The 288,358-nt window shown below is 37.8% G+C and overlaps 3 protein-coding genes across 3 annotated transcripts; 2 read left to right on the forward strand and 1 right to left on the reverse strand.

Annotated features, from left to right (window-relative positions):
* Positions 1-4,331: 4,331 nt before the first annotated feature.
* Positions 4,332-25,213, forward strand: STOML3 (stomatin like 3). The gene is made up of 7 exons (XM_079136666.1): positions 4,332-4,643; positions 15,275-15,378; positions 15,460-15,532; positions 18,156-18,238; positions 20,010-20,213; positions 22,756-22,890; positions 24,163-25,213. The coding sequence occupies exons 1-7, from the start codon at positions 4,592-4,594 to the stop codon at positions 24,388-24,390; spliced, it is 879 nt and encodes a 292-aa protein (XP_078992792.1). The 5' UTR covers positions 4,332-4,591; the 3' UTR covers positions 24,391-25,213.
* Positions 25,214-37,260: 12,047 nt separating this feature from the next.
* On the reverse strand, positions 37,261-206,157 carry FREM2 (FRAS1 related extracellular matrix 2). The gene is made up of 24 exons (XM_079136143.1): positions 200,609-206,157; positions 195,613-195,702; positions 126,036-126,182; positions 120,876-121,106; positions 108,590-108,715; positions 106,987-107,238; positions 74,402-74,551; positions 70,256-70,465; positions 68,673-68,870; positions 67,470-67,634; positions 66,583-66,765; positions 63,305-63,435; positions 61,295-61,453; positions 59,494-59,797; positions 57,115-57,246; positions 56,485-56,816; positions 48,398-48,590; positions 46,949-47,053; positions 45,424-45,551; positions 45,189-45,323; positions 44,295-44,421; positions 43,285-43,472; positions 42,926-43,072; positions 37,261-41,696 (listed from the first exon to the last, which is right to left on the reverse strand). Exons 1-24 carry the CDS (start codon positions 205,770-205,772, stop codon positions 41,184-41,186), a joined length of 9,510 nt encoding a protein of 3,169 aa, XP_078992269.1. The 5' UTR covers positions 205,773-206,157; the 3' UTR covers positions 37,261-41,183.
* LOC306658858 (FMR1-interacting protein NUFIP2-like) lies at positions 80,340-82,654 on the forward strand. The gene is given in 3 exon segments (XM_079136163.1): positions 80,340-80,619; positions 80,621-80,885; positions 80,889-82,654. Coding segments are annotated over 3 exon segments (2,019 nt in total). The 5' UTR covers positions 80,340-80,392; the 3' UTR covers positions 82,416-82,654.
* Positions 206,158-288,358: the final 82,201 nt, after the last annotated feature.

Genomic DNA, 288,358 nt, shown 5'->3' on the forward strand with positions numbered 1-288,358 from the left:
ACCATAGTAGTTTTTTAAAAAACCTGGCAAACTTGGAAAAGAAGGAAACTATCAGTTAAAGGAAATCTACATGACGTATTTATAGCATACATTATTCTTAATTATGAAACATTGGAAATATCAGCATAAAGTCAGAAATCAAGGAAAGTGCAATCCACCATTGAACAAGACATCCTTATTAATGTAGGTAGGTATAAAAATAAAATATAGAGGTGACGATAGGCAGGAGTGACAAAGAATAAAGTTTAGTGAGATTTACAGATACATTATATTCAAAGAGCAGTTTGCATTATCAAACATAAGCAACAGCAGCAAACCAATTTTTTTTAAAGACAATTGCGACATGATACCTACAAATAAGTCCAACACGAGATGAATAATAACTTAAAGGAGAATTAATTTTAACTGAGTGTCATTGAAGAAAACCTTCTTAAGTAGAGAATATATAGTGATCATGGTTACTGGTAATGACTAAGGATATCAAATCTCTCAACCTTGGATTTCATTGCAATTTCAATCCAAATCCCAACAGAGTTTTTATAAGCTTATTTTGAATTTTATGTCCCCGGCCAAAAGATGAAGAGCAAAACATGTCTGAAGACACTGAATGGAGGAGGGACCTGCTGTAGATATCTAGAACCCCCATCCCCGCCTTGGTACTGGAGACTGAACCCATGGATGCTCTACCACTGAGCTACATCCTCAACATTTCTGATTCTTTTTTGAGATAGTTCTTGCTAAGTTGTCCAGAATGGCCTCAAACTTGTGATCCTCCTGCCTCAGCCTTCTGAGTGTATGCCACAGTGCCTGGCTGATATTTAGATCTTAAGGTCATTAAAACTTTAGGAAGAAGAGGATTTTGAAGCAAAGTATATGGAACATTGAATATGTTGAAACTTCACATATTTGATATCAGGTATCATTAAAAAATGAGACGATAAGAACTTGGAAAGCATATTTGCCACTCATAACTGTCAAGTACCATTTATACATTAACTATAATGTATGAAGTGTGTGTGTATATATATATGCAAATATATATATAAAGTATATATAAAACCAAGAAAAATTACCCCCCTCAAAAAAAAAAAAAGAGAAGGAATAAGATACAGTGGATGATGTGTCGAGTTAATGAAATCAGAGAACTTCATTTAAAGAAAAGGGAGTTTTCTAAGGAAGCAGCAAATGTTCTGAAACATTTCTGTGCATTTTAGCAAGAGATCATGGTGAATCACACCTGACCAAAGAGTATTCCTGAAACCAGACGTTTAGGAAAGGAGAAAGATTCAGGGATAAAAGGGCTGTTGCAAGCAAGGGTTTTGCCTAAGATGATCATTTAAGAAAAAGCAGATATCTATACTTAGGGACAATGTCCTATGTGTGAAGGGAGAATAGAACCTGGGCATTTAAAACCAGCAGTCTGCAGACAGTGGTGTGTGCCTGTAATTCTAGCCACTGGGGAGACTGGGGCAGGAGGATAGCAAATTTGAGGCCAGCCTGAACAACTTAATGAGATCCCGTCTCAAAATAAGAAAGGGCTGGGGATGTCACTCTGTTGTGGCACATTTGTCTTAGCATGTGTGAGGTCCTGGGTTCAATCCTCAGCACCTGCTGTCCCTGTGATTGTTGTAAGGATTCAGTGAAAGATGGAACTTAAAGAGCTTGAAACAGTATATGGACCAGAAAAACAGCTCAGTAAATATGAGCAATTCTTAGTGTTATTAAAAGTTCAACAGATATGACCGCCAGGTCAATAGAAACTACACAGTGTTTACAAACATTGGAGGGGTGGGGGAAACTCCTCATCTCAGAACTTTCACTAGCATAGGAATGGACAAGTGTAGGAACAGAAAAATCTCCATCAGAAATACCTTCCAGCAATTCCATCATTCTCCCCCATGATGAAGGAGGAAAAATCCATAAAACTTCATCATCTGAAACTTAACAGTGCATATTTTATGGACAAGGAAGGAGGCAACTTGAAAAGGGGCTTGGGTGTTATTTCCCCAGACCCCTGTACTGACCCAGTTTGTTGATGCTCATTACTGGTTGAAACCTCTCCTGCTTTCTAGGCCAAGACATTTGGAACATTTTGCAGGAAGAAGAAAAACAGTTGCTTAGTCATCTTCCAAGGCGATGTTTGTAGCAAGGTCCCTTGAGGCTCTTCCCAGCTGTCCCTAGGGAACAATTATTGTTTTTGTTGTTTTGAACCTTATGCCTCCGTGACTGGCAGGGTCAGCTAAATGATATTTGGCCAATATTAAGGGGAAATGTATTTAGAAATGAGCTCAACTACAGCCTTTGTTGCACGGCTGTGGAGGGGCATGCGATTCAAAGGCAAAGGGGCCTCCCATTCCGGGGAAGATTGGCATGGCCTAGTCCTGATAAATGATGGAAACAGGAAGCTTTTCTGATGCTCTTGCCATGAGAGCTTTGTCCAAAGTGACGATGACGTGGTGGCAAAGCAGAGGCTAGAAAGAAACAAGATGGCCTCTGTGCACTGATAGTACAGACCCAGCCTGGGCCTCACGCTTTCAAATCTGTAGCAAACTGAGGTAGGACTAGACCACACAAGGAGGCAAAGAGGTACTGAATGTATTGGCATTCTGAATCAATTACAACTTTGTATTCACTTGAAACCAGTGGGGAAAGGGAGACATTGTGAAAATTAACCCAATATTCCCATTGTAGGAGATACTGAGCCAGGGCTCAGCTCCCACTCACGGTAAAGACAGTCACCATGTATGAATGCCACTCATTACTCTGAGAATTTTCGGTGTAACATTTTGTATGATTCTCACACAGACAACTCTGGTAGATCCTATTATCTCCACTGTACAGATGAGAAAGATGAAAGACAAAGGGGTGATATAACCTCCCCAAGGTCACCCAAGGGGTTCACAGTGGAGCAAGGATTTCTCGCCATGGGGCAGGGTGATGGGAGCTCAAACCCCCCTTCTTACCCCCAGTGCCTCTGGTGTCATTTCCACATTGAGCCGTAACCAAGGGTGTATGAGGACAATTCGGAAGAAAGTGTAGGAGGGCAGACACACACTGACCATGTGTGTGTGTCTGCTCTCATCTGTCTCTGGTCCCCAGTCTCCTTCCCTGAAGTTCCCAAGCTCTATGTTAGTTCTTGAAACCACAATGGCTGCCATGATTATTACTGCAATTTGAAATTGTGCAGAACACAATTTAGATCATTAAGTATTTGTCGAAAGTACCCCAGACTCTGGGAAATATTTTAAGATGATGTTGCTAGGAAGAAAATAGAAGACAAATGAGGAAAGATCAGGGTCTGTTTTGTGTTGTTTGCTTTCACACAAAGGAGGACACAATATTTGGGATATTGTTATGAAAAAGACAAATATTATGAAATTAGAACACTGATGTTTTTGGTATTGGAATAAGCTTGACATGATTCTTGATTTTAGGTGATGTGATGCAAGAAGGAACCGACCAGGAGGCCGAGGTTCTGGATTCAAGAAAGGGCTTTGCCCTTGTGAGATGCTGTCCTTGACTAATGACCTAATTCTTAAATCAACAAAAATCTGTTGAGCATCAGACATGGACCTGCATTGCTCTAAATGCTAAAGATGCAATCGTAAATAATACCAAACCTAATCACTGCCCTCAAGGAAAAGTGCAGTGTAGGGCAGGGAAAGCATGCTTCTCCTGCAAAGAGACAGATAATCAATATTTAAGGTTCTGCAGGCTAGATGGTCTCTGCCACAAATACTCAACTCTGCAAGAACAGTGCAAAGGTGACTGTAGACAATACAGAAATAAAGAGGTATGACTGTGTTCCAATAACAGTTACCTTTAAAAAAAGTAAAGAAAAGAGGCAGTAAACCAGACTTGGCTGGCAAATTGTAGTTTGCCAATCCCTGGTCTAGAGGGGAAAAAAAAGATTCAAGTCAGACATTTATGTATATGATACCATGTGCAAAGGCCCTGTGGCAATAAGATACATCAAGTCTTAGAGGGAGTGAGTGGGGTGTCATGTGAGTGAAACTGGAAAAGGAGGGAAGGACAGACTAGCAGCATCTCCAAGGACATTTAGAACTTTAGTCTTTATCGTCCTAAAAGTTGACAGTCTTGGATTATTTTAAGCAGGAAGATAACATTAGATAAAACTTTTAAAAGATGTCTCACTGCAGTGTGCTGAATAAATTGGATTGTTTCCTTTTATAAAACATAAGGATGGATATACTAGCCTTGTGTATCAGATATTTCATTATAGTGACCAATTGCACCAAGTGCACAGAAACATTTTATAAAACCAAAATGACACAGAAAATTACATAGTGAAATCTTATGGGAAACACTACCACCCTCAATTCATATTCTTTTGGATTTTCTTTCTGAACAAAGACACTGTGAAGTCATGAAGTAAATCTTTTGTTTATGTTATTGGGCTTCCTTCACCAGGGTAACTAGTCCTCAGGGTGTTCATTGAAGAGCAGGAACTTCCCTCACTCTCTCACTCTTTCTGTTCTGCCTTCTCCCAAGCTGCCCGTGCTGCCTGCTGCCCAGGCCTGGCCCTGAACCCATGAAAACTTGCCAAGTATAAGAGATCCCCAAGCATGAGATGGACGCTGGGATGTCTTCGCCTGAGAAGCAGGATAAAGACAATTTAGTGGGTATGATCTTCTCTCCTGTTCGAAGCATGTTGTGTACATAGGAAGCAAAGCAGGAATCGTAGCTTAGGGTTCATCTCTATCAGTAAGCATGGGGTGTACGTATTGAAGTTGACTTCAATTCCATTTACAGTCCAGGATTTGGGATTCATTGCTTATATTGGTTCTATTTACTTCTTGAACGTCCTTCTCTTCATTTTGAGATGGAATTGGTATTTATCTTTGCATTCCTTTTTTCACATTAAATAGCAAAGATAAAGATGTATTCAAATACATCCGATAATACTATGATTAAGAAAAAACTGGTTTAAGTTTCATCATGTTTGATAAATGGAGAGAAGTTGAGTAAAATGAAACCCAGCCCCTAAGAACCAACTGCAACCTTAAATATTATTAAACATAAAAAGAGTCATTTGCTTGCATTATTTTTCAAATCTTACAGTACTTCTGAAGTAGATCCTCTTATAATCTGATTTTACAACTGAGATGACCGAGTCTTGGAGAGGTTAAAAACTGGAGAGTTTAGAAACCCACAATGATAGTGTTGGTGGTAGCATGTGTGCCTGTGTATCCAACCCTCACCTTATACCTTATGTCACCAAAAAGTCGTAGTTGAAGTTGCAAATCAAGAACACATTTATCACTATTAATTTATTTTTTAAAAGTGTATGTTTAAAGCCATTTACGTTGCTGAAGTAGGCATAGCTACACTGATATGCTGCAGGCAGCAGATACCTCCTGGAAATGGTAGCGGAGGAGGACGTCTCTTCCAGGATACCCTTTGCCATCTTTTTAAACAAAACATTCCTTGAGACAGTCAAGTTTCCATTCTAAAAGGTTAAGATAGCAGTTGGAAGGTAGCATGATTGAAGTTGCATTGCCAATGAGATATGTGAAAGTGTTCAGAAGTTTTCTTGGTTTTGATCTTTTAATATAATGAAAAACTTACACTATGGCAGAAAAAAAGAGGATTGGGACTTCTATTTTACTGTGTCTGATTTTTTGTGCTTTGAGCCATTTGTGAGAAATGCAATATTGACCACCCTCTGAGATTTGTGGAATAAGTTTGCCCTCGCCCTCCTCCAACAAGGATGTACTAGACAGTTCTTGTTGTAGTACAGAAATTCCATGCCAGCTTTACAAACCATTTGTGCACATCTCTAACTTCAAATTCACGGTGTCACAAGGGGTGCATTAGAATCAACTGCTGCTTGGGGGCTAGGACTGGGGGTGGTATTTATATAATGGAAGTGCTCCCAGTAACCATTGTTAAACACTTCCTACCACACCACTACCCACTAGCTTATTTTTTGGCACTGCTGGGGAATTGAACCCAGGGCCTTGTGCTTGGGAGGCAAGCACTCTACCAACTGAGCTATATCCCCAACCCTCTCACTAGCTTTTGACATTCACTTCTGCTCCTTTTTCTCTAAAGTGAAATTGATTAGAATCTAGATTACCCAAGTCTTAGATATTCCTCTTAACAATAATAGGCAAAAGAAATTTGGTGGGGAACTTGTCCAAATGCAAGGTGGTTCCTCCCTCCTAAAAATTCTAATACTCTAGATCCAGCTGGGTTTGAGATCCTCCAACTAAACCAGCTCCCAAGAAGTTGCCAGATTGAGCCCACACATTGTGTATTACTGTATTTCTTTTAAGAAATTTTGAACTTTCCTGAAAAGTGTTCTTTTCTGAAATAGGTTTGGACCTATTTCAGAGAAAGAGACAAGAGGGAAAATGAATTTCAGATGATGAAAAGATGAAAACCTTAGAGTTTACCTCTAAGGTTTTACTTAGATTTTATGTTTGAAGTTCAGAATCCTTGATTCTCAGCAGAAAGAACCAGAAAGTTGCTGGATTCTATTTGGCCAATTGTAATCCTCACAGAATTGAAGGTGAATAGAGAGAATTGCTAATGCACCTTCTCAAACCCAGGGAAGGTGACCGTTTTCACTCTTATCACTTTTTATTTTTCTCCAGGGAATAATCTGATCTTGTCTTCTCTGCAAATGCAAAGAACTTGTTTTTCACTTGACATGATTTTTATTTTGAATTTACTTTTAAAAATTATATAAAAAATCCAGAAAATTCAGAATTAGAAACCGCTCAAAAATAAAGAAAACTCAGAATCTCTATGCTTCCAACTCTCAAAAATAACCACTTTTTACATTTTGGTTCATTTTCTTCTAAGATTATTTCTATGCATGCATTTCTGTAATTGGGGTCATACTGGTCCTAAAATTGACATTTTATGACATTTTTCTCTTAACATGTTACCATAATGATTTTCCCATGCTTTTTTAAACTTTAGAACAATAATGCATAACATGATACAGGGTGTGTGTGTCACAGGTCACTTAATTATCCTGCCGTTGTGCTTTCCAGGTGTTTTCGACTTTCTGCGGGTAGAAATAACACTATCATGAGAATATTTAAGCTTAAATCTTAAGGACAAAGTACTTGTACTTGTTAGCAGTACTGTAATTTTAGAGAGGACTGGAAGCGTGGGGAGCGTGGGGACAGAGAATGATGCAAGGAAAACATTTTCTCTTTATTTTCTTCTCATAATGATGAGGGGGTGAGGGGACAGAGAGGCAGAAAGCACGAAGGAGAAAATGCAAGGGCATACGGTTCTCCGCTTAATTGACTCTCTTGGGAGAAAACAGAATCTCGACTGATGGATCATTATTTCCAGACAAGAGTGTTCAAACTCTGTTATGTTGCTGAGCATTATTCTGAGACTTCAAAGTGGGTACACATGTACCGTTCACTTCATTTGTCTAGCAACCACTGTGGGTCAGGAGGTGAAGACATAAAAATAAAATACCTACCTTCAAAGCACTACAATTTTATAGGGAAGACACAGAAGTTAACTAAAAATGGCAAAGCAGTAGGAAAAGTGACGAGAGAGGGTATGATAGGAAATCAAAAGAGGAGCGCCCAAGGGTGAGGATGAGAATCACCTTCCTAGGAAAGAAGGTGATATCTGAGTTGAAACCTGAGGCTAGGTGACAGGGGAGAATGTGGGGGGATGGGGACCCAAAGTCTCATGCAAAAGGATAAAGATATGTGAAGACCTGAATGTCTGTCTCTAGTCGTGTTAGCGTGTTCTCTGGGTCACTGGACCTATAATGGAGACCACCATGATTCCCGCCACCTGAGAATCTGTTTATTGTGCTAAGAGTCTGTGTGTCAAGCCTGATCTCTAAGTGGCAGGCTTGGGGGTTGTTGCTGCATTGGGCTGAAAAGGATGGCAATCATCACAAGGGAGCTCTGGGGCATGACAGAGGGACGCCAGGAACTGGGCTATACGAGGGGGCTTGTCCTCTGTGGGCAGTGCTTGAATTCTTAAGCTGGGTGGTGGGTATAAGGTATTAAGTGCATTATTTTTACAAGTTTTTGAATGTTCTCTTTCAAAATATATCCTAAGTATTTCTTTATAAGGAGAGCGAATGGTGAAAAGAGATCACAGTAGATAATATGTGTTAAAGTTCATGGAACTGCTAAGCACAGATTCTAGAATTGAAATGTATAACTTTTAGAAGACCTGTAGGATTGCATAGTATTGTTCTCTTATAGGGCTAGCCTGGATGATAAGATCACCATTCAGCTCTGATGTAGTAGTTCTGAACCAAACACCTGGTACTTCTGCATTTTTTCTTTCTTTCTTTCTTTTTTTTTTGAGGGGGGTGGGCGGGGACTGGGGATTGAACCCAGGAATACCTCACCATTGAACCCTGAGCCACACCCCAGCCTTTAATTTTTTTTTTTTTTTTTTTTTTTTTTTTTGAGAAAGGGCCTTTGCTAAATTGTTGCATCTGGCTTGGAACTTGAACTTTTCCTACTTCAGCCTCCTGAGTCGCTGCCTCTCTGCATTATTTCTTCAGGTTGCAAAAGTTATCTGAAAGTGGTTGAAATGTCAGTGACTAGGTAACTTCAGTGGATAAAAATCCTCAGCAATCTAAATGTCTCATTGTATATTATTGAAAGTTTAGTTCTTGCACATATACAAGAACCATTATCTTACAGAGAAAGAAAGCAGGGCAGTGAATGCCAAGGGCTGAGGCAGGGGAAGAACGCTAATGATACGGGGCTATAATCTGGAATCAGATATTGGTGATGGGTGCACAACACTGGGAATCTATGGAAAACTGCAGAATTATACAACTTCAAAGGGTGAATTTTATTGTGATAAATTAGAGCTCAAAAAATAAAGTATCCTCTTTGGTAAAAAGAAATAAATAAACAAAATGTAAATTGCCAAAGAAAAAACTTCACTGAACAGTGAAACAAGCAAGGAAGAGCTTGTTCAAAGCTATTGCAACAGAGGAGAGAAGCCAGAAGTGTGTCTGAGCCCAGCTCACTGGAAGGGTAGTTGATATTTTAAAGGTTTAAAGTTTGGGGTGAGCAAGCAGAAAAGTTATGGAGGAGCTGGTGGCAGAGGGTTGTCTGGGTCATGTGAGTTTACTCACATGCTTCCCAGGTCTTTATGGCTGGAGGTAGCTACAAAGCTTACAAAAGACGTCGAGAAAGGTGCTCACTGAATCTAAGCTCTTACTCCCCACAGAAACTGGTAGATAGAGACACTATTTTCCTCGATACTCACATGCCAAGAGGTGAAAAACAAAAAGTCCTTGAGAAAGACAGTTGTAGATTGTAAAACTGGGAAGAGAATTTTTGAAATCCTGGCATCAAATCTCAAAAGTGCATAGGAAGAATTCACACTGACAAGTTTGGGGCGGGGCGGGGGGGGATGCTCCAAGAAAAGAGATGCCTGCCAAAGTTGAATGGAGCTGAGGGGCTCTCAGCCTGTCGTGGTTCAAAGCACAACCTCTGGGAAACCCTGGGCAGTGGCCAGGACGGCAACAGAGCCCATTTGTGGGACTAAGAATTCTTTTACAAGTATTGCTTTACTTAATTCTCACAACTAGCTATTATTGTCATTATGGTCATGCGACAGAGAAGAAACCAAGATGGAAGCAGGAGAGGGGAGGTATCTGGACCAGAATAAGAGGCTGGCTGACTCAGGGCCTGTTCTTCTCATCCCTGCCCTGCCGTCTCCTGTCTGCCCGCAGGCTGGCTTTGCTGAGGCTTTTCTTTTCTTTTCTAAGGATGCAGAGCAGGCAGTGAGTTTCCATCTTCAGAACTAGCCCAGTATTACATACTCTCTCTTTTATTTGAATTATTTATTGGAATATGACATACATATGGTCAAGGGCATGAGTCTGAAGTGTTTGACTTGGGAGACTGAATGTATAAAGGGACAATAGCCAGACCATATCTAAAAATGGAACTCTGACCCATAATCTGCAGCAACCTGCCCAGGAAGCCAGTCCCTATATTTCAGGTTTGTGGAAAGCCAGATTGCTATCTCTAGTGACAATTCAGGAAGCCAAACAACTTCTGTAAGAATCAGCCAAATGGCCAGGACTTGATTAAAACTGACAGTTTGCCTACAGTTTGCCCCCACTTCCAATTTAGGATGCATCAGAAATCCAAATTTGCTCCCATAAGCAATCCCAGAGAGGCCCACTTCCGGTTGGCCTGCCTACAACTTCCCCAAGCCAACAGCTTCCATCTGGCACACACCTGAGCCTTCCTGTTTCCCACTCTATAGCTTCCTTATGCCTCTGCTGCTTTTGGGTCTCTTCAGTTGATAATGGCTGAGTCCCTGCCATAGCAAACTCTAAAAAGTCTTTGCTTTTCTCATTTGGCTAATCTTCATTTATTTCTACACACTCAAAATGTGTAATCTATGTAATTGACACCCACATAAACCCATAATGCATCTGGTACCCCAAAAGTTTCCATCATGTTCCTTCCTAGTTAATTCCCCAACCACTGACAATCCCACTACCTAGAAATAGCTACTCCTCTGACTTCACTCATAGTAGTACTCTGTCATTCTTGAATAAATCATAGAATATAAGTCAGATCCTATACATGGAATAAAAAAACATGTACTCCTGTATCTGATTTGTATTGCCCAATATTATATCTAGGAGATTCATCCATGTTTTGCAGAAAGCAGTAGTTTTATCTTTTTACTTGCTGCGTAATTTTCCTTTTTATGAATGAACCACAACTTTCTTAATCTTTCTTAATCTATTTTACTGCTGCTGGATTGAGTGACTGTTTCTTGGCTTTTATGACTAAAATTGCAATGAACATTCTGGAACATTTTTCCTGTCCTCAGCACTTATTTCTCTCAGTTATTACTTCTCTGCTGAATATTGGATCATAAAGTAGGTGTATATTTAGCTTTCATGTTATTTCCAGATAGTTTTTTCAGATGATTGTGCCAATGTACATTCCCAATAGTGTATCTGAGAGTTGCAGTTGCTCCATAACCTTGCTAAAACATGGTATTGTCAGTCTTTAATAATTTCTCTTCTAGGAACCACATACTAATATTTCCTTGTGGTTTTAACTTTCATTTTCCTAATGTATAATGTACATCGTTCTATTTTGATGTTTAAAAATAATATAATAACTGTATAGCTTTGTCTGTTAAGAAAAGAAATGACTGTGATAACAGATTTGGGGTCAAATATCATATGTAGTATTGATCTAATATTTAAATACTATTGACCAAGCTAAAGTTGGGAAACAAGCAACCAAGCAAGTCACCTCACTTGCTTATTTACTATGATTCGTTCTCAGTTCTAATGCCATTTCAGTGGGGCTAGTGATTCGGAATATTCATCCCTACTTCCTGGTCTCAGGCCTGCACCCAATCTTGCCTTGAGGGTTTACCCTGGGGCCTGGACGGTATTTACTTCTTTGGCTGGCGGGCTGTCTCTAAGCACCAGCAGCAGAGCCCGGAGCTCACCTCCTCTAGTGCTATTGATTTTGCCTCACTGCCTAAGACAGTAAAAGTAGACTTGAATCCCTGTCAGTTTGTGGAATTCATGGGTGCCGTTTTGCCTAAAGAGAAATCAAGATAATGGTGACAATGCTGCCTGCCAGGAAATCCAAAATGAAGGGTTGGTCTTGCTGATCTCCGAAGTCCTTCCAGTGTACGCTCCAGGTCCCTCTTCCCAGAGTCAGTGGCTCTGGGCCTCGGCTCCTCAGCTCCTTATCATGGCTCTGCCTTTCCCCTTGCAGAACGAGGGGAAGGCATTGGCTAAAACTCGTCTGTTCTTTGCTGAAGTACTTGGACTCCAGATGGCAAATCTGGCATCTTGTTCTTCTTAGAGTCCTCAGCTCTAGCACATGCCTGGTATGTGACTGGTAAAATACTTGCTAAGTGAATGGATGAGACATGAGAAGCAATCTTTTGGGGGAAGCAAAATCCAGCTTTCTTCAGAAAGTAAGCATTTGGTAATACGGTTTTATGGTCATGTAACAATTGTCCAAAGAAAATACACATTACATTTGTGGATTTGAATAAAACAGACGATTGGATGTGTAAGCTGTGGTCTTTATTTCCATCATCCTCAGCCTCTAGGGAGGGCCTGGTAGGAGCCTTGGGTAGGATGACCTGAAGGCAGGGCGGGCAATTTCGGAAGGTCTTCCATAGCTAGCAAAAGCATTGCATTTCATTCAGAATTATAATCCCTAATCCAGGTCTCAGCATAACTTCACGGTGGGAGTGGATGTAGGGAGGGGAAAGGTAACCTGGAAGATTTGCTCCTTGGGAAACCACAAAAGCGGCAGCTTGGGGTCTCCCCCAGGGCTGTGGAAGCTCAGGAGGCTGAGCTGGGAGGCTGCAGGGAGGTGGGCAAAGGCTCAAGGCCCCCTTTAGCCAGCAGCAAACAACACGTGGAGGCTCCACCATTTCTATCAGCAGTAGCGGCTTTGATGATTCAAATGCTCAGGTGTAAATCTTAGAAAATTAATCACCTTGTCATCTCACTTCTCTCTCAGCATGCTTATTACCTAACAGAGTCTAGCCTCCTGTGCACGCGTAATGATTGGAGGGCTTGTGGGGACTCTGGGGGAGCTCCCGTAGTTTTCTCTGTGATAAATTCTTCCTTATGCAGCTTGGTTATTAAGGCTGAGGTTCCCTGGCAAATATCCAGAACTTGGCTCAGGGCATTAAGTGTATTCAGTATCCTTGTTGAATCCCAGCTGCACAGTGAGGCTGTGCTGGACTGGTAACAACTGACCCCAGAATCCCCCAAGGTGTCTGAATACCAAATACCGCAGGGTCAGCAGCGAGGAAAGGCATCAATAATGGCAGAACTATGTGCCACTCAGCACTTTTATCAAGACTCCATGGAAATGCGTATTGACCAGCAAGGCAGGTACCAGCACAGTTATGGTAGCCTTGTTTGTAAGGCCAAAATCACAAGTAAACTAAATGTCAATCCACAGGAGAATGGCTAACGAAGCCAAAACACAGATTTAACATGGGGGAGTATGATTAAGGCAGATGAGTAGGTAATGACATGGAAAGATACAGAAGGTGATTATGTTTTTTAAAAAGTAGAAGCTTTGGTACAGTGTGGTGCCATTTTTCCAAAATAAAATATGGAAGTCATAGCTAACATTTTCTAAATGTAAATATATGTGTGCAAATACATTAGGCTTTGGTCTTTAAAACATACACCAAATTGATGATAACCAGTGAACTTCTCTAGATAAAAGTGGAATTGAGAACGGGGCAGTGCAGAAGACTCTAGTTTTATTCTTCAGTTTTTTTCAATGAGAAGATACAGGCTATGTCATTAATGCTAAAATATGTGCTAATACATAAAATACAACAAAGATATTTTTTGAGAATGCTCAAAGTATCTTTTTATCCCATATAATGATAGTCTAAAAAACGAACCCCATAAAAGAATATTTATAAGGAAGTTTTTAATACTGAAATAAAGTATCTAGAACTTTGATACTTCTCACCTATCAGAATATAACAATTGAGAAACTCGAAGTTATTTCATGAGAATAGGGCATGTGCTGTTGGTGCGGATGCAGGCGAGTACAAACTTCTTGAAGGACATTTACCATGGGTCAGAATCATAAATACTAGTCCCTTTGGCCTAACACATCCACTGCTAGATATTTATCCTACACAAGGGCACAAAAAACAGATGTGTAAAACCATCCATCATAGCACTGCTTGAAGAACAAAAGCCTAGAACTCTCTTAAGGATTAACAGATACAACTCAGATCCCAGTGACTCAATGGCAGTAAAATGTCTAAGTAGGGATGGTGTTGAGGAGACATCAGTTAGACCCAGTGACTTTGGTGTTGCATAGGGAAGAGGAAATAATGCCACGTCTCTAATCTTGGCAATGAGGTGGGTGGCTAAAGCTTTAACGGAGATGGAGATGACATGGTGTTTGAGGAATTTCCTGGGTAGAGAGATCTAATCAATATAATTGTTCTAGTGTTCACATGGAGAATGGGTCTCAACTGGGAGAGCTGCAGGGGTGGTCATGGGGATGGATGGTTGTCAAGGAGAAGAGAATGGGGAAATGAGAATAAAAGGAATGTAGAATGGTGACTAGAGAGGATTCTAGAATGAAAGACTCAGCCAGGCATGCATGTTTTCCAAAGAAGCATCCTGAGTCCTGAACAATTGTGTAATTGATGTAAATAAAGCCACAGTTTTAGATGGTTGAGGTAGAATTTGAATTCAGTTCCATCTTATTGCAAGACAGTATTCATGAAGACAGAATACCCTTGCTATCATGATTTGTGATTAACCAAAAGACATCTAATGCAATAAGTCGATCCAACAAAGTTCCACGGAAAGTCAGAAATTGTAAATATCAAGATCTGACAAGTCCCTCGAATTCCCGTCCATCTGTAAAATAGGAATAATAGTGGTCATACATGAGTACTAATGTAGATGGCAGTGCATATGGGTCAGAAGTCATAAAAGTCATCTCATTTAGTCCTCACCAAATCTTCCAAAGTAGACAACTCTATCCCCATCTTACAGATGAAGAAATAGAGACCCAGAAAGACTGAGTGATTTATGTAAGGCCGTAGAGTTGGTGAGAGATTTGTACAGAAACTGATGCCTAAGGGCTCTTCAAAATGTATTTCCACAGCCAAGCCTGGTGCTACACATCTGAAATCCCAGTGACCCCTGAGGCTGAGGCAGGAGGATTGCAAGTTTGAGGCCAACCTCAGCAACTTAGCAAGGTCCTATTTCAAAATTAAAAATGAAAAGCACTGGGGGTGTAGCTCAGTGGTTAAGTGCCCCTGGGTTCAGTCACTAGTTAAAAGAAAAGAAAAAAAAGTTTTTCCAAGTGCTGCATCGTTGCCCTCTGGGGATAACAGTACCTGCCTACCTACCTCTAAGTTATTTTGAATTTCACCTGGAGAATTCACGGGGCCCAAGAATCTGAAGACTTTGGTGTGGGTGATCCATGGATCATATTCTGAGAAAAACAGTTTTATGTCTTTTGAAAATAATAAACGATGTCAACTCTAAAGAAATATAATGATAATTATTGCTGTTGATTGCTTGAGACTTTTCTTGGAAGGAACAGGTCCACTTCAGTTTCTGAAAACATTGTGTGTTTGTCTGCATTCGCGAGTGTGGATAACTTTGGGTCTTCACCTCAGTCGTATCGGCCTTGGCAGGCTGTGGGGATAGTTCCCTCACCTACTCAGCTGGGTGGCCTTCAAAGGATCACATCAATCACAGGCTTGCCTTTTTCTTATTTCTTAGGCATCAACAAAAAGCAGCTGGGTGTCTGTGGCTGGATTCTGTTTTCCCTTTCTCTCCTGTTGATGATCATTACCTTCCCCATCTCCATCTGGATGTGCTTGAAGGTAATGCCCTGGGAAATAAATGGGGCTGTCCACATTAGCCAGCAAACCATTAAGGCTAAATGCTCTCCCTTAATCTCTTAGATCATTAAGGAGTACGAGCGTGCTGTTGTATTCCGACTGGGACGCATCCAAGCTGACAAAGCCAAGGGACCAGGTATGACAGCGGGACTACTCCCTCACAGATCACGGCACCTCTTACTTTTGCTGCCACCGCCTAGTACTTTTTCCTGGTGGCACCGAGTGGGAGTCCAAGAAACATCATAGGAAGCTGGAACTCTTCTGCACAATAGAAGGATGTTGTCCCCGAGGGGGAGTGGCCACCGGTTTGAGGGTCTAGAAATCTGGATCTGTTTCCTAACTCTTACCCTGAGAGGTGCAGTGAACGTGAGCAAAGTCGCCGATTATGCTCGCTGGACGTGGACTACCAGGGCCAATAAGAGCCTGTCAGGACAACAGGGGAAAGGGTAAATGGCCAACATAGACAATTAATTTTCTCGGAGCAAACATTCAAGGGGTTGGGTTTTGATTCTCGCTCTTTAAAAAGGGCTAATGGAAGAGTAAAAGGTAATTTCCTCTCATGGCAAATAGATTAACAGACCATGGTACAACTCCCTCTGTCCAGTCCCTTGGTTTTGAAAATAAAGAAACTGAAGCCAACATAGGTCTGATGATTTACCTAAGATTGCTCTCCAAGTTGGAGGAAAAGACGAACCTTTGGACTTTCTAATATCGAATGTAGTATTTATTTTCATCTTTTCTCTAAAACTTTGGAAGAAAAAATGTTCCAAACGGTTCATGTTACAAAAATATTTCTTTTGTTCTGTTGACAAAGGGTGGAGGTGAGGGTGTCAGGTATTCAAATTTCATAGAAAAAAGGTATTGAATTCATTCTCACAACCTCTCAGTGTATATTTAGTTGAACCAAATGAAATTGCTAATATTTGTTTTGGTTTACAAAAAATGGCAATTTCTTGAGGTTAATTTTAATATTCTTGAAAGAAAAGACTTTCAAAAAGCATTAAGAGATGATGTTTTTTAACTATGTTTCTCTGGTAACATTTGTTTTTGGCTTCTTCTTAGGGTGCATTAAATAAAATTTCATCTTTCTGCAATGCAAGACCTCTGGAGGCAGAAAGGTTTTTATGCATAGTGATATTCTGTGTATTTTGGATTAGGCCATGAACCACGGTAGCAGGTGCTTGACTGTCACATGAAAACATACGATGTGCTTCAAAAGGTGAAGCTTGTGAATGAGACTTGGGCATTTTGAGAAGTACTTGTCTAATTTCATAAAAAGCCCAAGGAAAAGAGGGCAAGAGTCATATGTTATAGATGTTCTTATGAGTTTACCAAGATAGGAGTGTTAGCATCATCCAACAGAGGAAAAATAGACAAAGTTAGCCCCTTCCTGGGTGCTAAGATTATAATAATGGATGCAAGAGAAGCAGAACAGTCACAACTTGGAGGACTCTGGAGAAAAATGTATCTCTTGTAAATGAATTTTCCCTGAAGATTTCACTACTAAATGTCCCAGGATAACCACCCTCGTCATATATGTCTCTGGGGCTAATGAGTTACCTCAGAATGTCATAAGGACAAAAGGGAAACAAGCCAAATTGCTAGCAGAAAACTTCTCCACTTTTGCAAATCACAAATTATTCTTCAATAATAAAAGTATTAATAATAACAACTGCTAATTCTTGAGCACCTATTACATACCTGGTACTTTATTTAGCAATTTACTTCATTATCAGGTTGAATCACGCTTTGTCTTCACTACCACCTTTGTGTAGTAAGCAACCAAAGTTCAGGAAAGTTGAGTGAGTGTGTTCCCTGTCACAGAGGTATGAAGTGGCAGGGCTGGGACTTACCTCCACTAGCTCTCAGGACCATGTTCTTCACCACAGTGACCTGACACCAAAGAAGCAAGTCAATAGTCAGTCATTCTGACACAAGTCTCAGAAATGTTAGAGACCAAAAGAAAGAGAACATTCCAGTAGTGTACTCTGCTTGCCGCTGTCCCTTCTCATGGGGCTTAACCTGAAAACTAAAACATACTTGTACTTGAACCAGAATATGGCTAAGTTTTGCAATGTATTGGTTTCAGGGAATATGAGACCCCAGGATGATTTATTTCTTCTGGGTTTTTTGTTTGTTTGTTTGTTTGTTTTTTTGTGATGGGTATTGAATCCAGGGCCTCATGCATGCTAAGAGCACACTCTACCATTGAACTACACACTAGTGTTTAAAAAATTTTTGTTTCAAAACAGGGACTTGCTAGGTTGTCCAGGCTGGCTTTGGTCCTTCTGTCTCAGTCTCTCCAAGTAACTGGAATTATAGTTGTGCTCAACCATGCCCAGTCCCTGGAATTTTTAACTCAATATTCCCTCAATACATTTGAAGATGCTGAGAATGTTGGTACTCACTAATATTCAAGACCAAAAGTCTATCACTTGAATTTTTTATGTTGGTACCTTTATTGTAAGAAAACCAATTTCCTAAATGTCCTTTTAAATTCACATCATATTAAACACTTAGGTAGAAATAGATTGCTTCAAAAACAAAATCTAAACACCAACGATCATTAGCATTTTACCAAGAGAATTTAATTCTTAGGCAATTGCTCTTCTTTAACCCCCAAAGTTGAATTGTTCATATTGAAGATCATCTGAGAAACATATAGAGACCAGTGAAAATGATATACCAAATAGCTAGGAGACTAGTTGTTGTAATTACTTTCAACAGGTATAAATTCAAATTGATTTTCTTTTTTGTAGGTTTGATCCTGGTCCTGCCCTGCATAGATGTGTTTGTCAAAGTTGATCTCCGAACAGTTACCTGCAACATTCCTCCACAAGAGGTAAAAGATTAAAGATGTGTTACTAGAAGTAAAACCTGTATCTCCATTACATGGGCAATTGAAATCTTTTAGTATGTTTTTCAACAATAAGGGTAGGATTAACTGAATCCCCAGGGACCTGCTCTGATTGCCCTGGGTGACTAATGAAACTACTGCGCTTTGCTTTGCCAAATGAGTCAAGAACCAGGGCTCAAATACTAGAAGACCAGAAGGCTAGAAGACTTTACACACTAAATGACCTGGAACAATTTATATTACATGCCTGGAGGAATATGTCAAAATAAACCCCACTATTATGTATAAGTATATTGCACTAATAAAGACATTAGAAAATACTAGAAGACTTGGAATGACCAGATAAATGAAAGACTGAGAGGAGAGATTTGGCAGGGAAGCTGAGGTGGAGAATGATAGAACAGATGCATGAAAGAGACAGATAACTCACCTCACAAAGGAGCTGAATTGAATCAGGCAGAGGGCAGTGTTCAGTTATTTAGTATCTTCTTCATCGCCTTCTAAGATTTTTAAATTAATATCTGCATAACTCATCTTTGTTTTTATTTTTGATACTTGGAATTGAACTCAGAGGCACTTAACCACTAAGCCACATCCCCAGCCCTTTTTCGTATTTCATTTAGAGACAGAGTCTCACTGAGTAGCTTGGGGCCCCGATAAATTGCCGAGGCTGGCTTTGAACTCACAATCCTCCTGCCTCAGCTTCCTGAGCCGCTGGGATTATAGGTGTACACCACCACATCTGGCTCACCTTTGCTTTTGACCTTAAGTTGGTTTTATGTTTGGGTGCAACAGAGCAGACAGATGGGGAGACAGAGCAGAGGTTGTGCAGGGCTTATCTGTATTTGAATTTTAAATGATTCTTGAAACTATAAATGAATGACCAAAACCAATAACTGGACACTAGCAAAGACAAACAGAGTTACTAATAATTAATTTGCTCTCTCATTATCAAAGCTACCCGGGAGGGAGGAGGGGATAACTGTGAGTAGGATCTAGGATGGGAGAAGGGCTTAGTGGAGGGCAGAGGTAATAAGACAGGGAACTCAGTCAATGCTCAACAATGACATCTCCAGGTCCCTCTCAGGAACAACGGGACTGAGAATTCAGTTTCTTCACAGCACCTGGAATGCTTACTGACCTATGGTAGGGATTTCCTGGCTCTATAATGGACAGTTTTGGCTTCTGTTTCCCATGATTCACACAGAAATCACTCATTTGCTCCAAAATACCTTGTCACATTATTCAGATTGATGAATGCTAAGCCTCTTCACAAATCTAAATCAGTTGTGCTTTACTTGAATATAGAACATGGTCTCTGGTGCCATCTATGTTTTCTAAGAAGCATTGCTTCATCACATCTGAGGAAAACTGAAAACCAAGTAGATTACAGGTATCAGGAAAGAAGTGTTCTCCATCTATTTAGAAATAGAAAATGACAGATTTCCAAAAGGGTTCTATTGATCCTTTTTTAAAATGGAAGTCTCTATTATCACCTTGGCAAGTCAAGAGCTTCTGCCTATGGGATGTAAATGTTCTCTAAGATGAAGTTACAAGGGTAGGCAGGGATCAAATCTGTGTCGGCATTTTGTTACCAAGTAGGATGAAGTTATATTCAACCCAGGACAGGATTTGGTGGCTGCTGGCATGAACTGTCATTAACGCTTTCCTGTGGAGAAGGGCTTTGGGGGCTGGCTATCATTGTCAATTGCTGTAAATGTAATATGCATGCGATTTTGCTGTTTTTGCTCTATAGATCCTCACCAGAGACTCTGTGACTACTCAGGTGGATGGAGTTGTCTACTACAGAATCTACAGCGCTGTCTCAGCAGTGGCTAATGTCAATGATGTTCACCAAGCCACATTTCTGCTGGCTCAGACCACTCTGAGAAATGTCTTAGGGACACAGACCTTGTCCCAGATCTTAGCAGGGCGAGAAGAGATTGCCCACAGCATCCAGGTGAGAACTCCAAGAACTAATAGCTTGTGTCCTAATGAATTCTCTTGAATTATTAGAGACTATCAATGTACCCACTCCATGTGTGTTAACACACACACACACACACACACACACACACACCGGTGCGAATTCAATTACTTATCATTACAAGGCATAGACTTAAATATATGGGTGGGAAAAGGGAGCTTAATCTCCCTTATCCCATTTCTTTGGAATTCACAATTATGGATTAATAGCATACCTTTTCTGAGGAGACTAGAGACCAAACTTATTTTCAATTTAGATTACTCCAGAATTTTAGATTACAAGGCAGCCCCTATATTCCTACATTTCAGTGAGGTGTTAAAGCTAGATGAGGATTCATCTGAGACAGCAGAGATATGCCTTGTCTGGAAAGATTTACATCATAACACCAATATTAATAATAGTTGTTGCCACCCGCAGCAACAATCCTGCAGATATTTGTTACCGCCTGCAGCAATAATCTCGCGGGTATTTATCGGAGGTGGACTGGAAATAAACTACTTCTATTCCTGAGCTGATTCCTTGCTTACTTGCTTATTCTCTAGCTTATAGAGGAAGAGAAGCTTGCTTGATTTTAGAGGAAGAGAGGCTTTGAGAGGGAGTTTTAGAGAAAGAGGCTTGCTATGCTTCAGAGATCTATTTCTTCTTAGAGTTCTGCTGCTTCTTCTTAGAGGTGCGTCCTGCATCCTGCGAACTAAAGGTGCTGTCTATTAGAGGTGCTTCTTAGTGGTGCGTCCTGCATACTGCGTTCTATGATCTGCGACCTAGAGGTGTGTTCTTAGTCCTCCACTCTGCGATCTGCCATCTGCCTTCTGCCTACTGCCTAGTGCTTTTTGCCTTCTGCCTACTGCCCCCTTATATTCCCTCCAGGAAGCGGAGGGAGGGCCACGCCAGTTAAGCAAAGATCAGGCGAGGAGCCAGCTGCCCAATCACGGTAAAGGTCAAAACGAGCAGGCACGAGCAGGAGCACTCGGGAACACGTGTTGTGCGCGTGGACTCACCTGAATACGGCCAATGACAAAGCACCTGAGTGTGTTTATGTTAACCGACTTCCTCACCGCTGATGTGATCAAAACAACTTCTGGCTGGCTGCCGGGAGCCATCTTGGTGTAGTCCACATGGCATAGCCCCCAACAAATAGTGGTCACCATCATTATTGTAATAATGAGAATAGGGACTTGATTTTAAAAGAAGTAGTAGAGCCCTTCTGGAAGTCTGCCATCTTTAATTTCTAAATAGATACAGAACACTTGTTTCCCTGATACCTGTAATGCAGGTTGCAGGTTGCAGGATGCAGCAGGTGGGACCTCATCTCTAGTTTGTAAATCGTGTTTCTATAGTTTTTTTTTTTTTTTTTTTTTTTTGCGGTGCTGGGGATTGAACCCAGGGCCTTGTGCTTTTGAGGCAAGCACTCTACCAACTGAGCTATATCCCCAGCCCTTTATTTTCTTAAATTTGGTTGCATTTTGATTCTTATCTTCCTTTCTGTAAGTTAGAACTTGGGTCATTCTTGACCTCTTGTGCCAAGAAGGCACTGTTTTATGAGGTAATGTCAGTTCTGCATGAGAAGTCCTCATCTCATTTTAAGAACTTGCTGAGTTTGACAACTCAGATGTTTCCCTTCTAAAGCCAGGTCACTGGCTTCTTGTGATTCTCACCAACTCTTGATGTTCTGCCAAAACTATAGAAGGGAAAGGGGTCACTTGTCATTTGGTGGCAGAGATGTCTGATTCCCTGTTTGGGAGAGTTTCCCTTCTGACCTTACCATTTCTCCAGGCATTCTTGTCCCTCCTTCTCCAGGACAACCAGGTAGATGTCATTCATGGTTTTAAGCTTTCACAAAGGATCAGAATATCTTTAATGTAAGCTTCTTAAAAAAAGTGCCCTAAAATATGCTTTAAAAATATGTCCTACTTAAAAAAATTAAAGCAAACATATCTTGTTACTTGTTTAAAACTGACCATCAGGTAGAGATTAAAGAGAGTAGGACAAATAATATCTTGAAAAGTATTCAATAATAATATCCACTGAGACATTACTAGGTATTGATAATTTATATGTATTATCTCAAAACCTCATGCAAATCCTCATGACAGTTCAGACAGGAACTTTTCATAGGTGAGAAAATCAAGTGCCAGAGAGGTTAAAAAAAAGCCAGTTCTTTGATTCATAGCTGCAAATGGCAGAGCCTGAACAAAATCCAAGCCTGTCTGAAAAGCTTACCCGTTGCTATCTACTTGATATCAGTGACAGCAGATCTGGGACATTGTCTCCAATCCCCATCACATACTGATATCATATGCTGATATCCTGAGGGGTGGTTGTGGGTCGGACCCTTTTGGTAGACCACTCACTGAATTTATTAGGATTTGTTCATGAAATCTTCATGGGATTCACTTCAATTCCAAGAAGGGATCCATAAGTTTGGGAAGGATTACCTTCCCAAAACATACCAGAAACTTAACATCACATCACTTGTTTTCTGTTCAATGTCTTTTCTTTTTTGATTGGCAAACAGACCTTGCTTGATGATGCCACAGAGCTGTGGGGGATCCGGGTGGCCCGAGTGGAAATCAAAGATGTCCGGATTCCTGTGCAATTGCAGAGATCCATGGCTGCTGAGGCTGAGGCCACCCGGGAAGCTAGAGCCAGGGTAAGGGCCACTACCTGTCCCTGAGGAGGGATGCTGCTTGGTACTGGGGCAGACATGGATAGAGCTAAACAGAAGATCAGGGTGTTCTTTTTTATTTTTAAGGAAAAGTCTTGTTCACAGATTTACTGAGAATTCCCTTGGATTAAAAGGTAACAAATGTGGCAACAGGTCAAGAGGATGCTCAGCAACGTGCTGAACAATAATGAGCAATATGGAGTCTGGTGCTGGCTGCACACCAGAGTCTCCTAGAGAACCTAACAAAACCAAACCCTTCAGCTCCAGTGAGGCAGAGTCTGGGGTGGGTCCAGGAACTGACCTTTTTATAAAGCTGGTGTTTCAGATGTAGCCAGCCAGTACCGTGGTTTGGTGTGTTTCATGTTACTGGATTCAAAGGGAGTAATCAAACACAACCCAGGTTAGAATTACAAATGTAACTCCACCCTATCCCCGAATGTCCTTGAATCTGTTGGATCTGCAATCTTTGTGTTGATGGATTTCCTGAAGAATCAGAAACCAACTGAAATCAGAAACCTTCAAGCACCCTTTAGGGACTGTTACTTCTGAGCTGATGAAGGTTGTTTTCTCTGTCCTCATTCCTTACTCTGGTCTATCTGCTGAGTTCCAGTAGCTCTCCAGCAGGTACTGGGTGATGATGGACAAGATATCACTCTCCCATGGACAGCCAATACCCACCGTGGGGGTCAGCTGAGTCTGGCCAAGTTGTTCTTGGGCAGTCTGAGAACTAGGAAAGCAGAGTAATTAACAGACTCACGAACTGGCACTTGCTACCACTTGTAATCAAGAGCTGAGGGAACTAGGAACAATTCCTGCATTGTAAGAATGAGACTAAGTTGGTAATAGAATGAAATAAAAACATCTTGTATGCTCAAGGAAAAACAACACAAAAGCCAGTAGGAGCCCTTGAATTTCAGACTTCTCTAAAAACAAATGCTTGGGTAGTGAGGCATCTATGGGCTTCAAGAACATTCCCAGGGTGGATGGCCAAGTGTTTATTTGTATGAAAGACAGTGCTTCCATTTTGGTTTGAAAATGAAATCTAGGGAGTCATAATTTGTAAAACATCTCTTCTGACATCGTGCAACTTCCTCAATTTCTCTGTTTACCATGAGATGTGACACTCTAATTCTTGCCAAAGAAGGAAGCAGAGGAAACACATGGGGTAAATCAGGAGCCAGGGGGACAGGTATCAGCACAGACCCAGGAAAAGAAAATACTAGTCGCATTTGTAAATGTTTATTTCTGTCATTTTAGGTCCTGGCAGCAGAAGGAGAAATGAATGCTTCTAAATCGCTGAAGTCGGCCTCCATGGTGCTGACCGAGTCCCCCATAGCCCTCCAGCTGCGTTACCTGCAGACCTTAACCACAGTAGCCACTGAGAAGAATTCCACCATTGTGTTTCCTCTGCCCATGAACATACTGGAGGGCATTGGTGGTATCAGCTATGACAATAACCACAAGAAGGTTAATGACCGAGCCTGAGGTAGCCAGTCCATTGCTTAGAGAGTCCTTTGAATCCTGTGGAGAAGCCAGAAGTTAGAGGCGGTGAAAAATTACAGCTCTATTCAAACCACAGTAACTCCATAGCTGGAATAATTAGCAGGGAAAATGTGTAGAGGCTATTAAAAAAAAAGAAGAAAAGAAAAACGAGGGTTGTATACTAGTAATAAAACATAATCAACTTGGCAAAATTCTTATATAATTAATTAATAGTCATTCTGAGTTATGGCAGGAACTTTCTCACAGTAGTGAAGGAAATCATTGGTTCCTGGTGACTAAGATTTCAAAATTACTTTCTAATTGTTTTAAAAGAAGTACTCTAGATCACTTGTAAAGTCAAATAAATCTCATAGGCATACCACATCCAAAGTAATTACTTGCTATATCCCTGATAGTTGCAGGAAAACCCCTCAAGGCTAAAAATTACGATTGCTTTTGATGTTCAAGACAAAACGTCCACTGCAAACACAACCCCAGCCCCACAGGACAAATCGCACTCAGCTCAGGACACCAATCTCTTGCTGCCTTACAGGTCCTACTGGGAGGCCAATTCCCAGCCTCCCAGGATGGTTGTCAGAGGGCAGGAGAAGGCACAGCCAGGTGGATCACTCCAGTGCATTCATATGCTTTCAAATGAAAATGCTTATGAAAGGCTTCGTAGGTGGAACCCCTGGGGAGTCTTGTCCTGTGGATTTCAGGTTCCACTCTGCTGTTTGTCTCAAGAGTCACTCGCAGCCCAAAATTGTTAGCAAATTCTACGCCATTCCCTCTCCACCAAAGAACCCGCTACAAATAAAGAAGCCATAGTGTGTGAATGTACTTAAAAACAATGCTTTATTGGAGGGTCTTTTATTATCAAGGTATAATTTTCTTTGGGGCTCAGGTTTGAGAAATGGGCTGGAATTTTTTTTTTCTTTTTTACAGATTCCTTTGTTGTTTTCCTACGGCAGTGCATATTCATAATACAATTACATCTTGACAACTTGGATATAACAGGAAAAGTTTTAAAAATTGCTTTTTATTGACCACTTTGTCTTACACTGTGTTCTGCCTGTTGGGACTACCAAGAAATATCTTTATTTTATAGAGGAGAGAAAGTGATGTCAAGAGGTTAAAAATAACTTGTCCAAGGTCCCTTAGCCAGTGAGTGTTGGACAAGAATTTTTAAAAATCCAGATCTCAATTCAAAGCCTTGGTTCTTACATGTCATCGAGTTTTACGTGGGGATGACAAGAAAGGGATCCAATTCCTTTTCTTGCCTTCAATACCAAACTTCCAGGTTCTGGAAGTGCAGACACCACAGGAGTACCCAGGACTACACGTGCATGTGTACAAACATGTGTAAAAACACCTTTCTTGGTGCCTCCCTCTCTTTTTCACACTCTACGCCCCCCATGTAACCTCCCACCCTCACTTTCCTGCCCCCATTTCTGTTCACATTGCCTCCCCAGCCTCTCCTCATTCAGATCCCGTCAGGACACAGGCATTAACTACACATGAATGCAAATGGGGATCATACTCCACTTTTGGTTTTATAACCTATGCTTTTCTTCCACCAAACAATCTGATTTTTGGACAATCCTCAGTTTATGAATCTTGTAGTAGATCCTTCTGGCTATGAATCCAACACTCATCCTTAACTTACCGAGGTTCGTATTTGTTCTTATAGACTCATTACTTGCATTATAATGGAGTTGAGACCTAAGGTGGGTCGTCTACATCAGCCAGAATCTGAGTCCACTTGTCTTAGTTGGCTTTGTATTGCTGTGACCAAAATATCTGACATGAACAGCTTAGATTAGGGAAAGTTTATTTGGGGATCACTGCTTCAGAGGGCTCAGTCCATGAACATCTGACTCTATTGTACTGGGCCCAACATCAGGCAGCATGCCTCGCCTGCATAAAACTACCACCCAGTCAGTCCATTTAAAGTAGGATGGACTGATTAGGTCGCAGTTCTCATAATCGAATCATTTTACTTTTGAATATTCCTGCATGAACAGTAGCTTTTGGGGGACACCTCAGAGCTAAACCTTAACACTACCTAAACACTTAACTGGTGCCCCAACAACTGAAGTGCATACTTCACAGAGGCTAGGGCGCCTCTGACCCCGAGAACCAGCTGAGGAGGGGGCCGGATTTATACAACAAAATTTTGCTGACCCTTTTTAAAATCTCTTCTTAGTCTTGTTCCACAAATACATAGTTGCTCCTTTTTTTGACTTCAGTGATTTACATGAAAATGCAAATCTTTGCTGACAGCGTATAGAAAATTCTAAATTAGTGGTTCTTGCTGGAGGTAAACAACATTCTTTCACTCACTGGAACCTCTTTTTCAAAATGCACAACCAGTAAACATACACACACACACCCAAACAAATAGCACACAGTCTGTTTGCATCTCACATGCATTAAGATGGGGTTGGGAGTGTGACAGTTATATCAGAGTCTTTGAAGCAGTGACAGATGTAGTTCAAAAACTCCCTAGAAAATTCAAGTTACTCCATTCTTTCCAACATCAAACCTTCTTAGTTCTGTCGTGCATTTTAAAACAGATAATTTGTTACATTATTAAGAGAGGTTGACTAAAGAAGTGTCCCCTGAAAGTTAGTATATTTGAGGACAAAGGGCTTGTTGAAGAATCAGAGAAGTCAGAGCTCTTGGAATGTGAACACCAAGGATGATGTTCAAAACAGTCACCTCCCCATCTCCACCCACAGAATAAGGCTAAAATTGTTTTTTCTCCTGGAGGTGGGGGCAAGGCCAGGAGGGAAAATAGTAGGCAACCTCTCTTAGAGAGAAGTGGCTCTTCTCCTAGTAATGCAGCCCCAGACCCACATTCCATCACTATTTAAACTAGTGCAGATAGGCTTCATAAAGTGATTTCCTGTTTTGATAGCAGGGATGTCTGGGCCCTGGTCACAATGCTTAAGCAGGTTTGAGGCCCCAGTACACATAGGCATTGCCCCTTTGTTGCTGGGCCAGAGGGAAATAGTGGTGCTATCTTAGTCTCTTTGAGCTGTTATAACACAGTTCCATAAACAGGTGGCTTATAAACAACAGAAATTTGTTTCTCATAATTCTGGAGACTGGGAAGTCTAAGATGAAGTCACCTGCAGATTCTGGATTGATGAGGCCCTATTATCTGGTTCATAGACGATGCCTTCTTCTTGTGTCTTCACATGGTGGAAGGAGTGAAGGACTCCTCTGGGTGTCTTCTTTTTTTTTTTAATTTATTTTTATTATAAACAAATGGGATACATGTTGTTTCTGTTTGTACATGGAGTAACAACATACCATTTGTGTAATCATACATTTACATAGGGTAATGGTGTTTCATTCATTCTGTTATTTTTTCCTTCCCCCTCCCCTCCCACCCCTCGTTTCCCTCTATACAGTCCCTCCTTCCTCCATTCTTGGCCCCCTCACACCCCCCATTATGTGTCATCATCTGCTTATCAGTGAGATCATTCGTTCTTTGGTTTTTTTGAGATTGGTTTATCTCACTTAGCATGATATTCTCCAATTTCATCCATTTGCCTGCAAATGCCATAATTTTATCATTCTTTATGGCGGAGTAATATTCCTTTATATATATATATATATATGCCACAGTTTCTTTATCCATTCATCAATTGAAGGGCATCTAGGTTGGTTCCACAATCTGGCTATAGTGAATTAAGCAGCAATGAACATTGATGTGGCCGTATCTCTGTAGTATGCTGATTTTAAGTCCTTTGGGTATAGGCCAAGGAGTGGGATAGCTGGGTCAAATGGTGGTTCCATTCCAAGCTTTCTGAGGAATCTCCACACTGCTTTTATAGCTCAGTTGGTAGAATGCTTGCCTTGCAGGCACAAAGCCCTGGGTTCAACGCCCAACACCGAAAAAAAAAAATAAAATAAAAAAACTGTCTGAGTGTCTTTTATAAGGGCACTAATAATAATGAAGACCCTGTCCTCGTGATCTTACTATCACTTTGAGGGTTAGGATTTGAAGATGTGAATTCTAGGGTGGTGTGGACATTCAAAAACAAGCTTACCAGTTGAATGTCAGCTGTGATAAATACTCACTTCAAGGGGACCTGAGCTTCCACAAGACAATGGAAGGGCACTGAGGAACCGTGATGAGGCAGAGGCTGTGAAAAATGTGTCTGGACTAGAGGCAGCATTGCTCACATCTGGAAAAAGCCTCGGCTCTCATTCAACCCAGGAAGCTTTTAATCATTCTTGTTAAAGCCTTGAAGCAGACTTTATATGCAAATTTAAAACCAACATATGCAATGAATGAACATGGAGCCACTGTGGTTGTGATAGGGATGGAGGGCATGGGGATCTGTCTACCACCCCTTTCTTCTCCTCATTTCCAGGTCCCCTTCACAGTTTGAAAACCTCTAGTCACCAAGTCACAGCTTGTGACACAGTAGGAGACAAACAGCCAGAAACAACAACCAAGGTTAGAGAGACAAAGTGTGGCAATTATGAACCACGTCTCTCAAGTCCCCAAAACAGTGGAGTGGCAGGGAGGGACCAGTCTTTTTCGATGTTCCTTGAATCTTGGGTCAATCCAATTTCTGGTGTTAGCATCACACACACTGTCACCAAGTGCACCTGGTTGTGCCCTACAAGGATTCCCTGACAGGTGATCAATTTTAGAGTCCTAAATGGGAAGTAAGAGAGCAATGAGCGCCTCCCTTTGTTAATCTTACTTACTAAACCACCTCTCGTCATATCTATTCCTTTAAACTCCAGACATAATTGGATATTGTATTTTCTTTCAGCTCATTCTCTGAGTAGAGAGTGGCTACGAAGGAGAGGAGCCTCAGAAGCAACTGCCTCTGAAGACATCTGCATCTTGGACTCAGGGCCTCTAGAACTGTGCATAGGCAAGTAGCTGTTTAAGTCTCCCAGCCTGGGGTTCTTTGTTATAGCATTCCCAGCAAACCTAAACACCCCACTTTCAGTGAGGCTAGGCCTATGACCTGGCAGTATCTCCTCAATGCCGATGAGGAAATGTAATCATGTGATGTAAATCTCCAGCTGCCTGCCTGGAAGTTCTCGGCCCTGACTCCTTTTAAAATAATCTGTGGAGCTTTAAGAAATACTGATATCTGGATTCCATTTCCCGGGGTTTCTGATCTAATTAAGATGACATGTAGCCGGGCATGGTGGCCCATGCCTATAATTCCAGAGGTTCAGGAGGCTGAGGCAGGAGGATTGCAAGTTCAAAGCCAGCTTCAGCAACTTAGCGAGGCCCTGAACAACTTAGTGATACCTTGTCTCAAAATAATAATAATAAAGTGATAATAAATATATGCATATGGCTGGGAATGTGTCTGAGTGGTTAAGTCCTTCTCAGTTCAATCCCTGGTACCAAAAAAAGAATGAGGTGTGACCCTGGCACTTTCCATGTGATGCTAAAGTGGGGAGAACAATAACTTTAGGATGATTCTAATGCATTTGCTTGTCTACAACATTTTATGACTTGTGATGGAAAACTTGTTTTTCTCTTTCTGATACGTAAAATTTAGTAACATGGATCTTCTAAATTCTGTGTTGAAGCACCTGGTAGGTTCCCACCCTGTGGGATCCAATGGTGCTGCTAAATACCAGGAAGTGTAGGAAAGGTGATAAGGCCCCGAAGGCAAACAGCAGGAGGACCATCTCACATTTGTTCTTTCTTTTATGTGAGAAGTGCAGGCTGCAGTAATAGGAAGAAATGTCATTTACATCTGACCTGACAACATGCTATTTCATTTGGAGAATTTTCTTTTGTGAAAATATCTTTCTTTGAATCCAGCCTAAGCCAGGGCCCAGGCTACTCTAAAGATATCCCCCAGATCTTAGGAAGTCAATAAAATGTCCTGCATTTCTGCAAGTTAGAATTGTTTGGTTTTCTCTAAGCTGTCTGAGACACTGTAGAACGGATATCTGTTTTCTTTCTTAAACACAACTGAAATGTAATTTAGTCCTGCTTTCCAACATCTGTGAGATACCTAAGAAGTAAAAGTTTTCTTTCTAAAATCAACTCACAAAACAGTTACAACTCTTGGGCATTTTATTTATTTTTGTCCTTTTATTGTGTTGTTTAAGGAAATCATATCTCCAGATAGACCTTCTACTCAGTAAAAAGTCAAGACTGCTTCAATGGTACTGGGAAAACAAATCTGGGAGACTAAGAGATAAGATTCTAGGTGCTCAGTTTTCCTGTGTTATGGAAGCATATGAGCATGAACACCTCCTTACCCTTGCAGGGGTATCCTGCCTTAGCTTACATCTCTGAACCTAAAAATGAATTTCTAAACCTTCACCTGAAGGATGTAAAACTCATGGTTTAGGCTCTTCTGGCAAAGGACAAAGAACCCAAGTATAGATTGTTTCCAAAAATTTTTCTTTTATTTTTTCTGTTTTTATTTGACAGGATAAGAAATTTCTCTGCCAATATGATTTTTGTTTTTTGCTTGCTTCTTGCTTGCAACTTTGTATTATCTCTGTTAAAGGAAACAAAAAGAAACAAAACTTTCCTTAGTGCTCCAAATCAGAAAAGAAAAATGCTAAGGGGATGTGACAACCTGTTAATCATCTTGGGTATGAAAAGGAGGCAGGTATGTCAAGGGAGAGGAGCAGAGGACAACTTCTGTTCAGGGAGCTTGATTGTGTATCTATTTGTGGGTCCCTACATGTGGTAGTGGGTCAAGGTAGCAGGTAGAGGGTTCTGAAAATGAAAGAAATCAACTCACTAGCTGATTGTGCAAAAAATGTTGATTGCAAGAAACATGATTACTGCTTAATGTTATTTTAGATGGAAATTCAAATTTCTGAAAATCCCTTCTGAGGGTCTTTTGGATATTTGAAACTTTTATTCTTTGCCTCAAACAAAAAAAAAAAAAAAAAAAAAAAAAAAAAGAACCCATTAATCCATTAGAGTTTGTCTAGGAGAACTGAGTTTTCATTGTTCTTTGTCCAAACTTCATTTATTCCAGATTTCCCCTGACATGTCTGTCTTGTTCCTCACCATACACAGTTCTTACAGCACCTGTCATGGCTACAACAATGATCAGAGATTAAACAGCAGGAAAAAATAATTCATCATTGCTTCCCACATGCTTTTCTTTTCTTCCCTTTCCCCTTTTCTGAGGGACTAATATGGAGAAAGTATAGTCTATTGTTTTATTAATTTGACTTTGTGAAAATATTTATCTTTACTGCCCCATTTCTGGGTGTAAGTAAATATCTTGGTCTCTTAGTTCATTTTTGGTAGCTATGATAAAATACACAAGGTTAGGTAATTTATAAGGAAAAGAGGTTTATTTATCTCTGGAGGTTTTGGAGGTAGAAAGTCTGACATTAAGTGACTGCAATTGTTCTGCCTCTGGTGAGGTCCTCTGACTCTCTCACAATTTTGGATGTACAGCTTTACATAGAGGCCAGCAAATGCAAGAGTGGTGAGCAGAAGAGAGATTTGAAGAAGGTGTGGGCTCACTTATAACAACTCACTCTTGCAAATACTGATTTAGTTCCATGAGAGTTATAGCTCTTGAGAGTCAGCAATAATTCCTTCCAAAGATGGTGCCCCAAATGCCCTAAACATCTCCTACTAGGTGCCACCTCATATAGTCTATCCACTTAATTGCCCCACTGTGGGCAACGTCTACTTGGGGGAAAAACCACATCTGAATTATAGCTCTTGGAGTCAACCAGGCCCTGGCCCTTCTTCTAGAGACTACTTAACTCTGCCCCAAAATGGACTGGAAGGACCCACAACTGTAGAAGTACCTTGGGACCAGGTAGAGCTATAAACCTAGTGACAGACAGAAGCATTTTCTGATTCTTCCTGTACCATTCAGCCTTGGTCGGATCAGAGTGCTATTCACTCACATCTCATCCTTTACAGGACGATGACAATTTAACACAATAGGGTATTTGTATAACTCTTACTGAAGGTCTTTCCTCCATTCTGGGATCTCATAATGGTGCTGAGTACCTGACAACCACCAATGTCCTGTCCTACTTACCATGGTACCTGGCACATCTTTAAATAAATGAAAAAAGAGAAAGAATGAGTAAGATTAAACTTTACACATGGTTCTCTGACCACTGCTGTTCTTGTTATTCGTGCCTTCTGTAAACTGACATTGCTGTCTAGGAGGTTGTGACTGTTCACAGGTCCCTTACAAGACATGGACACGTGGTGGACATCTGCTCTGGGAGTTGCCTTAAGACAGTTAGGGCTCTGCACAGCTACGTTTTGTCAGCCTGCATTGTGTAAAGTCTACGGGTATAATTCGGATTTATAAAAATTGATCTCACCTCCAACCCCACAGTAAATTCTGGTGTGATCATATACCTTGCTATTGAAAACCGCAAAAACTCAGGTTTCACGTCACACACTGGCTTCCTCTGGTTAGTACGTGTTTATTCCTGGATGAACAGATGTGATTAGTGACTCATATTATCGCCTCACCCTGGGCTGCTCCTGCCACTAGTCTTTCTTCAGGAAGGAGAAACACTGTCTCTTGAGACCTTGTTTGTTAAGCCATGTTCTGCAGCGTCCCCTCCTGTCAGTCAGTGGGAGTAGCAAGTCCCCAGAGGTGCAGGAGAGCGTTAGGATGAGTAAACACTGGATTCTCACTTATTACAGGGCCAGTCACCATTACCAGAGCTTGAATTGATCATTATTTTTGCTCTTCTCTGCTGTGCCTGCACTTTTTAAAGAAAGAATTGTAGAGCCAGGAGACACAGTATGTGGGAGTTCTGAGTTGGCTGGGTCAAATGTCAGTATTTCTTCATATTCTAATTATTTTAACCAGAACAAAAATCATCTTTAGACTCATATGTATTCTAAGTCATTTGGATTTTATTCAGTTCTCTCTAAAGAGGAACGTACTTTGCCATGATGTTGTTTTCTTGTTGACTGTACTTACAATACACAATTGTCTAAATTCTGTAAAAGTATCATTTATACTTGAGTAATACTCATTACTCTTTTAAAGACTCATGTTAATGAGCTTTAAGCTCCAGGAACTGTTGCTATCAATTTTGATTTTTAAAAAAGGCCTTTCTTAGTGATAGCTTCTTCCTCATCTTCATTTCTAAGTGTAGGGGTCTAGCTGGGAAAACCTGATATAGTAAATTAGAGCATTTCATAGGTATCAATTACTTGGCCTTTATCTATGGTTGTTATAATCAGATTTGTGTGTCACTTGCTTTAGGCTTAAAAACTCCCACTTCATGAAAATTCCACAGCTTGGCCTATGATTCCGCATTTGTGGAGTGCACAGAGATTCAGGACTGAGAGTGTGGGTGAGGCTGAAATACCACCTTGGAGCAATGTGCTGGAGTGGGTTTGTATTGGCCAGTGGGAGTCAACCTTTAAATTTTTAGGAATTTTTCGAGCTGACTGATGTCATGTTGTAGCTTGAAATTGACCACAGTGGAAGCACTTACATCAAGCAATCAGCAAATATTGATCTAGGACTCTGTTTTCCTCTGAGAACTGGCTAGTAAAATATACAGCTCACCACTGACTTGACTTGTCCAACCACGCACTCCCTGCAAAAAGTCCCCTTCCATTTGATAATTTTGTGTTTCTGAGGTTTTCATCCTTCTGATCTTGCTGATTCTGGATGGACAATGCTTCCAAAGGTAGCCCATTTTCAGAGATAATAAATGATCAACCTATGGGTACGCCTTCCATAGGCAACCCAACCAATTCAGAGCCATACTTCAATGATTGGTTTTTCCACCATGGGCAACTATCCACTAATCACTCAAGGACCAGGTGCCAGACAACTAGGCCCTAGGCTCAGAGCCCCTGAAAGTATCCAAACTAACCCACCCAAAGCCTGTTTACCCTGCCTCACTCTTCAGACCCACAGAAACCACAGTAAAGGCTTTTGCCCAGTCCTGCCTCCTGACCAACCCTGGTCCTTCACTCTGTGGCATTCCATGGAATGGCACGGCTGATCTCTTGGAAACTGTGGGTGTAACGTGCCATATTTTTAACAGCAATCATTTCCTCTGCTGGCATTGCAATACCTCAACCGCCACAAAAGCTATGTTTAAAAACACCAAGTCATAAATCTGGAGTCTCATCTCATAGAGGGACTATTTTTCTCTAATTCATCAACACAGAGTGAGTATCTGTGTCCATAGAAATAATATACTGGTCTCCCAACAGAAAAACATAAACCTATAAACAAACTCCTTTGATTCAGGGAGACTCACAGTTTATGGCAGGGAGATTTTACCTGCAATTGCTCCTGAGGCTTTCTCTTATGACATTTGGGTAGTAACGGTGCCTCCTAAGGTAGTGATTTTGTTTTTTAAATTTAAGCAAAGTAGTAGTGGTGGTGTGGAGGAGATGGGTAACCTGTCTTCATTGGATGTGGTTGAACCATATCAAGTCATAGTTATTGTGGGTCCTAAATGTAGCTCAGGGTGACCAAAAAAGGTAACCAGTCCATTTTGGCAGTAAGATCAGACTGACTGATCCATCCTCATCAGGGAAGCTGGGCAGAGTTTCCTAAGTACAGCAGGATCTAGTCATCTAGGTGCATTAGTCAAAGGATTAGTCACTCCCAGTATGTTGTTTCTTTTAAATATACATCGCCCTTGGCAGACCTCAAGGCTTTACGTACACCCGTTACAATTGGTGGTTGGGCTTCAGGACCTGTGGGTATATCCTGCTGAGGAGTGGCAAATATTTACCACCCCTATGGCCCCGTCCAGAGGCCTGCATGAGCTCAAGTCTCCAGAACAAGAACACACATTGACAATGCACTGCATACTGCAGGAATCTGTCATTTTAGTGTAAACAAAAGTTACAGAATGTACCACAATAACTTTGCAATTCGAACATCCATATTTGTATGTGCTTTATTTATATTAGAGGGTGTGATATACTTTGAAGGAAAACAGGGGTGGTTATGAAACACAGGTGGTAGCAAGAGTTATTTTAGACATGACTGTAAGACTGGATGGCTACAAATTATTTGCAAAATTAGATTCCCAGGTACAAACTTTGATATCCAGCAAATACATAGTAACTTAGCAAACATATGAAACGAAACGAAACAAAACAAAACTAGACCCTGTTAGTTTTTGGAGAATTCCCATGGGAAAATAACCAAGGCTATTAAGTTCTGCAAATAATTCCATTACACACAGATATGTCACTCAGTGGCCAGATAAATACAAATTTACTAAGTGTTATGAAGGCCACTTGGGAAGGAAGAAAGAACTTAATATAATTATAAAACACACAGTTCCTTGTTCAGGATAAAGTTTTCTTTAATACACAAATGGGCTTTAAAAACATCTTGCCAAAAACTTGAATTCCTGAAGTCAAAGGGAAAGACTCTGCTTTGTACCATTTTTGGTAATATGTTTAATTTTGACCCACACAGAAATTCTCTTTTATTCTGACTAGTGACTACTTTGCCATATTTTAAATAATTTTTATAATCATGCTCTTAATTTTTAATTTTGAAAAACTTACACTATTTTTCCTTCTTTTCTTAAGCCACAGTACTGACAATTCTCATATTAGAGAATGATCCAAATGTTGAAAAAGATAACTATCCCTAGTAGAAGGTCACGTGGCCATGTGATCAGGGAAGGTGCCATCTGGCTAATACCAAAAAAACAAAAACAAAAACAAAAAACCCTTATGACTTTAATAATTATAATTCTAAACTGTTAATGCTGTTAACATTTTAACAATTTCTTTTGACTCTTGATTCCATTGCAAAGCATTCAATCATCCCAAAGAATTTCATCTGTGTGATCTCTGACCTTTTATTCTTATTCAATGAAATCTCCAAAGGGAATTTTTTACATCTTAAATGTCAAGACTGAATTTCCACTGAGAAAAAAAAAAAAAAGAGGGCACAGATTGTCATTATATTATTCAACATGATGCTTTTGATTCTGGCAGGAAATTGTTTTTCCTTTCACCCCAAAGCGTTAACATTTGGTACAGAAAGGAGTACCGCCACCACACCTGTAATCCTGGTGCCTAGGAAGGCTAAAGCAGGAGAATTGCAAGTCTGAGAAAATTTAGGGAGACCCTATCTCAAAATAAAAAATTAAATAAAAGGCTGGGGATGTAGCTCAGTGAAACAGCATCCCTTGATTCAATCCCTAGTGCCCCAAAAGGAAAAAGAAAAGAAAAAAAGAAAAACCGAGTTCATTAAGTTAAAAGGGAGGAAGGAAGGGACAGAGAGAGAAATAATTAAATGTGTTTGAAAAACAGGTTTGCAAATTTAAATATTCTGATTTTTCTCTCAATAAAATTAAATCAAGAAAGAGACTCGGTTTAGTATATTTTGTGTTATCAACTTTTGTTCAGCTTTCTTTCCTTGTTTAAAAGTTTTCTATGCAATCTTTCTGTTGGGAAGGAAGGAAAAGATCTTGTTCTATTTTAAAGTCTTAATTAAAATACCTACTCAAATCTCAAAGCCTTTTGTTCCTTAATTAATATGAAAGGATATGGAAAAGGGAAGAAATAGTAAGGGATACCTTGATCGTATGAAATAATATTTCCTGAAATTTTCTGTCATTACTATGCAATAATAGAATTAATTTTGGGGAAATATCTTGAGGAAACATATTAACCTTTGGACTAATGTCAATGAGATTCCCAAAATAGAAGTTTCCCACAAACGACCTTTCTGTTGATCTTGAAAATCATGAGTTATTTCAATTGTAACTATGTCTTTAGGATCATATCCATCTAGAAACGAGGTGCTTATTTTTATATGTATGCATATTTGAGAGAGAGAGAGAGAGAGAGAGAGAGAGAGAGAGAGAGAGAGAGAAAGCTCTCACAGAAAAACAAAACAAAACAAAAAAAAAACCCTACACCGGCACAGTGATGCACACCTGTAATCCCAGCTAGAGAGAGAGAAAGAGACAGAGACACAGAGAGACAAACAGAAGGAATACTAGTATTTATAGTTTCCTGCCAAACTATACATTTCTGAGTTTTGACAAGTCAAACTAGTTGAACATTTGAGTTCCATTCATGTGCCTCATGTTTGATGAAGAGACTTGTTTTTATCCTTTTATAATTGGTGTTATGGCTACAAAAATGAAAGCATTTTAAAGAATGGTAACATGTTTGTTTTCAAAATAATACAATTCCAAAAATTTCCAATTTGCAAAACATTTGCACCTTTAACAACATTTTTTTTCTTTTTCTTCTTAAAGCACTGAATCAGTGTCCAAGATGATGTTAAATAGATATTTAAAAAAAAAGTTTTCGACTTTTAAAATCAAAGAGTCCTTACATTTAGTTCTAATATTGGTACTTTCACATTGCTCTACCTAGAACTATTTTAACTTCTAGCTTTGAGACATATGAGAAAAGGCTCTCAATAATTTTTATACAGGTCTGTAAACCTTGGAGTTGGTACCCTGGAAAAACATTGGAGGTAAGATGACTTGATAAAGCTCTTTTGCTGCTTATAGAACTAAATCCCTTCCTACTGAGCCTCCAGTGGGTCTCTTTAATCACGATGCCACGTAGAGAGTTGACAGCAGGATTCTAGTTGATCTTTGATGTGGTTCCAACATGGCAGATACTGGTGAAGGTGGATTTCAAGAGATACTGATGATGCTAAAGGAGAAAGAGTTTGTTCTCTGCATCCCATTCTTGGAATAAAATGGGTCTATCATCTACTAAGAGGAAAAGAAAATGCAGGATCACTCACAGCACTACAATGTACTTCCTCTGGGTGAGTCAGTGAAGGTCAAATCCATCAAATTACTGATTTGAAATATTTTGCATGGGATTCTTTCAGATGGAAAAGAGTGGACTCTTATTTTGGTGATGTAGAGAGATTTTTTATAAATGTGGTTCACAGACATACCTGGTATGTCCTTGGTCCAGGAGAGAACCTAATGTGATTCCTTTCATCCAAAGAAAGAGCCCCAACCCATGGCGGACAGGGAGAGTAACTTGGTTTCTACATAGTCTCTCAGAAAGGCTAATCAATTCCAAGTGAGTGTTCAGTAAGTGTTAACTGAAGAAATGAAAGGGAATAAATTAAATGATACCATCACTAAAATTTACTTATGTATTTTAATGTTCCATGGTTCATATGCTTAGAAGAATCACTAATAGTAATATTTATTTTTTAATTTTTATTATGTAATATCAACAAGACCTTGAATAGGGTCCGAAAGTAATGAGTAACTAAGGAACTATTATTGCCTATAACCTGTTCTCTATGGAAGTTATTTTATGTATTTGTTTTGATAATAACAGAATACTGTAAAAACAAAATACTGAAAATAAGGGTCAATTTTATTGAATGAAAAAAATTACCTTATTTTTTTCTACTTAAAAGAATGTTGGAAATACTCAATGTTTATTACATCATATATTAAGTGAAAAGAATTTTTAAAAATGATGCATACATCTCTAGTAACTTATATGTAAGAAAGTTATATCTGCATATTTCCCACAGACTCCTTCCTTTTTCATAGGGATGAAGAGAAAGAAGAAGAGACAAGGGGAAAGAAAAAGAAGAGAAGGGCAGAGAGGAAGGCATTTCTTTTGATTAGGGAAGAATAGTCAATTTACATTTGCTCTCCAATTTGTAGACAGTAACCTCCTTAGAATAAAGCATTGCTGAGTATAATCTGGTAAAACCAGCCTGGCCAATGACTCAAAACAGACTTACAATGATGCTTTACTGTTTTCAGTTGTCAGTGAGACCCAAAGGTTGCAAATAGGCTCTGAAGTTCTTAACTGCTAAAGTATCAGAAAGTTGATTGAGAATACTTGTTGCATTCGACTGCATAAACTGAGCCCAATGCAAAGTAGTAAATTGTCTGTGTACTATTTGAAGCTGCTTAATTCATGTTAATTCCCATACAGAATATGAGGTAGCCAAAGATGTGGCTAAGCATCTACTAGGAGGTAAAGCAAGAGAAAGGGGGATAATTAAGAAGTATCACCATAGAAGGAGATTATGGTCTATTCTTTAAAACACTGTAAAGAGCAGAGGTGTCTAAAAGAAAGGAGGCAAATATCAGACACTTTTTAACCTCTCTCCCAGCTTCCTTTTTTTTTTTTTTTTTTTAAAACCAAGAGATGGTTGGTACATGGATATATCAAATGAAGACAGGCATATACGACCTGAGAAGAAGTTTGCCTTTAACAATCTCCATTCCACCAGAATGTCCACTTTGGCCAGGTTCTGGTGGAAGTGGAAGGGGACTCTGGAAGACACTTAAGGGTTCATCCTTAGGCATTGTTCTTTTTCTCCTGATTTTATCTTTGTTTGAAATGTATTTAGAAGCTTTCGGAAGACTGGTCATTAAACTACTAAAAATTTCCTTTCCAACCAAAATTTCAGCCATTTGGTTAAAACACAGAAAAGCAACTCTTGAGAGAACCAATAAATTTCTCTCACATTCCGTGGTTTTGTGGGGAGAATGATAGGCAGGGTTATAGATTATATTTTTAATTAGTGAGTGGCACCTCACTTTAGCAGCTCACTGAACTGGGGGTGCCAAGAGTGGTGCTTTCTTCTTGGATCAAAAAGCAATATGATCAATGATGCTAGTCACATCCAAGACCATTTCTGGAAAGACAACTGCAGAGATTCCCATCATTTGGATCAGGTATTGACTAGAAATGTAATAAAAATTCCTATGGTCAATTAAATTCTAGATGTTATTGTGTGGTTATGTTACTCTGAGGATGAACCTCATTTGCCATGTGTTAAAATGTTCTTTCGTTCTGTAAAGTATGTATCATAGGCACTCTGGTTATACATATTATACTAATAAATATCACCTTCGTCATCTCTAAAGATGTTTTTCATTATCATTTATGGGTTCAATACTGCAAACATCTAGGCTCAGTTCTTACAGAACATTGTCTGGTAAAAGAAATCTGATGCTAAGGCATTTCTTTGTCAATATCAACAATACTCTCGTTTTCCACAAATATTGAGCACCAATAAGGTATATTCCTATGCAAAAACAAAACAAAACAAAAACACACACAAATCCTACTATTCCTCACTAGATACCCAAACAGGGCAGTCTCTCTAAAAAATCTTTTCCAGAATGAACATATTCTTTGGTTTAATTTAAAATTAAATAAGCAAATAAAACAAGAAGGGTCTGAGGAGAATGAGAAGCAATTCAAATCCAAGTGAGTGAGTGAGTTCCTCTGATCTTTCCATCCACTCTTTCCCAAATAGTAGAAAAAGGTGATTTATATTGAGTTAGCACTGATCATAATTTTATGCTGTCTTCACTTATGAAAACTTGTCATAATGAACAGAGTGTTCATCATTCCTACTGGCTACCAATTAAAATGTTTCTAGTAAGGACGAGTTATAAATGAATGAACAATGTGATAATTTCACCTTCCAAGTTCACACTAACATAACAATGGACTTCTTTTAAACTCAGGAGAGAGTCTGTTAGCACCTTTGAATTTGTTCATCTCTATCACAGAGATAACATGCTGGAAAAAAAAAAAAGAAGTATATTCCTTGCGGTCCATCCATGGCTCTGTGAACATATGAATACATCATTGATACCTTCTGGCAAAAGAAAAGATGTGGTCTGAATTTGTCCTTTGATGCACAGGAGGGTAAATAGAATCCAAATTAAAGGACATTAGCACAGTTGGGTTCTCTGAGCAGCTTCATCACACGATCCCCAATTCTCTGCTGTCCATCAGAAGTATTGGGGGTTCTATTGTCTTTTCTCAGGCACTTGAGGAGAAGGTTGAATTATAGTTGCAACTGTCACACCTCCGAGCTGTCGCTATGGTGGCTCTGCGGGGGCATCATGGGCTCACTGCTGCCAGAGCCCTTTGGGGTGTCCTTCCCCCTGACGCTCTGCTTGCTTTTGCACATCATCGCTGCAAGGACTGTGAGGCAGATGGTGAGTAATCCCACCGCGATGCTGCCCACGATGGTGACCAGGCTGACCTCAGAGCTGGGACTGTTGAGCTCCCGGGGTAGGACACCTTCAGGGGGAACTCTCCCTGAGGGAATCTGCCTCTTGTTGGTGCGGTCCAGGGCAATGTGCTGGATGTTTGTCCCTCGGTTGTTTTCAGCACCAATGTCCCGTGCCAGTGGGGGTGTGCTCCTGATCTCCCTCTTCTTCCGGCTGTCGGCAGTGATCTGTGGCTTCCCTTGACGCACCAGAGAATGGTACTCGGACTCCACACTTCTTTTGCCAATACCTCGATTGGTGTTGTCTTTTGATCTTACTGTATAGATTGTGTGGATGTACCATTCTCGGCCCAGAGCAACCTGGAAAACACAGCCCCATTTGTTAGGAAATTCGATTCTATGCCAACCTAATTTATGACTCTTTATAGAGAGATTAATGGCAGACAAAATGAAAAGTGATAAGTTAGCCTGATTTAATTTATTCGATACTTTTTTTTTTTTTTTTTTTTTTTGTGGTGCTGGGAATCCAAACCCACGGCCTTGTGTTTGGAAGGCAAGCACTTCTCCCCAGTCCCTACTTAGTACTTTTTGAGAGTATAGAAGGTGCAAGACTTTGTTTATAGCACTCTGCTAACTTCTGGGCAATTCAAGGGAGTTTGCAGTTACAGAATGTGAGTGCTGTAAAGAAGTTTCTATAGTACATGCCTTTAAAAATGAGCAAAGAAGAATACACAGTAGTTCAGAGACTCGCTTAGTCTCTCCAACTAGTTAGTGGCAGAGACAGAACCGTAGCTCAAACCTGCCCCACCGGGACTCTTTCAGTATGTCTTGCTGCTTTTTTGCAGGTAAGACCACAGTGGGGAAATATCAGTTTTTAAGCTTTTCCAGGATCTGGGAGGAGGAGGGATTTTTCTGATGACTCTTTGAAGCCTTCAGGATTTAGAGATGTCAGATGTTTTGAGATATAATAATAAAAATGAAAGGAATCGTATTTCCATCTGCTGTTTGAAGAGTCAGAATAACAAATATGCTTTCTTAAGACTCTTTCCTTAGGTTGAATGAGAATGACGTATTTCCCCTGTCAGTGTAAAATCCTGCCTGTGTGTAATTTTCAGTAATCATCTGGAAGGATGTACTTGCTCCCCCAAGGATTCACAATGTCAACACATCTCTGAATTTGTTGTGATTGTCCTCTCAGAGTTCCCAGGACTGCCCGTATCCCTTTGCACTCTCTGTCTTAGGATTTTCTATCTTCATTGATGGAATCTTTGAGAAGGGAGATCTTGTACACTGTGACTGTGCACAATTGCTTTTATGAGCCCATCAGTTCATGAAAGATCACTCTCAAAAGTTGGCCATGCAAAGTCCCTAGGAAGGAAATTTTCAGTAAGGAAAGCAAACTACACAGCTGCCAGACTTAGCTCTATATATTTGGGCTGAATAACAGTCTTCATTACACATAGTCTTAAAATAGTAACACATTAATAAAAATAAAAATAGCTAGAATTTGTGGATGGCATAGAGACATCTGAGACAGAAATGTCAGGAGTCTTGTTCAACTTTTCTAAAGGAACTTTTTGGGGGCCTACCTGAAAGAGTGGTGTTGAGTCAACTTTAAATCCATCAGAGCCAGGCTGATTCACTAAGAGAATGGCTTCAGGGTCATCCACTGCCAGTTTGGCATTAAAGAGGACATTTCCAAAACTGGTGGCTTGTGTCTCTGGTTGAGCTTTGTCCTTTGAGCAATAAGAAAAGTGATCGTTGTTATAGACGATGCCAACTTTGACAAGGGCTGAAAGTTTTCCTATTAGTTTTGTGCAAGTACAAATTGACATAAAATGCCACTATTTGATTTAATTTAAAAATGATGATATTGTTTTAAAGAATAAGACCGAAAGGCTTACATTTAAAAATCTATCTAGTTCATTGTTTGGATCAAAGCACTTACCACAATTTTAAATCTATACAGGAGTGAAGGAGAGTCGGCTAAGCAGCCATATTCTTCATTTGTCGGACTGTACTTGGGGACGTAGCCATCAGCTCCAGTGCATAGGAAAACCTTCTCGATGCTGCAGTAAAAGGAGTCACCCAGATTCTGGACGGGATCTACCATGACACGACCATAGATTATATCACCTGAAACAGATGTGGAAATGTTATTTCTTTTCTGTGATAGAATGTCTCTGTATGATGCTGCACTTTATGACAATAATGACCCAGAGATTATTTTCTTTGCATCTGTCATCAAATATGAAAGGCCTTTTCATGTTTGGATTCAGTCAACTCCCAGGTCTCTAATAAGACCACTTTTTGGAATGACTGAGACCAACTGGAGAGCTATGGAGCCTCAGAGACTCAACCACCAGTGGAATAACCCAAAAGTCTGGTCTATGATTTGACATTCATAACATTCACATGTGGTTAAAGTCCAGTTTACACAAATTAATTAGTGGGTGAGATGTAGACTAATATAATATAAAAGAATACTGAAAAAGAAAACATCAATAAATAGCCTAATTAACTTTATTTGCTTTTGAAAGAGAGTTTAATGAAACCCCCTGGTATTTAATCACATATTTCACAATAATTACTATCCTCTTGGGTTTGCTAGGTATTTTTCTAGGTGCTGAGCATAAACCATTAAAAAAGATGGAAACAAAATTTGCTTATGAGGCATTTAAAATCTCATTTGCTGCAGTATTTCAATCTGTGAAAACTGAGAAAAAAATCCAAGAAAAGAAAAAAAAAAAAAAAACACAGACTAACTCTAAGGTATACAGAGGCTAAACAGAATAAAGACACCATTCAGTGACATCTGCCCAATTCAGTGACTCCTCACACCTACCGGAGTGAGGAAGACTTGCTTATATTACAACACAGAAGAGGATGTCATTTTCCTCCTCAAACACAATCCCAATAAAGCAAGGACAAACAGAGCAGCCCTCTCTGAAGTAATACCTTCTGCAAAAGCAACATCACTTTCTTGCCCAAATCCCATGGATCCGTCAGACAACCAGAGACTCTTCTTGGAGAGTAGGTACATCTGAGTATTCAGGCTAAACTCAGCTGCCACTGGATCACTGACCTAAAATCAAGGGTAAAAGCCCTTTTATGTATTCTCGATGGTTCTGAAGGTTCACAAGTACACACCGCACTGTTGACACACACACACACACACACACACACACACACACACACACTTATGCACACACATTCACTGTATGCTGGCACAGAGACTACTAAACACCATGCTGCAATCTCCATAGTCAATCAAGTCAATTTAGGGAATTAACTATGTTCATTTTGTCCTTCTTGAAAAAGCAAAACTGGTGGGGTTAAATTCTTTGTTTGAATGGGACTAAGTGGCATTGCTTGAACTCATTTCTACTGGTATATTGGGGCATATAACAACCCTGTAAATATCATGGTTGGTGGAAGGTCAACATTTAATATATCATAGCAAGTAGGTACTTTGAGGTGGTTTGAACTGTAGGTTTTTCATTCTCCTTGAAGATTAAGAATGAGATGAAGATGGGCAGAACTCTGGGAAAGTTCTCAAATCTCTGAGGTAGCAAAACTGCAGGAGCTGACAAGATGAGATCAGATAAGAAAAAAATCACTCCTGCATGAACTTAAACTATGAATTTTATATCCAGAACTAACAACAGATAAAATTCAGTTCAGTTTGCCTTCTTTCTTCCCTTGCCTTCTTCCTATGTGACTTCCTTTTTTCTCAGTATAGAAGAATTAAAGTCATTCACGTGTGAAAAAAAGAGTAGTGATCAAAGTAAACCAAGACTTGAACAAAGTGGGATTCTACAGGTCATGGGATAATAACTCTATGAGACACACCTGTTGGAAGCGGATGTCAAGGTCAAAGGTGACAGGCTCTCTCGGGTTGCAGGTGACTGGCAGTCGGTACTCCTGATTGGATGGGGAGGTGCATGGCACCAGCTTTACAGTATAGGTTCCCGAGTAGTCACGTACCTTTGAGAAGGAAAGAAGGCATTTATATAGTTTCCACTTAAAAATTCAAGATAAAATCAAAAGGCAGCAGAAAAGGAAAATTTAAGTAAGCTTTACTTACTGCAAAGTCAGAGACAAAGCTCCATTGCTGTATAGGCTGGTTATAGGTTGGTTCACTCCTTATAAGGCGGAGGGAAAAGGTCAGGCCTGGATGATCAGCTGACATGATCATCGAATTGGTAAAGGATGCTGGGAAAGTGCCAACAATAACAATGGTTTAGTAGTTAAATTGGAAGAATGAACAGCAGTTTAATGTTCAAAGTACCTTACCACGTATTATGTGCTTGTATTCTTATAAGTCTGCAAAGTAATCAAGATTGTATAATAATCTTCATGTTGCAGGTGAAGAAATTGGACTGAGAGCAATTATGTGACTGTACCAAGATCATCACACAGGGAAGGTGTGTGACTTCCATGCCTTTTCTGCTATGATAGTCTCAAAAGGTAATTGTATAGAGAATGCTCAAACTGCTCAGGACTACTTTCCAGGGAGTCAGTGCACAGCGATCACAGTGCATGTGAATGTATTTATTGTGCACCAATGCTAGGAGCTGAACTTCAAATAGTCTGTTAGCCTCTGCACAGCTGGGCAACCCCAATTTATGAATGGGATCTAAATTTAATTAGATTGCCTGCAATTGGGGCTAAACAAAGATTCAGTTTATTAGAAAGGTGGACCTGTGGAAGGAACTGTAAAACCCAGGAAATCCTCCTTTTTCAGAACTGTCAATTACAATAAAGCAAAATGATTCCTTTGGGTTCTGTATTTCTTGTAACTCAATCTCATAAAAATACAACGAACCCTCTTTATTTGCCTGAATATTCAGCTCTGGTCTCTCTTTCATTAGGACTTACATCCAGAAAAAGGAAGGATATGGGGAATGAAAGTCAACTATTTTCCCTTCCCAATCTAACAGAAGTTGGCACTCCAGTAAAACACTCAAAACCAGCTTAGTAATATGGAAACTCAAATAAGAAAACAAATTATTTGTAATGAAATGTCCTTTTTAAACCATCAAACATGGGGCTTTACTGACTGCTACCTTACTGATACTCAAAGACAGTCCATCACATTGAGTAGCCGATCCTTGTTAAAGATAAGCAGTTAAAACACCTGAAACTTCAGTATGAAAGTAAAGTACCACTTCTGGCTCTCTTATAAAGATTTCTTACAATACCTAAAGAAGGACTCTAAACAGAGATGTGCTTGCTAAATGAATCACCCTTGTTTTTTTTTTTTTTTTTTGGTATAACAGAAGCAAAGTGGAGAAGGGAATTGTTATTCCCGTGTTCTTTATCTAAGGAAAACTCTACTAAACATGAACTCTGAGGTTTCCCTTTACAAACACTCAAAGAGTTTCAAAGAGTTTGCATTATCTCTAAAAGTCTGCATTATGATAATTTTGTGGATGATGAAATAACAGCAAACAATTATCAAGCCTTCAAGGAGATAATCACACATATAAAATTCACTTGAAATTAAGGGCTTCAAAGCTAGTGGGCAAACATGCTGAAACACATGTGAATACAGAAACTTTATCTCTTTCTTGTGTGGGGAGTGACTGCTAATGGAGAGTGGGGCTTACCGGGATGTGACAGCACAAACAAGCCGTGGAACTGAGCCTGGGTCTTGAAGTTCACAGCCAGGCGCCCCTCTTCCCTGATGCGCATGCTCGTTGGATAGAGAGAACCTACAATGGGGACAGCACACAGAGTGGAAATACAGGTGGGCAGAGACTCCTGATGTACTGATTCTTTCCAAAAACTAATTCAGATTTGTCTGATCTTTAAGCGCTGCAGACAAAGGATATCATCAGAAGAAATCTGAATAATAAGAAAGGCAGAGATTTCTTTATTTTCTAAGAAGAAAAGACATCTAAAGGGGAGGCGAAACGAATTAGATAATGAGTCAGTTTGCTATGAAATACAGATGGATTACAATAGGCAGAGTTTGTGTTTTCAGGGTTAGTCTGCAAAAGTGAAGCTATAAATTGAGAGAAATGATGAGCTTGTCAAAATCATAGAAATGTGGACATCTAAGTGGAAATGGGTTTGTGTTCTCCAGAATTTTGACTGCAAATTTTACAGGCTTCAAGAAAACCCTGAAACTTTACCAAGACATTTAACAGTTTGGCAAAATTTAGCTCTACATGTAAGAAATTAAATATATATACACACTGAGGACCAAGGAAAGAATCTTCATTAAGATTCACTTAAATATCCATCTAGGGTGAGATGTGGAATTAAAATACATGACATATCCTGAAGTGATTATTTAGGGTGATCAGGTTACTTTTCACATAGCTTTATGGTGATTTTAATCTGCCTAAGACAGTAGATTTGTGTTTGAGATATGCTACCCACTCTGTTTTCTTTCTGGCTAATAATGGAGTTTCAGCATGATGCTATAGACATCCATAGGACCAGAACAAAAAGGTCTGTCTGAAAAGAAAAAGTCCTTATCTACAATGGAATAATTAAACTTTAAGCTGATAGACTTCAAATTATTATTCTCACAGAGTGTAAAATGAACTTTTGCAATTGCCAATGGGTCCTAAGCACTTCAGAGACCTGTGTTCTAAGACATTTGGCTAACGTATCATAAAATAATAGAATGTTAAATCGGAGAGAGATATTAGAAGTTTTGTGAGTCCTACAAAGTTTAAGCAATATGCCTCAGATCACACAGCTAGTTTCTGTATCCATTTTCTAGAACCTGGGGAAATACACATCAATTACTAATCAACTAAGATGGATTGTTAGAGTAAAACATCCACGGAATGCAGAAAGTTTATATTTAACAGTTACAGATAAAAAATTCTAGTCATTGGGATGATCTTGTTAAATAAGATTCTGTCCATCACAAAAGGGAAATAATCTTATTGCTGAATAGAAAAAAAAAAGAATATATTGAAAGTTGCTTCTATTTTTGTTAACTACAGTAAACAAAGCAAAACAAATGCCCCCCACCCCCCACTTCTCTTAAGTAATTCAGGTAGGTAAGAAACCCGGAGCGCTCTGTCCCATGCACGCACCTTGGAGTTCAGCTCCTGGTGGGCTGCCAATTCCATTGCTCCACAAGATGGCAGTGTCATACACGAAAGTCAGACGGAGCTCCGACTTCAAATCAAAATGCTGCCAGCCACCTACTCCAACGGGGGAGTGGAACACGTAGGAAACGTACAGAGGAACTCGAAGGGTCACGTAGGACTGCACTAGGTTTAGGACCTGAAACAATAAAATCATACCTATCAACACGCCCCTGTGTGGACTAGATGAGTCTAATTTTGTACAAGCCATTTTCCTTACACTTAATTGAGGATTTCACATTAGTTACCCAGGAAAGGAAATGACAGAATTTTGTAACATTGTTATCTCACTCTTAGCTTGGGAACAATTACGTTGTTATTACTATTGTTATTGCCCCTTTATTTGAGGCAGAGGGTATGCATCAGAAATGCTTAGGATGAACATTATTTTGAGCATAGTAGGCTTACACAGTCCTTTTTAAAGATATAGTTCACAAATCGTATTATTTAAAGTGGAAAATTCAGTAGTCGTTAGTATATTCAAGGAGTTGTGCAATTTTAGAACATTTTAATCACCTGCCAAAAGAACCCAGTACCCATCAGCAGTCACCCCCACCCCTTCTCCCCACAGTCCCTGGCAACCTCTAGTCTACTTGGTGTCCCCAAGTATTGCCTATTCTGGACATTTGGTATAAATGGGCTCATACAATTTGTGGCCTTTTGTGATGGACTTCATTCACTTAGAATGTTTTCAGGGTGCATCCATGTTTCAATACTTCATTTCCTTTTATAACTGAATAGCAGTCCATTTTGTGTCCACATTGTATTTTATTTACTCATTCATCAGTGGATGGACATTTGGGTTATTGCCAATTTGGGGTTATAATGAAAAATGCTACTGTAAGCTCCTTTTTTTATTACATAGAAGAAGATGAGGCAAAACTGTGAAGAACTGTAAACAAACATATTTAATGATGACATAGAACATTTAAAATGACCCAGGCATAATTAGAGCAAAAAAAAATTTTTCAATGCAGTGTCTTGCTTTGAACTTTATACTTTTCCTCTTCAGGTACTTAGCAGGTGGATTGGGGCTAGTGGAGGTTAAAGTAATATTTATTTATTGAGCACAGATCACATTTCAGACTAGATTCCTAACAAAAGCTACATAATATTTTCATTCTCCTCCATAATTACATTTATGTGTATTTGTGGGTGATTGGATGGGTAGATAGGCAATGAATACAGAAAGAGATAGGAAAATTGTCTTAAAGAAATAAGATACACTTCTCACAGGATACTTTAAAGGTCCTTAGTAGCTCCACCAAAATTAGAACTCAGCTTCTGGTCCATGTTTTTTTCTACTCTTACTACACTTTATCACATTCCAAACAAAGCTGATGACAGTCCTAACATCATCTAACAAAAATTATCATAGCTAATTCTCAAAATAGCTCTGAAGAACAGTAGGACAAACACAACTATTCTCTTCCATGCAAGAGAAAATGGACTTAGGTTAGGACACACTCCTTAGACGTTCAAGTCAGACAGTGTGATAATAGTCTCATTCTTCTATGCTGAGCTGACAAAAGGAATCAGTACCCAAGTTAGCAAATAATTTAAATCAAGAAAACTCTAACCTAGCATGCTATCATGGGGTTAATAGTGAACTACTCAAGTCACAAAAATGATTATGAGACTCACTAACAAAACATGTAAAATGAGAACCATCAACCAGTAAGTTGGTTCCCAGCTATGTAGAAACTAACACTTTCCATTTCCTGCTAATCTGGGTTAGCAAGAAAGGTGCCTTGCAATACAAGTCCTGTGCGACACAGTTTTCCAAGATTGGCTATTATAACTTACACTGAGCAAGGGACTCTAAAGTCTCTAAAGTGACTAAAGTGCTGTGTTAAAGCTCTGGCAGTGTGATGGAGGATAATTAAGTAATCCATGGACCAGTGGTCCTTATGATTTAGATTTCATCCTGAGATCTAAAAAGTCACCATTCTTTAAATATTAGGCTTCAGTCATGAATTTCAAATTAAACTTTATGATTTTTGTCAATCATATACACTAATCCATCAATCATTACTCAGTGTATTATTTTGGAGGGAATTGTTAACATTTATTTTCTATGAATAAGTTAATTGGAATAGAGCTCCATGACTAATTCTTATTTGATTTTGTTTGATTCTTATGGTAAACTAGAATTTGATCATCTCTGGACATGGAATTAGCATCTGATTGCATTTTCTAATTATCCTTGGTCAAGTCTTCTTTCTGTCTACTTAGAATCTCTGCCTTGAGGAACAGAAGCCTAAATGGAATGACCTTAATCATTCAGGTCATCAATCTGTTTTTTTTTTTTTTTTAATTGAAGCATGCAGTGCAATCAATTTAACTTTAGATGTCACTTTTAAAAGCACTCAATTTCCTTTCGGTCTACTGTACCTGAAGACTTTTGGAGGTATTCGTTTATATTGAAAATGGCAAATCTTAAACAGAGACGCAGTGAGCGCCTCCACATGTCCTTGCTGACCTTTGAAGTTTATTCAACAAATGGAAACACTCAAAATACTATATTTAAAGGAGAAAGTGTAAAATGCAAATGCCCTGGAAAAGGTGACATCTTGTCAAATTTATATTACTAAGTAGCAAGTATGTATTTGGGGAGTATATTATTTGCCTAAGAGAATGTCTGCTATTTAGTGTGAGGTACGTAGAGAGGGGATGAACAGGGAGAAAGACTGTGCCCCAAAAGGAAAACTGCACTGGTAATATTTTCTGAGGTGGGAACTAATGTTAAAGAAAATTGCCGTAGCTCTAATTCTTCACTTATTTTGGGTATACAGTTGTAACCACCCAACTTACATTTTGCTTTATTGATTTAAAAATTCTCATAAAGTAAGCAATATATATGTTTTATATATGCTTATGTAAGTAATCATATATAAGTATATATATTATCACACTAGTGTTCCATAAGAATAGGAGTCACAAATTCAATTTAAAATTTTCTCATAGCTAAATTTGAAAAAGTAAAAAAAAAAAAAAAGCAGGTGAAATGAATTTCAATTATACAGTTAACTTAGCCCAATATATCAAAAATTACATTTTAATATGTAATCAATGTAAGATGATTTTTAGTAAGATATTATACATTGCTTTTTACATTGAGTCTTTGAAAACTGGTATGTATTTTACCTGTACCGTGGCTGGTACTATCAGATTAGACAGTGCAGATGTAGACACCCCCTCCTCAATTTTTTCAACTAGCTTACACATATTCAAAATAAAAATTATTTAAAAATATTTTATCAGTGGGTGCATTCCTCCCTTTTAGTAGGATAGGTGGTCTGTGTTTACCTTGCAGATTGAAAACTAACCAGGTTATCACTGCTGGGAATTTCCTACTGGTTGAAATATCTTTCTGTTGTTTGTTTTGTTGCCAGAAACATCTACACACATCAGGATGGCAGTGTTTGTGAATGTGGAAAAAAAGTTCATCGATCTCAATAACTTCAGGTCTCCAGGTGTGCATAGCTACTTGGTTGAGGTCACCACTTTCACGAGTTAGAATTCTTAGCCATGTTGTATGAACAGCACACATCTGGGAAGTCTTCGGAGAAAGAGACCTTGGCTTTGGCCTAGTTACAAGACTCTCTAAGGGTCTGTGTATCAGAGAGGCAGGTGCAGATCCTGGAATGGGAGTTAATATTGGTCCACAAATTCTTTCAAGGCAAGGAGCACTCTATGGGATAGTTATGATGAGAGAATTATAAATGATCTAAATGACCAGCAACAGAAGGATGGTTGAATTCAGTGTGATGGACACCCCCAAGGTGAAGTATCGTGTAGCCAAGAATCTGAAGAATTTTCCTTGTCATGGCAAATATTCATGTTAGGTTAAAAAGCAGAATACAAAATGTTATAATTAATATTATGCCAGTATACTTAAAAATGTGATGCATATTAAGAGGAGGTTAGAAAAATGTGTCTTTTCCAACAATAGTGGGATAATGAATAGGGTATTTTTTTCTTTCTTTACATCTTTAGTTCCCTAGATGTCCACAATGATATCATTACTTTCATTAAACCATGCACATGGCTAAAAATTGGTAAGTTTGACAAAACAAGAAGCAACATAATTTGTTAAAGTTAAACATTTTGAATTTCTCTTGCTATCCCTTACAAAATGAGTTAGAGCTTATACCTAAAAGAGAAACTGTGCACTGAATACAAAGTAATGGGATGAAGACAGATGACCTCTAAAGTATATTCTAGCCTCAAAGTCCATGTTTGAAAATCAAACACACCAGAAAAGAAAAGAAGGCAAAACCATTCACCAAAGCAACTAAAAACAATTCACTTTTCTAAAATCATAACACATCTTCTCACAAGTTCATTGCAATTTCATGTCTTAAGTGCAAACTGTAATAACTGGGATGCATTTATGCAGCTTATTCATGCACCCTGAGCCATATTATCAGTTGATGTTTACCTAGCAAGGTGGAAGTTAAAATTCTTACCTTGCAATACAACTAATAAAAGGTAAAATGAATGTCTTTTATTTTTTAAAGAACTTGTTTTCATGAGAAAAATCACAAAAAATCCAATACTTTTAAAATCTTAGTTTAACTCTTGCATCAAGAGCATTTTTCATAGCATACTGGAACAACTTTATTATTATCATTTTTAAACGAAACACAGGGAGCACAAAATATGTAATAAAATAATTTGTTTCATCGACATTTTTTTCCTGCCATTGCCCTACTTTTATATTTTAGAAACTAATGATTAAAATGATTTCAGAGTCAAATCATTATAGAAATTCAAAATTTCTTTTTCTTGGCAAGTAAAATTCTTAACTTTTACAAAAGTGATAGTCTGAGTCTTTTAACTTTACCTTGTTGGACTGTAAGCTTTGTCTAGTGTCCTCTCCTGGTATCTGATATGTTCCTTTGGTGTTCATGGAAAGTTTATTTTTAATGAATGAATGTATAAATGAGTAAGATGGCCAAAGCTGATACAATCTTGATAGCAGCAGCAAGTCAGATTGCATAAAACAGTTGAACTGTATTGCTGTTAACAGATAACTATCCTGGATTTTCCAGGCGATTCCTTCACTTTGGCAACTCTTCTTACATGATAAATAATCCAAATTGGGTGGTTGGTGAAGGCAGAAAACCCTTTTAGAATGTGTCAGAAACAGATCTCTAATCACAGACACAAAGGCAAGAACTTGGCAATATTTCATGGTGGTAGCTTTAACTACCAAGGACACATAAAGAAAAAAGTCAATTCCCCATCGCGTTGCTTCTGGCAGAAGCAATTACAGGTTAATAAAATTTGTTTGCACAGTGATTACCTTAATCTGAAATGCCAAGTCTAAGAAAGGTCTAAATGAGGGAAGTCGTGTCTGCTTGGTGCTTGGCTAGGGTTCTGTGGCTCTGCAGAGGCCAAATATACCTGCATGTGCAGCTGCCTGGGGAGATCAACAAAACCACTCGAAATGAAGCTATTCAAAAGCATACATCATGCACACTGATGGTTCCAATTTATTTTTGCCCGTTTTCACATTCTAAATGCAGAAATGTGAGGGGTGTAAGACTTTCATGAAATTCTAAAGTAGAATCTATTCACTTCTCATTTCCTTTGCTTTTCTTCAGGTGCCATCCCATGAAATGTGTCTGCATTTAAAACTGACATGTCTGCACTCAGATGGCCACTACTGTTGGGATGTGAGTTTCCTCCATTTTATCAACAGTAGGTGTGGACATAACCTGGTACATATTTTCATGATCACTAACGGGCAGCATTCTTGTATGGAGAACAAAGGGAAACATTCATTTGGTTTCCTTGCAACTGCATCTGTGATCATAACCATTCTTCACATTCACTCACTCAATTAAATACCTAGATAAGCATTATGATGTGGTTATGAGCATAGGCTTACTAGCTACATGAACTTGGACAAGTTATTTGAATTCTCTCTGCTTCAGCTTCTTATCTATAAGGAGGAGACAAAAATAGTACTCATCTCATAGGATTGTTGTGAGGTTAGCATGAGTGGAAATATACAAAGTATTTAGAAGAATGCAGACCCATAGTAAATATGAAATATATGTTTGCTATTATGGATAAAGGACAGGAAAGCACTGCTATTTTATGGAGAAGACAGAAAACATTCTTGAGGTGAAAAAAGGTAATCAATCAGATGAGACCCATAAAAAAGTGACTTCAGCAAGGAATAACTGAACTGCAGTAATCCTATTATTATGGCCTATATTTTTCTATGCCAAAAGATTCCATGACTTGACCAATTTCCTGAGACCAGAGCAATCAGAAAAAAAGCAGAAGTGATTCAATAATGGATTAAAAATAGGCTCTGTGAGGAAGAGCTAAAGGAACTAGAGAGATTAGATCTACAAAGGAAACTCTACTTAAGATAGAGTTGGTGAAATGAGCCTTTGTTTTTATTCTGGGGATAGAATTTTTTTTTTTTAAGGTGGCAAAGACAGGTTGAGGAAGAAGGACATGAAGAGTTGTCATTTATGAAGGCTTAAGTAATGTGCCCAAGAAAACTTAGGTAGAGTATATTAGAACCAAGTTTGAGTCTCCATTGGCTTGAATCCAGTATCTAGGTTTTTTCCACCATTTCACACTGCCTTTATGTTGGTGTTTTTATTTGGCATTTTTCCTAATTTGTTCAAGTTACCAAGTGTGACTGCTTTTAAAGGAAGCTATTAAGATGAACTCTCATGACCTGAAGTTCAATGACTCCAGACATAATGTGTGGCTGCTCAATTCAACATCAACACCGGCTGAGCTTGTCAAGTCCCACAGCTTTGCTGTGGGATTAAACCGATAGTGAGTTATCATCTACTTCTCTCTTTCTACTACTTGCTTTATATTTTAACACCTTAGGAATATAGCCCAAAGGAATTCAGGAACTGTCTATTCCATTAGGAATTGAGCCTCACCTTGGTTAAATCTTGAAAGATATGTTATATTCTGTGTACCCTTCACTACTTTAATGTACAAAACTGCTTTTATAACTCTTTATTCAGTTCAAGTAAGACGGAGCATTACTTTCAGTTCAAATGTGCATTACAATCTTAAATGATACTCAATATATTTAGATTTTCTATTATAACCGCAATGGAGACCTTGCTTTCTTATGATTTTTTTTTTTTTTTTCAGTATTTGGCATCAAACCCAGGACCTCCTTAATGCTAGGCAAGTGTTCTACTACTAAGTTACATTCACAACCCCCCCCCCCCCCCCCCCCCCCCCCGCTTATTTGTTTTTATTTTTCGTCCGAGTCTTGCTGATTTTCCAGGCTGACCTCAAACTTGGGCTCCTCCTGCCTAAGCTTCCCAAGTTACTGGAATTCAAAGAGCAGACCAACAAGACTGGTTTTTTCCTTACCATTTTAACAACTATTTTTGTTGATGGTGGGGAAGAGGATTTTGTATGCAAGTGGTATTGTATGTAATAATGTCTGTGTAGTATGAAGAGGAATTGCTAATTGTAGTGGAGAAATAACAAAAATGTTTCATGAAAATAATTTTGACTATTAATGATGAAGACATAAAACAGAGGAAAAATCCATAAAATTAGAAAGAAAAGGAGGAGGAAGAAGGGGAAGAGGAAAAGATAGTAAGGAGGGATAAAAACTAGACTTATCCTTGGGATTGTAAATCCTCATTTTAGGTGATGTATGATATAGTTTTGTAGGCACCTATACACATATGCAATAAGTGATAATGCATACTTTAAAAAGAAGTCAGTATTTGAAGTTTTAAATGTCAGAGTTGAACAGTTTCAGGCAATGGTTACACAGTGAACTTTCCATACAAAGCTAATGTTACCCATTATTTAAAACTATATGCATTTTGACACATTGTTCCAGAAATAGACATGAATTTTCATGTCATCCATGTCAATTGTCTAGTTCCCCTTGTGACTAATGACTAGTCCCCCTTGTTATCAAAACTAGAGTTAAGATTTATTAAAAAAAAAAATCTATGAACAGAACCAACCAGCCGACTTATGCAGTGATGGAAGCTCAGGTGTTAGAAATCTACCTGTCCGTCTGTTCCAATGGTGCCTCCACAGTCAGCGAGGAGCTCGGACATGTCATAGTAGCTGACAAACTCCCACAAACAGGCCTCTAAGTTGAGGTTGCGGTAGAAGCGTAGGGTGCCATTGCCTCTGAGAGATGAGCTGTACTGGTAAGGATATGTCTCGCCAATGACTTCTGGATTTTTTGTGGCATCTGTCAGGAAGCCATGATGGGTCTTCACCTCGGTGTAGTCCAGGAGGTTGGAGCACTTGTGGTTCCCCACTCTCGTACCATCGGGGCTGAGGGTCAGCTCGAAGTTGGAGAGCTCTCTGGTGGAGATCACGGGGAGCATGCCTACAAAGAAGCATAGGAACCAGGGTTTTGTCTTCTTGTGTTAGGAATTGTGCTAAATTTATCTAAAATTTTTGGACATGTGTTAAATTTATTTGATTCTAAAGAGAGCTGAAATTGTCAGACTGTTCAAAGCTGGGAGGAAAGAAGGCCAAAAAAATAAAAGACACAAAAAGATTTAAAAAGACACAAAGTTGTAAACTGAACAGTTATTTCAGTTATTTAGGAGGTTAATTAAAATAAATCAGATGATGAGGCGTTCAAAACTCTTCCATGGGGCTTGCTTACCCAAGTCACCTACCGTCTATGTGTGGCATGGTGACTGTGAGCTTGATAAGGTTTGAGTAGTCTGGGTCCTCAGGGCCCGTGTAGCGCAATTTAGCTGAGAAAGGTTCGGCCCCAGCTACTCCAGGCACACGGGGCTGACAGAGACCTGGAGGAAATCAAGCACATTTATGCTGAAAGAAGAAAATAGATAATAGGTAAACATATTTTAAAATAAGTGCTATTATTGTTCTATGTACTTTACAATTTCCTGTGGACTAGGACCCAGTTAAGAATGTGCATCCCAAAGAAGTTGAACACCACCGGGTGAAAAGTTGTCATGGCACCCAGTTGAGTGTCCCCTTCACAATTTAGAGACTTTAAAAAAGATTTGAGAAAAAGCAGCTATTGTTCAATGTGATTTAATATGTGCTGGTCATTTTAGGTCATGATCATATTCAGAAAATAATTTTAAATATATAGTCTGAACAGAGACAGTAAAAATGATTGAAAGCCAGTAGGAAATAAACTAAGCAAATTTGATTTTTACCCTAAAATAACATACTAAAGATTAGTTGTAAAATAGACATCCTTTCCTACTGGATAAAACTAATAATGTGCTTCTTTTTTTCCCATCTCACATCTGGGATGGAACCCAGGGCTTCACCCTTGCTAGGCAAACACTTGAGCACTGAGCAACATCCCCAGACTCTAAAAAATGTTTTATTATTACAAACAAAAACTAAAGTCCCCTTAAAATTAGAGAGCAAATTGTATACCATAGGGTTTTCTCTTTTTATGTAATTTCTTAGCATGTGAGGCCAAGATGCTGAATTTTAATTTCAAGAAAACTGGGAAATAGATAACTTCTTTTCTGTTTGTACACATCAGAGAAAATAAATAGGCGTTTATTAGAATAGTGGTAAAATCAGATTTAGGTGCCAGCATCTGGGCTGTCTGTTTTATTCATGAGGACACTAATTTTAAGGCACTGTTTAATTATTTTTTGTTCCAACAGAATAGTTAGATTTTAAGAGAAATTTGAAAATCATACATCATAATCCATTTAAAAGAGAATGTTTATTATACATGATATAATATCAATAAATATTTAATCCTGCATATATAAAAGTAGAAAGTGGTACTTTGGCACATATTACTTTTGTTTATCAGCAAAGGTACATTGGTGTGTGAGGGTAGCAGGGGTGTTCGGCATCACACCCATATTAAGCACACTACCACTGGGTTACGTTCCCAACCCTAAATGTGCTTTTGAATACCATATGCAAATAGAAATTTTAGAAAATGAATCATATACAAATCACTTTAAAAATATAATTTAGAACTGGGGTTGTAGCTTGGTGGTAGAGGGCTTGTCTGGCATGCATGAGGCCTTGGGTTTGATCCGCAGCACCAAAAATAAATAAAATCTAATTTAAAAATTCTTGTGCAAAGTGAGGAATCAGTTTATAAAGTAGATTTCCTGTCTTTCCAATGTTGTCTCCAGCCCCAGTGCATCCTTGGCTCTAGCTCCAAATACAACCTCCCTTGTAATAAAAATGTATGAGCCTGTGCACGTGACTCTCCACCTGGACTAACCTTACCTTCTTGTTCTCAGAAAACTCCTATTCACCCAAATGCATGCAACAACCAGCTGAGCATCTTGCATGGCACAGACATCTCCTGTTTAGACCTGGCCCTTGTATCCCATCCTACTGCATCTTTTTGGGGGGAATGGGCACCAGGGATTGAACTCAGGGGCACTCAACCACTGAGCCACATCCCCAGACCTATTTTTTTGTATTTTATTTAGAGACAGGGTCTCACTGAGTTGCTTTGTACCTTGCTGTTGCTGAGGCTAGCTTTGAACTCTTGATTTTCCTGCTTCAGCCTCTGGAACTGCTGGGATTACAGGCATGTGCCACTGCATCTGGCCTGCTATGTCTCTTGATCCTGCCTCCTCTTCCTCTCATAAGTCCCCCCATTTCTCTGCTTGTCATTCTAGAATTCCATGCTCATTCACACTTCTAGAAGTCATTGCTCCTGTTTCTGAAATTCAGTTTAAGCTTTTCCTCACTGAGGAGCCTTCCCTGATCCACCCAGGGCAGAACTAATCCCTCCTAATTTTGCACTTCAGTGCCTTATCCAGACTCAAATTTATCTGTGTCCTCAACCTTCCTATGGACTCCTGGAGGAGGAGGATCTTGCCTTTTATCCTTATTGCCAGCATAAAGTGCTCACAAAATGAGGGACAAATAACTTTTCTGATGCATATTTTCATAAAAAGTAGATCTTCATTTTAATGTACAGAGTACTATGGAACACACTGGACAGTTGGAAGAATTAATAATCATAAATTAGACGCACGTAACATTCCACAGCGTTCCAGGGATCAGGTGACATGCCAAGGCCTCACCTTCTTCCCTGCCAATGGTAACGATAGGGCTCATCAGCTCCAGGCCTTCGTTCCCATTGGCATTCACAGCACGAGCCGCACACTGCACCCGGGAGCCGGGCTGGAAGTATATGGAGTCTAAGGTGATCATCTTGGATGATGTAAAAAAGGTGTCGAAGTCCACCTCTCTCATGGGACTGGTCACACCATCAGGGCCAGCAGGAGCGCTAATCAGCCATCGGTAGTGGGTCAAAGTGTCGTTGATGTTCTCACTTGCACAAATAGAGCCTGTTTTATCGTAATCCGAATATTTGGGGTTGCAAGCCTACAAAAACAAACATCGGCATCAGGACCATAGTATAGAACAACGCAGCCACTGTTCCTCAGGTCCTCTCAGTCCTGGGGTTTTCAGTGCTCCCTGTCCCTACTTCCACATGCTGTTCGTGCCACTTCCAAATTTCTATTCCCAGCCATGATAGCTTTCATGAACCAAACAGCTTGATTTCAAACGGCACATTGGACTTTTCCTCCTGTAAGCTGAAACACGTAAAGGAGCTGATCATATCATCTGGAACCCTCAGAGTTGTCGAATTAGCCTTATTCTTTCTCTTTCTCTCCTTTACCCCCCAACTCCCTGGAAAAGGTGCCGAAGTCCACCTATCCTGTGGGTGACCAAGGAGCATTTAATCTGCCGTTGGTAGGTGGTTCCCTTCCTTCCCTTCTTCCATGTCCAGTGGATCAGAGGATTCGATTCTTCTTCTTTGGCCATGGCTCTGACATTGGCCTCTTTCCATTCCCGTCACCACCTCCTCATCTAATTCAGTTCTTTCTCTCCACTCAAGTGACACAGTACTGCCCTGCTAACTCTTCCAACATCACCCCTGCAATCATGAGGTCCTTCCGTGCAAGAGCCCCTGTTATCCAACCAGTGAAGTCCAGGCTCTTTACTGCGGCATTTAGAGATCTTTATAATTTGGCACCAAATGTTACCTGTTTTCTTAATTCAGTAAGCATTTGTTGCCTACCTGTTATATATGGGTCATTGCAACAGGACTGTTGTGATAATAAAAAATAGCAAATCTCAGTTTTTGCTCATAAGGAGTTTATAATTTAGAGTCAAGAGAAGACAAATAAAACAAAGTAATGATGATGGACCATTTCTTCTGCTCTTCCTCTGGCTGTAGCGTGTGTTGTGATCACTTATTTTTGAATGATATTTCTTTGTCTGACTCATATATTTGAGAGTCAGACTATCCCAAACCTTCCCTAATATATGCAGCTGCAACACTAGTTCCTAATTTGCATCATTCCTATGATAACAATCACATCTTATATTATAGTTACTGTTTTTTCTTTTTCTTTTCCTGCAGTGTTAAGGATTGAACCCAGGCCTCATGCATGCTAGGCAAGTATTCTACTACTAGCTACACCCCAACTTCTCTTTTCTTTGTTTTTATACACTCATTTATTTTATGTGGTGCTGAGATCAAACCCAGTGCCTCACACATGCCAGGCAAGTGCTCTACCACTGAGCCACAACCCCAGCCCATTTCCTTGTTTTCAAAGCCTTATGTGTCCAGTTCGTGGTTTTTCTGTTTTTCTATCAGTGACATACTCTGGGGTCACACTTGATGTACACATCGGTTAACAAAACTTTATTGGGTAAAGGAAGAAAAATGGGAGCTTCATTTAATGGGTGTTATCTTTTCTTATTTAAAGATCAAAGTTTAAAACTTGATTTTCCCACTTTTATTCATGATAATATTGATTAGTGTTTACAATTAAATAATTATAATTTCCCTCAATTTTGTCAACTTCTTACTGTGACGCAGATGATAGGATAGCCGGACACAGGCCCTGCACTCTCCTTAGCTTTGGCAGTGTCGTCATACATCAGCAGGGACACGATTTGAGGGACAGAAGGAAAAGTGACATCTGCCATGCTGTTCATTTCTTCTATATACACAATGGCTTTGGTCACCTAGAAGGAAAAGATAATTATAATTGATTAGTGAAATATTAGAAGAGACTTTTGGTGCTTCTTTCTACCATTCAGGGCAATACTCACCATGCCGGCAAACCCATAGGATCTTTGAGATGAGAGCGGTGGAGCCACACCCCCAGCAGAGTGACAGGCTGGGTGGTTAATGGCATGGGACCCTGACACCTGTCTCCTGTCTTAGGGCTCCAGTGGGGGGCACCTGTTCCTGGGGCAGTAAATCCAGAGGTTAGCCAGTGGTCCCCGAGGTCTCTGGGGTCTAAGGTTTCTTTCTGTCCTATTGTGATGATAGCACTAAACCTGTCTTGGGGTTGCAAAGTGGAAGTTCTATGAAGAAGTCAATCATTTGACAGTAGGAGGAAAGCTGGCAGATGCCCGGAGAGAAGGGTGATCCTCAAGGTCATGGGAAAGTGTAGGCCAGGAAGAAGTAGAAGTAAAGTAAAAGCTTTAAATCAGATAGAAGTAAAAGCTTTAAATCAGCAAATGCCAGAAGGCACTGCCTGAAGCACAGAGAGGAGAGAGAAGCCCAGAGGGAAGATGAGTTCCAGACATGAGGAATCTGTGAGCATTTGCCACTGGGCAAGGTGACAAACACCTTGCTATCAGAGCTCTGACTCCTTATATGCATAGATGCTCTGTGGCTTACAAAGTGTTCACATCCCACAGACGCACTGCAAGTTGAAAATATTGTAAGTCAGAAGTGCATTTAATCCACGTGACCTGTTGAGCATCAAAGCTGAGTAACAAAGTGCACTATAGAGTCTCAGCTGTTCCCAACATTCATCTCTGGGAAAAGACAACAGTCTAAATTTGAAGTGTGTTTTCTACTTAGTGCATAACACTTTTACAACATTGTGAAGTCGAAAAACTGTTCAGTTGAATCATTATAAATCAGGAATTGTCTCTGTATTTTTAAAAGAAGCTTTTATCACTGGAAGTGATTTTAGTGAATCTGTTCCTTTCACAAATCCATAAAAATAATAATATTGACTTATTTCTATAGGTCAAGACATAAAAATATGTTTGATAAAGATTTTCTGTCCAAACTTCTTTATTGTAAGTGTGACTTGAAAAAGAGTAACACAATGGAGCAGAAACACCATCAAGCAATAAGAATGATAAAATCACAAAAATGCTTAAGAAAAAATATTTTTCTCAATTTTTTTCCAATTTGACTTCATATAAATGGGAAACAAATAACAAAAGCAATCTAGGGAGTTTAAGCATAGATTTTATTAAAACTGACTTGTTCCTAAAAGGATATGTAATTTAAAAATTTATTTTCAATGTAGAGATCAGAATTCTGTGTAAATTATGTCTGACTTGAGGAAATCTGGCTGCTGATACAATATAAATTATGTGAGTGTAGAAAAGCAGTGTTAGGACTGTAAGAGTTTGGATGAATCTCTGAGCATCAAATTCTAATCCAACTAGGAGGAACAGGTGGGAATTTTGGTGGCGAGTCAACTGTTTTGTGGGCCAAAATGTATGTTTTCATGAGTAGTGGTGCTGAATTAATATCTCATCTTTGCACTGAGATGATGCCATCTCTCACTATTTCACATTCAGTCACTACTAAGTGTCATGGGAATGGTACATGGGATAATATGGGGCTCAGTGACCCTACGCCTGAAATTTCTATAAATATGATTTGTCAAAGAAAGAATTCCCTGCTGTGATCTAATCAGAACAAAATTTATTTCAGAATTGAAAAGGGATTATGCATGTCCCTTTCATGTAAGGCTTGCACAAAGTCTAATTACTTTAGTGCACACTATTTGATATCTTGTATGCATTTGCTGGTCATGAGTTTATAAATATCAAATTACTTACCTGGGTCTCTGCTATCATATTTTCATCAGGTTTTAAGTGAACAGTGAAGGCCTCTCTCATCTCTCTCACCCCATCGAAGATCACTTCAATTTCAACAATGTGCTGGGTTTCTCCTTCCTTAAACTCAATTTCTACAAATGCAAAATTACAGATTTAAAATTTTTGAATATGAGCATGTAGGTGCCAAAGCACAAGATTAACAAGCATCACTTATTCTTATTCTCTATATTGTACTGTAATATATTCTGTTCTGTTCTACTCTAATCTACCCTACTCAACTCTTCTTTACCCAAAGATAAGTCCTAATTATAAATTACTAAATTGATTTGTTGATTTACAATTTGAAAAAGTACTGAGTTATGGTACAATCAATAGTTCTCATACTGGGACATAATCAGACAAACTCATCTCTCATTCCCCAGAATTCTAAACCAATAGCATCAAAGGTATAATGGTATATCAATAGTATTTACTTTATATATATATGTAGAAAAACTAGATAAAAAATTTTGAGTTTTCAAATGCAATATAAAATTATATTTAAAAAAGAGTTCTTTTTCTTTTCTTGGAAACCTAGAAAAGTTACTACAGATAAATATTAGTGACTTTTTCCCTCACCTTGTTCTTTCTCAGTAAAGAGAATTGCTTTATTGTCATGAAAGTTAAATCCAATTATCAAAATCCTTTTTTTTAACCATTCATTTTATAAATTTAAAAATTTTCATATCAAGGGATTTTACTGAACTCGTGATTGAGCAGTTGGCCATATGCTAAACTTGAATACATAATTTTGTTAGCTTTTTCTTTTTTACCTTTCAAGAAACTGGTTTAGAAAAGAAAATATAAAGAATATAAAGCATAATCATTCAAGCATAAATCATATTACAGGAGATAATAGTTGCTTTAGCATCAGAATTCTGTCAATTATAAATTTATGATCCTATCAATTATAAATTCTATCAATTATAAATTTAGAGTCTGGCAGAAAATGGAACTGTACTGTATTTTTCTTTTTCTACTTCAATTCTTTTATTATCAATTACCAAAAAATAAATAAATAAAGCAAACCCTATTTTCTTTAAAATTGAGTTTGTGAGTCAGACATCTTTACAATTAGTTCTGTTTCTAGGTATGGCATCTCCCCACCCCTGCCACCCTCATGTCCCATTAGCATGTTCTTCTAGCTCATCAGTCCCAGGTTGCTCAAACCCTGAGAAAATTTATGGTTCTTATTCCAGGGGATGAAAATTATTTCTGGCCTACTAATTTGTTTAACTTTAATTTTTTCATTTTATTATTTTTATACAAATCTTTTAAAAACATTTTTAAATTTATCTTAAAAATTTGTTCTAATTAGTTATACCTGACAGTAGAATGTATTTATGCATTTTGATAAATCATACAAAAATGGTGCCAAAAAACATTTACTGGAGAAAAGATAGCCTATTTAAGTTTAATTTTTTAAAAATAAATTTTATTGCATGAATTTAATGTATACAACATGATGTTACAAGATAATTTGCTTAGTTAGACCTGTGTGATGTGACAATATAAAATTTAATTTCTAACACTTAAAAATCCAGGACTTGCAAAGGAAAATATGGATTTTGAGTTAATTTGCACCTTTCTGCACCAGGATAGTTAGGTGGTTAGGACAGAAAAGGTTTTTCTCAACAAGGAATGTACTTTCTGGTTTAAGAATATTCCAATCATTCCATTTTCTTTTCATATTTTTTCACCCATTTTCACTGTTTGTCCTGCCTTTGTATGCATGCAGGTTTTTATGACCCTCTGAGTCATACAAACCACAAGCACTTATTATCAGAAATTTAAACAAAGAACATGTTTTGAATATTTAAATTGTTTTCTGATTGTACACTTGCTAGATGATAATCAAACCTTCTCAGATACATTTGTCTCACTCTGTTACTAAATTTTCAAGTACAAAAAATTTTCAACCTTTGTGTTTAAATTTTTTCTGCTTATTTTCATAGACTAATCTCTACTTAGGCCATAAAAGGAGAAATTAGAAGATGCTTCAGGAAAAAAAGTTCCTTTAATTTTTATTATAAACATTATAAACAGCATGCATGCTAACTTTTATGGGATAAAAGTCATAGGTTGATTTAGTATTATTTAACTTTCCTCTGAATTCATTTGTCAGTTCATTACGTGGTTATAATTTTGTTCGTTTTAGGCAAAAGAATATTTTTAGTTTGTAGAAAATCTTTCTGTGAAAGGTCATACCATTAATTTTTAGAAGACATTTCCTTTACGTAACATCTGCTGGTCATAGAAAAGACTGATTTCAGATTTTTATAATTCAGTAACTAGTCAGTTTTTTTTATCTTCTTTTGCATTCTATGTGATTTATTTCAATTATACAGGGAATAATTTGAGGATACCCTTGAAGTTCTATAGTGGTTTATCTAAAGTGTACCATATATGTAAAGAAAGTACAAACTCCTTTATAGAAGATGCTATTTTTTTCTATTATTTCATTAACTTTGTTACTAATTCAGTTAATACCCATCAGTCACTTTCTAAACTTTGTTAGGAAATTAGAAAATTTATATGAATGCCTAAAGTACTACAATGGTCAAAAACTGATTACTAGCAGTGAGAGGTAGGAAAGCATAAACACCGTGGAAAAGTAGAACTCCAAATAATTCATAAGCTTAATTTTGGATGTAAGTTTAATATTTAGTCTGTCAGTAAATAAGTTAAGAGAAGAGAAGAGAGAGATCAATTTGTTTTAACTATTCATAAAAGTAGATAATAAAATGAACCCAAAATTTGCAGAAAGAGAGAGATGAAATGCACCCAAAGAGGCTCTTACATCTCAGAGAACTCAGGGTCTTTGTGGTGGTATACTACCCTCTCACTGTCCTCTGTTAGCACAAAATTTTCTAACTTTAGTCTAAAATAGACTATCATCATGGCTACCAGGCACATTTTCCATATAATAGAAACTTCCAGGAAAATTATTATCTAATGTCTGATCTCTAGATGGAGATAAAATCAGCAGAAAGTTAGACTCCAAATAGGTCATTAACTCTTCTACTCAAAATTTCCCGAAGTCCTAACACATATATCCTGCAAGTCAAAAGAAAATACTAGAAATAAATTCTGTTCTTTATTTTTCTAAAGAAGATGAATTTAAAAGAGTGGGTCTATTTGTTTTTCAGCTGGGTGCTTCTCTCCTTCTTCTTGAGGGCATAGCGCTAATATAGTTGTTGGCACGATCCATCTGGTGACAGGCCCTGGGAGCCCCGTACCTTCTGACACAGGGTGATAGTCTTCCCCAGAGGTGGCTGAGCCATCCTTGGTGTGGACTCTCACGATGGAGACCTTTGAAGTGTCTCCTTGGCGAATCACTGGAATTTTAACCACTACTGACTCTCCTGGTTCTTTGGGTTCTGTGACGCTAAATTTGGTTTCTCCAAATTTGATTACAGTCTCTGAAATTGTGAAAAACAGACAAATTGTTAGGGGAACACTTTTCTCCCATTTCTAATATTTTTTTTTCTATGTGGGAGGAGATTGATTACTATCACACTCCTGACTTCTCCCTGTCCCCTCACTCAGTATTAGTTGTGATTGTGTAAAGTGAAGCTGCTAAGTTAACCCGGCTCCTTTCTGAGAATTAACCAGCCCCCAAAGAGCATGTGCTCTGGGATGTCTCTTTGTGCCATAAGTATACAGGAGCAAACCACTGGCAGGGGACACGCAGGAAGGAGACTGTTGGCTCAGGAATACTTGAATCCAATGTGTGTGTAAGGGGAGGATGGGAAGAATGTTTGGGCTTTGATATTTAGATATAAGTCATATTCTCCAAAATCAGCTTTATCAGTTTGATTTCCTTCTTCCCTTCTTTTCTGCTTCTTCTTCTTTTTAGTTTTTATTTTATTTTATTTTATTTTTTTGCTGTGCTGGGGATTGAATCCAGGGAAGCACTCTATCATTGAGCTGCATCCCAAACCTCCAACTTGATCAGTTTTAATGATTTGTTTTATTCTCTATTTGTCTGAGTGCTTTTCTTATTTCTCAATTGCTTCCAAATCCTCGTCAGCAAGAGGGGGTTATTTTCTGAGTTGCCTAAAACCTCTGTGGGGATGGATTTCAGTGCCTGCTTCACAGCTGAGCATGAGCAATGACTTCTTACTATCGGCATCATCTCGGATCCTTATCAGAGTTTCATTCTGTTCACCAACCACAGCCCCAAAAGGAGAGCTGCTTTGTGGAGTGCCAAGTACCAGGCGGAGTTCTTCCACCTCCTCATAGAGTCCGTCATCCATCAGCTCAAGGACACAGGGCTTTTCAGTCTCACCTGGAACAAGTAACAATGACAGCAGGTCAGTCACATCCCATAGGTCAGGAGCCATACATCAGCAACTGGAATTCAACATCACAGGAACATGGATGTTTCTTTCCCTCTTTTGTGAATAGTGTTTGGCATGAAATAATTTTTCAATAAATGTTTGCTGAATGAATAAATAAATGTTTGAACATATGCTATGACACACTGTATTTGTACAGGGAATTTCCTTAATTTCTGTCTTTCAATTCTCACTCATCTTAGAAAACAAGGAGAAAAAGAACAAATGCCAATTTTGCTTATGAATTTCTAGCACTCTGAGTAGGAAGCAAATTTAGTGGATTTGTATTGTTGATTACCTTTAATTTGACCACAAGACTAGTTTCTAGTATTATTAACTTTGGTATTATTAAATAAATCATTAAGTCAAGATCAATTAGGTACCTGCCTCTAACAAGTTGGGTCAACATTATATCCTCAATTTTCCCTCATCTCATTAATAATTTTTAAAACAGTTTTTATTGACTATGAAATTTACTATTGCATAGATGTTCAAATAAACAATTATCTAATGATTGACCACTTATTTAAGTTATTTATATTTTTCTCTTATAGTTAATGTTACTTTGTGATAAACATCAACATAAGGAAACTTTCTTACACATTTATATTATTTAAGAATTTATTCTTATAATTATTGGATCAAAATGATTAAATAGTTTGAGGCACAGACTACATATTAAAAAGGTGAGCTTTATTTCATTTCAACATTAAGTTCAGTTTCAGCATTGTGAGATATGTACATTTGATATGTTCTCGTTCACTGTTAGTTTCAAATAAACAATATAGCACCTCCTTAGGAATCAGTGAGTTAATACAGAAACCAAAAGCACTTTCATTCAACTTGTTACTACTGCTTCATCTTATCATTTAGTACACAGTCTCACAGGCTTGTCAAAATCAAGGCACTCGTATTTCCCTAATTGCATATTTCTCAACAAACACTTGATTTTCTTAAATTCCACATAAAACTTTCAAGCTCTGATTTACCAGGGAGGAACGTGATGGTGGAGAGGTCAGTGTTTGGACGTTCTTCAAAGTCCATCATCACCTGTGCAGACCCCTGCCGGGTGTAGCATCTCACTGAAGACCTGAACTGGATATCCCCACTCCTGTGTATCGTTGCAACTACATGCCCATCACTTTCACTGCCAGTGTAGACTCGTTCTTTGAATTGCATCTTAGGCACTGCAAAAACGAATAATCTCATGGATCAAAGTGAACAGAAATTTTCTTAAGGAAAATGGCATTTTGAAAGCAGAGTTATAGTGGAAAAAAATAAGAGAAAAGAAATGAGAAAGTTCAGATCTCAGTCTTTACTCAGTCACTTGCCTGTTTTGAAATTGAAATCACTTAACTTTAAGGTCTTTGGTCTCCTTATCATTTCAATTTCCCTCTGCCTATTTTGTGGAATAAGGATATGAAATGAAATGTTAAAGTAGGTGTTATGATTTAGATATGGGGTATCCTGCAAAAGCTCATGTGTGAGACAATGCAAGAGAGTTTAGAGGGGAACCTATACCTCAGCAGTGAGTTAATCAGAGGATTTCAGAATTTCTTGGTATGAAGAACACTAAATCTGATGCATGTAATTACAAACAGTTCATGCAGACCATGTTGAGAAAGTTGACAATGAGTGTGCACATATATAATTTTTAGGTGGCGCATAAATGGGGTCAATTACACATAGACGTCGCTGACAAGCACTTCCTTCCAAGTCAGAATCGACATGGCCCATGTGTTCAGAATGCCCTTGTGATAATGCCTCTGCCACGTGATCAGCAGCTGGTTGTCGCAGAGCACTGTATTTTTGCATGGTATTAGGGAAATTTGAGAAGTGGTTGGGTGAAGGAAACGGAAGTGTCTTGTGGGTCTTAGGAAGTGAAAAAGGACCTCTCACACTCAGTGATCTGCACAGCTCTATGTAGTTCTACCCATTTGTTGTGAGGAGATGGTTGAGACACAAACAAAATGTTGATGACAACACCACTTTTTTCTTTGAAATTTGAGAAGTTTAAAGGATTTCTTCTAAGACTTAGTCTATCAGAATGATAGGAGGAGAAAGGAAGAAGGGGTCTGCTAATGTATCCTGGGTTGCACTGTGTCCACCACTGCACTGGTCCATTCACATGTTGAAGTCCTGGCCTCCAGAACATTAGAATGTGACCTTATGAGTAGGCAGGGGTTTCACAGAGGTGATCAAGTTAAATGAGGACATTAGTGGAGGCCCCTACTCCAAGATGACTGGTGTTCTTTTAACACAGAAAACTGGACCTGGAGTCTGATGTAGAGGAAAGATGATATAAGGAGACAGGGATAAGCAGACCATCTCCCAGTCAATGAAAGAGGCCTGGAACAGCCTTACAGAACTCAAAAGGATCCAACTCTGCTAGCACTTTCTGGCCAATGGCTCTGAAACAATAAATTTCTGTTGCTGATGTCCTTTAGTCTGTAGTCCTTTATAATGGCAGTTCTGGTAGATGAATATAAGAATATGTAGTTTATTGTTCTACTTGTGATTTATATAAACCCTGGCTTATCATTTTAAAGTTGTAAAATGAATAGACACTCACAATCTGAGACAGAGTCATTGATGAACACTGTGGCTTTGCTGGGCTCCCCAAGGGCAGCATTCATAGGCATACGAAGCACCAGTTCAAATTTCTCAATTCCTTCCAGTACTGGTTGTCCAAGGTCATCCAGAATGATAACACGCACAGTCTGCATGTTGACCCCGGGTGCAAAATCTAAATTGCGACTGATTCCCACATAGTCTGTTCCGGCTATGACAGTAACAAAAGGATTATTCATTTGGGGACTAACTCAAAAAATATGCAAGAAATAAATTATACAGATATATTTATATTTCATTAAAAAATAGAGACCAGCATAATAGTACAGAAAAATATCTTAATGAAATACAAAATTAGTATTCACATGGCTGTTGAGGAGGTGAATCAAAGATCAAGTTCTGAACTTAAAATCTATGTATAATGGTTGGAATTTGGATTAGTTATTTTAGCTTTCTATATTACAGTTTCTCCATCTTTATTAGAATCCTCTAATGGAGCTCATAAAAATCAAGTCTAACACAATCAGCTTGTCAATCAAATCTTAAATGTTAAATTTAATATTTGATTGACAAATTATTATATATGAATTATACAACATTTTTACATTAGTGAAATATCATACTTCTTATTTCTATATTTCTGGAGCTACCCTAGAACACCCTATTTTGGTGTATGGTTGTCTGTTAATCTCAGTAACACATTTCAGGTATGAGCTGCTGTCCCCCACCCCCGCTCCCACTGACTCCAGGAAACAAGAGGAAACTTCAATTTCAAAGATATATTTGATCTTTGATTTAGTATTTTTCAGGCCATGAAGTATATACACCTAGTGTTGGAACCTCCATTAACATCTAAAGTAGCTAAAAACAAAACCGTCTTTTAATCTTTAGCCACTACAACCATAAAGACTTAAAATCAGCATTATTGCTTCTCTCAGTTTTCATACTATTTGCTGTTCTCTCATTTTGTTCTTGCTTTACCTCCAAACATGCAACTTTTTGAGAGTATTTGTCTTTAATTCATTTCAAGACTTTTCTTTATCTCCTGGGGCAGGGGTTGTAGCTCAGTGGCAGAGAGTGTGCTTAGCATGCAAGAGGGTTACATCCCAGGGCCAAAAACAAAAACCAAAAGCAAAATAAAATAAAACGAAAAAATGTATCTCCTTGTGGTTCTTTTTTGTAATTTTTTTCCCTCTGCTTCTTACATTTTATTCTCATTTGTCTTCCCTTCCAAATTCTGATTATTTTCCTCTCAAAAATAAAAAAAATGTGACTAAACAAATGTTCACTGAATACCTGCAATATGGAAAACACCACACTAGTTCCACTGCATCAAAAAAGGTAAAACTCAGGTGACTTTTTAAAAAATGGAATGACCTCTGCTTGCTTTATGTGAGGAATGTGTGATGTGTGTATGATATATATGTGTGTGCACACAGATCAGACATTTCTAGTGCAAGGATGAACCTATATACATGAGGGACTTTGTATTGTTGGCTGATTAGAAAAAAAGAAAAGGAAATTTTGAATCCTATGCTTTTCCTAAACTTTATGATCCACTTTTTGAAGACAGAGATCTCAGAATAAGAGGGAGGCATGTGGTAGCTGGGACAGTTTGTACAAAGAAGTGTGAGAAAAGCCTTTGGGTCTTGAGTACGTCTGGAGATACTTGGTTAAAATAAGGAAGAAGTCAGGTGAAGATGCATAACATGTCTTCAGATTTCTGTGAGGGCAGACAGCATGATTATTCTTATGCATGTAACTTAACAACATTCAATCACGTTAGATTTCCAAGAATGGAGAACCAGTTTATGCAAACGTAGGTATGAGAATTTAGAATATTACAATTTGGCTACTGTGAAGTCAAACATGGAATACATGCATCACTGTAGTATGATGACTTTAATTCTTTAGGATACATACTGAGGAGTGGTATAGCTGGGTCATGTGGTGGTTCTGTGCCTTGTTTTTTGAGAAGCCTACATACGGATTTCCACAGTTGCTGTACTAATTTAAAATCTTGCTAACATTGTAAGAGTATTCCTTTTTTCTCCACATCCTCTCCAGCATTTATTATTTGTATTCTTGATGACTGCCATTCTGACTGGAGTGAGAGAAAAATCTTAGTATAGTTTTGATTTGCATTTTCCTAATTGCTAATTAGTGTTGAACATTTTTTTCACATACTCATTGGCCATTTGTATTTCTTCTTTTATTTTCTTTGTATTAAACAGAAGGGTCTGTCTAATTCATTTGCCTATTTATTTATTTATTTTTATTTTTTGTGGTGCTGGGGATCGAACCCAGGGCCTTGTGCATGCAAGGCAAGCACTCTACTGACTGAGCTATCTCCCCAGCCCTCATTTGCCTATTTATTAATTGGGGTATTTAATTTTTTTGTGTAAAGATTTGAGTTCTTTATATATTCTAGATATTAATCCTGTCAGAAGAATAGGTAGCAAAGATTTTCTTTGATTATGTAAGAATCACATCCCTAATTGTTTCCTTTGCTGTGCAGAGTTTTTTAATTTACTGCCATCCCATTTATCAACTCTTTGTTTTATTTCCTGAGCTTTAGGAGTCCTGCCTACTCATGTTTATAGTTGCAGGATTCACTATAGCCAATCTATGGAACCAGCCCAAGGGTCTATCAACAGATAAATAGATAAAGAAAATGTGGTATATATATTCACAATGAAGTTTTATTCAATCATAAAGAAAAAATGAAATTATATCATTTGCAGGAAAATGAATGGAAGTAGAACTATTATGTTATGTGAAATAAGCCACACTCAGAAGGTCAAGGTCATATGTTTTCTCTCATATGTGTAAGCTAGAGAGGAAAAAGTAAAATAAAGGTGTTGGGGATAGGAATCTCATGAAAATCAAAGGGAGATCAGCATAGGAAAGGTATCAGAGGTGGGAGGAGAAGGGAGGAAGTGCTGTTGAGTGATACTGGTCAAATTATTTGTTATATTGTGTGCATGTACAAATATGCAATAAATATACCATCATTTTGTACAACTACAATGCACCAATAAAAAATATGGAAAAAAATTCAGAAAGTTACAAAAAGCAAAACTTGAATTTACCACATGCCAAGCACTTGGCTGAATCCCACAAGTGAGGTGATGAACCCTGCATATGTAGATGCATATGCATATGTAGATGCACCCTGCATAGCCTCCTACTTCTACCACCCCACAGCCTCTCTCCTGCACTATCTGGGCATCCTTCACCTTGGGTCACCATTATGTGCTCACACGTGGGCTGACAATGGTGGCATCTGAATTGAACATGTGCAGACTCTTTTTTCTAATTACCGTCCCCTAAACACTACTGTATAACAATGCTCATAGGACTTACATGAGGTGCCATATTATAAGTAATCTAGAAAGGATTTGAAGTACATGGGAAGATGTATGTAGATTCTATGCAAATACAGCATCGTTTTATGAAGGGGACTTGAGCATCTTCACATTTGGGTAGCCACAGAGGAGTCCTGCAACCAATCCCCCATGATGTCAAGGGACAACTGTACATGAATCAATACATCACACCATGTCCCACAATTATGTACAATGATTATGTATCAATTAAGAACAAAATTAGGGCTGGGGAGATAGCTCAGTTGGTAGAGTGCTTGCCTTGAAGGCACAAGGCCCTGGGTTTGATCCCCAGTACTGCCAAAAAAATAAAATAAATAAATAAATAAGAAAGAAAGAAAGAAAGAAAAAAAGAAAGAAAGAAAAGAAAGAAAGAAAGAAAACGAACAAAATTAGGGGCTGGGGTGGTGGCTCAGTGGTACTGTGTTTGCTTAGCACATATGAGGCACTGGGTTCAATCCTCAGCGCCACATAAAAATAAATTGAAAAAAAAAAGAACAAAATTAAAAAGTGTTTTTGGAAAAAGAAAAGAATTCGGAATCTTTGAGTATTACATTTTAATCTAGCCTCTGATTCACGGCTCTTAAATGTCCCACAGTAGTAAATAAAGCCCAGATTCATCTACCACCAATAGATAGCAGAAAAAAAAAAAAAAAAAAAAAAAATCCATCCAGACTGCTCCAACAGGAGCAGAGCATTTTGTGTCATGGTAGTTGAAAGCTGCAGAGCAATCAAGAGAACTGGTGTGGGAAACCTCTCACCATCTGCAGAAGGAGGATCCGTCTTCCGAGATCTCACTGTGACACTGGAAGGCCTGGAGAGGTCGGTACCTGTTCTCCACACCCGTACCTCCACGTGGCTGGAGCTCTCATCCACGGAGTACTGCGTATCCCCAAAGTAGAAGCTGGGTTCTGTTAGGAACAGAACACAAACCACTTCTGCTATTTTTACTTTTTCACATCAAATGCTACTGACGTGATTTCAAAGAAGAGTTAGCTTCATCTTATATCATCATAACGTTTCCCTTTTAGAAAGATAACATCTCTTGTAGTTTTCAGGTCAAAGTGCCATTGCTCAAGAACAAAAATACATATGGTAAAGTACTTTCTGGAACATTCTAATCTTGAGACATGAGAATTAGTTTGTCTTCCCTATCTGGGATTATGAATGGCTTCTAAAAGTACTTCCTAAAAGCTTAGATGTAAAAAAGAACCAAATGAAATATAACACATAAGGTTGATTGTTTTTAAAGTCTGACTCTGGCATTCTTCATCTCCAACCAAGTTTTCACTCTGAAACAGAGACACTATCCTGACATTATGTCTTCTATTCATTAGATTTTTGCTTTATCCATGTATTTGAGTCCATTATAATGACAAGGGTGAGAAGCTATTGGTGTAAAGAAACCCAAGTGCTTTAGGGAGACTTGCCTGCTGGTTACCTGTAGAATGTTTGGGGATCTTTTATATCAACTGAAGTTTTCCTAAGCATCATGGTTTAGATATGAGGTGTCCCCTAAAAGTTCATGTGTGAGACAATGCAAGAAAGTTTAGAGGTGCAATGATTAGGTTATGGAAGTCTTAACCTCTTTAGTGCATTAACTCTCTGATGGGCATTAACTGGGTGATAACTCTAGGCTGTTAGGTGTAGCTGAAGAAGGTGGGTCACTGGGGACATGCCTTTGGGTAAATATTTTGTTCTTGGTGAGTGGCTCTCTCTCTCTCTCTGCCTTCTGGTCCCATGTTCTCCTATGCTTTCTGTCACCGCGAACTTCTTCCATGATGTTCTTTTTTGCCTCACCTCAGGCCTCAATGAATGGGGTCAGTCATCTGTGGACTGAGACCTTGAAATCATGAATCTCAAAATGAACTTTTCCTTTTCTAAAATTGTTCTTGTCAGTTTTTTTGGTCACAGCAATGAAAAAGCTGACTAAAACACTCAGTAAATAATCTCATTCCAAGACTTCAGCATTTGTCCTCATATATGAAGATGATGTGACTTGGGTTACTAAATTAGGGTATGAGCTTTGGGACTTTGCCTTTTTCTCCAGTATTAGTGATGAATCTGAATTTATTTAACCTGATCATCATTTCCCATCTGATTGTACCTGTGACCAGTTTACTTTGGATAGATAGAGCTACCAGGAGTCTGAAGTATAGCAGTTAGATGACTAATGAATAAAACTGAGAGATAATTTGTGAGCTTATTTTTTTTAAAGGGCTGACTTTGAAATCCAGAGAGGCATATAAGAAATTGGAAAAAAGTAGAGTGTATTCTTTGCCTATTTGTGAGTTTACTTTATAAATCCTTAACAAAGTTAATTGTACATGCATAAGATGAACAGTCTTTTGAAGTGAAACGTTCTAGTCATTTGTCTCTGGTTTTATGAGAGCCGAAAGGACTGTATCTAAAAGGATGTGCAACTCACATCACTGTTTCTTACAACACAAAGTCATTAATAAGATATTGTCATGTTCCTGAGATTCTGATCCAATTCTCAAATACAAAACTGAAGAAAAACCTTACAATGGCTCACAAAGAAAATCTTTGTGCATTATTCAAGTTGAATATGAATTCTTTATTTTCTTGACCTAAATAATTTACTTTTATTAAAATTAGAAAGTCCGTTCATTTCTTTACAAGGTGGGCATGATTAAAAGCACATAGTTGTCCCAAATTCTTGAATGATGCCAAACCAATGTTGGAAATTTTGTTTGCATACTTTGGTTCAGGAGGTGATAAATCTGCCTACAGCATAGTTCACCTCCTTCCCATCCTTCCAAGGTGGCCAGCGCTAGGGCATGTGAGTGTGAGTGTATAGATGAAGGTGTTATCTTATCCACCTTAGTCAAAGCAGATCTGGACTGCAAGCCAATACATTCCTTACATTTTTCATGCTAAGGAGGGGGCAAAGGTGAAGACAGAGCCCTGAAAAGTCTTCTTCTGGCCAGATGGGCGAACCATGCACATCTGCATGTCTTTTAAAAGGCTTTTATAATTATCATGGAGACTCAATCATCTCCAACCAGAAAGCAAGCTCTCTAAGTCTCTTAACATTCCTGGCAAACCATAGCATTGCACAGATTAAGTTTCTGAGATATGGGATAGAGCTGTGAAAGGCAGTCAGGAAGGACGGACCACCTATTTAATAATGTTACCTCCCATCTGCCTGCTCTTCACAGATATGTACTAGCAATGCAATGGAATAAAATCATGGAAGTTCAACTATAAAACACCAAAGGCACTACTTACCAGAGGAAAAATTATGTTTTGCATGTGTGTGTTTAGATACGTTTTGTTAACTGTAGAACAAGTCTTTTTAGTTTACAGCTGAATGCATAGTGGGGAGTCCTATGTCATACTCTTGAGAATTTTATCCAATTGATCATTAAGAGTGAAGATTAATGATAATAGTTAACATAAATAGACATACGTACTTTATACACGTGTGTGTGTGTGGTGGGGAGGAGCAGCAGATAACAATCCCATAAATAAGTTCCATAAATGATGCAAACAATATTGTCATAATGCCTATTGCACGGTACATTGTTACCTCCAACAGGAGGAATGGAAATAGGGTTTTAATCCTAAATCCCTCAGTTTTAAAACCATAGCTAATAGGAGGAGTTAGGAAAGTTAATTAGCTACTTCCTTAAAAGGAAGTTTTTGATTATCAGTCGAATTAAGTTATTTAGAAGATTTCTTTCTGTCTCTGGTGCACTGAGAATGACTGGAAAATTGGTTAAACACAAACTGCAATCATTGTATTCAAGTTTGAGATGATTAATTATTATGAGATTAAAATACAATTAAATAGTTCCTAAAAGACAAAAATAAACAAAAAACACCCATAACCCTAACTACTTAGTTTCTTGGATGGGGTAAAATGAAATGGTTGGATATTAGCACCTTTATATCTAGATGAATTAGAACTCATGTGGATTATTTGTATTTCAATTTCTCAATATCTTTTCAAAATCTCTAAAATTTGATTATTGTTTATAATTGTTAGTATTGGGACAAAACCTTAAGCATACATATAAGCTATAGATCTTTAAAGCAGTGAGTTGAGTTACAGACATTACTCAAAAAAAAAGGAAGAAAAGAAAAGAAAAAGAAAAACAGCAAGATGTTCCTAGAATATTCTAATGGGTGTCAAGCAAGTTCCAAGGGAAGAAAAGGATAAATGGGCGAAGACTGTCCATGACTGAAGGATACCTATGTGAAATCCAGAATAATTGTTGCTTGTGCTAGCAAATAATTATTATTCATGAGTAAGATTTTTAACTTATGTCATTTGTTTTTGTTTTTGTTTTTGTTTTTTCCTAGGAAATTGACTTCTTTAAAGTATTAAGTAAACTGAAGATTTTTATGAATTAGCCATGGAAATACTCATATGACAATTAGACTAAGTTGGGAAAAGCATGTTTGCATGTTTAATTCTCTAATTCTGCTCTTAAATAAACACTGTGCCTTGTACTACATTGGACTTCACAGACTTTATGGAGAAAACATCCAGTAGCTGATACTATAACCTGGAATGAGCAGATTATCAGGTAAAGTCACATATCCTGCAGTCCACACCAACATGAAACTATACAACAGTCATTCCTCAGCACTTTCCCACCCTCAGGTGAGACTCCATAATGCAAATTTATTTCTTCTGCAGAAGAAAGATAAGTCATGTCCAAATTGCTTGTGAACACCAGAAGGGAGGTTTGCAATTTACCTACTCAAAGTGTAAAATTCCTAAAGGAAGGAAAAATCTACTCTCCAACCATGTGGCATTGCACTTTCAAGTGCAGGGTGCAAAGGGTCTGTTTTACTTAGCTCATTAAGCATTACTAAGACTGTCAAAGTTGGAGATACTTTCACTCCCACAGCCCAGATACGAGCACATTTGTTTCCTGCAAAGGTAGAAGAGAAGGCTTGGCAAGCTGCACGGCATACACACCTGTAACAAAGGGAAATAGTTTCAGTTTTTTTCCCATAGGGTAAAAGTGAACTTTTTCTTTAGGTGTCTAGATTGATGTTTACAATTACACCGTGTCTCATGAGATGAAAGGAAGAGGTGCCTAGAGTAATTGCTATCTGGAGCCAAGTCTTATTTACTCACGTGTACATGGACCATCAGTCAAAGAAGCTTTGTGGATCTGACTCACATGTTTGTTTAGAACTGAACCAAATAGAAGCTTTTATGCTTTCTTTTGGTTCAGTGCTGAAAATGAGACAAAAAACCTCCTAAAATTGTCTCCAACTCAGGTCTTTCTTCTGAGCTCTGACTTGATAACTCACCGCCTACCCAACCATTTCCCAATGGGCACCTCAAGGTAAACTTCCCCAAAACAGAGTTGATCAAGTCTGTCACCTCACCCCTAGTGTCCCTCTGTCTTCCTGCCACTAACTTAGACGCCTATGCAGCCAGTCCCCTGCCATTCGAATTCCCCCAATAACCATGAAACAGGCTCTTAACCAGAATGGCCACCCCCAGAGCACATTGTATCAGAACAGTTCTTTTGTTGAAAAGCTTCCAAAGTTTCTCATTGTTCTTAGGCTTGTTCACAAACACCTTAACAAGGCTTTTAAGACATTGAAACATCTGGCTCGGTTTGCCTTTTAAACCTCCTGTCCATTGGTTATACAGTGTCTCCAATGTCTTTATGTGCCAGTCCCCGCCTTGGCTGTCTCAGTGACAGGCCTCCCTGCTGCTCATCTGGGTAACTCTCACTCACTCATCCTAGCCTAGGAGTCACAGTTTAATTCTCAGGAGTACTCTCTTGGGATGTCACTTCTGGGTAAAGCATCCTTAGCTCCTATCCAAGCCTTGGTTCATCTTCCACTGTCATTGCACGTCCTGTCCTCCATGGTCTTTGAACTATCTGTGGGGAGACACAAAGCTTCCTTTATTCACTGGTCTTGTCCTGATACTTAGTTCTGCCTGTACCTGGCAATAGGTGCTCAATTAATGGTCATAGAGTGAGCGTGTCTGTTTCTGTGGCTGATGAGCGAGCACCAGGCAGTGGAAGTGTAGGAGCCTCCCAAGGAGGAGCACCTGGCTGTCCACTGCCATGAAATCACTTCGCAAGGCTGCCCTTTGGATCAGGAATACGTCCACAGGGAAAGGGACCTGAACTACAACGAACTGAGAGACAGTCCCCCAGCCCTTTTTTTCTCGAGTACTTTGCCTTTCATGGTTTTCACCTTGAATGTGCTTTGGAATTAACAAAGGAGATGTCAAAAATGCATATACTGTGTTTTCACCTCTTATTTATCCAATCAGAATCATCAGCAGGAGCTCTAGGCACCAACTTTTTTTTGTTTGTTTGTTTTAAGGACTTAATTGTTTAGAGTAGCTTTTGTCTTAGGGCAAAAGTGAGCAGAAGATACAGATTTCTCAGACCCCTTACCTCCACACAGGCACAGCACTAGTATTTTTAAAAAAAAACTTTAGCTCACTTCATTGTCTTTAGCAATGATGACTTCATTGTTAGATGCCACGCTTATTTTAAATTCAAATATCTTATTTGAGGCTCACAAATAAGTGAGTATATTCTATATTAATCTATATTAATCTTCGAGTATATTCTATATTAATCCTTTTTTCAAAGATGAAAAAACCAAGGATTCAGGGGATCAAGAGATTGGCCCAAAGTAGCCCATCAGGGAAATTGTAGAGTTAAGATTCATATCTAGCTCAGATCCTGACGGTGCAGCAGCCCGCAGCCTCAGCCAGGGAGTCCCAGCCGCTTTCAATGGAGGAGAAGCCCGGCCAGCCACAGCCTCAGCACCGTCTCAGCCACCACCATCCGCACCATCATCCCCAGCAGCAGTCGCACCACCACCACCATTATTATTTCTACAACCATAGCCACAACCACCACCACCATCCCCATCCCCGGCAGCCTCACCAATACCTGCAGCATGGAGCCGAGGGCAGCCCCAAGGCCCCGCCAAAGCCGCTGAAACATGAGCAGAAACACCCTCCAGCAGCACCAGGAAACACCGAAGAAGAAAACAGGCTCTGGTGAAATAAATGGTAATGCTGGAGAAAGAGAAATATCTTTAAAGAGCCTGGGTTCTGATAAGGCTACCAACCCTATTTCCAGGGTCCTCAATGGCAACCAGCAAGTTGTAGACATGAGCCTGAAGCAGACTGTAAAGGCCAGCACCTTTGGGAAAGCAGGAATTAAAACCAAGAATTTCATTCAGAAAAACAGTATGGACAAAAAGAATGGGAAGTCTTACTAAAATAAATCTGGAGAGAACCAGTCTGTAGATAAGACTGATACTATAGCAATTCCAAATGGTGTCGTAACAAATAATTCAGGCTACATTACTAATGGTTATATGGGCAAAGGAGCAGATAATGATGGTAGTGGATCTGAGAGTGGATATACCACTCCTAAAAAAAGGAAAGCTAGGCGCAATAGTGCCAAGGGTTGTGAAAACCTTAATTTAGTGCAGGACAAAATAATGCAACAAGAGACTAGTGTCCCAATCTTAAAACAGGGACTTGAAACTTTCAAGCCTGACTATAGTGAACAAAAGGGAAATCGAGTAGATGGTTCAAAGCCCATTTGGAAATATGAGACTGGGCCTGGAGGAACAACTCGAGGAAAACCTGCTATGGGTGATATGCTTCGTAAAAGTTCAGATATTAAACCTGGTGTGAGCAGCAAAAAGTTCGATGATCGGCCCAAAGGAAAGCACGCCTCAGCTGTTGCCTCTAAAGAGGACTCATGGACCCTGTTTAAACCACCCCCAGTTTTTCCAGTGGACAATAGCAGTGCTAAAATAGTTCCTAAAATAAGTTATGCAAGCAAAGTTAAGGAAAACCTCAACAAAACTATTCAGAACTCTTCTGTTTCACTATCTTCATCTTCATCCTCTTCGTCATCTACTGGAGAAACTCCGACCCAGTCTTCAAGTCGGTTATCCCAGGTCCCTATGTCAGCACTGAAATCTGTTACTTCTGCCAACTTTTCCAATGGGCCTGTTTTAGCAGGGACTGATGGAAGTGTGTATCCTTCAGGGGGTCAGCCACTGCTAACTACTGCTGCTAATACTCTAATACCTGTTTCTTCTGGGACTGATTCAGTTCTCCAGGACATGAGTCTAACTTCAGCAGCTGTTGAACAGATTAAGTCTAGCCTTTTTATCTATCCTTCAAATATGCAAACGGTGCTGTTGAGCACAGCACAAGTGGATCTGCCCTCTCAGACAGATCAGCAAAACCTGGGGGATATCTTCCAGAATCAGTGGGGTTTATCATTTATAAATGAGCCCAGTGCTGGCCCTGAGACTGTTATTGGGAAGTCATCAGATCATAAAGTGATGGAGGTGACATTTCAAGGAGAATATCCTGCCACTTTGGTTTCACAGGGTGCTGAAATAATCCCCTCAGGAACGGAGCATCCTGTGTTTCCCAAGGCTTATGAGCTGGAGAAACGGACTAGTCCTCAAGTTCTGGGTAGCATTCTAAAACCTGGGACTACTAGTGAGAGTGGAGCCTTATCATTGGAACCCAGTCATATAGGTGACCTGCAGAAAGCAGACACCAGTAGTCAAGGTGCTTTAGTGTTTCTCTCAAAGGACTACGAGATAGAAAATCAAAATCCTCTGGCCTCTCCTACGAACACTTTGTTAGGCTCCGCCAAAGAACAGAGATACCAGAGAGGCCTAGAAAGGAATGATAGCTGGGGTTCTTTTGACCTGAGGGCTGCTATTGTATATCACACTAAAGAAATGGAATCTATTTGGAATTTGCAGAAGTAAGATCCCAAAAGGATAATCACTTACAATGAAGCCATGGATAGTCCAGATCAATGAAGGACCAGACTGCCTGTTCGTAACCTTTCTGCAGCATTAGAGCCACCGTTCATGGGGGACACAAGGCTTTTATGCTCCTAGATCTTCAACGCAGCAGAGGAACCATAAGTAGAATCACAGGATAATATATACAAATATATACATATACATATACATGTATATATATATATATATATATATATATATATAGTTATTTTAAAAAAGGCAACTGAAAGTAATTAGACTTCTTAAGGAATCAAATTTATTTCAAGAGACTACACATGGTTATTTAATCTCCGGTACTGAATAGTTTTTTTGTTTTTGTTTTCTTTTTTCATTTGTTAGTTTTTGCTTTTTAAGTGTGAATGCAAGTGATTAATGAATACAGACTTACAAGCGTGGTTCTAAAGTTCCTGCTATCATCAACTTGGGCTACAAATGACCCACTGGAAAGGCAAATCCACTTAAAAGATCTCTGTATCTTGTTCTGTGACTAAAGTGATACACTAATCACGGGGAACCCAGAATGATTCAACATTTTCCCCTACTCCTCCCTTGATCTTTTGGTTTTACTTTAAGCCCTGCAAGAATGCTGGATAAATGCCTTGAAGTTTGCAGGGGTGTATTTTTTTTTAGCAAATATGATTTGCATGTCTTGCCAGGAGTTTAAGCAGCCTCTCTGGGTATTGGGGAAATATTTTTTCTTTCCTTTTGTTTTTCTGTGGGGTGGGGATAGGGGAGGGCATTGAAGTTCTACAATTCTGGAGTAGTTGGTGGGTACATAGTTAACTTGTTTTGGTTACATGTTGGACTTTAACAACTGAAGAATCCATGAGTGTCATTTAAAGAAAAGTTGCAGAACAAGCAATTGGCTTAGATATGGGGGAGGAATCCTTTGCCCATGTTTTAATGTAATTGTATAACTGGGAGCAAAAATATATTCTGCTTTTCAACTGTAGGTGCTCCAGGCTTGCTCTCTGTCACTAACACTAAATGTGCAGTTTTCCTTGTTTTTCATCAAACATCTAAGAGAAACTTGTGTACCTTTCTGTAAATTCTCTTGATTTCTCGGCAGAATCTAAAAGGGGAAGAAAAAAAGACAATGAAAACTAAACTTTTCATGTTTTTAGCCAGTGAGGAGGTAATAAACCCTGCTTATAGAAGGTGTGCTTTCATGCAAATTATACTTCTGAGCTTATTAGCTTCTAATTATATCTTAGTAAATATATTTTATTACTAGAGCAAAATGGGTTTTTAAGGAAAATAATGTGAAATTCTGAAACTTTTCTTTTGGGCAGAGAAGAGCATTAGCCCTGTCTTATCATCACATTGCCATCCTGTTGCACTGCAGCTTGTGTATAGCATGCTAAAATAAATTTTTGTGTGTGTGTGTGCAGAAACTAAGGGTCCAATTTAAGATTGGGTGATGTTAGTGGTATAATAACAAGTTCTCTGGCCTGACATAGCATAACATCACACACATATACACACACACAGAAATTAGTATATCCATGTATGTCAAATACAGGTTAAAATAGCAGGGCATTTATATAGAGTTGTAGTCTTCTAATAAAAAGTAGGCTGGATCCCCTGGGACTATATGGGGAGAAAGGAACTGCTTTTTTGCTCTATCCCTTTGCTTAAGAAATGTCCACTTTTGAGCGACTGTAGTGTGGATGGTTTTCTTGTTTTGTTGATTATTTGAGGCTTTTAACAAGTAGTTCATGAAAGAAGCTGTTGGACTCGATGTAGAGTAGAGAAAATATCTTTAGTCTGGATTTCTGCCCTGCTTAGATTTTTAAAAAGCATAAGCATGGATTGCCAATTCCACTTGATGTAAACAAAACTTTTTATACATAATATATATATATATATATATATATATAATAACTTATTGTATCAGTCCAGGTTCAGAAACTTGTGGTAGGCCAGTTCCAGATAGTTTCATTTCACCTGTAAACTGTATCACTTTTACTAATATTATAATTTTCAAATGTATAATATGTTTACAGATGTGCCCTGCATTTAGTCTGCCTTGTTCCTATTTTGATTTTTGTTGAGTCTCCTGCCTGCTTGCCAAAAGCTAGGATGCTTCAGGCCCATGTACAATTGAAAGCAGAGGCATCCTCGAGCTTTAAAGCATTGAACAAACTGGAAAATGCAACATACCACATACTGAAGTGAAAAAAAAAAAAAAAAGATTCATATCTAGATAAAGTCCTGTACCCTCAACCACTATGAAGAAAGAACTGAGTCATCAGGATAGGAGATTTTCACAAGATTTTAATGGTAGAAAAGTCTTACCCAGAAATTCATCAGAGGAAAATGCTAACATAAATGTACAAAGATACATACAAAAGAATGTTTACTGCATTTGCATCGTTCATTCATATTACTTCATTCATATTAGGGCGCCATAGAAACAAGTCCAAAATCCTCCATAAGGGGGTTGGTTAAAATATAGTTCTTTCATAAAATAGACTACCAGGCCTGGTGTGGTGGCACACCCCTGTAATCCCAGTTACTTGGGAGGCTGAGGCAGGAGGATTACAAGTTCAAGGGCAGCCTGGGTAACTTAGTGAGACCTTGTCTCAAAATAAAATTAAAAGGGCTGGGTTAGCTCAGTGGTACAACCCCTTGGATTTAGTCCCCAGTACCAGGGAGAAAAGAAAAAGGAAAAGGAAAAAAAAAATAAACTACTAGGCCATTACATACAACACACACACACACACACACACACACACACACACACACACACACATACCTCCAGGTTAAAACAAACAAACAAAACTAGCTGAGATACTGATGTTCAGGGCGATTGTGGGATAACGTATCTTATACTTTCCATGTATCTTTACCAACATCAAAAGATAGATGAAAAATTAAAGGCAACCTTTTCTTTCTTTTTAGAAGCTTTGAAGAAGGAAAAAGAGGACTATACTCGGAATGAGTGGGCTTTTAGCCCACTTTTAGTGGATTGGAACATCACAGTGCTAAGTGGAATCAAAGTGAGCATGTTTCTGCTGCTCTCTGAGTCTGGAGGCGCAGTGAATCCACTCTCGAAGGAGTCAAAGGAAACGAAACTAAAACATCATTCAAGAGTGAGGGTAAAATATAGATTTTTTTCAAGCATCAAAGATGAAGAGGGTTCAGTTATCCACAAGATGCATATTGAAAAATTACTAAAAACACAACAAAGAGAAATTCAATGGACTCTGGATGCAAGAAACTATGTTGAGCAAAGAAATCAGTAAAGTATGCTGGTACACCCAATACCTATTGATGAAAGGCATAAATAATAATTGTGACTGATACTTTTCTATTCAATGCTGAAACTAAAAATTGAGACAAGAATAAGAAAGTTATAAATGCAAGGGTTTAGTTTAATGTCCTGGTCTTTTTCAAGAGAGCAAACTTTCTTAGGACAAATAGTTAATATCTTTGTTGAAATTATAAAGGTTGTCACTTTAAGGACAGAAGGCAGAAGGAATAAAAATAACTCTGAATAAAGAAAACTTTCCCCAAATAATGTTAGGAAAGAGGAGGAAGCCAAGAAAAAGATCACAGGCAGAATTCTACAGAAAAAAGAATTCTATAGTCCACCAAAATTATACAATAGTCTTGACTTTGCATTGAAATATTTAAAGTGAAAATTGACAGAATTATAGAAGAACATTGATTAGTGTATAATTATAGTAGGTTTTATTGCACAACTTTCAGAAAATGAGAGGACACAGAACAATTTAGTAAGAATATAAAAAGTTACAACCTGAGTTTTGTCTAAGGTGTGCTCATGTGTTCCTAACCCTAAAACAAAACATTAGTATTCGAAATAAATAAAAGTTCTCAGAAAACTATAAGAAGAAGTCTAACATCAAATGGAAGAATTGGAAAATTATATGACCATGCAAGTATCAGAAGAAAACTGTATTGTTATATTAAATAATTGTGTTAGTACTCAGGGAAACAAAAATTAGAACACCAGCGAAATTCTAAAAGATAAGCAAAACCTAAGTAGTTCAACTCTATGGGAAAATACACATCCTCAGATATTGCTGGTAGGAATTTACTTTAGAAGAGATTTTGTGATATCTGGTGAACTTGAAAGTGTATATGCAGTATAACCCAGCTCTTTAACTACTAGGCCACTAGACCATTAGGAATATACTCTACAGAATACATATATCTTTAAGAACATTAACAAGCATGTTAAGTGTAGTATTATTTATACTTATGAAGCAAGGGAAAACTCAATGTCGATCAGAATGGGTTCATTAAAACTCACCTAAATGCATCAAAAGGACCAAATCTTCAAAAGACAATGCTGTTAATTTAAAAATTGGGTTGAAATAAATATTTCTAATTATGATCCCTGCTGCTCTTGGGGACATTGGCAGTTGAAAGATCCTAATAGAGGCATAACATTGTATGTACGATGTTTGATACCTTTAAAAGATCTGAAACAGGCTCTGGGTGAAGCTTGGTGAGAGAGCACATGCCTAGCACAAACAAACAAACAAAAAGAAACTCAAAAAGATTTGAAGCAACATTGCTTAGTTTGATATAGAGGACATATCTTACTGTATTATTTTTATATTTTTGAACTTTTCTGTGATGAAAATGCTTTAATGGTAGTTATAGAGTGGCATGCATAAAATGATTCCATTTTATTAAAATGTATGTATTTATTACTGATGCATAGATAAACAGTAAAGAGTATATGTCAGAATGCCGATTGACTAGGCATGGGATTATGAGGACATTTAACCTCCTAAGTTATATATTTCTTACACAGGTTCATTTGTTACACATTTAGCTTTTAAAGGTAGCCTCTACTATTTTTATAAATTAGAAAAGCAAAGAAGAAAGCCAACCCTGGATGAATTGCCTCTTATAAGTAATCTATTTTTTTTAAAAAGTGAACATTGAATAGTTTTGACTGGGACTTTCCCACTTTTTTCCTCAAGAAATATCTTAAATACATAAACACATATTCTCTTAAGAATGATCTTCAATCTAGTCTTCAAAAAGCATTTTCAAAATTCTTGTTGAAAAACTGAAGACCAAATGTATATTTACAGGGAAAGTTTAAAAGTATATATCATTTTAAAGGCACGTTTGACATCGTTTTTTCTTGCCAATTATGATTTTTTTCATAGAGATAAAAGGGAAGCCAGTTCATGCTTAGGATGCTGATAACGACTGAAACTTTCCAACATTTCTGTTGAGAATACAGCTTTTCTCCAAAAAGATAATGCTATCAGAGATTCTATTACCAATATGGTTTTATTCCAAAATTCTGACGTGATGTTTGAGGGTCAGCATAAGTTTGAATTAAAATTTAAATGTCATAGTCATCAAAATTTTCTACCATTTAGCAGTATGTGATGAAGCTTCATGAATGTTCTTTATTTAAGAGACATTGTCCTGTTCCCTGTCTTTTGTGAGAGTGTTTGAAGACTCTAGTTTTTCTATCCTATATGATTTGATATCCCATAAACATGGAGGGGAAGAAAAACTGGTCATGACCTATTAACTGATTTCTCAACTCAATGACATACAATTTATAATTTTCTAAACACTTATTCTTTATGACAATGTTTCCTTAAGGTGCTTCCAGATCTGTATTCTAAGTCCCTGAGGAATCAAAGATTTTAAAGGGTCTCAGATGAACTGTATGCAAACTGGAGGCCGAGAGTCAGTTCTGCCCTTCAGTGGTTAGTGTGGGAGGGCACAGGGGCACAGCATTGGCATCAGGTGACAGGCAGTGCAGTCCAGTTTCCAGGATGGCAGGCTGTCCCACAGCAGCAACCAGGAGAAGAAAACGTGAGCCAGGCCTTGCATCCTGAGCAGGGCTTCCCAACAGCAGTAAAGTGGAAAAGCATCTCAGGAGGAAAAAAAGGTGTTACAGTTTGGATGTGAACTGTCCCCAGAAAGTTCATGTGTGAGACAGTGCAAAAAGGTTTGAAGGAGAAATGATTTTATTATGAGAGCCTTAAGTCAATCAGTAGATTAATCCCAGGATTAATCCCGGGATTAACTGAGTGGTAAATGAAAGAGGATAGAGTGTGGCCTGAGGAGGTGGGGCACTGGGGGCATGTCTTTGGGTATACATTTTGTATCTGGTGAGTGAAGTCTTTTTACTTCCTGACCATCATGTGAGCTGCTTCCCTCTGCCATACTCTTCTGCCATGTTGTTCTGCCTCACCTCAAGCCCCAAGGAATGGAGCCAGCTGTCTATGGACTGAGACCTCTGAAACCCTGAGCCCCTAAATAAGCTTTTCCTCCTCTGCAATTGTTCCAGTCAGGTCTTTTAGTCACAGCAGCAAAAAAGCTGACTAAACAAGAGAAAAGATGCAAGCACCTGGTGGGATGGAAAGTGGCACAACTGGAGTACAGAACCGCAGCAGAGGGCAAAAGGTGGGGAGGACATTCAGGTGAGGCTGTGCAGGTTCTTGCCCTCCATGCTGAGAACAGAGAGAAGGAGATTCATGGCTGATTTTTAAGCTGGAAGAGACAGGATCAGAACTCGATTTGGGAAGAGAGAACTCTAGGAGCACTGTGTACTGAAGCAGGACTAGGAGCCGGGGAAACATTCAAACCGACACACGGTCCAATGGATTCAGGTACTGAGGTCCTTGGGAGAGGGAAGGCTGAGAATTCATAATCGAGAAGGACTTCTGAAATAAACACAATGCTTTGTGATCAACTACATGTGAAAGGCCACATCAAGGTGGATGAGAGGGTGATATCCAGCTTGGTCAACTGGGCAGCTTTCTCATTGTGAAGGTTCTTCCTATTGTCACTGTTTTGCCATTGACAACTGATTTCTCTCAGAAACAATCATTCTCTTGCCTTCATTTCCTATCTCTCCCAGTACTCTGGTATGATACACACACACCCCCTACATGTGTATACACACATGTACACACACACACACACACACACACACACACACAGGTATTGAGGATTGAATCCGGGGTACTTTAGCACTCAGCTGCGACCCTAGCCCTTTTGTTTTGTTTGGTACCAGGGATTGAACCCAGTGATGCTTAACCACTGAGTCACATCCCCAGTAGCTTTTTGTGTTTTATTTTGACAAAAGGTCTCACTGAGTTGCTTAGGACCTTACTAAGTTGCTGAGACTGGCTTTGAACTTGCGATCCTCCTGCCTCAGCTTCCAGAGTGGCTGGGATTACAGATGTGCACCACCGCACTCTGCCCTTTTTATTTTTTTTACTTTGAGACAGGGTCTTGCTAAATTGTTTACAGCCTCATTAAGTTGCTGAGGCTGACCTCGAGTTTGTGCTCCTCCTGCCTCAACCTCCAGAGTCTCTGGGATTACTCGTGGGTGCCACTGCAACAAGTTTAGTGTGATACATGTTTTTAAAATTATCTCGGTAAGAATATTTGTATGTTAACATGCTCTATTCACACGTGTGAGTCCTTCTTTTAGGGTAGAAGAAAATTACTAATTTTTCTTTATGGTTAAGAATATAGATGAGGGCATCCTTTGGATTTTTGCAAAGATAATAGACATATAATTAAATTTAAGGTTATGAGCACAATTATTTTAGAGGACTAGTTAAAATACTGTATTTAGTCAATGCTATATCTATTTTACAAGACAAAAGCAAAGACAAAATTTGCAGAGGAGCAACTTTTTGAGAATGAATCACTGTTGGAAAGTAGCCAAATTGTTTGATGTGGGCAAAATATATTTCTTCCTAAATCTGTGTACTCCAAGTATATCTTTCCGTTTCTAGACACCATTGATGTGACTTGTTTCATCAAAAAAGGAATGAGTTCTATGCTCAATTAACAGGCAAAATTAACACAAAGAATATAAAATCTAAAAGAAAAAGAGACTGTTTTCCACTAACATCTCCATTCCTTTATTACCCTACTAGCATCTGGGGTCCCCTTATGCTATCCTACAAAGAACATGAGGGGACCCCAGATGCTATTTTATGTAATAGTGTTTGTTTTTCTCTACTATCAACAATAAATATTCACCTTTGGTATAATACCAAAAGTGAGGAATAGTGATAAATGGTTAAGAATGGTCTCCACAGTCTCAGCATATTAGATTTAAGAAAAAAATATTACAGAACAAAAAATCCCTGATCTCCTGTTAACAGGTTCTGGCATCTTTACCAGCTTGCTGCAGTATTTCATGGTATTAAGGACAAGTATGCTGTCTAGGGAAATGAATAGTCAATGCACTTTAAAAAATCATTACCTCAGAGTCCCAAGGTCTTGCAAAGTTTGTAGCTTTCCATTCTTAGATATAACCTACTTCCAGCTAATGGCTGCAGACAAAGACTGCCTTCTCCCACTTCTCACATTGCACTTTTCAAATGAGTCATTCACACAACCCTCTCATCCATTAGATGGATCTCCTGGAAGGCAGGAATCATGTCTTGTTCATCCATGAACCCTAACTAAAAAGCATGAGGCTGGTGCATACAGCTCATCAAAAAATAGGTGGGGACATAAACTATGACTGCTCACTGCTTCCAAGTTGTCTAATCAAAAGCAATTATTTAGGTTTTAGGTTCATTTGCATGTGAGAACACACCAATTAACAGCATAGCTAATGCAATACCAATAACATTATTATTAAGTATTATTACATTATAATGTAGCATAGTATAACAATAGCTATATTTCTTGAGTGTTGGCCTCTGCAAGTAACATCAAGATCTCTAGAATCTTGTTATGAGCCTTTAGGGCTCATAACAAGATCACACAGTTAGCAGCGTGTGGCAGGATTCTAATGTAAGACACTAAAGCTGTAAAATTTGTGTCTTTTTTCATTAAATAGCACTTTCTTTGAAAACAGTTAAATACCTATATAGTTTTAGATGTGTAGTTTTTTTAGATTATTTCAGGATGTGTAATGAGAGTGAGCTTGAAGGAAAAGGGAGAAACACTATAGTCTAGGTAAGAGAAAATAAGAATGTGTTACAGAGGTCAGTATTCCTAAGTTGTGAGAAATTTCTTAATTTAAAAACAAGGGTGTACCATCACAGGAAGAGGAAAAGAGCATGAGATAGCACTTTAGGCTTATTCTCTCTGTACCTTTAAAATTATCACTCCCTCCAGATCACCTGTCAGAAGCTATACATGTACATGTTTGTCCCTGCTGACCAAAGTGAATTGTGCAAGATTTTGGAATCAACAGAAACTTTGACATCAGACTGATTTATTTGGGAATCCCAACAGCTGAAGGAAGAAAAGCTGCAACTAGTAAGGTGTTAAACACAATCTGTGTGAGGTCTCAGGAACAACAACAACATGAGGTTAACACTCAAAAAGCAAATAATCTTGACTTCAGACTGCTTAACAACTGACACTTGAAATGTGCCTGCAGGCAGCAAAGGGACTCCAGAATGGACAGTTAAAGTTACTTATTTCTAGGTAAAAGAAGTGTGCTCCCTTTTGGTCTAAATCCTTCCTTGGTAGTGAGAGTTGCTGCTGAGAAGCCAACAGTTCTGCTGCACTGCTTCCTAGTGCAGGAAGGGAAATCATTGTCCTCCAAGTCAGGGGTGCCAGTCCCTTTGTGGTCACTGTGAAATGCCTGACATCGGGAGACCCAAACGATGGGGGGTCTTGACCTTCTTGTGTGCAGTATGGAGACAATCCAGCTGGGCTGTGTGAAGTTTGATGACTGAGTTTCAGGTCTCTTCTCACTCTTTTGCCCTCTCATCGATTTGTCTTTCAGCATCAGTAGGCACTGGTTGGCAGTCATCTCTCATGTAATTCATTCAGGCTTACTTTGTGCAATCTTTAATGGAAGGAAAATAGTTGCTTCCTCTCCAGGTAAAAAACAGAATTCGGAAACCATTCTTGTCTTATAGATTGTTTGTACAAAGGGAAACCATAAACCAAGATGATAAAAACTTAGGCATTATGATTTTCATATGACTTCTTATATTTGGAGAAAAGGCACTCGGTAGAATACCTGGCCCTCAAATAGTCCTATGGGACTCTCACCTGCGTGAACCTCCCATGTCTTGCTGACCTTTAAGCTGATTGGTTCCTGCCTAGCCCCCACTCTACATAAAAACTGTACGATTTCCTCAATAAACGAGTTCCCGTTGTGAAAAAAAAAAAAAATCTATCTATCTATCTATCTATCTATCTATCTATCTATCTATCTATCTATCTGGCCCTTAAGCTACTACCTTGTTTAATCATTTCAATGATTTCATTTAATTTCTAACTGCTTACATTATTAATCATTTAATTTTCAGAAAATAAAAACTAACATTTAAAAATGAAAATATAAAGCCTTATTACCACCTAGGGTGAAGCAAGCAGCATTAAGTTAAGGCAGAGCCTTGTGAGCCAAATGGTTAATAGGCAGCTCAAAGAGGAGGCTGGGTAATGGAATTGGACAGCTCAATGGATGGTTTTTATGGGGAAACTTAAAAGCCAATTTGAGGCTATTAGTGTTCAGATAAATATAGTGTCACTACGAAGCTATTTAGTACTTCTCCCCTAACAGCTGCATGTAGGCTGGAGGAGGCAGAGGTTTCTAGAACAATGGTGGTGCCTCTCTGCCGCCTTTAGGTGGCAGGACCACCAATGGTTTTCAGAGAAAGACCTAGGAAAATTCAAGTAAGCTGCAAAGAACACATCTTGTTCTTGGAAGTGTTGATGTTTTGTGAACACACTAAATGAGATAAGTAAAGCTCTATTTTTTAATATAAATTTTATTATAAAAACAGTAAGTAATAGTAAGAATATTAAGAAAGGGAAACCTGGTCACCTGCCTGCTTCCATGCGTGGATCACCTATTTACTGGACACCTGTTAAGGGTTGGGCACTTGTTCCATGCTAGGAATACTAATAGAGAAAAGTGCTTGTTTTTAAAGAACTATTGAAAAATAAAAACCAAACGTGCCACTGCACAGTTTTCCTGGCAATAATAACAATGGCAACTAAACATATTGGTGTTCCAAATGCTTTGTATATGTTAATTCTTTTTCTTCATAACAGTCCTACAAAATAGGTGCTTTTAAATGGAAATTGTGGCACAGGAGGGTCTTCTTGAATAAAAGCTTGAAATCTTCTATCGATTATCTTTGTGTTCTCAACTCCCATTGATCGTGAAATTCACTGAGATATGACTTCATCCTCCAAAGCGCTCCAGAATTCCTCTTCCCAAGATGATCAGTGCCCTTCTCTTTGCAAAATCCAACTGCATATTGCAGATTTGTCTTTGTTTCTGCAGAGCTTAGTGCTGTGGTCCACACCTTTCTTCTTGCACATTTATCCCTTTGCTTCTATGATACCACTTTTCCCGAGCTCTTCTCTCATCTCTTTCATTTCTTCCCTGACCAATAATTGTGCTTTTTTTTAAAAGAAAAATATGAAGATGACCATAAAACCATTATTATTAACAGTTGGATTCTGAGACATTAATGTGAGTTAGAAGGGTGAGGAGGTAGAGTTGGGTATTTTTCCAAGCATGGAAAGCAGTGCAGATGTGGAAACAGACTGAGTAGACAGTCTTGAATGTTTGGGGCCTGCACAGTTTGGTGTGGTGTGCTGGGCTCTGCTGTTTGGGGAAGGAGATGGGGTGAATGGCCATTCAGGCCACAGTGGTTGGAACCTTGTCTTATAAGTTAACAGTTGAGAGGTGAGCTCAGTTTTAAGAAAGGGAAGGAATATGATGAAATGCTCATGTAGGGGTCGTGGAGGATAAGCAGTCTGGGGAGGAGGGGAGTTGGGCAAACCAGAAGTAGAGAGACTAGTTAGGCAAATGTAGGAATCTAGGCAAGACTTGAAGCTGGCTTGGCTCAGATGGTCAGTTCAGATGGGGGAGGAAAGTGAGGATATAATGTGCTGTGATAGTTTGGATATGGAATGTCCTCCAAAAGCTCATGTGTTGCAAGCATGGTCCCCAATGCAGCAAGGTTCAGAGCTGAGGCTATTGGGTAATGATTATATTATGAGGGCTTTGACATCAGTAGTGGATTAATCCATTTGATGGACTTGATGAATTAATCCACTAATAGCTGGACAGACTTTTGGAAGGTAGGACCAAATTGGAGGAAGTAGGTCACTGGGGGTGTGCCCTGGAAGTGCTTGTCTTCTCTCCACTTCCTTCTCCTCTCTTATTCTCTCTCTGCTTCTCAGCTGCCATGAACTTAGAAACTTCCTTCACTGGACGCTTCTGCCATGATGTGCTGCCTCACCTCAGGCCCAGAGCAATGGAGTCAGTCTACTATGGACTGAGACCTCTGAAACTGTGAGCCAAAATAAAATTTTCCTCTGCTAAATTGTTCTTGCAAGTATTTGGATCACAGGGATGAAAAGTTGACTAACATGAAGAGACATAAAGGAGCTAGAATAAGGATTTGGGATGGGGGATGAAAGAAAGGAGTCTAGCACTAACAGAAGCATTCACCAAGATCAGAAATAAAGGAGGAAAACCAGGGTAGAGTGAGGACTAACTACTCTTCCCTATTTGTAGCTCTCCTACCTGATTTACTTTGATTTCTTTCAGAATTGAAGGCTCTGAGCCCTTGGTAACTTTGTATACCTACATCATTTTTATTTTACTGTTTAAGAAGAAAAAGAAGACAAAAACAATTCTCATCCACAGCTACATTACTGGTCTTCTGTAATTATAACACAAGAGTTTGCTGGAGTCCCCCTCTTCATAGAAATGTCAAGGGATATGATGTTTTGAACACAGTAATGAAGCTTTCCTCAGAGAATTAATCAAACATCTCCTGCGAATGGAAGATTTGTCCTCGTAGTATACGAAGTAAATTCAGTACCTATTACTATCTAGAGGTACTGACATTTTAAAGAACTTCAAAATATTTATTCTGGATGAATGTCAGTGAAAATAAGCAGGTTTGATTTGTTGGAAGGACAGGGATATCCCCTGGAGAGTGGGTGCAAATCTCTACCTCTCAACCCTGTTGTGTGGAATGCATAGTATCGCTCCATGTACTGAGATGGAGACCAGGCACACAGGTGTAAAGCCAGCACATTGGCCATTTCTAATTTTACCTCATATTTATAGGGTGTTTTTGCAGTACTGGGGCTGTGAGGACTGTGACTTTGGTGTTTTGGTTTTTAAGTTAACTTTTTTTTTTTTTTGAAACTTTCCCTGGTAGTGTGGTCCTAACCCCTCTCAATAATTGTGATTCTTAAAAAGATAAATTAAAAAAATACCCAAAACCCCCCAAACAGAATGAGCTCCTTGCTGGCATTTTGACCCACAGATCTCTAGCTTTTTGGTTGCTTCCTGGGACTGTGAAACTGATTGCTTTTGAAACACCCTCAGGGAAATTTAAGGTAAAATCTATTTTCTGTTTCAGGCTAGAAGGTGTAAGAAGGAAGTTCTTTTTATTTTTTTTTTCCACAATATCTATATTCTTGTTTTTTAAAAACAGTATTCACTAGTGAAGAGCTATGCCCCTTTTATTTCTTTTCACAGGGACTTCTGATCTGTGCTGGGATGTCACTCAACCCAAATGGTGCACTTATCTTTACAAGAGAGAGACTTTCACAGTCTAAGGGGACATGAAACAATGCTCATCAATTTACAAGCTACCAATTTGAATGACCCTATCTCATAAATTTCTGGTGTGTTGGACAACTGGCTTCCTGGAACCCAAGGCTAAGTTGCATGACCTCTGAACGCCCCATCCATCATATGTGGGACCTGGCCTTATAATTTGCTATATTGCATCTGTTTGTCTATCTCCTTGTTCAAATCCTCTACAACTGAGCTAATCTTATTCACCACGGTACCTGTTTTAGTCAGTTCTTTTGTTGCTGTGACTAAATGATCTGACCAGCACAATTATAGAGGAGGAGGAGTTTATTTGAGGGCTCACGGTTTCAGAGGTCTTCGTCCATAGAAGGCTGGCTCCATTCCTTGGGGCTCAAGGTAAGGCAGAACATCATGGCGGAAGAGCATGGCAGAGGGAAGCAGCTCACATCATCAGGAACCAGAGTCTCCACTCTCCAGATACAAAATATATACCCCAAAGCCATGCTCCAATTCCAATCTCCTCTGGCCACACCCTACCACTTCGATTACCACTATGAATCCCTATCAGAGGACTAAATCACTGATTGGGTTAAAACTCTGACAAATCAATCATTTCTCCTCTGAGCCTTTTTGCGTTGTCTCACACATGAGCTTTTGGGGGATACCTCACATCCAAAATCATAACAGTAGTACCCTTAGTGACTTGGGGTGTGCCTACCATACTACTTAGTTGGGGCCTAGCCAATATGTGGAGTGAAGGTTGGAGAAATCCTGCTACCCTAGCACAGCATCTTGGACAATTGAAATATTCAACGAGTATTTTAAATTAATAAATGACTGAATGTAGAGGATCTCTTGATATCCATGGGGGATTGGTTCTAGGACTTCCTTGGATACAAAAATTTGCAGATGCTCAAGTCCTCATATAAAATGGACTAGTGTTTGCACATGACCTAAGCACACCTTTCTATAGGCTACTTAATACCTAATACAACACTTAATACCTAATACAATGTTAACTCTATGTAAATAGTTGCTATACTGTATTGTTCAGTGATTGATGACAAGAAAAACTAATCTGTGCATGTTCAGTACAGATGCCATCTTTCTTCAATATTTTTAATCTGTGGATAGTTGACTCTACAGAGTCAGAACCCACGGTTATGGAGGGCTGAGTTTACACATATTGCTTCAGTTACACAAGTCATGTTTCTTAGAGAAAAGATGAAGCGATGCTTTATTTCTCCAGAAATTTGAAGGGAAAATTTTGTCCATAATTTTAAGTCCTTCACATTGTTACAAGTGACCTAAAGAAAGGAGGCATTTTTAGTTTTAGCTAAATCTCATAATTCCAACATAGATTATTATTGTGTTTATTTGTAGCATGATGTAGTTCCCCAGTTGTATTCAAGTGGTGTTACCTCTGTACCTTACTGTGCAATCTTCTATCTCTGTTGGTCATTGTCAAGGTTCTCTGTATAATTCTAAGTAAGACTTAGGTCACTTACAAAAGCAGTATATATAAGATTTATAGACAAAGAATAAAGGAAGATGAGAAGATTTGAACATTTGGTTCAGTGGCACAGAACAAAGACCTGCTTCTCAGGGAAAATACTAAGACCTGTTTCTCACGGAAGGTAGAATCTATCTGTCAAGAGAAAGGAAGAATGACAGAGAGTAGTTAGAGAACTACTTCGGATTTTATAAGGATACAAGCTAACATGTTTTCATGGCTCTACAGTGACCTTTGTGTGTCACCAGTAACAGAAAATACTGATTCCAAAAACTTTTTATTTTTTTCATTTTAATATCATAAATGGAGATGCTGCTAACTGTTTAAAAATGGACATTATGAGCACATGTTTTCAACAATAGGTCACAGATGCATAGTGCATTGTTTGGACTTACTAAATAAGTAATCATAGCTCAGTAAGTCCCCTGTAGCATTTCGTAGACTCTGGCCATTCTTGCATCACTGCTGCATACAGGCCAAGATTCTGAAGCAGCTTTCAGACAAGCTGCAGCTTTTGGCTTATCATTTTGTTTTATATATTTTATGATTTCAAAAATAGGATTCATCAGACCCCTGTTGCTGGCAAATAATTAGAACTTTCTAATGCTACCAATAATATTTTTAAGAGAAGATCTTTTAAACATATTCAACCTTTCATGCATTTTATTCATTTGGTTTTTATTATTAATTTTTCAGTAGTTTTAAAGATTCTTAAATTGCTTATAGATTCTGAAGTCTAGTGTCTTAAACTGGCTTCTCAGATGTATGTGATTTTTATCACTAAAATGAAATTTATCCATGACCAAGTTCTTGAGGTTTCTATCAATGTTTAATGATCTGCTTCCAGGGTTTTAGTGAGAATAAATCAGCACTATTTATCCTTTGATGTCTACAAGATACATGGCCAGATTTCACTCTCCTGTTTGGAAGAGATGAGAATCAGGCAGATAGTGTTACTATGAAAAAGACAAAGCAAACACAAGATAGTATTTAACCTGAAGAACCTGACAAGAGAGGGAGGCAGTTCAATCCTTCAGAAAGGCAGCCACTCCTCCTGGGCGGCTTGCTAAATGATGTGGAAAAAGCAATGCTGCTCCATGTCCAACCAAAGGAACAGACTACATAAATAAGCTCCTAATGATCCTGGCGGAATTATAATTGCTAAAAAGTGAACTAGAATAGCTCATTTACAAGTTATCCCAAGATCTGTAACATTTTAATTACTCTAGGATAATATTCAGGTTCTATATTCATGTGAAAGTATATATAGCTTGTTTCATCTTGTGAGGCTTTCTGTTAGGATGTCTAATAACATCTTTTGAGTGTTACACTGTAGAATCAGAAGGCAGCTGTTTTTGTTAAATAAACATAGGGCCTGTATAATAAGAGGTGGGTTGCAGAGGTTAATGGCACTGATGGTGTAAACTGGCTACATACTTAGCAGCTGTTTGACCTGGGACTAGCTACCTGACCACTCACAGATGATGAAACCAAGGCATAACCCAACTTGCTCATAATATATGTGTGTGCTTGGGCATGTTGGTTAAAATGAAATAACTCAAGTAAATGGCCATGTGGGTGCTCATGATAGCTATGATTACATGAAATATATGTTGTCTAGGTGGCCCTGAAAAATAGACATGAGTTCATTTTATACTGTGAATGGCACAGTCCTATTCAGTATCTTAACCTTGAACAAGCCCAGCTGACCACATGCCCACAGATATATACTCCAAGGATTTGAGAGCTCATGTCTGGGTGAACTAACTGCCCCTGTGTCCTGGCTCAGCTCCCTGTGCTCACTTTCCTGTGGGCAAGAAGGTCATTGTTCAGGGTAAATTATACAAAATGGCTAGCTGTTCTCATAATGAACTCTGGCGTCTTTGCCTTTTCTGGTAATGGTGGTGAAGCGTTTTCTTGTGACTAGCAGGGGAGATTCAAGTGGCTGCTTGCCAGGCCTGCTTGTGTGTGCGGTGGAACAAAGTTCCTGATGCCTCTCCTGGGGTGAGCAGAGCATTTTATTAATAGTGTCAGGAAAACCAGGGGAGTCCCACCAAGCAGCACAGCAGCAAGGTTCCCTGTGGAGGCTGAATCAAAGGGACTGTCATCGTGAATGACCCTTTTCTAGCATTATATATATATATATATTTTTTTTTTTTTTTTTTAAAGTTATCGATGGACCTTTATTTTACTTATTTATTTATATGCAGTGCCAAGAATCAAACCCAGTGCCTCACACATGCTAGGCAAGCGCTCTACCACTGAGCCACACCCCCAACCCTCTAGCACTTTCTGATCCTTGATCTTTTGCTTTGATTATACTTGGTATGCCCCTTCCCCCACCCCTCATGAAATCATTCCTCCTTACTGGCTGCTCTGCTGGGCTCTGAATCCATGTCCAGAATTAAATAGAGAGGGCTAGGAATTAGGACTTTGAGGGGCCACATGTTCTCCAGAGGTGAAACCTGGAGAAATCTCTCTTCTCTGGACACTTCTGCTCACATTCAGAAGACTTCCCCATTTTCACCAGTGTTTTCTCTCATGTAAAAATGAACGAATACTGTGATTTTGCACCTCCTCTCCTCAAATCATTAAAATTAAAAAAAAAAAAAAGAAATGATTCTATCAGAAAGAGGTCTAAATTTAACTGAAAGGATTTACAAAATGAGGGAATGATACCTTGCTAATTTGGTTTTAGTTATATTTAAAGGAAGCAACATTTATAGCCAGTTTATTTAAATGGTCTGAAAATAGACTCATATTTGACAACTGCAATGATGTAGTTTTTTATTATGTAATGATGGATAATTACCATTGCAATAAAATCGTGTGTTCTCGGTGTCTCCCAATCCTAGTCGATCAATGTGGAATTCAAATATTTCCATTAAATAACTTGCTTTCTCTTTGCCATAAACTTTATAATCATATTTAGTACAATTATTCTGAATAAATGTTGTTTCCTTTCTAAAAAAAAAGAAATATCCTCAAATAACTTTTTATTATTCTGCTTCACATACTTCATTTAATATAAATGTCTATGAAATTCTAGAGCATCGTAACTTAACTCCCATCACCCTCTCTCCTCTTCCTTGTAGCTCCCATGTCCCCTCCTGATTTCAACTACCACCACTGGAAACGTGAATTAGAATTCTCACACCACAGCTTGTGCGGTTCTGTATTAACACTGCCTTTTGCCAGGCCCACCGATGCTTCCTACAGGAAGCTCAACCTCAGTATGTTTAAAAGGAACTTATCTTCTTCCAACTTCCTTTCCCTTCATGGGGGAATACACGAGCCTTCCATGTATAAACATTTTGGACATGCATTTAAAAAAATTCCTCTCCTTTCTCCTTCCTACTTGAGGTCCTGGTCCTGTCAGATTTTTCTTAACAGTGGATCATTTCCTGTGCAGTCTCAACTCCTTACCTTAAGCTTTCAATTCCTTATTTGGTTCCATTTTTGGTTCACTTACATTACTATGCAAGTGGTAACCTTCAAACCCTGCTCTGATTATTTCACCCTCTTGTATCAAATAAATTTAGGCCTCCTTATTCATTCAAGCCACCCACAAAGTCAGTCCTGTTTTCCATCCTGTACTGCCAAGGCGTCTTATTTTCTTTTGTTTAACTCATTTTTAAAGTGATTTCAAACAGATCATGTTGTATGGTCTTCCCCAAAATTCTGTAAGCATGAGATGATTTATTCATGCTTCAAATGAGGAAAAAAAGATGGAGAAGGAAGGTGGACTGGTCAAAAAGAAACCTCAGTTGGTCAAAAATTACTGCCTAGCCAGGGCACAGTGGAGTACACTTGTAATCCCAGTGACTTGGGAGGCTGAGGCAGGAGGATGGCAAATTCAAAGCCAGCTTCAGTGATTTAGCAAGGCACTAAGCAATTCGGTGAGACCCTGTCTCTTAAAAAAAAAAAAAAAAAAAAAAAAAAAAAAAAAAAAAGGAGGGGCTTGGGGATGTGGCTCAGTGGTTGAGTGACCCTGGGTTCAATCCCCAGCATAAAATTTTAAAAAATCATTGCCTGAAAGATAGCAAAAATGATCCATAACCCAGGACTCCTAATGCCCAAGCCAAGCAGCTGGACACTGAACCTTTCTTTGAAAAGGCAGCCTGTCCAAATGGGACTGCTCACTGCTCCCAGCAGCCTTTCTTTCGCTCATGCAATCTCAGAATAATTGGCCTTATTCTCTATTCATCTAAGTCCTTTTCATCTTTTAAAGGTTCCATCCGTTCCTCTCCTGACTCATAGTGACTCATAGAGTGACTGCTTTTAATCACTCTCTGCCATCTTAGTCCCTTTCATTGTTTCAAATTCTGATTGAAATAAATTATTCTCATTTAACCTTTTATATACTTATTTTTCCCTCTCAAATAGCTTTTCAGTCTTATGAGATCCTGACCTACATCCTAAGTGTGTCTATGTTTCCTACTTATCCTACTTATTATACTTAATAGGTGGACAACAAAAATTTGCGGCAAAGGGATGCGATCTCAGAATAGATTTTTCTAAATGGTGAGACATTGCCCATAGACGGTTTAATTTATTTTGGTTCTAAAGAATGTAGTATCTATATCATTATATCTAGTATCCTTCCCATATGGAGAAACTGGATAATTTCTCTTAGTCTCCCCTTCTGTGCCTTCATGGGGCAGAAACTCCCAAATGTCCTTTGGTATTCACTGAGTCCTTGGCACTATCAACACTATTAGTCTATTAATGGCTGTAATGCATTAGTATTCTGAGCATTTAGAAATTTGTTTTTCCATTTCTTGATTTTTAATATTTTCTACCTTAGGCAGACTAAATACCGACTGAAAGTTTGTTTGATCAAGTTGTGGTTTTAATTGAATCTGCCCATTTCTTAAAATGACGGGCCTGGCATTCCTTCATCGGAGCTAACATTAATGCAAATCATTGCATTCAAGAGGAAAAAGATGGTGAGTAGGTCTTTCGGCTTTGCACAAATGAATTAAAAAAATGCTTTACCCACACATCATCCCATGATGTATTTTTCTAACACTAGAAACGTTTTCTTCTCTAAGCTACTCCTGCTGTTGAGAGAGCTTTTCTGATGTCAGTAAGCTTCTGAATGGCACTGAACTGAGGTACGTTTACCACAGGGCTCACCATGTCGCCTTTTACATGTTCCTGGCTTCTATCAGGCATGGTCATTGTTCCAGGGTGGTCAAGGAAGACAGCCACTTTAGGAAAAACCCCCGTGGCCTTCACACAAAGGCAGAGAAAGAATTTAGCTTGAATGTGTCTTAATTAACTTCCAAAGACTGACAGCAAAGATTAGTGAAATATTTTTGGTGCTGCCTTAAGGAACTAATATTGTGGTATTAAGCTGTGAACTTACTGAAATACTGAGGACTGAAGACATGGAAGCGGAATGTTTAGAATATCAGCATAGAAAGCACTCTGCAGGTCAGGCATGCTGCTGATGGGTGACATGCTGTTCTCCAAACACAATGAAAAATTCCTCTCGTTTCTTAAAGTCCTAACAGGTTTTATCAAGACACATCTCTGTACTTCGAGAGTCCCTGTTTTACTTGCCCACAGTTAACTTGGCACAGGTTTGGTGACCAGCCTGTGACCCTACTGAAAGGTGGTATAACCTTTGTGATGTGCAGACCTAGTGGAAGGAAGTTGGGACACTGGTTGTGTCCTCTGGAGGGATCCTGGGTTCTGGTGGAGATTTTCAGACATGTGTACCTAAAAGGAGCCACTAGCATTCCATGGCTTGGTCCTCGGCTCTGCAGGCAAAGAAATGTCACTTTATGATTTTACGAACTTTGCAGAGTCAAACTTTTTAAAATTCAGATTGCTCTATGATACAAAGTTACAAGGGATTTATTTCTTTAGTTAGGGAACAGTTTGTGTGTTTCTCATAAGTTTTACCTATTACCATGGAAGCACAGAGATCACGGCAAAGGCGTAGAAAAGGCAAGAGGGACTCTTCATTCAGGCTGGGTAACAGCTTGAGTGTTCTCTCTACTCCAATTGCATAATTTTCTGCAACTGGAAAATCAGCCCACTCTCGGAAACATCTTCCTCTTGACAAATGTTGACCTATAGTTGGACTTCTATTTTATTTTTTTTTAGATTCTAGGCTAATTTGGACCCTTTGGTTATGCCTTTAAGTATTATGTATGTTTTAACCCCCTTGAATACATCCAGGATTCATTATAGCCCAGTGGTGAAACACTTAGAATCCAAGTTTAATAGACTTGTATTAAGGACCTATATCCAACATTTTACAGCAATTTAAGCAATTTTCTGATACTTTATAGCTAGCAATGTTCTTTTACACTTATAAACTTTGTACATTATAGGTAGAAACAGCACCAGAAAATATCAAAAATTGAAAACAATATAGGTACAAATTAGTATAACCGTTTTAAATTTATGGAAACTGAAACAATAAAACGAAGTTAATAAGACATGAAGTTTCTCAACAAAGCAAATTCCTTTATCATAAACTCTGGGTATAACTTACCTAGTATTTAAAAGTTAGTGACATATTTACATGTGAAGAAAAAATAATCTCCCCATAGGCTAGTTAAAAGCTTTTAGTAAGCAAGAGGAATATGACAATGACCCAGTTGTCACATGCTAGATGTTTCAGGTTTAGGAACATCTCATAACACTCTGACACGGAAAGGTGTTTGATCCTTAGATTCTTTTTTCCCCCAGTACTGGGATTGAGCCCAGGTCTCACACCTGCTGGGCAAGAGCTCTGCCACTGAGCTGCACCCCAGTCTGAACCTTGGACTCTTCTCAGTTTCTTCTTTGCAGAGATTGTCACACTCTCAATGAGGACAGGCTTCTCTCCTATTTACCGCTTCCAATCTCTGCTTAGCATTCATGAAATTCATTCTTTTTTTTTTTTTCTTTCAACACTTTCTACCGGTACATGATAGCTGTACATAATGATGGGATTTGTTGTTACATATTTGTCCGTACACACAAAATAACAATAGACTTGGCCAATATCACTCTCCAGCATCTTTTTCCTTTTAAATTGAGAATCATAAAATTTGTCCGTGGGGTAAGTCATGTGAGGAACATTTTTGCGTATTTTCTTATGCAATCCTGTTATGGTTTGGATCGTAAGTGTCCCCCAAAGGCCAAGTACTAGAAAGGTTTGGTGACCAGTCTGTGACCCTACTAACAGGTGGTATAACCTTTGTGATGTGCAGACCTAGTGGAAGGAAGTTGGGACACTGGATGTGTCCTTTGGAGGGATCCTGGGTGTCTCAGACCTTTCTCCTTTCCCTCTCTGCTTCCTGGTTACTATGAGGTGAGCAGCTTTGCTCCACCACGTGCTCCCTGCCACGATACCCTGCATCACCACAGGCACAAAAGCAATGTACCCAGATGACCATGGACTGAAACCTCTGAAACTGTGAGCCAAAATCAATCTTTCCTCCTTCTAAGTTGATTTTCTCAGGTGTTTTGTGACAGCAAAGTAAAACTGACACAAATTACATAGTCTCCAGTGACTTTTATTATTAACAGAGAGAAACTGTAACACAGTACTTCTCCTAGCCCAGAACTCCTGATCTCTAGACCCATATCTTCATTTGCCAACTTGACATCCTGTATTTGAAGTCAATCAGCTCTTCAAAATATCATGTCCTAAAATAATTCAGTATTGGTTCCTAATCTGATTCTATTCTTATTCTCCTTCTAAGTGGACTGGACCAACTTTTAATCTAACTGCCCTAGCTAGAAACCAGAGCATCCCTTCAGTCCTTCCTGTTCCTCATCTTTCCTCCTCTAATTGACTACCACGTCACATTCACTCTCACCCGGCACTGTCTCTTGGCTGCTTGCTGGTCTCTGTCCCCCCTCCACAACCACTCTGTTCCAGCTGCTGTTCCCTGCACCTGTGCCCCTCCCACACTCCCCGCCCCCAGATACCACTCTGTTGTACACTAGCCTTGCAAATTTGAGCCTGTCTCTCTCAGCCTCCCTAAATTTTAATTTAGTCATCTGTGAAACAGGGATAAAGACATCGCCCCTCTTTCTTGTAAAGATTTAGTGATATATATGTGAAATGGTTTATTTCTGTACCTTTTTTTTTTCTATGTGCATTCTGTAGCAATCCATACAGAAAAAATATTTTGCCAATGAAACAAACTGAATTGAAGTAACCATTAAGTAGACTCTCTATTTTTACATCAAACCTAACTCTGTCAATATAGATTATCAACAGCTGAAGAGCTCTCTGGATAGTAGATAGTCTTTTAGTGTGACTCTTTAGATCTGTTTAGACTGATATTCAAAATATTGGTGCCTTCCCTAATATTGATTCGATTCAAAATAAAATTCCTACACTTGATTCAAACACAGAATAAAACTTCTTATTAAACTAATACACTAAAGCAACATTTAAAAATATTATCCATGTAATCCATAAATATCCATATAGGGGTAAAATCAAGGCTTTCTTCCATCTTCTCTTGATAAAATCATTCCTAATTTATCATTAGTGTTTTTAAACCTTTTCAGTAAAGGACATTCTTATATATTTCATGGGGAAATAAAGTTCAAGGTAGTACAAAGGCTGCAGCTCTGTGCTTGGCAGAGCTTAAGCTCAAGCGACCCCTGACCACCTCCACCACTGACGTTCTCCTTGCCCTGAACTAGCAAAGACCTTTCCTGGTAGATCATTTTTAGTTTGCTGAGTTTTAAGATAATTTGTGATTAAAGTCTTTTGACTCTCCTCCCAATAGACTCATCCTTCCTCTTTCAAAGGGGAAAGAAACGCAGCCCAGTGCTGAATGGGGTGGGACGATATGCTCTCTCTGTTCACTGCTCTTTGCGTTCATTATAAGATTATTTATAATCTTTTTCTCTTATTCCCTTTCCTGACAAGAAAATGCAAACTATTTCTTCAACTGGGAGGATTAAGACCCCTTTTTTCCTTTCCTTTTCAGAAGGTCTGACTTCATGGTAAGCTAGTTTCCCAGGGAAGAGTCGTCTAGTGTATCCACCTCTCTTCATCTTTGGTGTCAGGGTTCTTGCCTGGTAGACTTAATTTTCCATATATTTATTACCTTTCCAGTTATTCATTGAACAGCCTTATCTGATGGATTTCTTTGAAAAAGGGGCTGGAACACTGAGAAGATTAAAGTTATAAAATACAAGCTTTTTAGCAAAACAAAGTGAAATAAATTGGGCTAATTAAAATTGCTTCAGTACTTCACCATGAAATTTTTAAAGTGTAATATCACCTAATGGTAAATGGTATTACAAAAGAAACTCTATGGAGCTTAACAAAAAAAAGCAGAACAAAAACAACAACAACAAAAGCTACCACATAGGTTGTTTAGCTCTTTAAAAACAGGAAGTCAAGAAGGGGGCCCTATTCGCACTATAAAATCAAACTTACAATAAATGTGCATAGTATGATCGTTTTAGACTTCCGTGTTTCTATCTAGAAAGCTGTGCTTGAAGTGTGCAGGCGAAGGAGAACTTACCATCATCTTTGTCCGGGAGGATTGTAACCTGAGCTCCTGGGAACTCCGATCCAATTTTCCCACCCATGGGCATGCTCAAGAGGACACGGAACGTCTCCTCTTCTTCATATAAGGAGTCGTCAATGACAACTATCCGACACATTTTCTCCCTTTCGTCTTTGTCAAAGCGAACAACACTGGTATGGTCCTCGGGCCTGGATATGTAATCAGAGTAAGACAACACGGAAGTTGGCACAGTCCCCGTCGCTGTTCCTGGAGGAAGAGAGAAGCCAAGAGGTTTGATGTAGAATGTGTTACAGGGTATTTCCAAAAACCACTGTTTCATAGGCAGTATTTTAAAAATATATATAACACCCCCATAATTGCAATAGCAACTGTGGATGGTTCCATTATCAAGAGTCAACCTCAGGGTGACCTCGAACATTTCCAGTGTTTTCTCTTGTCTTTCCTGTCAATGGACTTTGAGTTCAACATACTATTATAAAATAATAGTCCCTATATTCAAATGCCTGACATCTATTAATCCTCTTAACTGTTGTTTTGGGTTTTATACATTTAGTAACTGAGGTTTCAGAAGTTAAACCATTTACTCTGGAGGTCAAAGCTCAGAGCTGATTCTGAAGACCATTTTTATCATTATTCTATACTGCCTTTAAATTCATATATATATGTATATATTCATATATGTATATATTCATATATATAAATTCATATATATGAATTTAAATATATATGTGAATTTAAATCAGTATGTATATATATACATACTGATTTATGTATATTTATGTATATATGTATACATACATACATATATACACACACATATATGTGTGTGTGTGTGTATATATATATATATATATGATATAGATATAAAATGTAATGGAACTCTGCTCAGGTGTCAATGCATATGTGACTTTTTCTTTTGCATTCTTAGAAAATCTACTGCTTTAATGGGCTCAGTGGCTCATGCCTACAATACCAGCAAAACAGGAGGCCCAGACAGGAGGATTTTAAGTTCCAGGTCAGCCTCAACAACTCAGTGAGACCTTGTCTCAAAATAGAGGGCTGGGAATGTAGCTCAGTGGTAAAGCATCCCTGGGTTAAATTCCCCAGTGCAAAAAAGAAAATCTAAAGCCGTCCCGGAAGGCATTTAGTATGTTAAAGAATATTATGTATGCATTTTAAGTTTGCATGACATAAATCACCTTTCATAAGGTGCTTGTCCATGAGTAAAACAAATATTTTGAAATTGGTTAAAATGAATTTCACACTAGTTTTAAGTTAATTTTCCTTGGGTATACATTGCTGTTTCTTTCTTTTTGTTTGTTTTAAAAATAACTCCCTTCAACTTGAAGGGCTTGGATAGGCTTCAGTTTCTTGTAATTTGAAAAGACGAGAATTACAGTTAAGTGACCATGTGGAGTCAGAAACATCTACAGTGAGCAGCAGATTGTTCTGCATGCTCTCAGAGGGTGTCCTCAGAGGACACTTAATTGCCTTTTTTGCAATTAGAAAAACTTCAAAACTTCATGGCAAAATGTCCTGGCTCTGTCAGGCTAAAGGCTTATTTACATTGTTCGGGCTATTTCCATTTAGTTTGTACCTTGTTGCGTGTAACAGATCACCATGAACTCCTGGCTGACGTCTCCTGTCCTCCTGATGGGAATGAACAGCTCACCCACATCTTCTTCGATGGAGTATTCAGACTGGGGAATGAACACAGTTGATTCTGAAGAGAAAACACAATTAAGGTGCTATGATTTTGGTTTGAACTGTGCAAATTAAAATTTCTCTAGTGATTGATTCTTTTTCCTTTTGTGTATTCTTTTAGAGTAATACTGTGAGGGGTAGGAGGAAGGAGGGGGGAATGTAGTAGTTATAACATATGCAGGTTCTGGGCCAGTGATGTTTTAAATCTAATGCAGAACCCAACATGACTTTTATCTCCAGTTATTACCCTTTTCTCAATTAATAGTGCCGCTGGCAGAGTTACTTTAAATCGAACTTTGTTCTCTCAGCAGAGATTCACCCCTTCCCCTGGAGGGGTACAATCTGAGAGGTACGTGACCTCAGTCAGCTCCTTCCACCTCTTACCATATGGGGTAAGTGGGGGGAACTTCAGGCTCCCAGTGTTGAAATTATTTGCCCAGACTCTCCCTGGTGGAGTCAGGATTAGAACTGGGCTCTTGTAATGTCTACTCTAATTCTTTCCACTCTAAAAGGATCCTTTTGAATGATTTGTGATTTAAAATATAATAATACATTATTTGACACTTGTAAAAGTAACAGTTCCTTCAGAATTCATAAATTGACTCATCAGCTGCAAGGATGTTTCTTCCCTTGCAGGATAACAATGACATGTAGCATATACATTATATGTATGTAAGTTTATATATATAATAAATTATATTTATGTAAGTTTATGTATGTATTTATTATAAGTTTCAATGATTCACTTTTAACATAGTTGAAAGGTACATTAAATAATAAAATAGCATAATTAAATTGTTAAAAAATAGTTACTATGTAAAATTATAAAAACCATTTAGTTTGGTAGTTTGACATCACAAACCCCAAACAGATTCCCTATTATTTGATAGGGAGTTCGTTTCCCTGAAAGTCTCATATCCATATGCACATACAAAATGTTTTAGGACTATTTTTAAAGTCATAAGACCGACTTTGGTGGATAGTTATAAAAGATGCTGCAATAGTGGACAGAGGACTTGAGGTCCACTCTCCATCCTGCTCTGTTCCCAGACCAATGGGAAATACATGGAATGTACAACCCTTCACTTTTCAGCTTCAGGCTTCCAGGTGGATCAGTCAAAGAGGAACACAGGAGTGGCCTTGGAGGGCAAGAGCCTAGTGAGTTTGGCATTTATCCCTCCCCCTCTCAGGTTTCCAGAGCTGGCTGCATGCTCTTCTGGCCCACAGGGGAGGGCAATAGCCCTCACTCATCTTGGGGCACTTTGCTAAGCCTGTGGGGTCTACAGACCCTTGCTCTCACTTTGGTAAAAGAATCACAAATTCTGTTCAATTATTCATTTTGAGCCTATCAGTTACTTTCTCCTGGAACTCTGACACACTAATTTTTAAATTGCTCCTATTTTAAAAATCTGAATACAAGATTTTATAACTAATTTTTCACTTATCAAACCCTGACAGAGTGACTTCAATTTCACAGGAACTGTACTAAGCACAGCAGATACAAAAGTAAACAAAAACCCTGCCCTCCTGGAGTTTTCGTTCTAGTTGGGGGTGGGGAGGAGAAAGAAAATAAATATATAAAAAGACAAAATATCACATCAGGGTATGATACGAAGAAACTGAAATGTGTTCAGAGCAGCAGGGCATGCTGGGGCTGGGCCATGGGGGTGGAGGGTTCTGTGGTACTTAGATGTCACATAGGGTGCTTCTGAGGGAGTTATATTAGAGATGAGGTTGGAAGGTAGTACTGAGAGGCCCTCAGTGAATACCACAGAGATGGCAGTTCCAGGCAAAGGGATGAACACGTGAAAAGGGCTTCTGGCCATGTTGTGCCAAGTGTGTACAGGAACTGCCAGAGACCAAGCAGTCAGAGCAAATTGGGAAAGGCAGGGTTAAGACCCAGGGCCAGTGATAGGATGGGTGGTGGGCAGAGCACATGGACCTTCAGGAATATTAGAAGGACTTTGGTTTTCACTCTAAGAATGGAAATAAAGTTATGAGAGCAAAGAAATGCTGCTTATTTAGGGTTGGCTATAATAATGGAGTCCACCACCTTCACTTGGGTTTTGACAGAGACTAGGAAGCAGAGAAGCTTAGTAGGGGAAAGGAAAGCTCACATGAGTCCTGATTAGAGGCTGTGGGATGGGAAAATGGTAGCAAGCTAACTAAGTATGGTGTCCTATAGGATTGTGGAGGGCTGTATATTTGGGTTTCTCTGGTTGGCCTAGAGTTAGAAATAAGAAACAGAATCAGGGAAGCTGTCAGATCAAGTTCTGATGATCTTGGGCTGATTGCTCCAGAGGTTGTGGTTTGGCTTCTGTAGATCATGGGTAAGAGCTGAATTTTAACATATGGTCTGGCTTTCTCTGTTTGCACATTCAGTTTCTCAAAATGGAATCATGGGAGGGCTCTGGACATGGATAGTAGCAATGTACTCTAACATAATTTTAGAACGTAAGTTTTGGCTACTGTGAGATAGACATTAGGTAGCAGCAACTGAAGCAAACAACTTAGTAAGGAGACTTTACAACCACCAAGGGAAGATTGGAGGTAGCTCTAGATGTGTTACAATATGATTCTGTGGAGGGTGGATTGCCAAGGAAGATCCCAAAGAGTTTTATAAAGATCAGCTATGTTGTGTGAGAGAACCTGAAGAACCAAGGATGATTCCAGGTTTGGTTGTCTTTACCAAATGAGCAGATGAAATTGCTGTTGATGAAGGTGAGGAAGACTATAGGAGAATCAGATTTGGGGGGAACCTGGAATTCCATTTTTGATATATTAAAATCAAGGTGTCTTAAATATCCTCATTGAAATGACAAAGTGCCCTGCTGAGTATATAATCCTGGATTTCAGAGGAGAGGTCCAGATTGGAAATACACAGGTAGAAATTGGGCAGGTTGATGGTATGCAAAGCCATGAGTCAGAGAAAAATCCCACAGGAGAGGATTATAGACAAGGAGGGGAAAGGGTCCATGAACTTTGCTCAGGGCATTGAGAAGGCAGGGAGGAGACTGAGCAAAGGGGGCCGATAGGGACTCCCAGTGATGGAGACCACCAAGAGAAAGTAGACTTGGGAGACAAAGTGCAAATCCTGTGTCAAGAAAAAGGGGGAGTTAGTTGTTTCCAATGCTGCCAAATCAGATGGGTTGAGGCGAGAGAGTTAATCATCAGATTAGCAGAGAAGGCACCAGAAGTTGGTCTTCTTCACTGGAATTTTTTCAGTGGAGTAGAAGGGACGAGATATTGAAGGAGTGAGTTTATAAGAGAATGGGAGGACAGGAACTGGAGACAATAGACCTAGGGATTTCTCCCCAGTTTTGCTTGAAATGGGATCAAAGTGGTATCTAGAGAAAAGCTGGGTTACTCTTAAGATGAGTTTTAGTAAGAGCAAAAATTGCACCTACAGTTCTAAAGTAAGATTTTACCAATTTAAAATTTCAACATAGAATCACCCTGACTTTAGTGCAAGAAACACTCAGTGTGTCATGGAATATTCAAATAGTGAATGTGTTTTGCTGAATTTTTTTTTCATTAACACTTTCATTAAACTTGCCCTGGTGTCACCTAGGTTTTGACAAAGTTTAGGTTTGGTGCTTGTGGTGTTGAATATGAAATATCATGGAAAGTTTGATGACTTTTCTAGGGTTTGCTATGGAGCACAAGTTTGTGCCCCTGCAAATTCATGTGTTGACACTCTAACTTCCAGTGGCAGATGGGCCTTTGGGAAGTGATTAGGTTAGGTGAGGTCATGAGGGTGGGGCCCGTATGATGGGATTAATGTCCTTATAAGAGGAGCAAGGACATAAACTCTCTCCACCAGCAGGCAAGGAATGCTGAGTGATATAGTGCAAATATAGCAAGGACCTAAGTTACTGTCTGTAAGCCAGAAAGAGGGGACCCTTGCCCAAAATCCTATCTGCTGGCACCTTAATCATGGACCTCCCAGCCTCCAAAACTGTGAAAAAGAAATGTCTGTTAACACCACCTGGTCTATTGTATCTTGGTATTACAATTGGAGCTAAGACATAAGGTGGATCACATGTAATATTCATGCTGCTAACTTATACTGACCAATTTTGTTTTCAAATAAGTTATTCAAAAAAGTTTCATGGGTAGAATTTTAATGGCATAAACCTTTTAAGATTTATACCTTTAATACCTAAGGTTCCTCCTAAACTCCATGACCCATGCAGAATTGATTAAACAAGACAGGACTTCTTGGCAGTGCCAGTATGTTGAACTATGAATAAAGAAGAAAACTGAGTAGTTGGACCATGTCCTCAGCTCTGGAATTCTCTCCTACAGTTGATCTGACATAGGGCAAATAGGCCCAGTATCAAGTTCAGGTCTTCTGTTGACCTAACTTCTAACAGAAATATGTAATCTGTGGGAGAAACTTTAAAAGGGTATCAGGGAGACAAAGAAAAGATTTCCCTGGTAGACTTTTCAGCTAACATTATTTTTCAACTTCAATTTGTATATACAATAGAAGTGTATTGTATACACTTCTCAAGTATGTATAGCCTTTTATGTGAAAAATTTCTCAAAGTGTCATTTTTGTATTATCCTTAAAAATGATTAGCTAACCCATACAGACTTCTTACTCTTTGCTAAGCCCTATTCTAAACACTTGACATGTACTGGCTAGTTTTATCTTTTCAACAACCTTTGAGGGGAGAAGTCTTGTGACTGTTATTTTACCTCTGAGGACATGAGGCCCACAGATGTGAAGAATCTCCCTGAAGGCTAGGTTGGCAGGTGTTGATGCTGGAGTTGAACCCAGACACCCAATCTCTAAGCCCTTGCTCATAAGCCTGACTCTACTGTGTGAAGGGAGAATACTCAGCATTACTCAAAGCACAGGAAAACAAAAGACTAAACTACCATGAGAAAAGAGGAATTTAAAGTACTGCTGAGGGGGAGAGAGAGAGCAGGGGCCTAGGGGAAGGTATAGGGAAACTGGAAACAAGTGTTGAGAGGAATCCTTCAACTATCAGAACTGTTGGGTTGGGTGCAGTGGCCCATGCCTATATAATCCCAGTGGCTTGGGAGGCTGAGGCAGGAGGATTGCGATGTGAGAGCCAGCCTCAGCAACCTAGCAAGGCAAGGCCCTAGTCAACTCAGCAAGACCCTGTCTCTAAATAAAATATCAAAAAGGAGCTGGGGATGTGGGATGTGAGTCAGCATCCCTGGGTTCAATCACCAGTAAAAATCAGTCCTGACACAGAAATTTTATATAGGCATACAATCATACACATACAAAATTATAAAAGTATCATATGTACAGCACACATATTAGTATATATGGGGAGAATATGACATGTGGATATTAAATAAAAGTGTATATGTCAAATCTCACTCACACATTACATTGAAACTGTAGCTGTCTCTCTGAAGATGCTCAGGGAAAAACAAAGGGCTGGATTATAGAAATACAAAGCTCTTGGGAAGTAAGCAGAGACCAGTACAAAAACCCTCAAACAACAAAAACCACAAGTCAACAAACAAAAGTGACTGCAGGGTCACAGACTAAAACATTAACAATGAATTTTTACAAAATTTAATATGCTTTATTTTTTGGTAGTTTTAGGTTTAAAGAAAAATGAGTAGAAAAGTTACTATATCACCTGACACCCCCCACCTCTTATTCCACTATTATTAACATCTTGCATTTGTCTGTTTTACAATAAAGATGTGTAGCTTCCAGACTTGCATTTTGGTTTCATTACCCTTTATTTTGAAAGATTAAGCTGAGTAGAGTGAATGCACTCATTATTAGTCAATGTCACTGTACTGAACACTTTGATTTATAATCATGGTTTTTATTTTTAGGTCTTGACTCTACTTCAACTTAGACCAAAAAAAAAAAAAAAAAAAAATGACTTTTGTTCTCAGAAATAAAGTAGTTGTAGCTATCGGAAAGAGAATGTTCATGCTGTCCCTTTGCTCAATTATGCTACACAAAGAAAAAATAAAAAGGAATAATCAGACTTGGTTAAAAACACGATAGAACAAATTATCTTCTAAAAGTCTTCCAAGGAAGGGAAGGAAAATGTAGCACATGGATGAAAGCACCAAGTGTTCATTGCTTTTAAAAAGTTTGGCAGATTCAAAAATGACTAGAAGACATTCCGGTACATCTTCAGGCTATGACTGGACTGATCATTACCCTTGGACTGACCAAGTAAATGTACTGAATACAATGGAATCTGTCACTGATACGTTTGAACTTGGATGTCTCTCTTACTTCTTTGCTTTTAAAAAAAACTTTTTTGAAAAAAATATTATTATATTAATTAATATTATATTATATTATAATATATATTATATTAATTAATATTATTATATTAATATAGATTAATTTAAAGAGCAGCTTAAAAGAGAAACAACGGAAAATATGCTGGAACCACAAGATCATGTGTTACAAGGTCACCTCAGAGTACCACAACGTCCAAAAGTCATTACTTGATACTGTGCAGACATATTGGTTAGAGTGAATCTTTGTGAAATCTTTGCTCACATCATTAAATATCTTTATTTTGTGAATGCTGTGAATTTCAGAAAGTTTTTCATGACTAAAATAATTTTAGTCCTGGAAAATGAAAATAGTGTCATCAACAACCTTTGAGTGTCAGAGACTATGTGCAGTTCTCTCAACAAGAGGCTGGAATTTTTTAGTTCTCTTAAGATAATGATATGTTTCACACTGCTGAGTTTAACTCTCATAGAAGTTGAAGCTCTTGCGTGCTTTCTATATCATTTCCCTGTTATCAGCTGCAGTTGACCATCCTCTTTCACTAACTTGGGACATTGAATTTTGGCACACTTATCTCAAAATATCAGTCAGCCAGTGAGTTCCTTTTGTCAACCTTGTCAATGGTGCAAAATTTCAAAACTGAGAATTAATGTTTGGATTTCAGATACTGGTCAGCCTATGTCACCTGAATGCCATCTCATAAAATGAAATTTGTTTACTCAGCTCGGACATGTGTGTGTCTTCTCTTTGTATGCATTCATATCAGGATTTCTTGAGATACATTAAGTTCTATATTCCTGTAGAATAGTGTGTTTACTCTCTACTAAATATTATATAGCATTAATCTGGTATGTTCATACCAAAAATGATCACAGAGATCAAATCATTAATCTACTCATTCATGGCTATATTTTGCCGTCTTAGAAATATCAGAATGACTTCATTTCAATCAGAAGTTTGCAGACAGTTCAGGTATACAAGCAAAAATAACTAGATAAAACATTTATAGGACTTAGATAACTTTGCTAGGTATTGGTACTGAAATACCTCTATATTTGAGTTTTGTATTTAATTACATAAAACTCAATTTACTCTGGTTAAAAATTACAAGGTAAAAAAGGAATGGGATTTTTATTTAAATGAAGAAGCTTTAGCTCTTACATGTATTCTTTAAAAAACAATGAAAATGTTTAATATTAGTTAATATTTATATATTTCTAAGAGTGTGGAAAGATGATATAATGTCTGATGGGGAATTTAACATACAGAAAATTAAAAATCTTCATCTCAGATACCTTTATTTCTCTCTTAAAACTAGGTAGATTATTTCTATGGGCTTTGATTGTTCATAGACAACAACTGGTAGTTAATTAAACTATTGTATTGTTAATTAAAACAATTGGCAGAATGTAATCACATAATTATAATACAGACTTCAGGGTTGGCATGCTTTCTATTCTCTAGCACCTGTATCCCTACTTCTTAGCAGAATTTCTGGTATAAAACAGTTGCTTAATAAACATTTGTTGAATACAGATAATTATATATAGGCTGAAGTGGTCTTGGTTATCTTTTTAGAGCACTTGGTTTTATTCACCTGTTCTCACTTGATATAGAAAATGAAAACAGAATAAGAAGGGGAGAAATTACTTTGTTGTTGTTCTTCCAACATACAAGAATAATTGAAACAATGTGGCAGTGACAAAGCACACGGATTAATTATGACTTGGAAAAATTATGTCTTTTCTAGTCATGTGAAATGATGGAAGACTGCACACTTCAGAGGAGAGGGAAGGGCATAGGAGGTTAAAACATACATATACGTGCATGTGTGTGCATCAATATCTATATCTCTTATTTTTCAAATACTGTATCTAGCACTTATTAGGTGAGAGACTTTGGGAAAGTAAATTTGTTGAGTTTCAAAGATCTCATTTGCAAATTGACATATAAATCACAGGATTGTCAATGTAAGTTTTAAATGCAATAAGGTTGCAAAGTTCCCAATGCAGCATCTGGCTTATAGAGGGTCCGTGACAATAGCAGAGATTTCTATTATAATGACTATTTTAATCTTGCCTGTGGAACAGTCCTTTTGGACTTGTGGAGAATGGGTTAGAAGAAAAGGTCTAACGAATGGCAATGACCTGAAATTCCCTGGAAGTCCCCCTGTCTCATGAAAATCTGCTGAGATCTGTGAGGGCAGAAAGGATCTTCCAAGAGAAGACAACAGCTGCCATTCAGTGGAACTTCAGAGGAGCGCCTGTTCCCTCAGATGGAGTGTAATCGCACCCATTTCTGCTAATACCTGAGAAAACCAAACGAAACAGCCTGCAACTGGTTGACTTCTGCCAAGAATAAAGGACACCTGTATTTCTCAGGTTCTCATTTAGAAAATGTGTTAACTGTTCCATGAACTTTAAAGAACCTTCTAACTGGAACTTTCAATGTGCATATAAAAAGGAAGGAGATTGTGGAATCCAACTGAAACAAGGAATGACAGTAAAAATCATGACAACAGGTAGGTAATTTTCCACGTGTGCAAACTCAGGGGCCACAAATGTCTGTTAGCATGGGAGGTGTTACAAAGAGAGGATAAGCAGTCTGTCCTTTCCTTATTTTAGTTCTTCTCTTTCAATTTATTGAATGCATTTATATATTCAATAAATGAATGAATCCATTTGTCTAGGAAGTTGTTGATATTCATTATGGTGTATTCTTTCTTTAGGGCTCCCATAGCAGTCTACTGAATAACATAGAAATCTTCTTCCAGTCTTGCATTTTCAAACAAAAAGTATGTCTGAGCTAGACAAAAATGTGGACTTCCTAAGCCCCTTCCAACAGTGGCACTGCCCCTGGGTGGTCCTCTCTGATTGGCAGGGGCAGGTACCATCTGTTAGCACAGCTCTGAGTTTGCTCCATCATATTCATACCATCTCAAAGCTCTCAGGTCTATGATTGGATGCCACTTGCAGCAGACTCTTACTGGTATCTGCCACTCAAGACAGGCTGTGCTTCTCTACACAGATGCTGCTTACAGAGCTGTGGTTTCAAACTAGGTGGGGCACAAACATTTGGAGGCACAAGAGGAATTATAAACCATCCATGTGAGCACTGGGCAGTACCTCAGATTAAATAAATAAGTAAGCATTCAACTGTGTGTGTTATTTTTCCAGTGGATGTGGATGCTGATAGATGGAATAAAACACACAGTCATTTAAAATCATGATCTAACTCATAAATATATAATTTAAAAATATTTAAATGGAATACATACATTCTATACATAGAATTATGTATACTTCTAAACATGTAAGAAGTCAGATGAATATATGCATATGGTTTGTATATGTTGTGTGTATATAGAATTTAGGTTTAAGAGTTTGTTTTTGTTATACAATTTGGGAACTAATGCTTTAAAACTTGGCACATGTGTAATCAGCCAGTACAATGCCTAAAATGGAGCACACATCTACACAGGAGTGAGGGAAAGGGGATTAAATGAATGAGCATACATAATGTGTTAAGCATGCTATCTGGCAAATAATAAGGGCTTGATGAATTTCAATCATTACCATTATCTGAACCAGTTATTGTAGTAAAGTATTTGAGAAAGTATGGACTTGCATGTATTCATAACATCAACTAAAAAGGAAAAGCAGCTCCCAGCCTAAAACAAAACAGAGTTATTTAAACTCTTCTGTTCCCCAAAACCCTGGCTCAGAGTCTGTTGAGCCACATCACATTCTATTGCAATCACCTGTATGTAGGGCTCTCTTTCCCACCTGCTATGGTCTCTGAGAATAAGAATTGCATTCTATTCTCTTTGCTTTCCTGATATGTAATACCCTGCACAACAATTAACTGGATAATTTTTTAATGCATGGAAAAATATCTTGTAGTATATTTTAGAGTGAATATATGGAGAGAGAGAGAGAGAGCGCATGCACGCACATGAGAGTGAGCTTATAAGCATAATGATTTCTAGGGCAAGTTAATTTATTTTTTGAAGAGCTTGGAGAGAAAGTACAGCAAGCAGCAATCAAAATTTTGAAGTGGTTGAGAAAGTGATTCTGTTTGGAAAAAAGATTATTAATTTCTTAAAGTAAAATCTGATATTAGATATGATCTTAGAAATAATAATATTTGTATCCTGCTTTACCTTTCATAGAAATGCTGTAATAAGAGAATTATTCTGTTTTTTTTTTTTTTCTTGCTTAGTGTATTAGGAAACTAAATCTTAATGAAAGCTTTTGATTTAGGATCATACAATTAGAAAGAGAGTTGAAATCAGATGAAAGTCTTATAATCTGAAGACCAACAGTCTTCAGCAGGACATGGAATTTACCAGGCATTATGGAATATTTGTCAGTTATCAAAAGATAAGCATGGCTTGAAATGAAAAGGGTGACATTTGATCTAGAAAATTCGAAAACAATTTAGAAAACCATTACGCAAAATAAAATTAGGGTAAACTTTTAGTTGATATATCCTATACTAAGAAGAGATGATAAATGGGATTTTGTGTGTGTGTGTGTGTGTGTGTGTATTTTGCTTTAATATCCCACCACTCAGATATCACTGGTAGAGAGTGTCACTCTGGGTGTATAAATAGGAAGACAGAATAAGTTTAAAATGTTCTATTCCTTAAGGTAAAGTACAGCAACTGTACTGAATTTGTAAATAAAATCTCCAGAAATGGCCTCTAGCTTTAACTGAGGCCAGTTAATGGATCAGTTTAAATGTATTATAGCTGTATACCTGTCATGGACTTGTTTAAAAGAGAAAAGCTTTATTACTGAAGTACATAATCAAAGCTCAGGACTAGAAGAAAGTTTAATGACTTATCCCTAGATAATGCAGATAAAATTAAATGTAATTAAATGCTAACTGTTCTTGAGTGGAAATGATAAACATAATTGGACTTCATATTTGACTAAAGGCAGAGATGGTAGTTAAACAAACCATGTCAGAGCTCCTGTGCTCTTATCCACTATCGTTAATTATGCTCAGTCTTTTAACACAGGGATTTCCACATGCATCTCCATTTCATGTACTCAGCAGATTGTATCTTTGCCGAACATTTAAGAGCGTTCTGACAAAATAAAGTAGGCTGGCAGTTTAAACTAAGTCACGTCGTCTGGCTTCTGACAGGATTTCAGCTTTAGAAGTCTCTACGAGGTTTGTCTAAATGCCAGTCTTCAAAAAAGTCATTCAACTTTTTTTTTTTTTTTTTTTCCTTTTTTCTGCCTAACAAGCCTGGATTGTAAAAGTTTGGCAAGGGGAAGAAAAAGGTCAAATTACACACAAAAGCATTAAGGTTCACTTTTACCAACATTAGCAAAGAGTGTACATTGATAAAAAAAACATAATCTATCAGAAATTAAGAGCAATATTTCAAGACTCTGTTCACTGCAGATGAAAGAGGGTCAGGTGAGTGGAGTGGATTTTATGTAACAAATATGGAAACCATAACCAAATGAAAAAAAAAAAATTGGCTGTGGAATGTATGAAGGAAACTTGAATAATTAAATGCAATCTTGGAAGCAAAACGATCCCCCTATGGTCGAAGTCTTAAATCATTTGTTTGAAATTTATTTTAAGACATCGAAAAGACTTTAAAATTGATGACTTAATTCAAGAAAAATGAGATGAGTAATATTGGTTCTAAAGGATAGAATCATAACAGAAAGAACATGCTGGTAATCTGTGTAGTTCATTTACTTAAATGAAAAAATACAGCTTTCTTTCCTTACTCTGTTTCCCTCTTCCCATTGACCTATCTGGAAATACCAAACCATTAATCCAGAAAATTCCCTCTATAGGAAATGAAAATATTGAATTTCAAACTTTCTTTATAAGGTATTTTGTCATGAAAACCCACCAGCAATGACAAAAGTAAATTGGTAATAACTCTTACCATCTCCTGGGTCAACAATCTCTACTGTGGTCACTGCAGGGAATTCCAGAGCAGCCAGCACAGGCTCTGAGAGAACCACCTGGAAGGTCTCGGATTGCTCATGTTCCCCATCGCTCAGGATTCGCACTCTCCACGTGGCCCTGGTCTGGCCAGGGTTGAACTGCACTTGCTTCTGGGCTTTGCCTTTGAAGTCCTTGTCCTTTTCTGCAGTCCCATCTCTTGTGCCAATACCTGCACAGAAACAATATGGTTTCTTAGTTTTGATTTCGCTTGTATTAAGGCTTTCCTTGTTAACTATTCAGGTGCCCCTGTGTCCTACGGAGGAAAGTGAGGAAAGTAGACCCTGTTTGACTCTATAGACTACTGAGTACAGCACTGTGGATGAAAACATTCTACTGTAGGTGTTGGTAGTTCATGATTCTGTTCTACTCTTGCCTCAATTATGGTTTTGCTATATATTCTGTGAGCTAAGTTTGCATTAGGATTTCATGCAAAGCAAGACTGAGTAAATTCCTACTCATGTGGTACAACATCTGTACTCTTACAAGTTCATGAATCTAACTAGAAAATCTAGGTCAATCAGAAACTCTGTGAGACAGAATTCTTTGATAATCTAATGCATAAACAGTCAAACAGTAATAAAATTATAATATTTCCTAAACATCTAATGGAATTGGAATCCTTAAGAGACTGTAATCAGTGTTCATTACAATGGTTCTTGCCAGGTTTTTCTTTGTGGAACAACCCAGAATTCCATGAAATTATGTGACCAGAATCAAAGAGCTAAATATATATAGTTACTATGAGCGGTTATGCTTGGCTTATCTGGTGGGTCACTCAAGGTCAATTTCAGCTGTTTGGGAAGGCTTAAGAATCTCCAAGCCTCTAACTACATCACAAGAATATTATTACCATTACTATGCTAGGGACTAAAACCAAAGGATATATTATTGAAAAAGCAGTGAGCAAATTCAATGTCATAGAAAAATTATAAAATCACAATAGTACCTTAAGTACTAAATTGGAACCTCTTGGGTCAATCAAGTTATTAGAATAATTTTCAAGCATATGTTTTCGGAACATTGACAATTTTAGAGAAATTGGTATGAAAGATTTAAAAGGAGAAAGAAGTGTGATTGTGAGATTTAAAAGTCTGAAAATCACTTATTCATAGCATTTTTCATTTAATTCAAGAATTATCAGTTTGGGGAGAAAATTCCTTTTGTTTTTTAAGGTAGAATTGAAACTGTACCAAAAAAGGTACATTCAACCTCAAATATTCATTGAGTACTTTCTATGGGCTAAGCTTTGTTCTACGTGCTGGGTGTATATCAGAGAATAAACAGACAAAATCCCTGGCTCTCAGAGTGCGCAAACAAAATTAATTTGAATATTATGTCATCATCTGAATATATCATTGGCTGTTAAAATGAGGATCAAAATAAAGGTTTGGTCAAAAGCATATGTCTTACAGGTCTTAGAAAAATAACTGACAGATAAATATTGTGTTGCATGTTTTTTCAGTTGCGGATGAAATATGATGAAATATGAATTTTTTTTTTTTTTTAATGGCAGGAGAAGGGACACAACATAGAAACTACAGCAGTATGAATCTTGCTGGATGTTGCAGACTTCCAGTTAGCTCTCTGGTTCCTAATGCCCAGAGTGGTTGTCAACACTTCTTGGATCTACCACAATTCATCACCAAGGGGATGACAAAGGAACCATTCTTTGTGAGGTTCCAGAACACATGCTACTCACTGACCCATCTATCCCCAGTGGCACAACCAGCAAAATTCTGCTAGTCTGCCTCTGGTAGCTCCTGTTTTCTATTTTGCTGTATTTTCTTTCATCATCAGTACATTCTTTTCCTGGAGATTCAAAAGACCATGAAAAACAAAAAGGAATTTGTACGACACAGGGAATATCCCCCAGTTCAAACTAGTCATCTTGACTACATGATAGTCAACTCATTCAACCTGATGAATAATAAGTACCAAGTCCCAAATATTCTTACTGAAACACCCATAATTTTTCAGTTTGCTTATTGAGTGAAACCACAATTGTATCTTTTTGTCTTACAGGGAAAAATACCCAGGTGTTAAGCAAAGTACTTTTGGAATGAGAGAAAAGATTTTATATATCATCTCAGTACATAGACATGGGATTGCAGACAAGTTATTGCATTCTCTCCAATTTAGAAAACCCATGATGCAGTGGTTAAGGGTGTGTGCCTTGGAGCCAAATATCAGCTTTGTCCCTTACTAACTGCATAAATTCGGGTATGTCATGACCTCTCTGTTTCTCACCTGTAAAACGAGGGATATAATGGCACTCTTCTGTTGGGGGGAACTAAGTAGGGTGTTGGGAATGAGGCCTGGCACATAAGAAGAACTCAGTACATGTTAGCTATCATTAGCACTTCAAAGTCCATCACCTCACATAGCACCTGGCACGTAATGAGCATTCTAGAAAATATTAGTTGAACTAGTGAGTAAAGGGTTGCTGTGGACTGAGAGAGAGATAAAGGCTTCATGTGTTTGATAAAGTATTTTGTCTTTGGTGAATGATAATAGTAGCAATAAGATCTTTGAGATGCAAAGATCTTAAACACAAATACATATTTAGTTTATTAGTAAATTATAAATACAAATACAAACAAATATTTGTAAATACAAATACACATTAGGTTTATTAGTAAATTATAATGGTTATAAAGTGAATGATCATCTTTGAGAAATACATCTATCAGTTTTATATAATTCATGATTCGCTGTTCAAGTGATATTCTGTTTTTAGCCATAGTGCAATCGAGCTCTTTCTGAAAGTCTGTAAGTGAAAGTAGAAGTGGTGTGGGGACAGCTACATGGGATATCCTCAGTGCAGAGACCTATCAGGCTGGCCTCCCTTGTGTCCTGCTTTGTCCCATCATCCCAGAATTGGAACATCTCTAAAAACTTAAATATAGTATGTAACATATAATTTTATGATATATAGCATCATCACATAAAAATATAATTATAATATAATTAATATTATATATAAGTTCCAAACTATTTTAATGCATCTGTGCCAATTTCATTAAAATATTCACCAAAGAGAAAACCTAGACTTAATGGGTAATTTGACTTTCTCCAGGTCCCAGCAAGAACGCTGTGGCCATTTTCAAGGATGGCAGAAGTGGGCTGCACACAGTTTACTGAGTAATCATCTGATGTTAACCAAGTAAAGCTATAGAACTTTTGTAGAATTGCTGGTGTCTCCACAATTTGTAGGAAATAACAGTTCACTGAAATAACTTGGAAAACAGCTCTTTTAAAATACTTTAGCATTGAGCTTAAGTGGGAAACCAACAAAAAAGGCAATGGAGAAAAAATCCAAAAGGACAGTTTTAAAATCTTTCCCAACAATTAACTTCTCAATGCTATCCACAGGCCAGTTGTGAGCAAATAAACACTCTAGGAGTGGAAATCAAATGCTAATCAAATGAAAATAGCCTTAATAATTGCTAAGGTGCTCTGTTGCTATGGTACTGTTATTTAGTTATTATTTTCTGAACAATTTATTTGCTATATTCTTAACATGAAGCACAGTTAAGACTAATCTCCACCAGGTGCAGTGGCACAGGCCTATAATCCCATCAACAGGGTGGGGGTTGGTGGGGGCTGAGGCAGGAGTACTGCAGGTTTGAGGTCAGCCTCTGCAACTTGGCCAGACCCTGTCTCAAAATAAAAAGTAAAAATGACTGTGGATGTGGCTCAGTGGTAAAAGCACCCCTGGCTGGGTTCAACCCCTGGTACCACCTCCCCACCCCCACTCCCACCCATTAACCTCTCATTGCAACAGGTAGGACAGGTTCTGCAGGGCATGTGTGTGCAGACAGAACATGTCCCCAAAGGGAGAGCAATAAGAGTACTCATTACCCTAGAAGGTTCCACACAGAGTGCAAATGACCACCATGTGGAAGCACATGCAAACACAGAAGGGAGCAGAGCTGCCCCACTGCAGGAGGGTCTGCAGGTGGACCAGCCCCATCCCCCGGAGCCAGAGGAGCCTGCAGAAATCCACAGAGTACGAAAAGAAAAGAAGGTATTTTTAAACTAAGGAGCAATTCATATCCAGTATTCAAACACATCAGGGGGAATCATAAGGGGGCAGGAGGTTGAAGCCATGGCAAAGGAGTAGAGGCGTGAGGGGGTGGTTTTCTGTTGATACGGATCTACTGCTTTAGGGTTCATGGACCAGTGAAATTTCAAAATAACCGTTCTGAAGACAAACAGGGTTACTAGCCTTTTATTTTGCTCATACTTTCCTGGATTCCTTAGTTGATGGTCTAACTTAATGAAAAGCTTTTACTTATATAAATTCTATCAACCTAAATGTTAGTGAGATATATAGTACCAAAAACAATACAATTGCTTGGGGTGCTGCCAATTTCTATCAACATTATCAAACATCTTGTGCCACTATATTATAGCCTCAAATCACCAGTGTATTTACTTTTCTCTATTTTATGTCTATATGAAATTTAAAAAAGAACATGAATTAGAGTTGAAAAGGCTATACTCCTTTGCTTTTGACTTTCAGTTTTACTCAAAGAAAATAAAGTGGAAGAAAATGGCTAATAATTAACACTAATATTTGATACCAAGAAAAATCACAAAACAAATTTTTTATGTAATACATTGATGATGTTCAAAGAACTTTTAGTGACTAGTTGGAGCACTCAAACACAACAAATAGTAAGTTATACTTTCATGCCTAATAAGTCACTGAATAGATTTTTGCTTATTTATTAAAGTAACTCTCAGATATTTTACACTGTTGATTCGGCAGACATTTATCTTATAGATAAATTTCAGGTCTGCCTAAGTCACTAAGTCCTAGTGACATTTATTTTTAGTTTTTAACTCATGAGTGATTACGTACAGTTTTTTAAAGCTATTTCATATCAGAGAAAGATCACAGTTAGGTCAATAGCTTGAAGAAGTATATCCCCTGACACAAATCTGCTGGTGTTTTTTTTTTTTTTTTTTTTAAACAGTTAAAGAAATGTCAATATACTCCTGAGTGTTTAAACTGGAGAGGTGAACTGGAGGGAGATTATAAACTGTTGCTATAATAATGGGATTTTGAGACAGAAATGCAAATTAAACTTACTTATAAATGAAGTTTCTCCCAAGTAACCTCTACGTTTAAGAACAACATCGAGAAATTTGGAGTCCTCATTTATCAGGTAATACTCCTTTTCAAAGGAGATCCATGCCCAATTCAGACGAAAATGCTGATTGGTTAACTTGTTTCCACCTGGAAAATAAAAATTAAAGCCCGACATTAATGCTTTCTAGAACAAGTGACCTTAAAAATCCACCATGCAACTTAAAGAATCCATACAGCTGCTTGGTTTGATACATAACTCTAGAAATCAACATGGAGATACAGCTTACTATTCAGTGGTTGTTATACAACACACAACAGCTGACATAATTGTTCACAAATGCCGTGCTCTTTCAGGAGGGGAAGTGGGTAAGGGTGAAGAAGCACACAACTACCAGAGGCAATTTAGTTCAATCATAAAACTGAATATCCACATTGCAGGAAGATGCACTTTCCACAAGGTGCCGCTAAAGAGCAAGCTTTTCTACCGAGAGGTACTCAAGGTTCCTTTGTGATGTTCTTAAAAACACAACTTCATGAATACCTTTTCTGGTTCACTGAGCAATTGGGTGGAAGGCTTTCATTATAACCACTTAAGGAAAAACAAATATCCCTTCCCAGCCACCCCTCCCCACTAGATTCCCCTCCATTCCTCACAGCAAACAGACAACTCTTTTCATTGATTTCCATTCCACTCTGAAGATAAGGGTTTCTCCTCCCACCTTTCCACCAAAATGGAGCTGGCTGCCTATCAGGAGAAAATAACCTTGCGTGTGATCTTTCTATTGTGAAAGCTACTATGTTGGGTAAATGAAAGGAAAAAATGGTTATCAGCTGATCACTCTGCACCTATCCCTAAACTCCTTTTGATCTATGCCAATTATTTCAGAGTAAAGTGAGGTTTATAAACAAAAGCATCAGTAATTCCTTTAAAGGATTTCTGGAAAAGAGTAGGGAAAAAAAAAAAAAAAAAAGCCCCAAAAATAAACATAGCTAGAGGCACAATTTCAAGGCTAGTGTCTTTTCTTAGTTCACATAAAGAGAGCTACAGTAAAGAAAAATAAATGAGATGGGAAAATAACTTTAATAGACCCACAGAAAAAAATCTACACAATGGGAAATAAGTGAGTGAACAAACACACAAAATTTTTTTTTCTAGAATTTTTTAAAAGTAAAGTGTACAGTGACTTCGAGTATCAGTTGACACATACTAAAGAATAATGACCCAGTCTAGCTGAGATTACATTGGGAAATGGGTTTTCCTGTTTATTTTTGTTTGACTTGCAAATTAGCCCAAACCTTTTAGACAGGTATGGCAGTTTGTACAAGAGAAAAACGATGTTCATATCACTCTTGTAATTTCTTGTATGGGAGAAACAATAATGTATCTGTGGGGAAAAATTCATGGCAATATTTTCTGCAATAGCCTCAAACCCAAAAAAAACTTAAGATTAACTATAATGTGATACATCAGATCAATAAAATATTATTCATCCATCAAAAAATAAATACAAGAATCTTGTTGAAACGCTTAAAAGAGTGTGTTGTGCCATGACGTGTGGCATACTTGAAATAATTACAGGTGGTAATTAGCAGCAATCTCATTTGACTCTTCAGGTGAAGAAACTGAGGTCCTAAAAGTAGGCAACAGATAAGAAACGAAGTGGCCTTGAACTCTAGGTCTGAGGAGTCTTCCCACCCATGGCTTTTCCTCTCTAGAGCTAGGAGTACCCAGGGACCAGGAGATGTTTGGCACAACAAGGTCACAAAGTATAAATGAGTTTCCCTCGTAAATTGACAAAAAAAAAATTCTGGTCTGCAATCAATTTGCCTTTTAAAAATTAAGTATAAAATTGAAATGTCCATAATTCCATCCATTTAAAGCATCCAGCGAAATGCCATATCTTAGGTGACTACATTGACAGGATCAGGACCACCTGTTTCTGTGATTACTTCCAAGATCATGTGAGATAACCCATACACATACAGTGCCATCCAGTCCATAGGTGGCATTCTTCAACAAAGGTCAGCCTGCTTTGCTCTGCCCAACACATGCTTAAGTCCCCCCTGCACACTTGCTGCCAGACTCTTCATCTTCCTTAAGCTCAACTCTGCTGCTTTCTCCTTTGTCCCATTTCCCTACAGCTGTTGCACACGTCAAGTCAACACTTCTCTGTGGATTTCCAGGTTCTCCTGACCTATCCCCATCATTACTCTTTCTTTCATCTGCTCACTCCATGCTCAGTGCATTCATGGCAGTGCCCTGAATGTGCTACCCTTGCTCCTCTGGACACCTTGTTCTCCTGCCCCGAAGATGTACTTTGGCAAGTTCTACTCTTGAAATCTCTCTCTCTCTCCAGCAACTTCCTGACATCTCCTGCACCTCTGGAATTCTATAGCTGCTCATGTGTTGATTATTCTGCATAATTATGCACTTGGGTTGATATCTTTCATATGGTTTAATTGTACTAATTTATTGACAGCACTAATTTATGTCAGAAATGGAAAGTGACTGTTCTTTTACAACTGTCAATGTTTCATCAATTAAATGAAGGCAAAACCAGTTTGGTTTATTTTTTATTGGTGCATTTTAATTATAGTTAACCGTGGGATTCACCATGTCATATTCACATATACACATAATCTGATCCATCTCATTTCTGAGTCCCTTCCCATGCCCTCCTTTCATCCTCTGATCTACTATTAAAACAGGTCCTTCTATCAAAGCTCCTTCTATTAAAAACAAGTCTGATTTCTAAAGGAATTATTATATGAGAACAAGTTTAGGCTACACTTTTGTCCATTTTGATTGTGGTTCCAGTGAGCCCAGATTTTATTCCAAACTTCTTGTCCAGCTATCCCAAGCCATTCCTTGTCCATCCTAACACCAACAGCTTCATATCCCATCACTTCCCTTCTAAACATGATCAGTTGTATATATTTGTGGGGAACAGTGTGATAATTCAATATGTGCATGCAGTGTGCAATGATCAAATCAAAGCAGTAAGCATTTCCATCTCCTAAACTTACAAAAGGTTCTTTGAAATGTCATTACTAGAGGCTGAGAAGGGTGGAGGGAAGTAGGGGATGGAAAGAAGTTGGATAAGGACTACCCAGACACAGTGAGCTAGAAAGAGTAAATTCTAGTGTCCTACAGCACAGGGGGGTCAGGGGAGGGGTACAGTTCACAGTAACCACAGCTAAAGTTTAAAACTCAAATGTCCCCCAAAGGCCCATGAATTTGGATAAAACACAGAGTTCAACATATTGAAAGAAGGGACCAAAATGCTGGTGAATCCAAGGTTTTAAATGACACATAGTTGAACAAGTGTGCCAGTGTATCACATGTCCACCCGCCACTTTGAGATTTCATTAGATATAAAATTCAGAAACAATATCAAGTTACTATTCCTAACAAGTTTTAAAATACATTATAAACTGGGATTTTTAAGTAGATGTTTAGTGAATCTGAAGTGAAGTCTACAACACTTAGCTCCAAATAGAATTAAATACTACAAAACTCTTCTGAATCAGGACTTTGTAAAATCTTAGTATTCACCTCTGATGCTGAAGTGATTCAGGAGTTGAGGAACTAAGCTGTAGCTCATTGTGACTCCCTTTATTAAAACTGCCATCTTGCCTAATTTAACTCCGTATTTTGCCTACAGAGTGGAAAGCCACCTTATTTACTCATTTATTGCACGCTTCTCACACTTCTCTAAAATTGCTGTAAATGGAAATAGTGAATATTAATGCTTGAACAAAAGCTATAGCTCCTCCATGGGAAATTGTAGATGAAATCAAACACCTTTAAATCTGGCAAATTTTTACTTACACATGAAGCAGCCTTTCTAAAGTAGAATCTGTCATCTATGATGCCGGAGGAGCTAGTCTCATTGAAAACAAAGTTCATAGCTTGTACCATAAATCCACACAACAGGTGCCTGACAGCTGATAACCACACTCCCAAAAGCTTTGTCCCCAAACCCTGACACTAAAGTCATTAAGATTTTGATGAAAAGACCCCTTTTGAACTTTTCCAGCTGGTCTTTAGGCTTCTTCTTTTTCTTTTTCAATTCACACTCAATAGTTATTTTAGAATAACAAAGAATCCCAGTCTTCAATTAGCCCTCCCTAAAAACACAGGGCTCCTGATTTCCCTGAAGACAAAGCATACCTCTTCAATAATAAGAAACTAGTATCACAACTTTGACTTGTGCTTGTTAAAGGCTGGTATAGCTTTAACTTTGGCAAAAAAATGCTTCTTGGACAAGTTAGTTAACAACAGAGAGTGGTCTTGGTATTTTCTAGCTTAGTAAAATTTCATTTGTCCAGAATAAAGTTCAGCCTGGAAGCTAAACTGGAAACCAAATATACAGCTACTAAAACAAAAAAACAAACACAAACCCCTCAAAAAACCTGTATAGAGTAATTTAAATCAGCAATAGAAATAGGTATTTACATTAGAAAAGATTATGTTATTATTACCTAATCTATTGGGGGAAATGAGATAATTTGGTATTTAAGCAGATCTTAAGGGGTCTTGTTCACGTACAGGAAAAACCCAGTGATTAACAACCGTGCAAACACTGTCAGGGTCAGAGTTGGTAATTCTGGTGAGAATCTAAAATTAAGGTAAAAATAAGAGTTCTATTTTATTGCCATTTCTGTGATAAGATGATCTTCTCAAACTCTGTGTTGCTTGTAGAATCTTCCATAGAATCTAAGCCTGTGGAATCCTATCCTCTGCGCCTTGAAGTCAGGTTGATTTTACTGTTTACTAGAAACCACCTGGTGCAAAGTTGAAGCCAACTTGGCTCTTAAGGGCCCCCAGGAGTTGGCATTTGATGATGGGAGATGGCACATGCACAGAGATAATGCACACAAACTAGATCCTGGCAAATACTATACCAGGGGCACTGTTAATGAGCTGTGAGAGTTCACAAGAGTGAGGAATTACTTTAACCTCTGGGCATCAAAGGCAAAGTCATGGACGAGATGGTGTTCAAATGTGTCTTAAGTACAGGGTGGTACTTGGACATTCAAGGAGATGGAGAGGAAGGTGTTTCTGGAAGATTAAATATAAAACCAGAGATAAGAAATTCAATAAAAAAATGAACTTCAAAGAATTCAATTCGGTAGGGGCTCAGGGCATTTACTAAATATTTATTTCCTGCTCCTTTTCCTATTTAAATGACTGCACATTAGAGACAAAGATACACTAGTAAAGATGCATCCAAAATCCGGGGTGGAGTCGGGTATGCATTCTGAGGTGCCCAAGGAACCCAGAGATGATGAGCATCTTTTGAAACAAGAGCAACTATATCTTCCTGTGACTGTGGAACTCCTGAGCAACTTGGGGATAGATCCTGAAGAATTGCCGATAGTTTTTGTTGTTGTTTTTACTCCTTATGCATTTTTCCTCAGCCAATGGTTTTTAATATTCATACACTAGTTAATAATTTTAATGATTGCTTTTGCTCAATAGTTAGTTGTCCAAAAATTACTACCAGCCAGTGCAATGGCACATGCCTATAATCCCAGCTAGTGAGGAGGCTGAGGCAGGAGGATCACAAATTTGAGGACAACCTCAGCAATTTAGTAAGACCCTTAGCAACTTAGGAAAACCCTGACTAAAAATAAAAAATATAAAACAAAATAAAAAGGACCAAAGATGTAGGTCAATGGTAGAGTGCTCCTGGATTCAATCCCCAGTACCTCAAAAAGAAAAATTATCACCATGTGCAACTTTTGATACATTGATACATTGTTTTCTGCCCCCATTCTGCACACCCACACATTTCTCCTGTCTTATGTGGACAACACAAGGGGTCAGATCCACAAAAAAACGCAAACAAACAAAACAAAACAAAAACAAAAGCAAGAGTATGTAGAAAGAGAAGTTAAAAGACGAAGACCCAGGAGCCGGTGTACACGTTGGTCTCCACGGGTTGCACGTACCCATCCAGGATCTTCCAGGCTACTTTCAGGAAAGGCACAAAAAAGCTCACCCTTCACAACCAAAAGAATAAGTGGAGATACGATATCTTGTAACTGTCACATGAAGTACATTGACTTGAGCTCAGGTACAGAGTAGTTCACACTATTCTTTGTTCTTCTGTAGATCTTGCAGGTGAGTTTCCAGGTGATGTGGGGGTAGAGATGGGGACTGACAAATATACCAATGTTCACCTTGGAAGCCAGAGGTATCATAATCCACATTATTGCCTGTAATTGTGTTCCTTGGGGATGTGACTTGGTCATATATCTACTTATAACAGGTATAGAATGGTGGGGGGCGTGTACAGTGGGTTATTTGTACATGTGGTTCCAAAGCCTTTATATTCCTATTCATCTACTACACCAAAGGTTAACTTTGAGTGCATACTCATTGTTCTTGGATTTTAAATTTGCAGATTCACCTACTCAAAAAAATTTATTTGCAGTCCCCAAATTAGTACTCCAGGTATTTGAGGTCATTCTCGGGCATGAGCATTGTGGGATCAAAAATTTTGCAAAACCCACTCATCTCCCCTTTGCTAAACATATGTCCTTCCCACAGTCTGTATAGCACCACATTGCTCACATCTTGGTACCATTTTCTTGGTGATTTTACCACTTAAAATGACTCCAGATCATAGTGCTGAAGGACTATCAAGTATTCCTAAACACCAGAAAGCAATAACATAACTTAGGAAGACAATGCGTGTGTTAGGTAAGTTTTGTTCACACGTGAGTTACAGTGCCATTGGCCGTGACTGCAAAGCTACTAAATCAACAACAAATATCCAATGAGGTGTCTTTTGAACAGAAGCAGCCATAAAACCAGGAAATGGTATAACTAGAGCTCACAGGAACCTAAGCCTGTATTTCCCTTAAGAACTATCATTGAGTATTTGCTAATTTAGTATTCATGTTGATTTTATAGAACTTAACTGCTATGAATAATGAAAATCAACTGAACACAGTACAAGTCACAATAAGTTATTGTAAGATGTAAAGCCACCCTTCTCTCCCATTACAGGAATTTCTGGCCTCCCCATCACCTGTCAGTCTGCAGTTCTGCCCGCCTCTTCCGTTACAGGAGTTTCCGGCTTATGCTGCCACCATCTTCCTGCCTCCCACCTTACGTCCTAACATGTTATTGGTCCATCAGTCAGTCTGCAAGAATTCTCCTCCCAGATTGGTTCCTCCCAGCCCGCGAAATTCCAATATCTGGGAGAAGCCGTATGCCATCTCTTCTTCTTTTTTCTTTTTTCCACCCCAAGGACCTTATCTGTCCCCATAAATAAAGTCTTTTGCGTGAGATCTCGTGTCTGCAGAGCGTTTTTTCTGGGAGCTACCAGCGAGCCACAACTGAGCCAGCGACCCCTAACAGTTATTGTTTCAAGATATGAAAAAATGGAGCACAAGAGCAGAAACATCAGCACCCCAACACCTTTCCCTCTCTTGAATCAACATGTTTCCTGACTTAGGCTCAGGAGTGTGAATTGAAAGGACTCTCACTATATTCTTAGATGGGCAGCCCTGGCCTCCTTCCAGCCATCTTCCCTGGCTACCACAGAGAACACTAGAGTGCAGACACCTTGTGGTTCATGGGTGAAGGGTATCCTGCCTCCTGCATGACTATGTGCCATAATTTGAGGATAAACAAAGAAAATTTATAGAATAGCTTTAACCTGTGTGAAAATAATGTACATGGACTGAATTCTGATGCAGAATCACTCCTAATCCTGCAGAATATCTTAGGATAATTCATACTAGCATCTCTGTCTAAAGCACAACCCACAACTGGGGTTCATGCCTACCTATGCTTATGTGGGGAACTGGGGTGAAAGACCTTATGGAAGCTGATTTTCTTGGGTTATAAGAAGCTTTTAAAGAGAGGACTCACAAGAATGGAAATCAATGTCAGACACAATAATAGATTCCATACCAAGTTTTAATCATCAGTGTAAAGCAGATATTACAAATTAAAGTGTAAGTTTATTTATCTTTAACTCCTACCCAGGCTCCTGAATGAATGTTTGGATTCCAAGAAAGAGAAAACTATGAGTGGAAATTTAAAGAGTTGCTTAATTAGTTTTTTTTTTTTTTTTTTTTTTTTTTTTTTTTCCATACCAGGGTCCAAGTAGCAAGCTTTCGGACCCCCTTTTCTTCAATATAGAGTAACAGAAAAGGTTACCACACAGCTAGGGCCCAATCCTTGGGATTCTTGGGGACACAGTAAGAGAAGGCCCATGCTATGGAGCCAGACATTGCTGCTAGAATTTCTGGGGAGCTCTGCTGGTATGGAGAGACCAGGTTGACTGCAGAGAACCTCCCCTTGGGTAGCAGGGATAGTAAACATTATTTTTACCAACCAATGGCATGGGTTTGGACCAGCTGGCATTGCAACAATGTAGGCATTGATCAGTCAAAAAGGACTCGCCAAAAGCACCTGGGACCTGGATGCACTTGCAAGATACCTGAATTCAGTTCAGCCTTAAAGACCCTAAAAATGCCCAGTAAAAAGGACTGGACATATTGGGGCCCAGGGTCAGCATGATCTTGATAATATGCATTGTCTCAATGTAACTCGCAGCAACCCTGCAAGTTAGTAATTTTCACATTCTGTGAATAAGGTAAATGAGTGCAGGTTAAGTCACCCAGTTTAAATCCCTACAGGTATGGTAGATGGCAGATTTAGGATTTGACTCTAGCCTGTTAGTGTTCTGTCTATACTTCCTCCAAGTTATCAGATTATGTCCTTCAGATTAATATTCCTTTTCAGATTGAATCTGATTTTTTAACTTAATTTATAAATTAACGCTATTGAATAGGAGCAAAATATTATCTGAGTGAGTTTCCTTCTATCAGCATACACTTCGGTGCTAATGAACAGTGAGGTGGCCAAATAGTGAAAATGAAAACAAAAAACAAAAAAAAAAAAAAACCCACAATCTGAAGGTCAGTTTCTAAATATTTAAGGTGGAATTATTAATTAACACAAGCTAAGAGTTAAAATCCTCTTGTTTTATGAAAGAATTTATAGTCAAAGGAAAGGAAAAGTCTTCCAGGCTGACTGATCCAGGCTGAGCCATCTGGCTACAGCTGGGGTCAAATCTGCAAGCCCCAGCCTGCAGGAATCCTTCTTTGCATTATCTAAGCACAGCCCCCTCCCCCAGCTCCAGTTTAAAAATAAAAATAAAAATAAAATAAATTTAAATTTTTAAACGTGTTTATTTCTGGTCTCTGCAACAAAAAGAAAAAGAGCAGAATCACAAGTTTAAACATCCCTTCAACTAAGGTTTAAGCAGATTTCCTTAATCAAATTTGACTTAATTTTGTCACACCTCACTTTTTTAGTTGGAACCTTCACATCAGTGGAATGAATGTCTTTACTGCTGGTATGCAGGCCTAGGACAAGGAATTCAGGTGCACATCCACAGAGCACAAAGGACAGGGCCAACATGTAATTGCAAGGTGAACTCTCATTCACCAAAAGGATGTTACTGGATTATCATTTGGAATCTTGAATTAAAAGCTAACTCCGTCACGATAATGATGCAATATGAGAAGCTAAGTTTTTTTTTTCCCTGCTGAAAACACAAGTGTAACACTGTATTTTAAACAAAACCACCAACTAATTCAAGAAATAATTGTGTTTGTGAACAATATGAACATAGACTCCAAGCATTTTGGAGCAAGAATGAATGTTGGATTGTATCTTTTCTCATGCAATTTTACCAAGATCCAGAAAGGTTGTGATTTGAATAAAATAACATAGAAACTATTTGTAAAAAAGAGGAATATGTTCCCAGGGGTTTTCATTCCTGGTCTAGTGGTCTTCATTCCTGGTCTAGTGGTCTTTACATTTAATAGACTGATCTCAAATACTGTTCTAAGCATAAGATCATAAAAAATAAAATTTTTAATTAAAAATTAAAATTTTATGTAAGCCATATTATATATAATACTTTTTTTTTTTTTTTTTGCAGTGCTGGGGATTGAACCCAGGGCCTTGTGCTTACAAGGCAAGCACTCTACCAACTGAGCTATATCCCCAGCCCCTATAATACATTTTGTGTGTAATTTATATTAAAGCTGTGTGCTTAAAATTATATGTAAGATATATAGAATGTTTTATATCTAATTTATGGTTAAATTATACATAATTCATGACAAGTAATATATACATGTGTGTGTACATATATATATGTGCATATACGTACATATATATGTAAATAAATTGGGAGAGACATACTTTTTTCTATTTAAAGAAGCCCAGGAATAATTTTCTATCATTTTTCTCGTTTACCAAGAGAAGTCAAAATTAAAAGCAAAAAAGTCACTACACTTTCATAGAAACACTGAATGCTTTATGGAGAGCTGAGTCTGTCGGGATGATCCACACCCTCTTCTCCCTCTGGGGAAAGGAAAAAAGACAAAACCAAACACCTGGTGCAGCAAGATTTCATGCATGCACAGCCTGAAGCTACAAATAAATTTATTAGATCTCTGGCAACACATTCTTAAAATAAACTTAATAGCCTTCAGGTCTCTGTTCAAACCAGAACCTAATTCCTTTCGTGGCGCCAGACATCTCCCCCACCCCAAGGAGGCTGGGGAAAGCAAGGCAGTGGCCCTGGTACCCGGCACCTCCAGGAGTAACCGGTTTAGCACCATTTAGTTAATTCCCTGCAAAGTAAGGCTGTTTTCTAATTCCTATTTGTATAGAAGTACTATACGCATTACTGTGAGACTCCCACTGCAATTAACATGCATTACAGGCTGAACTATATTTTGGATTATCTTTTGACAATGTGTTATACTCACATTAGGAGACAAAAGTATAACAAAGAAAAAAAAAAAAAACAGAAGTGATTTAATCTGGCTCTTAAAAAGAAAGAAAAACCTTTAACTCATTCTATTATTTTCAGAATTTAAATTCAATGACCAGGATGGAGGGATTCGGGTGAGACAAGAGCACAAAAGCCAATCTACGAATTCAAGTACCGTGATTGAATTTTAACTTGGTACCTGGAAAGTGAGAGCTGAATGAGAATTTCCTGAAGATAATTTTTTTTTTTTTTTTTTTTTTTTGGGGGTGCTGGGGATCGAACCCAGGGCCTTATGCTTACAAGGTATGCACTCTACCGACTGAGCTATCTCCCCAGCCCCCCTGAAGATAATTTTTGTTTAATTTTTTTTTTTGCTCTTGCTGCTTTTAAATATGGGTTGGTAGTATTTCTCAGCTATATTGTTTTTCAGCAGCAAAATCAACATGTGGCAGTTTTAAATTTGGAGGCTTAAAATAAATTTATGAACTCATAGCTGGTTAAACAGCTATTACTTCTGTGAGAGAAGAAGGGAAGGAAGAAAAAAGAATGTGTGTGTGTGTTGGTGGGGGGAGAGACAGAGATAGACATGGAGAAGAGGTGGAGTAGTATAGTATCAATGCCATATGTTTATTCACATGTTTTTTTCATTTATTTCAGATTAGTTTTACAAAGCTAGCTTTTGTACTTAACTTGCAGTGTAATTTAATTAGTTAACCCCTTTGGTGATTTCTCTGATCCCTTTAAAATTATGTCAGAGCTACAGAATGTGGCCCTCCTTGGTGATTTCCCTGAGATTCATTTGAAAGTTATTCATTTACATATTTTGTAAAAATGCCAAAATAAGGAAACAAACAAACAAACAAACCCAGGACAGATATAGAGACAAGTTGGTTTTGTCATAGAACACCACACCTGTTGGAAAAATAAAAAGTGAACATGGAGCCTTTTAATTCAATGTGTGTTTTGGAACCGAGCTCTGAGCAAAGCACATACGCACATACTAGGAAGTATAAAATGTTCAGATATATTCCCTTCTGTAAAACTTAGACTCTAATTAAGGGGATGAACCAAGTACCATTCATAAACTGTATTGCAAATGTAAAGTAAAAGGGTGAATATAAAGTACCTGGGGCTCAGAGGATGGTACAGGGGCTTTGTGCAAAGGGCTGGGGAGGGATGCCAAAGGGCAGTGCCACCTGGGGGGGAAGTGCAGGAGAAGCATGGTGGGCAGGCTCCCAGGAAGGAGTGAGTCAGTTCAGCTCTGCAGGGCCTGCGGATGCAGTGGGAACAAGGAAGAGACAAACTGGAAAGTGAGGCTGCCCTGGGGGAAACATGGGCTCAGGAGACTTATATAATCCACATCACACTTTCAGAAATATCAATTTTTTTTCATTTTTTATTTTATTCCTTAGGAAAATGATGTAAAGGAACATAATCCAAGAGACCATTTGTTTTGGGCAGTGAAAAGGAGCCATGGCTGGATTCCTTGAAGGAGTTTTGGAATTAAGTATCTATTTGGTCAAAATCCAAATTATATCACAGGCAAAACTTAGGCGGCAAAACTTAGGCTTCTCTCTCTCTCTCTCTCTCTCTCTCTCTCTCTCTCTCTCTCTCTCTCTCTCTCTCTCTCTCCTAGTGTTATTTAATCAGTGAAACCCTTTGCTGACTTCTCTGATTCCTTTAAAATTATGTCAGAGCTACAAAATGTAGCCGTCCTTAGTGATTTCCCTCTCTCTCTCAAGAGGAAAGGATTCACGTGGCAAAATTCTTTCTTGGGTCAAGACAAACCATATTTTTCTTCGTTTAGTCAATATTCAATGCAGGTGGCATTTTATGAATATGCTTGAGGAGTTGAAATAGCATATTTGAGACAATTTGAATATGCAGAGAGTTCTTACTGATTATGTAAGGCACTTAAGAAAGCATACTTGGAAAGCCAATACAAAGATTTTATAACCCAGAATATGCCTAAACCATGGTGCCTGGGAGCGGGTGATTGAAGGATATGGACAATAGGCCCCAGGGAACTTCCCCTACTGTCTTACCTGCTCCCCTGCCCCACCCTAATTAGCTCACCACTCAAGCTCCTCCCATGACCTGGGCCTGCTACACCCTATAAAACCCAGACACTTGTGGTGGCTTGCCACCAATTTCCCCTCAAAACTATGCCCTTCCAGTGCTGAACAAAGCATCACTGGTCCACTGAGATCTGCCTCCACTTTCTTTCTCTTTTTAAATTCTCTTTTATGTGCTTTAAGTGATGATTTTGCCATTGGGTGGTGGGGGTGGTTATGTCTGCACATACTTTAGCTGTCACAATGGGGGCAGGGGTGGAGAGTGAGGAGATAGTTACTGACATCTTCTGGGCAGGTTGAGACCCAGGAGACCAGGGATACTACAAACACTGGACTGTCAGACCCTGCCCCTCCCCTCTACACAAAGAATCATCTGGCCCAAAATGTTAATAGTGCAAGTGTTAAGAAATCACAGGCCAAATTTATTATGTTCTGACATATCAATATATATATAACTTAGCATAAGCATATTATCTGACTTTCCCATTTTTTTCTTAAAAGTTAAATTAATAATACATATAATCAAATGATATAACTGCCTCTTCTTCTAATGTAAATATGCAGAACTGTTCAAATCCATCAATGATGTGGAAAAATTCCTCAAAGTGTTTATTCTCTTGTTTCAGGAAGTAGTTGAGCCGGTAGTTTTCCTACTTAGTTAAAATTTATGGCTAATCTCATGGGAAGTTAGGAATGAAGAAGGATCTTGAGAAATGCAACAAAATTGTCAAGTGGAACCCCTTGCATGATTTATATCTTAGCATCAAATCAAATATGTGGGCAATGATTTTCACTCTAGACCTTTTTAGTAGATTAAGGTTCACTAGGGCATCTAAGAGTCCATGTGTTCAAATGCATGTGTGTGCATGTATACAAACACACACACCCAGGTACACCCATGCACACAAGTGCATATGCATTCTTACCTATGCTTCTACAAAGAATGACAACACTTTCCAACCACTTTCCAAAAGCATTCAACACACAGCACCTTTTATAGTCTTTCCACTGAACAATTTAGGGAAAGATTTCCCAAAAATATGTTTTTGGGTTTTTTTTTTTTAAACTTGTTTTTTCCTGGATGTTAGTAGGTGTTATTAATTTTTTTTCGAAAAAAAATCACTCTATATCAACAGGAAAAGAAATATTCTATATTGGGCTATATCAATAGAATTCTTCATAATCGATCAACAAATATATGAAAAAATGTTCAATTAGAGAATTAGAATTCTAGTAATTAGAGAAATACAAATCAAAACTACCCTAAGATTTCATTTCACTCAAATTAGAAAGGCTATTATCAAGAAGAAAAGCAATAATAGGTGTTGGCAAGGATGTGGGGAAAAAGGTACACTCATACATTCCTGGTGGGATTGCAAATTGTGCAGCCACTCTGGAAAGCAGTATGGAGATTCTTCAGAAAATTTGGAATGGAACCACCATTTGACCCAGCAATACACTCCCCGGTGTATTCCCAAAGGACTTAAAATCATCATACTACAGTGACACAGCCACATCAATGTTTATAGCAGCTCAATTCACAATAGCTAGATTGTGGAAATAACCTAGATGTCCTTCAATAGATGAATGGCTAAAGAAACTGTGGTATATATACACAATGAAATATTATTCAGTCATAAAGAAGAATAAAATTATGGCATTTGCAGGTAAATGGATGGAGTTGGAGAATATCATGCTAAGTGAAATAAGCCAATTCCAAAAAACCAAAGGCTGAATGTTTTCTCTGATAAGTGGATGCTGATACATAACAAGGGGGAGAGGGTAAAGGAAGAATGAAGGAATATTGGATTATGTAGAGGGAAATGAGGGAAGGGGAGGGAGCAGGGGGCAGGAAAGATGGTGGAATGACACAAACATCCTTACACTATGTACATGTATGATTACACGAATGGTGTGACTCTATATGGTGTACAACCAGAAAAATGAAAAGTGGTACCCAATTTGTGTACAATGAATTAAAATGCATTCCACTGTCATGTATAACTAAATAGAACAAACAATAAAAAAAAAAATAGAATTCTTCACTGCAGCAATTCCCAGGGGCATGCAACATCCTCAATCTCATTTCACCAGGAAACCCATTCCTTACGGTATCATGTAGACTCTGTCCTACAACATGTACTTTGGGACAAGTTGGCTTCCTCTATGGACCATTTAAAAGGCAGATATGAGCTTAAAGCCTTGTGCAGTATCAATCATAGTCAGATCACATAATTTTCAATTGCCACCTTGAATACCAACATTTGGAATTGTACTTCATAATCTTTAGAAGCAAAATCAAGGGATTTCTTTCTTTCTTTTTTTTTCCCTACCAACAATCCAAATTCTGGCTCAAGGTACTTCCATTTCCTAATCTAAATGTCAAAGTAAATATGTTAGTTTGTAGAATGCCAAGAAAAATAAGTTATGTTCATGTGAACACATCTGACAACTGGCATGCTTACCCCACAGTCACCACATTTGTTGTTGGAGACACAAGCTTTGCTTTTTTAGTGGCTTAACAATACAGTTCTTCAGCCCTGCCTTTTAATTAGCTAAATGTGGAATCAGATCTCAGAGGAGACAACAATTAGGATTTCGGTCATTTCAAACACACACACACACACACACACACACACACACACACACACAAAATCACCAACAATGTACAACAAGCTACGTCAGCCCCTATTTTCAGTGGGATCTTACTCCCTGTGGATATTTGAACCCTGTGATCTGCCCAACTCTGATAAGGGATTTAAAGGCTTACTCAGAAGAATGCTTCTGAAGCTATTAAAACAACCAGCACGGGAAGCATGGGCTAAGCTAGGTTTTGGAAAGAGGATAATGCTGCAACATAAACTTTAAGGCTGATAAACAGATAAAAATTCTGAAAGCACATTGTTCCCTAGTCTGTACTTCTTCCTCACTCTGAGCAGTAACTGCTTCCCATGAGAATATCCACAAATACAACGACTCTGTACTCATCAGCTTCAGAAGGAAGCTGAAGGACATTTTTAAGCCATCAATTCACATCTCAATGGTTGCTATAATGATATGAACAAGTTCTCCTGGAAAATACCTTTAATCATCTGAAAAACCAAATGGGCTACAAAATGAAAATGGTTAACTACTTACCCTGTGTTATATGTGTGTGTGTGAGAATGTATGCATGTGTGCGTGTATACACACATCTATATAACAGGATCAGGTGCTCTGGAGATTTAGGGCTTTAGGGTAACAGATTTTATTTATACATATATACATAAATATATTTTATTTATATATTAATTATATATATTATACACACACACACACACACACACACACATATAGTCATATCACTCAACTTCATGCCCCCAAGAAACTAAAACTGAAATTTTTTTTGTAAGAGAAAATGCATGCCATGAGTACCTTTTATAGGAAAACCATCTTTTAGGAATATGGAAGATTCATAGAATGCATTCTTAAGAAAACCTAGTAATCATCTTTGCGTACCCTACTGGTAACAAAGTGAATGACAGATACCAGGGAGCGCCTCTATTTCTTGTTTCTGTTAGTTTCTTGCCTCTCTTTCCACAACATGGCGGACAGGGCATATGGTGGATGGAACTCAAGATTCCTTGATGGAAGTTGCAGATGCTGGATTAAGTGTAAATGAGGCAAACAGGACTAAGTTGCTCTTAGTTGTAATCGGGGACTGAATTAAGACATCTGGACTAGTTTGGAGGCTACAACCTGGCCAGAGGCTTCTACCAAGGACCCTGGTGGAAAACTCCTCTTGCATGGCTTCACTTGTTCTCTAGGGAAGTTAAATCCCCTTTTGGTCATTTAAAGCCCTCACTCCTTTCCTGACAGACGTCCAACTCTGTCACTCCACTTCTTTCTGCCTAACCTCAATTATAAGCCCCTTTACTTCACTACCATTCGTCAGGTAATAGAACAGCTTATTTTCATTAATTATTCAACCCAAAATATGCACAGGCTTATTTTTTCAAGATTTCTTGGAAAGGAAGAGCTTCACCACATTAATACTCTTCTAGTAGAGGGAATACCTTTAGTATAATTATACATGATAGTGGAATTTATTGTTACACATTTGTACAAGAACACAATATAACAACATAATTTAGTCTATTCCATTCCCTAGTTTATCCTCTTTTCAAAATTTTAAAAATTTGTTCTTTTTAGATACGCATGACTGTAGAGTGTATTTTGACATAGTATATATACATGGAGTATAACTTATTCTAATTAGGATCGAGAGGGACTATTTTTAAGAACGGGCGTTTCAATAATATTTTCCTACATGAGACCATTACTCTTCACTAATTTGCCAGGCAGTATAAATTCACAAAATCACAAGACTGGTTCACTTCGTCTTCTTGTCCCCATCTCCTGGCCACTCACTTCCCTCACCCTGGTTATTGCCAAAGAAAGAGTTGCATCTAGAAAAGTGATCTGGGTATTGTAAATATAAGTGTGGGCATTTTTATGCATTATGGAAACATCTTGACTAGCACTCTATTGCATTTTATGTTCAGTTCCCTACACAGCTTTAAAGAACTTTCACTGGGATCCGCCTGAAGACATACAGTAGCTTCATTGTGCACAGGTTTCTCTAGCTATGGATTGTTTGCAAGTCTATTCAAAAAGTTAAATAGAGTTGGGATGTTTTTATGCAGAAAAAAATCCATAGCTTCCATGCTATTAAGGCTATGCTTAGAACTCCTTCATAACATGAGTGAGCTAAAGAATAATTTAGGGCAGAAGAGTAGAGATGAATGCTAGTATTATGCTACTATAAGAGTTCTAAAAAAATGCACTGTTGCAAATCTAATGAGTCTATCTGCTGTGTTCCATGAGGCAGGATTTGTTAATTTGTGTGGTACAGGGATCATGGAAGTGTGAAATAAGATCAGATTTCTCATACAGAAAAATTGTGTGGCCCAGGAGGGATATAGAATGTGCATTTGGCACAGGGGACAAAACATAGGCTCAGCTGTAAGAAATTGGGAAAGGAAGGAAAAACGAAGAAGAGAAACACATATAGGCAGAAGATTCCTAATTTTGCCCCTAAGTCTGCTTCTAGAATATGGGTAATAACCAAGTACTGACTGTTAGCTACTTAGTTTCAATCTGTGCCCATGAGATGTTGGAGGGAAAACCAAAAAACCACTTTCTATGGTCAAGTTTATGTAGGGTGCTCCCTGAAAATGGGGACGAGAGTAGAGTGCCAACCTAGACTTCTTTGGTCAATAAAGCAGAAGGGGGAAAGTTTGTAAAAAGGAGCAAACTGCATGAGGACAGGAAAGAATCAGGTGTTTTCAGGGACCTGATTAAACAGTACTTCTTGACTTTGATATGAAATCATACCAGAATAAAAAATATAGAATGATATGAGAAAATGTTAGTGAATATATATGTGATTTTATTTATTTATTTTTTAAATATGAGACAGAAGTCTGTTATGGTTTGATTTTTAACTGTCCCCCAGAGGTTCATATGCCAAAGTTTGGGTGGTCAGCCTGTGGTCCCATTGGGAAGTGGAACTTTAGGAAATGGCACCTAGTGGATTAAGTCACATCATTGAGTGTGTGTTTTAGTCAGCTTTTCATCACTGTGACCAAAGGACCTGACAAGAACAACTTAGGGAAAAAAATACATTTTGGTTCATGGTTTCAGAGGTTCAGTCCATGGTCAGCTGACTCCATAGCTCTGGGCCCAAAGTGAGGCAGAACATCATGGCAGGTGTGTCAGAGGAAAACAGCAAAGGACATGGAAACCAGGAAGCAGAGAAAAAGAGAGGGGGAGAGAGAAAGAAAGAGAGAGAGAGAGAGAGAGAGAGAGAGAGAGAGAGAGAGAGAGAGAACGCTCCACTCACCAGGGACAAAATAGAGACCCCAAAGGTAAGTTCCCAGTAACTCCTTCCTTCAGTCACACCCTACCTGCCTCTAGTTACCATCCAGTTAATCCACTTATTAGGTTATAACTCTTATAATTGAATTATATCACTTTTGAACATTCTTGTAATGTCTTACATATGAAGTTTTGGGGCACATCACATACCTAAACCTTATCACAGAGTATCTTTGAAAGGGGTATTGGGACCCAAGCCCCTTTTTTCTCTCTTTCTTTGTCGCTGGCTCTTTGCGGTTCCAAAATCCATGGATATTTGTCACCGCCTGCAGCAACAACTTGCACGGGTCTTATGGGTGGTGGAGTGGAAACTGAGGCACTTCTCTCTTTCTCTTTAGTGCACTGCTTTCTTGCTTATTTATAGAGGATAGAGGAAATGAGGTTTACTTGCTTTGAGAGGAGAGAGAGAGAGACTTTGCTTAAGAGAGACCTTGAGAGAAGGACAGGCTTTGCTTAGAGCCCAGAGGAAGAGAGTTGCTATGCCTTAAAGTTCTGCATCCTGTGAACTAAGGGTACGTCCACACAAGGTCCCCTAGTGATGCGTCTCAGTTCTCCGTTCCGCGATCTGCCTTCCGCCGCTGCCCCTACTCGCTGCTGTGTTCTTTCTTCTGGCTTTTCTGCTAATGGCTGCTGTTGCGTATGTCCCTATTAGCTACTGCCGCGTGTTTTTCCCTCTGGCTTCATGTGGAAGTTCAAAAAGTTCCAGGTTTTGGAACTTTGTGGATTTATATTTTTGAATTGGAGTACTTGACTCATGTGTGTGTCTGTGTATCCAACTGTCCACAATGAGAAAAATCAGGGAAAAAACTTAAGTATTCCAAGATTGAAGTTGGCTGGAGCATACCTGGGTTGTAGATCCCAAGTGTATTTTTGAGTAAGAAGAGATTGGGGCAGGCCTATGATAAGGAGGATGAGATGGTACATGGTATTAGTGGCATCAATTTTGTTTAGGAGATTGTTTTCCTTTCCTGTTCCTTCTTACAGGTGCTCCACATAGGTGTTTGTCAGGTACACTGAGTTTAAGGCATGTGAAGTTTATCGGTACTTGTGGGTCCAGTTCACTAAATTATCCCAGAAATCCTAGTTCAGACCTTGCTATTGGACCATTTCCCCACTGTAAGGCTGTTGCCCTTATCATTATTTTACAGTTTCAATAATTCATAGTTGTTTGTTCTTATCAATGTAGGAGACATGGGACCAAGTTAAATCCTAATTTAAGTCCCAAAACTCACTGGAAGAACTCCTATAATATAGTAAAGAACAAGGTTTGAGGTTCATGGTTAAAAACTATACAGAGATTACACTTAGATGTTTTTATGTTCTTTGGAATTTCCCCAACAATTTTAATCTTGTAAAACAACAAAATGGCATAATCCCCCAAGAACAAAGAGAGCAGGAAAGACGGCAAAAGCAATAGCATTTATAGTTTGGAATCAGGTGGGTTAGTATATCAGACTAGAATATTAGAGAAAGTACAAAATAAAATTGGTCTGGGGAAAAAATTCATAGACAACCCTTATTTGTGTCTACAGGCCTAGAAAGCCTTAGAAATTAATAACTCCAGGTGGCTCCTCACAGCTCACTTTTGTTTGTCCCCTGTACCAAATTCACGTTCCTATGCTCTTTCTATTCCGTATAATTTCTCTGTATGAGGAATCTAATCTCATTTCTCATTTTCATGATTTGTGTATTGTATAACTGAGGAAACCCTGCCTCACTTAATACAGCAGAAATATTCATTATTAGATTTGCAAATGCATAGTTTTATACTAGGACTCCTCAATTATGTTCATCTCTATTCATCTGCCCTAAATTGTTCTTTAAACAATACTAAACAATACTAACTCATACTAACTAGGAACTCCAAAAGTAGATTCACTAGCTGGTAGAGATACTTAAAACCTGAACAGATGAAGGTGACTATAACAAAGAAATGTGACCGGAGAAGATAATGATTAATTGTCATTATAACAAAAATACAACTTTGCCTCATTTGAGTTTAGTAATTCAACATACAGTGTTAGTGGTTTACCCATTATGTATTTCTGACCTCTGCTCAAAATATATTATTTATCATTGTCAATATTTATCAGATGGAAAACCTAAATAATAATCAGAAAGCCTCAGTACCTCCTCTATCCCCAGAGAAGCATAGTAGACATCAGCCCTAGATTTATACATTGGTGTATTGGGAAAAATTTCCACTGATGTGTTGATGAAATGATTCCCACTTTCACATCCTCATAGAAATGCACACTTAGAGCAGTGGGTACATGGCAATCACCTCCCATGACTGAGGAATAAAGCCACTTCAACTCAAGTAAGGGAATAAAAATAACCCTTTCGAAAGGTGGAGAGCCAGAGAGCCACTAACTGACGTCTTGCAAGGGTTATAGCCATCTCGGGCTTACGATGCTTCCTAGGAGAAACTAAAATCAAGCATCACCAGTACCCCCATTCACTTCCAATGGTGACTTCCTTGGGACAACAGAGGTGCTTCCCTTAGTTGTTTGACACATACTGCATTGTACGCACTTGAGAGTGTCCTCCATTGTCCCTGCTTATTAATTTTTCAGAAGAAGAATACTGAGTTCTTAATTTATGGTGATTTGTTGACTCGATTCAGGGCACAGAAGAAGGTTTTCATTAGGAAGAAATTCTGTTTGTAATATGGCAGATGGAATACTCCTTTCAGTTTTGAAATATGTAACATGGGGTACTCGTGGCATGCACTCATCTCTGTATTTCTGTTTTTGTATTTCTGAGTGTCTATCACTGCTTCTTCACTGTGTCCACCCAGTGATAAATCAGGCATGAGTCTCAGTTGTCTCTTTAGTGGTCACAGTGCTACAACAGGGAGTGTGTGGTTTCGTGGAAGAAACAGGTGCTTTGGAGTTACATCAGACAAGGGTTTGAATTCCAGCTCTGCGATTACTCTCTGTGACAAGGATATTTAATCTCTCTTCCTACCTTTATTGTGTGGATAAATACCGCATAGGGCAAGGATTTAGAGTCAGTTGAGTATTAAACAAGAAGATATATTCTTCTATTTATTGTGGAAATTTTTGTTTGTGACCTGTATGCACACAGAGGGTTGTACTGTTCATAGTGAAATTTATTTGTCACTTTTTGGTGAAACTATCTTTCTCATCATTCTTAAGTAAGGCAAGGACTCAAGAGCTGCAAAAAAATTTCTTATTCCTGTTTTCCTCTAACAGGAACCACTAATAAAGAGGCAAGCTTCCAAATTAACACCATGAATAAAAGTTTCCTTAATACCATAAAACAGCATGCAAGAGAACAATTATTTTTAAAGTGATAACAGACAACTGCATTTCATTGCAATTAACATTTTAACTATCGTCAATATTTATTGATATCCAGAGGGCAAATAGCACTCTACTGCATTTTTCTTCAAGATGGATATTGCAATGAAATCAGAGAACAAAATAGAGAATGATACATTCATTTCCTTATGAGGAGTAATGCTTGCAAATGAGGCATTATAATTTTCTTTGTCTCTTTTGTTCTTGCAGTGAAGAATAGAACAGAGAACACAACGTAATCATTGGCCTCTTCTGTTGGTTCCTATTTATCATCTCAGTAATTAATGCATTTTCAAGTTCATTTCAAAAGCCATATCTCCTAAGAGTGCTCACATTGTTAAGGTCTGATTTCTAAATGTGCTTGCTGAAATTGCGTTTATTTTATTCTCACATTTTCCTTTGTTACAAGTCTTTAATGTTTATAAAATGAAATAACATACCTCTAGACCTTGAAAGTGCAGTATATAATATGTCCTTTTAAACATTTTTTCTTGATAATTTATTAAGTAGTTGAGCAATCTTACTGTTTTTACATTACAACAGGACTTGTTGATTTACACAAAATATATTGATCAAGAACATCCTAAAATAGATAATTTTAATAGATAACGCAAAACTGAAAAGTTTCCTTAGGGTTTATAAAATATGGCAATGTTTTTATAAGAGAACGCAATTTTTTTACTTTGAATTGCCATGCACATAAAAAGTGTAAAATTATAAGAAGGAAGAATTGTGATCTGCCTGGTTATTTTAAAGACACTTAAATAAAAGCTATTTAAATGGGAAGATAAATTTTTGCTAGCATCAGTAGATAATGCTCTTCTCTGAATGCCCAGACCTTAATGAGGTAAGTATATTTGAGATTTTATCAATATCACGTTTTCTAAGTTAATGAAAATAGCAACTTTATGTCATAATATATTCCAATCACTGTATCTTTAGTAATACAAACACATCAGCTATACATTACATATCAAATAAGACCAGGATCCTTGTTCTTTGAGGCACTGGGTGGAGTCTCTTTGGGTGGTAGATGACTGGCATTAGGTTGTCTATCCCAGGGGTTGTGGGGATGGTGTTGGGTACACACTGAAGTTGTGAGCACAGAAGAGCCAGCAGTGGAGGGAGCTGCCGGGAGAGTACCTGGAGAAGCTGGGAGTGAGGCTGAGTCTTAGAGAAGAGGATGGTTGGTGTGGGCTCATGGTTTCTAGGAGGGGAAAGGATCAGGCAAAGCAGGGCCACTGTAGTAGAACAATTTGATTTTAGGAGGGGCCATTGGAACAAGACAGAAACGCTGGGCTGAGGACACTATACCAACTGTTGCCCCATTTTCTTCTTCCCACTGAAGTAAAAAAAATAAAAATTAAAGGGCTGTACACATTCAATCCCAATTCCTTCACCTTCCACTACTAACACCGTACCTATATGGGAATAGGCCTTCTCGTCCCACTAAAACTGAGAATATGAAGTCCACCAATCAAGTCCAAGTTTTCAAATGTACTGGACTGTTTTGGGTGCTGATCTCCCTTTATCTTTTGCAAATATTTGCCAATTTTAAGAACCATATCTAATTACTTTTGAAATTTTCCTTATAGTAGTAAAATAGTGGTGATGACAATCATCATTGCTGCTCTTACTGCTCCACCATTTCTATTACTTCTGATTACTCCCTTCACCACGAGCAATTACTGTGGGTGTACTGGGGAGTTGGCATTGCCCAGTGTGCTACATACCTGATGCCACTTAATGTTCACAGAAATACTAGGAGATAGATACTGTGAGCATGACATCTTTCAATCAGGAAACTGGCCTTAGAGAAGCTAGCTTGGTCTAGTGGGACAGAGCTAGTATTTCTGGAACAAAAGTATAAAACCAAGTCTGTCTCATCCCTGATTTAAGACCTTAACCATGTGACATCACTGATTTTATTCCAGGCTTTCTCAAAGCCTTATTTCCGTTTCTGTCATGGGCTCCTCTTTCTCAAGGTTGCAAAGTTTTGTGATGAGCAACCTGATGATCTTACACTGTATCTGACTGAAATTGATTTTTTTTTTTTTCTCCTGTGGACCTTGCTCTTCTTACACACAGATAACTCTAAAATATGTCTACTCATCCAAAACTCTTTGGTCAGCTTCAGACCCAGGTGATCTGCTTTACATTACAGGTGTCTGCCTAGGTGTCTCACAGGCCCCAGGGAGTCCAAAGCCAAACCCTGTTATTATTTTTCCCTGCTCTTCTCTTATGTCTCATGTTATGATAAATAGTGCTTCTTGCTCTTAGGTACTAAACAGAACATGAGGAGTCATACCAGCTTCTCTCATTCACTCACTTCCACATCTAATCAGGCACCAAGGTCTAAACATCTCTGGAATTCATCCCCCCTTTTTTTGCCATAGCAAGTTCAGCAGCTTCCTTCTTTCATCCCACAGTATCTGTCTGCAAAGGCTGTCTACTTGGTGCATCTGCATTCCACTTCACACTCCTCTCCCCATCCATCCTCCATGGAGCTGCTCAATCGCCTTCCTAACATGCCAGCTAAATCATTTCATCTCCATTTGAAAACTCTTCACTAACTCCCTGTGGACCTGAGGATACAACCTTAGAACCTTAGAACAACATGCCCAAACCTTCATGATTTGGAGTCTCCTTAACTTCCCAGTCTCACTGTCCTGATATCACCATACCAAGCCCTCCTTTAAATCACACCAAACTGCTCACCAGTCCAGGAACACAATGAGGTCTCTCAAGTGTCCACTCCACTCTAATAGATATTTAGTGAGTGTCTAGTATTTACTAAACACTGATCTGGGCTGTTTCCTTCACTGCTTTATCCTGTTGTCTTATAAAATTCTTAAGACATTTAGTTTTACTTTAGTCTTAGTTTCAACTTTTAAATTATAGCTCAGAATTGGTTTGTATACCACAGATAAAAACAGATTTTCCCATTTTATATATGCTAGATAATCACTAGCAACCTGTACTTTGCCATAGATATTTGAGAGAACTATACTAACATTGTTCTTTTTTTCCCCCAGATGTCTTGGGGGCTGGTTTTAATTAAAATAATCTAAATAATAAAAGCATGTGCAGTCCAATGATCTAGCATTGAAATAACAACAATTTAGAGCTTCTCTTCCTGACAGCTCATAAGTTCAGCTCCCTAATTGTTCTATTCATTTATTCAATGATCTTTGAGAATGTGCAATGTCTAAGGGGCTGTGTTGGAGTGGAAGACACAAAATTGAAGGAGACATACAGTCCATCCTGGGAGACAGACAGGAACACCAGCTACTGAAATCCCCACACATGATACCCACTTGGGCAGGGCACTGGTGGGTAAAAGAAAGAAACTGCTTCACATCAGTCACTAATGGTTTCTAAGAGAAGAACATGTGAAGTGGAGTCTTCAAAAATAAGGATTTAGTTTAAGTAGAAAAGGGGAGTAAGGGCATTTGAGCCAGAGAGACTACCAAATGCAGAGGCCCACTTAAGTGGTAAGAGAGAAAAAAGAAGAAAGAATTAAAGAGAACAGGAACAAGAGTAAACAGTTCATCTATGAGTTAGATGTCTGTATAGTTTCTAAAAGTTAACACTGTCCTATTGGCTAATGGAATTTCCATCAAAAGGAGATGTTTAGTTTTTAACATCAATATGAATTTCTTTGTACGATGATTTTCATTGTTCATTTTAACTCGGATTATTCAATAATTCTTTGATTTGTCTTCCCAAGAAATGAGGTTTCACCATGAACCCAAGGGTCTGCTTCTTCCCTAAGCCTCGTGCTCAAAATAGTCTCATTAAAGAATATTATATTGCATACCCCAAAAATGAATAAAGAGAACATGCTGTCTTATATGAATATTTGGGAAGTAAATGTTTAAAAAGACGGAAATATTTTATTGTAAACCATCAAAAATTTTGACATAACATAAAGTCCTACAATAAAATACGAGTACTTTTCCTTTGGCTTTTCAAAAACTGAAATGCCTATTCCCTGGTTGCAGACAGACAGGTTGTGATGAAAGAGCAGTTAATAAAATCATGATATTTATAAACAGATTCCCTTCATAGATCAGTCTCTCCACCCCAATTTCCAGTCATTTGTTTTTAGGTCCTTTTGAAACAATTTTGTCACTCCCTTAGGCCAGAAAACATATGCCAGTTAGAACCACTTGCTGAAAATCATTCTTATAAATAGGTTACTTTCTAGTTAAAAATTATCTCTCAAGGTTTGAGATAGCTTGTATCATTAAGTGAACCTCTGAGGCAGAAAAGAGCTTGACTGAATAAACAGTGCAATCTGGTCTGGGCCTGAGCGATGTGGTTGGGGGAAGTTGTGTACATTGCAGCCAAAGGGCATCTGCCTTCTGCATGATTGTGTACCTCATTGTGTCCCCGACTGCTCCTCTCTGTTTCTTGAAGCAGTTGGGGACACCAGCTTTCACATCAAGGACTCTGTGTGACTGCCAGAGTCCAGGTGAACTAACTCCCACATGTACCTAAATCACCTGGAAATGCAGGTTGAGGAGGCTCCTCAGAGAGGAAGGCAGGGGAAGGAGGGAGTATTATCTAATCACAAAGGATGTTGAAGCCCTACCAGGAGCAGAGTCTCAGATAACAGATGTTCAGCTATTGAGTCTAGATGGTTGGAAGAGTCACTCTATTCTCTAACCAGAACTCCTCATTTGAGACTTCTCATTAGCAGTAGGTTAAGCTTTTCAGCAATAGCAATTTAAGTTCTCCTAAGTTTCCCAAGAAAGCATTATAAAAGAGATCTTGCTATATAATTTCCTGCTGTGATGATGACAAATAATTACTATTTTGATAAATGGTTTTTCTTTCTGTAAGAATAAAAACTGAAAATGAAATGACAAAGGAGTGGTTATTCTGTTCACAGATATAATCAGAGAGAACCATCAAAGAAAAGAGGTGATTCCTCCCTTGAATGAATTTCACTTTCAAACAAAGACATCACAGGGTGTGTGTGCTGCCCTTCCAGGTCTGTGTTAGTCTAAATTCAATCACACAATTTCTAAACCTAAGGGCACATTTATAACTAGGAATGTGAGGATTGCTGTAAATTGGGATGATTTTAAGGTCTTATATGCATAAAGGTGAACACCTTAATATTTAAAAATTAAATATAGCATGAAGATAGAATTCTTCATAACCGGGAAAATTTAACAAGGCTATATTTTCAACTCAAATGATGTATCACCACCAATCAGATGCAGAATCAGATCTGAGAGGCCTGCCAAGCTCTATTAAGCCAAGTATTTTAGATATTCCTAAAAATGTACAGCAAACTGCCACTCACCACTCTTGTAAAATTTTTATTTAGGAACATGGGGTTACTGTTGATAGTACTGTTATTTTAGTATAAGTTCATTATTTTTATATTCAAATGAATTGATAGATTAGTATCTGAAATTTTTCTCAGTTTAAATCATGGTGGATATGAATAGGTATATCCCAAACACAATATGATTTATTTGAGGTTCTCAACAAAGTTTTAAGAGTAGAAAGAGAGCCTAGGACTAAAACATCTGAAAACCTGCTATACAGTATGCACAAACAATGACTTTGTCATTGTGTTACCTTATTTCATTTTTTAAAAAAACAATTGCATGAATTTACTAAGCTTTACATATCTACATATAATTTTGAGACTGGCTGGAGACACAGCCCAATACAAGAAAGAAAGGAGAGGCCTAAATGAGTCCTTAATAAGGGGTAGAGTTCTCCCCTGCCTCTTTTATTTTCAGCTACAAAGTATTTTTTATGTAACTAGTTTAAAAAATTGTTTTGTTAATACTGGAGCATTTTTTTTTTTTTTTTTTTTTTTTTTTTTTTTTTGTGGGGAGCAGGTAACTGGGGATTGAACTCAGAGGCACTCAACCACTGAACATCTCCAGCCCTATTTTGTATGTTATTTAGAGACAGGGTCTCACTGAGTTGCTTAGTGCCTCATGTTGCTGAGGCTGGCTTTGAACTGGAGATTCTCCTGCCTCACCCTCCCGAGCCCCTGGGAGGCATGCACCATGGTGCCCAGCTGCAATCAGCATTTTAACAAAAGGAATAAAACAGGAAGTGTCATTTCATTGTAGAGAGTAAAGGTAAACATCGTTTCAGGAAACTATGTTCTTTTCATTATTTTTATTAAATTACAGGCAAAAAGTACGCTTTTGAGCTTTTCTATGGTCCTCTACTTCTTTGCCTTAAAATGGGATCTTCCCATCATCAGAAAAACCATTATTCCTAAACTCTTAGGAGTTGGAGGTTCCACTGCCAACTCTTGACAACTTTCTCCCTCTTTGGATGCCACACTGTAGTCTTCACCTTCGAAACGCCCTTCCTCTGTACTTGATGACTCTAGCAGTAGGCTTGCAGTTCTCCTTGCTCAGTCACCTGCTGCTGGCTGCCATCCTCTAACAACAACAAGAACCCAAAGCAAAACACACAAACCCACAAAACCCCACAAAGCAACCCAAAACTCGATGAAACCTCCTTCATATTGTCCATATAAAAGATGCTCTTCTGGGATCACTTTCACCTGACCGTTTATAACCACTGTCAGTCACTGAAACAATATTCCAGTAATACAAGAAAATGTTTCACCATTTACCAAGCCAGTGTGACTCCCAGACTCTAAAGGTTTGTTTGGGGTTTCCAAAACTGTGCAAGTTCTCTACGGACTCACTGTCTCTATGGTACTGAATCTTCACTGCCATTCGTCAACTTGATATTAATTTCTTCTTACTCCTCCTCCTGATCTTGCTAGGTGACTTCTTACTTCTAGAACTTCATCATCATTGGCTCCTTCAGTGGGCTTTAGTGATATTTAGAGGTATTGTACAGCTAGAGATAGTATATACAAGTCATGGAATTGAACTCAGTTCTGCCAGACTCCACGGTCAACTCTTTCCCCGTTTCCACACCACTGTTGGGGAGGAGGACCTCATTTTGCTGACCTTTGAATCACCATGGAGAGCTGAGCGTAAAGTCTTCTTTAGAGTTCAACAGACACTTGCTGAACTCACATAGAGTAACACCTTAAAAATAATGGCTATCAGAACTAGAGTAGCTTATTAGGTAAAAATAAATCATGTATCTTAATGAGAATACAGTCATGGTGTTGTACTATGAGCAGTGATTTCTGTTTAATTAGCAACATTCATGGGTAAGCTAAATTCAATTAGGAATTTGGCAAGATACAGAACCTGAATTGACAAGTTCTGATTTATGGGCAGTCTTAACATGAACACTCTGAGTGAATAGTATTCAAAATTAAACGTAAAAGAACTAATAAGACAGGCAATTTTGTCAAACCTAGTTATATTCTTTTAAGAGGATTCTAATGAAGCTTAAATCTTATACATCTTTATTTTATCACATTCTTCAGAATGTAAAAGGATGGTACTCTTCTATTTCCATTTTTCTCTTGCAGTCACCAGTTACACTGTACCTGGTGGTGTATCATATCTTAACACTTCACAACTCCCCGTGTCAGATTAAAGATGAAGAGTCTTTTATAACAGACATCAAATGCTGGTGTTTCATGGGATCTCTCTTCACTAATGGGATTTTCCTCCAATGTAATTGCTTAGTTTCTACCTGACATTGAAAGTATTTCTTTTTAATTTTGTGGACAAACAGTAGCTGTTCAACTGAAGCCATTTATATAGCTCACTCTATTCTGAGCAAATGTTTGCTCTGTAGTTGGTAATGTAGGTAGGCTCCAGGAGAGCAGGCTGGTGTACTCATTTCAGAGTTGTACCCAGTGACTAGCACGGCATCTTGAACAAAATTAGTGATTGCAAATGTGATTATTGAAGAGTTTTAGTTTCCTCTTTTGAAAATCCATAATCTGTAATTTGACCCTTATTTACCTCCAGGACTGCCCTTCTTTATATTGGATGGACTTTTGTTCAGTATGGTTAGAATCCCCCTTTCTCTCTCAAAAGTATCCTAGCTAGATAATAAATTATATTGTCCATCTGATCTTTCAGATAATGAAATAGAAAGCCCATTGTCAAGGTAATGCATTCGACAAAAGACTGGCCCCTTGACTGCTTTTCACAGGCATCTCACAATTTCAGGGAGACCCTAGTTACATGCTATTTTTAAAGCCAATTTATTTAAGAATAATCTTTAATCATCTGTTTTGTGTGTTTTACATACACAAATGTATGTAAAAATAAGTCATTGTAAATCGTTTACATAAAAATAAATCATTATAGTTTTCTTAATTTAATACATAAAGTAGTTCCTAAGTAAAATAAAGTCAGTTAAGCATATATTCTTCATTTCTTTTCACAGGGGATTCATTTTCTAGAAGTTAGCATAGACCTTTCAAAGTCTTCCATAAGTATTATTCTTGCCACTTTTGTGGGATAATTCTCAGACATGAAATTTTGAATGGAACACTATTATGAAGTAAAGGTAGAAACGGAGCATTAAATTTTGCCTTTGGATTTAAATCTGATAAATTTTGTATTCTTCAGATTAGATAACATCTAATATCTAATAATGCTCCATTGTCCATAAGAACATTAAATTTCTCAGCAAAGACATAAGTAAGAACTGTTGTGAAGAAAAACTTTTGAAAACTAAGTTGCGTAAGAATGTTTTATAGCCATTTCAGTGTATTGGAGCCAACTTTTACACTTCGAAACTTCAAAAACTGGAAGAAAAATACTGTCTTTGAACCTTCTCTACTTTAATATACAAACAATGATATTCCTGGCTGATTCACCTTATCTGCACCTACAAAATGCAGGCAATGAGTCTTGTCTAAATGACAAATTGCAGTTCAATAAAAGAAAACCATTTTCATCTTAAAAGAATAAGCTATGAACACATCTCAAAACACCTAAGTGCAAATAATAGGTTTGAGGGAGGATGGAGGGGAGAGTGCACTGCCTGAGGAAGAGGTCAAATATAATTCTTTGCCTTTCTTCTTGCAAGTCTTTCCAAGAAAGTGCCAAGTCTTAATGAGGCTCTCCAGCAACCCAGCATTCCTTTCTCCCAGAATGGGTTGCAGGTTCACACTGGTAAACCAGCAAAAGCTCAGAGATCCCTCACCCCATCAAGCACACCGGTACCTCCAGTCATTGCCGGGATGCCCTGTTCACGCTCCCAGCACATCATCCTTATGTTAAATCCTTAGATTCCACTTGTGTTTTTACCACCAAATGATGGTTAACAGGCAGAATCGCTTTATAAACAAAAAGAAATATCATTTATAAAGAAGTTAAATGTTCGGCACCCACCTCCCCCACCTCTTTTATAACAAATGTACCATAAGCAGACTTCAGGCAATGCAGTGGAAAATGGGAAAATTCTAGCTACAGTGAAGACCTCTTCACATTGTCACCAGACCCAGGGCTACTGTATGATGTCTGACGATGGAATCCTTCCTTGTCAGTTTCTAAATTCTCGACCACCATGCGTTCACTTCCCTTTGACATTCCTAAATAACTACCCTAATAATGCCTAATAACAATACAAAAAAGGGAAATTTCCTTCTTTTTTTTTCTTTTCTTTTTTTAAATTGTAAACAAATGGGATACATGTTTCTCTGTTTGTACATGGAGTCAAGGCATACCATTTGTGTAATCATACATTTACATAGGGTAATATTTGATTCTCTCTGTTATTTTTTCCCTTCCCCGGGAAATTCCTTCTTAAATGAAGAATTCCTCTCTTCATTTATTTCATAGAATGTAGCTTCATCCTAAGAGTTTTATGTTTAATTTTTTGGAAAAATCTGGATAGAATTATAGTCAGTCAACATAAAGACACTTTATATTTACTCCCAGAGCACAGTAAGACTATTAGTTCTCCTGATTTATTGACTCATTATATGAAACATGTCTAAATACTCTGTAATTATGCATTTTTGAAAAAAAAAACCACTTATTTACTATAGTTTGATCACAACTGTTGAGTTTCTAGGTACCACCAAGTCACATTTGGACTTTAAAGAAATCTTCAACATGTCGGCTTAGGATCAGACTTCCTTAACGGGACTCCCATAGCACAAGAAATAAAAGCAAGAATCAACAACTGGGATAGATTCAAACTAAAAAGCTTTCTCTCAGCAAAAGAAACTATCAGTAATGTGAGGAGAGAGCCTACAGAGTGGGAGAAAATCTTTGCCACTCATACTTCAGATAGAGTGCTAATTTCCAGAATATATAAAGAACTCAAAAAACTCTACACCAAGAATACAAATAATCCAATCAACAAATGGGCTAAGGAAATGAACAAACACTTCACAGAAGATGTACAAGCAATCAACAGATATATGAAAAAAATGTTCAACATCTCTAGTAATAAGAGAAATGCAAATCAAAACTACCCTAAGATTCCATCTCACCCCAATTAGAATGGCGATTATCAAGAACACAAGCAACAATAGGTGTTGGCGAGGATGTGGGGGAAAAAGGTACACTCATACATTGCTGGTGAGGTTGCAAATTAGTGCAGCCACTCTGGAAAGCAGTATGGAGATTCCTCAGAAAGTTTGCAATGGAACCACCATTTGACCCAGCTATCCCACTCCTTGGCCTATACCCAAAGGACTTAAAATCAGCATAATCAGCATACTACAGAGATACAGCCACATCCATGTTCATAGCTGCTCAATTCACAATAGCCGGATTGTGGAACCAACCTAGATGTTCTTCAATTGATGAATGGATAAAGAAACTGTGGTATATATATATATATATACAATGGAATATTACTCAGCCATAAAGAATGATAAAATTATGGCATTTGCAGGCAAATGGATGAAATTGGAGAATATCACGCTAAGTGAGATAAGCCAATCTCAAAAAACCAAAGGACGAATGATCTCGCTGATAAGTGGATGATGACACATAATAGGGGGTGGGAGGGGTTAGTGTTAGGGTTAGGGTTAGGTTTAGGGTTAGGGTTAGGGAGGAGGGCAAGAATGGAGGAAGGAAGGACTGTATAGAGGGAAAAGAGGGGTGGGAGGGGTGGGGGGAAGGGAAAAATAACAGAATGAATCAAACAACATTACCCTATGTAAATTTATGATTACACAAATGGTATGCCTTGACTCCATGTACAAACAGAGAAACAACATGTATCCCACTTGCTTACAATAAAAAAAAAGAAAGTTTCAAAACATGTATCAAACATGTCTAGATAGAGTCACTCTTTTTCAAATGTCATTTAAATGCAGCAGTTTTACATTGAATGTCAAAACCCAATGAGTGATTTTTCTTTAATAGGAAAGGTAGCCAACTGGAAATGAATGTTTCTTTTCCAGACTTCCTGTCTATAAGAATAGAGAATAAAGTAGAATAATATAGTAGAGTTCATTATCCTCGTATCAATTTCACCCTTTTATCACATGTTCACCTAACACAAATGAGAGTGACTTCTGGTCAAGTGTACATGTCATAAGGATCAGGTCTTCAGAGACTGATTCTTTATTTTAAAAGTTCAATGAGAGTTAAATTCAAGTGTTTTAGTAAGATTGAAAATATCAGAGATGAGTCTAGCCCAAATTCCTAGTTAGGTCAAGAATCTAGTAATAATTATTAAAATAAAAATTTAAACATCACAATCCTCATGATGCTGCGATAATGAAAAATCATATGCTTACGTACTCTTGAGGCCATTACAAATTCACATTCTTTTTTGACAGCAAGATGGTATTATGTTTCAAGAATGACATACAAGTTCTTATCTTGATATTACCTTAGAAATAAAATAATCAGGAGAAGAACAGTATCATATGCACAAAAATATTCATCACTTAATCCCATAATGCGCATCGTGAGATGCATTCTTTGGAAGCCAAATTCCACAGGACGCTGGCGTTACCTGAGAAAGGAAATGCCTGTGATCAAATGAGTATGAGTTTCAGGTTTCTTTTCTTCAGTACTCTCTACTGTGACTCTCCAGGAGACAGGTAAGTAGGTGGAATTTCCCAAATATACTTGACCATGGAACTCTTCATGGAATATCTCATGAACCTCTTTTTTGGTAGAAAGTATTCATGGAAATAAGAGTTCTCTTGGATGTTTCTTCTCTTATGCAACCTTCTGAGTTGCCCAAATGGGAACCCCAAGTTCGCACTCACTGTGTACTTGCCCCTGTTATTTAAATTACACTTGGTGAAAGTGTAGCACTCATAGTCTGCCAATGGCAACTGGTGACTTGGTCCTTACAGAGATTCAGAAGACCACCAGCTAGGAAAAAATAAAAGACACCAACCACGCTCTGCATTGTTTACGGTGCAGTAAGCTCCCCAGGGCACAGCTTACCCACGGGTTCTAGTCCAGAATGTATGATTAACGAATGGCATGGATCTGAACATATCCTAAACCTCTTCTTGCCTTATTTGATTCATCTGAGAAATGACCTGTGCCCAATCTGTGCTAGAGGGTTAAATATGACTTACTCAAAAGTTTTCTGAATGTCACTATGGTGTCTCTGACTTTCATCTAAGTCACAGCCACATGACAATCTTGGGTTAACTTTTATTTTGGGGGTACTGGGTTTAAACTCAGGGGCACTCAATCACTGAGCCACATTCCCAGCCCTATTTTGAAATTTTTAAATTTAGAGACAGGGTCTCACTGAGTGGCTTAGCACCTCACTTTTGCTGAGGCTGGCTTTGAACTCTCAATCCTCCTGCCTCAGCCTCCCAGGCTCTGAGATTACAGGTGAGCACCAACACACCTGGCACAATCTTGGGTTAACTTTTAATTGCAATTATAACAAAAAGGAATGTGACTAATTGCATAGCTCTAGTGTGTTCCATTTTACCATCACTAAAATCACATAATAACATTATGAAATACTATTGCCAGAAGCAAAACCGAAAGCAAGCTGTGGAAAGAAAGCTCCTCAGAGGTGATGCAGTGCACACAGCTTGCAGAGATGGTAGTGCTCACTGCAGAGATAATCCACTGCCATTGTATTATACTTGGTTTACCCTGGTTCACGTATTCACCAGAGGTTTTTTGAGAGTTTACTTTGTGCCAAGTGCTATGTTAGGTGCTAGAGAAAATGGTGAACAAACATGACCTCTGCCCTTAAGTAGCTTGTAAACTTTTTATTTATAAAAGAAAAATTTTCAGATACACCAGAGCAGAATGATGATCTGCATTTTTACAGTATTTTAAGTAAATTAATGAAACAATATACCCAGAGTGACTTTTTAGAATAAAATTATGTAAACTAAAAGATTTCTATATCTTCGGCTCAAATCTAAAACTCAAATCTGTTATGATTTAGAGGTGTTTTGTTGCAGTAGAAGAAAAATTTTGGTTGAGTGCTACTGAAATTATATTGAAGGCATAAAAACTATTTCCAATAGGCTTTGGAGAATTAAAACAATACTTTCTTTGCACCTTAATTAAAGTCAATAAAGAATCTCACTTTGTCAGGCCTGACAATCACCACCTTTCATTTCAACCATTTTAATTAAAATACCTAGCAACTTGGCAGAAGTTCTACCGATTAACAGAACTACCACTTAACTCTGTTGGAAACATCTATCAGATTCCAAATTAAGGTGCAACAACAGCTGTAATTTCATTATATGCATAATGGGTAAATATTTTTATTTCCTCCACCCACAATCGTGTCTGTGCTCAAACATAAAACATCACATAAGAACAGTTTGGGCAACAGGATGGAGTGTGGGGAAGGCAGCTGCTCTTTCTTTGTCTAAGCTCCCTCTGACCATAGTCTTTAGTAGTGGAGGAAACAAAAACAATTTTAAAAAGACCATTTTCCAACCTGTTTGTTGTTTGTTTGTATGTTTTTTTGGTACCAGGGATTGAACTCAGAGGCACTCAGTGAGCCACATCCCCAGCCCTATTTTGTATTTTATTTAGAGACAGGGTCTCACTGAGTTGTTTAGTACCTTGCCGTTGCTGAGGCTGGCTTTGAACTCATGAGCCTCCTGCCTCAGCCTCCCGAGAGGCTGGGATTACAGGTGTGCACCAGCTGGAACTTTCCAGCATTTTAGCGAGGCTACCTGGGATAGCAGTAGTTCTTAACCTTCCTCCTCTATATCCCCCATGCCACACATACGACAACTGTCATTTACACCTTCACACCCTGTATTGGCTGCATTTTCATATGATCTGTATTCTTGGTGCTCTGGCCCTTGGAGCCTTGCTGACTCAGGGGAAATGCCTAGAGGCAAACTGTCCCTGCAGTGTGCCTTTCACAAGAGATCAACCACTCCAGAGCACACACTCCAAACACCTCCTCCACTTGGCTTCTACATTCCAGGGGGCAACATTTCTTTGTCCTCATCATCTCAGGCCCAGGTACCAGACAACTAGGGACAGACGGCACATCCCAGTCCTGCAGAAGTGGTTCAAGCTAGCCAACCCTAGCTTATCCTGCCTTGCCTTCCCCCAGAAACCACAATGCAGGATGATGCTCTTGTGATCCCTTTATTTCCTCTGCTTTCTGCTTCCCCATGTGCTTCTGCATGGGATGGGACACCCCTTTCTCTTGGAGACTGTGAAAAACAGGTACCATTTCAATAGCAGTTGTCTCCTGATCGGTTGGCCTCACCATACCTGGGTAATAAGATCTCCAATTAAAAATGGCCCCAGACGACTGTGAGTTCTACACCTCTGCATGAAACTGTGTGCTGGACACCTTAGTTATAGATATCTCTATCCTGACATTTCTAAAGCCAAACTTTTCATTTCCTAAAGCTCTCATGATCCATGTCAGTAAAAAGCCTTGCCATCCTTCCAACTATTTGAACCCCAAAACTCCCAGTCCAGTTCCACAGAGATCTGTCAAAGTAAATTAGGATTTTCATTTGTTTGTTTGCTTTGCTTTTTGTGATAGGGTTTTACTATATTGGCCAGTCTCAAACTTGCTGGCTCAAGCAATCCTCCTGCCTGAGCCTCCCACATAGCTGGGACTATAGGTATACACACCTGGCTTTGCAAAAGTAGATTAGATTACTTGGCTCCCTGGGTTGAAAACCTTCCATGACTTCCTGTTGTCCATCAAAAGTCAAGAGGTGGACCTGGGTGAGACTTTCTGAAAACTTCCCTGTGACCCCCCAAAAAACTGGAGGGCAGGAGAGGTCCACAGTTCCTCTCCTCTCTGAGAAGATGCACTCTCTCCCTTGAGAGTGTCCCCTTCCCCCTTTCCTATTCCTTCTAACAAACTCATGCCTGCTACCCTTGAGTGACATGTCTCAAATCCTTCTGACCTGAATCGGGGCTTAAAGGGTCCTTTGCATTGCCTCAGTTTCCCAGAAGAACCCAGCCCTCTAACACCAAGACTTGGGATTCTGAGACGCAGTTTCTAATGGCCTCCTCTGGCTCTGACTTCAAGCCTCTCTTCCTGTAAGAGCTCCCCAGCACTGACCCAGACATGTTCCCAATCCCCAAGTCTCTGAGTACAACCAGACATGCAAGTTAGAGGTAGAAACTTCTGAAGATTCAGAGGCAACAGCAACTAGCAAGCATCTTGCAGCAGCAGAGGAAACGGAAAGTGGACTTTGACTTCTTAAGCCCCTGGGCATTACCTCCTCTCTCCCTTTAGGGCCATGTTGCTGCAGCCCTCCCTCCCAGGCACCTCCTCAGTGACTCAGTCCCTTCTGGTGTAGAAGGTTGAAAACCTTCCATGACTTCAGTGGATCCACAGACTTCAAGAGAGCAAGGCTTTGATCGACTGGGCTTCTGATCAGTTCCTCTACTTCTCCTCAGATCTCTTTGTTTTAGCCATAGGGCTTCTCAGTTCTGCAGAAGGGAAGCATTTCTCTTTCTTAGACCTTTTCACAGAGAAGCTGGACGATTTCTTTTGAGTGGCCCACTTCCCCCTAGCTTTTTCCAGGGTTAACTCCTTTTCATTCATCAGCGCTTAGCTTGAACTCAGCTGTACAAGAATCTCCTAAGGCCGTGCTTTAGAAAGTTTAAGTCCTCTCTCCATTTCTCCATTTCCCCACTACTCCACACCCACATTTTTGTTTCCTTTTATTTTAAAACCACTCATTATATTTTATAATCATTTTTAAAAACTTTCGCTGTTTACTAGTCTGCAGTTTGTTTTCCCCATGCATTTAACTAATACGAAGGCAGGGATTTCATGTTTATTTGGTGATCTAAATCTTGCACTTAGTGTTGCAACTTGGCATAAAATTGGCTGATAAAAGGCAAGTAATAAATAGGGGCTGGGGAGATAGCTCAGCCGGTAGAGTGCTTCCCTTGTAAGCACCAAGGCCCTGGGTTCGATCCCCAGCACCCAAAAAAAAACAAAACAAAACAAAATAAATAAATGAGTGAATGATGAATGAATTTGTATGTATGCACTGCCATTTGCATATTCAGATTACTGGCTATGGTTTATAGGACATAAACTGGGGATTATGCATAAGTCTTATCTATAGCTTTGTCCCTTTTCCTTCCCTAAAGGACATGTTTCAAAACAAATATATTTTATATTTAAAGATTTCCAGACACATTTCCTGTTCCCCCGGCAACATCATATGGAGCCTATCACCCATGTCTGCCCATCAAATAAATTTCCATTTAGAGGGTGGGCATGTGTTCTTAGTTGATACAGTTACAGAAAGTCTCAGAGTTTTGTGAGAGCCATTGCAAACAAGGCTTGCTCTTCCCATTGAACTTGACTGCAGTTGGTGTAAAACAAGTGCTATAGCCATCTTGCTACCATATTGCCTAGAAAATAAGGACAATTACAAAGGTGAGCTGAGCCAAACCCCAAACAGAAAGACCTCAGGTTCTCAGGAGTTTGATTCTAACCATCTCTGAAATCATTCTCCCCTGGTTTCAAATACATTTATTTTTCATGAAACAAATTTCAAGTCTTTCGATCACTTTCAACAAAAAGAGACTTCGTTGACATGATGCTACTATTATAAAGATAATTTGTGTTTTACATAAAATTGTTTTAAAAGTCTTTAGTTCTTTAAATAATATCTTTTAAAAGGATGGTGATAAGCCCATTTGAGTTTTGGGCTTTGGAATCTAGCATCATGCTCCTAGTGGGATTTCTGTCCTATGCTGGTTACGGCATCTTGATTAAGTTACTTCATGTTTTTGAGTCTGTCTTTAAAGTATAATGTGTTTTATCTTAAAATGTACCACCGGAAATGAAGTGAGAAAAAGCACGAGGCTCATGGCAGATATTAAGCCAAGGTCACAAACCTACTTTGTTCAGGGCTGATTTCCCAACTGATGACTCTTCCTCTTTTCTGTACCACCCACTGCCAATCCCAACCACTTACAGATACAGTATGCCATGGAACAACCTGTGGAATAATGCTGGAGCACAGATATGCTGGGTCAGCTGACTCAGTAAACGAGTAAATACAAAAGAAACACAAGTCTGCCCCCAGACACATTTGCACTGTACAGAATCTAGAGTAGCAGAGCAACTAAGAACATGGGTCTCCTGGCTCCCATTCTTCCTCTGCTACTTCCTTTATCACCTTGGGCAAGTTATTTTGTTGTGCCTCAGTTTCCTTACCCATAAAAACTGGGATAAATAATAGAATCTATTTTTTAATCGTTGCAAAATTAAATAAGCCACAACCCACAAAGTGCTTGGAGCAGTGCCTAGATGCCAGTCCTACAGGAAATTATCTCAGTGATTATTTTCTCACTTGATTAAGGCTTGTACCATTCTAGAGAATGGTCATGAAGTAAATTTATTTTCTGCAGCAAATGTTTTAGGGAATTAGGCATTGACTTTCAGGAACATTGGTAGATAAGAGATAAAGAGCTCAATAAATATTAAAGACTGTAGAAGTTCTCCTTAGGGGACAGTGAAGGGACAGGTGCCTCATGGCCCATATGCAACAAGGATCCTAAAACTCATTTCCATGCATTTCTTAATCAAAACAATTTTTTAAAAGAATTATGTGTTTCTTTATTCATAGTGATAATTTGATCAGTGGAGTCATCCTCTGAAATCTTTCTGGTACTTAAGGAGACCAACTTTTCAGTCCTGACTTTTCTTCCAAAAGCAATGGGCCCTGTCAATCAAAGGTTCTTGTTCTCCATCCCACCCCACTTCACCAAAAGCTCAGTTTCTGGCTGAGCTGACAAAGGAAACTTTCTTTATTAATGTAGGGGCAGGAGGAGGCATGCAAACACTCTTCATCTTGTTATAAAAAGTATTCTTATCATATTTGGCAAAACAAAACTTTGGCACATGTTACCAGTCTCTACCTAATATATAGTATGTGGCAGACACAGAAATTAACTTGTTTAAGATGAATAAAAAAATCAATAGAGATGCACTCCCAAAGGTATCCCCAGCTGAGTTTTGATGACTTCAAAGTTTGAATATTCAATGCTTTGAACTAAAATTTTATTTAGATGGTTTCAACATGTTGTCAGAAATGAATAACATACTCAAAATCTTGTATTTTAAGATTGATTCTCTGAGGTCAAGTAGACAGGCAGTAAGATGGAAAAAATGTTACCAGACATCAACTTCAGTCATCTTTACTACATCTTGTGAGGACAAGGTTTCTCAGCACATGCCTCCAATGCCAATAGCTTTGGCAACCTGAGTCCAACCTGTACCTGTGGAATTAGATCCATGCGGGGCGGGAGCCATCACCTGTGTGTCAACAAGCCCTCCAGGTTGTTTTGATGCATGCTACAATTTGAGAACCACTGCTGAAGAATACTGACTTAGCTCAGTAAGTTAAATGAATATCAGGGAAAAAAAGCTCAGGAATCCAGGCAGGACTGAGGATTTACTTTCTCTAATTCAGTGCTTCTCAATCTTGGCTGCATACTGAAATTACTTGAAAAGATTAAAAATTCAGACTGGGAGACTTTTCCTGGGCTTTGGGACTTTAACAATTCTCCAGGTGATTCTGATCACTCACCAGGGTTGGGAACTTATCTCTCTAAGGAGTAGACAGCATCCAACTAGGATGGAAACTCATCATCTTAAAACTTTATATTATTTCTCTCATTAATAGCTTTTGGTACCACCAGGAGATAACAAGTCTGCATTTGCTCCACAAAAAATAACAGATAAATATTATTTAATTTTCTGTTTTCAAAATTAAGTTTCATCAAGATGACTGGATTCATCAGTGCTAAATTATTTTCCAAGGGCTAGACTAGCCTCAGAAATTGGAAACAGCTAATGCTTTGTGTCCTGCAGCTTTGCAGTTGGTTGTTATTTTGTCACTTGGGTAGGCACAGCTTGGCCAGCCACTCTTTCTCATAAGTCTCATTATTAAAATGCCTTTGGGATCAGAATCAGCAGATGGTATCTCCACTGCAGTCGGCTGTGGGCTGATCCTGGTTATGGGAATGCTTTGTCTTAAGGATCAGCCTGCCACTGCCACCTAACACATGCGTGTTCCACAGACGGCTGTGGAGCTCTTGGGCTGCTGCTGCTTCTCAGTCCTCCAGGCGGCTACCGTGCGGTGGTGGCTGCCAGTCTGCTCCCCCCACCCAAGCCTGCTGTTTAGCACAGTGTTGCTCTCTCCACCATCTCTACCTAAGCTCGGCACTACGCCACTTCCTCTGGTGTCCTGTCAGTTTCTGTCACTCTCCTCAAGTGCTGGGGACATTGGAACTTGGTCTCCAAGTCACTAACAGCTGAGGAGAAATTTTTTTTCTTGGACCCGTCAAACACATAATTGCTTTCATCTGCCCAGCATCTCTTTTTCATCAAAAGTCATGCTTAAAAATATCTGCCTACTGCTACCTTTGATCATGTCCCTAACAGCAGAGGATCTATATTGAGGAAAAGAATAATAACGCATTTTGAAACACAACCCTTGGGACATTTTGACATCTCCCTTCTCACCCCAGTGACGTCAAGAGGCCCCACCTGGTCTAGGTTTGGGTTTTCCTTCCATCTTTTGATTCAGTTGGCTCTGTCTTGGTCTCTTTAGCATCTATCACTTTGCCTCATATAAAATTTGCAAAACATTTCTTGACCCCTTCAACTGCAATTCAGTTGGGCTGAGGACATTAGATTTTTGCCCCTTTGGCTGTGGGCCCAAAACCCGCTTTTACCCTGGTCCTGCTCAGACTCTCAGAAATCCTGCCTGGCATCTGACTTTATAAGGGCGTGATTCAGAAAGCTTTCTCTTTGACTCATTTACACCACCCAGTCAGAATTTGTAAATCTAGGATTGTGTATGTCAGAATCTACCCAGAGCAAGAGACACAATTAGAATCTGCCAGAGCATGTATAAGCTACATAGCTTTAAGCGATGTGGTTTGTATACACTAAGAATTCAATGAAAATGTGTCCAATTGAATGGACGACTCCTCCTGCTAATCTCTGCAGACAAGTCTCCATTCCATTCTAGCCGACAGCAGGCCCACTGATGTTCTTTAGAGTTAAACTGTCAAGCATCAACAAGATAGTAGTAAATAAGGATTAATAATTCAGAGTTACAATGGTGTTTGCACATGTTTGTATGCCTAAGCAAGGGGGAAATCCTACCACTAAGACTGGCTCTGGGCCAAATGATGTAGTCGCCTAAAATGAAAATTTCCATCACTCCACCTTCCCTTTCCATGACCTCTGCCTCACTTCCTCCCCCTCTGTAGGAATGTTCTGTGTGTACTCAGTAAACTACCAATGAACCATCTCCTGAGCACCTTTGCTATCTGAATGTCACTTGGGGATTCTTAAAGACTTTTGAACAGAAATTCCCCCAAACTAATTCTAATGGAGTCATTTCAAGTATCGTGACAGGCTGTGGGTTAGATATTTTTTCCATAGAAAGACCTAGATTGTGTCCCTTGAATTCCACGAACAGGAAGATAAATAAACCTGGATTTGACTCATCATGTTGCTCTTTCTTATAAGTAGGATAACTTCGTTCGGCAGAAATGTGGGTTCCCCAAAGATATCCATGTCCTAATCCCTGGAATTTATGGATGTGTGAGTTTACATTGGGAAAGGGAATTAAGTTTGTTAATCAACTGACCACGAGAGAGGAGATTATCCTGAATTATTTGAATAAATTCCATATAATCATGAGCTTCCTTTTAAGTGAAGAAGGGAGGCAGAAAGATAGAATTACAGAAAGACTTAGAGATGACTGATCATGAAGATAGAGACAGAGGCCAAGAGAATGCAGGCAACCTCTAAGAACTGGAAAGGCAAGAAATCCAGGGTTTTGCTCTTAAGTTGCTTGATTCCATATGTAATTTTCCTTAGCTTCTTATCAGATAGATGGTTTGCAAATATTCTCTCCCATTCTATGGGTCGTGTGTTCCTGATTATTTCCTTTCTGGGCAGAAGCCTGTCTACTTTTCTGCACTCCGGTTTGGCTACTTCTGCTTTTGTTGCCCATGCTTTCTGAGTCCCATGAAATTGCCATCCAGATCCAAGTCATGGAGACCCAAGTTTCTTCTAGTCCCTTTAGTTTCAAGTCTTAGGCTTAGGTCTTTCATCCATTTTGAGCTGATGCTTTGCAAATGATCTGACCCTCACTTCATCATTCTCTATGTGGACAGCCAGTTGCTCCAACACTATTGCGGAGACTGTCCTTTCCCCACTGTGTGATCCTGGCACCTTTGCAGAAGAGAAATTGGCTGCAGTAATTGTTTTCTGAGTTTCCTTTTCTGTTCCATGTGTCCGTTTTGATGCCAGTACCATGTTGTTTTGATCACAATAAGTTTATAGTACATTTCGAAATCAGCAAGTTGCTGCTGTCTTTATTCTTTTTTTTTTTTTTGCTGCTATTCAGTCTTTTCTGGTTTTGTATGAATTTTAGGATAGTTTTTTCCATGTCTGTGAAAAATGACATAGGAGTTTTGATAGTGAATGCATAGAATCTGTAGATATCTTTGGGTAGTATAGGGATTTTAACAGTATTAATTCTCAAAACCATGAACATAGGATGCATTTCCATTTATTTGTATCTTCTTTAATTTCTTTCATCAATGTTTTATTGTTTCTGGTACAGAGATGTTTCACCTCCTTGGTTAAATTTATTCCTAAAAGAGCCATCCTGGAATTATAGCATGGCGGTGCCAACAGGAAACCCAGATCTGTGTGTTCACAGCTAGGTCTGCGGGAACCAATCTTAGCCTAGCAAAGACTTAACTAAGCCTAACAAACCTAGGAAAAAATCAAAAACTGAGAGGCTTTTCCCCAGGGTAGGGGAGGGTAGGAGGGAGACATAAGTTTGAGAGACTGGAAACAACCCAGCTCTCTTCAACCCTGTGAGTCTGGCAGCTTGCAGGAGCTCACGAGTTCTGCTATAGTAGGCTGGGAAGTTAGATGGGTGGTTGTAAAGATTTTCTCTCACTCTGTAGGCTTTATTTTCTCATTATTGATTGTTTCCTGTGCTGAGAAAAAACTTTTTAGTTTGAATCTATCCCATTTACTGATTCTTGCATTTATTTCTTGCACTACGGGGGTCTTGTTAAGGAAGTCTGGTCCTAAGTCAACGTGATGGAGATTTGAGTCTACTTTTTCTTCTATTTGGTGAATGGTCTTGGGCCTAATTCCTAGATCCTTGATCCATTTTGAGTTGAATTTTGTACAAGGTGAGAGACAGGGGTTTAATTTCATTTTACTGCATATGGATTTCCAGTTTTGCCAGCACCATTTGTTTTTATCTTTTATCTTTTCTCCATTTTAAGTTTTTGGCACCTTTGTCTAGTGTGAGATAACTTTACTTATGTGGGTATGTCTCTGTGTCTTCTATCCTGTACCATTGATCTACTTGTCTATTTTGGTGCCAATACCATGCCGTTTTTGTTACTATTGCTCTATAGTAGAGTTTAAGGTCTGGTATTGTGATACCTCCTGCATCACTCTTTCTGCCCAGGATTGCTTTGGATATTCTGGGTCTTTTGTTCTTCCTGAATTTCATGATTGCTTTTTCTATTTCTGTGAGAAATGTCATTAGGATTTTAATTGGAATTGCATTAAATCTGCATAGCACCTTTGGTGTGAGGGCACTTGGCTCTTGGCTTGCCAGGCCTGCCTGACCTCCCACCTGGCCCATATGTCACCCTGCCAGGCCTGCCCGCTGTCAATTCACCCATGGCCCAGCCCTGGCCTACTCAGCCCACACAACCTGGCTTAATGCAGGACCCAGACAGCAGCTTCACTGCCTGATCCCAGCCAGCTCGGCCGACTTGACCTGATGCTTAAGCATCTGGCCCAGCTAGCCATTTCCCGCCTGGTTCACCGAATGACCCACAACTTCAGTGGCTCAGTGGTTGACTCCAGGAGGCCAGAAAAGGCACAAAGGCAACCTGGGGAGACTCCTGGGGTACAGTTTACCAAGTAGATTGGCATCTACTGGGCTCTAGATGTACATTGATTCAACACTACCAGACTACTTGCCATGCAATAAAGCAACTGGAACCTCACTAAACCTAAGTCCCCGCAATCAGGAACTCCACCTACCGGAACCCCTCTCACAGAACCCAGCAGCGATCACACCCTGGGAGTGGAACTGATAGCTCTTCCCATTCTACCCCACACCAGTCTCCCAAGAAGGGAAGTTGAGAAGTCTTAAACTCCAACAGGCAACTCTGTGAACAACACATTCAAAAGGAAGGACAGCCTTCAGCCTATACTCCCACACTCAGTCATACCTCAAGAAGAAAGAGGCAAAAAATTAGTTGGACACAGTGATCATAGAGGCTCATTGACTATCTTGTCCACCATAGTGGAAAAGACTCCTTGACTTCTTTTCATCAAGATTTTTCACTTTTCTTCCTTCCTTTGTGTCCTGAATGATTCAAGGACATCTTTACATATACATATTTGTTTCTCTCTTCTCCTTTCTAACTCTTTTTTTTTTAAGTTGTTACTTTTCCTTTTTTTTTTTTTTTAGGGTTAGGATTTTTGATTAGTAGACTTGATTTTGTTTTTCATTGTCTTTTCCACTACTCTATTGCCCTTGTCTCCCTCTCTCTCTCTTCCTTTGCTATCAGCCAAACTTTGTTCTCAATTTCATTCTTCCTTTACATTTTTATTTCTATTTTTCTCCCCCTCCTCAATACCAACTCATCCTACATTACCACTGCATTTTCCCTATTCACACTTTGAAATTGCAAACACTTTTTTACCCTCCTATCTCTTCTTCCTGTTATTCAACTTATCCTTACTACTAATTAATTTATATAATGCCTGCCCCCACCACAAATGCTGCAGCAATAAATAATATGGTGGAAGTCACAGACAACATCTGTTGTTTGATATTATGCCAGACATAAATTATGATTTTTACTGTTTTTACCATTGGAAATTGCTGATCTTACTATTTTTGATTATTGTACCAATTAACACTGTAGATGTCAAAGAGGAGCTATGAACCTAGTCTGCTGCTATATATTGTTTGCATAGGTTTTTGTTATCATTGGGCTCTTCCCTAATCTGTGAGGTACTTGTAACATATAAGGACACTATAAAATTGTAAGGTAGAAACTCTATAACTTCAGATCCATATTGTTAGATGGATAGGTACACAAACAATATCAAAAAGCAAGGTAACAAACTGTCACAAACAATACAGATTATCTCATCAATAGACTTCATTGACACCACAGTGGAGGAAATATCAGAGATGGAATTTACAAAGTTCATGGTTAAACTGGTCTATGAGGTAAAAAGATGATGTAAGAAGTGGAATCAGAGAGAAAATACAAGAAGTGAAAGAACACTTCAATAAGGAGATAGAGAATATGAAAAACAATCAATTGGAAATCCTAAAAATGAAGGAATAAATAAACTAAATTACAAATTCAATGGAAAGCATCACCAACAGACTAGACCAGTTGAAAGATAGGTTTTCAGGCATTGAAGACAAAGTAAATAATCTTGAAAATAAAGTTGACTATAGAGAAAAGATGTTAAGAGACCACAAACAGAACTTTCAAGAAATGTGGGATAACATGAAAAAGCCAAATTTAAGATTCACTGGGATAGATGAAGGTTCTGAAATACAAATTAAAGGAATGAACACTCTTTTCAATGAAATAATATCAGAGAATTTCCCAAACCTTAAGAATGAAATGGATACAGGAGGCATATAGGACTCCAAATATACATAATTACAACAACAATTCCAAAGCACGTTTTTATGAAAATGCCTAACATACAGAATAAAGATAGAATTTTTAAAGTGGCTAGAGAAAAATGACTGGTCAGATTTAGAGATAAACCAATTTGGATCACAGCCAATTTTCAAACCAGAACCTAAGAGCTGGGAGGTCTTTGAATAATATTTACCAAGCTCTGAAAGAAAATGTATGCCAACCAAGAATACTATATCCAGCAAAATTAAACTTCAGATTTGAAAATGAAATTAATACCTTCCATGATAAACAAAAGTTAAAAGAATACACAACTAGAAAGTCAGCACTACAAAACATACTCAATAAAATAGTTCATAAAGAAGAAATGCAGAATAACAATGAAAACCAGCAAAGGGAGAAACTACACTAGAAGAATACTCAGTTAAAAGAGAATCTAATTCAACTTAAAAACTAGAAATAAACAATAATGACAGCAAATAAAAAGCATCTTTGAATAATAACACTGAATGTAAACTGTCTGAACTCAGCAATCAAAGGCATAGGCTTACAGATTGGATTAAAAATCAAGACCCAACAATATGCTATCTTCAGGAGACTCACCTCATAGATAGAGACATCCATAGATTGAAAGAATGAGAAAAAAATATATCATTCACATGGACCTCGTAAACCTGAAAGGGTTTCTATTCTCATATCAGATAAAGTGGACTTCAAACCAAAGTTAATCAGAAGATATGAGGAAGGCCACTTCACACTGCTGAAAAGAATTATACAAGAGAAAGAAATAACAGTTATACAATTTATGCTCCAAATAATGGAGCAACTATATATATCAAACAAATCCTCCTCAATATCAAGAATCAAAAAGACCACAACACAATAATACTGGGTGACTTTAACACACCTCTCTCAAGACTAGATATGTCACCTATACAAAAACTAAATAAAGCTACAGAACTAAAAAATACAATCATTAATTTAGACTTAACATATATTATATATATAATATTTCATTCATCAATGATTGAATATATCTTCTTCTCAGCAGCTCATGGAACATTTTCTAAAATAGACCACACTTTAGGCCACAGAGAAACTCTCATCAAATACAATAAAATAGACATAATACCCTGCATATTATTAGATCATAATAGAATGAAATTTTGGAAATCAATAATAAGGCAAAAAGTATATATTATTTTAACACCTGGAGACTAAATAATTCATGTTTGAATGATGAATGGATAGCAGAATAAATCAGGATTGAAATAAAAAAAAACCTTAAAAGTAAATGAGAATAGTGATAAAACATATCAAAATATCTAGGACACTATGAATGTGGTTGTAAAAGGAAAGTTCATTGCATTGAGCTCATTCATTAAAAGAATAGAAAAATGTCAAATAAATAGTCTAACATTACCTCTCAAGACCCTAGAAAGAGAAGAACAAATCAACATCAAAAACAACAGAAGAAAGGAAATCAGAGCTGAACTCAGTGAAATTGAGATTAAAAAATAATTTTAAAACATCAACAAAACAAAAAGTTTGTTCTGTGAAAGAATAAAAAAATTGGTAAACTCTCAGACAAGCTAACTAAAAAAAGAAAGAGAAAAAACTCAAATTGTTAAAGTCTATGATGAAAATAGAAATACCACCACAGACAAGACTGAAATACAGAAGATAATTGGAAACTACTTTAAAAATTTACTCCAAATAAGCTAGAAACTATTGATGATATTGACAGATATCAAAATCATATTCATATGACCTACCCAAACTGAACCAGGAGGATACAGAAAATTTAAATAGAGCAATTTCAAGCAATGAAATTGAAGATGCCATCAAAAGCCTACCAACAAAGAAAAGCTCAGGACCAGACAGATGTTCAGCTGAGTTCTCCTAGACCTTCAGAGAAAAATAAACACCAATACTCCTCAAATTATTCTATGAAATATAAAATGAGGGAACCCTTTAAACTCATTCTAAGAAGCTAGTCTAACCCTGATACCAAAACCAGACAAAGACACATCAAGGAAAGGAAACTTCAGACCAATATCCTTGATGAAGATAGATGCAAAATTTCTTAATAAAATACTGGCAAATCACATACAAAAACATATTTAAAAGATAGTGCACTGTGATCATGTGGGTTTCTTTCCAAGGAGGCAAGGTTTGTTCAACACACAGAAATCAATAAACGTATTTCACTACATAAATAGACTTAAAGACAAGAACCACATGATTGTTTCAATAAATGTAAAAAAAAAAAAAAAAGAATTTGATAAAACACAACATTCATGCATGTTAGTACACAGGAAAAACTAGGAATAATAGGATCATACTGCAATATTTTAAAAGTTATATATGACAAAGCCACTGCCAATTTCATTCTAAATGGAGGAAAACTGAAGGCATTCCCTCTAAAAACAGGAATAGGACAAGGATGCCCACTTTCATCACTTCTATTCAACATAATCCTTGAAACTCTAGCCAGAGAAACTAGGCAAAAGAAAGAAAGTAAAGGAATATGAACAGGAAAAGAAGAGTTTAAACTATCTCTGTTTGCTGACAACATGATCCTATATTTTGAAGATCCCAATATCTCCACCGGTAAACTTCTAGAGCTCATAAATGAATTCAGTAAAGTTGCAGAATATAAAATTAATACCCATAAATAAATTGCATTCCTATAGTCCAAAGATGAATGAGCTGGAAGAGAAATGAGGAAAACTATCCCTTTCACAATAGCCTCAAAACCATAAATATTTGGGAATCAATCTAACAAAAGAGGTGAAGGACTTCTATAGCAAAAACTACAGAACAGTAAAGAAAGAAATTGAGGAAGACCTTAGAAAATGGAAATATCTCCCATGTTCTTGGATAGGCAGAATTAATATTGTTAAAATGGCCATAATTCCAAAAGTGCTATACAGATTCAATTCAATTCCCATCAAAATTCCAATGATGTTCTAAGAAATAGAAAGGTTGTCATGAAATTCATTTGGTAAAGTAAGTGGCCCAGATAAGCTAAAGTAAGGCTTAGTGAGAAAAATGAAGCAGAAGGCATTGCAATAACAGACCTTAAATTATACTACAGAGCTACTGTGACAAAAACAACATGGTATCAGCACCAAAATAGGCAAGAAGACCAATGGAACAGAATAGAAGACACAGAGACAAACCTACATAGATACAGTTACCTCATACTAGACAAAGGAGCCAAAAACACAAACTGGAGAAAGATAGTCTCTTCAACAAATGGTGTTGGGAAAACTGGAAATCCCATAAGTAATAGAATGAAAGTTAATCACTATCTCTCATCCTGTACAAAAATCAACATGAAGTGGATCAAGGACCTAGACATTAGACCAGAAATCCTGTATATACTAGAAAAAAATATAGACCCACCCAACACTTCAACACATTGGCTCAAGAACTGACTTCCTTAACAAGATTCCTAAAGCACAAGAAATAAAATAAAATATCAATAAATGGGATTGTATCAAACTATAAAGGTTCTTCACATCAAAGGAAATGATCAAGAACACGAAAATAGTAAGTCAACTAAATGATAGAAAATCTTTGCCACCTGTACCTCAGATAGTGTGTTAATCTCCAAGACATACAAAGAACTCAAAAACTTACACACACACACACACACACATACACACACTCACACACAAACACAAACCCCCATATAACCCAATCAATAAATGAGCAAAGGAACTGAACAGACCCTTCTCAAAAGAAGAAATACAAATGGTCAACAAATAAATGAAAAAATGTTCAACTTCTCTAGTAATTAGAGAAATGCAAATTAAAACTACAATGAGATTTCATCTCAATTCAGTAAGAATGGTATCTATCAAGAATAGAAGTAACAACAAATGTTAGTGAGGATGTGGGAAAAAGGTAATGCAGATACATTGTTGGTGGAGCTGCAAATTGGTGCACCAACTGTGGAAAGCAGTACGGTAATTCCTCAAAAAACTAGGAATGGAAACACCATTTGACCCATTATCCCAATCCTTGGCATATATCCAAAGGATATAAAATCAGCATACTACAGTGACATAGCCACATCAATATTTATAGCAGCATAATTCACAATAGCTAAGCTATGGAACCAATGTACATGGCCAGATGATTGGATAAAGAAATTGTGGTATATATACACAATGGAATATTACTCAGCCATAAAGAAAGACTTTATGACATTTGCCTGTAAGTGAATAGATGTGGAGACTATCATGTTAAGTGGAATAGGACAATTCTGAAAAATCAAAGGTTGAATGTTTTTGCTGAAATGTAGAAGCTAAACCACAATAAAGTTGGGGAGGGGAAAAAGAGAACTTCAGTAGATTAAACAAAGAGCAACAAAGGGAAGGGAGGGACATAGGAATATGAAAGACAGTAGAATAAATATAACATAATTTTCCTATGTACACATATGAAAACACCTAAGTGAATCCCCCTATCATGCCCACCCACAAGAATTACTTAGAATAAGATATATTCTATGTTTAATTTTATCAAAAAGGATTCTATTGTCATAACTAAGAAGAACCCATAAAAGAATTTTAAAAAATTATTCCTAAGTATTTCTTTAATGCCACTGTAGGTATTATTTTTGTTATTTCCTTTTTGGATACTTCATTATTAATATATATAAATGCTACTGATTTTTGTACCTTCATTTTGTAACCTGCAAATTTACTGAATTTGTCAAGTACAAATACAAATTTAAAATAGTTTGACTAAAAATGGGTAAAAGATTTAAATAGACATTTGTCAAGAGGAAAGATAGAAATAGTCAACAAATATATAAAAAAAACACCAAACATCTTAGTAATTAGAGAAATGTACATTAGAACTATGCTGAGATATCTCATGCCTGTTAGAAATGGCTATTATCAAAAAGACTAAATGGAAGTGTTGGTAAGCATGTGGTGAAAAGGGAGTCCTCAGACACTAGTGCTGGGAATGTAAATTAGTACAACCATTTGGAAAATGGGAGGTTCTTCAAAAAACTAAAAATATTACCATGTTCTAATAATCCTACTTCTGAACGTGAATCCAAAGGAATTAAAATTGGTATGTTGAGGAAATACCTGAACTCTCATGTTTACTTCATCATTATTCACAATAGTCAAAATATAGAAGTAACTTAAGTGTTCAATAATGAATGAATAAACAAAATGTGGTATGCATACCCAATGGAATACTATAGTCTTTGGAAGGAAACTCTGTCATTTACAACATGAATCGAATTAGAGGACATTGTGCTAAGTGAAATAAGCAAGCACAGAAAGACAAACACTATGTGATCACACTTATGTGTGGACTCTAAAAAAGTCAGTCTCAGAAAGAGTAGAAAGGAGGTTACCAGGGACTAAGGTAGGGGGCATGACCAGAGGAATGAAGGAAAAAGAGATGTTAATGATGGGTACAAAATTTCAGTTAGATGAGAACATTGTTTTAGTGATCTATGGCATTGCATTGTGACCACAATTAATGTACTGTGTCTATTTATTTCAAAAATTATAAAATAGATCTTTAACTTTATTACACCCCTATGCACACACAATGCTAAATTGGTGAAGTGATAGATATGTTTATTTAGTGTGATTGAATCTTTATATAATATATTCACAGATCAAAAACATCACATTGTACCCAATCAATAGATAGAATTATTATTCATCAATTTAAAGTAAATAAAAATAATTTAAAACTACAGAGTCTCCTCTAGGGCTTCGAGTTAAACACAGCCCTACCTACATCTTGACTTCCATGTAGCTAGACCCATTTTGGACTACTAATGTCCAATATATAAGGCCATAAATTTGTGTTAAGTCACTAAGTTTATGATCACTTGTTGCAACAGCTATGGGGAAATAAATACAGTAACTCTGAGAATTTCTTTTTGTTTATTTTGGTGCCAGGGATTAAACCCAGGTCCTTGCAAATGCTAAGCACCAGCCCTACCACTAGGCTACAACCCATCCCCTCTGCCCTGAAAAATTTATTTTCTTGAGTCTCAATTTCCTCCTAAGTAAAAGGGGAATAATAGAAACAACTGACTGCTCCTGTAATGCCTGCTGGGTAGGCTTGGAGAAAGTGCTGCTTACACAGGAAATATTCAACACATTTTCTTCATCTCTTCTCTCCATTCACTGGCCCACTACCAACCACCACCATAAATTTTGCAATTTTGCCTCTTTTCAAAACTGAGAGTGATTAAAAGATAATTATTTAATAAATATTATAGAATTATCTCTCCAAGATATTAGTGTCATTTTTAAAGTGAAAGAAAGAGAGAAAAACTGGTAGAAGTACAGCCATCAGCAAATACTGAAGAACAACTGTTTATGTACAGTTTATCACTGAAGGATAGAAAATGACTTCTGCGCGAGTAGGTGCTCGGAATAGGTATGCCAGGAATTCCAAGGCCAACAGATCATTATAAACCATACTTTCTTTCTATTAATAATAAAGGAGAGAAGGAATGGTAGGGGGTGTGGGTGTTATCAACCCTTAAAAGCAGAAAGAATGTAGCTAGATTCCACCTGCTAACAGTGGAAGACAGACTATCCATAAACGGATCCCGAAGTATCTTTTCACCCCTGGAGCATGGCTGCTGTCATTTTTAATGTTAACTAAAGCTATTTAATCATTTACCTCTTAAAAATGTAAACTTCTTTAAAATGTCAGCAACTGTTTAAGTAACCTACAGAAAATAACCACATACTGAAGTACTAAGCAATCATTAAAAACAAAGTTGTAGATCTGTACTCATTGATCTAGAAAGATGTTCAAAATATTCATGAAGTAGGAAAGCTAGACTTTAGGTAAGTTTATGTTAAATGGTGCATTATTTTGGTGAAACATGATATGGGGGAAAAAGCTAAATATTAATTGTGTTTCTGCTCAATTAGTGAGATTATGATTATTTATTTATTTAGTTAGTTTTGCATTTGGTATTTCTCCTACGATGAACATACATATTATGTATAAAAAAATTAAGAACCTTAATGAATCCCATTGATGAAAACTCCCTATAATTGTCTTGCAGGTAGTAAACTTGTAATGTTTGCAAGGAAAAAATTCATATTCATCAAAATGGGGATCCAGAGATTTTTATTTGAAAGGTCATTTTCTCAAGTGAAGCTTTACTCATAGAAACTTAGAATTAATACCAAGTCCAGTCTCTCACTCTGTCTAGGAATCAGTTTTTAACACCCTTGGCAATGGTTGTTCAGTCTGGAATACTTCTAGTGACAGAAAGATTATGATCACTTGGAAGCTCACTTTAATTTCAAATGGCACTGGTTAAAAGAGTTTCTGTTTCACAGTTATCAAATCAGAACTTTCTTTTACTTCCAGCTATCGTTCTTGGTTCCACATGAAGATATTTACAGGCATTCCAGTGCAAGCTCTTTATGGCTCAAAGTAAAACAATGGAAAAAACATAAAAGGTATTTAGCTCCTATTTGTATGTATGCGTGTACACGCACAGGTGTGTGCGAGAGTATTCGCACACGTATATGTTGTAAGGGAAAGAATGTACAGACATGATTTCTAAACCAACAAAGTGGGAGTAGATATGAGGGAAGGTAATGGTAAAGAGAGACAGGCAAAGTCAATGCTGAGACTATACTGTGCTGTAGTTATACTGGGCAGTAGTTAGATGCAGGCTGATTAGATTTTTATGCCTATTCTGGATTGAAAACAGAAACACACTGCACAAAATTATAGTAAAATAGACTGAGGGAAACAGTAACCATTGAATGGATTAATTCTAATTAATGCTGGTATTAAATGACTGGAAGGGGTCTACACGGATATATTCTTTTTTTTTTTTTTTTTTTTTTTTTTTTTGCGGTGCTGGGAATTGAACCCAGCCTGCATGAAGCTGTTTTGATAGCTTAGATTCATAGGAGACTTAATCATGAACTCATTGTGTCTACAACTGACAATAAGAAAACCTGGGCCAAATGACACAATCACCCTGGATTAAGCAACAACCTGACAAGGGAGAACCGTGTTTTCTAGAGTGTTGCAGAAGGGCCCTTAACCACATCCAGATCTCCACCACATGTTCCCTCTCTGCTCTGTTTACATCTATCCTTTAACTTCCAGTCTCAGACACCTGCAAGATAAGCCAATCCTTTCTCTGAAATTTCAGAATTAAACCCTTTCAGTGTCAGTAACTCTAAGGACTCCACAGCCCACAGTCTTCACCGCATTCACTACATATGTTCACACAGTGAATATTTAATCATTCAAATAAACAAATAGAAACTCAGAGACATCTTTAAGAAAGTGAGCTGCTCTTACCACTTTGTCACATCATCTAGTAACATAACTTTTTTTAGGAATACCTCCAGTATAAAATGCTATGCTAATCCACTTCCTCTCTACCAGTATTACCATTGCCCCAAACTAAACAGAACAGATATCCAGTGTCATTTAATTGGCTTCCAAATATCCTCACAGATGCACCCTGGTCAGAGGTGGACATGGGGATGGAGAGGGACAGGTGCTGTCTCAGTTTTGTCAAAGTGATGCAGAGACAAGGGGGAGTGAAATGAGTTCACTAAGATGAGGGTATAAACTCAGTCCATTCTCAATGGTGTCTAGAATATGAAACCATAAAGTTCAGCACACCTTATGCTAACTGAGGAAAAGAAATTACAGCATTCATACATGCAACATATCTAGAAGCAAAATCTCTTATCTAGAAACACACACAGGCACACATACATATGAAAATCTACTCCATTTTTAAAAAGCAAGACCATTTGATGTCACCATAAAAGTGCATGGGAAGAATAGTAGGAAAGTTATATGTTCACATGCATCAACATGTGCTTGAAAGATATCTGAAAGTGAACATAGGCTTTCATTTATTTTACATTATTTTTATTTGGTAAGACTCTTCTCTTTTCCTTTAAATTTTTCTCTTGACTTCTGAAGTTACTCCACATTATACTTCAAGAGGAAACAAATCAACATTCACCTACATTCTGCATTTACTCATGACTTCACTCATATTTCTTGATCTCCTACTATGTGCTACCTGGTGACCAGGTACTGGATAAGGAGACACAAATATGTAGAAAACTCCTACTTTAGTTGAGAAGCTTCAGTAACACAAAAGTATAGAAGAAGTTCCAACACTGCATGGTACATTCAGAGCTGCTGTGCTGTGCTCATTTGATTCCTAGGTAAGCAGAGATAACCTAAAACTGACGGAGTCAGGCTTTATGCCCGAAATGCCTAGAACAGCTCATATTGTTTAGATGTTAGTTAACATCTAAAGATGTTAGTTAACACCAAGATGTTAGTTAACACCTCTTATTGGTCCTGATGTATTCAGTTTCACTGAACGAAACCTTGCATTCCAATGATTAAGTTTTGTGACCTCCTCTATAAACAGAGATATTGGATATACCAGAATCTCATCTATTTTGTGAAGCTTAGAATATTTTGGAGGTGATTGCCTTAGTTCAGGAAAAGCTGAAAGTATGTAGATTCAGCATCACAACAAGATCATTGATGTTAAGGGTACTTTTCTGCCAAGTGGGGCTGCAAGTTACTTCATAATAACCAGTTTAAGGGTGAAGTCATAAGAAGAGTTTGACATGATATTGTCTGTCAGATCGTGGCCTAGGGAGGGTATCCATTAGCTTGTGGAAAATGCTTTTAATAAAAAATGACATAAAAACGAAAGATTCAGAGATTATCAGTATCCTTTGAGGAACAAAATTGTTATTATAAAGTAGCATTACAAGCACTTTCATAAAACACAGATATGTGCACATATATATTATGCTGCTTAGTAATTTAACAACCTTAAACATTACATATTAATTATTTGTGCTTCCACTTATATGGTGAGCCAATTACATACAGATGTATATGTGCATATATATTTACATATTGATGTGTATAAATATATGTAAGATGTTATTATTGGCATAATGCTTTAAATCATTATATTGTTACATAAATGAATATTTTTAATGTAGCCTCCAGATACAAATATGAGTGGTTATGGGTACACAGAGGAGGTGATGTCTGACCGCAAGGACAGAGGCAGAAGGAGTCAGGGAGAAAATGTGCTATCTGGGCTGAATCTCGTGCAGAGGCAGCAGAGGGTTTTCAAGAACAGAAAGGCAGGAGTGCAGTACGAAGCACAGCACATACAGGAATCTTGAGTCAGCACTGTGGCTATGTGGTCAGAACTGGCTGTTTTACACATTAAGAGAAGAGCGTGGGTTTTATGCCGCGACTAAGAAGAGGTCAATGAGAGTTGGAATGTAAGGACAGCTCAGATCTGAATTGGAGAAAATTAACTATAAAGGGAGGAAAGAAGGTTTTTTTTTTTTTTAACAAAGGTAATTTAAATTTTGCATCTGTATTTTTAGGTTACTGTGGAAACAGATATATATGGATCAAAGGAGGAAATAACAAGAGAGAAAGACCCAGGAGGACAACTGCATTAGACACAGACCCATTCATTCAATGATTCTGCTGAAATCATTGAGCACCTGTGTGTGCCAGGCACTAAGATGTATCAATGAACAACAGAGATAAAACCCCTGGTTTTCATGTGAATCATCCTACATTACAGTGGGGGAGACGGCTAAAATTTATAAAGAACTTCCTTTGGGTCAGTGATTATTTTAAGCAGTTTCCATTTAAGTTTCCATTAAGTCATTTAAGATGACATTGATGTGGTTGCAGTGAAGCAAACAGACATGGAGTTACATGTTGGAATGTGACCACAACGATTCAGGAAGCAGGTAAAACTGACTTGGACATGGATAGTGACAAAAAATGACATTGAGGTCCAGGTAGCAAGAATAAGGGGATAAGAAAAAATTCTTCATTCACTTATCAGGGAAAATATTCGACCTTGATTTTTGGGATTGGCTTATTTCATTTAGCATGATATTCTCCAATTCCATCCATTTCTCTGCAAATGCCATAATATTCTTCTTTTTGATGGCTGAATAATATTCCATTGTGTATATATACCACAGTTTCTTTATCCATTTGTCTGTTGAAGGGCATCTAAGTTGGTTCCACAATCTAGCTATTGTGAATTGAGCTGCTATAGACATTGATGTGGCTGCATTACTGTAGTATGCTAATTTTAAGTCCTTTAGGTATAAACCGAGGAGTGGTATAACTGGGTCAAAAGGTGGGTCCATTCCAAGTTTTCTGAGGAGTCTCCACACCGCTTTCCAGAGTGGCTGCACCAATTTGCAACTTCACCAGCAATGTAAAAATGTGCTTTTCCTCCACATCTGCACCAACATCTATTATTGTTCCTGTTCTTGATAATAGCCATTCTAATTGGAGTAAGATGAAATCCTATAGTTGTTTTAATTTGGAGGAACTTTAGATTATGTAGAAGGAAATGAGAGGCAGTGAGGTATGGAATATGGTGGAATGAGACAGACATCATTACCTTACATACATGTATGATTACATGAATGGTATAAATCTACATTGTATACAACCATAGAAATGAAAAGATGTACCCCGTTTGTGTACAATGAATCAAAATGCAGTCTGTCAAAAAAAAAAAAAATCTATGGTGACAGTAATCAGGAGAGTGGGGATGGCTTGCCTGCAAAGAGGCCCGTGATCCTGGGAATTTGGGGGAAAAAAGGAATTGTTCTTTATCTTGATTGGAGTGGTTACATGAGTGTGTACACTTGTCATACAACTATACATATGGAATGAGTGCATGTTATCATATGTAAATACCTTGATCATTGATTTTTAAGTAATAAAATTGTTTTGATGTATTAAAAAAAATCTTATAAGGTTAAGTATAGTCCACCTTTTTAAATCTTATAGCTGGAGGCAAATCACTTAATTTTCAGCTATTTCTGCCTAAAATAAAGTGAGGGCAGAATTATGGGAACACACAATGGTTTTTTTTGGTTTTTTTTTTTTTTTTTTTTTCCCGTCTCTTGGATTTCTGAAGTTCTCCAACCAGTTTCACCACTTCGTTTTCAATTTCCGAAGTGGCTCTCTTGAACTGTGCTTGAAAACACTGTTTTCAGTGTTCTCAGCTCACGCCTCTCGCAGCTACATAAGTGGAGTTAGAGGAGGCAGGTGGCACTTTACCAAAATGAAATGATTCAACCTTTATTTATTAAAGAATCCAGCAAAGGAATGAAGAGCAAGTGGGTCTGCTCTCCGGCTAGAAGAATGCAGTCAGAGCTGTCTTAGATCAAAAAGAGAATTGTGTCCTGGGTTCCTGCATCAAAAGGTCCCAGGAAGGGTGTTATTTTCCAAGCTTAGTTCAAAATTAACATGAAGAACAAAGAATAGTTCCAAATGGAAAACCCAACAGAACTATATAATTATTCTCTTCATCTTTTTAATTTCTTTGTTCCAAGAATACCAATACTCTGTTTAAAGACTAAGTCTTGAACGATAATTAGCAATAGCTGAATAATTCATTCTGGAAACTTCTCTCCTAGCAACACTTGTAAGAATTCTAAGTGTAAACCATCTGAAGGTACACTGTTTATTTAACATGATATTTATTCTCTCAGTGAAATGGCTCACATGGAGCTACTTGGCAATTTTTTATTTTATTTACAAGGGCAGAGCCAAATTAATAAAGTACTAATTTCAGCAAATTCACTGTAATTGTTCTAAAACAGAATGTTAAGGAAAATAATTTTTTCTTATTTTCATAAACATTTTTGCTCTAAGGACACAAACATTAGAAAATCACCCTACTGGTGTGGTGTAGGAGCTTGTTCTTAGTCCACTACTTTGCTTACCGACTTCACGATCCATGTGAAGGGAAATAAGCCAATCCCAAAGAATCAAAGGCCAAACATTTTCTCTGATACACGGATGCTAATTCACAAAAGTGGCGGGGGTAAGGAAGACTAGAGGTACTTTGAATTGGACAAAGGGGAGTGAAGGGAGGGAGGGAGTATGGGGATAGAAAGGATAATAGATGAACTGGACATTATTACCCTATGTCCATATATGATTACATGACCGGTGTGATTCTACATCATATACAACCAGAAAAATGACAAGTTATACTTCATTTATGTATGATGTGTCAAAATGCATTCTACTGTCATGTATAACTAATTAGAAAAACAAAAAAAGAAAATCGATCTACATTTGTAAAGCGATAACAAGAGCACCAATACTTTGCACATGTGTGATTCACTCATTCATCAATTTTTCAGAGTTAAATTTCAATAAGTCTTATTTTTCCTATTTGCAATCAGGATTAAATATGACATTTGAAGCTTTGACCTCACTGGGATTCTGCCAAAAGATACAGGGTTTAATACAGGATAGAAAGTCTGTCATTATAGCTGTTTAATAAAATTCATTCATTGCCCAGCCATTATTTATAAGCACATCAGGATTGCAAGATTTTTAAAAACAGATTGTTTTCCTTTGATCTCAAGGGAAAACAAATTCTGTATTTTCATGACATGTAAAAAAGAAGTACCTCTTTGTGATAAATTGTTCTCACAAGCAACATTTATCTATAAAGAAACATGCTGGGTATATACACATATGCTCAGCACTTATTTTTCAATGACCTCAACAGAAAATTTCAAATCTAAACTTGTGAGCATATCCAAAGGTACATTTATTTAATTGCTTTATTTTCTTTACAATATTCACTAAATGGTGCATCTATCAGGGCAACTATAGCATCCTGTACAAACTAAGCATGTTGGTAATTCTAAGATCTGAATAAACATGGTGTCTTATCAAGGTCTTTAGACTGTTGTGACTGAGTGTATGAGATTCGCAAGCAAAACTATCATCCTTTGGACTTGACATTTGCTAAGCCCAGATGTTTAGGAGTCCTCTATTTTGATAAAATCAAATTAAGAACTTTCACCTTCAAGTCTATACAATGTAAACTTTCAGTCAACAGAAAGGAGAAATAAAACATGCAAACTGGGCTCAAGAGATATCTATATATTTCTCATATTTGATCACAGGGAAAATTCCTCATTTATGTTTTTTCGTGAAAATCTTAGTTAAGCTACTTACGAGCTGTGAAGTAACTGTGGAAGCCTCCTCAGCCTTTAAACTCTGTGTTACAGAAAGGCTGGTCCCCTTCCCACTCTCCATCACTGTAGCTCTCCCTATCTCTCCACCAAAAACAAATAGAAAAATGGCATAGACCAACGCTGTGTGATCATGAGGAAGGAAGAAGGGAGAGAGAGGGAGAGGAAAAAGAGAAAGTGAAATAAAGAAGAAACAAAAAGACAAGACCAGAAAATAAGAGTGAAGAACAGCACCAGGCTGGGCGCCATGGAGCATGCCTGTAATCCCAGCGGCTCAGGAGGCTGAGGCAGGAGGATTGCAAGTTCAAAAGCAGCCTCAGCAAAAGCGAGGTGCTAAGCAACTCGGTGAGACCCTGTCTCTAAATAAAATACAAAAATAGGGCTGCGGATGTGGCTTCGTGGTTGAGTGCCCCTGAGTTCAATTCCTGGTAGCCACACCCCCTGGGGAAACAAAACAAAACAAAACACAAAACGGCACCACTCCCCCGGAGGGCCTGGGAGGGATGGTGACACAGTAGCTCATATGCAACAGAAACTGTGCCACGTGAGTAATCTTTACATGCATCAGCGTACTTAATATTCAAGAGAACCCTCTTAGTTAGGTACTCAATTATCCCCACTTTACTAATGAAATCAAGGTTAAGAATGTTTGGGTTACTTGGCTCAGAGTCACATCACCAGTTCCAGCAAGGGGCAGAACCAGTACAGGTCTCAATTCCTACTCCCAGGGATGTGCTGCTAACCAATGGAAGAGAAGATAAGCAGGCTCAGGGGCTGGCCTTCTTGTGTGCACTTAAGAAGGAAGGCATCTCCTAATTAACATGCCCCAGACGACCTCTTATTTCCTCCTTTAAACCTATGCCCTCCCCTCCAGCCTTTCCCTTATCTTAGTAAATCTTAGTAAATAACACCATCATTTTTTTCAGGCTATGAAACTCGGAATCATGCTTGCCTAAGTTCTCCTTTTTTCTTACCTATAATCCGATCCATCAACAAGTCCTTAGATTTAGACCCCAAATTGCATCTCCTTTCTGGGTCATTTCTCTTACTCAACCTCATGTTAACATCAGTCTCGTCTTAATCTCCTTCTTTCCCTTTATTGACCTTCTCTCCATTTTCTACAGCCACAAGAGTCATCGTATTCAAACACAAATTGGAATATATTACTCCCTTCCTTGAAAATGATTTGGAGGCTTCCTTTTCTCAATTACTCCAACTGGTCTACAAGGCTCCATACCACCCAGTCGTGGGCTCCATCTGCAGCCTGGTCTCTGGTTTGTTGACTGAGCTCCAGGCATGCTGATGTTCTTCTGGTGACTTGAACGCTAAAGCTCAGAACCTTCACATAGGCTTCTCCTTCTGCCTGGAGAACTTCTTCCCTTATTATAGTATCTCATCTTAGGTCTAAGTTGAAATACCACCTTTTAGAAAACTTTCCTGAAAACTGCATTTCCATATTTTAACCTCCAGAATACTTTAAACAATTCACACTTTTGTGTATTGCTTTATCCTCAGGATGAATCCCAGATCAAAGATTATGACCGTTATATTCATCACTGTCTTCCCAGATTCCAATAGACACCCCAAATGAAGTAGTCACTCCAAAATATACTTGTCAAATAATTTAATAAATAAAAGAATAGGGAATCTCTTTTAAGCAAATAAATTTCATAGAAACTCTGACCCTTCTATGATACCCCATCCTGGTTCTCTGATGCATTGTCATTTGTTCTAGCAAATAGAGAATAATGTAGCTTATAATTGTGAAGGTACCTGTTGAAAACTACCTTCCGATTCTTCTAGTCACCCAGAACAAATTTAAAGAGACAGATGAGATATTACTGAAATGTGTAATAAATGCCACAAATAAATATTTGATTTGAGATTATAATATTTTAATCACCTGTGAAATATCTACTCAGTTTTTTTTAAAAAGGTGGCTATAATTTGTTCTAAATGTAAATAGAGATTCATGATAATCTCTAGAGATGTGCCTGATAAGAATTCATACTCACCCAAAGATTTAATGATTTAAGGAAAGTGTCCTCTGAACTAAAGCCAATAAAAATAGCAAAGTCATATGATAATTTTGGAATGAGCCTAAAGCACAATAACTGATACAATTTAGTTTATATTTTTCTGTGTACAGGGTGTAACTTCTTTCCTGGACACTGAACAACAGGTATATTAATAGAGTCATGATTTAAAGGCAAGGATCTGGCATAGAAAGATCTTAATGACTCGAACTATTCTGAACTGCTCAAAGGAATTAAAAAAAAAAAAAAAGAAAAAGCTTGCATACATTTAATGCTAGCCCTACTGCTCCCCAGGATCTGAATTCTAGTAGATCTTGTGCACAGATTAAAAATATTTGTATCAGTGCCTGACAATACTTCACCATCTTATTATAACTCCCTAACATACTAGTTTACTTCCTTTGGTTCTCATGTCACTAGCAATTAATTTTATTGTCAAGAATGCTTGCTTTACTCTGTAAGCTGAGTATGTCTGTATAATCTTTTAATGCTCAGACCTCATTTTTCTACCTATAGTACTTATTTATATTTTCCCAGCTCTGGCTTTAACTTCAAGTTAATTATCAGTAATTGCTTTGCCTTAAATCCTGAGGTTACTGGTCACCTTCAAGTTAAAACTTGTGCTTCTTCTATCTAGAATGAAGAGTTTCTAGTGATCTTTTTGTGTTTGAGTATTTAATAGTCAAGTACAGAATCAAAATTCAAAAGCCTCGACCTTAACTGACATCCTTTTCATAGATAAAAATGACTTTGAAACTCTTCCACTATGTCAAGATGCTATTTATATCATTCAATAGCACATAAATTAAGAATCTTGGCGGATGGGGACTTGGGCTCCAAAAGACATGATAACAGACAGCAGCAAAAAATATCTGACTGTAGACCAGATACACTGTAATGGCCCACACAGATTTTATGTCACTGCCCAAGTGTCAATGCCAAGACTGGCAGGCAGAACCCAGACAACATGCCCATGTCATATGAGAGTTCAAATGAGGAAGCAGCAAACAGGTTTTCATAATGAAGAATAAAGTACAACTCCTCCTACTCAGTATTATTAAGCCAGATGACCCATTTCCTAACTCTTATGACCATTCACAAACATCTTTAGGGCTGAAGATGTAGTTCAGAGGGAGAGCAATGCCCAGCATGAATGAGGCCATGAGGCCCTGGTTTTAATCCCCAGCACTGAAAAACAAAATTAAAAAGCAACAACCAAAAACTGGGGTTGGGGTTATAGCTCAGTGGATTGAGTGCTTGCCTGGTATGTACAAGGCCCCAAGTTCAATCCCCAGCACCACCAAAACACAAACAAAAAACTATAAAAGTTGACACAATAGCTTTTTAATAATGACTGGGGATACATCATGCTTATACAACTATTTCTCTGTTATGATGTTGTCTCATCACACGAGGAAAAACATTGGTGTAACCAAAACCTAAAATACTTAACGATAGTTTTTCTGGCTTCAAAATTTCAGTGACTTATAGAAAATGTGTATTTGTCTTTAAATTGTATACTTGTTTATATAGTATATTGACAAATAGTTTATATACTATATTGAGAATTTTTTTTTTCTTAAAAGAATGCTTTAAGAATAATCTGAGCTTGGAACTGGTAGTTACTATGTAACTTTTTGATCTGAAGTATATTTCATTGAGGATTTCAAAGAAATTTTCACAACAGTTGGTTTCATGTATCTATGTATGTCAAAGCTTTACTAAATATCTTTCTTGGTGCCACAGGGATTTATATTAAAGCTAGGATAAGAGATCATTCTAAAGGAATGCAGAGGGTCCACTGGAAATTATTTATAGGAACTTAGGATAGTGTTTAGTTTTTTCCTCCCATTTATCCATTCATCCATTTTAATATCTGGTAAGTAAGCTGAGTGCTCAGCTCTGTGCATATAGAGGTACAAAGATTAATGATCTTTTGATTTGAAGGAGCTTCTTTCCTACTAATGGAAGTCTTGATGTTAACAAATAACCACAGTACAACATTCTTGCTGTAAATAAAGTTATGGATAGAAGCACAAAGAAGGGTGTAACTAACTTCCTTATCATGATATAGGGAACAACTCTGCAATGACATTTGAGCCTGGTTTTGAAGAGTGATTAACAGTCTTTGGGGTTGTGGGTGGGACATACCTGGAATAGTTATGTGAGACTGGCTTTTACATCACAATACTAAACCAGAGGAGTTCCTTGAAGAGAAAGCTAAAAATGTACCTGGCAAAACACTTTTGCATTAAAATACCTCAAAGAAAAACTGAAGAGATGAATGCTAAGAAGGAAGAGATAAGAATGTGTTCAACTATAAAGGAGGTAAATGAACACATGCCTTCTTTCCACCCACAGAATTCTGGGGTACTAGACCTGGAATTAGAATTCAAAGAGGCAGCCAGCAAAAGAGGGTGTATTTCCTAAGTTTGCAGTATTATTATGTTGAGAGTTACTCTCATGAAGATATGAAGGATGAAGTCAAAAAGAAATGGAAGATACATTGGCTAAATCCATAGATGATTGTTTAAAGGTATTTAAATGCACAAGCTCATTAGAAAAAACCACATATTACTGAAATACATCCCCAAACTTCAGAGTTTCTCCTTACAGATTGGTACTCTGCATCCCCATGTGGTGACTGGCCCCAAAGTACCTGGACGGATAGGCCAGTCTGACAAAACATTGCCATGCTCTCCCTTAATGTTCTAGTATTTCCTTACTAAATAATCATTTTAAGAATTACACTATGATACCAGGGAAGAGCACTATAAAGTTTATGGTAGTATGACCTTTAAAGTATTCTAAAAATTCACATTCCAGAAGACACAAAATTTCTGTATGCCTTAACAGTAGAGCCTATTCTGACTCATTCTCATCAATTAAACATCCCTAAAAATTTGGTCTGGAGAAGGCAGAGAAGTTCAGGAGTCTTTCCTTATCCTGTGGCTATTCTAAGCAAGTGGGAAGTTACCAGTTATCACTGGGGAGAAGAATCCGGGATTGAAATCAGCCTCTAGTTCCCTGGTTGTGCGACTTGAAGAGGGTCAGTTAACCAGTTCTGTGATGTGGTTTCCTAATCTGCCAAATAGGAATCATACTTTTTGTTGTTGTTGCTGTTATTGTTTTACCAAGCTCATAGGGATGCTCTGAAGGCAAAATTGCACAAGTAACAATAAACCACATAGAAGGTTTAAAATCTAATTGAAAGAACCCTAAGACGTAAGGATCCCTGTGTGGGCTTTTATGCACATAGTACTGTATCAGCCAACACTCATCAAGTCCAAATAAAGCAGAATCCCTCAGAGGGGAAAACCTGACATTATCTTTTCCTCAGTACTCTTTACTCCTGTCATTTGGTAGGAACCTCAAAGTGCTCCAAAATCCAAAATGTAGTGACCGTCACTAATCCAGGGATACCTCTTGACAGAAAAATCTTGTGGCCGGACATGTTTCCATGATAACACAATTAAATCTGCTCGATCCCTGAAATTAAATTATATTTAAGACTATCCAAGGATTATGTTTGCACCAGTAATTTACTTAGAGAGATACCATTCTAAAACCAATCTTGTGGATTCGAAGGTGAATTTAAGGGATTGGAATGACATTTGAAATAAAGCATTCATAATTTTATGCCATTGTGTCTTGACGGGCTTCTCAGATGTAAGATACTAGAAGAGCTTCATATATTTCATGGATACAATTTAAGGGTATGCTTACATAAAGTAGACAATAAATCACTATAGTTTATACTCTGCAAGTTTAAATAGTATTTTATTTCTCATACAAATGTAAGACTATTTATAAGATAATGCAAAAATCCATTAAAAAAAGGAATCAGGTCAAAACAATTTTGAGATATGTATGTGACTTTTATTTTCAGTCTTGAAAGTTTCTGTGTTTATTTTGTCAATGGAAAGTCTTCTTACATCAGGGAAGTTAAGGTAAGCTCTGTTTTATAACCATTTGTCAGGATCTGCTTGAGCCCTGTAAGTCATGCTATGCCTTTGGAAAGGTTTTCTTTTCAAGTGAAACTGAAGCTCTGAAGAAGCTGAAATGATTTCCTACTTGTTCCCATAAACACAATCTTCAGAAGCCCAACCACATTTCCAGGAATGCTAAAATAAGCCTAGTCTCTTCAGCCTGTCAATCCTCACTTGATATTTGGAAATATGATACTACATGCTTTCCAAAGTTTGAATATAGACCTCAATTTTAACGTAAATGGTATTATTTCACTCAGTTAAGGATGTGGAGACTAATAGATAATAGTGTGTGTGCATGTGTGTATGTGTGCATGAATGGGGGAAGAAAAGCAAAATAAAAAAAAAAAGTACAGGCTATAATATCTTAGAATAACTGTAGCCTTTGGAATTTGAACTTGTCTTATAATTTTAAAGAAATTTAAACTTTTGCTGTTGAGGCTCATTCAGTCATTCTAAGTGACAGACCTGATGTTTTGCATCACTGTTTGATTATTTCTGGTATCATGCTACAGTTTCTTTCAGCAGAATTTAACCTTTGAACAGTAAGATTCAGCAAACTTTTTTTTAATAAATAAATTTGATTTCTTTCTTTAGAACTGTGTTCTTTGCTAGGATTCCTTAAATCAATATGTGGAATACGAAACTATGACCAGCCACTCTCAAAATAAAGGCACGAGTTCTATTAAGCTCTTGATTTAAATAGTTGAGCCCAAGTTAACACCCTTTTTTGCCTCTTTGGCACACATTCAGCAGATGTCATTTTTCAGAGCTGTGATCATGTTGTGTCCAATGATATTTTAAACCGATTCTATTTGCTGCTTCAATGAAGATGGCGGCTAAGGATGCAATCTTTTTGAGATGGATGACATAATGGTGTGCCATTTTTAAAGGCATCACAAGGAAGCAGATGACTGAGTCTGACTCATTTTCCTTCTCCCTCTCTTTTCCTGTACCCTGTTCACACAACACAAGTACTTGCTGAGGCTCTTCTGCTTCCCGTGAGGGCACACAAGAACAAAAACATCTTTATAATCAAAAACCCAGAAGTGGCCACTTTTCCTCCTAGTCCACAGGATTAAGAAGAAGAGTCACTGGGAGCTGAAAAGAACATGAGTGGCAGCTGGTCTGGGGGGAGTAATGACAATAATCTTGCCCAAAGACTTCGGTGGAAAGTGTTACAGTTTGGGTCTGGAACATTTCCCCAAAGCTCAAGGGTTGACGACTTGGTCCCCAGAGCAGCAGCATACAGATGTGGGGCTTTGGGGAAAATGATTGGATTATGTGGACTCCGACTTCATCAGTGGATTAATCTATTTGGTGGATTAGTAATTTGAATGGATTACTGGGAGGAAGTGGAAACTGTAGGCAGTTGGGACATATTAGAGGCAGTAGGTCATGAAGCATGTGCTTGGGGACATCATGTTCCTAGCCCCTTCCTCTCCTCTCTCTGTCTCTCTCTTTGGTTCCTAGCTACCTTGAGTTGAGCAGCTTTCCTCTGCCATGCCCTTCTGCCATGATGTTCTGCCTTAGCTTAACTCCAGAGCAATGGAGCTGGCCGATCATGGACAAAACCTCTGACCCTGTGAGGCGAAAAAAAATCTTTCCTCCTCTATGTTGTTTATGTCAGACATTTTGGTCACAGAGATGAAAAATTGACTAAGTCAGAAATTTATACCCATTCTCTGCAGTATTCTCTAGAATTCACCAGGGAAAATTTTTAGCTAGACAAGGTCATAAAAATCCCCAAACTAAGGAAATCATTAGACATCCTGAGGTAGGTGAGATAAATACAACTTTATTTAGCATTGAGTTCTCTGTGACAGCAAATCTTTTCTACCAGCGTGAGTCCATAGAGACCACGTACAAATTAGAAAAAGGTACTTCTTTGGCGTAGACACACCCAGTGGGCACATGGCTGAGTGGAACTGGGCTGGATTCCAATATCCTTGCATCACTTCAAGTAGTTAACATCATGCAAGACAAAATCTGAACAACTGGACATGGGGATCCTATTTATACAGATCTCTTTTCAATGTTTCCAAATCATAAGACAAAAATGATTCAACTATAATGTGTCTATAGTCATTACAGACTACCATTGTGTCAGATTGAATTTATAAAATTTTCTATAGCAAATATCAAATTCACTGTCTAAATTCAGATAAGCTTAAAATGATAGTTGAAGAAGATTCCTCATAATATTGATGTCAAAGAACAATGAAGAGAAGTCCCTTGCCTTAGTTTCACTATTAGAAAAATGGAATACTTACCACCATCTTCAACAGCAAAATGGAACACATCACTTGTGGCATTAGCCCCTTCTTTTAAGACGTAGCATATTTTCATGTCATCGATGTCAGCTAGAAAATAACCAAAAGCAAGATGATTAACTACTTGGGCAAGTTACTTCTGGTAAGTAAATCTTATTAGCTCTTGCTTTTCTGTAAACTTGTTTATGTCCCCTTCCATGACTGTCAAATCTCTAAGTCCCTTGATTTCAGCTGTCTGTGGAAATCTGATGCCCTACACAGAGTGCGAGATGTAGGATGTAATAATAGCAAGGTGTTGCCACTCCCAATAGTGCTCGAATGTTCGTGCACCAAGAGTGACTTCTAAATACGGAATGTCAGGCACCATGACAGGTGGAAAGGAAGATATTTTGAGGCATGGCAGATTTCCTGGCCCTCTTGAAATCACATCCTTTGCCTCCCTGGAGGACCGGCCCTCAGAGGCAAAAGGTTTTGCCTCTTCACTCTGGCTCACTTTCTTACCTTTTGTGGAATAGCAGGCTGTTTTGAAGAGCTCCAAAGTTTGAAAGGAAAAATCAAGGAGATATTTCTTTAAAAATCTCACAGATGGAAATAACTATCATGAGGCGATGTCAAAGAGAACTTAGAACAAAACAACATGTGAAAATGGAAAGCTTTGTTTACAGTAGAAAGTTATACCTCCCAGGTTGTTTCCTATTCTGTTGAATTCACTTGATATCAAATTCACTCTATCAAATTCAAAGTAATAGATCTATTTTCATTACTAGGGCACCATTTTTAAAATCTAGACATCAATTTTGTCAGTTCTCCTCCTTAATGACAGTGCACAGAGAACATAATAGGACAAATATTCTCTTCTGCAACATTCAAAATAGGTGGTTATTTGACCTGGGCCAATCAGTGAGTTTCCTAAGGTTACATAAAATTCGATCACAGTTAAAAATAGCTTCAACAACAGTGTATAATGTATGTTTGTCTGGTATGTGTTTTAGGGTTTTTTTCATCTCCCAAAAGCTCTACTTCAGCTCATGCTAGAGAATTCAGAGGCATTATATATATATATAATATATATATTTATATTATATACATAAATATATATATATATATATATAATTTATGAAAGAATAAACTTGAGTGAGGCAAGGTGTTAGGATTCATGAGTTTCTACAGCCTTACTCTATGGATGTGAGATGGGCTCCTCACTGGTTCATACAAGTTTGAAAGGGTGATTCACAGCCAGGAATCCCTAGGGAGGTTTAAATCTGATTTTATAGTTAATGGCACCTTTTTACTAATAGAGGTACTTGGAGGTGAAGCAAGTCCAAGATGTTCTGTTCTCCTGCAATACTTCATTTTAACTATACCATCATTTCCCAAACTCTCTGCCTAGTGTCATTTTTATCTTTCTGTGTGGCTCTCTTTCCCAGTAGATTGAACACATCTTGGATATATTTTTTCCATCCTACCTTTTCCACTTCTTTGCTCAGGGTCTTATAGTCAGTAAAGGCTCAAATGCTCCTTAATGTGAAATGAAGGTGTGAAGTGGCCGGGACCTCACACTGGCATCTCTCCCTTGGCATGGGTGTGTTCCTGTGCGGTAAGGAGTACAGGCCCTGAGAACCTGCCTCTTGGTCTGTTTACCCTCCAACTCAACTCCTGTAACCCTCCCTTCATCAGCAAGGAGTTAAATCAACTTCACTAACTATCCATCCCTACCTTGGGGACAATGGCCTTGGGTCATGTGGGGAAGACTCTTTCTTTCCAATGTTTTTACTTTTTCTTAAATTTTATAAGAAATCCTAAAGGCTAGGAAAGAAAGGAGAAAAAAAAAAAAAAAAAAAAAAAAGAAAAACCTGTTTAACACATCCAACATTGGTGCCAATGATTTCTTAAGCAAAAATATAGTATTTAGGAGACACTTTCATTGAAACAAATCACTGCTTCCAAACTGATTTTTAACCACTTTCCTTTTTAAGGAAAAAGGAATATGAATGCAATATGACACTCAGGTGTCACATTCCCCTTCCAAATTAGTGAATGTGGTATTGGTTGGTTGGAACTTACCAAAATTATTTTCATTTTTCCCTAAAATTTTAACAGTAATTTAGAGTTTAAAAAGAGGATTTTTAAATCTCAAGTAAGTAAAGACTTTGATCATAGCATTGTTATCTTATAGGTTCTTCTAGAAGAAACATAAACATACTATAAATAAGCATTAACTCTAGCTTTCTTAAGGCACATAAGTCCTAAGAAGATGAAAACTCAATAGTTAAAATGCTGTCTTCTTTAAGTAAACATCTAGGAATTAACTGGATTTTCTTCTAATTGTTAAACACTCACATTTATTTTGAGTTTATCTGCACAATAAATCTATGTTTTCTATTTTAAGTTCACTAACATGTCTGATAACCACATCTGGTTCAAACTTTTTGGAGATGTTTCCACTCTACTGAAAGCGATCTATGAATTGTCCCACACAGTATATCATTGTGTACCTACTGCAGAGAAAAAAAAAAAAACAAAAAAACAAAAAAAACCTCCAGGTTTTTGAGACATGTGATTTAGAACTGGTGTGGGAGATTTGTTAGAGAGGAAGGGCAGGGACACATTGGGAAAGCTGTAAAGTTTGAAATAAAGAAATAATTTTAGGGTTGAGGATGTAACTCAGAGGTAGTGCATTTGCCTAGCATGCATGAGGCCCTGAGTTCAATCCCTGGTATCACAAAATAATAATACTTTCCCTAATCCAACTAATTTGACATTATTAATTTTTCCTTATAATAAACTTCAGTTAAAATTTTACAAATCAATTCTTCTTCTTTTTCTTATAGGAACCAGTTAAGTCAATCGACATAAAAATTTTCCCTGGCTACCTGTGCAAAATTGACTCAAGTCAGTGCATTGAAAAATCCATCAAAATATAGTTTAGCTTATTCTTGATGATAAAGAAAAAACAAAAACAAATTAAAAGACTGCACAGTCTTCCTCTGTTTTCCTTCTCCTACTGCAAGAGCTGCCCTGGCAGTTCTCTGATGGAGTTTTCTCCATTTTTAATCGCTTATCTAATCTCCATAAATAACTGCTACGAAGCAAACTCCAGCCTCAACTTGTTCATGTGAGTGCTGTGTGATTAGATTAAAACCAAGTTTTCCTTGTCGATATTTGAGTTTGTATTGCAATGTAGTAATTTCCCTTAAAAATATAACTTTTTCCCTTAAAAAGAGAATCGCTTTTTGCAATAAACTTATAACTACTGTACATTTACAAAAAACCATAAACATAAGTGAAGACAATTCAAAATTAGTGAGAAATAGAACAACTGCCTAGAATAAAATGATATAATTTTAGGTGAACATTTAAGAAATATTTTGAGTTGTTGAATTTGGTTGGTAGAATTTAAATTAAATCATTTGCCTGTCTTCATCCAAAAATTCTTAAAAAAAAAAAAATCTCTAAAATCAGATTCCTGTTTCAGGTCTTGAGAGGGATTTGAAGTACATTTTCTGTCCTCTAATATATTCCTTTCATCCTCTTCACTTTCCATGAAAATGAACCAGTCTAAGATTGCATGGCATCCCTATCCTCAGAAAGCCTTCACACAAAAGTTTCCTGCTGGTCTGGCGTGACACTTGGCACTCTGGGGTTTTCCTGTCCCTGCAGGCCTTGGGATATATTCAGGCTTTCAGCCAAGAATCAGGAGGCTGAAGTGTGAGGCTATTTGCCAGCATCAAACAGAGAAGTGGTTCACTTTAGCACTACATTTTGCCACATCCATGTTTATTAAAGTATTTGTTATCTAAGAGCAGAACACTGTTGCAGGAAAAGAACACCCCCACTGGGATGCCCTGGGGTTAAACTCCATCTCTACCCACAGAGCCCACAAATGGTGGATCTAGTTTCCTTTCTGATGTGGTGAGGTTTTCATGAAAGCAACACAAATCCCTTTGTAATGAAAGTTGCACGTTCTAGAGAACAGAGTCCTAACTCCCAAGCCAGCACACTGAATGAGCTTCTCCCTTCTGTCACTGAATAACCCAGCATAGGTCACCTGCCCTTCCTGTCTCAGACTGTGTACACCCACAAGGGAAATTCAGGTTAGAAAAACTCCATTGCTTCAAGAATGCAGGAGCTTGAGGCAACTGTGTTTGGACCAGAACAGAGAGAAGGCACAAAAATGATGAAATAATTCACTCCATGCACTATTAGTCTTATTTACATATCTTCAGGTTCTAAATAATGAAACAGGTGTACGGTTTGGCAATGGACATGTTATCTTCTTATAAGTGTAGTATAATCTCCTTTTCTTGTGTGTCTCCCACTAGTATGTCCTGGGTTATCACATATAACTCTAACTCATATAACTTGTTGTAACTCTAGATGAGAGTTTATCTGTTATGTCTTTGTACAGGTGTTTGTCTCAGTCATGAAATATTATAAGAGAATTGTTAAAGTCTCAATGTAAATATGAACAAATTTTTTTTCTTGTAGTTACAAAGTTCCTAAGAGCCACAATAGTATCAGTGTGAAGCTTCTGAGCATTAATTAAAGTAACACAAATGTAAAAGTTTATTTGAGTGCTAATTAATAATGATAATAATCTGAATAAATACAATTTAGTGAGCTACTTTAGCTATAAGGTGTTGCAATGCTTCATGAAGCATGTGTAGTATATAAAACAGGATGCTCAGAGGATAGGTATGGTGAATGCAGCAGAATTGGAAAGTCTGCTTCAATTCTATTCCACCAATCTTGCCCCTGCTCTGGCAACATAACTTGCCACTATTAAAATATATCAGTACTCTCTCTAATGAAGTCACTACCATGGGACATAAAGCAGCAAAGCAGCTGTTTTCCCAGGAAAGTAAGAACACGGTTATTCTTCCATTTTCTCCCTTCCTTTCACTTCCCTTGAACCCTAATTTCATGCTCTGTTTATACTCTGAGGAAATAAGACCTGGAATGTCCCTTGGGTAGAAGGAAAGAAAAGGAAGTATACCTTGAGTAAACTGAGTGATGCTGTGGTTGCCTTTATCCAGGTTGAAGAGATATCCGTGTCGAGGGGCCTCCGTCACAGTGAACTTCAGAGAGAAGTGCAGGCTGTCTCTATCCTCCACTTTCAATATTTTGCTTGTGATCATGAACCCCAAGTGACCAGTGGTCAGACTGCGAAGCACAGAGGCCCCTTTATTCACTGCAATTTGGGGGACACTATTATCAACAGCTAAGATCTGGATCTTCATCACTTGAGGTCTCCTTGTTTCAAATACTGTATCCGGGAAAACATAGAAGTCTGTATGGGTGCCATCCGTCACCGTGAAGGAGAAGCTGTCTTCACTGGACTCTGTGCCATCATGCTTGTAGCTGATTAAGTTTTCATTCAAGTCTTGCTTGGTAAAAGCCATGACAGGTCTGGTATTGTTGAAAAGGAGATGACCGTGAACAGGCACCTGGGTGACGGTGAATTTCAGGAGTTTGTCAGGAGTATCTCTGTCTTCAACAGTGAGTTCAAAGGGTGTGATCAGCTTGTTTTCACTTTCACTGACAACCAAGTTATGGATGGTGACCACTGGTTTTTTGTTGTCCACGTCACTAATGGAGATACGGAATGTCCGGAAGACAGGGTTATGACCGTCGGTGACTTGAAACTCAAAGCTGTCCATCTTCACCTCGTCATCAGCTGTGTGGATGTAGTAGATTTTGTTGCCAGCAAGCTGGAGCTGAGTGAAAGATGCGATGGACACTCCAGGTTGGTCTGTGCACTCTAGGTGACCTCTCATGGGGGCCCTGGTGATGGTAAAAACCAAGTTTTCATCAGGGCTGTTCAAGTCACTTGTGCTTAGTAGGTCTGTTGTGAGGGTGACTTTACCACCTTCTTTCAAGGACACCCCCTTACTAATCACGTCAGGGAAGACAATATCAGCACTCCCGATGGACACATAAAAGTAGCGATCTATAAGGGCATTTATTCCATCAGTCACATCAAATTTAATTAGGTCCCGAATGCCCTCTTGCCCCAAATGGACATACTGAATTAAGTTTCTGTCCACTTCATCCTGAGTAAAATTCATGCCCAGTGTGATATTTTCAAAGGCACCTGTGAGTTTTCGTCTCTGTAATATGCCGTGTCCTGGCCCATAGCGAATGATATAAACCAAAGATTTGTCTTCAGAGTCCAAATCAGTTGCCATTAATATTTTGTTGTTGATAATTTTGGTTTCCCCAATTTCTATCTCCAGTCCATTATTGATGGTCATTCGGGGGGTCTCATCATCCACAGGGAGGACCATGATGAAGGCCACTTTTTCCACAGAGTGCTCACCATCCGTTAACTTAATCACAAAACTGTCTTCCTGGGTCTCGGAGTCATCATGCTCATAAATAATGCTGGAACTCTCTATAATCTGATCCAAGGTGAAGCTTTCAACCAGAACTGTGCCATTAATCAGCTGGTTCATGATGTGACCGTGAGTGGGAAATTGGGTAATCGTGAAGGTTAAGTCATCCGGGGGGATGTCAGCATCAGCAGCATTGAGAATGGGGGTATCAATCACCAGACTCATACCTTCCATCACCATAAATTCTCTCATAAACATTTCTGGCTGTTCATCATTGGTGGGGATGATCACAATGGGGAAAAACTGTCTCTCTGAGAAGTTAATGCCATCAGAGCAACGAAATACAAATCGGTCTTCCACAGGTTCCACCCCTTTATGGACGCTCTGGACATAGTTAATGTGGCCCTGCCTGAGATCTTTCAGGGTGAAGGCACTTATGGCAATCCCTGCCCTGGACTTCTCAGAACCTGGGGCTGGAGAAATGTTTTCAACATAGCCTGAGGTGGGCTGAATAACTATTGTGCACAGGAGGTCATCATTCAGGGAGTCGATATCTTCAGCACTTATGTGCCTTGAGGTTATAACGCCTTTATCACCTTCCATTACTGTAAACTGTTCACCCACAGAAATTTCTGGGGCCTGACTGTCCACAGGGAGGATGGTCACCCACACAGTGACACCTTGAATAGTATTGCCACCGATTCTCCATTCTTGAGACTTATCTGACAGACTCAGGTTGAAAGAGTCTCCTTTGGGCAACAGGCCAATCTCGCCACTGGTGTGGGCATAGACAACGGAGCCCTCTAAGAGGTCCTTTTGGGTGAACTGCTCTACTGGAGCTCCATTGACCAGGATTTCCCCATGTAAGGGTGGATCTTCCAAGAGGAAAGTCAGCATCAAATCATCAGTGTATTCATCAGTCCCCTTAATAATACTGGCAGTGATTTCAGTAGCTCTGTTTTCTAAGACATCTAGATAGGACTCCAGAGTACCAGTAGGAAGGCTCAGCATGGGCACCTCCATGGGCCGGATATTCACTCTGAGAGTGACAGGCACCACATGGTGTCTGTCACTGACTTCCAAGGAGCAGCTGTCCGTCAAGGACTCATCCCCATTATGAGTATAGGAAATTCGGCCCTGTTTTATATCCTCCAAGTGGAAGAGCCCTCCTACATGCAGTGTCTGTCCAGATACTTGCATGTGGCCATGTTTGGGTGCCTGTGTGAGGGTAAAAATGATGTGGGCGACATCAGTGTCAATATCATTCACATGCAACTCAGTCTCGCTCAGGATGTGGTGACCCTTCTCCTGAACAGTGAAGCCAGTGTTGAGGATCTCAGGTGGCTGGTTGTCCACAGGCTGCAAGTAAAGGGTGAAGGTGCCAGAAGCCACATTCCCAGCTCGGTCCTCCACCTGGAACTGGAACTGGGCCACTTGTGCAGCCACTCCCAGTTCTTGACCTGGGGGTCTGTATGCAATTTTATGGTGATTGATCTGGGCTTGGGTAAAATGGGTCACCACAATTGATGGGTTGTCAGTCAGGACCAAGGTGCCCAGTGGGACTGGCGAGTGGTTCTCATCTGTGTCCACGGGAGGCTGGGTCACCGTGTAACGTAGTTCTCTGTCATCTGTGTCCAGATCAGTGTAGCGCAGCCACTTCTTCCTCAGTGGTGTGAGCTGGGATTCCTGCACCACCATCCGAAGGGGACAGCCACTGACCAGCTCTGGGGGAAGGCGATCCACAGGATGAATTCGTATTACAAACCTCTGTAGTCCAGATTCATTAGGGGGGTCATGGTTATCCCGAACTCTAAATGTGAACTGGTCTATCACTGGCCCAGGACTGTGGGGCCCAGAGTGTCTATAGAAGAGCCTCCCCTCTGTTATGTCTTTCTGCTGCCACTCTGTCACTATTCGCTCATAATATGCTCCCTGCTTCCTCCAAAGGCCCCTGACCAGCTCCTGCTCCTCTTGGGGAGGATGAGTTTGGCGGAGAAGCAGATGCCCTGTAGTTGAGGAGGGTGACTCCAGCACAAAAAGCAGCAGAGAGTCATCAGAATCTATGTCAGTTGCACTCAAAGCAAACGGTGGGATAGGCACTGTTTCACCCTCTGCCAATGTCAGCCCAGTGTTGGCATTGAGGACAGGGGGCTGGTCATCCACAGGCACTAAAGTGATGGGGAACAGAAACTGTACCTGGTGCCTGCCTCCTCCATCCACCATGCGGAGCACCAGGTTGTCACTCAGTGAACCGTCTTTGTCATCATGTTGGTAGACCACCTGGCCAGCTGCCAGCTCTGCCACTGTGAAGGTCTTCGGAGCAGAGTTGCTGCTGGAAGCACCCAGAATGACAAGGTGACCATGCCGGAGCCCAGCTACCACCTCTAGTCGCACTGCTTCTAGGTCATCTTCATCACTGATGACCAAGTTTTGTGGTCCACTGCCTTCAGGGCCTGTGAGAGGCCGAGACTGACCTTCATAGAGAATAAGACCAGTGTTTCTTGTGACCACTGGAGCCAGGGTGTTCATAGGCTTCACCACCACCATGAAAGCAAAAGGATCTGAGGCTGCTCCTTCTGGGTCCACTACTTCTAGCTCCAGTTCAAAGAGTCGCTCCTGGTCAGAGTCTTCAGAAGGGGGCTGGTAAGCTATCTTCAGAAGGCGCAGATCTCTCTGAGTGAAGGAGGAGAGGGGAAGGCTGCGGTCATCAGTGCTCACCAAATAACCCTGGCCGGGCTGTAAGGGAGAGGTGAGGTTGAAGATCAACAGGTCGGGGGTAGACTCAGCATCCTCTGCTGCCAGCATGTCTGGAGTCAGGGCGGTCAGTACAAACTGGTCCACCTCCATCATCATCATGGCCACGAAACTGGGCTTCGGTGCCGTGTTCTCAGCCCCTCCTCGGATCCTCACTAGCACCTGGAAGTGCTCGCGTTTTAAAGCAGCGCTGCCAAGAGGAGCCCCTCGTGAACGCAGCTCCACCACCATGGGCACCCAGTCTCTGTTTGGTGAGCGGCTGGGGGCCGTGTGACGGTAGCGCACACCTAGCTCCTGAAAAGCTTTGCAGTCCATCAAGAGAGGCTCGGAGGTACCTCCCTCTCTGGCTTCTCCAGGCATCTGCGGGTAGTGGAGGAGTTCTCCATAGCGAGGCAGCGCACTCAAGCCAGACAAGATGCCCACGCGGCACTCCTCCGTCTCGGGCTGGTAGGCAAACTCCAAGCTCCGCGCGTCCAAGGCATTGCTGGTCCCCAGCAGTTCTTCCACGACCAGGGGCAAGTTCCGTGTCACAACCTCCAGTTGGGTGAAGACCACTTCCACCTCCAGGACTAGTGGAAGTACTATCGCCCCTCCAGGAGCGTCATAGCGCAGCTGCAGCCGGACGCGGTCCCGCGATGGGCTGCGTGCACCCAGGTGGGAGTAGCGCACCTCGCCCGGGCCGAAGTCGCATGGAAAGCGCTTGGGACTCAGGCGGCCAGGCCTCTGGGCCAGCGCGTCGTTGTCTAGCACAGTCACCGTGCAGCGGTCCCCTGGCTGCACCTGCAACACTAGGTCGTTCAGGGGATCCAGCCAGACTTCACGCCCGAAGGGAACCCTGAGTCCGCGATTCGCCATCACTATGGCCTCCTCGGAAGGAACCCCTGCAGCCCCCGCGAGACCCGGAGACAGCAATGCTCGGTCACCCACAGCGGGCTGTGCCGAGATGCGGCTTACCAGTGACAGGAGAAGCAGCAGCAGACTGGGTGGCAGAGCAAGCATTGGCTGAAAGCTGGTGGAGTTGGCTGTCCGGCGCGCGCGGGTGGCGATCTCGTGGGTCCTGGCTGCGCGCATTATCCGGGTGCGAGGACTCAGACAGGTCAGTCTGAGAGCGTGCAGTCCTCGGGCAGGCTATCAGAGACACCTCCGCAAAGTGCCAAGAACTCCGCACTCTGCCTGCTGGGACCTCCTGTAACTGGGACTGAGCTAGAAGGATGGGAAGTGGCCGGCGCGGTCCCGGCTGGAGCCGCAGTGGAAGAGGACAAGCCCTCCCAGCCCGTCCCGCTCCGCCGTTCGCGGCTCACTCACGCGGAGAACTGAGTCCTTCCACTCCTACTTCCCAGGTCCCCAGACCCAAGGCTTTGAGGCGAATCCTTCCCCTCCTACCCACTTACTCTAGTCTTCCCAGGAGACCAATCGTTGGTCCTGGGAGGAGGGCCGGGAGTCGAGGGTTGGGTAGTGATTTCTGTCCATCAGTTCTAGGGACCGAGGCGGGGAAAGAGCGGGGAGGGGAGGAGAAAGAAGGAGCAACAGGTTGTCTTAGAAGTGAAGGGAGAAGGGACCTGGAGTTGCTTAGCTTTGCTCTGAACTGCTAGATCTGGGGCTTACGCAGAGGAAGCGGAACACGCAGAGGTGCGGGATTCACTTCTTGGTCTGTCTGCGATTAACCCGTATTAACCCTTCTCCACGCTGCAAAGAAATCCTGCAAAGAGGATAGTCTTTTTTCACCGAAACTTGCAAAGCTGGCCAGTAAAGTTAAACACGATGAGTTTGAATCGAAACTCAGAGCAGTTTAAGAAACTTTGGGGGCATGTTTGCAAAAGAAGGGCAATCCCAAAAACCACAAGTCCAATGTTTTCTCTGATAGGCGAATTCTAATTCACAATGGGGCCGGGGGACGTTAGGGAAGAATAGAGTTACTTTAGATTAGGTAGAGGGGAATAAAGGGAAGGGAAGGAATAGAGGAAGGATAGTAGAATGAATCAGGCATTATCACCCTGTGTGCAAATGTAACTATACGACCGGTGGGAGTCTACATCTTGTATAACCAGAATGAGAAATTATACTCCATTATATAGGATGTATCAAAGTGCAAAGTGCATTCTATCGCCATGTGTAACTAATTAAAACAAATTTTAAAAATTAAAAGAAAAAGCCGAAATAAGAGCAGGTTGTTTCCCCAGCCCCCGCCCCGGATACCTTCTCAAAAATTTACAGTGGACACAGCCCTCGGACTGGTGAGTTTTTAACAAGCCCCTCCTTTGCAACCAAAGTTCACAAAGTAAAAGGAAAATAGGGCATTTGGAATGCGTGAGAAATGTAGTCTGATCAGAATCGCTAGTCTCGCACCAAAGAATAAGTTCTAGGGAATGTAGCCCCAGGCTGTCCCAAAGCCGCTGCTGTTAGGGTAGCTGTCATTAGAGACGCTCCTGTTCTCTTCGCAGTAATTAGACCAAGAACAAACTAAACCCACTTGTCAGCTTCACATTTCTTTGCATGCCAAGAGAATTGATAAATGTCCGGAGGGCGAACTACAATAGTTTAGATCCGATTTCAGTCAGCCGGTTTGAAGTTAGAGTTGAGCTCTTCCTGCCCCCTTGTGTTTGTCTGGTTTCAGTAGTGTGCGAATTCCCTTTCTAAAAGGTTTTCTTACCACCCCTCACCCCGCCCCCCAAGTTCCCTCAAAATCAAAACAACCATTTCTAATTGATTCCCTGAGCTGTCTTGTTTATCATGGTCAAATGTTTTATTGGTGTGATTTTTTTTCTAAAAAATAATACGAATCTGATTTTTAAACAGAAACATGGAATTGGAATAAAAATCATCTTGCTCTTTTCCTCCTCAAAGACACTTTTAATTAAAGAGAGGTGTGTAAAAAACTGTTAATACCCTTTTAAATTCCAGTCTAAATGAAAGATATACATGTACACAAGGATAATTTCCGGAAGGTGCCTGTCCTTTTAACCCTTTTGTGTTTTTAGCTTGAGCTTCTGTGTCAAGATTAAGTTTCTGCCTGACACATCCAGTGCTACTTTCCAGACCACAGCATAAACTCTGTGCTTAAGTATTGAGTGTCAGATTCTGTTTCAGGAAGCACACTGGGCAGTGTGTCCCTAGGAGTCAAAGATGAAAAGTTTTGAAAGTTTTCAGAAAGAAGCAAGACATTACCTCAAATAAACAAGGTTTAATTAACTGAATCTTTTAAAAAATATGTTAATCCATATGTTTAGCTTATTTGCAGTTGTACCACAATTTTAGAACATTTTAATTACCTTCAAATGAAACGATATATCTGTTAGCAGTTACTGTCCACGCAGTCCCCATTACTTACCTTACCCTCCCAACACTATAGCCACTTGTCTACTTTCTCTCTACATATAGATTAGTCACTGTGCACGTTTCATATAAATGGCACCATACAATATATTAGTCTTTGTGTCTGCTTCTACTTACCATATTTTAATAATCTCATCTATGCTGTACCCTGTATCACTTTTCATGGCTAAGTTAATTAATTGAATCTTAATTAACCTTATTGTATGTGCTCTGCAGTATATGATGAGCTTTAACTCATATTTAAAGATGATGGATACATTTCACAATATTACAAAATGAGCACCCAGGGGCATAGAAAAGATGTGACCAGTACTTTAAATACACTACAAAATTTCCATCCAGTTCCTCACCAATTTGCAATTTTCTTTGACATTATTATTTTATAATTAGGATTATTTTACCATACAGAATTCTAATGGCAGAGACATGACAATATCCTATTTCCTGTTCATGAATAAATAATAAGAAGATGCCAAATGGAAATGAAAATTAATTTCAGAATATGACTCTTTCTTTCCATATTATGTTTCAAATTCTGGTTATTTGTTTTTATTGAAAAATGTCAGCTGGAAGCCAAGTGATTCCTACTCAGGCATGGTGACCCTGGGTGAGTTCTGACCACAACCAGACCAACAACCTGGCCCTTGATGCTTCCCAATGGCTCCAGGGTTTTCCTTTCTTCCTTTTAAAGTCCAACTCTGTTTGACTTGCCAGTGATGATAAGATCAGCATTTGAAGTATGGTACTATGCCTGAAGGGCAGAGTTCAATATTTTGTTTCATGCTAAGAGTACAGATCCACACTGATTTTTAAGTAGCCTAAGGAAATCAATAAACTATAATCTTTTTTGACTTTTAAATTTCACCTGCCCTGATTGAAGTGATGGAATGATTCTTAGAATTTTTTCTTTTTTTTGTAACCGTCCTAGGTTTTTCTTATTTTTCCTCAGATAGAAGGCAATGCATATGATGATTTGATTAAATAAATGTTATATTCATGATCATTGATAAAGTAGAGAACTATTACCTTTTCATCTGAGAGCCACTATTATTGATGATGATCATCTCTTTTCAGAGTAATAGTATAGTGTTAAAAGATTTCTGTGCTTAATTAGCATGAAAATATTATTTTAAGATAAGCATTCTCATTATCTTAAGGAACTAAGTTAGCAATGTGTGACTTTTAAAAAAAAATCTAAGCTTAGTCCTTCAATTCTTATTTTTATAAGCCTTGTAACACTTCCTGTACACATTCTGAGCAAAATGATCATTAAAATAAATTTTGATATTTTAAACACTTGAAATGTCTCCTAAAAAGACCTAAGGTTAAGCACCAGAGAACTTGTTTCCTAAAATAGAGTAATGTGAATTTAAGACTCAGACAAGATACACAAATTGAAATTCAATGGCAGGTTTGGGACTCTGAAGTCAGACTAGAGCTAAAAGTGCATCTATTTAAATTTTAAACATTACAATTTTCATTGTAGAGATTATTTAATTTTTCTAGTGTTCCTTTACTGAATCATAAAACTTTAATAGAGGAGAATGCCTCATAGACACTTTAAAAATATGTATAGTAGGCACAATTATCCCTCAGTATCCAGGGGGAACTGGTTCCAGGACCCTTGAGGTACCAAGTCCCTTCTATAAAATGGATAGTATTTGCATATAACTTATGCCTATCTTCCCATAAACTTGCAACCATCTCTAGGTTGCTTATAATAGCTAATAAAATATAAATACTAGGTAAATAGTTGTTATACTATATTTTTAGGGAATAAAAACAAGGAAAAACACAGTTCTTGCATGTTCAGTACAGATGTAATTTTTCCCCCAATCCAATTTGGTTGCATTTTTAATTCCTGCTTGATTGATCACATGGATATGGAATCTGCAGATTCAGAAGCCTAACTGCAAGTATAGACAAATGACTGCAGCTTTGTGTCAAGCATCATTCCTAGTTCTGGACATGGTTTATTCCTCAATAGCTTCAAAACCATGACTTACCTGCAAACACAAAACTTGACTGATTTTCAGAGCAGCAACCAGGGAGAGCAAACAGCTCTGGACTGATTAACCAGGGGCGATTCCAGTGGGTTTTGACATCCACTAATGGTATGTTGTGACTATATGTGTGATTTGCAGCAGTTCTGTTTTGCAACATCAGTCTCTTCAAATGTAAAGTGAGGAACTGTCTTTGTCCCTTTTGGTCCTAATATACTTGTGCCATAGGACCAAATTTATGGACAAACTGCCATTGTGCTTCCCCATATTCTGTGTGGTCACAGGCTATAGTTCTTGATCTTTCCAGAAAGACAGAAGGAATATATATATATATATATATATATATATATATATATATATATATATATATATATATTAAGTATCATTGTTATTATATTAGAAAACTAAATCAGAGCTCAAAGCTCACGCCCCTTGCTTATAGATCAGTTGTTCCTTTTTAAGGTATATAGAACATCATTTGCATTCAAAATACATCTTAAATTTTTTTTAGTCCAAAAGATAATTGAGAAAAATCTATCAATACAAAACTAAATTGAACTCATTTTGAGGATAGATGGGATTTCAAGATGTTTTTGTTAATGATTCATGTGACTTACAAGCACCCAGATTTTCAGACAAAACTGTTCAGATGGGAGTCTACTGTAGGTGAGAAAAGAATACTGATCTAGAAGCCAGAAAACATTATTTTAAACTGGTTTTCCCACTTCCTTGAATCTCAGGACAAGTCACCTTATCCATCTCTAAAAATGTGTGATTGGGGAAGACATAATGCATACAAAAATACCAAAATATGTATATATTTATGTAGGGGTATATATGCAAAGTAGAAATAATGAGAAATGACCATTGTTTTCAACCCTCCAGTTCTATATATGTGCCAAATACTTTCAAAGTAAAGATGACAAATTCTTGGTTTCTCCTTTTCTCCTTTTCCGGACTTTTCTTAGTATCTTATTAATGAGAACTTGAAATTTTGGGGGGGGGCAGGGGTACTGGGGATTTGAACTCAGGAATACTTGGCCACTGAGCCACATCCCAGCCCTATTTTGTATTTTATGTAGAGACAGGGTCTCACTGAGTTGCTTAGCGCCTCACTTTTGCTGAGGCTGGCTTTGAACTCAAGATCCTCCTGCCTCAGCCTCCTGAGCCACTGAGATTAGAGGCGTGTGCCACTGTGCCTGGCTGGAATGTTTGGTATGGTTATAATAAATGATAATATCTATTAATTGTACGTGTGGATTGTTCTATCCATTTTCCTCTCTCACCTGCATCTTCAGTCTTTCTAGTGGCTTCACTTGGACTAAAATCACGCTTAGTTTTTCTATTCTGTAGAAACACAATTCCCCTCAACAGCAATAACCCCTCAAAGTAGGCACGAATATCTCTCGAAATAGTCCTGAATTATATATATCTGCTTCCTCAATTTCTTATCCAACTGATCCATGAATATTCTATGAGGTGATATTTAGCCCACAAATTCTCTTAATCATGCCTCCACTTGTTCTCTGCAGTCCATCATTGAGCAGGGGAGAATGTCTCTCCACAGTTCTTTCCCAACGGTCTTCTCTTTCCATTCCTGTCTGTCACCACCCTCTCTCAGCTCACCGTTGTTTTTCATCAGATCCCAGCATCATTACTATTATATCTGCCACCCTGCACGTTGCTGTAGATAAGACAAACTCCATCTTTTATCATAGTGTTTTGCTAAAATCTCTTCTAGCATCCCCTTGCCTATCAGATGAACATTTCTTCATCTTTTGACTATATGTATTAATTTTGTGTTTAGGCATGGATTCCATATCCAACACATCTCACTTTGTACATGCAAATATTTGAAAATTTGCAAAAAAAAAAAAAAAAAAAAAACCCAATTTCCAATACATTTCTGGTCCCGAGCATTTGAGATAGAGATACTCAACCTAGAGTTAGATGACATTGGTTATAATTCCTTTAATTTACTTTTTTTAACTCTAATTTATTTAATTCTAATTTTGTCAATAATCATGAAATCTTGAAAAAAAAAAAAAAACCCACCAAACCTATGATGTTTCAGTTTTCTCATATATAAGATGGTACCATTGATACTTATACGCCTATAATGAGCAGTGATTGTGTTTGGCTCTCTCAAATACAAACATTATCCTCTAAGTGAGGAATTTCTACAATATGACTCTTAGTGGTAAGGAGAGCCACTCAACTCCAGAAGACCAAAAAGTTCAAGTAGTCACTTCCCCATGTGCTTGGAAGTCAGGACATGGGCCTATGACTTAGGCTTGGATAATTTGGGTTATGCCTGGGTCATATCATTCACAGGGACAGAAATAGAGAATAAATCATTTTGTTGGTGGTTTCAGTGACACCCCAAATCTTCGAGCAGCAGTGGCAATGGCTTCCAAGTGGCTGGCTCACACTGAATGCTGGTTGGTTGTGGTGGGGAGTCTCCTGCAAGGTCCAGTGCCCAGCAGTGGTTGCAGTACTAACGCTGCCAGAATCTTTGCTTCTGATGGCTTGGTTTGTGGTTCTATGTCTTCCCAGAAATTGTGGGAGCAGTCCAGTATCTTTGAATTTTCTTTCTGCTTAATTTAGCCAAGGTCAGTTTCTGTCAATTGCTATAAAGAAAATTGAGTAACATTCTTGACTACTTTGCAAAGATGTTGTGAAATACAACGGAACTATTTTGTGTTTCATATACACCTCATTCGCAGACAGAAGGAAATTTTATATAGTGTTTTTAGTGCGCCTACCTTTTGACTGTGACCGATCCCATGAGGTCAGGTGTAGAATTTTCTACTTGTGGAATTCTGTCAGCACTCACAACTTTGAATATTGGAGCATTTCAGTTTTCAGATAAGAAATGCTAAACCTGTTCTACTTTGCTACTGGTCTATTATTATTTCTTTTATATCCTGAAATATGCAAATTTTTAACTTTCAGGAACATTTGGCCAAAACATTTGGAGGGGGGAATGAAGCTAGGTCAGGTGATTGTGGTTGCTGAGAACTGAGAGGAGCTAACCATATGGCCTGAGGTTCAGCATAGAAACCTTCATTTGGCACCCTTTACATTAGTTTAATGTCCTTAAACATTTGGTTAGGCCACTTATTAAGATATTTTTGAAGCCAATGATGCTGGAGCATTAACATTCACAGATTCTCTACCTGTAGGTTTGCAAATAAAGCTCAGAATGAAGTAGAATATTAACAGTTTAAACAAAGAGATAATCATTTGACTGGACCACAAAAAACAGTAAGAGAAAAAGCTCTTCCCTTACCAGAATTTAAAATTTTTTAAAAATTTAAAAATATATGAAAATATTTCCATTGCTCTCTTTTGGCAGAAAATAGTTATTAGGTTGTTATTAATTCAGACTTTAATTAAAACACCCATGGTATCCATGGGAGAAACAATATGACATTTGACAAAATCCCCTCTGAAGCATAATGCTCCATTCCGTCTATTTCTCACCTAAATTAAGTTTTCTAATCTAAGGGGAAAAACTTAAGTTTTAAAAAATTTAATTTGAATGTGACATTAATGGTACATATACTTCTAGTGAAGAAAAAAAAACCCTCAGTTCAGTAGCTTCAGAATAGAATTCATAAATGTACAACCTAAGAAAACAATTGCAGAATTATTTTCAGGAATTATTATTTAAGATGAATCAGTTCTTGAGAAAGATTTCACTGATAGGTCAGTTACCATTTCCCGCAAACATTCCCTTTTCTTTTAAATTTACATTAATCTCCAGGCCCACTTTTGACAGTTTTTCAGTTCCAATCTGGAAAGATGCCTGCCCTGTTTATGCAATGACCTACCTAGGATCTCCAGCAGTGTTCCCAAATCGCTTCCGAGAGGCTTACTCATGTTATCTTTTCAAAAGCATCCCAAATTCCAATTCCCTATCCCCTGCTGTCCTGTCTAGACTTTGTGATATAAATTTTGCCATCTAGGATGGATGGTCATCTGCTGCTAAAAATCTTCCAATGGCACAAAACTTGCCATTCCAGGTGGGTTAGGCTTTTCACTGAAAATCCATAATTGTTAGAAAGTCCATTCTTCTATAAAGCTAAAACCTACTTAGTGTGATTTCCATCAATTCCTTTCTCTAGCATGAGCAGGATCCTGTCTATTCCCTCTTTTATGTGACAGCTCTTTAGGTATTTGGGGTCAGGAGTTATGTCCCTTCCATGTTATCTTTTCTCCGGACTAAATACTTGCTGCTTCACTCAGCTGTTCCTTGAGACAAGTATCTCAGAACACTTGCCTTTTTATTTGCTCTGTCTTGAGATTACATGAGTGACTGAACTGAGATTTGAACCCAGGTAGTGTATATGCAGTGACTGGGTGCTTCTATACTAGATACTCCCTCCCTCTCTCACTGTGCCTCCAGTTTTGGTGGCTTAAAGACACCTCAAGGTAAAATAAGCTCCATTCTTCTGCTAAAACATATTTGAAACAACAGAATAGAATTAATTGGAAATATCGACAGCTGTTTTTCACCTTGTAAATTATCATAAAAACAAACAAGACAACAATCACCAAAAATTAAAAGGAAAGAAAAAATATAGGAAGGTTGACTAGGTTATGGAGAGCATAAACTATTACCAGACTTGTTGAAAAAGAGTTATTATTAGTCAGTTTCCAGTTTGAAAGGAATATTTTTAATTCCTATGAGATAGTTATTTCAACTTCCAGAATTTAGCCTAAGAGCGAATTCACTTTGAAGTGGGTACATAAATAAAGAGGTTAATGGCAATATTATTAATAAGAGAACAAAGCCACAAAGAAGCTGACTACAAGAAAATGGGAAGATAAATTAGTAGTGGATATATTGAGTCATTATATTGATTTGTGTATGTTTAAAATATGTTCACAGAAGAAGGTCTACAAGCAATCAACAGATGTATGAAAAAATGTTCAGCATCTCTAGTAATAAGAGAAATGAAAATCAAAACTACCCTAATCAGAATGTCTATTATCAGAAATACAAGCAACAATAGGTGTTGGCAAGAAGGTGGGGGAAAAGGTACACTCTTACATTGCTGGTGGTGTTGCAAATTGGTGCAGTCACTCTGGAAAGTAAATATATTTATTTGTGAATCAAAAGCCATTCTACCATTGAAACCACCTGCTTCAGGACTGTAGGAAATATAGTAAGACCAGGGGATTCTATGAGGGTGGGTCTATTGCCACATGCTCTTTTTGCTGTCAAGTGAATTCTTTGGTCAGAAGTCGTATGGAATACAATAGTTAAAGCACCTGAAAGTCCCCAGCTGTTAGTTTTGTCAAATCATTCCCTGCAGAGAAGGTAAGTATGTCCCAGAGAGGGGATGGAGTGCTATCCATTTTCTAATGATGCCTGTATATCATGCAGAACCATCTGTAAAGCAGGCTTTTCTTTCTCTGTCAACTGGTTGTAGGTAACTCCCCATGGGAATATAGGAGCAGGTCAGAAGTGAGTAGGTAGGTAGCAGGAGTGGGGACCATGGTGTTTGTGCCACTTCTTCATGTGACTTTCTTATGCCTTCAGGGCTTGCCTGTCCCAGGTTACGTATATACCATTTTCATTTGCTGATAGATTCCTGTTGTGTACATCCAACATGATGGTTTGGTGAGTGAAAATAGGTGACTCAGCTTGCAGGGAGACTTGGTGGCCCATGTTAAGTGTTCAGTCTCTACGGAAGCTCAACAGCAGGCCAATTCTTCAAAAGAATAGTAGTGATATTCAGAAGATGGCAGGGCTTTGTTCCAAAATTCTAAGGACTTCAACTGAGATTCACTTATCAGGTCCTGCTAAAATCCCCAAACATCCCTATCTTCCCTTGTCACCCTGGATTATATGGCCAGTGGCAGAGCAGCTTATACAGTGGCATGGGCCTATTGCAGAGCCTTCCCACGTCCAGGGTCCCACTCAAAACTAGCAGCTTTTCACATCACTTGGTAAGTGACCAAAATTAGGAATTGTATGCTTTATCCATACTTCAAAATATCCTACTTGGAATTGTGTCTCTTTTCGGTTGTAAGAGGGGGCAAATCCTACTCACACCTTTGAAATGGCATCTTTTTATTTTTTTATTTTTAGTTGTCAATGAGCCTTTATTTTATTTATTTATATGTGGTGCTGAGAATTGAACGCAGTGCCTCACACATGAGAGGCGAAGTGCTCTGCCACTGAGCCACAACCCCAGCCCAGTATGGCATCTTAATATGCCCCACACCAATGGATCCCTAGAAATTCGAGAGGTAAAAGTCTCCTTAATTTTTGTCAGATATATTTCTCAACTGCTAATATGCAAACATCTTACCAATATGTCTAGAATAGTTGCTACTTTTTGCTCACTATACTAAATTAGCACCTTATGTCAACTAAGTAGTGAACCAATAGGATATCTTGTAGGAAGGAAGGTGATCAAAGTCCCTGTGAACTAAGTTACGACATAAGGCTAGAGGGTTGAGGTACCCATGTAGGATAATGGAGGTGTCAGCTGAATACAACCTGCTTCTGGTGCTCCCTTATTGGCAGGTATGGAGTAAAAAGCATTTGCTGGACCAATAGATGCATACAAGTTTCAGAGAACATGTTATTTTCTTAAGCAATGAAACCACATCTGGTGTAGCAGTTGCATTTAGAGTCACTGCACGGATAAGTTTATGATAACCCGCTGCTTTATTCCAAGATCCATCTGTCTTAGGCACAGGTTAATTGAATGGGGATGTGGTAAGAATCACCTCCCCTCCATCTTTTAGGACCTTCATGGTAGCGTTAATCTCTTCAATCCACCAAAGAATGATGTACCGTTTTTGGCTTACTTTTTTCCGAGGTAGAGACAGTTCTAGTGGCTTCCACATGGCCCTACCCACCATAACAACCCTTACTCCACAGGTCAGGGAATCTGTCCTCCAACTTTTAAGTGTATCTATTACAATGCTGCATTCCAGAACTGGGGAAGTAACCACAAGATGGGGTCCGGGGCAACTCGACCCACTCTGAGCTAGAACTGACCTGAAACTCCACTGATCACATGACTCTGATAAGCTCTTACTCTGACTGGTAGACCACAGTGATATTTTGGATATCCTAAAATTAGTGTTAGTTGTTCAGAGTAATTGTTCAATAGTTTATGAATATCTGGTTATTTATATTTCCCCAGTGTACAGTTACCCTGGTTAAAGACCATAGGTTCTTTTGGGGAAAGCGGGGAGAAAGACTAACAGTATACATTTTTGAAGTGTATTGGGGTTCTTCCTCAAAGGGACCCAGATTCCCTTAGTTTGAGTTCTAGGCCTGTAAACTGGAAATGTGACTAAGGGACTTTGACTATTTTTATGATTCAGGTTGGATTTTATGTACTTGATATAGAACTTTTTGTCATATAACATATCAAGTTATAATCTAGCAGGCTTTCCATCTATTATTTCACTTCCAGAGACAGCATGATGAACGAGTCAATGTTGTAGGTCTCCAGAATTTGGACTGTCTGGTTGCTGGTTTGATTAACTGTGCTGCTCATTATAGTAGCCATGCCCATTTTGCCTTGGAAGTTGAGTTCCTCCAATCGCCACCCCAGGATCCAATTACTCCCACTGTGTTTAGCCTTCCCAGTTCAGTGACTGCAGTTTCTCAGTAAGGCCTGGCAACAGAGAAAAGTGATCACAGAACTTTTCAAGGATGCCAGAGCTTCCCTCACCAACTTATTTCTGATGGTATTGGTTAAAGTCATGTCTCTGGGACATTCTCAGTGTGGGTGAGCAGGTCTTAAATGACCAATCTATTCTAAAATTTTAATTTTATTAAGTCTTTAATCCCTTCTTTTATAGTAAACCGATGTAGGTCTGGCATTTCCAGCTTGCTCTCTGTGTGCCACCATTTGGCCCCACTTTCAGCCAACCAAAAAACTGCTGGGGTACTTCTAACTTCCCAGGATGCAACACTAAATGCAGAATCTCTGCTCACATTTGGCTTGATCCAACTTAATATTTTTCCCACTATTAGTCAATACCATTTATATGCATTCCCATACATGTCCTCTGGATTTCTATCTGTACGAAATAGAAAAGTCAAGTACTTCTTTTGGAACATAGCATACCTCCTCATGGGTCATACTTTGCACCTCATCTTTAAGGAGCCTGCTAGGATTTGAGTGGAGTTATAGGTACAGAAGCAAAAAGAAACTGAGGGTACACCTTGGAGAGCATCGATACCATCTTGTGTGGCTATTGCCTTGGGGGAGAGCACTTAGTTTCCTTAGGCAATGAGTGGGGAAGCTACTTCCACTGGGTTTATGGAAAGGCTGTTCTACTGGTAAAGAAGACATCAGAATTTAGGGGCTTGATGTCTCTCGCTTCATCAAAGTAACATACCTAGTAACTTAAAAGACCCCATTATTTCCCAGCTAATGCCTGCAATTTAACTATAGACACCCTGTAAATCTGGGAGTTCAACTTGTATTGTCATTTATGCAATTTCAGGATGAGATTCTGTATTTAGTTTTCGGCAATCTTATCTCTACAGCTACGCGAGATAAGTGACTCCTTCAGGGTGAACACAGAAGCCTTCAAGCTCTTCATGCTGTGATTCAGTTGGGAATTTGAATCTGAGCCTTTTTTTTTTTTTTTTTTTTTTTCTTGTACCACTTCATCCAACAATGTAGGAGCAACCAGCTAACTTCATTAGAGTCATTCATTTTCCAGAAATGTTCTAAAGTTATATATACACAGTAACCCAGGACTTAGCTTTTTATAAGTGGTTGATTAGAAGTATTCGGTGCAGATATTTTGCATATCTCAATGCTTGTTCAATTAATAGATTATCACTGTTTTTTTTTTTTTTTTTTTTTTACCGACAATATAGTCATCAACATCTAAAACATCAACATCATAATCTAGTCATAGTAGAGATCCAACTCCAGAAACCCCAATTCAGATCACTCATAGTTAAAATTCTACTCCAGTTGAGAAGTCACTTGAGAAGTCACTTTACACGATAAGGTAGGTAAATGCTACCTTTTAATATAAGACCCAATCTTATTGATTCACAGCTACATCCCTGTCCCAACCTATCACCGTAACCTAAGCAACCAAAATAGCACCAGAAACTCATCTTAGGTGAATGTGTTTATTTAACAAATGTTCATAATTATTGTTTGTGATATTTTAAAATAGGTTCCTAGGGCCAGAAAGGGTGACTTTAGGAATAAGGAGCTAAAGGAAAGGTTAGGACATTTGCAGGTAAGAATGTGTTTATAAGTAACTGGAAGACATAACTATTGAATGTTTACTATGTGCAAAGTCAAGCAGTCAAGGGTTGGAAGGATAAAAGAAAGATAATTTCCTCTTAAACAAAAATGTCAATTTTATAAAACAAAAAGTGTTCATTACTTTAAATGACTAAATACATTATAACTTAATACTAAATACTTAATACTATAGGGTGTAACTCAGTGGTAGACTGCTTGCCAAGCAAGTGCAAGGCCCTGGGTTCAATTCCCAGCACCATAAAAGAAAAAAATTGACAATCATAACTTAATACAAAATACAATACTTTAAAAAAGTAACTTACCTTGAAACTTAAATTTTCTTAAATTTTGATTTACTTTCGTATAAAATGTAATCTGTAGCTCAGTGGTAGAGCACTTACCTAGCATGTGTGAGGCACTGGGTTTGATCCTCAGTACCACATAAAAACAAATAAAATAGAGTCATGTGTCCATTTACAACTAAAATATTTTTAAAAATTAAAATGTAATGCTATCCTTTCTTTTAAGAATATTTTAGGTTTCTATCTTCCTTTTCTTACAATTTATAAAGAATTGTCAGAGCAATTGGTAGATGCAGTAACAAGTAAATTCTGTTGAAAAAGACTTGTTTAAAGTTTTAAAATTTGTATTATTTTGAAACTAATGAATCCTCTATTACTTTGTAACTTATGTGAAGTGTTCATCATTCACGTTGATTTCTTAGAAGAAAAATGTAGTTTTTTACTTCTCTTATGAATGAATTCTCTGATGTTTTCTGACTTTGCACATCAAAATTGATACACGGGGGGGTGTGGGGGTTGCTTAATGATAGAGTGCATGCATGCTTAGCATTCATCAGGCTCTGGATTCAATCGCCAGTATCAAAAGAAAAAATAAAAGATTTCATTTTAAAATAGTCAATCAAATTAAATATACCAGGCCAATAAAATATTAGATTAAATAACTAGAAAGAAATTGTGAATAATATGTAATTAGATAATAAATATTGCTAGGTAAAGACTGTGATTTCTCAGAAAAAAGAAGAGAAGGTCATTATAGTAGGAACTGGGAAGGTTTAATGAAGGAGCTGGACTTGAGTTGGAAATTGAAGGATAAATTTGGATAACTGAATAAAAAGAGAGAGACTATAGGCTAAAGAAATACACGAAAGAAAATTCAGAGTTGTTGTTAAGCCCTGCCCCTTACCAGCAGACACTCAGGATGATAACAGGCTATTTAGAGGTATAAATAAAAGGATTGATGAATAGGCTGGAGTTCCTCAGCTTTGAGAGTCATTATTAATAAAGTATTAAGATTTGAAAATGAAAGTAGTGGTAGCCAGTGGACGTTCTGAAAGCAATGATAATAATAAAAAAAAAATCCACAGGGCAGTTAGCTCTCTGTAAGGTGAATGAGATCGCAGTTGTAGGATGTCATTGTGATGGAATGAATGGGATGGAAAGAAGGGGTCACAGTAGAAATGAGAAAAGAAAAGGCCAGGACTTTTGGAGGTAAAAAAATGGGTCCATGGCAAGAAGTTTGAAGAAGTAATTGCTGCCTTCTTCCTTGACGCAAAGGACTGTGCTAAGAAGGGACAGAAGCATAGTGAATGGAGAAGAGACAGGAGAGTCAAAGACAGCTTCCTGGTCTGTCAGGGGAAGAGAGGAAGACACATCCTACATGAACAGAAGTAGAGCTAGAGAAGCTGGAGGAGCACGTGGGGAACATGGGCCCAGAGAACTGAAACCCAGCACCCCGAAGCAGGAGCTCGTGCCCCGAGTTTTTCCTGAGTACCCATTAATGTCAATGTGCGGGAACCCACATCTGTCTGCCGCACTGCCGTCAAAGACAGGAGGCCTGCAATTATATTTATAAGGCTGTTAAGTTTCTTTGATGTATTCCTGGTATAAAACTATTATGCCCAAAGATGCTCGTTCTGGGGTGATGAAGAATCGTTGTAATATCTCAGACTCCAATGGGCTCTTTCCTTCCAGGTCTTTGTACTATTATTTTAGACTTTAGAATGATGTAATTGTAATATTTTAAAATGTGTACCTTGCAACTGAAATTCTAGAATTTTTTTTCCTCTTAATTATGTAGCCAAACAAATATTTTTTGGTATAGTCATACTTGGTTTTTGTAATGCCTCAAGATTTCTGCAAGTTGATGTCTGCCTGCCTGGGTATTTGAGTATTTGAGTACAGCTTTACGTTGTGGGCGGAAGGTTTTTGTAAAAATATGCGGTTAAGCATGTGAGTCTTTTATGAGATTTTTAAAATTTTATTTTATTTTTTCCTTCAGTGCTGGGGATCAAACCCAGGCCTGAAACATGCAAGGCAAGAGCTCTACCACTAAGTTACACACACAGCTGCTGATCAATGAGTCTTAACTGGGAAAAAAAATATATGCAGTAGAAATATTAAAAGTTTTGTTAAACATAGTATTATTCTGATGTTATCTGGGAATTTCTGTGACTGAAAGTACTGGCATGTTATAAATATCAATTTCACAAGTGTATTTCACAAGTGTTCGAGATAATATTAGGTAGGGGAAAACCAGGCTATTAAAAGATATTATGTCCTCAAATGAAAGTGTATTCTAAATACAGTTTCTTTCTTGGAATACATCTCATGTCTAATCTGGTGACATGAATGAAGAAAAATAACTATTTGGATATCAGAATTTGTTTGAGTCCTCCAGTGTAACGTAATCTTTTCCTTTAGCAAGTCACCGAAATGACATAGTAGATTTTAGTAATAGGGAAAAAAATCTGGCTTTCAGTAATTTTATGAGACATAGTGGATATGATTTATGTAAGTTCTTACAAACTAGCAATAAAAATCAGGCAGTCCAGTAGAGGTCTATCAAATACAATATTATTCCCCACTTTGCTAGTGGCATTCTGCATAAGTGGCTCATTAAGAGTCATACATTGCATACATAATGTATGGGCAAGGATTCTGAGCTCTTCTTATCCCTCCGTGGGCTGACATAAACCACAGGTGGTGCCTAGGGCATACCAACTCTATGAGACACTGAATCCATCTTGGTATAGCTTCTTCCTGGAGGAGAGAAGTAGCCAGGGTCTATCACAGAGGCATAGAGGCCCTACGATGACTTGTTCTCAAGGAAATGAAAAGTAATATTTCCTTTTTTGGGTAGTGGGTAGGGAAGCATCTTTGCTTCTGGTTATAAGAAGTTAGGAAAGCGCATTAAGTTCATAGCAGACAGTGTGTGATTCATAGCATGGTGACTAATTTCCCAGCAAGTACTTGGTGAAGGTTTGCAAGGGAATATTGCACTGCTGTGCTAGATGCTTAAACCATAAGGATAAATAAATAAACAACAAACCCTGTCCTAAGAAGCTTGCCATTTCACTGGCAGAGTGACAAAAATCAACAGTAAAAACACATTGTGGTAAATATTCTATTAGGGCTAGACAGTTGGGGCTATGGGTGAAAGACAACCTCTTTTGGAGAGGGTCAGGCAGGTTTTTAGAGTAAAGATGAAGAAAACTTCACCAAGCCTTAAGGAAGGGATGAATGCGCATTCATCAGGTAGATGGGTGGGAAGGGCATTTTGCAAGTGAATTCCATGACTGTTTCAGATATTGATTCTGTTGCTCTATTGACATCGCTCTGCTGAGCCCCCAGTCACAGGTACATGTTAGACCAATTTCTACTTGGGTCAATATAATGGGCACCCTCTCTTCCTTTGTCCTGTGCTGATGTTCAGCTTTTAGCTTTGTCTACTATTCCCAAATTTTCTGCTTTAATCTGCTTATTGCCTAATCTGATCTTCTGTTCTGAGCCTTTTTTTGTGTGTGACAATGAACTTCTTTTCACTTTCTCAGTTTCAACAATTAACCCTAATGTTAATTGTCATTGTAAGAAAACCCTTTGGTGACAGATACATGGCGACTTGGAAAAAACACTATAATATTTAGGAATATTAGCACTATAATATTTATATTGAGTTGCAAGCATTTATCTGTGCATTCAAAACAAATTAGTTGTATACTTCATTACACTGAAAGAGTGAAATTGCTTAAAAAAAAAAAAAAAAAAAAAACCTCTTACTGGGTAGTCAACTGAGAATTCTTTCTTTTAGAATCCCTTTCCCCTTCCTCACAGTTTGAAACATTGTTCAAAAACTTCTGGGTGACACTTCTTTGTCACTCACTATCCCTGGGTTCAAAAGGATAGTTACTTAATTGACCTTTACCTTTGCTTCTTGTATTAGCTTTGTTTCTCTCAGTAAGGGGTGATTCTGGACTCATAGGGACATTTGGCAACATTGGACACATTTTTTAGTTCTCCCAGTTGAGGGATGGGTGTGAGAGGCCAGGTCTCCTGCATGACAAAGACTTTTCTGACCCTAAATGGCAATGTTGGCACAAGGAGAAACCCAGCTCTAGCTTTAGATAAAGGACCTTGTTGGTGCCTTGTACAGATGTCCCTCAGCTGCCAAGTGTTGGCTGATAACCCCTCTGGGTCTCTCCCTTCTCAGAGAATTGCCCTTACAGGAGTCTTGGACTCCTGTCTATCCAACCATCATCAGACTGAGGTCAGTGACTCCAAAGGCCAGCCCTTGCCTCCATGTGGGACGTGCTCTGTGGAGTAATTAATTTTGAGAGCTGTCCTGCAGGATTGCACTGAAGTTAGTCTCTAGCTGAGGCTCCACCTTTGCTTAACTCCCTCCCACCCCCCACCTTGCCCTGTTCCACTTCTCTCTTTCTCAATTTCCCAAGCTCTTTAATGAACCACTTGAACAAGGATCCCTATTCTGGTTTCTGCTTAGGGAACCCAACCTAAGACAATTTGCTCTGAACCAAAACAAACACTACAGTGTGGCTTCCAAACTCTCAGCTGTCTATGTGACTTGGTGACATTTGTTGACCTTGGCGGTAACCTGAATTTCTTAGGTCCAGCCTGATGAAGGTAACAGTTGATGGCATTTGTATTGAGGCCCTGTTGTGTCTGAATCAAATCCTCTTCTGTACCTGCTCTCATCCTCTAGCAAACCAAACTAGAATCCTATTGAAATCCATTCCCAATTATTTTGAGAATCTTTGCTAGTGTCTCACATATAGCCACTCTGTGTAATGGAAACTTGCATTGCCTTTGCTACTGGTGTTCTCTGTGAAAGCTCCGATTCTTTGCCTAGAGTTCTGTCTCCCAGAATTTTCTAGGTGCCAATGATATTTTTACCCACTCACCCATCCACCAGTCCACCCACTGCCTCTCCTGTCTGTCCATCCATCCATTCATCTATCCTTGCATGCATTCACATATTTATTCAACATGTGTGATGAGTATGCTTTTTGTGTCAGACAGCAGGAGTGCAACTGGAACAAACACGAATTCGGCTTCTGCTTCATGTAGCCTACTGCTCAGTGGTGAACACTGAAAAGAGAAGAGATCGCTGCCACATAGACTGCCAAAGGACTGTGGGGGTAACAACACAATAAAGGACACAAAAAACACAAGATTGAGTTTATTGTTTACTACAGCAACGGAGAACTTTGAATGCAGCAGACTGTTGGTGTGGGTTACAGGAAGAAAGGAATCCAGAGTTTTGCAGATTTGGGGGAGCGTGTTGATATCATCTATAGAGACAGTTATTCAGATGAGGCCTTTGTGGGTTGGTTGACAGTCAGAGGCAGGTTTAGAGGACTGAGTCTGAACCTGCTCACATCTGACTGATTGCTGACTGGCAAGGAACTGTTTTCTGACTGTTGGCTTCCCAAGTGTGTTCCCAGCAAGATGTCATTGATTAAACAGAATTTAGACATGTTCTGGTAGCTGCTCATTACTGTGGCTACAGAAAAATCATTCTTTTCCTAGGAATATAGATTTTTTATAAAAGATTTCCATATGAAGTTCATATCAGGATGGGATATTTTGGCTTCCATGTCCTCTGCTTTTGTGTTTTTTAGGTTATTGTAGCAGAATTAACACAAAAAGTTGAGGAACAGGAAGGACAGAATTTTAATTTTGATTGATTGACTTTAAATCTCTGTAATCAGATTGAGAAATCAGTTTTAGATTAGACTGATCAGTTTTAAGTATAAGATACCATAATATGAAAGTGCTGGGCTTTAGATGGATTGTAGATGAGTATCTTTTCTAAATCAGGGTGTTTTTTTTCTCTCAACTTGCAGTTATTTTTGCAAATAAGAGCTGTATGTTTTTGAGACATACAAAGTGATATTTTGATGTATGTAATACATTTTGAAATGATTCAGTCAAGCTAATTAACATTTCTATCACCTCATATATTTTTTTTTGTGTCATGAGAGCATTTAAGATGCACTCTTTCAGCAATTTTTAAGTGTATAACACACCATTATTAGCTATAGTCACCACACTGTAAAATAGATCTCTAGAACTTTCCCCTAACTGAAATTATGTCTTTAGAAAGACATTTTGCCTGTGACTTAGCCTTCGATAAGCACTACTCTTGCATGTTGCTTCCCTGATTTTGACTTGTTTGGTTTCCATATATAAGTGAGTTCATGCAGCATTTGTCTTTCTGTGCCTGACTTATTTCACTTTCAGTTTTGTCCATCAGACACATGCAGGTATGTACACATACACACACACAGACACAAATGCACCACATTTTCTTTATTCATTCATTCATCTATGCATAGATGGATACTTAGGTGGTTTTCATATTCTGGCTATTATGAATAATGCCACAATGAATAAGGGAGTAAAGATATCTTGGACATACTGATTTACTTTGAATGTATGTATACCCAGAAATGAAATGTTGCTTCATATGTCAGTCCTATTTTAACTTTTTGAGGAATCTCTAGACTGTCTTCCATAATGACTATACCGATTTATATTTCCACCAACAATGTACAAGTGTTCTCCCTTTCTTCACTTCCATACCAATGCTTGTTATCTTTTATCTTATTGATGATAGGTATTCTTTCAAGTGTAAGGTATATCTCATTGGGGTTTTAATTTGCCTTTCCTTGATGATTAGTAATGTTGAGCATGTTGTTGCATATACCTTTTACATATGTCCATTTGTATATCTTCTTATGATAAATGTCTATTCAGGTCCTTAACCCACTTTTTAATTGAATTATTTATTTTCTTAATATTGAGTTGTTGTTGAGTTCCTTATATATTTTAGAACATTCTCTCCACAGCACATATTGCAAATTCCCCCCCTCTCTGTGGGTTGCCTCTTCACTGTGTTACTGTGTAGAAGTGCAGAAGCCTTTTAACTTGATGTATTCCCATTAGTTTATTTTTCTTTTTGTTGACTAGGCATTTGGGATTGTATTAAGAAATCATTTTCTACCCAATGTCAAGATTCTTTTCCTTTATTTTTTCTTTCAATAGTTTTATAATAATTTTTTTCCATATGCTAAACTGACACTCTGCTACTGAGTGCCACTAAGTCTTTAAGCTGTTTCGAGTTGACTTTTGTACATGGTGGGAGATAGGGGTCCAAGTTTATTCTTCTGCATTTGGATATTTAGTTTTCCCAATACATTTATCAAAGAGACTATTTTTTTCTCACTGGTCACTTTTTTTGAAGATCAACAAACTGTGCATGGGTAGGTTTATTTCTGAGTTCTCTTATTTTGTTCCATTGCCATATATGTCTGTTATTATGCCAGTATATTTTTATTGTATTAGTACCTTGCTATTTCAATTACTATGGCTTTGTAGTTTATTTTGAAATAAGGCAGTGTGATACTACTGTAAATAAGATTATTTTCCTCATTTCCTTTTTTGGGGAGTTCATTTTTAGTGTATAGATACACTACAACATTGAATCCTACAACATTACTGAATTTTTTTGTTAGTTCTAACAGGGATTTTTTATTTTTTTGGTGGAGTCTATATGAGATCATATAATCAAAACAGGCTATTTTACTTTTCCTGTTTGGTTGAATTTCATCATTTTTTCTTATCTTATTGGTCTGGTTAGAACTTCTGGTATTCTATTGAACAGTAGTGGCAAAAGTGGGCATCCTTGCCTTTTACCTAATCACAGAGGAAAAGCTTTTAGTATTTTGACATTGAGTATGATATTTGCTGTGAGTTTGTCACATATGTGGTCTTTGTTATATTGGGGAAAATTTCTTCTACACATGATTTTATGATCCTTCTATGCATAAAATTATTTCCCATAATTTTTCTCATAATTTTATTGGGAAACTGTGTTGAATTTTGTCAAAACTTTTTTTTTTGCGTTTTGATTGAGATTATCATATTTTTTATCTTTCATTCTGCCCCATGTGATGTGTCACATTTATATATTTGCATATGTTGAACCATCCTTGTATCCCAAATTACATCCCACTTCATCATGGATTATGAAGTTTCATTGTGCCATTTGAACTCTTTGCTAGTAATTTGTTAAAAATTTTTGCATCGTGTTCATCAGGAATATTGACCAGCAATTGTTGTTTCTAGTGGTAACTTATTTAGCTTTGGTATCAGTGTAATACTAACTTTGTAAAATGAGTTTTGAAGTTTTCCCACCTCCTGAATATTTTCAAACATATTTGAGAAATATTAGTATTAATTATTCTTTAAATTATAGACTTACTAGTGAAGCTGTGAGATCCTGAGATTTTTATTATTGGAAGGTTTTAATTACTGACTGAAAGTTGTTACTCATTATTGGTCTCTTCAGATTTTCCATTTATTCATGATTCAGTTTTCTTAGATTCTATGTATCTAGAATTTATCCATTTCTTCTGTTATTCAATTTGTTAGTATATAATTGTTCAGTTTTCCCTCATTATTGTTTTATAATATTTATAATGTCTCCTCTTTCACTTATAATTTTATTTATTCAATTTGTCTCTCATTTTTAAAAATCTAGTTAAAGGTTTATTGATTTTTTTTAATCAAAAAGCCAAATCTTAGTTTTACTGATTTTTTTCCTTTTTTTTTTTTTTTTTTTTGGTGTTGGGGATTGAACCCAGGGCCTTGTACATGCAAGGCAAGCATTCTACTAACTGAGTTATATACCCAGTCTGTCTGTCTTCCTTCCTTCCTTCCTTCCTTCTTTCCTTCCTTCCTTCCTTCCTTCCTTCCTTCCTTCCTTCCTTCCTTTCTTTCTTTCTTTCTTTCTTTCTTTCTTTCTTTCTTTCTTTCTTTCTTTCTTTCTTTCTTTCTTTCTTTCTTTCTTTCATTCTTTCTTTCTTTCTGATAGTCTTAAGATATTAAGCTCCTCAATGAGTGTTAGCTATTGTCAGTCAGGATGCAACTGAAATGTATAATGGAACCTTGATTCTGTAAAAGATGTCATAGCAAATTGAGAATCACAGTCAGGTACTGTCAGATACATTACCAGGAAAGAAACAGAAAGATAATTTGCAAGAAAGGATTTCAGAATACATTGTGAGCAAAGCTTTGATTTCTGCAAGACAAAGGAGATGGAAATGGAGGAAAGGCACCTATGAATGAAAAGACATTTCTTCCTCATAGTCCACTTTCTGTTGTTTATAACAGTGTTTCAGATTAGGTAAATGATAGAGAAAGAAGGTTTATTTTGACTCACTGCTTTGGAGGTACAATTTGAAGAAGCTGCCCCTGGCAATAGCCTATTTGCTGGCAGAGTCCTGAGGCAGCCCTGGGCTTCCCCGGCAGGAAGAACACTGCCCAGGGGCAATGTGCTCTGTGATCTCTTCCTCTCCTCTGAAAACCACTAGCTTTCAGTCATAGGGTCTCCAACCTGATGACTGTCTACTCCTGATCACCTCCCAGAGAACCCACCTCTAGATACCATAGCCAGGTTGAGTTTCCACCTGCTCAGTACAACTCAATGAGGATTAAACTTCCACATGAGGTTCAGAGGGGACAAACCATATTCAAACCACAGCCCTATCCCTGGAAACTTTACTAACATTCTGTGATAGAGGGTTGCACAGAGATGCTCATCTTCCCATTTATACTGATACATTTCTATATTGATTTGTTTCTGATTAAGTTTACCATTTAGAAGATTTGGATATTTCAAAAATGTCATCAACTTTAAAAGGCAATTGTTTTCTATGTCTTAGTTCAAATATAGAAAATGCTATTAAAAGAGGAAGGAACTATCATTTTTGCTTGTGATTTGCTCTTGACTGATTATCGCCTGTCTTCCCCCCAACTTCCACCCCTCTCTCTTTCTGTCTCTCACGGTCTCTGCTAATCTGTTTGTCTCTCAATATTTACATGTCATGCCCTTCCAAACACAGAGTAAGACCAGATAGTAATGTTTAGATGATTTTTGGTAGTTTTAATGTTTACTTCTATGGATAACACAATCAAGTTGCTGTATTCCGTGAAGATCTTGAAGGTGCCTTGCTCATGTGTCTCTTCAGAACTTACTGCAGTGAGCAGAGTTAGTTGACCCCCTCCTGTTTCCTTTTCTTTGGATCCCAAACATGCTCCCTGGGTCATCTCCCAAAGTGCTCAGGAGGATGAGGACACAAATTTGGGATTCTTACATTCAACCTTCGCCTGATTAAAATGATTTCAGAACAGCATCTTGATCTGAAGGTCTTTCTACCTGATTCTCTCCTGACCCCTGTCATACTTGCTGGGGCCAGATCTGAAGGCTGTGTCTGCTTCTTTATCCTCTACAGGTTTTTCCTGGTGTATGTCTGCTTTGTCCATGCCATCTACACATTTCAGTCTCTGAAAACCTCTGCTGCTATGCACCTCTTAGTTGTGGCTACAGTGACATGTAGCCACATTATCAGCAAACCCAAACCCTAACTATCTTTTTATCATTTCACTGTTTCTCCAAGGATGTGCTGATGGTGGCAAATATTACACATCCCATCCCTCTAGTATCTATAATCTAAGTTCTGCTTAAATTCAAATCTACTTATCCAAACTGGGAATGGGGAGCCACTTGGGGTCATCACCAACCTCAAGTGGGGTGTCATCCAAATAGCATTTGGTGGCTCCAGTACAGCCATCAGTGGGGAGTGGAGGGAGGGCCTTACTCTGAGACCCCTCAGGCAGGATACTAACTGTAGGACTCCTGCAAAATATTTTTTTGGAGCGTGACCTTTATAGAGGGGATGAGAATAGCTTATTATAATTCTACTTGCCCCACGTAGGCTAGCACAGCAATGACACAGTTTAACTCTTGTTTCTTTGATTTGCCAATGCCGTTTTAGTTAGTGTTTTCTTTGAATTTCTAAATATAACAAATACTTTCTTGATTTCTCCATAGGTCTTGTTGTGAAAACCTTTTTTGTTATGGCAGTAATTACTGAGTCATTTTTTGTAGTATTATACCCTCTGACAATTTCATTAACATTATTTGCCCTGTACCTGTATCAGTAAACCACACATCTGTACATTCATAAAAGGTGTCAGGGAGTGTGTGGTTCTGAACTTTGTATACCTGCCATCCATGGAGTCCAGGAGCACATAGATCTTAGATTCAGAATGCCTGCTCTCTAGACACTAAAGGAGAAAAGCAAAAAAGGAGGGCAAAGACTGAAATTTCAATATAAAAATTAAAGTGGGATACAGGCTGGGAATAGGAGTTATGGAGTTAGGAATTGAGTCTACCAGATTTAACACCTCTGCTTAATAATAAAACCCATCCTACATTGTTTTGATGTCCTCTGATTCTCATTTCTTTTTTTCCCTTCCAGAAAGTTTTGAATTTCAAAACTATTACACCAAGGTTGATCAATGTTGGGACATTCCTTCTAAACAAACTTTGATGCTCTGTGTCCTCTATCTCTGTACAGTGTGCATTTGCCCTATCACTCACCATAAGTGCAGTGGATAGAGACATTCAAATAGAAACTAATATATATATATATATATATATATATATATATATATATATATATATATATATAAATACTGGATGGAAATAACGTGGGCTTTTCCACAGGAAGTCCATAATCTTGTGTGCTCTGTGTAAGCGTGGGGTTTTCATTTTACTTCACGATGGCAAGCACATCACTTAATTTGAGGTCTGTTGCTTTTCCCCCCAAATGAGAAAATCGTACCTCTATATCACTCAATGGCTGACATTGTGTGTCTGTCTTTGATTCTCAGGATTTGAAGGATCAAACCCTTCCTGGTACTACTACAGGCAAAATACCATTCATACATATGTGGCATTATTCACTCACAGAAATTTTATTATGCAAACACCAAAATGATACATCTTCAAGTTTGAACATGTAGAGTTTGTTATTGTCAATCCAACCCTACATGTCTCTTTCTACTTTAGTCAGCCTTTGGAAAAGTGATGCTGACAGTTTGAAAATCAGATAAATATTTCTAGAGGCGGACAAAATGCAGAGTGGCCACACACTGTGTAGGGGCCACACAGTTGACTAAATGTGGGTTTAGGGCCAGTTTACTAAGTATGCAAAACCAATCCTCAATTGCAGGCATCAGTCTTATGTGCTAGATTCTGAGTTTATATTGTTAACTTAGAATAAAACCAATTCAAATTGAACTAAACCAAAGCAAAAAAGTGATGTCTACCACTGGAGACCATAAAATTGAAGGCAAGGCAAATGAGAAACAAATGAATTGCAAATTTCATCAGCATTTCAAATGAAACACGAAATACCCTTGGTAGCCTAATGTTTGTGACTTTAGAGTCCCTTCTTTTTTTTTTTTTACGTTTTATTTTTTGTATTTTTAAAAAATTTTTTACACTGTATTTTGATTCATTATACACAAATGGGTACAACTTTTTGTTTTTATGGTTGTACATGATGTAGCTTCACACCATTTGTGTAATCATACATGTACATAGGGTAATGATGACTTCTTCCTTTATAGTGGGAAATGCAAAGACTTTCTATAGTTCAATCACAAAAAAAATCTCATAAAATGGTTTCTTCGTGTGATAAATGAAGAGGGCTTTATTTGGAGCACCAGTGCTTCAGAAGGAGTCACAGTGACAACTCTGAAAGGTCCTGGGGAGGAGCAGCTAGAGTTTGGGATGCAGTGAGGATGTCATCAATATCTCAGCAGAGAAATTGCAAGTGAGTCAAATAAAAGAAGAGCAATAGGATAGAAAAGTGTCAGGAAAAGGCATTTATGAGAAAAGGTTTGAGAGAAATTGGGCAGATGATGGGTACACTTTAAAAACAGAAAAGTCGAGATTAAATTTCTCATTTTTGATTTTGGGGGACAGAAACACTTGTGGAAAAATAGAGGGGAAATGGGTGGGTAGGAAAGGAAGGAACTTACATTTGCTGAGCACGGCTTATTTAATTTTCCCATAATATTCCTACGTCAAAGACTAATTTGCTCACTTTAATCCATTGTGAAATAAAAGAACTTTGCTATTCTATCACTTATCTTTCTAATCTCTTTCATAGTTAGGAATTAGGATATTCATTCAAACTTGTTTCCATTTAAAAGATGGTATTTCTTGTGGTAAAAAAATCTAAATAGAACTATAAGATTTTTACAGTTTTCAGTGTACAGATCTTTTAAAAATAATTTTAAGTTACTAAGTACACAAATTTATGAGGCACAGTGTGATCATTCAGTAAATGAATGTAGTGTGTGGTGATTAAATCAGGGTGGTTAAATTTTCTGTCTTCTTGAACGTTTAAAATTTGTTTAACACAATAATTATACAAATTTGTGGGGTACAGTGTGATGTATCAGTTCATGTATGCAATCAAATAAGGGCAATTGATGCCTTCATCTTCTTATCATTACTTTGTTTGGAGGTTTTGAAATCCTTTCTTAAACTACATGACAGGTTATAGTAAACCATAGTCACCCCACATTGTGTTGAACAATACTAGAACCTAATTATTTTATCTAATTTTATTTAGGTACCTATTGTTCAACTTCCCTGTATGGCACTTTTATCAGCCTCAGACAATATTATACATTTCAATCGACTTTTTTTTTTTAAACATCCACATATGAGAGAAAACATACACTATTTATTTTTTTGCATCTGACTTATTCCACTTAACATAATGTTCTCTAGTTCCATCCACTTTGCTGCATGTGGTAGGATATTATTGTATTTTATACTTTCAATCATCTCTAGATTATTTATAATACCTAATATAAGGTAAATGCTTTGCAACAGTTGTTATGCTATATTGTTTAGGAAATAATGACAAGAAAAAATTCTGTGCGTGTTCAGTACCAAGACTTTTGAAACATAGTTTAGAAACATGGTTGGTTTAATCTGGATAAGGAACCTATGGAGGCAGAGGGCCCATGGTATAATGTGCCTAAAAGATAGCTTTCCAAGATGAAAAGTTGAATACATGTAAGTTTTAGAAAGTTAGTCTACAGTTGATACTTACAATAGGGTGAAAGAATTTTCCAGTGTTCTCTTCGGAAAGAAAAGTTCCCACCCAGCTTCAGTGTGAAGATGAAAGGGGCTTAGTTACCATGTTTGGTGAGGGGAAGGTTAAACTTCTGTCCATGTTTTTCTACCGACTTTCCTTTCATCTCCACTGTGAGAGTTTCTGCTTGTAAGCAGCTGGGGTCCTGCCTAGGTCTTCAGTTCAATAATTCATAGTAACTCTCCTGGTAAGAAGCAGGCTTGAGCTGATTTTGTAATCTGCTTCCTGTCCTCACTAAGCATGGCTGGTAGATAAAACAGAGCACTTAGAAAAGACAGTGGAAACTTCTGCCCCCTGCTCTCTTCTTCCAAACAGAATAGAAAGAAAAATACTATGCACCTGTTTTTGGAAGCATATTTTCAGATCCCCTAACAGAAAAAGGTCAGAACACATGAGACTATTTTACTTTTCAAAAAGAGTTCTTTCTCCAATCTATTCTCTGATAAAAAGCAGAGCTCAGGATAAGATATTGAATTTTCAGATTTGGAAAGTCTAGCAATTAATGTGCTTGTTACTGCAGTTTTTCCATTTATCACCCCCATCCTCACCTGTTTTTCATGAAGGTAATAAAACATGATAACATCTCAATCTTGTTATTTTATTAAAATGCAAGGTAGATCTGCAGATAGATTTTGGGGAAAAGGAGAGTCTGGATTTTTGGATAGTTCCTTTTATCTTAGGGTCTATAACAAGGAGTCTCAAAACTGACTTTTAATCTTAAATGTGAGTTTGCATTAGGTTCTGTGAATCCCAAATACCTTGGATAAAACACACACACACACACACACACACACACACACACATGTGTAGAAAAAAGGGAGCAAATGAGCTAAGATCCTATTATGTTATTGTATGTTTTTGCTTTTCCGACATAATCCATTTTTACGCATTCATGTCTATTTCTATATTCTTTATTTTATTGTAACATTATCATCCATGTTCTTGAAAATAAAATATTTAGGGTAATTTCTGAAGTTAAAAAATTACTTATAACATTGAATTTTAAAAAATAAATATTCATGCCTTTTAAGCATATCTTTTGTCTCTAGCAGAGCCTTTCTCAGGTCTTTGGCTAAAACAAAACATGATATTCCACCATAACCACAGCGGTGTGTCCCTGACACATTGCTACGACTTCAGCACTAAACTGCCAGTGCTGGAGGGAGTTCAGTAATGCGCATTTCCAAAGGAAGTAGAAATATGCCATATTGTAGGTTTCTCTCTCTAGCATTTTAGTTCAAATTAAAGTTGTTTAAGGAATAGGGAGATTTCAGATTCAAATTTACCAAGAGATAAGTTGGACTTAAGGGCTGTCAGATTTCAGTCCAGTGCTTCAATTCTAGAGCTGGCAATGGAGAGCCAATTAAGTAGCCCAGGCACATAAACTGGGCACATATGAAAGATATGTGTGTGTGTGTGTGTGTGTGTGTGTGTGGTAGTGGTGGCAGGGGAATGGAGTGGAGAGGAAGGTTGGCTGCAGGTGAGAGACATGCATATACTTAGGCAGCAAGATTTAATTATCCCTGCTGCTGCTTGTTGCTGTGCCTAAGCTCTTTGGAATGCAGACTGCCATGGTGAGGACTGGCTCAGAATCTGAGCTTAGCAAATTCTCAAAAGTTCAATGAAGCCATTGTCTGCAAATGAGAGGACTTGGAGAAGTTAGGCGCTAGCCTATCCATTTTAGAAGCCACTCAGATCAGAACTTAAGGCCTAGGGACCTGTGTGCCTGGGTGCATATGAAAATACCTTTTCTTCCTTTTGTAATAAGTGACTGAGATTTGGGGGTTGGTTTTGACTATGCTAGAGTCAAAAGGGGCAATGTCACTTGTGAATGTGGATGAGATACAAATTTTACTGAGATCCACTAACATCAATGACAGCAGAAAAGGAACAGTTAAATTATTATTTGAGATAAACTGGAAAGCAAGAGATTTGAATTTTAAGACAGAATGCAAATGATTTCAAATCCCTGGTGTAGTAGCTGTTTACTTTTGTGCAACAAATTACCTGAAACCTAGTGGTTAAAAACAACAAACATTTTTCATCTTCAGGTTCAGTGAGTCAGGAACTGGGAGTGGCTTTTTTGGGTAGTTCCTACTCAGGATCGCAAATGGGATTACAACCAAAATGTCGGCTGGGGAGGCAGCCATCTAAAGGTTTTGGTGAAGCTGGAGGATCTGAGCCCTTAAGAGGCTCTCTCACATGACTGTTGACTGGAGATCTCAGGTTATCACCAATGAATTCTTCTTAGACTTCTCACCACATACATGGCTGTGTATTTCCCCCAGAGCAAGGGATTTTAGATAGAGAGGGGTAGGGCACAAGGCATACTGACTTTTGTAACCCACTCTTGAAAGTGTCACACCATATGTAATACAATGCTAACTCTGACTTCCCCAAGTTTGGTTAAATTTCACAGGTTCAGAACTCAGTCTCCTACAAGGTTATTCTCAACTTCAGACATCAGTTACAAGCATAAGGGGTCTCAGGCTACCTATAGTTCCAACAAACTGGCTACATTTTCTAGAGTTCTTACTACCTTTCAGGTTCAATAATTTGCTAGAATGACTCAGAGATATTATAATTCTAGGATTATTGTTTTATTATAAGGGATAAGAATTAGGATCCACCAAATGAAGAGATATATAGGTGAGAACTTGAAGAGTCCCAAATGCAACATTTCTATGTCTTCAGGACATGTCACCTTAGAGCACATCTGTAAGCATCATTAATCAGGGAGCTCTTCTGAGTTTCTTTGGAGTTCAGAGTTTTTATTAAGGTTCCATTGTATAGGCATGATTAATTGAATCATTGGCCACATGATTGAATTAAACCTCAGTCTTCCCTTTCTTCTCAAAAGATCAGACTGACCTCTGATTACATGGTTGGTTATTCTGGTAAAGCCAAACTTATATTGAAACTATGTAGGGGCCTACCATAAGTCACCTTGATAGCATAGACCCAGGGGTATTTTGAGGGTCCCCCATGAATAACAGGCACTCCTATCACTTAGGAAATTCCAAGGGTTTTGAAGTTCTCTACAAGGAACCAGAAACGAAAGTCAGTTAAGTTCTTTGTTATCTAATACTATACTTCTGCCATTTTCTGTTTTCATACAGATTGATCCTGATATAATGTAGGAGGGGACCCCACAAGAGTATAAGCAAGAAAAGGCAATGATCACTGGGAGCCTTTGTGAAGACTGCCTACCACACCTCATATTAGCAAAATCAAAACAACTTTACCATATACTTGGGTTTCTTATAAAATATAACTTATTAAACCATATTCATGCAGTAAGAATTCAATAAATACCCTGGGGTGTTCATTGAAATATAGAAAATTAAAATGTTCTTGTTTTTTGCCTAGATAAATGAATTATCATGTTCAGTTGAAAACTGTCATTAATTCAACTCAGGTCACAGATATCAGTATTTAAGAAAGAATTAAAGAAAATGTGAATTTCTACTGATGGGATTCCATGTTTTTCTAATAATATTGTGTTGTAAAAGATCAACAAAAGGAAAAAAAAACTTTGTAATTTAGTTCAAGATAATTGAAAGAGAAATAAAGACTGCAATTAAAAACAAAAGAACAACAACAACAAAATCTCAGAATCTTTTCTTCCATTTGGCCTCATTTTTAGGTCAACATGACTAAGAGAAATTTTTCTGCTCAGTGCAATCAATTTTCTTCCCTTCCTAATTTGGCAGAGAAATTAACTTTAAGTGCAATCTTTCCACTTAATTACAAAGTAAAAGGACTTAAGGAAGTTTAAGAACAACCAGAATTAATCTTTAACCAAAGTTAAAATAGCAACTCAGTCATGTGGCTCAATAATTAATGAATACAGTGTACATTTAAATAAATGTGATCTTTATTTTTATTTATCATGAATGTAAACCAAATGACCTGGTATACTATTACTATCATATCACATACCTACAGAATTTAACTAGTATGTTCTACTTGAAGATTGAATATGCAGATTTAGCTTATTGTATTCCCTGTATACATAATTTTGTAATTCTCTGAACTAATTTATTTTTTCTCACTAGAGTTTAACAATCGAATCCTTGAATTCTCTTCACTCCTTTTTGATAAGTAGCCTTTGAAAATGATCTAATGAAACAAAAGATAATATGCTTTTTCATAGAAGCTATTTCTTATCTTTATTGTGGATAGCAGAATTATTGTATGGTTAAAAACAACATATTCTTTGTCTTCCTTTGTGCAATAAAAGAAAATATACAATGCAATAGAAATCTCTTAAGAAATAAAACATTTTGATTTTGAGCCACTTTTTTTAGGGCACTATCTAAAATCATACAGTAGCTTATTTTTAATTGATCTGGAATTGAATCTCACTAACTGCATAGATGAAACAAGGATAGAGGACATTAGAGGAACTGCAGAGTTTGTAAGGATTATTTTATTTATATCCATGAGAAGACAAAGCTCAAGGGTATTTGAAAATAAATCAAGCAGGCAGTGGAAGAACTCAACAATTATGACTGAATGACAAAAGAAGCATTTTCTTGCTGGGATATTCAGATAACAGGAGCACCCATGAAAATAGGACTCATGTATCAAAGCTTCTCAATTTAACTGTAGTCACTGAACTGTTTGGATTCAGTAGATTCTCAGATATGTTGCTACATATCTATCCAAGATTTCATTGCTAGAGAAGTAAAGCAATTCAAGTCTAGTCTACAAATTAAAAAATCTGGGAAAAAAATCTCCATATCTTTCATCAGTTTTCATTCGGATGAAATCTAGGAGTCTGCTCAGGGGATGAAGGGGTACTTGAGTGCATGATAGCATGAATTGCTGTAGCACTAATAGGACATAGGGTCAAAACTGAAAACAACTTTAAACGACAGCCCGCCCATCTCTGGGCAGGACAGCTATTTTCAGAAGAGTGGATTAAGTAGATTTAGACCACTTGAGAAATCACAAAAGCAGGAGAAACTACTTTTGGATCACTTTCTATACATACACTGCCTAATGAAGAAATAAAGAGAATTAGCATAATATCATTTTTTTGCCTTCAAGGCATTTAAACAATTTGAAGGACAATTCACAAGTGAAGTTAATTAAAAGTAAAGTGAGTGATGGTGGAAAAGTCACTAGGCTCTATAAGATTAAGATTCCTATGAGCATAGGAATTTCTAAAGGAAGAAAGAATTCTTTGAATAAAGAGAGGAGAGATGATGTTTACAACAGTGTGATTTTGGAACAAGGAAATCTAAAGGTGGATGGGGACAGGAGACTGCAAAGGTAGGTTTGGGGGCTGATTGCATAAGGGGCATGTATGAAAAGTGAAGGGATTTAGTCTTTTCAATTTAGAAAATTCTCAAAGGTGAGTATTTCAGAAAGATTAAGAAATTGGTTCCCTCCAAAATAAACTTCAAGTAGAGAAATGGAGGGTCAGAAAACAGGTTACTGGAGCAATTTGAAGCCAAAAGAACTGAAAGTTTTATAATGGGAATTATATGAAATTTATATGAAATCACTGATATTTGACCATTTTTGATTTGTATAAATAGAAACCTCAATCTAATAATGTGGAAAAATTAGTAATATTTAATATTTGAAAAATACATGTGGCTTGGAAAAAGACTCTGCTACACACAGACAAGAAAAGAAGAAGAAGAAGAAGGAGGAGGAGGAGGAGGAGGAGGAGGAGGAGGAGGAGGAGGAGGAAGAGTAGTAGTAGTAGTAGGAGGAGGAGGAGGAGGGGAAGGAGGAGGAGGAAAGCCAAGTGGTAGATGAGGCCAACTTGAAAAGTCCAATTTTAAGTATATTATATTTGAAGCGATGAGTTGAAATATCCATTGGTGGCTGGAGATGCACAACTGAAGCTGAGAGCAAAGTCAAGAATGAAAATATGAAAATGTAGGGGTTTGGGTTATAGCTCAGTTGGTAGAGTGCTTGCCTCACAAGCACAAGTCCCTGGATTCAATCCCCAACTCTGCAAAAAGAAAAAAAAAAAAAAAAAAAAAGCAAATATAGATTTGGAAGGTCACCTTATGGGAAGAAGCTTGTTGAGGACAGGTAAGTAGAATCTTTGAGGACAGAATGATGGGGTGAGAAGAGTAAAAGATCATAGGCTGATTTTAAAAGTGGGAGATGAAGGGTCAGAAATAGAACGGGAAATGGAGTAATTCAGTATAATCACACTTAACATGGACTAAATACCAGTCATTTGAATTTAATGATTAGATTTGTAATCGTTGGGTAAGTCAATTTGTTAGTGGAATGGGAATGAAGGGAGACAAGGGAGACTGTTAAGGAAACAGGAAAACTTGGATAAAGGTAATTATGACCTTCTATGAAAAAAAGGGGACCATATATGACTATAAGTTTGGGCTGATTAATAGAAGCAAAATTCACTGTATTTCATGATTTCTGTCCCCTAGGAAGGCCGAGATCGGATCACTTCAGTGCTGTGCATGTTTGGATTTCTCCACGGTACTTCAAATTCTTTACCTTAGAGCACTTCAGAGTATAAATGAAACTGTCTTAAAGAAGTTCCAACTTACAATTATGAATGAGAACCATATTTACTATATTGGTATTAATTGTGTCCTTGTGAATTCCTATGCCCACTTTGTTGGCAAGGCCTGAAGCACTCACATCCAGGTGCAGACCCTGTGGTGGCATTCTGCATGCCTTGAGAATGCCAGGGGCCCTTCAGTTAGGGGTAGCGGTAACCCTGACCGAAGCTGGCACATGCAGCTGTGGTCTTGGAAGAGTTCCTCTTGTTCTTGGTTTTTGTTTAACCAAAACAGCTGAACTTAGGTAAATGTCATTCATTGCAATTACCATACTCTATTTATTAACTCCAGTTTACACATTTATTTATAAGACATTCTCTTATTTTTGATTCCATGGTTGTCACTTTAAATTTTATCATATATATTTATGCATATATATGAAATCATATATATTGTCATATATTTGTGTTTGTTGTTTTTGAAGACTATTTTGAGAAGATTTTATTATAGGAGAAACTACGATGTGTAAATTATAAATAAAGCTTAGCACAATCTGAGGAATGTAATGATAATAAGGGAATTAGCTAGACACCACTTCCATTTTCATATTTAATTAAATCCTGATTTAAGTATTTGAATATTTTAGAGATGTAATGTCAAAGACTGGTTTAGTCAGCTTTTTTGCTGCTGTGACTAAAAGATCTGACAAGAACAATTTTAGGGGAGGAAAAGTTTATTTGAGGGTTCACTGTTTCAGAGGTCTCAGTCCATAGGAGGCCAGCTTCATTCCTCAGGGCTGGAGGTGAGGCTGGACATCATGGTGGAAGAGGGTGGCAGAAGCGGATCACATGATGATCAGAAGTAGAGAGAGAGACTCCACTCTCCAGATATAAAATATATACCTCAATAGCATACTCCCAGTGACCCATCTCCTCCAGTGACACCCTACCCTTCTTCAATTTCCACTCAGTTAATGCCATCACAAGATAATACACTGATTGGATTAAGGGTCTCATAACCCAATCATTTCTCTAAACTTTCTTGTATTCTCTCACACATGAGCTTTTTGGGGACACCTCACATCCAAACTATAACAAAGACCATGTTCATAAATTATTTTTTTATTTTGATATGATTACACTGTAACTGTAATATTAAACTGAATTTTTAATTTAGATTTAACTGAAATTTTAGTATTGTCTCTATAGGGATGTTCTCTCTGAGTAGCCACGACACAGAAATCAGGCTTTGTAGACGTTCATTCTTTCATGCATAACATCCATTGTTAGACCCAAGAACTACAGTACTATATCCCTGTCTCCTGAGCTACATCCAAGATGTTTATTGTCCCCACAGGTAGGGAGCTGTCTTAGGACAAACCTGGATCAAAACCAGGAGGAACGGAAGGGAGATAAGAGTTTTCTATCAAGTGCTTATATTAATTTCATTGATCTATAATAGTGTGTCTTTGAAGTGCTATGTGGTTATTTCTGATTTTCCAGCAAGCTACTGCAAATTCTTTAATATGCCAGCATTCTTTTTGCCCCCTAGACTTATTCAATTTTCTTAACTTAATTGGTGGATGCAGAAATAAAATAGATTTAACATTTTCATTTAATCCATGTTGGATTATAAAAGAGTTAAGAATATGACATTTTTTCATGAATGACCATTTGATTCTGCTGTTGTGAAGAGAAATGTGAACAGAGTTTTTACAGTTGAATAGTATAGTTGCTTCTGGTTCTTGAAGAATTTAGAGTCAACCTAGGGCACAATAGTATGCATGAAAGTCCCAGAAGTACATGCATGCTATGGGAAATGCAATTTATTTATTTATTTATTATTATTATTATTTTTATTTAGTTTTCAATTTTTTACAGACTGCATTTTGATTCATTGTACACAAATGGGGTACATAATTTCATTTCTGCGGTTGTACACAATGTAGCTTCATACCATTCGTGTAATCATACATGTACCTAGGGTAATGATGTCTGTCTCATTCCACCAATTTTCATACCCCCCCTCCCTCTCATTTCCTTCTACATATTCTAAAGTTCCCCCATTATTCTCTCATTCCCCAACCCACCCCCATTCTATATCATTCTCCACTTCTCAGGGAAAACATTCAGCCTTTGGTTTTTTGGGCTTGGCTTATTTCACTTAGCATGATATTCTCCAATTCCATCCATTTATTTACAAATGTCATAATATTATTCATCTTTATGGCTGAATAGTATTCCATTGTGTATATATACCAGAGTTTCTTTATCCATTCATCTGTTGAAGGACATCTAGGTTGGTTCCACAACCAAATATAGTTTCTTATACCTTTTGTTGGGATATGTGAGTCACTAATCATAACTATGCCATTCAGTCAACATAATCTACTGCATTCCAACTGCTATTCTGGACATCGAGGATTCAGCAGTAGGAAATTTCTGCCCTCATGGAATGTAAGATATGCACTTCTATTGCTCCTTCTGTATGTCAGGCACTGTGCTAAGCACTGGAATGCAGAAAAGCCTGGTTCTTGTCTTTACCATCATCCTCCAGGAGGATGACAGACTCCTAAACACACAAATTGGTACAATAATAACCTGACTTAAATAGAGAATCCGTAGTCTGGTAATAAGTTATTGGAGGGAGATATTTATTTAAGAAAGTACATTTATTTAAGGGAAAAGCACTTCCTTAAATAAAGCTGGTAAAAAAAAAAAACACTTTAGCTAAAAGCATAGATGCTCAAAAAATATATATATAGCATGGGACATTATACTTAACTCTCATTTTTGCCTGCATTTGGGGGTTGGCAAAGCCAAGAATGAGTGAGAAATAATCCCATAGCTTAAGGAAGTTGTCGGGACATCTATGAAGGGCTTGTGTTTATAATTGGCACCGTCACATTCTGAATCAATCCATACTTTCCTTTAATTTCTGTTCACAGAGGCCCTCTACAAAGATCAGAGAACTGAGTTTTATGGCCCTCCACTTGATTATTGCACGATTTTTCTGTCTATGGTGTGCATGCCAAGTAAATAGTTCCTTTTAACAACATTACAGTAACACAGATAAGTGCTGCTTAGCTGTTTTGTACATAACCGAGGTGTTAATTATTGCCAGAAGACAGGATGATAAGCCATTGCAGTCTGGTCTTCCCTACCAGGCTGTGCTGTTTTGATCACACAGTCACTCATCAAGCTCTGTAGCAGAACACAAATGTTTGCCAGGGTTTTTTGCAGGATGTATCAAAGAGGAGACCTAGCATTGGAAAATTGCTCTTTTTCAGTGTACTTCAAACAATAACTTTAAATAGCATTTGATCTCTTTTTTGGTAAAGTTCCCCAAACTAAATAAAAATACAACTATGCTAATTTTACAGCAGGCATTTGTAGTCATTACTTGGTCCTCATGTTATTTTAGAAAACAAAACTTGTCTTGGTTACAAGAAACAGCTGCTACCCAAAAACGGGGCACACCGCCCTGCTTTGTGCTCTTGGCATCAGATCAAGCTTTGGATTTTGCCCTCCACAACTTTCTTTGTTGAGTGAAAAGGAAATGGTGAAAGCCACTGTATAAAAATAACGATATTTTCCCATTACCTTTTTGTTGGTCTACTGGTGTAAATTCAACATACAAAAGTTTATCTGATCAGTGTTACCTTATGTTTTTGTGTTTTTTTTTTTTTTCTTTTTTAAACGATGCATTTGATTTTTTTTCTTTCTTTTAAATGTACTGTATCAGGTTAATGTGGGAGCAGTCGTATCAGCAAGGTGAGCGGAGAGCCATTTATCATCTCAGACAGAATCATATATTCGTTTTGCTCTCTAATGTAGCGCTTTGCAAGTTGGGGGTCTACAAATCCCTGGGGTTCCTTGGTACACTTCCAGGGAGTTTTCAAGGCCTTTGATATAGTAAGTCATTGTCTCTTGCAATGTATTGGCATTTGTATTGCGGAGTAAAAGCCATGGGCAAAACCCTTGGTCCCTTAGTGTATATCAACATGAGGCATCAAACTATACTAGTTGCCATTTTATTGTTTGCCATAACCACACTGTCAGTTAGGAATATCATTGCTGAAGCAGTACAAAATATCAATTTTTTAAAAATTGAAATCCTTGAATCCCTGCAAATTATTTATAGTGTGAGACCAATGGGAAATATGCATAAAGTGCTTCTGTTCCATATGAAATGTGATGGCTCTCTTGGGGGGAAAGAATTTGTGCAAGCGAGTTGCAAGTTAGATGAGCCACTTTTTTCAAGTAACACTGTTTTTTAGTTGAAGAAATGATTGGCAGGCCAACGATGGTTAGTTGGACTTGGATATTTGATGAATATTTTTTTGGAAATGAACAAAAATGTGACTGTCCCTTCAAGCAAAACAGCTGACAGTATTTGTTGCCAGGGATAAAATTTGAGACTTCAAGAAAAAATTAGAATTTGGAAAAAATTTTAACTAACAACTATAGTTGTTTGATATTGGATGATGAAGTGTAAAATCAACATTTGGAAGATTCAGTGAACCAGCATTTTGCTAATGATCAATGCATGATGTTACAAAATCATTTGTGTGCATGAAAATTCATTTATTGTTCGAGATAGACCATTACATTTTAATTCAATAGTCTTATAAATGTCCATTAAAATGGTTTTATTCCTCATTGCACCTACTCTGTTAGAGATGATCCTTACTGAGATTTGGTGTCATGTTAAATAAGATGACCATAATTATTTGAAAAAGACAGTTAAAATATGTTTACTTTTTCCAACTACATATCCGTATGAAGTCATATTTTCTCTGTATACTTCAACCCCAACAACTGATCACAACAAACTAGATGCAAAAGCATGCATAAAATTTTGTCATCTTCTATTATGCTAGACATTGGAAGATTAACCAGAAATGCAAAATGATACCAGTTTTCTCACTATTTTTTTCATTTTGTAAATGTGATTGCTTATGTTAACATTAATGGATTGCTATTATTTTAAGTAATTAGTAAACACATCCTTTAAATTTTTTCTCCATTCTCATTTCTAATACAATAAATACGTAAGGGTAGATCTTACATAAACCAAAGATTTTGGAGGACTTAGTAGATTTCTAAGAACATGAAGAGTATATGGAGTCAGAAAATGTGAGGGCTACTTTTTTACAGTATTATTATGTGACAACTAGGTTTTTACAGTATTATGTGTTAAGGAGGAGTAAATTTTAAAACAAAACAATTGAGGAAATATGGAGAAATTTCATCATCTAGGGACATGTTAAGATTGAATAAGCAACAGGAACATTGATTGCCATTCTGGCTTTTGTGCTGGGAGTTACTGACATCTTCCTAAGGTACAGTATTGTTCAGATTATAGAGGTATTGTTGTCTAATTCAGGGAAATAATTTAGATGAGCCAATATAGCAGAATGTGATATTGTGGAAGTTGGAATAAGAGAATCCCCTTTTCACTGTAGACTAGTTGTGTTATCAATGGGCAGATTTATCTCTCTAAGTATCAGTTTCTTCCTTTGTAAAATAGAAATAAAAATAATACTAATTGATTCTTAGCTGGATGAATTATTTGAATGAACTAGAAGTGTGCCTTTATCATGATGCATCCTACATTAGATAGCATGCATTACTATACTTCTTCCTGTCCTATCTCCTTTCCCCCTCCTTTGTTCTATTTGATAGCCCTCTCAGTATCAAATATTTTAGTTGATCACTTAAACTGATAAAATGGCCCCTCCCCATTTTTTACCACGGAAACATTTCTCCTCTAATGCATTAAAATGGGCATGTAAGTACAATTAAGGAAGCATTCAGTATGTCAGTAACTAATGCTTCAGATAAACAATCCTGGGAATTTCCAACATGCTGATTCCAGCAAAACAGCACCATGTGAAATATGCCTAAGGAAGGAACATACATAGCAACTTAATTAGCAGGGAGATCTTGCTTAAGACTTAAATCTTTACATTTTTTTTAATGTTCATAAATCATTACAAATAGGTTAGAGCCCTGAGACATTTCTCTAGGGTTAGGGAATGTTTGGAAACCACCCAGGACTTATAATATCAGAAGAAAATTCTTCAACAGTGGCAAGGATGAAAAGATTAATTTAGCAAAACAGGGTTTTTGTAGTTAAGGTTTTTCATGTTAGGATTTACATTAAACTGACTAGGTATGTGTTTACCATGTTTCTGTCCTTACTCCCTATGTTCTTTTGACAGGAATTGAAGGAACTAAGGTCTTGATTGGAAGAAACGTACGCTTTGTTTTTATTTTATACTATAGGAGTTATCAGAGGAGAAAAGCAATCCATCTTTATAAAATTGGCTTTTGGGCATCAGTCTGTCAGTTTGTCTGGCTTCACAAACTTTGCCCCAAACCAACTCTTCATACACAAAATCTGCTACATTGTAAGAAGGAAGGAACAATGAGAGTCTCAGCATCGTGACAGGAACAAATCTGACTTCAGACTTTCAATGGTAAGGTCTGAGACCATTCATTCCACAGATTGGTTGCATACGTGCCTATTCAATCCTAGAAAGACAAAATAATTTCTCAATATAAAGTATGCCCACTGCTCAGACATTGTGGGCTAAATCCAGATGTAGACAAACATTATTGTATGGTATTAATATAAAGACATAGGCCTTTTAAAAGAGTTCTTTGCCACCAACACATCTTTCTCTCAAGAAAACCTTTTACTTAGATGTCAAGCCACTTGGATATTTCTTTTCTTTCTTTTTTCTTTTTGCAGTACTGGGGGTTGAACCCAGGGCCTTATACATGAGAGGCAAGCGCTCTACAAATTTTGAAGGATTAACTTCCTTGCCTTAAGTTTGACAAGCATTGTTGATCTTTCTCTCATCTAATTGATGGAAAAAAGAGACACAATTACATGAGATTAATTATATATAACCTTTTCTCTAGGGATTTGAAAATATTTTATTGTTAATTGGTTATTCTATAGAAAGTATGATTTTGATTTGTTTTGTCTTGTTTTTGATACTAGGAATCGAACCAGGGGTGCTTTACCATGAAGCTATATCACCAGCCCTTTTAACTTTAATTTTTTTTCTTTTTCTTTTTCTTTTCTTTTTTTTTTTTTTTTTTTGAGACAGGGTCTCACTAAGTTGCTAAGGCAGGTCTGGGATTTGTAATCCTCCTCTCAGTCTCTGGATTCGCTGGGATCATAGGTATGCGCCACCATGCCTGGCAGAAGTATGATTTTTAAAATGCATTTTGCTTAATTTCACTCCCTAACTTTTGTTTTGCTAATTTATTTCCCAATTTTAATTTGTTTTATATTCCTTATTTTTGTAAATTTCTTTTAAAATCCACTTCCTTACCCTCCCTTCACATTCATTGATTTGTAGTTCTCTGATTTGTCATCTATTTTTATAATATAAATGTTGGCCAAATTTTCTCTTTCTTTTCTTCACATCCATCCATTAAGAAAGTATTACCTGGGCGTTGTGGCACAGGCCTGTAATTCCAGTAGCTGGGAAGGCTAAGGCAGGAGGAGTACAAGCTCAAAGCCAGCCTCAGCAATTTAGGAGGCCCTAAGCAACTCAGTGAGACCCTGTCTCTAAATAAAATACAAAATAGGGCTGGGGATGTGGCTCAGTTGTTGCATGCCCCTGAGTTCAATCCCCGGTATCCAAAGAAAGAAAGAAAGAAAGAAAGAAAGTATTTAGTGGTAATTTAGATTAAAAAATTTCACTACAAAGGCATTTAAATGGTTTAGGAGAAATATATCTTAAATTTGCGAAAATATTTTCATTTGAAAGTCACTGGAAAAACTTCATCAGAATCTGAATAATAGTGATTTTTCTCATTTTAAACATTCTTCAATATTGTATTTATTTGAATGCTAATACTCATTTTATACTTGAGAGTTTTAATAAGTAAATAACAAAAACTTAGTCATAAAGTATTTATATTCCTAGCAACTAATGACTGTTCAGTAAATGTTTGAACTAAACCAAATTGTTTGTTGAAGTATGAAAAGAAATTCCACATTGGCAGTCCTCAAGTACACTGCTGTATCAGAGCTCTAGTTCAAGGTTCAAATATAGACACTTAAGCTCAAAGGGAATGATTAATGGCTCTCGTTGCATAAATAAATAAGCTAGGAATGCTGAACTATTACTCTGAGTACATGCCTTAAAACCTATGAAGTTAATGACCTGAAAAGATTTGATTGCAATTTTTTTACTTGGTTATTGTAATTCATATGTTACACCAAGTGAATTAAAGGCTGTTCTCTTGGTTATGGTTTCCTGGTGATAGAACATAAAAATGAAATTGATTTAAAATATAATTTATTTAAATATATTACAATGTTCTGTCTTTCCCCATCCCCTGGAAATTGTTTTAAAAAAACTAGAAGAAAGGATTTTACATGTTTTTACCATAAAGAAATGATAAATATTTGAGGACATAGATATGTTTAACCCAATTTAAACATTATACAATGTATACAAAAATCTAAGCAGGCAGGTGCTTATAATTTTTTTATGTTTTCATGTATGTTAACAATAAATGTAATGAAAAAAACATTCCATTTAAAAAATTTGAACATACAAGTTTTATCTACCTGTTAATACAAAGATTTCTGAAATGATTTTAAGTAAATTTACTTTTAAAAATATCTCCATGTTCTCAGTATATTTACATCCTAGAATGGAATTATGGCAAGTTCTTTGTCACTGGAGATGATGGGCTGAGTTAGAAGCTTTTCTAGGAAAGTATTGGCATTAGCATTTGTAATGAGCACGGTGTCCGGCTTCAATTAGAGAAGCAGAACGAGTAGAAATCTCTATTAAGAGATTTGTTGCTTAGGAATTGGCTTACATGGTTGGGGTACTGGCCGGGCAAGGCCAGCATCTTTAGGGAAGGCTGTCAAGATGCGCAGGCTGGACTTCTGGAGCCGCCATCCACAGCTTCAGGTGGAACTTCTTTAGGAAAGCCTCAGCTCTGCTTTTATGAACTTTGAATTAATTAAGTTAGGCCTACTCAAATTATTTAGGATGATTTCCCTTTCTTGAAGTCAACTGGTAATGGACTTTAAATACCTTCACAGCAAAAGCTAAAATGAATAACAGGATTGTAACCCACTCATAAGACCATTCCATCAGAAATACTTGCATTTACTCTTAGCCATTCCCCTCCTCCCTTAAAATACAATATACAATAGTGACTTAAAATACAATATATATTTTTGGAAAGGCTTATTTTTCCTAGTTAAAGATAGTTGTTGAAAGTCTGCTCACCCTGCTCATAATACTGTACTCCAGCTAGAGCACATGGACTAACTCAGAACATTGTTAGGTTCTTACTGAAGCCTCATGTGTTCTGTTAGGTGCTTTTCAACTTGAGATAAATAGCTACTTCTTCCTTGAGCTTTTGAACTTATGGGGGAAAAATGAATGTAGATGCCTACACTAAATAAATACATAAAATTTATTTCATGTTTTACAAAGGGCCATATGGAGATACTGGAAGAGTAAATGAATGAAGACTTTTATCTACCATGCGTTCCTAGAAGTGTCTTGAGTTTACATTATGAGTGACCATCTAAAATCAGTTCATCCTCAGTATTTAGTGAATATTTATAAGTGTAGAACTCTAGGCTCAAGACATTTGGAAATTTTCAGACTAACAGGGAGAGACAGATCACATTCATGTGAAAGATAAGTAAGAATAAATTCAAAGACACGGGCAAGCAAGTCCAACTACAGATTTCACGTCAGCATGAGACTGTTTGCACTGCTGTGGTGAAAGGGTGAATAGCAGAACATTCATCGGGGCACACAGATCCAGAGGTGTGTGTGTTGTTGTTTGTTTGTTTTCATTTATACAGGACATCATGCACATAACAATGTTGGAGGGCGTGGATCACAAGCATTATTGTATCTGTTAATGGTTAAGAATCATCTAAGGGAAGGAACTCTAAGTATCCACCCATGATCAATGTCAGCTAATTATATACAAAAATCAGGACAAAATTGTCTACAAGAGTAACTGTTCTTTTAAACTCTGAGTGTCTAGGGATTTGTTTGAAAAATTGAGACATTCGTGTTCAGCAGTTACTCAATGGAGTCTGTCGTCTTTTTAGATTCAATTTTTATTTTATATTTTTATTAAGCAAATACTAGGGCCCAATGCTTCATAGATCATACTCAGTTTCATCCTTAATTTTTGTCCAACCCACCTCTCTTTCTCTCTCTTTCTCTCTTTCATTCTCTTTCCCCCCTGGTATACAGGCACACACATACACACCTACTCCTCCGTGTCTCCCAAATGTTCTCTCTATAATAATCCCTACCTCCTTCAGGACTCTGTTGAAAACTCACTTCTCCCATGAAGTATATACTATGAAGTCTGTGTATAGCATTGCACTATTTTAAGTTGTTTTATGGATTTTACATTTGGTATTATTCTATTTTGGATATTTGTTTCATTCATATAAATATAGTTATGTACAGTCTTCCTCTGATAAAAAATGCTTAATAAATGGTTTCAGTGGTGATCATGGTTTGATACCTATTCCATGCTAAAATCACTACTATGTATGTATGGAATCTGTAATTATAAAATTAAAATTATTAGTTTATGCATTTCTTATGTTTAAATTTAAACACCATTCTTTTAGGGTAGAGACTGCATTTCCTGTTTGCTTGGTAATACAGGTCATAAAGTTAAAATATACAAATAAAGATAGCAATAATGATTATACCAATTTATATAGATGAAAATTTGAAAACTTTGAGGGTTGATAAAAAGATTTAATTTTGTTTAGAGAATAAATTACATATATGTATATATTTGACAAAACACTTTTGCATTTCATCAAGTGTAAATGACATCTTTAGCAAAAATTTCCAAGTATAAGAGTAAGATTCAAGAAGAGTTAAATAGGAAAGGAAAGAAACCCTGTCTAAATGCTTATCATTGAGCTCTTTCCAATCTTGCCAAAAACCACATTTAGATAAACACTGACTTCTAAGTTTTCAGTCTCCCATGCTAGCAAGTTTTATGTTTTACTCCAAATTTTTCCTCACTTTTATCAATATAGTGAAATAAAGAAAGCTCTTTGTGTAGAGGAATAATGTCTAGAAAATGTTGGGATACTGGGTCCATTGATTTTGTTTCAGTAATGTGTTTATTTCAAACAATATTTTCCTGAAGTATGATATATAGTTGGCTCTGAATAAAATCTGATAAAATAAGCATTTATAATTGACAAGTACCATTGTAAAATAATTTTCTAAAATTTGAAAATACATTTATTAATGTGCAAAATCAGGGCAGAACATTGTTTGCCTGGAACAATTATAGCTAGAAGACATAATTTATCTTTATCCTGCTGCCTGGAACACCTTCTTCTCCCTTTTCCTTTCGGAAAAATCTTAATCATTCTTAAAGACACAGGAGATACTACTTTTTCTGCAAATATCCTAGATTATCCCTGTCAGGATGACATCTTCTTTGTTCCCAAAGGATTTACCCATCTCTCCAATAGAAGGAACACAAGTTATCTTTTAGCGTAATTATCTTGTTCACCTTTGCTTCTCCAATTCAGCAACTCACTCTCAAAGGTAGACTGTTTTGCTTGCCTTTCTATATTATTATAGGTCTGTATATCATACTCAACACTGATATTTTAAAATATTTGTTGAATAAGTGAGTCACGAAACACATTAAAATGATTTTTATATTCTTTCTGTCAACCAGCATGACCAAAATAGAATCTTTCAAAATGATAAATTTTTGTGATCAAACTTGGAGGAAGTAGATGTTTGACTCTTAGGTCAGATTATAAAAGAGTCCCTGATAATTCAGTTTCAAAACACTTTTTTCTCATGGGATAAATATATCCTCTGAAAACATGCCCTCTTTTTCCCCCGTCATTCTTGTCCTTGACCTCTGTACTCTACATCACCAGACTGAATTCAGCAGGTTCTGTTTTCCCCTAATGCTTGTCCTGCCCTTCTGTGCATGGAGGTGCAAGAGAAATTAAGCAGAGGTCTTTCTTTTTATATAAATCCTCATTAGTTCTCCTGGAACAGCCACTTTATTGTCCAGTACTGCTGGGTTCATTTCTCCTGGGGCCTTGTCTCTGTTTTATTTACTTATTACCCTTGTCTGTTGGTGAGTACTGCAAGGTTCATTTAAAGAAAGGAGTCAAGGAGCACCCATTGCTGCTTTTATTGTACAAACTAAATATCTAGAAGATTAAGATTTACTACAAAGTGAAGAGCTTCTTAAATCTTTATGAGCTCAAGAAAAAGAGATGACATTTGAATATAATTAAACTAATCCTGTTTAATCTTTGAATTTATAAGACCTTGTCCAGTTTACTACTGTACACCCAGGGCCCAGCACAGTGTTCCATGCGTGGTGCAAATCAGTCAGTGGTGATGGGTTAATAAATAGATATACAAACATGAGGGACTGTATCCGAGGACGATTTGTTTCACTATCATGTTTTGCACATTCCCATGATGTAAAAAGGACCGTTAATATCAGTGTGACTGAATCCTACCACTAAGAACTAATTCTTACTAACTTCACAAGGATAGGGACTATCCTCAAAGTCTGGGACTGTTTGCTATCCAGAACTTACAGGTATTCATCATTACTTCAATCTTGTTAAATACTGAAGTTCTAGGCATTGATGGAATAGGGTTATGTTTGGCGCGGGGGAGAAAAAAAACCCTACATATATCAGAAATGTTAACTTTTTCATGAATATTCTGGATTTTAATGTTGATATGATAATGAATATTTTCTGGAACTACATAGGATAGTTACAGATCCTTTAATTTTTTTCACCTCTCAACTCAGCCTTTAATTGGAAAATAAATGAATTTCTATTCTGCTATCTCTCTGCATCTAGTGAAGAATGGAGAGCCTCATATGACTGCATCTCATAAATTCAGGAAGCAAAAACATATTGAAAATAATTTATTATATTTGCCACCAAAAAACTTGAGAACTGTTAAGGGAATGAAATCAGGTGGATTGAAAGAAATCTAATTCATCTACAAAAGGGTGAGGTTTAACATTTTAATCAAGTGTCAAAAGCAGTCAGCTTTTGATTTTCAGATTTTGGATGTGGAGAGTAGAATTTAGCACTTTGAGATAACTTTGGCTCATTTATTGTCAACAGACATAAAAGTTCTTCTGGTTGAATAAGTTCTCATTCCCATGTTTCATAAAGTGCACATTACTCTAGATCAACATCATCCCCTAGAACTTTCTGTGATGAAGGACGTGTTATATATATCTGAGCTCTATGACGCAGTTGACAGCTTCATGAGACCATTGAGTGCTTTGCTAATGTGACTTAAGAAATTTAAAATTAATTTTAATAGCCACATGTGATCAGTGGCTACCATATTGGATAGATAGCACAGCTCCAGTGTGCCCAGTTACCAAGGAAAATGTCTAGAGCAACGTGAAAATTGGTCTATGTATCCACTAGAGGGTAGTGCTAGCAAAAGCAGATATCTATATTTACATGACCAGATAATTGACTCAAATAACCTCTTCTTTTCTACAGTCAGAAATAAAGGATTTGGAAAAAGTGAAAATTACCATAAAGAAACTAAATAGAATTGCTTATTACCTTCTATTAAAAAGGATGGCGAACTAGTTCTGAGAAATATTCAAATGTGTCTAGTATTTCAATTTGTTTTAAAGTGATTGAAACCCTCATAAATAAAAAGCATTTGGGGAGGGAAAGAATTGTCAACTCTCAACAATCTATCTCCAGGGAGCCAAACTTATGACAAGTCTATTTGTTCATTTATCAAGTGTGAGCTGGATTTTTCACGCTAATACATGATAGTGAAGCATCCTAAACAAACAACTATCTCCTGCTTCCCCTGTCTTTCAGTGATTCTTCTCTTTTTCATCATAGAAGAGGAATTTGGTTCAAAGGCTCCAACAAGCTACAGGAGACTTATCTACTTGCTCCTTGATCCTTTCCTCCTTTGCTCTCAAGTTTGTTCATACATTTTAAAAATTTAGTCCTCTCTGGAATGCAGACAAACTTTTATCAGTCCCTATAATTTATTCTCCTTGCTCCATTCTGAGATCGGGGTCTGAACTGTCGATCAATGGACATCAGATGTCACCTCCAGTCCTTCAAACAGAACTAATTATTTAAAAGGATTTGAAATAGAATACACTTAGTTAGAAATTAAAATAATGCAAGAAATAAATACACAGTTAGAAGATACCTTTCAGTGCAACCCAAAGATTCTTTTGAGGACAATTGTTATAGTTTCCTTTTCCTCCTCTCCTCTGGAGATCCTCTGGGCATATTCAGGCATGTGACTCTCCATATATATATATATATATATATTTTTTTTTTTTTTTTTTTTTTTTGTCAAAAGCATGCTGCATATACTATTTTGTATATTAAGTTGTTACTGCTTGTTTGGTTTTTTTACTTTAATTTAATTTTTATTTAAATTAATATTGTAAAGACAAATAGTTTTAAAAAGTCAATTAGTTATATAAGGTATAAAAGCAAAATTAAACTTCTGCCCTAATTTTGATTCTTACAGTCAAAGGCAAGAGTTCTCAGATCAGTTAGCTGTTTCTTAGGTGTTGACTTCCATATTTCTAAATATCATACTTCTCCTGATATTTCCATATTTTTCGATTTCAGGGGACAATTATGCTTTGTGAAACTTTTTTTGCCTAGGAAGACCTTTGGCTAGGCACAGTGACTCATGCCTGTAATCCAGCAACTCAGGAGGCTCTGGCAGGGGAATCACAGGTTCAAAGCTGCCTTAGCAACTTAGCAAGTCTCTAAGCAACTTAGTACGATGCTGTCTCAAAATAAAATTTAAAAAACAGTAGGGGTGTGGCTTAGTAGTTAAGCACTCCTGGGTTCAGTTCTTGGTATCTAAAATATAAACAAATAAATAAAGGTCTTTGTTACACTCTCTCATAGGCACAATAATTTTGATAGAAGTAATGTTTAAGTTTTCCAAGCATTGTTCCATTGTCTTTCAGTTTCCAATTGTTCAGAAACCTGATGGCACTTTGATCCTTGCTCTTTTGATTTTATTTATTTATTTTTTGTTAATAATCTTTGTATTATCTCTTTATGCATAAAGTTGACTGGAATTTTTCCAATGCTATGTTCTCCATAAAATTGGTGGGGCTTATGGGGAGCCCTGCCTATCTCCTTAGGGCTGGCTTATTGTGGATACCAGAACAGAGCTGGTAATGTGGACCTCAGGAGCTCCTAACACCGTGGCATATATGGTGGAAGATCAAAAGAGAGATGGCCTGCTTCACAGCCTGCTGTGTGTGTGCCTGTGTGCATCTGTATGTGTGTTGAAGGGGGTTTCTTGGGTGGCAGGGGTCTCACTGTAGGATGATCACTGTCAGGTGATTTTATTAAGAAACCCTCAATATCTGGTATCTGCAATCTTCTATCTTGGCTGGTTTCATTTCCTCAGAAAGGGATTCTCTGTACTTCCTGGCACAGAATGCAATAGAAGCCATCTAATGTTTTCTCAGAGTCAACAGGGAAAAGTGGTATGAGAGTTTGTTCTTTTGTGTGTATGTGTTTCACAGATTCTCCAGTTTTCCGCAAACTAAGTCCATTACCAGCTGAGCCTGCTGGTGGGATGCAGATTCACTCTACCTCAACCTTTCTGGAAGGTAAAGCAAAGTTGAGTCTTCTATCTGTGTATCCAAGGGGCAACTGCCTGGTAGGGTGGGGTAAGGCACTGGATTTGGGAGACTAGCTGATGCTATGTGGACATTTAGTCCATTTTAAACTCTTTCCTAATGCAACCTCCTTTTTGGATGTACACAGTACTTCTAATTTCTGTGCTCTGTTGAGTTTCTACAATACAATCTTGCTTCTGGCTTTTGTCTGCTGCCAGCTCAGGTGCTGGCCACGTCTAGTCTGCTAAATTAGTTACCCCTCATCAACCTGCTTCCAGCTTCCAAAATTTGCTGCCACATCTCTTCTTCTTTTGTCCTTGTGGATTGATGCTTTTAAAGGGGTCCTTTTACTATCATTTTAATGCATTTTCAGGAGGAAACACTTTCTCAATCTACCATGTTTTCTCACATGTTTTTTAATAATCATTCACTGATCCCAGGCATTATTTCCTCAAGGACCCCCTTGGGACTCCAATCCTCCTGAACTTGGATTTCTGCCACCACTCTCTCTACTCCCTACCACAGTTTTATCTCATCTGTTTCATCTTTTACATGCTGCTTTCTCAAGTGTTGTTTAGAATATGTGCTCCTTGTAGGATGTCTCCAGGGCTCCTCATTGACCTAAAAAACAAAATTCTACCTAATGAGCTCAAACTACATAATCCATGTTTTGCCTAGATGTTTTGGCTTATCATCATAATATAGACAAAACTCAGGATTATTAGTTGCAGTAGCCTGCAGGAAAGAATGTGGCATCAAAAGTCACTTCTTCCCTCTCATCATCTATTCTGTATAGTGTTTAAGTGTAAATGCAACCACCTTGTGTAATTCTGCCAACTTAATTGTGTTTGCCTACCACCAAATCTTGAATTCATTTAAGCATTCAGTTAATTTAGCATTTCAGAAATCAGGGTCACAGTTTAATTTCCTTTGACTATATTCTTATGCCTAGGATAGAAATGAAACAGATTTATTCAGGATTAAGTGCTATAAAGAAATTACTCAGATTTGGTTAAATTTTTACATTATAAGATATTGTATATTTATTTAGGGACTAACAAATGAATATAAAATGTGAAATAGCCATCTATAGTTGTGTAAAGGCTTATCCACCCCCAAATCTGATATACTCAAATCATTCTTTAAAAGCAGTATATTCAGATAGCACAACATGTGTTAAAAAAAAAATAAGCAATACTTTTATTCTGTGTAGATATTGTTTTGTATGAAATCACACTTTTCTAAACTAAAGGCAGTCAATAAATATATCCAACATATCTCACTCAATCTTTCTGAAGCAGACACAAAAATTATTTACCAAATACTTGGTAGTAATTATTTAAAAAATGTATTTCCTGTATTATGCATCCCTTAATGTGCTGAGCCACAAAAGTCTGCAGCAGTCTCAGAATGTGGAGTTAAAGTTTAATCGTCTTTGTTGATAACATGCATTCATGGAGAGTGGACTGACCTGCCAAACTTGTTCTTAATGACATACCATTAATGGTTTGGCTCAGCCAGACAGCACCAGTCTCCCAAGGTGCAGGATACACACTGGCATGTTCTACTCACTAGCCTTCTGTGCTGCAGAGGACATCCGTTTGAACAGTTCTCAAATTCTTGTAGTATGATTTATCAAAATGCATAAATGCATTCTACTGGCATGTATAACTAGTTAGAACAAATTTTAAAAATTAATAAAAAATACATCTGGTTCTGTTTGTTGTGTCAACTTCAGATTTACTTAAATAATAAATTTTCCCAAATGCAAAAAAAAGAGTCAATGTTGAATCTGAGAATCTTAAATTTATCATAAATTTCAACTTTAGAAAGTGGTTCACTTGTGTATCTTTATATAGTCTGGGATTTTTGATTTTATATGATTTCCAGAGCTTTATTTCAACACTTACACTTGATTGAAAAAAATTAGTTTTGTCTGACTACCATTTAGTTCTCTGAGATACCACTATTAAATCAACCATATAAATCAGGAGGAAAAGTCCTAACTAATAAATGCTGAAGACAGCAACAACAAAAAGAACCACGATGGTTTATTTTACTATAAAACACACATGAACTAGTTTAAGATCTTGGTCCTTAGTCCATCATAAATTGTTTCTTGCTCTGAGCAAGTTATAAGATGGTTTTTTTTGTCAAGGTCATGTGAACAAGGACTCAGAGATCATTTTATTCATTATTAATTTTGTTCACACAAGATTAAAAAGTAATCCACATAACACACATTCTTTTCAAAGATTCTATAGAAGCTTATGCCAGAACTTTCTCCTCATAATGATACCCTTAGAATTTGGAGATGCCCAAGAGATTTGCTTAATGTCAGAACTCATGCACATCAATCAATGAATGAAACAAAGGATGACATATATTAAGCACCATAGTGTACCCAGTGGTGGAGGACTCCAAGGGGAACCAAGAATAGCTTCCTCATCAAGCTTCTACACAAAGGAGGGCCCAGATATCAGAGAAGGAGAAAGTCTACTTCATCTCCAGGGCATGTCTTACTTCTGGGTTACTCCCAAGAGGAAGAGGCAGGACATGCTTGATTTGTTCTTAAAACATGTATAAATCTGATAAATCACTCCATTAGGAGCTGACTGAATAATGGGGTATAGAGGGCCCAGAAGTCCTTAGGATACCTCCCCTAACAACATGCATTACAGGCAGCAGGCTTTGCAAATCTAGCCCCATCTTTGTTATATAATGAACTTCTACTGCATGCCTGTTGTTCAGTTTCTAAGTGACCTCTAAAGAGCCATCTACTTAGTATTTCATCAAACTATTCTATGTACATATATAAATACACCATAGTGAATTTCACCTTTGTGTATACCTATAAAGCACTAATTAAAAAAATCTATACCTGAGTGTGGTGGCACACACCTGAAATCCCAGTGTCTTGGGAGGCTGAGACAGGAGGATTCCAAGTGCAAGACCAGACTCAGCAACTCAGCAAAGCCCTAGCAACTAAGTAAGAACTGTCTCAAAATAAAAACCAAAAAGGGATGGGTATAGCTCAGTGGTAAAGTCCCTCTGGATCAAATTTCCACTACCAATAAATAAATAAATAAATAAATAAATAAATAAATAAATAAAATAAACAGAAACTAAAAATAATTAGGAGTAAGACCAGTCGAGTAGATTGAAAAGGGAACGGGGTGGGAGGAGGAATGGGAAAGAGGAAGTACGGGGGGCTGAATTGAGCAAATTGTATTCCATGCTTCTACGATTATGTCAAGATGAACCTAAATATTATATATCACTATGATGTATTAATAAAAAAGTTAAGAGCTTCACCACATATGTGGTAGGGGTTTGAAAATATTCTTATGCATCTGTGTTAAAGGGTAAAGGTGTTAAGCTATGAGACTTCAAAGTGGCAATCTTTCCATTCATTCCAGGAAATGTGTAACAATCTTTAGAGATTCCAATACCTTCATCAGATTTTCTAAGGGTCCCTGAGTTGGGTAAGGAACCACTGCCTTGATCTTTTGCTTGGTGTGTACCCATGACTCTTCTGTGTCTTCCAGGACATTGTTTCCTCGTTGATTTGCTGCTGTCAATTCATATGAATGTCCTGAAAGTATTCTATCTCAATCCCACTCTATTTTTTTAAAAATTATTTATTTTTAAATTTTTTTACAGACTGCATTTTGACTCACTGTACACAAATGGGGTACATCATTTTGTTTCTATGGTAGATTAGATTCATACCATTCATGTAATCATACACGTACATAGGGTAATGATGTCTGTCTCATTCCACCATTTTTCATAACCCCCTCACTCTCATTTCCTTCTACATAAACTAAAGTTCTTCCATTCTTCTCTCACTCCCCACCCCCCAACCCCCATTATACATCATTTTCCACTTATCAGGGAAAACGTTTGGCCTTTGGCTTTTTGGGATTGGTTTATTTCACTTAGCATGATGTTCTCCAATTCCATCCATTTATTTTCAGAAGAAGACATACATGCAATTAATAAATATGTGAAAAAGTGTTCAACATCTCTATTAATTAGAGAAATGCAAATTAAAACAACTCTAAAATTTCATCTTACTCCAATTAGAATGGCAATTATCAAGAACACAAACAATAATAGATGTTGGCGTGGATGTGGGGAAAAAGGCACACTTTTACGTTGCTAGTGGAGTTGCAAATTGGTGCAGCCACTCTGGAAAGCAGTGTGGAGAATCCTCAGAAAACATGGAATGGACCCACTTTTTGACCCAGTTATCCCACTCCTTGGTTTATACCCAAAGGACTTAAAATCATTCCCACTCTTTTAATCCATTCAAACTTCCCCACAGATCTCTCCTATTTGCACAGAAAATTGATGCCCTAGACCACAGGTTCATTAAGAAGAACAAGAAATGAAGCTCACATTCAGTGTTGGAAATTAGACATTATCTAATTTTTTAAGCTTTCATGTTGGGCCAAAATAAAGTCCTTCATGTAATTCTTCTAAGTATAGAACACAAAGACACAAAAAGAAGTGGAAAACTGAAACCTCTCCAACTTTTAAGAAACTATTTTATCTATGAGGTTGCAGCATGGATAAAAATCTCTAAAATTATTTTCTGTAAATCTTATTTCCCCTTAGTAACTAGTAAACCACAATACTAGTCACAGATATAAATTTAAATAAATTCTCCTAGGATTGTAGGGATTGATGCTAATGCTGTTCACTTTTGAAAACATCCTGAACAATACTACACCCTTCGAAATCTGCTTGTTGCATCTTTCTTAAGCAAGCGCATTTTAAGAAGACAAAAAACACCTACCATGTTGCCAATATCACTTCAAAAGTTGGAACCTAAACCCAGTTCCACCATATTGACCTTGCTTCTGTTCACTGTCCAAATTAAAACCACTTTTAACTTCAATCCTTTTTCTTTCTGTGCGATCATCTGGAAACCTTCAACATTGACAATCCTTAAGTATTAATCATTTCATTATCTCTCTTCTTTTGTACTTTTTCATCTATTATGAATTTCAGATTATATAAATGGCACTGGGTTTTCTCTCTGAAGGACAAGGATAAAATTTATTCCAAAATCATTCTTGAGCAAGCAATAGACAGTTGGTTAAACAAGAAAACATGGTCCTTATAGATGTGGGATTTTAACTATTGAGATAGACTTTAAACACACAAGGCCATAAGTAAATGGGAATTATAACCAGCCCTATAAAGGAAACACATAAAATCTTTCCAATGAGAATGCAAAGTCACATGACCAAATTTAGACGGAAAAATCAGGAGAGATCCTTCTGCAGAAATGGTGTTTCAGTTGTGATTTGAAAGACAGTAAGTCACCATCTGTCTTGAGAAGGTGATGTAACTAGGTGCCTTTCAAATGGTGATGGATTTCTTTCCTGGAAACCAAATAGCAAAACATTGTTTCTGATGCAGATCTTCAAAATTACATAAAAGAAAAATTCTTAATCTTTAAAGTCATTGAAAGTGGTGACTTCAAATGAAGTGATAATAAAAGGAGGATTAGTAATCACTTGAATTTTGTTACAAAAATAACTTACTGCAATCTGCAGCTATCATTAGCTCCACTGCAGAGTCCAGACAGAAAACATTACTGTACACACTGATGATGCCTGATTTAAGCACAGTGTTTTTTAAAGGTTTCTGACCTTTGCAGTATTTATGCCTTTGTCTTGTCTCTGCCCCAAATATCCTTGCATTTTATTCTCATTTTTAGACCTTCCTATGTTTGAGAATAAAATATGACAAGGAACATATTTTAGCATTCTGATGATTTACCCTGTACAAAATAATGAGGCATCTACCACGTGTCTGAGGTTCCAGGACAATGCACATCAGCCTCGGGGTGGCTTGAGCTGAATATCAAAGTTTTACGATTTTTAGATGCACATTAAAAAACAAATAAAGCTACTGTATATGGAAGGAGGAATCAGGCACAGTGTGCCTTGCAAATAAATGCTCACCCCAAGACCTGTTTCTCCTTACTTTTCATTCAAAAGCCACAAAGACCCACCACATTTCCACTCTACCCCTGTCTTCCATTTTGTTTAATTTATTCACACTTTATTCAAGTACCTCCATGGCCTTGAAAGCAGACTTTCTCACCTTGATTTTTGTATTTTGTAATACCTGTTAAAAACATTGTGTTCCTCAAAAATGATGTGCGATAATATTTTTTAACAATACATGTAAACAACATTACCATTCTGTAAAGAGAATCAATTAGTTTGGGTTCATTTGGGGGAATTTTTAATTCTGGCTTTTGAGTTTAGTAGAACATGGAAAATTCAAAAGCGCCTGATTTGAACTGTTGAACTAGATATTATTTTATATAAATAGCTGTTCATTTATTATTGAAAACACATGTAAGCAGTAAACTAGTTGTTAGCAACACAAATTATAGAATCTGAAAAATTTGGGGTCAAACCAATGAGAAAAAGAACCTCAAACTTACTACTATATTGTGATGACACAAGTATACCACTCCCGACATTTATGGGACTTGAGGCCAGAGCACAAATGGAGGCCCACATCTGATATGTCCAAATATTTAAAAGTAATATATGACACTTGAAAACTATTAAATAAAAATGTGCTCTACCCTCTGTCTTCAAAATTACATAATGACATTATTTATAAATACATGCACATATGGTTTTTACATGACTGAAAATTGGCAAAATATCAGACAACTACATTTATTATTATTACACATGTAGAATTGTTGTTGATAGTCAATGAGGTTTAGATGATTAATAAACACCCATAATTTGTGGCAATTATTTATTCTCTATATTTTACTTTGATACCACTTTAACAAAATCACCAATTATGGTGTTGTAATCAAGATTTTCATGTAAATTGTACTCTATTATTAGTAATGATCCAGTAGTAAAATAAAACATATTTCTATCCAAAGAAGAGTTTTTTAATATTATTAAAATTTAAATTTTATTTAAGTTTTCAGAGTAGCTCTCTTCTAAGAGTCAAAACTATCTTTTAATATTCAAATTAAATTATAAATTATAATTTATTAATAAAAAGTATATAAATCAAAATCATGAAACATAGTTGACAAGTTTTAAATGTTCTTTTGAATGTGTAATGACATCTTGTTAAAATTCACAAAAATAAAATTCTGTAAGACACTCTGTAATTCTAGTATTCAGTACCACCCAGATGTCACCTCACAGAATTGGTGGTGTGCAGACATATTTGTGTGCATATCTGCCTTGCTCAGCAATGTTTTATTGGCAATTTGATGTCAGTTATGGAAGTAATTAAACTACTAAATTTGGCCAACAGTATAGTCCAGGCTCTTCTCTCCCAGAAAGTTGGCTATTAAATATTTGCCAGCAAACCCCTGAGTGGTTCTCAGATGAAACCTGAGAATCCCAAGATGTGATCAGAACTTTTCAGAAGGCATAAGTGGTCAGTTGGATCAAATTCTGCTGCTGAAAGGTTGAACTCACCGAGGGAAGAACAATATTTATAAATGTACTACCAGTGGAATTCTTGATTCCCTGATGGGAGGTTTCAATGGAGAGGTAGGAGAAAGGACAGACTGGCCTGTTTGAAGAGTAGTGGCAAGTGAAGTGCCTATCTGAGGCACAAAGAATTATTTCAAGAAATGTGACTACCAGGGAAACAGAAACTTGGGATGGTAGATGGAGCCTTGTTATAATTCACTGAAGGTGAGCATCACTGGTAGTATATATTATTTTCCATTAATGACAATTAAGCATTTATGATATTTACAAAGTGTTTAGTAAAATTGATGTCATAAAATCTTCTAATAGACCTATAACTAGGTCCTCCTATGGGGAGGGGGCTGGGATTACTTTCAAAATATTTACATAAACTTAAACTTTGCTTTGAAGTATGAAGCGCAGTCTTGTCTTAGCTGAAATTGAATTGTGGAGCCCTTTAATTATATACATTTGGGTTGATGCACATTAAGGAGATGAGTTTTTGAATTGAACTGTGCCAAACTGACAACCAATTATGTTTAAACACAGTGAAAACTGAACCAATCTCTTAGCAGTTATGATCAGTGCTATTATTATTAGAATAATATGCCTGAACAATAGTATGCATGAAGCTTTACAATTATTAAATAAAATGCTGAGGATAATTGTTAGCACTTATTGAATCTTACTATTGCCTAGAACTGTGACAAGCACTTTGTCTATGTAGGATCATCTCCAAAGCATCAGGAAACAGGAATTGTTAACTAGTCCCACTTTATGGGTGATTAAATAATTTAAGTAACTTCATTAAGTTCATAGACATGAGATCTGAATGCTAGCAGTCTTACTGATCCCAGATGGCTCGAAAGTAGAATCTGGGCTTTTCTTTTCCAGGTCAAAGAATCGACTGATTTTTTTTCCCCTTCTGCTGTAGATCGTAAAGTTCTCGAGTCTAGAAATGGATTCTATTTGTCTCATTCTTTCAGTAAGCAGAATAGTGTCTGTACAGAGCATGTGCTGAACAAACACATGTTGCATTAAATAGTTATTTTAGTGATAGGAACTGCCTCAATTTTTAAAGTTGTTTTTATAGAAAACCTAGGATTTATACAGTATTAAATCCAAGGCAGCAAAGTCAATATTCACAAAAAAATCTGAATGAAGTTCTAAGTCTTCAAGAATGTTGCTATTGTAGCCTATCTGGGCACTTTGCCTAAAATCTGGGTTCCACCCTTATCACTCCTGTCTGAATATACAACCTTCTTGCAAAAAGAAGCGTGGTTAGAGGCTTATCTTCTCAAATGTAATCCACTGGCAGAAGAGATTTAAAAAAAATAAAGGACAACATTACCTGAAATCAAAGACAAAAAGATGATTATAATGAGTTTTAATGAAAGAATATGTGAGAGAGAACACTTTTGATAGAGTATCTGCGGGGTCACTCATGGATTCATGGAATCCACGTATATTAATTTCCAGTGTGATTTCTTTTATTAAGTGAAAGAAGATAGGTGTTATATCTGATCCAAAATATTTTCTACATGTAAAAAGACTCCAATTAAAAAAAAACAAAACACTGTGGTGCATGAGTAGGAAATACCAAGAGGGAAGTGAGTTGCATGGGCTCCATTTGCCCTGTGAAGTTTGGCACATGGTTTATTACAGCATTTACTCCTAAAGTCAAAAAGAATTTTGGTTATGACTTAGATTGTCATGAATCCTTGCCATAACAGGATGACTTGAGGCTTCTGTGATAACTGCAGAATGAAGACAGTAGCCACGAAACCTACAGGGAGAGTCTGGGACTTCATCGGGAAAGGTTACATCTGTGGAATTTATGAAGCATATACTGGATAGGGCCCACTCATGTAAGGTGTTTCATCGAACATTGTTCTGTGAAACCTGGAGATTGAACAGCTGAAGCATATATGGGTGGTCACTTTGGTTGCAAAGATCAACAAATCTCTCCATCTAACAAATGGAAGGGCCCTAAGGAATATAACAACAATGACAGTTGCAGAAGACCCACAGAAACAGCTCCTGTGCCAATGTTCTACCTTTGATAGGGCTCTACTCTCTTAATTTCAGCATCTCTTTCCTCATCTTTCATTTTTCTTTCTGCGTCAGATCAGAGGTCATTCTCTACTCCATCCATATTTTCTCTTACTTCATCATCCAGCTCATTCAAATCATTACATGACTTATATCCTCTTTTTCTTCATAATCTTCTATTTTATTTTCTAGTTGCTAACTGCTCAATTCTCATAGAGTGACAGTATTAAAATTTCTGAGAGGAAACAATCCCATTGGCCTGCCTCTTCCTTACTTGGAAAGAGTGTTTTGAGATCAGGGCACATTATCACTCTTGGCCTATTTGTAGATAGTTAAATTAACCTTGGTTCAGTAAGTTGGGACAATGAGAAGGTGCTAAGACAATTCAGTGGGAAAGAATAATCTTCAGTCCATAGTGCTAAGAGAACTGGGTATCTCTGTACAGAAGAATAAAGTTGGAAATTTACTTCACAACATCTGCAAAAATTAATTTGAAATGAATGAAGGGTCCCGAATATATTATCTAAAACTACAGAACTCTTAGGAAACAAAATAAAGACATAAATATTTGTGTCTTTTGATTTGGCAATGATTTCTCTGATATGAAACCAAATATCTTCAGTGTTAAAATCTTTTGTGCTTCAAAGGACACCATCAAGAAAGTGAAAGAACAACCCACAGAAGGTCAGAAAATATTTGCCAATCATGTATTGGACAAGGGACATGTAACTAGAATGCACACAGAGTTCCTATAACTAGGTAATAGAAAGATAAAGAGCCCAATGAAAAAGTGGACAAAAGATACAAATAGACATTTCTCCAAAGAAGATACACAAATGGTCAATAAGTTCATGATAAGATGCTCAACAAATTAGCCATCAGAGAAAGACAAATCAAAACTCAATGACATACTACTTCACACCCACTAGGATGGCTATAGTAAACAGAGGAAAAACAAGTGAGGTTCCAGAGATATCAGGGACCCCCTCCCACCAACTGCAGGTAGGAGTGTAATATGACACAGTCATCCTGAAAAACACTTTCACGAAATTCCATAGAAGACTAGATATGAAGTTATAAGGTGATCCAGCAGTACCCCTTCTATGTATATTTTAAATGAAACGGAAACATGTCCATACAAAAACTTAAGTGCTCATAGCTGCATTACTCAAAATAATCAAAAAGTGGAAACAATCCCAATGCCCAACAATTGATGAATGAATAAATAGTGGGTGATAAATTTACGTAATGGAATATTTTCAGCTATAAGAATAATTGAAGTGCTCATATAGGCTCACGACATGGGTAAACCTTAAAAATATCACGTTACATGAAAAAGTCATTCACCAAGAATGACATCGTATCACTCCATTTATATTAGATGTTTTAAATAGGTGAATGTATGGAGACAGAAAAATCGATGATTGCCTTGGCATGGGGGAGAACGGGAGGCATGTTAAAGGTGGCAATTAAAGGGTGTGGTGTTTCTTTTTGGAGCAGCAACAATGGTCTCAATTTGACTGTGGTCATGGTTGCACACCTCTATTGACATACCACAAGCTATTGAATTCTGTTCTTTAGGGTGAAGTGCATGGCATGTGCATTGTGTCTCGATAAAGCTGTTTTTTAAAAAAAATCACAATCTTGACAAGTGCAATGGTACATGCCTGCAATCCCAGCAACTCAGGGGGCTGAGGTAGGAGGTTTGCAAGTTTGAGGCCAGCCTCAGCAACTTAGAAAGACTCCATCTCAAAATAAAATAAAAAGGGATGAGGGTGTATCTCAGTGATAGAACACACCTGGATTTAATGCATAGCTCCACTCACACAAAAAAATATAATCTAGAAGATATCTATTAAAGATTATCTTTCAATATGTTCTTCTCATCGCCAATTCTGTTACCCAGTCTAAAACCTTCATCTTAAATTCTCTTCTCTCTCTAATGTCCTTCCTTTCCTCACCTTTCACTTAGGCCACATCTTTTTAGTTTCTAAGTCTTTTAGATTCAACCTCCTTAATATTCTACATCCTTCCATTCCACCCCAGTTTTATTCCCACTGCTTAAATTCAGGCTGTAATCATTCTCCCCTGGATTGGTAAATCTTCTGAGTGTCTTCCTTGTCTCTAATCTGAGCCTCCTCTGTGCAACAGCAATGAGGAATTTTCTACAGCATCAATGTAATCCTTTGTAACAACGGTTTAACATGAGTCTATGACAATATAGTTTTCAGGATAAAGTTCAAAATCACTGAGCTTTGTGTGCATGGCTCTTCCTGAACTGGTGAGGCCTGTCTCTTCCCTTCGCTAAGCTGACCCGCCTTTCTAGCCAAACAGACCTACTTACGGCCTCTGGAACATGCCGTTCAGTTTTAAATCAGCACTCTGGGCATATTTACAAAGTCAGTACGTCTCTGTTGAATACATAGGTCAAATGAGTGAGAATTTACTATAGAGAGGAATATTACTATGTTCATGCAACTGTTTTCCAAACTCTACTCTTATACATTGTCTACCATCTAGAGCATTTAGGCTCCAGACAGCTCAAGAACACAATCAAGCCTAGTGTGGGTTGTGTGTGTACATGCATGCATATATAATACATATGTGTTTCCTAGTGTGTTGTCATGATGTAGGTATGACCTGGTGTTGGGGAGGAAAAGGAGAAGGACAAAGAAGTCAATGGGAATAATGGTTGTCATGGGTGGGAACAGGAAACTTGCATACCACCTAGAAGCTCTTTTTCTCAGAGCTTTGAACAGAGCCAAGAACATTTGTCAACACTTTTCAAATATTAAATATCCAAAGGAAAAATTATTACTCACACTAGGCGAATTTGCATTGTGCTGAAACTTTTGTAGATTGCTTAGGGTGATGCCTTTGAAACTAATCTGCCCCACCTTGTAGGTGTTTCTGTTATCAGCAACACGGATCTTTGGCTTATGTGAATAACCAGATCATTTGAGCTGTTTCTTGAGCAAATATCCAGGTTTTCTTCCTGTCCATTCCTTCATTTTTGTTCTTTTTGAACTACAGTAATGACTCATATTTGGACTGTTCCAGAGGCGACCTCTTCTGGTTTGGCCATGAAGATCATTACTGATATGATAAATGGACTCTTAGATGACTACAATTTGAAGGTGAACAATACTCCAAGCACATTTTTACACTGTATTTTACTAACTAAATAACATTGAGTTGTTCCATGATTAACCTGTAATCATATTTTTACATAGCCAATCCATTTTTTTAAATAGCCATATTCAGCCACATTAATGATAACTTCAGAGGTGTTATTTAATATTGCTAAGTATCAAAGGTCAGTCTAACTCAAACACTGTTGTCAGATATCTCTCACTTTTAATGTTGGGCAGATAGAAGGTCTCAAATTTATGGTGGTCGCTCTACTTATGTTGCATAGCTATGCACTTTATATCTGGAGATAAAGGAAAGCTCTGAAACTCTGAGACATCTGTAAAAAAAAAAGTATTTATCCAATGTATACTTAGAAATGAGAAAATGAAAAAACCTATTTATTAGCCAGATGAATATGAGAACAGGTTATCCTAGGTAATTGAATTACATTTTTCTGCTAATTCTCAGGAACAGATGAAAAGTTCTCTTTTGCACACCACCCTGAAGGCCAATAAATAGGGATTGTCCTGTTATAGAAAGAAAGTAAATTCCTTTCTATCCTCATGCTTAATACATGACTTCAAGGCCAATTTAAAAAATCACTTGAGCAACTGTCTTTATTTTCAATGGGAGTGTCTTCTAGTGTCTAAAGAAGGGATCACCCAAGACACTGAGCCTCTATAATTAGTTCAGATATGTCAACAGCAAGGATCACATAATCTGTACTCCTATCACACTGGAGTAAGGCTCTTTCAAAAACATTCCAAAACGTTTATGTTATTCTTGTGTTCTCAGCATGAAAATACATAAGATACATTCCCCCCCACATGCATGCAAACGTGGACACACACACACACACACACACACACACACACAATGCTTTTGTTGTAATAGTTCTTAAAGCAACATTTCAAAGAACTGTTTTCCTGTCTTTCTTTTTCTAGATGTCTTGGGAACATTCTGAGAAACTATGGCATCAAGAAATAATATTGATCTTAGTTGACCCTTCCCAAAACGTAAACTCTCAAAAAAATTTACAGTGGCTTATTTAGTTTCAGTCATTTGAATCTACTGAATATATTTGTAGATATGAATATGAAATTGTGGAAAATGAGTATGGAATCTGCCTATGTTTTAAATTTTAAAATTAAAATTTAAACAGCATGTTGTTGCTTTTGGACAATTATCTCTTTTTAATTTTTATTCGACATGAATATAATTAGCTTAAAACAGAACACTCTTTTTTTTTCTTTTGGTAGGGAATCAATCGAGAAAAGTCAAATCTTAAAAACATGGTCAGTTCAATGTCAAAAAAGTAGGTGGTCTTTGTGTGTAAAACTGGTACTTCCAGATTCTAGTCACATAAATGAGTTGTGAAGCAATGAACCAAATGACTTAAAAATTACCTGGTTCAGTTCCAATTACAGAAATTTGTCCTACTGATATATCAACTTAAATTTACACTAAAGGTTTTTTTTTTTTTGTGACTGTAAACTTTCTTTTAGAATTGATCTTTAAATATCATTTCTAATCATCTCATTATTTCTCTCTCAAATTTCATAATTATGAAACTGATGCACACTTTTTCCCAATATTTTTAAATGCTCGTGTAGTTATTATCTCTGCTCTAAAGAAAAATCAAACGACTAACAATGAATATCAATCCATTATCCAAGGATCATCCAACCACCATTCCTTGCAAAGTCCCTTGGAATTTTGTGCCCTGGGAATAAAAGAAAATATGAAACAGATTGCTTCTGGGGGTCGAATGGAAACACAGACACATGGCATGCTGTTTGTAAGTGGCAGCAGACACACAGGTAAGGTATTATGTGACACAGAGTGCCAACACGTTCTCACCTTTCTACTCACTTTCAAATTTGTTTTGATTTTTATAGATCACATGACTATTCAACACAGTTGTATTGATTGCAAATTTTTATTTCCTTTCTTCCCCAATAAAATGTTGCGTCTACAAGAGTGGAATTAAATTTCTTGTTTAAGTCCCCAACCCTAGAAAAATGATCATCATATAACACTTGTACAACTGGGATTTGTTCAATGGAGGAAGGAAGGAAGGAAGGAAGGAAGGAAGGAAGGAAGGAAGGAAGGAAGGAAGGAAGGAAGGAAGGAAGGAAGGAAGGAAGGAAGGAAGGAAGGAAGGAAGGAAGGAAGGAAGGGGTGCACAGTAAGGCGTGGGAAGGAAGGAAGGGGTGCACAGTAAGGCGTGGAAGTTTTCACACTGGGCTGGTGAGGCAGTGATAGCGTCTGAGCTCTCATCTTTTGAATGACAGGTAGGTATCTACCAAGTAGGCAAAAGAGGAAAATATCCTAGGCAGAAGGAAGAGAAGGTGCAGTTTTATTGGAGTAAGAAAGACCTAGTGTGTTGGAAACTGAGAGATCATACTCAATTTTGCTAAAGGAGAGGACATATCAGAGAATGACTTGTGTGAGACAGTAGAAGAAAGAAAGAGAATGAATAGATTATGGGATATAATGATAATGTACTATTTGGAAATGATTGTTATTGAGTTTATTAAGTGATATTGTTGATAATAATTTTCTTATGTGTGATGAGATATTGTTGCTACTTGTTCTTACTCTATTATCCCTTTATTCTTGTAGTGTAATTTTTGGTCTGGTTCCAATTCTTTTATCAACAGTAAAAGTGAAATCCTTTTATTAGAGGGGCTGATTGTCAGGAAAAGGCTATTCATAGCTTTCAGATCTCTCCGGGTCTCTTACTGAGTGAGCAGAAGTACGTATGCTCGTCATCCTTTATTTCAGCAATCTTCGTGTGCCAAGTATTGTTCTGGATCTGGGTCAACAATTTTTTTTCTTTTCTTTTTTTTTTTTTTATGTTTAGGCTTTTCAGAACTATGGTGTCCATCCTAATGTCTCAACTCTGCCACTGTAGGGTGAAAGCAGCCATAGACAACATATGAGTAAACACATGCAATTGAGATCCAATAGCTCTTTATTATGGACACAATCATTTGAATTTCATATATTTTCATGTATCACAAGCTGTTATTCTTCTTTTGATTTTTCTCACTAAAATTGTTAAATCATTCTAGCTCACAAGCCATACAAAAATGGGTGATGAAAATACAGTCTGTGGACACTAGTTTGCAGACCCCTGCTCTAGGCACCATGCAGCCAAATAACAATTAAAAAAATCTCTACCCATATGACATTTACATTTTAGTTGGGAGAGAAAGCCAGCAAAAATGGCTATAAGTTGTGAGAAAAATAAAGCAGGGTAAGGAGGATAGGGATGGTTAGGGGTGTGTGTGAGACTGAGTGGGAGTGTGCAATCTTTAACAGCATTGTCAGGGTGACATTTGACCTGAATGAAATGAGGAAGTGACCCTGGGGAAAGATGCTCAGGCAGAATGAAGACTGAGAAGTGCAAGTCCTACGGCAGGCTCATGCTTAGGATGTTTTAAAAACAAATGGTAAAGGTAATGCAGGTGCCTCTGCATAAAAGAGGAGCAGGAGATAATGTCACCAGAAAACGACACACAGAAGGGAGGACAAGACAAGGAGTAAAAAGAGTTCTGTACCCCTGGATCCAGCCACCTCTAAAGCCAAGGCTCCCCTCTGGGCTGCACAGGGCCTGTCAGTCCTTACACCAGTTTGAACCAGGTTTCTTTACAAGGAGAAGACTGATGCATGTCTCCAACTATTTGAAATTCAGAAATCCATAAAGACATGTCTACTCTGACCCCAGACATATCTAGGTAACTCTGAAGCTGCCAGTCACACAGCCAAGCTCTCAGGCACATTTCTCTGTCTCTTTCCACCCAGCCCCAAGGTGCAAATATCTTATTTCATTCCACAAAAAAGGATCTGGAAAAGGAAAAGTTTAATGACTGAACCTATAGCAAGCACTTAATAAGCAGTAGATGAATGAACAAATTGAACAAATAATAAATAAAGAATAAATAAATCCCTGTATTAATAGAAAAAAGTATGATTCACTCAAGAGAAAACGACCTTATTCTTTCTTTTAGGAAACCTCTCACGTGCATGCTACAACGCTCTCCTAACATGAAGACTCTAGTTAGTACTAACTAGGTACACATGCCTATGCTCGGAGATGACGACTCCAGCCCACTCTGGATCTTCAAGAAGAGTACCTGGGCCAGTAAAGTGACAAATTTTACAGGAGAAGGAATCCAATGCAGTAAAACATATTTCCCATTCAAAAATCATTTTTTTACAATATACACAGCATGTTTACCATTTTAGCCAATTTTTTAGTGTATAATTCAGTAACATGAAGCACATTCATGTTATAAAATGATTACCACCATCTGTCTCCAGAAATCTTTTCATCTTCTCTAACTGAAACTGTACCCATTGAATAACAAACAACTCTCCTCTCTCCTCTGCACCTTGGAAACCACCGCTGTTCTTTCATCTCTGTGGACGAAACTACACTAATAAATTATATAGGGGGAATCATATAGTATTTGTCCTTTTTCTCTGGCTCAGTTTTCTCACATAATGTCTTCAAGGTTCGCCATCCATGTTGTAGCACATGCCAGAATTTCCTTCCTTTTTAAGGTTTAATATTATTACATTGTGTATACTTACGACATGCTATTTTATCCATTTATCCATAGATAGTCACTCGAGTTATTTTCACCATTTGGTTATATGAGTAAAGTGGCTATAAACATGGTTCTGTGTTTGAGTCATGCTTTTAATTACTAGAGTAAATACCTAGAAGTGAAATTACTGGATTGTATAACAATTTTATTCATTTTTTCCTTACAATCATGTCTATATCTTCTTCATTTTATATTTTCTTTTTAATTCATTAGAAATGAAACTTGAATCTAATGAAGCAATATTTCAGTTATTTTCAGATAACTACTTTGGAAATTAAAAATAAAAAATAATTTAGGTTGGTATTTATAAAATCTGCTTTGAAGAATATGTGATCTACTCATTTCAAATGAACCATTGTAGTCAGTTCAGAAACTTTAACCTGCTAGGAATCTCTGAATGTGATATGATTGTTTTTGGAATTTTAAACTGAAACGGAAAAAAAAACAAAAAACAAAAAAAACCCACAGAACTGACCACTCAAGATAAATTGAGTAAGAAGGCTTTCACTGGATTTTTGGGGGTTGAGGATAGTATTATTATAACTGGTTTTCTGTTGACAACACAGGTTCTTTCCATTCTAGAGCCTGGTTGAATAGTATGAGGCTTCTTTAGGACTTGTGTACATATAAAATTTTGATAATAATAGTTATTGTAAATATAAGCTACAACTATCTGCTGCCTACTTTGTGCCAGTTACCATGGTAAACATCACACATGACCATAGGAAATGCAATGGATTACAAGGCAGCTTTTTATAATTATCATGGTGGCAGTGTCTGCGGCTGCCATCTTTAGTCACAGCACTTCTGAGCTTTCACTGGACATATGACTGTTTAAATGCATTCCAAGTTTTCCAGACATCCTGATGGAACTAGTAGAGCATGAACATTAGAAACCACAGAGGAGAAATGAACTTCTAATTTGTTTAAGACATCACATAATGCTAGTTAAGCCTGTCTAACTCACCCTTGCAGGGTTTGAACACTGAAGATGTGACACTAAAGCCCACCCTGCTAATAGCTATGCTATGTGGCTTCACACCCCAGGGCCACTGCTAGCATTCCTCTACCTTTTCCACAGAAGAAAAGTATGCACTTGTTGCATCAGGTAACAAGGCATATCAGGTAAGAAGGAACTGAACTAGTCAGGATGTCTGGCATTGAACACCATCTACGTGGTTAAAACTCAAATTTGAGAATGAAAAGATTGATTTCTAAAAGCAACATTGCACATCCGAGAAATGAGGTGAGGCTGAGACTGTTACACTGCAGTCAGTTGGGATCCAGAAACATTTCCATTTTCAGCACTCCAATGCTTCAAATGTATGTGTCTCCTCATTGTCCTCATGGTGTAGAACCAAAAATGTTTGGCCTTCTACAGCAAGACCAACCTAAATCTCTTCCTAACTTCTGTCTTCAGGCTCACACCTCTCTGCCTATGTGCTTCCGGTGGCCTAAGAGTGGCGAGCTCTTCTTCCTTGACTATACAAGGCTTTCACAACTTGGTCTTTACAAGTCTCCTGCATTGTGTACACACAATCTCTGCCTTTCCCCTTTGATAAAACCTTGTTCACCCTCAAGACTCTTTATGTTTGGGGATTAGTGTGTTGTGAAATCCTGCTTGACTCACCCAGGCTTAGATAGAGATCACTTCTCTGAGATACAAGGGACCATTCACATATTTAAATCACAACACTTGCCGTAGTGTACCAAGGGCTATGAACTTCTGAAGGCAGAGAGTTAAATTTCTAATCCCAGTACTCAGGAAAGTGCCTGGCATAGCTAGGCTCAGTGAGAGTATGTTGGATAAAAGAATGAGGGATTAGAGTAAGGTGTGTTTAGTAGATTAAAATCAAATGTAAATTTAGGGAATAGCTTATTATGCAATCTATATTAGGGATGAAAAAATGAGAATTTTGTTGCTGAATGTTTTATATAGACTGAAAGATATTAGTGGTTTCATGCCGACTGAAATGCTTACCTCAGCCTGACAACATTAAAACCATCAGTGATGAGAAAATACATTTTCGTTTATTGAATAATGTAGTTATTAGAAAAAAAATACAATACAAAACAAAATGTAGTCATGAAATCCAAATGTGAACAAAATAAATCTTACTAAATGTTTGAGTTTTTCTTAAAATATTCTTTTAGATGTTGATAGACCTTTATTTTTATTCATTTATTTATATGTGATGCTGAGAATTGAATCCAATGCCTCACACATGCTAGGCAAGCGCTCCAACACTGAGCCACAACCCCAGCCCTTGTGTCTGAGTTTTTATTTGGTTGAGTGCTATTATTAAAATATGAGTTATTCTGTGTTCTTCTTTAGAATTTCTCTGATTTTTGTAAGTTAAAACCTTCAGCAATGCCAGCAATTTATGAAATGCAACTCATCGAAGTCTATAAGATAAGTTGTTGGAAGTTATCCACTGGGACCTATTTAGGGAATAAGAGGTATTGATAACTAATGGTGTTAATTAGTGGATAAAAGACAGTTTGTGTTCTTGATCCAATGAAGTCACCTTTTCAAAATACACTTTCTATTTTAAAGAGGACTTGATCAAAAATGGCTACATGGCATGGTTTCCACAATTAAGTGCTCTTCCTTTCTTTGATGCTGCCCATATGTTACAGCTATTAGGGATTTAAGATTCGGCTAATGCCAGAAGCAGTACACACCCAGGACCTAGTAACCATCGAGTATCATTACTGGCTAAGAATTCTCTTTGAGAAGGCAGGATAGTGCAAATGGATGATGTGACTTTATGGCACAACTAACCTTAAATTTTTAATATTGAATATAAGTAAAAATTTAGCATTTAACTTTTTGAAATTCTGAAAATCTTTCCATGAAGAATAATCAACCAGACATCTTGTTTGAGGGATATCTAATAAAATTTGTACAAGAACAATATTTAAATGCTAATAAGTAAATATAAAAATAGTAAACATAAATATTAAAATAATCATTTGATTTTTTTTGAAAGGCCACTTCTTTTAACATACATTATTAAAATCCCCCCCCCAATACCACACAGTCAAAAGAATTTTACAGAGAAGGTAATTTCTACCATTTATTGTTTTCTTGTATAACATCTTATTTTTTGATGCATTTTAAAATAACTATAGAAGTCAGTATACTTCTCCCTAAATAGTTTGACATGCATAGTATTATTAGATTTTACTTATTATTATTATTTACTTATGCATTGCTGGTGGGACCACAAATTGGTGCAACCACTCTGGAAAGCAATTTGGACTTTCCTTAGAAAACTTGGAATGGGACCACCATTTGACCCAGTTATCTTACTTTTCCATTCATACCCAAAGGACCTAACATCAGCATACTACAGTGACACAGCCACTTCAATATTTATAGTAGCTCAATTCACAATAGATAAGTTATGGAACCAGGCTAGTTGCCCTACAACAGGTGAACGGATGAAGAAAATGTGGTATATATACACAATGGAATATTACTCAGCAATAAAGAAACATGAAATTATGGCATTTGCAGGTAAATGGATGGAGCTGGAGACTATCATGCTAAGTGAAATAAGCCAATCTCAAAAAACCAAAGCCTGAATGTTCTCTCTGATATGTGGATTCTAACCCACAACAAGGGAGGGGAAGATTAGAAGTTCACTGGATTAGACAAAAGAGAATGAAGGGAAGGGAGGGGGGATGAGAATAGAAAGACAGTAGAATGAGTCAGAGACATCTCTTTCCTCACATATGAATACATAACCAATGTACATACATAACCACAATAATGGGAATCTACTTGGAACAAGTTATTCTATGTGTGTAAAATATGTCAAAATACACTCTACTGTCATGTATATCTAGAAAGAACAAATTTTAAAAACAGAAAGCAAGCCAGAAAACAAGTATGAGAGAGATAATTTGCATTTGTAACAAAGCCACTCTGGTGATGTTAACCTAATCCCTCAATGATGGCATTAATCCATTACTGAAGGTGGAGCCCTCAAAACCTCTCACCTTTTAAAGATCCTACCTCTCTATATTATCATTATGAAATTAAATTTCAATATGAGTTTGGAGAGGACATTCAAACCCCAGAGGTTATGTTTCAAGTTTGGCTTCATTCATAATATAATGTTTTTGTGATATGCCCTTGTTGTTGCCTGGATAAGTAGCTCATGGCCTTTGATCTCAGAGTTGTATTCAATTATGCCACCATTTGCTAAACTGTTCTTCTATTTCTGGATACTAGGGTTCTTGCTGCTTTTTTTTTTTTTTTTTTTCCTTTTTTTTAAGGTGTTATGGAAAAAGCTGACACCAATATTTGTGTAAGTGCTTTTGTGAACATTTGCTTTTCTTTTAATTCAAAGTGATGGAGAATATTGTGGAGGGGGTTATTGGGAGCCAGAATCCAGTCGGCAGGCACTTCTCAGCACCTCTGCCAGGGGAATGACCTGATTCCCCACATCACAGGTCAGGGCAAGATCTCTTGTCTTGTTTCTGACAGCCTCTTGCCTTAGGATTGGGACTTGTGATTTGTCCTTTTTCCGTAGTGTTCCCAGCTGCAATATAACCTGAAATCCCACATAATCAACATTTTCCCTTTTCGCTCTTAGGGCTACAGTCTGTCCTTCTTTAAGTTGCACATTGACTTGGGCCCTGAATCAGTCCGGAGAATAACTCACACACTTGTGAGCTACTTGGTTTGGATGTTAGGTCTTTTCTTTTGTTCTTTTATCCTCCTAATTGTGAACCTGACATTTGGTAGACATCAAACCATGATTTAATAAACTCCTCTGGAAGCCCTATTGTAATGTCAGGAAGCCAAGTCCTGTAGATTCTAGTTTTAGAGTAACTATTATTCAAATAAGAGAAAATTTGAAGAGAATCCTAAACACATTTGCTAGCTATTAGAATAATGTGCATGCAAGATGCTTTTAACTAATGCTATTTAATCAATATGTTTGAACATAAAAGAGAGTGAGTCTTAAAGGTTAAGAGTAGATATTGTTTTCTGCATTTCTGTCAATATCACTATGATAATGCATTATGCATATAAGATATTCAAAGAATATCTGTTGAATTTGTGAATAAATGAATGAATGTTAAACAGGTCTTTCTTGAAAGACACATGTTAAGACACAGCAAACATTTTTCTCTGTTGTTTGGCAGTCATCCTGGGTTGCAGCTGGTCAGATGCCTGAAATACACATAAGTATCCAATATTGGATTGTATTTGGGAGCAGACTGTTTCCTATGCCATGTATCAGGTGTAAGTGAATTAGAGAGACTATTCAAGGCAGTTAGAAAATGTGTTTTCTTCTCCTAAGTGATAGGAAAAATCAAGAAGACAAATAATAGTAAAATTATTTACATAAAATAGAAGCAATGATTGTATATGGTGATAGCACTTATCGTGTGGTTAATTCTTTCAACTTACTGAGCTAATAAATGCCATACAAATGCAGAGAAAGATTCTTTCATCACGTATTTGATAAAAACAATAAGTGTACCAAGAATTCAAAACTGAAAACAGCCTATCCTCAATTGCTAATTGTCATCATCAAGTTTATTAATTTTACTCCAAAGCGAAGACGCAAATACAGAATGAAAGGGCCAAGCTTTTATCAAAGTACAAATAGAATGAGAGAGACAGAGGGAGAGAGAGAGGGAGAGAGAGAGAGAGAAGGGGGGGGGAGAGAGGGAGAGAGAGAGAGAAGGGGGGGACAAAGGTCCCAGCATGCGCTCAGTGAAAGAGAAAGGAAGTTTAGATGAAGTGTGACAGGAGCTTAAAACTGCTGAGGCGTGCATACAACCAGAAGCCAGGTACCACTGGTCCTGATCAGGAGATTATAGACAACCTTCCGGTATCCAAGCACTTGGTGCCGGACAGAAACACTTCCTGACCGTGACTGAAAGGCAATAGTTCCAGATAGCTGCCTCAGGAATATGACGGTGCTCATTGTAATATATATCCACCAGCTCACTTCCAGGCCACTTGACATTTTGTATAAATACGTAAAATTGAAACACAGATCATTTAATCATATTTGTGGTGAATGGGTGTCTGGCTTTGGGAAGAAGATGATGATGATTTCAGTTTGAATTGTATTAGGCTTGAGGTAATTCTGAGAAATCTCAAAAGCAAATGTATTTCTCGAAACATTTCATTAAACCTCAGATTTAAAGTAAGCATTAGTGTATAGAGTTGAGTTTTAAGACGGTAAAACAGTTTTGCAGCTGAAAGCAGTTGAGAGAGAAGTTCTAATTTCAGAGTCTGGTTCCAAAGAATGTGAGGAAATGTAAAGAAATGTTCAGGCTTTTTTATGCTGGCTGACCACTAAAAAGTGGTGGCATATGTAGTATTTCAGAAATGTGCATCTGTAGAGAATCTCGGAAAAGTCCCTTTTACCTTTGGCCACTGAGAACTGAATCATAGACTATTTGTTTTGTTTTTACCTTTGCAACAATTTCAATGTGTTTTAAAATCCCGAGACTTGATTGTACCAGCCTGAATAGCAAACCCTTTGGAACAGAGGTGAACAAATTCACAGATTTGAAGATCAGCACTTGAGAGGCATTAAGGTCTTCTTGCCTCTAAACTGAAGTTCTACAATCATGGTAGAAAAAACACAGTTGTTGTAGTAAATAGCGTTCATTCCCAATTCCATCTCTATTACTTTCTACTTACATAATACGGGGAAGTTCACTTCAACCCTCTGAACTTCAGTTTCCTCTCCAGCAAAATAAAAATATAAATATATAATATGCATGAAAATACAATCTAAGGATTCTTACAAAACTTTAAAAAGGAGCACTTTAAAAAGTACATTGTAAACCTGAGTGAGCATGGAAGTGTTAATTGCTATTAATCTAAATGATTTCCTAACAAAGAAGCTAAAATTTTTGTTATTAAGTCTTTCAATTGTTTAATATTCTGTAAGGGATACAAGAATACACAGGGGATTTCTTCAAGTATTGATTAGACATCTCAAAAACCTCTGGCCTCCATGTTTCTCCGTGTTTATCTTTCTAGCACATTGATTATTTTCATTCTGGAACTGAATCACCATAAGGTTTTTTAGTCAAACTTTGTCTAGAAAAACATACCAAATATTTCTTCTTTTTTCTTTCATCCCCATCCATCTCCCCCCTCCTCCTCCTTTTTCTTTTTCTGCTTATTTTTTTGACATTCCTGGACATAGCCATTGGGTGGTCATTGCCTCCTTTCTGTATAATGCACATTATAATCTCAGTCTGATAGTTTAAGATCCAGTTGAATGTTGGAATGTTATTATTCAAAAGTTAAAGGTTACATATAGTTGTTGAATTCTTCTTCTTCTTCTTCTTCTTTGTTTTGGTGCTGGGGATTGAACTCAGAGGGGCTCAACCACTAAGCCTCATCCTCAAGCTTTTTTAAAAAAAAAAATATTTTGAGACAAGTTCTCACTAAAGTTGCTTAGAGCCTCGCTAAGTTGCTGAGGCTGGCTTTGAACCTGTGATCCTTCTACCTCAGCCTCCTATGCTACTGGGATTACAGGCATGTGCTTGGCTGGTGAATTATTTTTTGAATAACGTTTTTGTCAAATGTAATTTTTCTTAATACTGTGTTGGTAAGTTTTGGGGATGAGGAATGGTAGGAATGATGAATCAGGAAAAAACATTTAAAAATATTTTTCCAAAGGGACTCATAATCGGGCAAAAGAGTTTTAGGTGGGAGGCTGATACTTTGTGTTTTAGTTTTAATTCTGTTCTTACGGATAGGTAACTTCAGATAATGCACCGTCTTCAGTTTCCCTTTCTAAAAAGAAGAAAAAAGAGGGTGGGACGTGGGGACACTGGCAATCTCTATAATCTCTCTTACAAATTTATGTGCTTTTGTGAAACTAAAGCTTTAAACACTTTGATATTTTTGGCCGTTTAACTGCCTGAAGTTATCTCTGTATTGGGGGAGGGCATTTAAGTGGAAATTTCTCAGTTCAACTTGATTTTATTTCCCTAGTTTCCATGCATTCTTGCTGCTTTCATGCCTTTTTTGAAAGACAATTTATATTTTTAAACATCATCGAGCAGAAATTTGTCTTAGCCCCTCTCAGCGTGAATGAAATGCTTTCCCTTTATCCTGAATTATCCAGAAACATTTTTGTGACATACAGTAAGCCTTTCCTATCCCTCACATTCCATCAGACACAGGGCACGTGATGAAGATGAACACCTTGTGCAGCATGTGGCTTCTTCTCTGTTCCTTCTTTAACAAAGGGAAAGTGGTTCCTTTTCAACTTTGCTCTCCACTCTCTGGCCTAGGATGACTGTGCGTGCAACCAAAGGCACTAGGAGTAAACTTTTTACATTATTAAAAAACTTCTTTACTGCACATTTTTTTCTACACACTGTGACCAGTTCACTATAGGTGCTCAGTGAACACTGTAAATTTTATTCCATTGTGTGAAGGAATAAATGAAGAAGCTCCTCAACAATTTATTGTTTTTCTTGATAAGGAAAAATTAGGAGGGGACTTGATCATAATATTTATACAACTGAGAACACAGGATGATATATTACTTTCATCCCCAACTTAGAAAACTAAGACCCAGAAATATCTTTTAGCAAACTAAACAACAAGACCCCATACTTTAAATAATTCTCATGATTCAATTTCAAAGTCAAACAACTCTTTATTATACAAGTGCCTATACTCTTGCAGGTTGCTTTGGTTATAACACTAGTATTGTCACATTTGTGGGTGCTGAATATGGGGAGCTGAACATTTAAATTCTTGCATCGGGATTGAGTGGTATTTGCACTTTAATAATAAAATGGAGTCATCACATTGTTGTCAAATGGATCTGGATATTCATCTCTCTTAATTCACCTATTTGTTTATAATAAGAAAATTAGTTCTAGTGCTTGAAACCAATTTTATCATGTCTTCCCAGTAAGCATTCACAAGGATTTATGTATTATTCTAAGGAAATAGTTTTTGCTGAAGTAACTTTTTTAAAAATTTTAATTAAAAATCATAAATTTACATAGGGCAATCTTGTTTGATTCATTCTGTTATTTTTTCCCTTACCCCCAACCCCTCCCACCCCTCTTTTCCCTCTTTTTCTTCCTCCATTCTTACCACCCTCCTTATCCCTAACCCTAAACCTAACCCTAACCCTAACGCTAACCCCTCATACCCCCCATTATATGTCCTCATCCGCTTATCAGCGAGATCATTCGTCCTTTAGTTTTTTGACATTGGCTTATCTCACTTAGCATGATATCCTCCAATTTCATCCATTTGCCTGCAAATACCATAATTTTATCATTCTTCATGGTGAAGTAATATTCCATTGTATATATATGCCACAGTTTCTTTATCCATTCATCAACTGAAGGGCATCTAGATTGGTTCCACAATCTGGCTATGGTGAATTGAGCAGCTATGAACATTGTTGTGGCTGTATCTCTGTAGTATGCTGATTTGAAGTCCTTTGGGTATAGGCCAAGGAGTGGGATAGCTGGGTCAAATGGTGGTTCCATTCCAAGCTTTCTGAGAAATCTCCATACTGCTTTCCAGAGTGGCTGCACTAATTTGCAACCCCACCAGCAATGTATGAGTGTACCTTTTTCCCCACATCCTCGCCAACACCTATTGTTGCTTGTGTTCTTGATAATCGCCATTCTAATTGGGGTGAGATGGAATCTTAAGGTAGTTTTGATTTGCATTTCTCTTATTACTAGAGATGTTGAACATTTTTTTTTCATATATCTGTTGATTGCTTGTACATCTTCTTGTGAAGTGTCTGTTCATTTCCTTAGCCCATTTGTTGATTGGATTATTTGTATTCTTGGTGTAGAGTTTTTTGAGTTCTTTATAGATTCTGGAAATTAGCGCTCTATCTGAAGTATAAGTGGCAAAGATATTCTCCCACTCTGTAGGCTCTCTCTTCACATTACTGATAGTTTCCTTTGCTGAGAGAAAGCTTTTTAGTTTGAATCTATCCCAGTGGTTGATTCTAGCTTCTATTTCTTGTGCTATGGGCGTCCTGTTAAGGAAGTCTGATTGGTACCAAAATAGACAGGTAGATCAATGGTACAGAATAGAGGACATGGACACAAACCCAAATAAATACAATTTTCTCATACTAAACGAAGGTGCCAAAAATATGCAATGGAGAAAAGATAGCCTCTTCAACAAATGGTGCTGGGAAAACTGGAAATCGATATGCAACAGAATGAAACTAAATCCCTATCTCTCACCCTGCACAAAACTCAACTCAAAATGGATCAAGGACCTCGGAATCAGACCAGAGACCCTGCGTCTTATAGAAGAAAAAGTAGGTCCAAACCTTCAACTTGTTGAAGTAACTTTTTAAATTTGAGTTTTTCAAAATAGGCTAATTGCAGTGTCAAAGGAGACCCAAATCTAGGAACTTAACACAATTAGCACATTTCAGCTTCTCCATCCACCCCAGAGCAGTTGGCAGCACTGTGTGAAGGTCACTCTGGGTCCCAGGAGCAACATTCAAAGCAACTGTCCTTGTGGGCACTTCTGCCTCTGCAGCCTTTAGATCTGAGCCCTAACTGACAGACATTTTGTGGTCTGGGTCTGGTCAAGCAAAATGTGCCTCAAGCATCAGCTCCCAGTGTTAGGAACTCATTAGTATGTTCCTGCTGCCACCCAGCATGTGCCCTATTGTAAGGGTAGAGCCATTGCCCCTGAGAGTTCAAAGAACTAAGCCTAAAGGACTTTGAAGAGAAATACTGATGCTTCCTTTTATCATTTGGCTTTCACTTTTGTGTGTTCTTAAGAAATTACTGCTTTTAGAGACAAAGACAAGGAACGCCATGATGTTAACTGTGAAGTTGTTGTGGTTCAGGGTGGATTTCTATTGAAACCATCTTGCCTGGATAAACACATCAAGGAAGAGAGGCCGATTGGGTCACAAGAGAATGCACCCTTGTCAGATTTAACAAAACAGATCTCCTGAGGCCACAGTGTGCTGCTTGGAGGTCCTGGTCTTGCACTAACAGAGCTGTTTGTACATGAGGACCTTGAAGTCAGTGGTACTGCCCATATTCATTAGCATCTTCTCTCACCAGAGGAGCCACACATGGAAACTACCTTTAGCATTTCAAAGATGATTATGAAAGGCAAAAATTCTATTGGTATTAATAAATATTACTCTGTATTTTGCACAACACAGTGAATACAGTAAATAACAATATAGTGTGCACTTCAAAATTGCTGAAGAACAAATTTCAAATGTTCTTTTTACAAGCACACAAACATAAGTGTTTGAGATGATGCGTATATATATGAGGGCTTAGTTTATTTATTCCACACCCTATTCATCAATCATAATATCAATTTGTACCCCATAAATATATACAACTATAATTTGTCAATTTACAATTGTTTTTTTTTTTTTAAAAAGTCACACTAAATTTTTTATTTGTGGCACTGGCTCAGGTTTTTCAAACTTGGTGAGTTGCTAATATAGGAAGTCATCTATTGGTAATATCCTGATACTGAGCTAGTTCCTAAAGAGCTCCCAGCTCCTTTGTCTACTTCTTAGATCAAATCTTCAATGGAAAAAGGAAGCATTCATTATTAGGGTTATTTGAACCTTTGTGTTCATGAGAGTAGTACAACAACCCTTGAAAACTCTGATCAAGAGTTCTGATATTTCCTTGAATTTCTTTGTATTAAACTGAATTTTCTTTTAAGGTAGCAAAGATCAGAATTTTAAGTTGTTAACATCTGGGGTCTAATTTAACTCTTTCAATGAATGTATATGGAATTGAACAAAAGATATATAAAAACAATGGTGACAAAGTGACTTAACTGATCATGTATGATCTTCAATTTTGAGATTTATATTTTACATATTTTGTTCATATGCTGACTCAATGTCTACATATATTTCTAGATACTTTTCTAGATGAAGGATATTTATTGAATCCAGGGGTTGCATTTGAAATTATTGCAATTATTTTCTTTCTTAAAAGTGCTCTATGTAAAAGTTATAATAAAAGTAAATATGTTTTTAAGAATAATGTCTTCCTCCTTGCTCCCAGCACAGTCCAGTGTGTGACAGCAAGGACCCTGCTCCTCCTTGTCTTCATGCAGGGTCCCAGAATCCCTTCCCTTCTGTAACTCTGTGAGGTCTAGATTCTAAGTTCTTATTGGTTATATAGTGGATGGGGGGAAATATAGAGGATGTTTTTAAGGTTTTAGAGCTATGTGATTTTTATCTCTCTATCCTCCAAAATCTAATAGTGTGATTTGAGAGCAGTCCTCACTTTGTTTTCCAGACTGAACTGTGTTTCTACCAAGTGGACAGGTTGAAGCTCTAACTGCCAGTATGACTGTATGTGGAGATAGGGCCTGTAAGGAGATAGTTAAGCTTAGATGAGGTCATAAGGTTGAGACCCTAATCCAATAGACTGTATTTCTCACAAAGGGAAAAGATAGACACAGGGGCGCACAGAGAAAAGAACGTGTGGGGACACAAGAGAAGGCAACAGTCTGTAAATCAAGGAGAGAGGATGCAGGGCAAACCCACTGAGCTCCAGGACTGTGATACATAAATTCCTATAAGTGACACAACCTGTGCTTTTCATCATAGTACCCTACCTTACTAATACACTTTGTTACACCATTCACTTGGAAATCTATGTATTATTCTATCATAAAATTATTTAGGATTGCCCTTATATTTCTTCATAATTCACATCCTTCTTTTTATTCCCAATATGGATACTTTATTTATGATCCTTACTCTAAATCTGTCCTGTGTCCAAACTGGACACCCTCCCAATCAATGGAAGGTTGCAGGAAGGTTGTCTGAAATCTAAACCCTAATCATGCAAACTCACAGTTTAAACTTTCAGTGACTACGCAGACCTTTAGACAATATCCGAATCACCAAGTGTAAGTATGATGACCTTAAGATTAAGTACCTGCCTACCCACCTAATGTCATCTATCTCGGCCACCCACTTCCCTTAAAAGTCTCCTATGCTAGCCCCATAGAATGGCCCAAAATCCCGTGAACACAATTGTTATTTCTTACCTTTAACCTTTTCTCTTCCCCATGGAATATTCTATTTCTGCACTTAACGAATTTCTACTGGTCCCATGCTTAGCTTTGAAGTAAATCCACCTGGAACATGAACTCTGATTTTTCCTTCTCTCAAAGTCTTCATTTAGGTCTCCTTTAGATTTAGCAGCAATTTCTGTCTGCAAATTCCACTTTAATATTTATCATATTTCCATGGTAGTTTTAACTGCCTTCATCACAAAACTGTGACCTTTATAAGGACAGGGATTTTGTTTCAAAATAAGCATTGAATAAATATCTTTTGCCTGGCTGCATGAACAAATCTAAGACTCAGTTTATCTCTGCAACCATGGCTTTCACTCAAATGGCAAAAAAAGTTCACCCAAGAAATGGAAATAAATAAAGCTTCATCACTTGATAAGCATAAATCCATTCAACTGTCTGGCACTGTTTTTTTTTTTTTTTTTTTCAGGTTGTCTTTAGTTGGATTTCAAAACCACAAAAAGAGATTCATCACCACCTGCTTTCCTTAGAGCATAACAGTTCATGTTCATGTTGGAAGTTGCTACATTATTTTCTTTGAAGAAGCTAAATTCATTTATGCATCTCATTAGGCAACTACACGAATGGGAAAAAGTAGGACTGTGTGGTCTATATCTTTAAAGAAGGTGGTGGGTGGTGTGTTTTGTTCAACAACATGTCTACCACCATCCTCGCAGGTCAACCACAATCAACAGTGATGAAAATTTCTAGACCACCAAGGTTTTATAGTTATGCTCAACTCTTTTAGACTGGGCCAACCTAAAAAAGAGAAATCAGTGAACCAAGTGTATGGAATTAATCCAAAGGAACAAATATTAAAAACAGGTGTGAGATATTTCCTGGGGAAAACGAAGCATTAATTCGTTCTAACTGGCAGTGGACCATGTTATATTTCCGGAAGAATTCACTGCCTTGAAACATTTTGACAAAGGAGTTAATTATAAACTTCTTTTTTCATTTCAAGCCAACATTTACAAAGCCCTTGTATCTGCACTAAAAAAAAATCTATTAGGCAATTATATACACTAAGTGTACAAATGTCTTGCTTAAAAACACTTTTGCAAAACACATGAATGTCTGCAATAAAAATCTTTTGGGAGGCACTTTGCTAGTAGCAGCAATGTTAAATTAAAATCATTCCGAGCAATCATCATGAATATAAGGAACATTACTATCCAGAAATTGCCTTGGGTTTTAAAAATATTTTCATATGTAGACTTCAATTGAACTAGATAATAAATTTAATCATGATAAACAAGGAAACAATGTCAACTCAGTATTTTTCTCCTCCTTTCTGGTATTTTACATAGTGATATGTTCAGTGGATTCCTGAAAGTGAAGGAGATTCTTTCACTGTATCTGTCTTAAATGTGCTCTCAGGTTTCCTGAAATCAACTCCTCCCACAGCCAGGCCTTGCAACTTTCACTACGTGGTTTATAGTCTGCATTCCAAAACTCTCAAATTGGATGTAGATACTTCTTGAATTTTGAGAGGTATAAGGGAGTCAGAGCTTTCTTTTCTGACAGTTAACATTTCCTCTTCTTTTCCCCTCTGAGTTATTTTCTACTTCCTAGAGCATCTCTCTGTAGCCTCTTCTTACAGGCAGTCTTCCAGCTGCTGTGACTGTTTTGTGACACTCATATGAAAGGTGGTCACGAAGGAAGTCAGTGTTAATCCTCTGCCATGTCCTTCCTGGCTACGAGGCTCTGAATCTTCCTGGAGACCAGCACCCATATTTATATTGCTAAAACGGGGTCATGTGCAGATTCTCACTGTGTTTCTGATGACAATATTTTAAGCAATATGTCAAAGCATTCTTTGAACACCTTTCTGTCTTGTGTAAGCTTCACTGTGCTGTGTGCTGGAGGAGGGAAAGGATCTACTTTTGTTATAAGAAGAGCAGGTTAGGAAAATGATCGAGGTGACCTCCAATGTAGTTTGTAACCTAAAAACAGATACTCCTTCATTCATTTATTTAATCATTTATTTGTACAGTTCAAAGCAAAACCACATTTAAAGGAAAGGATTGGAGACATAGATAAACATTTCCAAAAAAAAAAAAAAAAAAAAAAAAACACCACTTTGGCTTCATACTCTGGTGTAGTGTTTTAAAATGTCAGAATGGTGTCCCTCACACA

The sequence above is a fragment of the Sciurus vulgaris genome, assembly GCF_902686455.1.
Source record: "Sciurus vulgaris genome assembly, chromosome: 4".
In the NCBI taxonomy this organism is placed as follows: Eukaryota; Metazoa; Chordata; class Mammalia; order Rodentia; family Sciuridae; genus Sciurus; species Sciurus vulgaris.

What these genes read in the sequence shown, in the direction of transcription:
- STOML3 (XM_079136666.1), top strand. Translation starts at nt 4,592, where the DNA reads ATGGACGCTGGGATGTCTTCGCCTGAGAAGCAGGATAAAGACAATTTA. An exon ending in CCATCTGGATGTGCTTGAAG is followed by an intron (nt 15,379 to 15,459) that starts GTAATGCCCTGG and finishes TTAATCTCTTAG; the next exon opens with ATCATTAAGGAGTACGAGCG. An exon ending in AGATTGCCCACAGCATCCAG is followed by an intron (nt 20,214 to 22,755) that starts GTGAGAACTCCA and finishes ATTGGCAAACAG; the next exon opens with ACCTTGCTTGATGATGCCAC.
- FREM2 (XM_079136143.1), bottom strand. Translation starts at nt 205,772, where the DNA reads ATGCGCGCAGCCAGGACCCACGAGATCGCCACCCGCGCGCGCCGGACA. An exon ending in GATTGTTGACCCAGGAGATG is followed by an intron (nt 108,716 to 120,875) that starts GTAAGAGTTATT and finishes TTTTCTCTTCAG; the next exon opens with AATCAACTGTGTTCATTCCC. An exon ending in CAATGACTCTGTCTCAGATT is followed by an intron (nt 68,871 to 70,255) that starts GTGAGTGTCTAT and finishes TCGTTTTTGCAG; the next exon opens with TGCCTAAGATGCAATTCAAA.